Source organism: Thamnophis sirtalis, unplaced genomic scaffold, assembly GCF_051295495.1.
Source record: "Thamnophis sirtalis isolate CommonGarterSnake01/CBP01778 unplaced genomic scaffold, rThaSir2_p1.2 scaffold_6, whole genome shotgun sequence".
Lineage (NCBI taxonomy): Eukaryota > Metazoa > Chordata > Lepidosauria > Squamata > Natricidae > Thamnophis > Thamnophis sirtalis.
The window spans coordinates 106,366,579-106,624,547 of record NW_028261386.1 but is presented as its reverse complement, the minus strand read 5'-3'; the positions used below and the strand labels follow the sequence as shown (position 1 = coordinate 106,624,547).

The 257,969-nt window shown below is 39.4% G+C and overlaps 5 protein-coding genes across 9 annotated transcripts; 3 read left to right on the top strand and 2 right to left on the bottom strand.

Moving 5' to 3' along the window:
- Window positions 1–19,715: 19,715 nt before the first annotated feature.
- On the bottom strand, window positions 19,716–37,444 carry OSTM1 (osteoclastogenesis associated transmembrane protein 1). The gene is made up of 6 exons (XM_014061517.2): window positions 37,007–37,444; window positions 34,695–34,809; window positions 29,110–29,207; window positions 25,020–25,175; window positions 23,828–23,993; window positions 19,716–22,560 (listed from the first exon to the last, which is right to left on the bottom strand). The coding sequence occupies exons 1-6, from the start codon at window positions 37,367–37,369 to the stop codon at window positions 22,505–22,507; spliced, it is 954 nt and encodes a 317-aa protein (XP_013916992.2). The 5' UTR covers window positions 37,370–37,444; the 3' UTR covers window positions 19,716–22,504.
- Window positions 37,445–97,499: 60,055 nt separating this feature from the next.
- Window positions 97,500–130,086, top strand: NR2E1 (nuclear receptor subfamily 2 group E member 1). Of its 3 annotated transcripts, none has more exons than XR_015697075.1 (10): window positions 97,500–97,657; window positions 106,495–106,640; window positions 114,336–114,423; window positions 116,571–116,806; window positions 120,159–120,305; window positions 122,179–122,232; window positions 124,946–125,042; window positions 125,431–125,580; window positions 126,312–126,961; window positions 128,340–128,383. XR_015697075.1 is itself a non-coding variant. In XM_087718676.1 (10 exons), exons 1-10 carry the CDS (start codon window positions 97,633–97,635, stop codon window positions 128,500–128,502), a joined length of 1,212 nt encoding a protein of 403 aa, XP_087574802.1. In that variant the 5' UTR covers window positions 97,510–97,632; the 3' UTR covers window positions 128,503–130,086. The 3 variants fall into 3 exon arrangements, 2 of the variants coding, with proteins under 2 accessions (XP_087574802.1, XP_087574803.1); XM_087718676.1 differs by having other exon boundaries at window positions 97,510–97,657; window positions 126,856–126,961; window positions 128,340–130,086; XM_087718677.1 differs by lacking the exon at window positions 122,179–122,232 and having other exon boundaries at window positions 97,512–97,657; window positions 126,856–126,961; window positions 128,340–130,085.
- An 8,407-nt stretch (window positions 130,087–138,493) lies between these two features.
- SNX3 (sorting nexin 3) lies at window positions 138,494–165,458 on the bottom strand. The gene is made up of 5 exons (XM_087718679.1): window positions 165,056–165,458; window positions 141,158–141,253; window positions 140,655–140,779; window positions 139,028–139,163; window positions 138,494–138,811 (listed from the first exon to the last, which is right to left on the bottom strand). Exons 1-4 carry the CDS (start codon window positions 165,215–165,217, stop codon window positions 139,058–139,060), a joined length of 489 nt encoding a protein of 162 aa, XP_087574805.1. The 5' UTR covers window positions 165,218–165,458; the 3' UTR covers window positions 138,494–138,811; window positions 139,028–139,057.
- An 8,185-nt stretch (window positions 165,459–173,643) lies between these two features.
- AFG1L (AFG1 like ATPase) lies at window positions 173,644–238,256 on the top strand. 3 transcript variants are annotated; one of them, XM_087718674.1, is made up of 13 exons: window positions 173,644–173,830; window positions 179,355–179,578; window positions 187,252–187,303; window positions 187,977–188,078; window positions 189,529–189,659; window positions 197,091–197,190; window positions 203,345–203,403; window positions 212,889–212,971; window positions 216,683–216,753; window positions 217,010–217,110; window positions 227,758–227,898; window positions 235,596–235,709; window positions 237,780–238,256. In XM_087718674.1, the coding sequence occupies exons 2-13, from the start codon at window positions 179,498–179,500 to the stop codon at window positions 237,924–237,926; spliced, it is 1,182 nt and encodes a 393-aa protein (XP_087574800.1). In that variant the 5' UTR covers window positions 173,644–173,830; window positions 179,355–179,497; the 3' UTR covers window positions 237,927–238,256. The 3 variants fall into 3 exon arrangements, with proteins under 3 accessions (XP_087574800.1, XP_087574799.1, XP_087574801.1); XM_087718673.1 differs by lacking the exon at window positions 173,644–173,830 and adding an exon at window positions 173,904–174,056; XM_087718675.1 differs by lacking the exon at window positions 173,644–173,830 and adding an exon at window positions 174,097–174,300.
- A 12,468-nt stretch (window positions 238,257–250,724) lies between these two features.
- Window positions 250,725–256,166, top strand: LOC148045150 (uncharacterized). The gene is made up of 3 exons (XM_087719036.1): window positions 250,725–250,803; window positions 254,775–254,825; window positions 255,577–256,166. Exons 1-3 carry the CDS (start codon window positions 250,725–250,727, stop codon window positions 256,164–256,166), a joined length of 720 nt encoding a protein of 239 aa, XP_087575162.1.
- The last annotated feature ends 1,803 nt before the right edge of the window (window positions 256,167–257,969 follow it).

Genomic DNA, 257,969 nt, shown 5'->3' with positions numbered 1-257,969 from the left:
GGTGAAATCTCTTTAACATTGCTGGCTTTCTTACTCCTCCTTTTCTAATATTTGCTTTCTTCCACATATTTATTTAGTGTCAGACTCTGTTTTGCTGCTTGCTTTTCGGCTGCCATTGAAACGGAGAGGGAGGGCATGATATTTGGGTGAGGGAATTAATCTGTACAGGAGAACTGTTAATTGGGAGTTGTTCTCACCATTCGTTTGCGCATGTGGAAGGAGGGGAGTTTCCCGCCAAGGCCAACTGTCCGGCATACCAACCTGATGATGATTTTGAAGATGTCTCCCACCTGACGGCTGTGGAGATATATGATTGGACTATGGACTGGGGTGCCAAGGGGAGGGGAATGAATCATGTATTGATATCTAATGCTTTCGCGCCCTTTTTGCTCAGATCCAGCTTTGCTTAGCTTCCCATTACTTATAATCAGTAAAAGTACTCTTAATTCTGCAAAATGGAGTTGAGTGGTTTCTTTCTTGGCTATTAAGTGAAGGAGCTGTGAATTTAGTAAGTTTGTCAAACATGTATAAGATAACAGGTATAAGTTCATGTACATGAACAAAGGAAATGAGTATAAATGGGGACAGTAGGACAGAGACAGTAGGCATGCTGGCGCACTTATGCACGCCCCCTTTACGGACCTCTTAGGAATGGGATGAGGTCCACGGTAGACAGTTTAAGGTTGAAGCTGTGGGGGTTTGAGGATGTAACAACGATATGTAACAGCATTACAGGTGGTCTGAGAAGGGACTATACTGCTTATAGTGCTAGGATATAAATTCCCAATGAGTGTAATGGAAAGAGGGAAATCTTTTAGGGACCACAGTGTACATTGACTAAAGCAGAAGTATTTTGACTGATTGTCCAGCATCAGTCTTGCTTCTCTTTTTTAGATTTTCAGAAACTGTTTGTGATCAGCAGATGGCAGCCTAACTACACTCTTCTCAAAGAAGTTTCCCTTCTCTAAATCAGCGATGAATACCTTACTTAAATGCCTATATTTCTCCAAAAAGAAATATTAGTGCTGTTTTATTTTATGCTTGAGTCTTTATGTAAATAGATCATCACACCAGTACACTTAGAATTATAAAACTGGTTTCCATGATACACATACTTCATTCTCATAGAAAAGGTTGTCTTTCATATTTGACTTTTTTGCCATTGTATCTAAATAGGATCATGACTGGATTTGTACAACATATTACAGTAAATAAAATATATTTTTGATTTGTTATTTGTGTACTGTAGAAAACCAAGCCAGCTCTTTTGTTATAGTAATGCTTTAACTTTTCTATCTCTAACAATGTACAATACATAAATTGCATTGAGAACCTGCTAATGGTAAAATCCCACATTATAGTTACAAAGAAATTGATGCTTGCAAGCATTTCGAGGCCCACTAATACCTCTTTTACAGATTCCTTTTTCCTTCTGTAAATTGTTATGCTGCATCTGTAAAACTGCATGGAAAATATAAGAAAGCACCAATCAGAGTGATTAACAGCACTGGGAGATTAACACCTGCCTTGTAATGGATTATTATGGGGTTGCTATGTCTTCTCTATGGTTAAAACAAGGACTATAGGCTAGAACTGGAAAATGAAGACACAACTAAGAAGAAAGCCCACTTCCATGTTGTTGTCAAAAAAAAACCTACATAGATGAATCTATGAATTCATGAAGAATTTAATCCTTACTTAAACATCTGAGTCTGACCATTCCCAGTCTTTGCTCCACAGCCAGACTAAAACTGGTGCAGGAATTTCCAACTGAGAAAACTCATGCCAGACTGAAGACGCTGAATGCTGTCATTTCAAACTTTTGAGTTATAAGATTGAGTTGCACTATTGGACACTTAGTGTGTTCTATTTGCCAAGAAATAGCCAGGTGCAGTCATGGGAGAGTTTTGAATTGTTTAGAAAAAAGTTTAACAAAATCTTCTGAAATGTGCTAAAGGATAAACATGGTAAAGGGATACCTTACCAACTACAGTCAGTGCAACATTCTATTTTAAAATAATGAAAATAAACATACTACGACAAGTAAAACATTTGGGGTGGGGGGGAGAAAATATATACAAGTATGTTTATTTTAGGAGTCCTTGTGAGTTTTATATAATTTAAATAATTCCAAATATTTGAGGTTTTCTCAAATTTTATACTGTAATCTGTCAACATAACTGACTGTCAAATATGAGGCAACTTTCTGAGGAAAAATACCAGTGGATTTACTAAAAAGAAAAGAATCACATTCTTCTATCTAAAGGTTAAAATTCCTCACATTAGTGGCATGCATATGGCATGTATGCACACACACTGTGTCTTGATATGCTGCAAATATATGTGATTTGGACAACAACGTATTGTGATTATGGCAAATATGTTGACATACAGTACAGGGTAGTCTCCAATGAGAAATCCTGACTTACATAGAATAGCATGAGTACACTTGGAGTAAAACTGGGCTTTAGTTATGCTTATCACAAATTGGCTGAAATGTGCCAGTCCTTACTTGCACAGCCATCTTACATCAAATGCAGCATGTTGTGGTACAAGCAGAGCGAATAAATAATTAGAGAACAGATTGGAGATATAGAGTTACAAAACAAGTTGAGCCACAGGAAAAAGATCTCCCAACCATTAAGAGAAATACAGAGATTTTGCTCACACCTGCAAAACATTTGTACTCAGTTACATGCTCCAATTATAGATGGGCCTTTTCCAGGGCTTGCTTTAAAGCTCTCCCTTCGGGCATCTTGGAGGCAGCTTCTAAAACATCCCAGGATTGCAAAGGCAGCACTCATGTAGATCAAGTATCATTGAACCCATGGAATATGTTTTTCCCCCCTAGATTGGGCTTTTATACAATTTTTAAAAAATATTTCAAATTGTATTGAAAAATTTAATTTACCATAAATTTCCTTACAGCTGATAAAATTCTAAAGTTGCCTAAGCTGCAGAAAATTTTTGCAACTTTGCAACATGGATATGCTGTAAGTAATTTATAATCACAGGTCAGAATGGCTATCTGCCACCTTGTTTATGTATGGAAGTAGTTGAGCCATTTAATATTAGTTTACTTATTAGTATTTCTTGTATTGGATCTGATGTTGGATTTCTAGTCAATGATTTCAATAAAGTTTTGATTTGATCTGACATGGGCATAAACTAGGCCATACTTTTTCTATTTTAGTAAGCAAAATATTTAGTATCTATGTAAGGTAAATAGTGAAACATTGTGAAAGTCCCCATCGACCAAAGCCATGCTGGGCAATAGAAGCCAGTTTTCACAATATCATCTGGTTAAAAATTATGGCATATACCAAACTGTGATTTGGAATGTAAAGGAATAAATGTTGATAAGGAGGAATTAATTAATGGGATTGTGTTTTTTTTTTAGAAAAATAAGTGCATTATATATCTGTGAAACAAAAAAAATGAACTCAACTATAATAGAACTGAATGAAGTTGGGCTGATCTTATGAAGTGGACTTGATCAAACATGCAGGGAAATGAAGATGTAGGTTTAATTATGACCGAAGACTGAGTTGTATCTCAGAAAGTATAAAACATATCTTAGCAGCATATAGCAATATACGGATGGCCCTGTGTGCCAGCTCTTTGGGATGTAATACATTATTTGACAGAGTCTTAACAATACAATTAACCTAGAAGTTAAATAATAAGGAGGCAAGGCTAATTTCATTGCAATAAGGATAGGATCAGTAAGAGTTCAATTAGCATTACATTTAATCTGCATGAAGTAACTCTTGTGTAGTAGCGTGAAGTGTCAGAATAAGTAAATGTTAACCAAGATTGTTATGTCTTTCAAGATTGAAGCTGTTCCACAAAAATTTGTATCTTCAAAAGAAGTTTTAAATGTGGAGCAGTCCACAGGACAATCTGAAAAAAGCAGAACAATCTGGAAGAAAAATAGAATACTGTGGGAAGGGATGCAAGCATTAGAAAGTAGATTAATCTCCTAACAGAATGAATGGAAAGTTGACATGTGGAAGATGTTTCCAAACAGGTGAAAAAAATAATGTTACAGAGCAGTAGTATAGGGACTGGTTCAGCCAAAGAGATGGTAGCTCGGCCAGACATGTGACCATGCCAGTTCTATCCTGGGCACCACCATCTTTATTTTCTGTTTTGCACATGCACAGAACAATCTTCATTGAAAAAAAATTTCGTGCACCGAACTGGTAGTAATGCCGGCAGGAACCCACCCCTGGCACAGAGCCCCTTTAAATACCTTTTGTGGCCACAAAACATGGTCAGGGCCCCCCAAGACTTGACTCAAGATTTAAATCATAACATTTCTTCAAGGCTTCATGGACCCATTGTGACAACATCACATCCCCCAGGGGTCCATGGACCACAAGTTGAGAACCACTGTTATAGAATCCCAGAGAAATCGGTGGAATTATGAAAACCTGAAATAGAAGACTTCATAACTAATAACTTGAAAAAGCTATGGATGACAAATCTGTATATATTCATTGAGGATAAAACATACTAGTAGTACATAATAAAGAGAAATATGGTCAAAGAGCATGGAAGAATTAAAAGAGGTGGAAAAATGTATAATAATGGAAATCAAATGTTTTGGGGAAATTCAAGTGAAGAAGGCTAAATAAGTAACTTCAAGCAAAGTGAATGGGATCAAAAAACGAGGCAATGCTAAATTGTTTTAGAGTTTGTATGGGCCTTCTAGTGATGTATTGAAGAATGGAATTGAAGCAAACTCTAGAAAGATGAGTACCCAAGAAAAATGACCAAAGAAGAAGACATAAATGTTGTAAAACGTAAGAAAAACTGTAAGGTTTCAGATGTAGCTAGTGCATCTGGATCAATTCAAATATGGATGTGGTTTTCTTTATGGAGTGATTGTGTGACCTGTTAAATATGTAAGGAGATTGCATTTGTGTGTCATGACTGAAAGAAAGCTATTGTTCTCTATACAAATAGAAAGAAGAACACAACAATTATAGAGAAGGTTAGTTTGCTAAACATACCTAGGAACTTGTTTGGCATAATGTTGTTCAAAACAGTACAAAGTGTGAAAATGAGTACAATTTCAGAAATGCAGTGTTTGTTGTGCAGAGGGTGTATGAACAAGGTTTTGTTCTGCAGGAGGTAATGTATGAATGTGGGGCTGTGTATGTGTATAGGTGAAGATTGGTTGTTGAATGCAATGAGCAATATGTAAGTAAATCATGCATGATAATAAATAGAATGCCTTACATATGAGTCAATATTGAACGGCATATAAGACAAGACAATTTTCTTTGGTTGTTTAATGTATTTATGAATTAATGTATAAAAGATGCTTTTGATTATGTTTGTGGTGCCTTGTTTACATAGATAGCACAGCTAATCAAGAGGATGCAAAAATAATAACATACATACAGTAACATAATAATGCAAACTTCACATTTTTGTACCAAGACTGGACTGAATTATCTAAGTCACTGGATTTGTATCATGACATAATGACATGGTTTTTGTCATTTGCCTCCCTGAGGAAGCCTCCTTGTATGAACAAGGTTTTGTTCTGCAGGAGGTAATGTATGAATGTGGGGCTGTGTATGTGTATAGGTGAAGATTGGTTGTTGAATGCAATGAGCAATATGTAAGTAAATCATGCATGATAATAAATAGAATGCCTTACATATGAGTCAATATTGAACGGCATATAAGACAAGACAATTTTCTTTGGTTGTTTAATGTATTTATGAATTAATGTATAAAAGATGCTTTTGATTATGTTTGTGGTGCCTTGTTTACATAGATAGCACAGCTAATCAAGAGGATGCAAAAATAATAACATACATACAGTAACATAATAATGCAAACTTCACATTTTTGTACCAAGACTGGACTGAATTATCTAAGTCACTGGATTTGTATCATGACATAATGACATGGTTTTTGTCATTTGCCTCCCTGAGGAGGTTTATGGTTGTTTTTAAAAGTACATTTATATCAGAGGTGATATTCAGCAGGTTCTAACCAGTTCTGGAGAACTGGTAGTGGAAATTTTGAGTACTTCGGAGAACTGGTAAATACCACCTCTGACTGGCCCCGCGCCCATCTATTCTCTGCCTCCCGAGTTCCAGGTGATCGGGAGGAAATGTGGATTTTGCAGTAACCTTCCCCTGGAGTGAAGTGTGAATGGAGATTTTATAGTATTCATTCCAAGGCACGCCCACCATGCCATGCCATGCCCACATAACCGGTAGTAAATTTTGAATCCCAGCACTGAATTATATACATATGATGCTGTGTTTTAGCTTGAGGACTTGGATTATTTCCAGCAAATGTTAGATTGTATATTGCAACAAGGAGCATTGATCTGAAAGTATCAAAGACCTGGTTATTTGACAAGGGAAATGAAATGAATGATTGCGAGCTATAACCAAATAGGGGAGGGGGGAGTAGATAAAAGAAATATGTACATCTTGTAGAATATTTACTAAAAGGGGAAATGTATGCAGAAATTTTAAGACATACAAGTGCAAAATAACAAATAGCATGTATATATCATGAGGAATAAATATTGAAAAAAGCAAAAATAGAATTGTGTTTTTGCCCATTCTGTTTCATGGAAGGAAGTGAGAGTTGGCTATATCAAGAGGGCCAAAAAAGCAAGATAAATATAGTTGGAATAAGTTACTTTTTTAGTTTGCATGTGATAAATTCTAAAAAAAAATATTAAATTTTTGCAGCCTGTCTTGACATGGAGCTAATCTAGGCAGCTAAAATGAATGAGTGCTGAATTAATTCCGATTTAATAGAAAAAAGTGACTGGTATAAAAAGTGCATTGGTGTGGTTTTGTCATATAGAGAGAATGGATGAGTGATTTGTAAAATAGATGAAGGACAATTCAGTGGGTCAAAGATAACTGAAGAGCTAATGAGATTCTTCAAAGAGAAGAGTGAGACATTTCAGAACCAAAAAAGTAATATATGGGGAGATGTATGGATGTGATAGAAGCAACAATGTGGAGATGTTGAAGGTATTGGTAGAAATTAGACTGAGTTATACAGTATTGCATTTTCTTCTCTTTATCTCATGGCGTCAACTGGACAGGAGAACTCTTATTAATTCTTTCCCTGCAGCATTTTGCACAGTGTTGCTGATGCAAAAAAAGGAAGAGTGTGGTGGCAGTATGTGTTCATCTGCATTTTACAGCTGAGTCATCAAGACCTGGATTTTAAAATGTATGCGTATCAAATATGGCTAACAAAGCCTTTAATCTAAAGTACATTAGAGAACAATTTTGCTATAATTTTAATAGAATCTTCAGATTAGGGAGCTGAACTGTTACAGTATGATAACAATACCAACTTCTTCATTGATAATAAGCTAAACTGACTCCTAAAAGGAAATCTGATTATAGGATTCCTCTAATGAATAAAATGCTTTGTTTCTGGGTAAAACATATGCTTTGGATATATTGTTAGAGGAAAAAGAAATCCCCCACCAAGGAAACATGTGCTGCTGAAGAAAAGAGCTTATTATTATACCTGTGCGAGGTCAAAGTCTGTGGGCCTCTAGCTTATGGTATTATGGCAGATTACAAGAACATTCTGTTGTATTAGTCAGAATGTTTCCAGACATCAAGAGCAGGAAGCTGTGCACAAACAAATTAGCCTTGCTTTGACTTTTCCCCCTTTAGGTCTTGTGATGGGTCAGCTGTTGATGGCATCCTCCTGCCCATTCACAAGATCACATGGCAGAAGCTCTTTCAATGAGCAGCTTTGAGGGCTTTGAGATGAAGAACCATCTTTCTCAGCTGAAAATCTCTTTTGTGACACAGCACATTTTTTGCTAGACCAAAACCACAGGCGCTCATCGCTGGCCCTAAGGAAAAAGGAAGGAGCAAAATAATAGTGCCGGATTGACTTTCTTTGGGAAACAAAATATACCAGCAAGAGAAAGATGAGAATGAAACACAACTATAAAATCAGGCATGACAGAGAAGAGGGAAAAAATAAAGCAGGATACACCTCCCATTGTATAATGAATGGCATGTGCTAGATCAGTTATTTGGCATTAAGTGAGAGCCACTGTGAAGCTTGGTTTACACATCACATTAAGTCATTACATGTTTGATTTTAGTTTAGGTTTGTTTGGAAGAACAATCCATCTGGTTCATTTCCAAGCCGAGAGAAAAACACTTGAAATATGGAGGCTGATTGGAAAGATGGTTTAATGGTGAAGCAGAACCACCAAGCACAAGATTCTCTGGTGCAGCTGAACACATAGAGTTGAGTGAGGTTTTTTAAATACCTTCTCTTGGGCTTTGCACTTGATCTTCCTGTTCCTGTGCAAGAACATGTATTCTATTGGCTGTTGTAAGGTCATACCACTGTAAGTTGCCTTGAGCTCTCAGGTTTGGTTGAAGTTTGGACTCTGATGCAATGTCCTTAGGAGATTGTGCAATGTAGTGAGCTCTGCTGCTAGTGGGTTAATCCTATTATCTCATCTCTTAATCCCATCACCCTGAAGCTGAAGGCCTTTTGTCTTGTAGGTAGGCTGGCCCAGCTATTAAGAAAGACTTAATAAGAAAGACTGTTTTCTGTCTTTAAGAACATTAGGGAATGTCCTTTAGGGAAACATAATAGTCTTCCTTTTTTAATATTTCTCAAAATATTTTATTCTTCTGAGAAGGGGTGGCTTCCCACAGGTTAGAAATACCCATCCACTAATATCTGTAAACTGTGCTTAGACATATGTATGGCTTAATCTGATAAACTGTGGTTAAGAAAATCACGGGACTAACATAATGTCTGAACCCACATAATTAACTCAAAATACTTGTGTGGCTGTCACCACTTCTCCTCATCTTCCAAAGACATACACTTAAAATAATTGTATTGTATATTGGGCTATCAGAACAACCCATAGATGGCAGCAGAGAGTAGGTTTTCTGTATCTCTTTGCTGCCATTCTTTTTTTTTCTCCTTTGTAACCCAATTCTCTTGCTATCTTAGATTGAAATTCATATTGAGTACAGGTTATAAACTGCTGCAGGAAAAACAACACAATGAACTTTTCTTTATGCCTCCAAATGCTGGCTTCCCTTCCATTCCCAGACAGGAGACATACAGCTGTGCCGATTGGGGAAGGTGAGATTTGTACTCTAGGTTGGCACCGTGCTAGGAAAATGTCATTTAAGGTGACATAATTTGTAGAAATTAATGCATAAAATCCTATTAGCCGCAAATAAAGTCCCAGAATAACCTTTGGTTCTACTTATTTCTATAGGATATTTGTCTTCAGAATGCATTTTCTTAAAAACTACCTTTATGACCTTATGAAAGGTCATAAAATGAGGCAACTTTGCTTTTAAATACTTTTACTTTTATATTAGTGCTGCATATCTGAGATATTTTTTCTTAACCTTTGTAATGGGATATTAATATGAAATACACAGATCAGTATACAGTAGATTGCAAATTTCTTAACAGCTTATTCCAATAACTCTTAACAGCTCAAAGTAATAATTTTTCTAGTCCATGCACTGCATTATGTTTTTGAACTACTTGAATTTGAAACAATTTACCCCCAAATGTTAGGACAGTTAGATCCAGAGGACCTTCCCTTACTTTGGCGTGTTTTTCCTGGAAAGGAAATCATCAAAAATAGAAAGCATTTGCAATCTTCCAAGGTTTGTGATTCTACCAGAGACGTGCAGTCAGGGGAGGCAAGGCCTCACCATTGTCATCCTGAAAAGAAAAAAAAATTTAAAAGGAAAAAGGCTGAGGTAGTTGCTGCCAGAGTCACAGTGGATGACTCTGCTTAGTGCTTAACTGCAGGAGGAGGCGAGAGAACCACGTGCCTCCTTTAGTCTATCTTTATGATCACTTGAGCAGAATTAAGCAAGGGTTAAAAGGTAAAAAAAAATCCTTATGCAAAGGAGGGCACTTTTTTAGAGGCTTTTTTTAAACAGTTAAGCAGAGTCATCCATTGGAGGCTCTGGCAGCAGCAGCTTTTGCCTTTTTCTTTTTACATTTGTTACATTTTCATCATGGCAGACAAGAGGAGAGTTGAAATCCTCTGTGACTCAGCTGGAAAAGGTATGTGGCTCGGAGGGAGGGGGGAGGAATTCAAAATTATTGTAATTTGTAAGTAATTTGTATTATTGTAATTAATGTGTGTGTGTGTCTGTGTGTGTTACCCGCCTCTGCTGGCACGCGGGCTGGCACTTTATTTTTTATTTTTTTTAAATTTTAAGTGCATGCCGCCGCGCGCCAGCTAGGGTGGCCGCGTGGTGCGGCATTCTTGGAAACGCGTGTCATTGAACTCTGGAGAAGGGCTCCTGGCTCTAGAGCAATCTGGCCCAGCTTTAGGACTGCCCAGGGAACTTTTCGACCCTGCCTAGATTGGAGGGGTGGGGGGAGGAGAATATAGAGGTCGTGCCCGCTTGCCTCACCGGCCGTGAACCTCACCGCACGTCACTGGATTCTACAGATTTGTCATAGCTAGTGGCAAATAGATTAAATGCTAAAATGCATTCACCAGATAGAATGCAGCTCACCACCTCTAAAAAAAAAATGACACAGAACTTGGAATGCCCAAATCATCTCTGTGTTCCATATGAAAGATAACTTGCCCTCCTCATCTTGCTCCTTTCCACCTGCTGAACTGAGATCTGGAAGGTGTGGAAGAAGGGAAAAACACTTCCTCTTTCAGATATTCCCTACAGAATTGAAAGAGCTCAGATAGATTGAATAATGAAAGAAATGGTTTCATTAAGTATCTACAGGTAGTCCTCAACTTATGACTGGTCGCTTAGCAACGGCTCAAAGTTACTACTTACGACCTGGTTTCAAAGTTACATTTGCTGCAGTGTCCCTGTAGTCATTTGCCCTTATGACTGACTGCAGGAATGCTGTAACACACCAACCCCATTTATCTTCCCCCACAACCCATCCCGCCAGCTTCCCACAAGTCTTGGACCTGCTTCCCACCCCACCAGATCCTGCAGGTCCTCCTCCCCAGCCCCCCCAACCCCCATTGTGCACTTACTTACCTTTTAAATACATCTGAAGAGCTTCGGAGATGGCATTAGGGAAGACAGACTGCCCCTCGGTCCCTTGACATCTCTAGTCCATGTGACTACCCATAACTCACAACTTTTCCACTACAAGGGACTCTTTATGACTTCTTCTGGATCCACTAATTCTCTCATATCTATCTTCCTTAATTCTTACAAAACTGCTCACTGTAATATGGTATGTGGAAGCAGTATGAGTTTCTGGCAAGGAAATGAAATGATTCCTGGAACAAGAAAACTATAAATTTTATAAAACAGTATCTGTTTTGTGACTTACTATGTTTTATTCAGGTTCTTCTTCAGATGAAGAGAAAGAAGCATTCAAGGAAATGAGAAGAGTAATTCTGGGCAGATTGAAAACCATCAATTTGCGTAAGAAGAGTCGAGTTCAAGTTCAAGGAATTCCGGTAGCAGAGGACACGGAGCCATGGAATAGAATAGACGTGAACCTCTCTGTGTCAGCCATGTTTTGTTTGTGACCAACAATGGTGGGGGAGGGAGGAAATATGTGTCAGGGAACAGCCATATACAATCAACCCTTTGAGAACAAACTGTCAGGCCTGCAGCCATATTCCTCTTGGAGCTTTGGCCTGCCACACTTTCTATTATTCTAGTATGCCTTTTCTATTGTGGGAAAACGGGAGGGGGGATTGTACTGAGTTAGATGCCATGTAGCCAAAACAAAATTCCTTCTAGAAAGCCAAGGTCATCCTTTGTCTCTGCACCTCTGCACCTGACTGGAACTGGATGGGTGGAACTGCTAGCATGGCAGTGGAAGATTGGACCATGTGATGTGCTTGGTGGTGTGGAGCATTCTTTTGAAGGTATAAACAAATAGTTTTTTTTTTGTTTTTTTTTGCCTGAAGGATAAGAAAACCTGATAAGACGTCAGATGGAAGATCCTCTAAACAGGTACGTAGCCAGGAATTCGGAGGCAGCTGGTTTTTTTGCTGCCACCACCAGCAGGCTCCTCCCAGGAAGCCCATAAACAAATAAAATTTTGTGAGGATGAAATATATAGGTAAGATTCCACCTTCTCTATTTCAAATCCTTTCCAAGGTGGGGTTGCAGCTTACCGTATTTTAAGTATAAGACGCACCTTTTTTTCTCAAAAAAGAGGCTGAAAATCTGGGTGCATCTTATACATCTAATACAGGATTTTTTGCCTCCCGAAGCCATGCCCCCTTCACCAAAATGGCCGTGCATAGCCTTATGGAGGCTTTCAGAGAGCTCCTGGGGGCTGGGGAGGGCAGAAATCAGCAAAAAATGGGCCATTTTTTGCTCAAAATTGCCCTTCCCCAGCCCTCAGGAGCACTCTATAAGCCTCCATAAGGCTATGCATGCAATTTTTTTGACAAAAAACGGGCCCATTTTTGCGATAAATGGGCCGTTTTTGGGAGGTTTGCAGATTGAAAAAACTTTTTCCCCTCCTTTTAGAAAGCTCTTTAACTGATTGATAAGAATTACATTGATCAAGTGCTGTGCCAGCAGAAAAAAAGTCTTAGGTGCTGCAGATTGTCAGTGATTTCCTTCTCCAGCACATGGATAAATATACCTGGAAACATCTACCTACCTATTGTTTTTCCCTACCTACTATATATCTTTCTATCTTTCTATCTTTCTATCTTTCTATCTTTCTATCTTTCTATCTTTCTATCTTTCTATCTTTCTATCTTTCTATCTTTCTATCTTTCTATCTTTCTATCTTTCTATCTTTCTATCTATCTATCTATCTATCTATCTATCTATCTATCTATCTATCTATCTACCCTCTCTCCCTATCTATCTACTGCATTTCTCTCTCTCCCCCTCTATTTACCTATGTACCTACCTACCTACTCTTTCTCCCTATCTACTCTCTCTCTCTATCCCTCTACCTACCAGCCTACCTACTCTCTCTCTCCCTACCTACTGTATTTCTCTCTCTCTCTCTTTCTCTATCCCTCTACCTACCTACACACTCTCTCTCCCTACCTACTGTATTTCTCTATCTATCTATCTGTCTGTCTGTCTGTCTGTCTGTCTGTCTGTCTATCTATCTATCTATCTATCTATCTATCTATCTATCTATCTATCTATCTATCTATATATATATATATATATATATATATATATATATATATATATATATCTCCCTTTATCTATCTTCCTACCTACCTAACTACTCTCTCTCTCTACCTACCTACTGTATTTCTCTCTCTTTCTCTCAATCTCTATTACTCTATCTACCTACCTTTTTTTTAATTTGCCTCTTCAGAACCTTGGTGAGTCTTATACTCTGGTGTGTCTTATACTCTGCAAAATACGGTAGTTTGCTACCCAGTATTTTGCCCAGAGCTATTTCTAAATTAGCACGGTATTTACTGTGTTGATATAAACCTCTCCTTACATTTGAAAAGCCAATTAAGATCTAAGGTTCAGTTCATTGACAGCAATATTGTAGCACCTGATGATGATAATGGCAGCGTTTGGTCCTATAAGACCTCTTATTCCCAGCCTGTGACTTTTTATGTGTTTCTGAGAAAAGGCATTGAAAAAAAAGCCATTGATATGATTCCTTAGTAGATGAGAGCAAAAGGTTCTCTTTATATTTAATCTCTTCCATGCTTTGCATTGCGTGGAATAAAGCATTTTTAAAAATAACTCTGCAGGTGTTCAAGCATAATGCTTTGAGAAACAAATAATTGTTATGTACCATCATATACATTTACTCCCCCTGCAGTACTCTAGTGTTTTTGCCTGAGGTTCCCATAATCTCTTTAGATTTCTGTTGTGAAGTTACATGATTATAGAGCAGGGATGTCCAACCTTGGCAACTTGAAGACCTGTGGATTTCAATTTCCCAGCTGGTTGGGGAATTCTGGAATTGAAGTCCACAGGTCTTAAAGTTACCAAGGTTGAAACTCCTGCTATAAAATCTGACCCTGTCATCAGCAAGCTAGAAAACAAGAACTTCCTGGCCCCTCACTAAATTCAGGAATGCTTTTGATATTGCACAAGGCCTTCTTAGTTCTGAGATGTAAAACCTATAAAAGTGTAACTATTCTGCCCAAACAAGAGACCTAGAAGCTACACTTCCTTCTTTCTTAAAATTTAGAAGGGGTAGGGAGCATATTTCAGTCAGTGTGACATTTACAGAGCAAAATGCCTCAAAGATTGCATTTTAATATCCTTGCAGCTCAGCCTTCACGTGTCCACTGACAGAGGTGGTTCTGTATCAGAGGTGGGTTGCTCCTGGTTTGTCCCAGTTCTGGCAAACCAGTAGTGGCGGAGGTTAAAAATGTATGTATGCATAGTTAACTATTCAATAAAGACTATTGTCTGGTTTTCAGGACAGAAGTTTTCTGGAACTGGTTGGATAAGATTGTTTTTAAGCTAATGCTTGCTCTTCCTCTTCCCATTTTTACATTTTGCTATATATGAATAAAGAGAATTTCCTGTAAAAATGTAAAAACATTTTTTCCAGTCACTTATATGTGAGAAGTTCCTCAATTACTCAGCAATGTTTCCTATGTGAGATTTTGAAGTGTGTTGATTACTTAAATGTTTACTAGTAAAACTACAGGGACTTGTCCAGGAAATTGCCTGGAATTAATACTGACCTGAAAGCCATATCTATCTGTGTCACTTACAGTGTGTGGGCAAGGGTGGGATTCTGCCGGTTCGGACCAGTTCGGGTAGCTCTGACTATTAGCTGGGAGCGAATTGGTTCTCTCTGACTTTTAGGTAGGCCCGCCCGCTCGCTTACGCTATACTCACCGATATTCCCTTTCTGAAGCCCAGCTGATAGGCGCAGCAGAGCAGATTGCTGCGCCTCAGCTGTTTTGCACCAGGGATGCAGTAGAAGTAAAGTTTCCAAATATACTGCACATGCGTGAAGTGTGCACTCAGCGAATCAGTTGTCACACTGGTGGAATCCCACTTGTGTATACTTGTGCATGTGTGTATAGAAAGGTTGTAGCTACTTCTCTGTGTCAGTTGATCCTAAGATATATAAAGCTGCAACATATGCTGGATCATCATTTTTTAGGCCTGTGAAGTATTTTAGATCCAAGACAAAATGGAATTTTGGAGCAGGCAGGGAAACACACACTGGATCTCTCCAAAATTGCTGCATTTTTTCTTGGGACTGCACAGCGTTCTTCTACAATTGCTAAGCAAGCTCAGAAAAATACAGGTGCATGGCCCTATTAGTACTATGTATTTAAAGAATGTATTCCTGACATTAAATGTAGATAATGGATTAAAGATTATTCAAGCCATCTAATCAATAGCAATAAATTAAGGGAGAGCTTACTTATGGGTTAATACATCATCTTTTCAGTATGTATCCATTCTGCAATTGAGCAATGCAACTTTTATTTCTAGGATAGATGTTGTTTGGCAATTTTGTCACAATAGACCACTGAAGACTCTATTTAAAAATGTGGAGACAAATGTTAACCACCACTACATAAAGAATGTCAGTCAATCACCAGCAAAAGATTATACAAATTAATGGAGGTCATTAGGAGCGACCAGAAGCAAAGAAAGAATTTTGTGCTTTCTTGCAGAACAAGGAGAATCCAGTCCTTTTTTAATCGATCCTCATAGCTGAGACTACAATGCACACATATATACTTATACAAAGCATAAGGGCTTAAAAAAAAAAGAAGGGTGGTAGGAAACAGAATGATCAAATTAAATTTAGATAATACTGCTTCCTTGCCTCTGCAAAAACCTCTCAGTATTTTGCACATTAAGAGGGTTAAGAGTTAAGAGGATAAGCAGATTTTTACATCAGTGAAAGAATATCCAGCTCGAAACAATACAGAGGAGGCTTAAATGTCATGAATTAGCTAACTTGAGCTCCAGAATTGAGAAAGGAATGTTGGTCAAATAAAGATAGAATGGGAAAGTTTGTTTATATCTGTATAAATCTATAAAGCATCAGCAAAATATAGGTTTATCATCTGAGTATCCATATCAGTGGTGGGTTGCAAATCCCGTTCCAACTGGTACAGTTGGAACAGGGCTGGCGGCGTCCTCATGGATATGCACAGCATGAGCATGCATCTTAGCGCCTCCGTGATGCTCCAGCTGCTCCACAGAGCGTTGCGCAGGCACTGTATGCGCCATGCGCCTGCACGGAAGCGCAGAAGCCTTTAAACACCGGTAAGGAGCTCAGGTGGGTGAGTAGACCCTCCGGAGCACTGTACCGGAAAGGTATCCGGTGCTCCGGGCTGGCTCCAGTATGCCCGTACCGGGGCGTACCGCCTGCAACCCACCATTGATCCATATCCAAACGATGAAAAGTTGTACAAAATCCAAGACAAAACAATGAGGAAACTGCCATTTCCTGTCCCATTATTTATCTGTTATGTTCTACACTGGCTTGCAGCTAGTCTCCAAAGCAGTGCTTTGCAAACTTAGCAACCTTCAGATGTGAGGACTTCAGCTCCCAGAAAGTTGGCTTGGGAATTCTGGAAATTGAAATCCTCACATCTTAAAGTTGCTAAGGTTTAGGAAACACTGCTCTAAGAAGTACAAAATATCTTGGTCTTCACCTGCTCTCTGATCTTGTTCAGATGTCAAGGATTTTTATCTTCTGAGCAGAAAAGGTACCAAGAAAATATCAATCATTTTCAATTCGTGCCCCAGGCTTGAGGCCATAAAGTATCTTCTGCTAACATAATACACTTCCTAAAGCAACCGATTCCCAAAAGAACACTCCAGCAAGCATTGGTGGACATGACTGTCTTTCTCACAAGGCCCTAAAATTCTGTTCTACACCTATAGCATCGCCTTTGATTGGAATTGACAGGACTGTAACTAAATGAATGGCTGTAAATCAAAGACCACCTGTATTTGCCACAAATTCCATAATATTCAAGAAATCACATTATAATTTAGCAATGATACATGAACCCAGCCTGAACCCAACAACAACATATTTTCAGCATTTTAAAATGATACAATAATATGGCAAAATAAATGCAGATACCATAAGCATTGGCGAAGTGAATTACTTATAGTGATCCTGAAAGCAGCAATATCAAACTTACCTGAGTTCAACCTGGTTATCCACAGCGGGCTACTCTTAGATGCTAAGAGTCAACTCTTTCATTTCAAAGAAATATCTTTAAGCAGTTGATAAAATTGCCACATTTACGTGCAATGATCTCCTAAACATTTCTCTAAAAAACATAATGCTCCATATATAGAGCATAATTGGTGCAAAATAGAAATGGTACTTCATATCTTCCCTCTCTTTTTCTAAGGAATGGTATTGGAAAGAGGAAATAGATCCAAGCACTTGATTAAGGAGACCATAAGAGGCAGACATACCATTAAGTCTCTCTTCTGAAGCCATATGCTTATACATTAGGCAGCAAACATGAAGGACAAATTGCTCTCACATACAATGTGTCAATTCATTAAAAACAATATTTAAAGCATAATGTATTTTTTTAAAGACAGACATCCTTTACACTATCCATTTCTTTCATTATTCAGAGGCTATTAGAACTCTAGATAGATACTAAGAAAGGATGCCAGTTATAAACCTTATTGAACAAGAATTGTTCCATTATTTCCCTGTATCTCTCAGATAAAATAGTTCAATAAAAACCAGAATCTTCTAAAAATTAATGGAATGTTGAGATCAAACTGTAAGTAGGATCAATTTTTCCTCTGTTTCTTCTCAAAGTTATTAGCACATTATTCTTAATAAATGGACGTGGAGAAACTGGGGTTGTGACCATTTGGCAACAGTTTAGGGCAGTTTATATTAAAACTTACTGTAGATTGAACGTTTTAATGTAAACATTAAACATTTTAATTTTAAAAACTCATTAAAACTATTTAATTGAGTAAAAATTAATAAATCAAACTATTCTTTGAAGGCTTCTAAACATCTACATTATTCTATTTACAAACTTTCAAGTTATGAATTTTTATCACCAAGAACAAACCTGCTTGCAATGCCAACATAGATGAGCCTGGAAGTCAGACGGTGCACTATAAACTAACCCTTTCCCACCTTCTCCTGACTTTTGCTTGCATATTGTTTCCTGTTTAGTTATTTACTGACTAAGTGTGTGTGTATGGCAGCAACTGTGACTAACTGGAATTCAGCACAAGAGTGGTTTTAATGTTTGTTTGGACTTACTTGTGAAAACGGACTTACAAACAGCATCTTGGAACATAACCTGTTCGTAAGTAGAGGAATGTCTCTTAATCCATGAAAATGGTTAGGAGTGCATTCCACAAGAATGAAGCACTGCAAAAGCAATTTAATCAGGAAGAGTATTTTCAGAGTAATTGGTATTATTTTGGCTAGCCTAGGACTGTGGTTTTGTAATTCTGGACACCCTATTTTCTCCCATTTTCTTGCAGTCTACAGACTTTTGGTCTCCTAATGAGTATGAGAACAATGTCCAGTCACATATTATGGTTAATTCAGAGTGGCTTGACTTAGCCCAGCATGAAATATGAGCCCATTTGTTAGGTGTCTTATGCTAACTATCCCAGTAGTTGTTAGATAAGCACTGGGTTACATTTCAATTTAGATGTGTCCAGAAAGACAGTTCTAGAATTTTATCAAAAAGATTTGATAAATCAGTCCAACTATAAAGGGGACTGATCCAGAGGTGCCCAGAATGAAATCACGTGAGTTACTCCACTGGTCTAATGTGAGGCCAGAGAGAATTTAGATCACTTTATTTTCACTCTGTGGTTCTCCATATTCCCAAAAATATTTTTTAATTGACTAAGTCTTCAGAATTGTGTATGAGGAGTGTTACTGGGAGAGGGATGAAGAGGAAATTTTTAAAAATCACTGTTGCCTTTCTGTAGAAGGAAAGTTCATCAGTGGACTTTCTCCACTACTGAAAAGAGCATTTCCCAGTAGACATATTTGTATAAGTTTGTTTTGTGTGCAAAATAACTATTTAGCAATTACACCAGCATATTATCTAAGCCAATGACATTATTTTATCATGTGCATCTCAAAAGTTTAAATGCATTACAGAGAAGAGGAATAGTCTCTTTGCGTCAATGGTTCAATGACAAGCATATTTTACTATCTTGAAATTTTTACACATGCACGCTATCAGAAAATTTACAACAGTGTAACTGGTACACATCAAATGCATTCATACTTCACAATTAGACTGAACTTAATTGTATAATATATAAACTACCTTCACAGAAATATGTGGAGAAATTAGTATGTTTTATGACTAATGAAAGTAAAATCAATTTGAGAAAAATGAATAGAACCAGGTTTTGGATGACCCAAAACACCTTATCAGCCTTTCTTAACCTTTTCTCCTGCAGACATGCTGGACTAGAACTCATCCCCAGCAAGAATACTTATGCTGGCTGATGGTGCTGTACACAACAGAACAAGGAATTCATCATGTTTTTCTATATCTAATTACATTCTGCATATAATGTATAATTATGTTTTTCTGTATATAATGAAACACTTTGACAGGAAATGAAATGTTGCATTATATAAGTAAAAGTTCTGACACCCAATACTGGAATAGAATTTTTTTGTCACAGATAAAAAAATACCAATGTATATTATTTTTCAACAGCCATCCTCTCAGTAAAATAAATACAATTAATCTACAATTCAAAGTAATTGTAAAAAACGTGTTTATTACACTTTTCTGGCTTTTTATTGGAGAAGTTTTACATGTACATAAAGTTTAAAATTAAAACCAATGACAAGGGAAAATCCATTAACAAGGTATGTATATATCATGTACAATTTTAAACAATATGAAAAATACATCATTGTATCATAAAACTGCTATATTCACGTTTAAAAATAACTTAGGTCTCTCCTTTTTTACATTTATACAGAAAAACAATAGAAAGTTATTTCCATTTTGCTCAAATACTAAGAAAATCATAAAACCAACTACATCAAAATACCTTTTTTGAAAAGTGCTTAACCACCATTCTAGGGAGTAGTGACTTTTAGACATATTTAGTGCAAAAGTCTTTAATAAGAAAATCTGTCATTCTGTGCCTTTATATGCACAAAATCTCTCACAGCATAAATAAAAGATTGCTTTGAGCCATTCCCCATCATGTGATGCCTCAAATCAAGTGAATGCTATTAAAGGGCAGGACGTAGCTAAATCTACATGTCTTGAAATCTGAACAGAAAAAATAACTATCTTAAAATATAAAAACACGCTAATAGGCAGATTATTGTATCAGTGACATACAAATCTTTTTCAGGACCTATGCTACATCTGCTCTTATTTCTATTATTTCATCCAACATAGAGGTCATGTTCTACAATCATTACCTGCTCAATTTTGTAATTCTGGCCCAAATCCAGAACTCTCTTGAAGTCAGCATATTTTTATTTCAAATCAGCTTAGCCCTGCTGATCAAATATAATTAGCTTGTCACTAATACTATTATGCAGTCATAAGTGTGTGTGGATCTCATTAAAATATAGCCAGCAACTCAGCATCAATCAGAGCAGTTCATTTGATTAAGAATGGCTTAACACCCCAACTTTTTCCAAATCTGCACTGAACAAGCATCATGAGCCAATTGTGATTCAGATGGCAAAATTTAGTTTTAGGATGAAACAATGACATTTAAAATTGGATATATTCCCCAATCCCACCCCACCCCCATGCATTTTTCATTCATTAGAAGCTGTTTGGTATTATGCCCTTACTTTTCCAACAGTAATCTAATGCTGCTTCCACCAAGCTACTTAAAAAGAAATTCTGCAAACTATTTAGGAGTGCCATGCAAGAACTTTTGCCTTCTTAGGCAGAAATAACTGATTAAACAACTGAATATACAGCATAATCCATATGCAAATTATTTTTATGTTGATTCAGCACTAAATAGATAGGGGAGGAAATAAGGAAATTTTATTTTAAACAAAATCCTTACTCTTAATGTTGCTTTTCATTAGATCTAAGAAAACGGACAATAACTCTACAAACTTCAGAAGTTCTCCATTTATTCCAGCACCAAGAGCAATGATTTAGAAGGCTCATTCACCCACAATGAAACAATAGTCTATTAGAGGGGATTTAAGAGTTTTTAAGAATAGCTTTAATCCCTCCAAAAAAAATGGTTCCAAAAATTTTAGCCCATCCTCAAATGAGGTAATGAGGGACTGGATTCTTCACCCTTAGCTTAACATAAAAACCAAGTCAATTTTGGTTTCTTGAACAAACTATTATTTAAAAGAATCACAGTTCAATATGATGTATGAGCCCAGCTAAATCTTGTCCAATGACACCCTTGACTTTTCCCCAATGCTTTCATTTTCTTATTAATGCTGGATGCAAGCATGGCTGACAAGGCAACTTTAGCTGAGGACTATCCTACACTATTTAAGAGAACCATTTTAGCAGTTTCTTCTCCACCTGCAGAGAGAAATGTGCAGTATTTCTATGGCCTCCCAGAAACCCCAAGATTGCATTATAAATGTACCTTTTATTAAATCACTAAGTTTTTCTACAAACAGATACCAAGAGCCTACAATTGTCTTCATATTTATTTCTTAAAAAATGTTAGACAAATCTATCAATATTCTTCGTTATTTAAATACTATGACACTATTTTCCTATACTGCACATGTTAATTCTTTCTATCCTCTTAACCCAATTTCCCCCACAAACTGTTGAGCTTTTTTTCCCCTTCGTTTTAATTTAAGTAACTTTTCCGAAGCAATATATACAAATGCAATAAAATACTGCCTGTAAATTCTAATAAATATGCTATGTACCCTTACATAAAAAGCCACTTCATAAAAAATAATTTTAGGGTTAGAGAATATTTAAGTAACAGACTTTCCATTAGTTTAATCTTGCTTTTAACCAGTCAATAGAGATAAGAGCTTATTCAAGTATACTACACTAGAAATATCAAGACATGACATTTTTCCTTAAGTCGAACTCTGTAATTATTATAATTCTAATAATCATTTTTATTGCCAGCAATATACTATATAAAATTCACATTTTATTTCTATGAGTCAAACAGCATTTTTAGTAGCAATGTAGACTAAACACTAAGATTTGTCTGCTGATAAATATTAAGCCATTGAATTCATTTTTTTCATTTTTAAATAATGATAACTTTTAAATAAATCAGCATTCAGGTAAGAATTAGAAAGGAATGTTCACATAAGCTCATCATACATGGAAGTCAATGTTATTAATCCATTATATAAAGTATAAAAACTTTACCAATCAGGAAGTAAGACAAAAGTTCAAGAAGGATTGAAGGAGAGAATATAGTTTCTTTTTTGTTTCTGGAGGTCATATCATCCCCGAGAACTATTGCACAATAGTGCATACACCTATCTGAGACACACAGTCTTTTATTACAGCATAATGTAAAGTTAAATTATAATTGTCTTCAGAGCAATCAAATTAATATCCCATTTCATCTCAATCTCAGTTGGATTTATCTTGGATGTTCGCAAAGCTGGCATTTGAGTGAATTCGCTTACCTAGAAAGAGAAAAAAAGCATAAAATCCCACAAAAAAGCATAAAATCTCACAAATAGCATATTCATACAAGAAATCTAAGACCCAAGAAACAGATTTTGTATGGAGAGGCATCTGAAACAAGTCATAAGTAATAGTATATTTGTTATGATATCATTGAATTACCAATTAAATTTGTATCATTTATACAACAGCATGGTGAGACCTCATACTTTCCCACAGTGAATATCAAAAATAGTGATAATACAAAAAATCCCACATTATAGTTACAAATCAATCAGAAGAATAACGTTGCTTTGTTTTAGATAGAGAATTATTCTAGCCAATCAGTGCAAAGAGGCGCAAAGCTGATGAGGAACTATTGAGAAGACCTTTCCTCGTTTTCCCATGGCAAAAGATGGAGAAGGGGTTTTGCAATAGATCTTAAAATTTAGACAAGTTCAAAGGGAGTTGTAAACAGAGTACAACAGAATACGAAGGCCTATTTCATTGTGGTCTGGTCTAATTTCCAGGAGCAAAAGTACTCTTGGCCACCATTTAAACTTAAGAAATCACATTCAAGAGTGAACCAGAAATACACAAAATTACAAATCTGAAAATGAGATAATTGCTGTCCATGCTCAAATGAAAATTGAATTCTTTTTTAAATTGCAAGGTGGACCTCTATTTTATCTGGGCGACATGTTTATTTGTTCATTTTTATCAACTGTCGAATTATTCCAAGTATCAAAACAGCCAACATATACAGTCAAATTATATGAGACAGTTATTCCTATATACAGTAACTTGACCATACTATGAAGAGAGACTTCTTCACATCATTTATTTAAATCATGGCACCCAAATATTTTTATAAATAAATAGTAGAATACTGTATATGATATTGCTAATCACAGATGTTCAACAATATGCTAGGTATATTGTTCAGAAAGAGTTAACTAGATAGTAAGCTGCCTCTACTTACTACCTTAAAAAAAAGATAGCAGAAAATCATCCAATTGTCTGATTTGTTCCATCTGAATTGCCACCTTTGACTCAGAAAGGCTTTATTAGTCACTCAAAGAGTACAGCAGTGGGACGGAATCAAATGATGCATTATCGACTTCCAAACCAAATTATTCTAATTAGATTGTGAACAGAGTCCCAAATTCCAAAACACCCAACATTGGGCATCATGCCATTTAGATGCAAAAACCACTTTCAGCATTGTAACCTTTTTTTTTATTTCAATCCCAATAGAAACCATAAAGATTTGTTAATTTTACTTACCCAGAATCAGGACACGTTTTTTCTGCTTTGAGTGAAGAAAGGTACTCAAGTAGAAAACAAGTGGTAGAAAGAAAATGAACAAAGAAACTGCAATCACTGGCACTGTATCTGTGCAAGGGACAGAACAATTAAAAGTTGTGCTCCACAGCCTTTGTGTGATGTTCATCTAGAAGGATACAATTGTACAAAAAAAAACACCAAGGAAATTAAGACATCTGAGAAATCATCAATATTTGAGTACATTGCAAATTTTTGCATTGAATGAGCATCAATATGTCTAGCTTTTACTGGGTACAGATCCTGCTTCCCTGGATAAGATGCAACATAGTATTTACAATTATCAGGCCATCCTTAATGGCACTTGCAAATTTAGCAATGTCATGGGTTTTCAGATATATTTTAAAATGTCCACCGTGAAAAGCTTTAAATGTAGTAGTCAAGTGCTTTGTTAAGGGTGTTCTTTCATAGTTCAACGTTTAAATTTGTATTAACTACAATCCAATCATTTCATATATTAGTAAGAGCATCTGCTTATTTGGATGCTATATAGAAGATGCCAAATTCATGTGTCTTGAAGAAAGTCTTAAAACAAAACAAATGAAAACCTCTCAGTGGATCCATATTAAGAAAATGTCAGAAGGATGTCCACAGAAGTACAATAGAAGGTTAATATAAATGGCTGATGGGACCTAAGCCTGCACCTAGCAATATGCCTCATCACTGCCAACACATCACAGTATATGGGCAAAAGACATCCCTGTCAATTAATCCCCTTTGAGAAACCAGCCAGTGAGGTAAACAGAGACTGGATATTCAGGAGGTGACAATACAAAACTGGACAGCCAGAAAAAGATGTTTTTACTGTAAGATGAAACACTGGTGGGTTTTCAGCCATTTAGCCTTGGAAAGTACCAAAAGGCCTGAAATAGGTTTATTCAAATTATTATCAATATATGTAGAATTGATTAAGTGGCATCAAGTCATTTCAGAAGCCTATATGAACTAGCAAACTACATTAAAAGGCTTCCTTTATCAGGAACGACCCTTATTATTGTATTATTTAAAAAACTGTGTTTTCCCTTTTTGGCACTCGGTGCCGCACCCACCCACCCACACTCCCTTTTCAGCACTGCACTAGAGTATATTGAGATATGATACAAATAAGGAAAGTAAAATAGAAAGTAAGACTTACTGCATCCTCTATATCAATGCACAAATGAAACTGTTCTTCAGATTCTTCATGCTGCCCACTCCTCTGCATCTTACTGTAGTGGGAACTCAAGTTTTTGTATGTAGCATTGCAATTCTTGCAGACCACTGAGTAGTTACTTGGTAGCAGGTTTCCTTCCTGGCCGTACAGTATAAACCAAGACATTATTTTTTAAAATAACAGATTAGAAAATTCAAAATGAGTTTGAATCCAAACGCAAAAGACTGCCACAATTTTCAAAAAAACAATTGCAAGATAAATGGAAATTCCTACAGTCAGTCTTCAACCTGTACTACAATAGTGACTAGAATTTCCATTGCTAAACAAGGTGGATATTAAGTGACTCATGCCTAGTTTTATGACATTTTCGCCACAGTTGTGAATCACAGTTGTTAAGTGAATCATGTTGTCATTAAGCGAATCCAGCTCCCCTCATTAACATCAGAAGCCAACTTGAAAGATTGCAAATGGCAATTACATAACCTCCAGGACCATGCAATAGTCATAAATACATGCCATTTTGCCAAGCACTCAAAATTTGATCATGTGACCATAAGGATGTTGAGACAGTCATAAATTTGAGAATCAATTGTAAGTAATTTTTTTCAGTGCCGTTGTGACTTTGAATAGTTGCTGAATTAATGGTTGTTAGTTGAGGACTACCACTATTTTCTACCGAAGAAACACTCCAAAAAATACAAATAAAGATTTAGATGCATGGGTTCCTTAAGCTCCCTGGTTTAGTGAGTCTTTATGATACAATATCATTAATAAATATTTTATAGAGCAAATCTAAGCAAATATTCACTATGGCCAAGATTTATCATTCTCAGGATCTCACCTGAAAGTCTAACTAAAACTTTTGGTAAATATTCATATCGTTATATTATTGTTATTCCTGTGATGTAATAGTCATCCTTTTATAGGAAACTCCTGAACTAATGGATCCAGTCTGGTGTAATAGTTAAGGCCCCAGACTAGAAACAGGAAACTAATCTAATCCTGCCTTGGCCCAAAGCCAGTTGCATGATCCTGAGCCAATCACTTTCTCTTAGCCCTAGGAAGGAAACAATGATAAAACACTTCCAAAATCAGTAGCAAGAAAAGGGACTTGAAGGCAAGCATGCAAGCAGGGCCATGCACACACAGATACACAAACACACACAATTCTGAGTTCATGATTGCTCCCTTCCTCTAAAACTAAATAGGTACATGATGTTAATACTTAAGGAGAGGCAAGTTGTCACATCAGCAATTCAGGAAGGTATGGAGTTATCTTGTAAGATATCTTAAAAGTATGGGTTGCGAGGAAATTGCAGAATGTGATGTGAAAGATAAATGCTGCCAAAATGCAGCAACTAGGATGTTGGGTGAAAATAATTAATATGTTTTCAAGCTGTCAGTATATCCATTCTTGTCCAACTTCCGCTATTCTTTTCATTTACCTCCTGCTGACAATGCTCATTATTCAATAGCTCCTGACTATTCTCACATCAATGCAAAACAGTTATGTTAATGACTGTTACATCAACAATCAGTACTTTGTTTTGGTATAGCAGAACCCACCACAACAGCACATTTTAACATTTGATATCTGATCAACAGTGAAACATGAAAAACAGAAGAAAAAGACAAATGAACGGAAAAGTACTATATTATTCAGTATCAGGGATAATATAAATACAGAGGATGTATTTAAATATACACAATCTTCAAAAAAGATTGGGGTGGTAATGGTGGCAAAATGTCAGTATTCTTCTGCCCTAACAGACCCTGTGTGCATTTTGGGAATCTTCCAGTTCAACTGCAGCTCCTGATCACAGAACAAGTAGTAGCCGTGGCCAGAAGGAACACTGCATAATTTTCTGTTGTGTGCCAGTTATGTTCATTCTTTGACCAAGAGACCCTGCTCATAATCCCTCATGCTATGGTTACTTCCCAAATGGACTACAGCAATGCATTTTATCTGGAAACTACAGCTGATGCAGAATCCAGCAGCATGGACATTCAAGGTGTTGGTAATAACCTATAAAACCCTTCAAGGAATGAGGCTGAGTTCTTTGAGGGACTTTTTTTTCCCAATTATGTCTATCATCCCATAAATTCCAGCAGGACAGGGACTTTACCAGGGAATATTATCTGGCAGGATCCAAGAAGAAAGGCTTTTCCTTCATGGCACTAGCCCTTTGAAATATCAGCCCTCAGGAAACAGGATTAATCCCAACCCAACTTGCTTTTTGTAAGGTCTTAAAGGCATGGTTCTATCATTGGTATGGGGTGAAGCCCATGAGGTAATTGGGTTAATTGCTCTTAATGGGTTTTTTTTACCTTAGCTACTAATTGTACTTCTATGGTTTTTATATAGTTTTTAATTTAAAATTTTAAGTTACATTTTAATTTAAAATTTTGTTAGTCATGAATTTGAGATGGGTGGTCATATTAATTGAAAATCAGCAAAAAAATCCCTCAAATTATCAGAGAATTTCCAATTTGTCCACAGAGTATACGGATTATGGAAGGTTGAGTAAATTCACCCGAGTGTTTAAAATAAATATGTAAAGCAGGCAGTGTTCACAAACAGAAGCCTTTCCTTGTCCTCTTAAGAGAATGTCAACTTGTTGAATCTGAAATATAAAGTTCTGAAGGGGCCCACTATACTCTCAACTGAAGGCAATTAAAGATTTGCACACCTTCCTGACGGTAAAAGTGCCCAATCACAATAAGTTTTTTTAAGCAGCTTCCGCAGATTACACTGAGATGCCTCCTGTGAATATGTATAGAACTGGCGGTTTTTTCCCTCCACATGGAAGGAAACATGGGGAACAGAAGTTTCTATATGAAGTTCCATTTTTTTCTAATTCTATACCTATCCTGATAACTTTTTTTTCTTTTATTATAATTCAGAATCTTCTCAGCTGAGTTTTCTCATAATTCACTCTGATTCTACCCAATGTTCCATTTAATTCATCTGTGTCATTCATTCTTCAGTAATGAAAAAAATCTTATGCAACTCCACTAATTCTAACTTTGCCTTCTCGAATAGTTCATAGGTACTTAACTTTTCTATATAAGGGGGGGGGGAGGGAATGTTCCCAAAAAAGTCACTTTTGTGGCTAAATAAAATGCTCACATTATTCTTCAATAAGAAGAGAAAAGAATTGATTGAATTCAAAAATACAAGACTATTTTTCAATATTTGAAACTAAATGTAAAATCATAAATACTGGGCTTGGCATTTTCTTCTTTACTAAGAAATAAAAAATAAAAACAGATTTTTTTCCCTCATTTTTTTAATGTCTGATTTGCCAAAATAGTTCAATGATTATACATGGTTTGGTTGCACAGCCATATATTATAGTAGTAGGAATATGATTCCTATTCTAAATGTAACAATCAAGGGAGAGCAGTGATAAATACCTTGCAAATTACAAATTAATTGGATTTCTACAGAGACTATTTTAAGCTTCTGGTTAGAATTTTGATATCATCCTTCATAACAATAAACACTTTGATGATATAAATTAAGATATGGGATATACAGATCTGATGTTTTGAATAAAAAAGCATAATAGTTCTGAACATAGTTGGATCATATCCTAGAAGTTGGCCATGTCTTTCCAACTTTACAGTGATACTAGATTTAGAAAGCTTTTAATAGCAGATACTATATGTGAAAAACCAACTTTTTAAATAGCTATGTATCCACGACTAAACTCATACTACAATAACATACCAGATGACCCATATAGTTATATCAGGTGACAAGGCCTAGAATAATGTAAAAAGTGATTTACTATATGAAGAGATTATACGACTCTTCCTATATAATTATCAACTATTGTGAAACCAAAACAGCGCCATAATTGCATATGAAATGGAGGTGAACATTAATTAGGATGCATTTGGTTCTCAGTAGTGAACACCTGCATTTTAAAGATAATTGTTTTATCTGCTTAAACTGTGTAAGAGTTGGTAAATTATATTTGCAGCGCCTTGGTCTGAAAAAAAAAGGGGGAAATTCACTACACAATTAGAGGGCTCAACGGTACCCTTAATAAACAATATTAAGTACCTGGAGGTTCTGTTTAAAGCATGTCATTGTTTCATTGTATAAGGCCAGGAACGTCACTGTACTAGCTGATAAGCCTTCGTTCTTCTCCTTTAAACAATCTATGAAAGAAGAGTCAAAAGCATCAATAAATTGCCAGTATCTATTTCCAAAAGGCTATTTTAGATAAAGGCTTATTTATTTTACAGATAGCTATTCTGCTTTTAAATTTTCAGTTGTGTAAGTATGACAGTATAATCTATGAACCTGCAATGAAAAGGATGACAAAAGCTAGGCTAAGGCATTCACAATCAGTGACACTACATCATCACATGCAGTCCCCTTCTTTTTACAGTTATCCCTTCTTTAAACAATTCTCTCTTCTTTATACAGTTCTCCGATGGCATGCTGCTGAAATTCTGTAAAGAGCAAAAAAAATAAAAAACCCACCCCCAAAAGAGGGGATCTAAAATAGATTCCATACACTTCAGGATCTGATTGGGATGGGGGAGAGGAACATCATTGCCCATTAAGTGCACTCTTCCTTCACTAAGATGATGCTAGGAAGAAAGAGGAAGGGAAAGAGGAAAAAAGAGAGGCTAGGTTGGTACCCTGGTGACAAGCCAAAACCTCAGATCTTTTGCCCCAAAAATGGGGGAAAAATATATTCCAAAATAAAGGTGTTATAAATTCTTGGAAACTTTGTTGTCAAATATTGCCAAATTAAGCAATAAAATGCTCAATCTACCCCCAGGATAAAATAAATAGGGGTAGAAATGGTAGAAAGGTAAAAAATGGTAGAAATTCTGAGTTTTGAAGAGAAGCTTAGCAGGAATAAGGGTTGTTGGTCTGGGGGTTATACCAGACATAACAGGGAGCAAAAGAATATGAGAGAAGTGACCTTATTGAAAAGAAAAACAATAAAATGAAGGAAATTGTAAAGTTGCTAATCAGAAAGATGAGGAAACCTATAGTAGGGAACAAGATGGTTTTAAGTGAACATGGGGATACAACTGGGGGTGGGGGTGGAGGGATCTGGACATAGACAACAGTTTTCATTGAAGGAATTTTTTTCTTTTAATAATAGAAGAAAAGTGTCATAATTTGACAAGATATAGAAATGTAGGGGTGACTAGGTAATATTGGTGTTATCAGAGAGTAACAGCAGTGAAGGAAAAGGCAGCTTGGAAGGAAAAATGTCTGGATAGGAAGAGGCATCCAAACAATCTGCTTTTGATTTCCGAAGGTGGAAGGGTAGATATAGAATGTGTATCACCACAAAATAAGTGACACTAAACAATCACAGGAAACAATAGGATCTTGGGGGTGGGGGGGGAAGAGACAGAAATACACAATAAATTCACAAATCACATTAACCCATGATTTGTTTAATTAGGGATTATAAAATATGCAATGTTTGCATAGATAACACGCTATGCCACAATGAAATAAACCACCTTTTGCCAAACATCTAATGTGAATCCAGTCTGTGAAAGAGTAGATTAATCATGTGGAACAATTTCTTGCTGAAGTTAGGATTGCAGAAGCTTAGAAACAAAGGAAAATAGGGGAGGAGAAAAGCTCAGTTGAATCAGAGGCAGCAGTAAGATTGAGAAGGATGAGAATATTTAAACTCAACAAAGAGGACATAAATGGCTAGGCTTAACAAGGCATCCAGTACAGAGGTGGGTTGCTAATTGTTTTATTACCAGTTTGTGCGCACATGCGCAGAAGCGTCCAGATGGTGGGCAGAGCCTCCTGCTGCTACTACTACTGGTTTGCCCAATCCGGGCCGAACGGGCAGCAACCCACCTCTGATCCAGTAGTACATAACAGTATCAGGCTTCTATCATATGATCTATATTTTCTCTTTTAACATTGATATGGACATTAACTAGTAGTCCTTATACCATTTGAAATTACCCAATTGGATGAAATTAGAAAGTGATCTCATAAGTAAATTTTGAGATAACCCACAGTGGCTTTGTATGATTCCATAAAACAACTCTGTGTAAAGAGGAGCATAGAGAGGAAACAAATGAGGGCTAAAATACCAAATGCTTTAATAACCAAATCTCATCAGCCTTAATTGGCATGAGTAACAGCAAGACTGTGGGAGTCACACTCAGATAGATATCTGTGTAGTACCAAGTTGTCCACTACTAACTTAAGATACTGTAACTATCATTTAAGGCATCTTCAAAAAGTGTTTCTTTTTTTAAAAAGCTATTCTTTCACACACAAAAAGCCTTATTTACTTGTCCCCTTAGAATGTCAAATTGTTGCATCTGAATTGTAAAGAACTCAAGGAGGCCTCTATACTCTTTGAACTGAAGGTACTTAAAGCTTTGGACTAGGTCTAGGACTTGGCAGCACAGAGAAACAACAGCCAATGGCTTAATGACCAGCCATCAATATCTAATCAACAGCTAGAGGCCACACAGAACCAGTCAGCATATAAATACTGCACATGGCATAGCCCAAAGCACACATTCCGGTGGAGAGAAGTTCCCCGAGGATGGGCTCCAGCACAAGTCCAAAAACTCAGAAGAGCAACACATATGTATATTTGCCTTCATTCATGAGTTATTCTTTCACATAAAATAACTTTCACATACTGTATATTTTTAATAAATTGTTCCTGAGTAAGACTGACTTTGAGTGCCATGTAGTGATAAGAATATCAGTCTAAATATAGTATGATATATGTGATAGATTTACACACACACACAGAGACAAAGACCCATCACAAGACTGACTGATGATTTAAAGCTGACGCATCACAAAACCCTTGACACACCCACACCTGAAGCCCTTATAGACAGAAGAATTCTGACACTGGCATTTCCCAAACTCTTCTGAGGATGTTACCTAGCCTTGTAACGAAATGTTCAGAAACCAACCAATAAGCTCAGAGAATGAACCTTCACTCTTTTATATCAACAAACCTTGTGCCTGGATGCTATTCTCTGTCCTCTTTTTCATCAGTGGCACTATGGAGGTTGTATGTCTACTTTTTGTTACAAAAATAATGAAGTTCAGTGTCATCTCCAATTCTTGAATAGAGGTTTAATCTCAACTATGACTTCTAGAAAAAAGGCAACTGCAAACTACAGTTAGGATCATCGATTGTTTAATATTAAACAACAGCCATTAAATATGGCTTCTGAACATGCCTTTCAGCTGTGCCAAACCATGTGTCATTCTTATCACAATACACCAGTGAACTATAATTACCTTTACAAATCTGTGTTAAGTACAAGTAAAAAAGGCAGTATATTTGCTTGGCAAAATTAGCCGTTATTTGTCTAAAATACACACACACAATTTAAGGTGATTTTCAAATCAGCTTCCATATCAAGTATGTTCGTTAGAAACATTTTATTTAACATCATTTTGGCAGATGAAAACCACCAACTGTAGAAGAATGCAGGGATAAAAATGAAGAGGATGCAAGAACAATTAACAGAATCCTTAAAAGATAAGAGAGACTGTAAACAACATCATAATATGATAAAAGACAGGAGCATGAGAGAGAGACTCAACTCCACCTTGATTTTTTATGGTATAAGAGATATATAACAGAGACAGAGGAAAACTCTGGCAGTCTTTCAGGATTCTACTATTATAAGCTACAACAAGAAAACAAAGGGCTAACACAAACAGATTCTAGAAGGATATTCACATCCAATGTCCAAAGGAACACTCATACACAAATATGCTGTTGCAGTGCTTGTCCTTGAGAACAGTATCTCCCATAGTGTTCTGTATGGCCCCTACCTGAACTTGTTTAAATAGGCTCTCAAAAATTGGCTCTTCCCCAGGCCCTGGACTAGCATATGTGGTGGGCCTCTTATGGGCATGCATGGATTTTATTGTTTCTAGAGGCATTGTTTTTCCCCCTAGGTGTTATATTGTTTTGAATTGTTTTTCAAATCATTATGGCCTAACAGCCTTAGAAATTTAAATAAATAAGGATCACATGCATCAACTCAATGTCAATTGTATGGCTATACAACACTCTTGTGATAAATTGAAACAACAGGGCTATAAACTTTCATGCACAGCTATTTACATGTATGTATCAGTAAAAATGTATTTTCTTGGTTATCACTATTTCCCTATACAGCACTGAATTGCTGGAACAAGTCCACATATATTGACATAATCATGCATCAAGAACCAATAAATAATTAAGCTTCATGCAATTAATTCAACTTGCAGTTTATGAACAAGTTGCTTACAGAGTCAGACTATCTGTTGCTGATTATGATACATTCAAATGGTTTACATGGCTGTCCAGTATTTATTAATTTTATATTCTGCCTTTTATTATTTTTATAAACAACTCAAGGCAATGAATATACCTATACTCCTTCCTCCTATTTTCTCCACAAAAACCCAGTGAGGCAAGGTGAGCTGAGACAGAGTCCTAAAGTCATCCAGCTTTCATGCCTTAGGCAGAACTAGAACTCATAGTCTCATGATTTCCTACCTGGTACCTTAACCTCATGCATTAATTGTCCTATTTATTTCTCAAATCTATGGGCCCATCCTACAATCTCTAGGCAGTGAACATAATGTATAAACATCAATAAAGCCCATACACATATACTAGGGCTGTCAAACTCGCAGACTGCGGGCCAGATGGATCATGTGCTGGCCACATCCATGCCTGGTTTAGCAAAGGGGGAGAAAGTCCTGATAGGTCATGTGAGTTTAACACCCCTTACATACATGTTTATCAAAACATTTATGTAAAACACTGTATTTTCCCTTTTTCCCTCACTTTTCCTACATACATATTATATACATCTACATATGTATACATATATACTGTATGTATGTGTGTATACACACATGATGCAAGCTTATGGATTTTAAACAATGATGAACAGCACATTATTTTAGATATTTTCTAAATCATCATCATGTAATTTCCCTTCCTATTTTAATGAACAGAATCAAAGTAACAATTGAGAAATACAACTATAACCACAGTGTCCCTGATTATGCAACAAAAGTATCAATAAGTTCATTTAACTAATAATGGTAATAGAGATATGACTAACACAGCAGATACTATATACCTCATTAAAAAGGATATGCCATTCCATCAAAAGAAACACAGGCTTTTCAGACTTATCATATAAGCATGGTGGATTGCCATGTTCTCAGTTTACCTGCACCTCTTCACCTGGTCCATTCCTCACAGATCATTCCAGAAATAATATATTTATTATACTGTTGTTTTGTTTGTTTGGCTTTAGCTTAGTATATTGTATAAAGTCAGCTGCTGTGAATTATAAACTATTATGTGTGTGTTCTATGGGTTCAAATCAATACATTGTACAGTAATATTCTTATGCAAGGCATAAGCATATGAACTCAATCAGGATTTGTAGAAACTGAGAACAATGAACAAGCAATTACTTAGCTCTGGGAAACATTATCTCTTATATTAAAACTAACACCAGAGAAGAAGCATACATATTGAAGTGTTGTGTATTACCTTTATATAGCTTTTAAAAAGTAGAAAAATATATACTGTCTTTTATTCATATTGAATATTCAAATATAGACAAGAAAGCAGTCAAAAGAGTACATACTTGCACAGTTAGCTTTTATCCATGTGTCATTAAAAAACATGTTCACAAGTGCAACCATCTGCAGCCTGTCTGACATCAAGAGACTTTGGGCACATCGGTTACTCTTAGTAGTATTCTGAAAGGAGAAAATATACATATAGAAATCATTTGTTAGCAGATCCAGCAATCAAGTATGCAATACCTATGGTATCGAAGGATTGCATTTTAAAGCTACTAACCTATATAAACTAGCTTTCCACTGTGGAAGGCCCCACTGGGTTAGAAATCATTATTTCTGAGTAAATATAGTGTTGCATTGTAGTTCACTTGAACAAATAAACATGTTACCTTCCTAATAAAATTGGGACATACATGAACTATCCAAATAAATGGCATAAAAGATGCCCCTGGCATCTTTTCCCAATTAAATTGCTCAGGAACTGAAACAGCTCTCAAAGGAATTTCTGTGCTAATCCACCAGTTGCTGAGAACATCTTTTAAGTTTCTCCACTAGATATCTTTGTCTTTTTATAATATATAAATGACAAGCTGAGATATCTACATTCTTGTAACTTAATATCTATGGAGATTCTCAGTCATCTAGGTCATGATTATCCCAAAGGTGTTTTTTCAAGAGGCAACTGGAACAAGAAAGTCCAGTTGCCTCTTCAAAAAGGACATTTGGGACATTCTTGTAACTTGGATTTCAAATCCATGCATTTTGCAAATATTTTAGTGATGTTTTTTTTCTATAAACAAAGAAATGTTCTGAAAATATTTTGCTGATGAAAATATTCTGAGATAAAATTCATTAATGCCCAAGTGGGTCCACTTATACAAATGAATCCTCTTTCATCCAATCCCCCCACAATTCCCAAATCTGTTTTAGAAAGTCCCCTCATCCCCAGCAGGTCTGTATGGAAGAGAAGTTGAGCCATCCTTAATTAATAAAAGTATTTGCATCTATTTGATTAACTCTATTTACAAGCTGCAATGCAAGAGAACATTCCATTCCAATCAGTTCTTGCACATTTTCTATTTCTGTGATTTTTAACATGTGAAAAATCATATGATGGAATGCATACTTCTATCTTTTTCCAGCAATAACGCTTTGTCTTAAGTTCCTCCTGATGCAAAGCAGTAATTGCTACATTTGAATTTAATTTAAAGTGACAATGTGATTTTTTTTCAGATTCAGTCAAGCCAGTTGATTTTTCTTATTTCTAATTTTTCAGAATTTGTAGACACCAGACTGAATACCTTCCACAATGATCGATGAAGTATTCAGTAATTTAGGTTTTTGTGCCTGTCTGGGATTTGTAAACCAGGGGATAAATATGTGGATAGCTCATTAAAAGCCTATACCTATTGTATATGAATATGGAAAATGGCAAATTCAAAGTTTGCCTAAACTATCCTTTCAGTCACATTCCCAGTGACATACGCTTATATAGGCACAGGGCTTTTTGGCATGATAAGGAAGAGGTTGGTCATTGTATTTTTCATCTTCCAAATGTAGCCTAGTCTCCTGTAATGTCCTCCTACCTATCCAATTACTAAGCAGGCCTGATACTGCTCATCTTTGCAGATCAATCAGATGTCGTCACTTGCTGAGGAGGGCAAAGAAATTGACTCTCCAAGCATTCATCTTCACAACTTTATATTTTATCAAAAGCAAACGCCAATTAATTCTCCTTGCTGCAAAGATAGAGACACTTATAAGCAATCCCACTGACAAGGAAAACAAAATCTAATTTGCATCCCAGAAAAAACCTATCTACTCTAAGATAGGCTATATATGTTTATTGTAGCTCCCACTTGTTTCATGAGTTCCCATCAGCCACAGAAAGCAGGCTGCAGGTTTTATTCCACAGTAATAAGGGACGAGCCTCCCCTCCCCCCCAGATAAAAAGGTTTCACCAGTACAATTTTGAAAAACCCATGGGCAGTGTTTTTAGACAAAGCACACTGTGTTATCCCAAGCATTGAAATTTCAAGATAATTTAAGGGTAGCCAACAAAACAAGCAAATCAAATTATAATTTCCAAAAAAACTGCCACGATTTTCGGTGGCAGCTGCACAACTAGCCTTGTTGGACTCTTAAACGATAGAGTCTAACCAACATGTAGATAAGTAGAGACCCCACTTCATTCGATGCAACTGCAATCCACAAAAACAACAAATTCTACAATGCACCACAAGAATCTTTATTGCTTCAACAAGAAGTACTTGCGGGACTATAGTGGGACAGCATCGATAGAGCAAAACTGTTCCGGGGAAACGGAAAGACTCTAATGCTTGAGCCCAGTGTTTAAGGAACCCGATCCACGCACCTCGATGTTCTCGAACTGCTGCATGACTTCCCCAAATTGATGATAGCAGTTCTGGCACAGCGTCACAGGCCGGGCGTTCTGGATTAAGCAGCCAGCCAATATTATGCTCCTATTGGCGAAGGCACTCAAGAGCTCCTTACACTCTGGATCCAGCTGCGGCTCCTGCGGGACCCCTAAGAACTCCGGTTCGAGCGAAGACAGGTCCTCCAGGGCCAAGGGCCAGGCGCCACGTCGGCCTCCCAAAACTATTTCTTCCAAACCGCTTTGCAGTAACAGATGTCGGCCGGGGATGAGACTCTCCCCGGCACAGAGGCCCAACAAGATGCCGGGCAGCAGCAGCAGCAGCAGAGTGGCCGAGCTCATAACTGCCACCGCGGGCGAGGAAGACGACAAAGAAACCGACCACTTCCTAGTTCCGCGCCTGCCACTGAGGAAGACGATCACGTGCGGCCGAAGAACTACAGCAGCAGCGTCCGGGAGCTGGGCGAAACGCGGCGTTTCATTGGCTCCCGAGGATTTGGCGTTCTAAGAACGGGGATGTCACCCGTCTGTTTATTGGGGGCGGAGTCTAACCTATCAACAGATTTTGTTCGTACTGGCTCGCGCTAGTGTTTTCAAACTGGCATTTATGCAGCGAATCAGTTGCACCCCGTGGATTCTTTTTTTTTTTTACTTTAGTACATTATAAATGCCACCAATTATCCAGTGTATGAATATAAACTTTGAGGTGACTTTTATTGCTTATTTTCTAGTTGAATTCATGCATGTTTTGGAATATTTAGTTATAAATAAATGCCAGTTGTTGGAAGCTGACATCAAGCATGACAAGTGCATTTTAGACCCGCTGGTTTCGATAGTATAACTTCCTATATGGCTTGTTTAATTGTCTGATTTTTCTGAGCCATAAATCAATGGCTGGATATGAACAACATATACTAAAATCAAAGTACCCATATTGTAGAGTAATAAACTGAACTCAGTCATGCCAGACATATTTTACACTATGCCGTTGTTTGTTCAACCACTGCTTTAAAAAGCATGCTGCTAATCCAAAACCAAATCAACCATGTTATATAGAATTATTTATTAAGGTTTAAGGTTTATTTCACTTGTATGCCGCCCTATTCCCTGAGGGACTCAGGGCGGCTAACAGACCCAGGGGAGGGAATACAGACAAAAGGAAGAGACAACAAACAAACAACAGAGACAATTTAAAAGCAGTCAACAGCCACACAATTCGAGTGGGGATGGGAACTCATCAGCCCCAGGCCTGCCGGAACAGCCAGGTTTTAACGGCTTTGCGGAAAGCCTGAAGGGTGGTGAGGGTCCGAATCTCCACGGGGAGCTCGTTCCAGAGGGCCGGAGCAGCCACAGAGAAGGCCCTCCTCCGGGTGGTAGACAATCGGCATTGGCCGGCGGATGGGATTCAGAGGAGGCCTAGTCTGTGGGATCTAATAGGTCTGTTGGAAGTGATTGACAACAGGCGGTCTCTCAAGTACCCAGGTCCAATACCATGAAGGGCTTTATAAGTGACGACTAGCACCTTGAAGCGTATCCGGAAACCAATAGGCAGCCAGTGCAGCTTGCGGAGGATAGGTGTAACGTGGGTGTACCGGGGTGCACCCACAATCGCTCGCGCGGCTGCATTCTGGACAAGTTGAAGTCTCCGAATGCTCTTCAGGGGCTGCCCCATGTAGAGCGCATTGCAGTAGTCCAGTCTTGAGGTCACAAGGGCGTGAGTGACTGTTGCGAGGGCCTCCCGGTTCAGGTAGGGACACAATTGGTGCACCAGGCGAACCTGGGCAAATGCCCCCCTGGTCACAGCCGACAAATGGTGTTCTAAAGTCAGCTGTGGGTCCAGGAGGACTTCCAAATTGCGAACCCTGTCTGAGGGGTGTACAATTTCACCCCCCAGCCTGAGAGATGGAATACATGGCCAATTATTGGGAGGGAAACACACCAGCCACTCGGTCTTGTCAGGATTGAGTGCAAGCTTGTTTACCCCCATCCAGACCCTAACAGCCTCCAGGCACTGACACATCACCTCAACCGCTTCACTGAGTTGGCACGGGGCGGACAGATACAGCTATGTATCATCTGCGTACTGGTGATATTTTATCCCGTGCCGCCAAATGATCTCACCCAGCGGCTTCATGTAGATGTTAAACAGGAGGGGGGACAGGACCAAACCCTGCGGCACCCCATACTTAAGGGCCTAAGGGTCGACCTCTGCCCTCCAACCAACACTGACTGCGACCTGTCCGAGAGGTAGGAGGAGAACCACCGAAGAACGGTGCCTCCCACCCCCACCTCACACAACCATCGCAGAAGGATACTATGGTTGATGGTATCGAAGGCCGCTGAGAGGTCAAGGAGCACTAGGACGGAGGCATGACCCCCATCCCTGGCTCTCCAGAGATCATCGGTCAGTGCGACCAAAGCAGTTTCCGTGCTTTAGCCAGGCCTGAATCCAGACTGAAAGGAGTCTAGATAATCGGTTTCATCCAAGGACCGCCGGAGCTGAGAGGCCACCACTTTCTCAACAACCTTCCCAACAAAGGGGAGGTTGGAGACTGGACGATAGTTTTTTAGAATGGCTGGATCCAAAGATGGCTTCTTCAGGAGGGGTCTCACCATCGCCGCCTTTAATGCGGGGGGAAAGAAACCCTCCCGAAGGGAGGCGGTAACTATCGCCTGGATTCAGCTCCGTGTCACCTCCCTGCTGTTCGCAACCAGCCAGGAGGGGCATGGGTCCAGCGCACACGTGGAGGCACTCACAGCTCCCATGGCCTTGTCCACTTCCTCAGGAGTAACAAGTTGAAAATCAATCCAAAGATGTCGCTCAAGACCCTCCCCCAGTACCTCGGCTGGCTCTGCGCAATTGGAGTCCAGGTCCGTCCAAAGCCGAGCAACTTTATCCGCGAGAAATTGGACAAATTCCTCAGCTCTACCTCGTAAAGGATTGCCCACATCCCTCACATTCAGGAGGGAGCGGGTTATCCTGAACAAGGCGGCTGGGCGCAACTCAGCGGATGCAATCAGAGCGGCAATATATGTGTTTTTAGCAGTCCGAATTGCCAGAAGGTAAGCTCTGATGCAGGCTTTTAACAGTGCTCGGTCTGACTCGGATTTACTGGACCTCCAGCGGTGCTCTATGCGTCTATTGACCAAGTGTGATTGGACACACAAGGAATTTGTCTTTGGTGCATATGATCTCAGTGTACATAAAAAGACAAGATACATTCGTCAAGAATCATAAGGTACAACACTTAATAATAGTCATAGGGTACAAATAAGCAATCAGGAAATAAACTATATTGCCAAAAGTATTCGCTCACCTGCCTTTACTCGCATATGAACTTACTGTAAGTGACATCCCATTCCTAAGCCATAGGGTTCAATATGACATTGGTCCACCCTTTAACAGCTTCAACTTTTCTGGGAAGACTGTCCACAAGGTTTAGGAGTGTGTTTATGGGAATTTTTGACCATTCTTCCAGAAGTGCATTTGTGAGGTCACACACTGATGTTGGACGGGTTTACGTGGCCTACCACTTCATGGCTGAGTTGCTGTCGTTCCCAAACACTTCCACATTCTTATAATACAGCTGACAGTTGACTGTGGAATATTTAGGAGCGAGGAAATTTCACAACTGGATTTGTTGCACAGGTGGCATCCTATCACAGTTCCACGCTGGAATTCACTGAGCTGAGAGCGACCCATTCTTTCACAAATGTTTGTAAAAACAGTCTGCATGCCTAGGTACTTGATTTTATACACCTGTGGCCATGGAAGTGATTGGAACACCTGATTCTGATTATTTGGATGGGTGAGCGAATACTTTTGGCAATATAGTGTATCTTAATGCAACATAGGAATACAACACACACAATGCTAAGAATGTCTATATCTGCACAGCACGGTTATGTTATGTTGGAAGAAATGGCAGAGGGGTGGGTTTTAACTTCCTACAGTTATTAATTCAGAAATATTTGCTCAATCTATTTTTTTGTATTTCCATATACACTGAACTATAAACTGACCATTTGGCTGGTTTCTCACAACTCCTTAGACTGAAACTTGGTTGACTAGTTTGTGATTCAGTCTATTCTAAGAATCCAAAAAGTGAGACCTTAAGTGGGTTGCTACGGTAAGTGAAGTGGGTTCTGAATTATTTTAAGGGGTTAGAAAAATTAGGAAAGCTGTGAGAAATTGCATACATTTAAATGGTGAAGCCAAATGTCAGGAGTTGAATTCAAGTTTAATACTAAACTAGGAGTGTTTGTATATGAGAGAAAGAGATTTATAATCAACTTATCATAGTCTGCTTTACATACTTCATCTAAGTCAAAAGTGAACCTACCCAATGTATACAAATAAAAATATTGCGTAAGGGAAAAGCAAGGGAACAGGAAAACAAAACAAAATTAAAAGCAAATCTAACATAGTTAATTGTTTTCTACCTGCTTGGGATTTAAAGAATGAATAGGGTTTGTTGTAGAAAAGTTGGGCTAAAAGAAAGAATCATCGGACACCTTCCAGATGTTTCATTTATTTATGGGAATCTTTGTTCAATAAATGTATCTCAACAGAGATATTTTGCCAAATATAAAAGTTGAATCTCTGATGTAAATTTGCCAATTACCAATACAAAATCCCTTTAGATTTTTAACAATTCTGTTCTTGCAATGCAAAGGAGTTAATTGGTTTATTTAATTAAAAGAAAAGAATAAGGATAACACAAGAGATGTCAAAGCACAACTATGTTAGTGCTATACTTCATCTGCTTAGAACAGAAGGCTTTTGATTATTACCTATTCTCATACAAGCTATCAGACCTGTAAGATTTTTTTATACTTTTTCAAATTTATACTATTTCAAAAATAAAGCTGATATCAATTAGTTAATAATTTGTTATTTTCTCATTCTGTTTGAGGACCGGATTGTTGATCAAAGTTTATCTCCTCAGTCTATCCTCTGTGCATCATGTATAGATGATCTGTGAGGAGGTTTTACTGTAAGTTTTTTTTATAATTGAGAATGCACAGCTATAGGAGCCCATCTCCATTGTGTGCATTCTAATATAAAATATCTATTTTCATTTCAATTCCTTGCCATTGTTACAGAACAAAAAATTACGGGTCAAACTTGAGCATCTTTGGGCAGCTGTACTTAGGGATCAAGATTAAGATGGATAAGTTCAGTAACTAATGTAAGTTCAGCCTAAAGTAACAAATTTCATTGGATTTCTGTTAACAGTCTTCATTCACATATATAATCCTTTTTACATACATAACACATAGTCTGTTCAAACCACTGGTTCTGGGACTTGAACAAAATGTCATACAATGAGGTGGATGACCTGGGTCAGACTTCCTCTAGTGAGCTTTGTGATTCCATCTTCCTTTTATAATATTTTTGTTATGGTTTCCTCTAGAACAGCATGAAGAGTTCACAAATGTTGCCTCTGGGTGTATACTTCCTCTTTCAATGGATAGCTATGCTAATTACAAATATGTACTCACCTAGAAGACTATTTCCATTATTCATCCATCTTTGAGTATTGGATTTCTGCTGTTGCTACGTAGTTCTTGTCTTCCAAATGATCACACAGAGATCACTATGGCTTTATTTTGGTTCTCAGGAAGTTGACAAAATCAACTGTCAGAATATTTGCATCTTAGGGAACTTTATATGTCTGTTTGGCTCAAAACTGAAAAGAGCTTTTCAAAAATCTTCTTTTCACAGATTGATTCTCCTCTTCATCATTTTGCTTTCCATTAAAAAGAGAGAGAAATGAGAAAAGGGAGGGCATTGGAGAATATTGGAAACTATGAGCAGTGGGTTTCAACTAGTGGTGGGTTGTTGCCGGTTTTACTACCGGTTCGCAACCCGGTCACATGCACACCAGACACACGCTATGCACACATGCACTGTTCAATGTAAATTGTTCTTTGTGCATGCACAGAACAATTTTCAGTGATCTGCGCATGCACAGTCACTAAAAACCAAAATGGTGGCGGCTCAGCGGTGGCGTGGGAACTGGCTCAGGGTTGTGGCAGGCCTGGGTTGCTGCCGGTTCTGCAACCCAGGCCTAAATTCCACTACTGGTTTGGCCAAACTGGGCCAAATCAGGAGCAACCCACCTATGGTTTCAACTAGTAATTTTCAAACAGTTCCCACCATGCTTTGAGCTTTTATCATTTTCTATGCATATATTCAGTATGGCAGCAAGCTACCATTTGCTGTGGTCATTCACTCTGTTATGTTTGGTTTGAAATGACAGGATCTGGTACAAAGCTGTCTAGGAGAGGGCAAGAAGCTATCTGGCTCTTTAATACTACCTTCACAGTCCAGTTTGAACTGTAAATTGGGGCCATTGCACCATGTAATGTTCCACATTAATAAGGCCATCAATTGTTTGTGCTGATGTCCTGTTGCCTCCTTTGCCTCACAGTTTATCTCAATGCCTTCTAGCTGGGAAATAAGGTTCTTTTCTGGCACGATGCTGTAATGGTGTAAGAAACAAAGCTGCAATTTAGGGTGTAATAACCAGTGTTTTCTTTAGTAGATGGTTTCTTTTTTTTCTCCCCTATTCTTTTATTCTTGCTCCTTTATCTTTTAATTGGTATGTAACTGTTTCTTTTTGTTCTTATGCACCTGATGGCTACAATTTGTGAAAGATGTACCGTACTAGGATAGTAAAAACATCTGGAGAAGTGTTAAGAAAAAGCCTGCAATGGCAACCATTTTGATAGTATTTCCTCAGAAGCAAAAACAGAAATTCACTAACCTCGTCTCCGCACTGCTAATGTCCATTACAGTTTTGTGTTGTTTTACCAACTTATAACTGCATCTTTATCCATAACTAATGTGTTTTCAGCTCTTTCTCTTAATTTCCTCATGACAACTTTGTGATGACCATGATCCAGAGTATATATCTTGATGGCCCTATTGTGCCAGTGAAAAAACTTCCTTAAATGTCTTCTAAAAGCAATTCAAGATACGTCATAGAGTATATATCTTGACGGCCCTATTGTGCCAGTGAAAAACTTCCTCAGATATCTTCTAGAAGACACTTAAGGTATGTCAATGTGGATTCAGTGGGCTATTGGTCAGATTTGGAAGAATTTCCCTCTTTTCATCAGATCCAGTAATGGATCAAAATCAATCTATGGATCTCTGTTGGAGGACCATAGATTTTTTGCAGAACAGCAACTTTGCATGATGAAAGCTTAGTGCAGCTTTTGTTCTTATTGAAGAGTCAGGATTTCAAGTAGTCCATTCCAATGACTATGATAAAATTGTCATACCAGGTCTTCCAATTCTTTTAAAATTTGCAAAGGATACTTGTAGAACCCTGCTTTGGTGCCTTCTATTACTGTACAAAATATGTGGAAACATTATAGAGGCTGAAACAAGTACTTTATCATTTCTAGTTGTAATATCTCTTTCCTAATTCACTTGTGATTGACAGAATTCAAAGTAAACCTGAGACAAGATTTAATATGTAGTTCTGGTGGATAAGGGAGAAATAAATTGGATGTTATAAAGCCGTGATGGCGAACCTATGGCACGTGTGCCACAGGTGGCATGTGGAGCCCTCTCTGCAAACCGTCGCCCAGCTCAGCTCCACTGCTCATGCACATGTAGGTCTCTGCTGCACATACAGAAGACACGCGCACATGCGTGGGGGCAGGGGGTTGCGTGCATGCGTACATGCGCACATGTGTGGGGATGGGGGGCGGGCCATTTTTGATCCCAGGAAGCTTCAGAAAGGCCTGCTAGGCCCAAAACGGAACGCGGAGGTATGTGCACGCAATTTTGGCACACAAGGAGAAAAGGGTTAGCCATCACTGTTATAGCGGGTAGCTGCTATTCAACAGCTTCACATCTCTTTTACATTGTAAACAATCAAGTAGAGCACCATCTTGGTGTTCCTGATCTTCACATTACAAGATGCTAATATTTTCTATGCAGACTTTCCAAACAACAAACAATATAAAATATGTGGCTGATCAGAGTTCTGCTGTCTCTGTGCATGTGTGAGAAAGAGATTGCTCTTCATTCTTCTCTCTGGTTCTGAAAGGTAGTTCTCTTTCAGGAAGCTTAAAAATATATTGAGAAACTAAGGATCTTATATTAATTCTAAGAATATTGTTAGTAAAAAGAATTTTGTAAATGAATACAGAAAATAAATGACTTATTTATTGGAGGTAAAAGCAAATACCTTACTGTAATTTAACTAATCTATCTTGTTATTACCATGTTTCCCCGAAAATTAGACAGTGTCTTATTTTCTTTTGACCCCCAAAATAAGCACTTGGCCTTATTTTCAGGGAGGTCTTGTTATTTTTGAGGTGCAGGAAGTGGTCACCTCATGGCTGCTGCTGTATTGCAATATTTTGGGGGAGGGCTTATTTTTTGGGGAGGGCTTATTTTAGTGCCCGCTTGGACTTATTATCTGGGGAGGTCTTATTTTGGGGAAAATGGGGTATATAGGAAGCAGTGGCTCAGTGGCTAAGATGCCGAGCTTGTCAATCAGAAAGGTTGGCAGTTCGGCGGTTCAAATCCCTGTGCCGTGTAACGGAGTGAGCTCCCCTTACTTGTCCCATCTTCTGCCAATATAGCAGTTCAAAAGCAGGTAAAAATGCAAGTAGAAAAATAGGGACCACCTTAGGTGGGAAGGTAACAGTGTTCTGTGCCCCTTCAGCATTTAGTCACGCCAGCCATATGACCACAGAGACGTCTTCGGATAGCACTGGCTTTTCGGCTTTGAAACAGAGATGAGTACCTGAGAGTTGGGAACGATTAGCACATATGTGCAAGAGGAAGCTTTACCTTTTTACCTTTATTCTTGTTATTGGGTAAATAAATTATTTTGGTATAAATCTGTTCTGGTTCACATAGAACCAGCATTGATTGAGGTTCTTATTTTTCTCCATCTCTGTGTCAAAGTGTTATACTAGACAGATCGTGGATAATTGAAACTTACTAACTGCTAGATAACCAGGTGTCTTACTTCAGGGGAAATGCAATCAATTGAAATTAAGAAACATGGGAAAGCTGGTAAGCAAAAAAGCCCAGTATAATATAACTTATTTTCTGGACACTATCATAAGGAGAATGCGCCTGCTGCATGTAAAGGTAAAGATTTCACTGAGGTCATTTCAGAATACTGTTAATACAAAATGAGACAAATAAATCCCATTAGTTTTCAAATAAAATAGTAGAAGAGTACTGTCATGTATATTGTTGGAAACTTGGAGAGAAGTTGGTCCCAAAAATGGAAGGGTAAGGTAGAGATAATGGATATGAAAAGAGATCTAGATACACTGTGCTAGTATATTAAATAAGCTGAATCCAACAATATTACTGTAGCATAGCACATCATGTAAACAACTACTTTCTGTTCCAAAACGTTGCTCTATTAATTTCTGGGACTGGTGCATCGTTCAAAGCCTTATGCCTATAACAGGCCATATCTCAATAGCAATAGCACTGAGACTTATATACTACTTTACAGAGCTTTACAGTCCTCTCTAAGCGGTTTACAAAGTCAGCATATTGCCCTCAACAATAGCAATAGCAATAGCAATAGCAGTAGACTTATATACCACTTCATAGGCCTTCCAGGCCTCTCTAAGCGGTTTACAGAGAGTCAGCATATTGCCCCCAACAATCTGGGTCCTCATTTTACCCACCTCGGAAGGATGGAAGGCTGAGTCAACCCTGAGCCGGTGAGATTTGAACCGCTGACCTGCTGATCTAGCAGTAGCCTGCAGTGCTGCATTTTAACCACTGCGCCACCTTGGCTCTTACAAGGTGGGTCCTCGTTTTATCAACCTCAGAAAGATGGAAGCCTGAGGGAATCTTGAGCTGGCATGGATCAAAGGCCTGACAGTGAGCTGAATTGGTCTGCAATACTGCATTCTAACCACTGCACCACCACGGTTCCTGGTGATACATGATACATTAGCAAATACACACAATGTGGATGACAGGATCACAAATGGATGCTATGTCTGATAATGAGTTGGCACATCTTTGCTCACTGAAGTTGCACACCATGTGCAGATCTGAAGCCAACAATTTTCTGTTATCACTGTATCCCAAAGCTACCATGTTAGTCCTGCACTTTTGTTTATGATATCCTCAGGAGGAATTAGCATAGTTTCATCCAATTTTGCTAGAAAATAGACTAATTGGCATTGATATTAATTTTCCATTTAGTTATGCTTTAGAAAAAGATGCAAATATTCGAATCTAAATTTAGCATGATCAAAATAGGACACCAAGTTTGTGCTGTCTATTTCTCCTAGATTAAGGCATGCTTCAAGCATTTTTGCTGGGTACAACGATACTGCAAGCTGGGTGTATTTATATGACCAACATCTTACTACTTAAAAGCATGTGATTGTTATGAACTGCATCTTTTCTAATATACTTACTTCCATGACTAAGGAAGTAAGATGGTAAATGAGCCCATAGCACCATTTTCAAAAAATAAGAGAATTATATTTCTGAACATAAATTATTGTTTAAAACTGTACTGTTTAAACTTACATTGGTCAAAGACTAGTATTCTTTTTTTACTTTCAAGAGTCAGTCATAATCTCACATTCCTTTATTCCTTTTTCCAACATTATTTTTTGTCTGTTTGGAAGGATCATTTCATTCTATTGTCACAAAAGATACTAAGTACGACCATTTTCTTTCATTTTGTAGAAAACAGCACAATTATAATTTAATTAGAACCATATGAGTAAAGCAATCGGGAACTTCTCAGAATCCTCAGAAATAACATACCTCTAAATTGCTCAGATGTAAAATCTTCTTTAATATAAACTTATTTCAAGAAGAATCTTTTCAAAATGGAAGGATTGCTTATTATATCTGAACTCTTTCCTTGTCATGGTTTCACCAACAGAAAAAATCCTTTTATTTTTTCCTAAAAAATAAAAAGCCAACAGGTGCATTAAAATGGCATTTTCATTGTGTATAGCTTACAAAAAACATTATATGTAAATATTTCAAAGAAAAATCCAGCTTTTATTGAGGACTTTTTCATTATAAGTAGGAAAAAAGCAATTTCCCCCTTCTCAAATATGATACTTCAGTTCAAATATTTTAGTTCTGCAGATTTGTATACTATCCAAAATAAGTTGGTAGTCATATCTAAATCTGCCATTTTGTTTTTGCAAACAACTACATTTTGCTATCCCCCTTAAATCATAACAATAGTATATGCTATTTAGATATTGTTGAATGTTTCAGAAAGAGCGAGGTGACATAACTGGGGACATGATGGCTCAGCTGTTAAAGACACTGAGCTTGTCAGCTGGAAACTGACAGCATGGGTTAAACACTCAAGCACCACGCAACATGGTGAGCTCCAGTTACTTGCCCCAGCTCCTGCCAACCTAGCAGTTTGAAACTATGCAAATGCAAGTAGATAAATAGGTACCACTTCGGTGGAAGGCAACAGTGTTCCATGCACCTTGACATATAGTCTATATGGGGTAGCCCTTGAAGAGCATTCGGAGACTTCAGCTTGTCCAGAATGCAGCCGCGCGAGCAATTGTGGGTGCACCTCGATACACCCACATTACACCTATCCTCCGCGAGCTGCACTGGCTGCCTATTGGTCTCTCGTCACTTATAAAGCCCTACATGGTATCGGACCTGGGTACTTGAGAGACCGCTTCCTGCCAATTACCGCCGTACGACCAATTAGATCCCACAGATTAGGCCTCCTCCGGATTCCATCAGCTAGTCAGTGTCGACTGTCGACCCCCCCCGGGGGAGGGCCTTCTCTGTGGCTGCTCCGGCCCTCTGGAACGATCTCCCCGTGGAGATCCTCGCCACCCTTTAGGCTTTCCGCAAAGCCGTTAAGACCCGGCAGGCCTGTGGCAGATGAGTTCCCAGCCCCACTCGAATTGTTGCAGCTGTTGATGAGTTTTTTAATCTGTTTTTTGTATTTTGTTTTGTCTTGTCTGTTTGCTTTGTATTGCCCCTTCCCTATTTGGTTTGTTAGCTGCCCTGAGTCCCCTCGGGAATAGGGCGGCATACAAGTTTAATAAACTAACTAACTAACTAGTCATACTGACTATAAGTATGTTCGGACAACGATGGCTCCTTCAGCTAAAAAACAGAGATGAGCACACACACCCAAATTTGGACTCTGGACAGGAAAAAACTTTGCCTATAAATGCCAGAGGATCCTCCACTTGTGACTGAACTGCACTTTCTATCTCAGCGTCATATTAGCCAGAATGAATGAGAGTTGGAGTTCAAAAATATTTAGTGGACTGAATATTGCTTGTCTCTGTTGCAAAAGATGGAGATACATACAAGAACTTAATTCTACCGCCTAAAAGGCCACATATTCCCCATCCTTGTTTTAATCCATTCACATTAAAGCAAACATAATTTGGGTTACCAGATCTGAGCTGAAAAAGAAACCTGGATGATCTCTACATGGCAACAAAGAAATATACAGAATGCTAATGCTGTGTTGCCCACTAGTGGGCATCCAGGTTTTTGTAGTCTTATTTTGGGACTCTACAGAATGAAGTAGCCCAGTTTCCCTTTCTATCCAATTATCTATTGCAAAACTAAGATAATGCTGGGAGTTTATATTCATATGTTACAGTCTATGTTTGCAAAAGCCAGTCAGAAGAACATCTGGAATCCCTAATTAAAATGAACAATTGATAGTGCTGAATAAATTAATTGCAAACTACAGATGAGTTTTGCACAAAATCAGCTTCTTGCATGAGGATTTCATTATATATTAGCAGTTAAAATTAAACTAGAATTTACTTGGAATAGGATCAGATACAAGTGACTCCATAACATAGTGCATCTGAATAGGTGTAACAAACTAAGATATCAGTGTGCTAAAAATACAAGTAAGCCCTGGTTTATGCTGAAGAGAGATACATATTGGATGGAGAGCCAGTGTGGATCACTTGAGTTTATCTTCCTATTTTTGAGAAGCATCTCAGGCACTAACTAAAATGGCAATTCCATGAAGAAGGACAAGATTGAGATAGAAAAGCAAAATGTGCTTTCTCTCCTGAGATCTATAATGATATACATCAGAGCCAAAAACATTTAGATAGAGTAAATATTTTTTTTAAATCAAGGCAAAACTAATTGTTGTAGATCAACTATTACAATTTTTGGAGGTAAAAACACAAATGAATCTTATCTGAAGCTTTTGGACTCATGTCAGATTTAAGAGGTCCCTTAGAAAAATTACATCAAGTGGGCCCTCTTACGACATTGCTGCACTTTTAGGAAGGGAAGTTGCAAATAAGAAATTTCAGCGTAAAATTAGGGGTAATTATTAGTTTGTTTAAAACTAAAGTTTAATTAGAGTTAAATTAAATAAAATATAGGCTCTGACTTGGCCCTCTTCAGTTCTGAAGTGTGACCCTTGGTATACTATTCAGTGCACATCAGTGATAGCAATATAGCAATAGCAGTAGACTTATATACCGCTTCATAGGGCTTTCAGCCCTCTCTAAGCGGTTTACAGAGAGTCAGCATATTGCCCCCAACAATCTGGGTCCTCATTTTACCCACCTCGGAAGGATGGAAGGCTGAGTCAACCCTGAGCGGGTGAGATTTGAACCGCTGAACTGCTGATCTAGCAGTAGCCTGCAGTGCTGCATTTAACCACTGCGCCACCTTGGCTCTCAGTGATGTTTTCTGTTCTAAAATAGTTGGGCATCCCATCATAAATGGTTGAACCTTCTTGACATATTGGATGTAATAAGCTTAGCATTATTAAATATGAAATCTATATCTATATCCTACTCATGGAAGATCAGATCGTCCCTTTAGCTAATCTCTAGCAGCAACATTTACTTGAAAGTGAATCTAGTGAATCTTATTTCTGAGCAGGCATAAATAAGACTGGATATGTCAATCACTTTCATTTTAAATGTTATTTTCACAAAATAGGTATGGTTTTTCTTAGCTGGGCATATCATGCTTCACTAAAGACCTGAGATATCCAAACTCTCTTAACTGTTTATAAAATCAATTAAAGAAGGAACTGATCTTATCATTTCTAATTCCATAGAGAAGACAATATGGTTGGCATTTAAGTGCAGGACCATTTGAAAGGAAGGAAAGTTACTTTCCCCCCTTTCTTACTCTTCAGAAATCATCCAATCCACTTGAAAAAGTTGGCATTGGTGGAAGACAGCTATAAAATGTAACACAGAGATTTCAGGAGTAAAAAGGAAAATATTTTCAGTTTAATCTGAAAGTCAATTTCAGCATTATACTGTATGGCAGAAATGTGAATAGACCCGTTTCTATTTTAAAAAATTAAAATAGCTAGCAAGATTTAATTCTAACAATTCATTACAAAACTTTGATATTTACAGTGTATACAATAATGTATATATGAGAGTGAAAAATCCTGGAGCTGTCAGTGTGTTTTGTTTTTTGGGTGGTTTTATTTAAATAGACTATTATAACATAGCACCTATGTTGAACATCTGTTTTGCTATAGTACACAAAGAGAATATAGCAGAAGAAAAGACTTTCATGCATTCATTCTGTAATTAGTCGGCATGCCTGCAAACTCAGGTTTCCAGAGAATTCTGCAGTCCTATAAGGCTTCATTCCAATTTTAGCTAACCAGCTGGAAAGTTTTATCTGTCACTCTTTTTAAATTAAAACACTTCCCCAACATTCTTCTCTGCCCTTTCTTTACCTCTGAAGACTTTAGGCCACATTTTTGTCTGCAGAAGGTTATAAGGAATTTACATGAGAATTATTGTTTTAGGATTAAATGGACATAGAGTAGTTTTGTAAAAATTCCTAGCTATTAATCCACAATTATCAAGATGGCCAAAGGCACATGATCATGGGCAGCTGTCACACAGCATGCTTAGACTGATTATTGAATTAATCCTTTTTCTGGATTTGCCCAATGCAGCATGCTGCAGACTAACTAAACAGGCTGAATTTGCATGACATTCTAGAACTCCAAAAAACTCAAGGAAATATAAATCATTGCAACATCAGATACAAACCATAAGGATCTACTAGATCTTTATTTGATTTGGTTAAACTTGATGTGTGAATACAGCCAAGTTATTTCACAACCTCCCAATAAGCTTGTGTAGGATTTTAATTGCTATAATCTGTCATCTTTAGTGTCATTGATTAGGTCATATAAAAGTTTTATTGCAACTCATCTGAACCACTGTATTCTAAATTAATAGTTTTCTGGGTGCCTTACTTCTTGTAACAAAAGTACCATGCTTCTAATGCACTGAGCAAAAAAACATTTTAGTCTTGTAAATTTATTCAAACTTGACTTTCAACTGATTAATCTAGAGATACTCTCACTAATCAAATCGTTATTCTTTATTAAGGTTGCCCAGAGAGACAGTTTGATGTAGTAGTTAAAAGCATCAGGCTAGAAATGGGAAACTCTGATGTCTAGTCGCATCTTAAGTACAAAGCCAGGAGGGTGACTTGGGACAGTCACACTTTCTAAAACCTAGGAAGGAGAAAAGGGCAAACCGTTTCCAAAAACCTTGTCAAGAAAACTGCAGAAACTTGCCCAGGTAGTCAAAAACTGATTCAAAGGCACACACGCCTAAAAAGGAATGCATAGTTAAATTATTGCCTGCATTCTTAAGATATTTCAGAATCCTTTGCCCTGGGTACTCTGGGCCTTGGGAAAGGAAAGAACAAAATCCTTACCATTTAATTGTTTGGTTGGGGGTTTAAGGGAGAAGACTCTGGGCATCCAAGGCTGGAAACTCTAAAGTAAGATAGACAGCAGGAGATTCAATTTGACTAGTAGCAGACTTTTATAGTTCGGTTAATCCATTATTTTGGTGGGTCTCCCTATATATAATACTTCAAGATTTCTTCAGGTACTTAGATTCCATATCAAGGATGGGAAATTAACCAAAACCAAATGTTGAAATGTGAATCTGACAACATTGAACTTTTACACTACTTGTACTGGGATCATTCTCAAATACATTATCTTGTCCAATTCTTTGCAAGAATCCAACTGAGAAGTTACCAGATTATCAATATAGCCAGACTGTCTCAATTTAACAGCAGGTAATAAGAGACTACATATAAAGGCACTTTGAGCCCCTAATGACAATTGCATACAGAAGAACGACCTCCTGTTTACTAGTATTTTGGTTAGACTGAAACTCTCTTCAAAACTCAGGTAACATCCTTCTGAACATGAGGATCATTCCCTGATTACATCATCCATTAAGGTATGTTAGCATTCAGTTGTACAGTACACAGTATACTGTAACCCTGCCCTTTCAATAGAGCTTACAGAAGTTCAATTGTTAACTATAAAGCAGTAAATAGATTTACAAATGATTGGTGAGAATATATGTCAATTTTATGACAATTTTCTCTCCTTCCTCACAACACACATACAGACACATGAATATTATTGCTGGGAGGATTATTTTTAAGTGATAATCCTGAGACTCTTTGCTAGAAGTCCTTACCCTAACTTCCCAAAAGATTAATATGGAGAGAGTCAAACTATTCTCCAAAATACCTGAGAGTAGGACAAGAAGCAATGGGTGGAAATTAATCAAGGAGAGAAGCAACTTAGAACTGAGGAGAAATTTCCTGACAGTTAGAACAATTAATCAGTGGAACAACTTGACTCCAGAAGATGTGAATGCTCCAACACTGGACATTTTGAAGAAGATGTTGAATAACCATTTGTCTGAAGTAGCGTAGGGTTTCCTGCCTAGTCAGGGGGTTGGACAGGTCCCTTCCAACTCTGTATTCTATTCTATTCTATTCTATTCTATTCTATTCTATTCTAATATTGTTAAGATTTAATGACACTAGTCTGTATTTTGGCTTTATTCATAATTTGCAGCATAATTACAGTTTAGCATAATACATAATCAAATTATTCATAAAATGCTGTTTTTAAATCTTGGTCTTATCCAGGAAGAGAATTGTTCATTTTGATTTAAGATGGGGAGGGCAATCCTGCATTTACTCACATGTAGTTTCCACTTAATTCCCAGAAAGGTCTTCATTTTCTTCTCCCCTTCTTTGAATCATCTCCATAAAACAATACGTTGCTATTTTTTTCCCTCCAAACATGAAAACTATCCAAGGAATAGATACCCTTAATTGAGATAAGATTATCCATTTCCATTTTTTTCCACCAGAGGTCGACTTTCTCTTTTGTACCATAGTGGCACAAGGGCTTTAATACACTTTGATAAACCCACTCTGTTTGTGTCACCTACATAGTCTGTCTTATTTCTCTCTCACGCACACAAAAAGCTCCAATAAGAAGGAATTATTTGGTGTTCGGTTTTATGAATTACTCAAAATTCAAATCTTAATTATTAGAAAAGAACATTTATAACATCAGAACAGCATTCTTTTACAATTTTGAAGCCCTAATGTTTATGTTTGTGGTTGGCTGAGGCAGGATAGTGGTGTTAGATCTATCTAACTTTCTTTCTTTCTTTCTTTCTTTCTTTCTTTCTTTCTTTCTTTCTTTCTTTTTGTTTCTTTCCATCTGGATGGTCTCAAATTACAAAAAACTTCCAAAGCTCTTTTTTTTAGAGAAATGTTTTCCTAATTTGAACTTTATATGATGAAAATAAAAAAAGACAAGAACTTAATTCATGGTACATATGTTAGCATTTGATTGAATTAATTGGTTAATGAATGCAAAATTATACATGAAAAATTCTGCTTGATAGTAACTTGAAAGATGGTGATAAATTTTTTATCTAATTGGATTGCTGTTGGGATTGATTAAAATGGAAGGATTTTTATTGTTCAGAATTGTGCTTTTTGGAGGGAGAATTTCCAAGAACCTTCATGATTGAAAAAAAAGCTTCAACAATGTTCTACAAAGACAGAACAGGAATTCCACATGCTTGCTTTGTTCTCTAAAATGTGAGAGCACTCCAAAACACACTTTAAGTATTTTCAAATTTTGTTTATCTGAAGACAATATTAACCAGCACTTTGAAGGAAAGTGATGACTTTGAAAATTTCACACTTGAGTATAATCTTGTACCAACTGGATTGCACTGAATGCCATAAAACATCTGAGTCTGCATGTATAGGATTGCACTTTTAGCAATGAGGTCAGATTGTTAGTAAGTTGCCTGATCCAACTCTCCTTCTCTCTAAATAAAAACATATAAATTCTAGGAGCTTTTTAACAAAGAATCTTTTCATTAAATGTCTCCTCATTCTTTTTCTGAGGTTTAGCTAATTACACAGGAACGTTTTGGCATCTCATCTATGGTTTTAGGAAAGATGGTTTGCTTTTAAAGCTGTCGCCTTAAATACATTTCCAAAATACAATGGGCAAGGCTCACTGAACGCAGTAGGACTTAGTTAAGGCTTAACCCGCTTAGATTTGTAAGCTCTACCAATGTGACTTTGGTGACAAGGTCGGTCACTATCCAGCCCCTTGTTTTGACCAACTCCTATTTAGAATTGGCTGAGACATTTGTTCTTAATTTCATCCTTTCTGCCAGGACCAGCAATGGAGATCTTTTTTAAATATATTATTTTCACAGAGACGATATTAATTAAAAGAAATACATGATTAAAAAGTAATGAGTTGAATAAAAATTATCTCCGCTCATTTTCTGATTATGTTAATTGTTAAAAACCCTTCAATCACGCTGTTGCAGTCAATGGGTTTTAATGTGAAATTAGTGGGCTCTTGATAACTTCCAGTCCAGAATAATTCTGGCAGTTTAGTCATGATTCCTAATAACGAGGATGTTGCTAGGAGGAGAGATTGCTACATGATTTGGCTACATTAAGCCTTTCGTATCCCGCCTCCCCCACATTCAAGAGTGCCGCGCTCACCCGCACAACTTTCTGCCTATTGTTAAGCAGTCAGGATGAGCAAGCTGCAATGCTACAGAAATTGCCAAAGAGTTGTAACTATGTGAGTTAGTTTCTTGCAGCAAAATCTGGATGTTTTATAGCATGCATATCATGAAAAATTCTTACCAAACCATGAATTCATCATAACAGAACTGCTTCAGCCTGATCTTACATGTTTCTTCAGGAGTCAATCATATTAACTTCAATTCCCCCCCCCCCCCGTTTCCAGGCAAGTGAACATAGGAGTTTGATTTCAGACCTTTTGATGTAAAGATACTTATGTTTTCATAGTAATTATAGCACTTAGATATATTTGTCTCTTCTGCATATGTTTGCTTGCTTCGCTATTAGAATACTCAGCCAAAAAACAAAATGTCTAGGCTGATTAACATTTTAAAAAATCTGCATTTAATGTAGATTTTGTCCTATTGTACCATAATTTGAAGTTGTGTGTGGAGAGTGTGTATTTTAGTTTTCACGGGTTTTTTTTTTACAATATCACAACTTTTAGCTGATTATGCCAAAAATCATATACACTTTTCTATATCACCTCTTCTATTTTTCCCAGATGTGTAAAGCATATCAGACAACTGTGCTTTGACATAAATAAAGCAGGAGTCTTTTCTGTATTGTTAACAAATAGCAGTTTTAATTAGCAGCACACATGTCAGTGACTTCCCCTCTCAATTTTTGGCCAAGGCTTGATTTTGACATATGGCTAATAAAGAAATGTATCTGTTGTTTCAGGTGCTGCTGCAAACTAGAAATTTGGAGATTCTGGGTCATAATCACTATCAAGACACTCTTAGGAAAAAGAAGTTGTGGTGTTGACCTTGAGGCAAACTTTCATCAACCAATGTTGATGAAACAAATAGACTCTATTAGCTTCCTCTACCGATGGATCAAGTTAGATCCAGCCAATCTGCTGTTTGGGAGATAATAAATTGACTGGGCTTGGCTTCTGTTGATATTTTGGATGTTTTGGCGTACCTTACCAAGAGCTGGTGAAGATTCTGTGACACAACAGCACAACTGTGGCACGGTGGAGTTGTTTGTTAGAAACATGTCTTGTGTGTGTCATCTGGGAAGCAGCCAAAGACAATTATCTGAAGAGATGAGTCAGGAAGAAGAGGGAAAAAGTGGGATCCCATTCTGTTGCTCCCCCCTATCCCGCCCTCACCGTTTTCTGCCTCACTCCCACTCAGATTGACACCAATAAACCAGGTAGATTTACGTGTGCAAGGGAGAGGAAAGGGGAGGAGGCAACGAGGACCTCTCCCGTGTAATAATTTCCCCCTTGTTCATTTTCCTATTTGCATCCCGAGTTAGCTGAAGATCGTGTTAATAAATAACAATGAAAAGGAAGCGCCTCTATCTAGAGGGCTTGTCTGCAACATTTAAAAAGCCAATAGAGTTTATAATTCTACTCTATCATTTCTTATTGATTAGAGTAATCAAGATAAAAAGCTACCCGGGTTCGGCGAAGTTCAGTAGCATATCATTAAAGATAAGAGTCAGTTAATTCTGGAGCAAGAAGAGGGTGATGGTGCCTGCGCTGAAGAGTTCATTTGCATGAGATGCTGAGCCCAGTAACAAGAGGACAAAAATCACTAATTAGGGATTGCAGAGTGCCTCCCGCGCTCGTCAAGCACTCTTCGGAGAGCCGCGAGGATGCGAAGATCGCACTTTTATGTAAATCCGGATCAGGACAGCGCCGGCGAAAGGTTGCCTCGGAGCAGAGTTTTATCCTGTCCTGGACGAATAGCAACCTAGGAGGCAGCTCAGCTGCAGCAGAAACACCTACCAGGAGTGAGGGGACGTGAAGGTTGTCTTCCTAAAAAAAATGGGGGGAGTTTCTCCCCCACCCCCACTTCCTGGCTGCTAAAAATGACTCCTGAGCAGCTCGAAGCCTGGCTCCCAGCCATATTCTCGCCGTTAAAAACAAACAGCATCAGTTACGCTACAAGATATTATTGTGTATTATGACAGAGCAGGATACGGGGACAGAAGTTTAGATTTAGCGAGAGTCGAAGAATAATGAAATTTCTCGGCTAGAGTTTGATTATTCTAAGAAAAGGAGTGGACTGGTTTTTGATACAGTTATAAAAAACCAAACGTCTTCACTGTTTCCCCCCATGTAATGTATTGGCCCCACCTCAAAGCCAAAAGATTAATTGTATTTCAAAATAGTTTCATTACATTCTCTTTGCCTATTGCAAACTGATGTTTTGGTACCGAATAAGTGAATAAAAGGTTATAAGTTGCACCGGCACAGAGGATACATAGAGCAGTAGTGATCGGTACTTTCCTTTGAGTCCTACCAAAATCTTAATGTGGCAAAAAGTAAGCCACAATCTTACATTAACAATAGTTAATCTGATAAAAACAGCATTTTTCTTTAATAGATGATACCAAAGTTTAAAAGTACTTACTATTAAAAATAGTGAACGTTTTAAAGTAAGATTGTATAAGTAAACTGTAACGTTCATAGGTGAACATTGGATGCCTGCATCTCTTAATCAGGATTCCCTCCCTTTAAGTTAAAGAATGATTTCCTGTAAGAATCAGGTTTGCACAAAAAGAAAATCACACATATTGTTGGATAACACCATATAACAACTAAAAGATTTAAGGTTTATTTCCCTCGCTCAATAATTATTTTTGGCCACTCCAAATCATATTCAGGGCACTGTTTTTGAAGAGATTAAGTATATTTGCATATGTTTGATATGGCCAGTTCTGGCCCATAGACATAGTATCCCAAATAAGTCAGAACAAATAAGAAACGGTGCCTTTGACCTCTGCAACAATTCTGACTCTTCCCAAATCATACATGTTCAGGAGACATCCCTGATGTCTGGAGCTTGGACACAATTCATTTCACAATGTAGAGAACCCCTCCGTGGACAGGAACATTATAATGTGGGTATCCCAATCGGTATGTTGGAGGCAAGGGCCTAATTATTTAAAATATTCTTTTCTGTCTGTTTTGACCAAGATGGTTGCAACATGCAGTACTTGGCAGCATTGGACTTGCTCTTAACAGTAAGAGCAAGTAGAATAACAGTGAGGAGCAAATACTTATGGCCAGAGTTATACTGAAAATTAAGAGATACAACAGTTAAATAGGTTTTGTCCTTTTAGAGTTATATCTATTTTAAATCTGTAAGCCTACCACGGATATTTTGTAATAGGTGTTTCAGTGTATTTTTCTCCCGATTGCAGGTTTACACGTGTATTGTTGTATCCAATAGCTTTAAAAGACGAGGCTTCCTGAAAACATTTTCCCTTTCATATCTAATTTGTGTATTTATAGTCAGTTCATAAAATAAAGGTGCTAGCTAACATAGCAGAAGTTTACTTGCAGCAGAACTATTCATGCGTTTAACAATATTATTTGCTTCTGTTACACCATAGAAATCTATAGAAATAAGCGCTGTCTTTTCCAAGGTCTCCCTGCCTTCCTTTTCCCAAAGTGCTGTGGACTTGGCATAGTTGAAAAGAAGTAAAATCCTTGGTTCTGACGAGGCTGATGAGGCAAGCTCACTCCCCCCCCCCAGCCCGAGACAATGGCCAAAAAAACACGGACGACAATCAGCCTGGGGTTTTCTTCCAGTCTCTAAAAGCCGTTTACTTGTCTCACCCGCAACCTCCACTATTCACCCCAGTACTTGGCAGCCGGCTATTTAAGTGCTAACTTCGCCCCTTGCTTGGCTGCGAAGCAAAGGAATCACGCCCTTAGACTAGTTAATTGTAGGTGTCAGCGTGGAAAAACGGCAATGTTTGCCGTCTCTCTGCCATTGCGAGGCCGCTTTCCTCCCCTCCAGCTCGCAGTCTAAGCAGCGCTGCCGCCATCCCTCGCTTTCCCACCCTGCGAAGGGCCAGGCGGGCGAGCCCGTGGGATCCCGCCCACCAGAGGCGCTTCCTGGGCAGTCCTAAGTATCCTGGTTGAAAGAAAGTCCTCTCTCTGGGTTCCACCGAACTTATTTGCTGGCTGGGGAGCAGCTGTCAGATTACCGTCCTCCCCCCAGTTAATTCCTATTTTCCCTCTCATAAATCATAAATCTGTGCGCGCACAGGTAGATCTACTCGGGACCCCCTAATCCTGCCCCCCCCAGCCTTCCAAGTGACCCACGAGTGTTAAAGTGTGAAGTTGAAACGTGCAAGATAACGAACCGTATTTATTTATTTATTTATTTATTTGTTTGTTTGTTTATTTATTTATTTGGGTCATGAATGTAATAGTATGCCCAATGCATAATTTAGTATTTTCCCCGCACGTTTTTACTGTCTTAGTCTTCATCTTCACCTCTGCATAAGGAGATGTGGATTTAGTAAGAAAAATCCAGATGGCCCTCTTCCTTGTTTGTAAGGGTTTTGGCGAAGTTACACTCTCGACCTCGCTTTTGGCCCAGATGCACAATCTTTTGGAAGGCGCCCTCGAAGTCTCCTGGATGGCGTCTCCATCAAACATGGCCAGTGTCAACTCCAACCTCTCCTAGATTATCCCCGCCTTCCAACACACATATTATGCCTGTGTGCAGCCAGAGTCAGTGGGATCCATGCTTAGTGATAACCATACCACAGACCCAATAAAGTCAAGGAAGTTTTTTCATAAGTCCCTTTGAAGTTTAGGATCCACCTTCAGAGATGACCACCATGCCTTCCTACACCCATGCGTTTGATTGCTCCCCCATCCCGGAATACGCCTCCTCTCCCCGACCCCAATTCACGACCCACTCCCTTCCTGCTTTTATACTGCTTGTCGCCTGGGGTTCAGGCTGGGTGTTTGTTAATATGATTTATTGGGTTAGGGATTTTCTGTCTTCACTCTGAGTTGTGTTGTGTTGGGGTGCACTGAAGGAGCTCAACCAATCTTATTGTACAAATATGTTGTGCACTGGCAAATAAATAATAATAATAATTTCCCCCCTATTCATTTCTTCCGTAGGGTATGGCCGGGCTTCAACCACCCTTATGGTGGGGGAGTAGTCTTCCACTGAGTATTTCGCCCTGCTTCCTGAGAACAGGCATAGGTCAATGGCTTTTGGGGGTCTCCGTCAGCCATTAACGCAGGTTTACACTCCCATGGCTCTCCCAGCCACCCAGAGCCATTGATTCCATTGGAAGGGAGAAGAAAGTTTGGGGGTTTGCAATAGCTTTTGCCTTGCCTGAGAGAAATGAATAAATGTACATCCAACTAGCCAACTAACTTTAGCTTTTCTGTAACCAGTCACGTGCTCTTAATACAGTACAAAAATGCACTTTCTGACTAACCATATTCTGAATTTATTTTCTCGGGGGGAGGGAGGGAGGGAGGGAGGGAGAGAGAGAGAGAGAGAGAGAGAGAGAGAGAGAGAGAGAGAGAGAATTTCCCGCGCTTTTCCTTTCAATCTTTTTCCGCTTTACAGAATGTAACTTTCCTTGCAGAAATAAAATACCGGCCACGCACTTTTCCGGTCTCACTTCCACTCACTCCCCCCTACTCCACCCCCACACGAAAGTTTCCCGCCCTTTCTGCCGCAATTTCTCTCCTGCCCCGCCGTTATTCGGAGGAAGCGGCCAACGCCACTTCCCAAAAGGGTATACACCAGCCATACACGCCATGTCACACCGACCCACGTCCCACGGCACACACACGCTCGCTCGCTCGGTTTCTCGCGCCCATCCAGAGCCAGATATTCAATGAGGCTGCGAGCTTTCTGATTCCTTCCGCCTCGCCTGCCTATGCCTAGCTGCTTGGGCTTTTTGTGTCTAGATATGTGGCGGAGGGCTCCTTTCCCCCTCCTTGCTCTTCTCATACAGAATAAAGTCAGTCTGTATTTAATGGTTATGGCGGATGTGAGGAGGATTTGGCAAATGAAGAGGCCTTTTGCTCTCAAATATTGCTCCTTACGTCGTGTGAGTCTACCAACCCACCACGACCCCATATTCTTCTCCGGGTGTCTGACTCGAATGACAAACGAGCTGATTTTTTCAGTACATCGCTGGGAAATGTAGTGGGTGATAATAGAGATTTCTCTTTCATTTTTTACGCTTGACTTGGTTATTGTTGCCTTTCTTTTCCCGCGATTCCTTCTAAGGATTAGCTCTGACTTCCCCACTATTGGCGGTCAAAGTGGCCCAAACTCTGGATGACAATTGATGGGGATCAAGGGATTGCCCATTCTGTGCCTGTAAGGGCTGATTTGTGCCAGAGAAACTCATCAAGTACAGGCGAAGAATGAAGGGAAGGAGGGGGGAGCTTTGGGGGGTAAATGTATTCATTGCGCAGGGTTCTCTCAAATTGCTTCGAAGTTTCCCTAATGAAAAGTAACGCTTGCAGCAATCAACGGCTTTTTGACGGATTACAAACCCGAGTAGGACTAAGGGACTGATTTTTTTTTCAAAAAAAAAAAATTTCCCTCAGCTTTAGTGTGAGGACAAGTCACCCACAAAAGTAAAAGGAGGAGGGGGGGGTCAGTCAGCAAAACACAAAGCTGAGATTTTGATGCTTGAGGAGTAATGAAAGGTGCATTAATTTATTAAAATGGAGCAAAAGGGGAGGGTGGATGAAAGAACAGTCCAAGGGATCATTACAGGCACCCACCCAAAAGATGTCATTTACATCAAAATAAGGGGGGGAGAAAGAAAGAAAGAAAGAAAGAAAGAAAGAAAGAAAGAAAGAAAGAAAAGAAAAGAAAAGAAAAGAAAAGAAAAGAAAAGAAAAGAAAATCTGGATAGGGAATAGAGTGCTGGATAAAGTTCATTAAAGCTGAGAAGGAGGGGAGAGAAAGCTGACTTTATCCCCAGTAAGAGCACAGTTTCAGTAAAACACATTGATCCTCCTTAAATAGAAAATCCCCTCTTCCATCGTATTATTGCCTCTTACTTACAAATTCTGTGTCTTTAACTAGGCCTGATCCTCCACTGACTTCATTGAAATGTGACTGCATTCATTGACATTCCTCATTAGTTCATTTTATCCTATACACAAGGAAGAACTGCAAAAAAAAACGTTAGTCCCACAGGACAATCTTTGACCATTAATCATAGGTTAAAGTTTCCCAAACTTTGAATCTGTCACTTTAAATAACAAATAAATTTATACATTTAAAAAAAAAATGCAAAGCAATTTCATTTGACAGGGAATTTCAAGAGTGACGCTTATCCTTGAACATTAGCAACAAATGAAGAGAATGCTGGAATCTGACTTTTTCAGCTCCGCTGAACTGAAGCTTAAAAAAAAAAACACCCACTCTCTCATCTCCTCCATCCTTTCCCCGCACCACCTCCCTTTCACCAATACGCTGACAGCTACTAAGCAAAGAAATGGCTGGGAGTTCAGAAAGAGAAAAGTCTTTGGAACTTTGTGACACAGAAGATATGTTGTAATTATTCCATGCAGATCACAGTAATCAAAGTTGTCAGAGAAAGGACTCGATTTTTCTCTCTCTCTCCACTCCACTCCACCCCCACCCCCTACTATTTATTCTCCTCTCAGTCTCTCCCGTCAAGTTTAGCGGTTTTCTCCCTCTTCTTATTCTTTTCCAGCATTATAAAGTTAGCCTTTAAAGTCATTCTAAATTTCTGTCCCATTTTTTAATGACTGCTCCAGACCCTTTCCACCTTTTAAAATAAAACATTTTTTAAGAATGTTAAGACTTAACTATTTATTAATTAAAGGAAATCTGAAGAATCAGACTATAAAAGCAGCAATGGAAAGATATGGAAGGGGGAAAAAAGTACAGAAACACTGAGAACTTTTGGGGGGAAATGCCATCAAAATGAATAGATAGGGGGGAGGATGGAGGAGCAAAGAGATTCCCACCCCCCATCTTCTGCTTTGTTAAATCTTCCAAGCCCAGGAATGATTAACTTTTTCCCCCCTTCATCTTGTCAATGTTATCATGGCTTTGATGGGAGGATCTTCAAGGTGGCACATTTCTGAACTTAACCTCTTTTCTAGCTAACTCTCTACCTCCTTGTTAGTGCCCAGCTCTGAACTTCTGAAGAGTATTTTTGTGTGAGTCAGGGTTCATTCACTCAGGCTCTTTTGTAGGACTTTCTTCCTTTCAGTCCTCAGTGTGTTACACCAATTAAAGGACGACGTGCTGTAAATGTAATGGGCCGAGGAGTGATTGTTTTTGACAAGCAACAAAACACATAGATCCACCCCTTAGATTAGGCCGTTGAAGGGGAGGTTCAGGCCGGTCAGTTTACTGAATAGTTCATGAACTGTAATTCTGAGGGCTCGTGTGAAAGAAAATCTCTCTCTCTCTCTCTCTCTCTCTCTCTCTCTCTCTCTCTCTCTCTCTCTCTCTCTCTCTCTCTCTCTCTCTCTCTCTCTCTCTCTCTCTCTCTCACACACACATACACACACACACACACACACACACACACACACACCACCACCACCATACCACACCACACTACACACCCTTCCTCTTCCCCAGCCATTCTCTCTTCTCTTAACTAAGCAGAGAGAAACAGGCACCTTCTATGGAAAACTAGGGCCTGGGAAGATAAGAATGAAGATTTAAGTAAAATATTGATAGCCAGAACAGTTTCCAGTTCCATGTCCTTTCTGGAAAGCTGTGTTAGTCCTCTATGTATTCAGCATTATAAACATACTTTTCAAGTCTCTTTTGTTATCTATAGTCCAAATAACCAAATAGGAGCCTTAGTTGCATTTTCATTGTAAAAATCTCAAGACCAAATTTATTCTACATTACATCTAAAGTTCCTTTATGTTCATTCTACATTACATCTAAAGTTCCTTTATATTCATTCATTGTTGACATTTCATTCTGAAATGTCAACAATGGGAACAATAGAAATATAAAAAATAAAGGCTGATAGAAAAATTCAATACATTAAATTGATTTTATTTCATAGGAATAAGTGTTTGTCCAGTTTTTATATGATTTGGTCCTTCAAATTCAGACTCTTACAGTTAATACATCCGACTCCTTACTGTCTGCAGTTCATGAAATTATTCAATATTTTTATACACCAATCCCTGGTGTGAACTAATCTTTCATTCTTGTTAGCATTAGAGGAAAAGGATTACTTGCATATCACTACTTTTAGAAAAGAAGAATATTAATTCCAGATAAGCAATAATATACAGTTGGTGATTTATCCTTAACATTTGGTCAAAGTAATAAACAAATAAGACTAATAACATTTATGGAAGGAAAATTGATGTAGAAGAAGATAGTCTGCTGGCACTATTGGACAAATATACTCTCATCAGTAGTGAAAGTGAGGAGGATTAGACAAGCATGCAGTATCAGCAAAATGTTTCACTCATTTTCATCATTGGCTTTGATTAATTCCTAATTAAAGACACTTTAGAGGAGATGACAGGCTGCCAAATGTGCCCTCAATTCACATACCTTTTTTAAATCATGAATGTGTATACATGTAAACACAGTAATGCAAAAATGAGACACAAAATTATACATTTTGGGACATTTGAGGGCAATAGCTCATTTGGGTGGGGGGGAGAAACTAAGATTTTTGAATGGGCATACAACATGTTAACATTAGCACTTGGAAAAGATGCAGTTTCAACAGAAGGAACACTAGACTGAGAACTAGAGCAACTATATATATATAAGCCAATTCAAAGTTTAAAAAAGATTATTTCCTTGAAAACAGGTTGTTAAAATTTAAATAGAAGAGATGTGTGTGTGTATGTATGTATGTATGTATGTATGTATGTATGTATGTATGTATGTATGTATAGAAGGGAGGGAGAGATTAAAATATCCAATCTAAATTGTGGTAATGGTCTTCTAGAGTAAATCCATGTAGCTCTATTTTTGGTGCAAAAAGGCAAAGAAATGCAGACATTGATCTTCAGTAGCAGCAATATTTGACTAGGAGCTTAGAAAGAAAAATTACATATCAGAAAGGAGGAATCATAGCAATTCATAGACATTATAAGTAACCAACATTGACTTGACCTGATCCTATATTTTTTAAAGTTCTTAAGTTTTTATTTGTTGGTTTGAGATTGTGTGTAAAATAATAAAATGCCATGTCTGCCAAGAAGCTGAAGAAACAACGGATCGATCTAGTTAGCGGCTGCAAGAAGATGTCAGAAGATGACAACAAATAACAGCATGACAAAATAACACTAATGGTGCATTGGAATATCTAAGAAATACCATTTATCTGCAAGCAAGAATTCTAGTGGACCACAAAATAGACAAAATAAAAGAGGAAGAAACTAAAGTGCTCTGGGACTTTAGAATTCAAATAGATAAGGCACATAGCATCTCAAATTTAATTTAAGAAAGACAAAGTCTGTATAGTGGATACTGAAGAACCTGAAGGCAGCAGAAGAGAAAAGAAAGAACTGGAGAAAATAATAAAATACAAACATCTGCAAATGGAAGTAGAACGACTGTAGCAAAAGGAAAAAAAAGAAAACATAATACCAATATTGATAGGCATCTTGGGTGCAATCCCAAAACAAGCACCACTTGAACACCATCAGCAGTGACAAAATCCCCATCCATCAATTACAAATGGTAGCTATCCTTGGAACAGCTTACATCCTGTGACTATATCTTTAAAACCATCAAAAAACCCAACATCTGTCTAGTCTAGATCCTTGGGAAGAACTAAACATCTGGCTGACTAACAAACCATAATAATAATAATTTTGACTCATAACACATCAGATTTAACTGTGGTTGAAAAGAAAGTGTGGATGATTGATGTGGCAAATCCGGGGGATAGTAGAAGACAAATAAATGGACATCAGAAAGTATCAAGATCTGAAAATCAGAGTTGAAAGTTTAGGGAATACTGGCTATGGTGGTTCCAGTGGTGACCAGCACACTAGATGCCATACCAAAAAATCTGTGTGTTGACAAAATTTCCAGAGCTACCCTTTGGTAAGATGGCAACCAATAAATCTAATAAATAAATTTGTCAATTATGAAAGGTCACACTGTTTGTATCTGCACAGGTACTATGTAAATGCATTATGATATTCTAGATTCTTGATAATAACTTGACGCATATGAAAGCCAACACTAGCTAAAGACTTGGCAGCAGTAGCAGTGACTTAAGACATCTTAGCGTCAAGTCTTTTCAGGACTTGAGACTCCCAACCACTACAGGGCATGATTGCCACTTCTGAAGAATGTCAGTCCTGGAAACAACTGAATTTTTGGTGGTATTGCACAGTCCCTGCTTTACTGTGAATTCATCTATTTGAATTGTTAGATCTTTTTATTTCTTAAGCCCGTAGGCACCTAATCTGTTCTACTGAATCTGTTCTAATCTGTTCTACTGAATCCTTCAAATTCAGTTATGCATTCTGAAATGTCAACAATGAGAACCATACCAATATGAATCACAGTGACCAAAGAGCAAATAAGTTTGGAAATAAGTACAGCTGAAAACAACAGCCTAGTTTGGTAGTAGGCACTCCAAGCTACAGAAATAATTTCCTCTTCCAGTAACAATGAGGAATCGAGGAATATTCTTCCATTGTAACTTCAGGGAGAATGCAGATGCATTTGCAGTGGGCAATTAACCAAGTTAATCATCCACAGTTATCCATGTGTTTTCATTTTATTAGATTTCAACATATAAACACTTGTTTATGACATGCATATAGCAACTTCAGCTTCACTTGTTATAGAAAAATGAAGCTGGATATCATTAGAATGTCCCTCCAAATGCACAACCTGTGACATCATATTGATATTAAATTTGTGTTAAATAGCACTGCAAACAAGCTTTTACCTTGAGGTTTATCCAACAAGATTGCCAAGGGGCTGACCAAAAGCCTTGCAATGCTGTTTCTTGAAACTTGCTCTGTATATAGAAGCTAAATATACCCCCAAACTCCTGCCTAGATGGTATCATGGTCAATGGCATTAAATGCATTGAAAGTGTTAAAAGCAAGTAAGGGTAACAAATTGACACTGCTTTTATCCTTCCTGCAATAAAAAAAATCCATTTGAAAATAACGTCAATGCATTAATTTCCTGCTTGGATCTGAAATCCTTGTACAACCTATTTATTATTTTCAAAACTGGATTTCTCTTCTTATATTGTACTCTGGGGAAGCCCAGCTCAGTTTGGCAATTTATAAAAGTTTATCTGGGCCAACAATTACGGTATGTAGGAGTCAGTATAAGTAACCAAATGTATATTCTGCAGGATCTAGAACAGCATATAAGTATCTTATATATCACAACAAATAATAGCATTCCAGTAATGCAATTCTGGATAATGTAATCAATGTCTGCTTTTATTACATTTGCTTTAATTTGTATTTTATGTTCTTATTATTTGATCATTTTAAGACAATCTTGATATTTTTCCATTGAATACCTGAATGTATATCCAATAAGAAAACCAACTATTGGTTTTGGTTTTTCATTGCATTCATATTCCAGTTTATATAGCAGAAGCTCCAAGCAGTGTATTGTTGGGCCTTTTTAATATGTCAGACAATTGAAGTATTGTGGGCTACTGTATGCCATAGGATCTTGTGACCAATTCATAGTTACTTTGTGGGATTAGTACCTTTTGTCACTAGAGTAGCCAAACTTGAATGCAATGTAGAATAGTTTGTATCTCTTGGGGATCTATTAGGAATTTTTCCTCCAGCTCTCCATAGTATTGGACTACAGACAGTGAGCTTTGTCCTGACATTATGACCTCATGAAATTACATATTCACATTGTAGACCCTGCTATATTGTTGTAGAATTATTATTACATCAAAGATAAGACAAAGTCCTAAATTAATGCAACAAAAAGCTAATGCTTGTTAACAATAGCATTGTTAGGACAAGACTTTGAAGCACATGTCCAAAGTCCACTCAGCAAAATAATTAGGGGGGCAAAAGGTAGCAATGCTAACATAGTTTACTACATTTAAAGTAAATGAAACAAATGTATAGATACTTACAGCTAAAGATGGAGCTCCATATAAAAAAAATCAATCAAAAATATAAAATTACATAGCAAACCAATGCATGCTAAAACCTTTAATAGAGATTAAAGCTTTTTCTACATGTTTAAGTGCTGCTTACTTACTTCACTATTCATCCTGTTAATTTTTCATGAAACCCTGAACAAAACTATTAGAAAAATCTCATAGAGAAGTGTGCCATTGTACAGAACAAACCAGCAAAACAAAACAAAAAGCAAGGTGAAAAATAAGATGTTGCCTTATATGAAGACTTTGAATACCAAATTAAATGAGCAAAGGCAAATAAGGGAAAACAAACAAAATGCACAAGTATTTTCCTACTTTGAACAAATGATAAGCACGGTAGAGAGCTATGGTGCTGTCTTAAGGATTGTGTTTTTGTACATTGTTGCATTTTATGAAGGGTATGTCATAAAGGTATATAATAGATGTGCATTTGCAATTACTGCCTGGGGGGTGGGAATGAAGTGTGTGTGTGTTTGTGTGTGTGTGTGTGTGTGTGTATGGATATTTATCACAAGCACATACTGCTGGAAACTGGAGTTCATGTAGGATTTTCTATTCTGCAGCCACTAACCTTGAATACTAGCCATTTCGCTGATAAATATTTAAAAAGATAATGTCAGACAGGACTTTCCAACTTCTTTTTAAACCACTGGTGATTAGATATGAAACAGTAAACTCAGATTTGCCCAAACTATATAGAACTTTGCTATAGCTATAGAATTATTTTTTTTCAAGAGATCATTTGGCTCCATCTAATTTCTTCTCACTTGCTAAAATATGTCTTAATAATATTAATTAGCCTTCTAGACATGGCTTTTGTTCAATTTTTAAATTAATTTTATGTAACTCTATTTATGTAAATTTGTTACAGAATGTAACTATTTTTTAAAACTGCTGTAAGCAATTTTTAGACCTGCAAACATGTAGGGAGACAGCAGATACGTAGTTCAATAACATAAGAATAGTGGTTAACTTTGCAGGGCAAACCCAGATGAATAGTTTTATAAGTACATTAAGACAATACAAATACAAATAGGCTTTATTGTTAAAATCATTTTAAATTAAACACTAAAAATCAGGTAACTTGTTTCTTAAAATTGCACAGTTCTAAAGATTGATTGTAAAGTCAAATTTCACTGTAATTTTCAAGAACATGTTTACTGGAAACAAAAAAAATACAGAAATGAACATGTATATAGAACAATTTTATCTACAGATAGTAAATTCTTCTCCAGAGAAGCTCCAGCTGTGATTGGCATCACACTTCGGCAGTGAATCACTAAATAATCATTCTCAGGGACTTGGATGCACAATTAAACTGGGTTAGGGGATAACAATTGCCCTTGATGATAAGGACCAATCATTATTTTTAGAATGAGAGATGACAGGTTTGTGAAGTTGATTCGGTTCAAGGATTATTTGATAAAAGCATTCCTAAATAGATAAAACATTAATTTGAATAATGCAAATACAAAACATTTCACCCAATATTAAATCAAGATAAAAGTTTAATTCTCTTTCTTTTTGACTTTGCATTGACTTGGAGGGGATGGAGTTTTGAAATGGTTGCAAAGATAAAACATCTTTCTTAACTTCATATCTTACAAGCAGAGGTTCTCTTCTCTGCCCCCAATATTTCAGTTTTGTAAAGTCACTGGACTTGGACTGTGGAGTTTTATGCCGAACGTCATCACAGATTTACAAAGAGTCTGTAAGATATACACTTTTAGGACAACATTAAGGATAGAATTGTTGTTGGGATGAAATAACAAGCAACCCCTACGTACAATATGTTGGCTTGAGTTCCAAGATAATGTCATTAAACTCATTGCGAATAAAGTAGATAAATAAATTTGATTTCACTGATTGGTTATAACACTGAATGGATTAACTTTGTTGCCTTGGTGTACAAAATTTAAACTTCCATTTACATAAGAAACCACATTGCAAACTAAAAATATCTACTCAGAAGTAAGAAAGACTGAACTGAATGGGACTGAGATATACTTCCTAGTAAGTAAGTAACATTGCAGTCTTGACTATGCTATCAATCATTGTTATTTTAATAGTCAGAAAAATAAAATGAATTTGCTGATACATTTTGGCATAGATTCCGAAAATGAAGTTGTGCACTTGTACAAACACTCAAATACTGACTGATCTGTCAGTCTTTGAGTACTTAAAGCTTTCACAGGATTAGAGCCACAATTCTTACAAGGTAAACATGGAACTCAGAAGAATTTTTTTCCTGTATTATGTTCTCTACAAAGTGACACCCTCCATTTTTCTCCTTTCCAGATGAAAAGTTGCTTAGATACAAGAGGTCTGTGCAGCTTGACAAACAGTGACATAGTGGATTTTAGTATACTATATTACAAGAAGATGCCATCAGAGTTTTGAGTGTATTAAGGGCTGTAAGAGATACAGTTAAAAATTAGTGAAAAACCTTTAATTATCATAAAACAAACATGTAAACAGAAGCATTGTTCAAGCTCCAATTGTCCCATAGGAAACTCTTACCTTATCCATCGTTAATCTAACATTATTTCAAAATGATGGAGTGGGACTATTCATTATCATTATTCTCAATGAATAATCACAAAATGCTTTGAAAATGTTCATTGAACAAAAGAGAAAACAAGAAAACAACAACAACATAATAAATAAAAGAAATAGGAAACAACAGAACCAATGTGTTGATAATTTTAAAGGACTGTCTTGAAAACAATATTCTAGAATTGAATTCAAGGAGCTCAGGACAGGAAAAATGAGCAACACAGACCATATTACCAAAAAACCAGGGCTCCTTACATCCAGCAGTTAGTTTTCCTTCAAACTTGAGGTTCAATAAAGATGACATCATGTAGAAGGCATGCCATGTAGCCTGAGTATCAAAGGCTTCACAATCGGAGGCTGTTTCACTGTAATGTCTCTGAAACACATATTTCTAGAACCCACCCTGTTCTCCTTTGCATTCCTCATTTTTCTTCTCTTTACTAATACACCATTCCTTAGATCTTCTGCTTTTCGTATCATTAAAGGCAGCTTTATTGGGGAGAAGAAAATCTGATCAAAACTGTCGACCGCCAACTGCCAATTTTCAATGGATTCAATAAAGGCCACCTTAACGATTTCCCTAATTAATAGATGACATTTTAGGCTGGAGGAAAGGCAATGTATTCTACTCTGCCTTAGTCTTTGTTAGCCTTCTAATTAACTTTCGTAGGTCACCCAGGTCTCCCCAAACCTAAAAGTGAAGAGGGCCATTGTGTTAGAAGCAGTAAACTTACTTTTTTCTGCCCGGGTACTTAGAAGTTTGTGCATGAAGAGGAGACAATTACAGACAGAGAAAAATCATTCCATTTAAAGTCTTTGTAAGTACAGAGAACACAAAGATTCCTTACTTAGAAAATATTTTAAATATCTTCTTATAGCAACATTTTCACACATAATAAAATGAAGTAGCAATATACATGTAAATCTATATGCGTTTTTTCCAATTTCTTTGGAAAATGTGAACTACTCAATGAACATTTTTTGGCTTAGAAAACAATGCTGTTATCTCAGCTACTAGTTGCCTAATAATTATAATGAAATTCATATTCAATACACATAGTGCAATTCATTGCTTATAAAATCACAGTACAATTTTACCAAAAGGCTGAATGTAGTCTCTTACCTCTAGTGGAAGATAGATAGATGATAAGAGAGAGAGGGAGAGAAAGAGAGAGGGGGCGGGGGAGAGAGTATTTTTCCTGTAAATATGATTTTAACAATTAAAAAACATATTAAGCTGCATGATACATTTCTGTGTGATACAAAATTCACTGAATACAAATATACTCAGTGAATTTTGTTCACATTTGCATATCTATAGACTGCATCATTATTAGTAATAATGATACTGCATCATTATTAGTAATAATGATGATGTAAATGTTAGATCCCCATAAACTCTATAATGCCATTAAAACTTTTTATGTAAAGAATTGATGAACCAGTTAAGCCAGCATATAGTTGAAATTTATAATGTCAAACAACTGTACTGCACTTAACTACTGTTGATTAATGGATGAGGCAATCAGTACAGCATAATGATGTGATTCTTAGTGAGGGAATCTCTAATTCAAATCCCCACTCAGCTTCAGAATGGACTTGGCTAGACGCTTTCACATTCTAGATTGTTCAATCTGTTTCACATGCTTGTTGTGAGGATTATACATACAGATTTTTGCTAACCAGTCTCTAAGAAGAGCAAGATAAATATTTGTACTTTCATCTGCTTTTCTGTGATGGTGCTTGGCATTTTTTGTTTTTAACCTATCCAGGCAGAGTCAGCAGGTGGCAGCACCTGGCCAACTAGTCTGGGCTCTGAAGCTAAGCAGAGGAAAGCATGGTTAAAATCTGGATGGGAATACCTCAAGGGAATACCTGGCTTTCCACATTCTATTTGATCCCAAGATAATTGTTTCTGGTAACATTCAGATTTGAAGCAAAAAGGAACAAGCAAATGGAGGCTCACTTTTCAGCCTTGTACTCATCATAGGGCTAGCAAAAGAGGGTCAAGAGCCCAGCTTGAGGTCCATAATGTATCACTATCATTCCATGGTCCACTTGCTCAGCTGTGTTGTCCAGTTAGCTGGGGCTTCTGAGTAAACATAGTGCCCTATTTTGCATGAAGAACTGAAGGGTATGGCCTAGGTCTTCTCAACTTCTCAACTAGCATGTAGGTGAAAAAATGAGAATGTATTTTCTACATACCACATGGCTCACATGATACTTAGAGACTACGGTCTTGGCCAAATATGAAAAGAAATGAGTAACCATGTTTTTGATTATTGGTTTAAATATTTAACTAACTAGGTCAGAGGTGGTATTCAGCAGGTTCTGACCAGTTCTGGAGAACTGGTAGCAGAAATTTTGAGTAGTTCGTTGAACTGGTAAATACCACCCCTGACTGGCTCCTCCCCTATCTATTCTCTGCCTCCCGAGTTCCAGCTGATGGGGAGGAAATGTGGATTTTGCAGTTACCTTCCCCTGGAGTGGGGAGGGAGGGAATGGAGATTTTACACTATGTTTCCCCCCCCCCCGTCATGCCCACCAAGCCACACACACAGAATCAGTAATAACTTGAGAGACCGCCTGCTGCCAATCACCTCCAATAGACTGATCAGATCCCACAGATTAGGCCTCCTCCGAATTCCATCCGCTGCCCAGTGCCGACTGGCGACCACCCGGAGGAGAGCCTTCTCTGTGGCTGCTCCGGCCCTCTGGAACGAGCTCCCCGTGGAGATTCGAACCCTCACCACCCTCCAGGCCTTCCGCAAAGCCCTTAAAACCTGGCTGTTCCGACAGGCCTGGGGCTAATGAGCTTTTGTCCCCCCTCGAATGGTATGGTTGTTGTGTGCTTTTAAATTGTGTATTGTTCTGTTCGTCTTTTTTATTCCTTATTTGTACCCCCCCCCCTTGACTTGGATTGTGAGCCGCCCTGAGTCCCCTTGGAGAAAAGGGCGGCATAGAAATATAATAAATTCAATTCAATTCAATTCAACATTTTTTGAATCCTACCACTGAACTAGATCTATTTGTGAACAGCTAACAATCTCACTCCCAGAGAACAGACTTTCATAAAAGTTACTTTCACTTCAATTATTTGTTAATGTGATTGAAGTATTATGTAAAAAAAAGCAAAATTATACCAACTTTGAAATAAACAATGATTTTTCTAGGAGTCTGAAAATTTTCCACACCAAAAATTTTTCAACACTTTTTACTCCAATGCAATTTTGCTTTACTCTCTCAACCTTTCCTGTCACTCTTGGGGTGACTATCTCCTATTAGCCGCTCTTGTCTTCTCGTGATGAATTTATTCCTGGTCTCTTGAACTCATTTCTGTGTCTCTGAGGTTCTCCTGTTGGGTTTCAGACACTTCACTTCAACAGAGATGCTCTTACTAAAATCACTCATGACCTTTTTCAGACAAGTCAAACAGCTACTTTTCCAACCTCTTTCTCCCTGACCTTTCCTCCCTCGGTGAAACAAATGATAAATCTCACTCTATGAGCAGGCTTTAGTCCCTTCAAGCTGTCCTTAAAAATTGCTGGGGGCGGCTCACCTACAAATTAGGATAGTTGAGGCATGATAATAACAATCATAATAGCACTGAAGCAATAATATTATAAATATGGTAAGTCTGTCTTCTAAAGCTCCAATCATGCACAAGGTGAGGAAGTGTCACTGAAAATTAAAATCCAAACACCCCATTTCTCCCACATTTATTTCTTGCCAATATATTAAGTATTTCAAAGTTGTTTATTAATTGTATTTATTTAGTTATCATATTTATATGGCCGCCTATCCCACAAAACATTACTCTGGACAGCATGCAATGAAAAACCATGAAATGACAGTATTAAAAACATCTTACATTTAAATGGTAATATTGTTGTTAAAATACATCTAATCACATCTACACTACAACAACGGAGTTTAAAACTGCAACAGGTACAAATTTAGGCAGTCTTCAGGCTATGACCACTCATTGTGCAACTGTTCAAAATTATGACAGCACTGGACAAGAAGGACTTACCACCAGTTTAAGAAGTTACAGCCATCATAGGGCTGCCCCACAAACAGTGGTGATTCATACAATTGGCAACCAGCTCACAATTACAATGGTTGCAGTCACTTTATTGCCATTTGTAACCTTTCCTGCCAGTTTCCCACAAGCAAAGTCAATGGGAAAGCTGGCAGGAGGTCGCAAGCCACCACAACCAATTTTCACCCACCCATTTACCCATGTTCTGTGACACCTGCCTGCGGCACCTGCCTGCTTACCTGCTTGCCTGGGAATCTCGCCTCTCCGTTTAATGACCCACATGTTCTGGGGTTATGAAAGCAACCGGGGATGCTAGGATTGCTGTTGCTAAGCAATGTGGGCCATGTCATTGCATCGTATGACAACATCACTAAGTTACCGAAATTCCAGTTCGATCCTCATTGTAACTGCTCAGAGAATGCTGTAAAGCATTATGAAGTGCTTTACAGCATTATAAGTCTAAGTGTTATTGCTATACAAACAAACAAACATATTTGGCATTCTAATTAAATCAATCAACCAGTCTGGCCTGCAGGAGCATACCATCCCTTAACCTTGGAATCATAGCAAGATTCCTTCTAATATGTCCACATAATGTACAGTTCCCAGTGATAGGAAAAACAGGACCATTAACAAGTAGAACAGCAAAACAGAAATGTCCTTCCCCAATCCTCTGTTTAGTTAATACCAGCCATCAGTTTTATCAATCTCACATCTTATTCCAAAGGAAATGTGACTTTCCACTGCAAATAAAAAGGTTGCTCAGCTCTGGGTCTGAGGGCTTTAAATCATTGCTAGTATCTTTAACTCAGTCCTGAGGCATACTGGGAATCACTCAATTCCTTTGAGTGATTCCTGGTATTACAGTAATCTTTATGGGAAGTAACGATTTTGGACAAGTTATCCCTTCGCCTGAGCATTTTGGAGTTTAAAGTCTACAGTGAAGATAACTTTTTACTCTTGAGGTCATAATATTTATATTATTGAGGTCATTACATTTATAACGAGGGCACCAGAAAACAGAGCAATAGCAAAAATAATATACTTCCTTCTCTCTCTTTCTCTCTCCCTCTCTCTCTCTCTCTCTCTCTCTCTCTCTCATCACAAAAAAGCCAGTGAAAGAATTAAAAACAAGGTTAAGTTAAAAGGAAATCAGGTTCTACACAGTTTCGTTCTTGCAAACATCTCGATTAAAAAGTATATTTTAAGTTGTTGTTTGAAATTAAGTGGCACAGAGAGATTTTTGGGAGATTTCCACAGTAGAATCTTCATTATCAAAAAGATTCTAGTCCAAGTAAATGCTGAGCTAAATCTGCCCAACAAAACTTGAGGCAAAGGTTGTACAATATTAGAGAATACATTTTTGAGAACTTGGATCAAGATGAACACATATTTGAGTACTAACGCACATGTAATGCACATACTCCTCATTTAGTGACCATTAATGACAACAAAACTGGGCTGTTAAGCAAATCAGTCACTAAATGAAAAAGCAACTGTGCTTATGATCTTACTTCAGCTTTCTTTTGCTTTCCAGACTTGATCATAAAGTTACCTTTTTATCACTGTCCTAATTGTAAACAGTGACTAAATGAGGCGGCCACTGAACAAGCACTACCTGTCAGAGAAAAGGTACCCTTCAAGGCCAAACCAAGTGATGTTCTGAGGTACTTCAGTTGTGAGGTGACTTGTGCCTGGGGATGAATAGTAACATTTATCTAAAAGGAAAATAAATGGATTCTAAATATATATTAAGCAATATTTTATGTATTTATTTATCTATCAAATTTCTATTTAAAGAAGTCATACATGAAATTGAATCAAGTCAACTTTTGTAAAAATACCACCAGGTTTTAGTGATTTTAGCAATGTTTGATTCTTTCATATGCTAAGGAAATATAATGCATTTATTATCATCTTCCACTGAAATTCGAAGTTCTGCAGTACAGAATAGTTTTTTACCTTTTCTTTTTATGTGTTTGGTAAAATCATTTTTGTAAAGGTCTAACTCACATGATAAAATAAAGAATCAGTTATTATACAATCATAGTAAGGGCGGAATTAAATAATTAAGTGGTAGTCACACATAAAAAAATATTCTAAAATTTGCCTCTTGAAAAACTGCAGGAAACCAAAATCCACAGGAAACTAGGGGTATTTGATTTCTCTGTCTTCTCTTTTAATTACCGCTGCTTAACTCATTCATTTTCTTTAAGAGCTAAAGTTCTTTTTGGCTTCAGAATGAAGAAATAACAACAACAATAACAATAACTGCCCCCTTCCCCAGTGAGGCTCTACCTTGATAGCAATAGCACTTGTATACCGCTTCACAGTGCCTTACAGCCCTCTCTAAGTGGTTTACAGAGTTAGCATATTGCCCCCAACAATCTGGGTCCTCATTTTACCAACCTCAGAAGGAAGGAAGACTGAGTCAACCTTGAACCAGTGAGAACTGAACTGCTGAACTATTGGTAGCAGTCAGCAGAAGTAGCCTGCAGGACTGCATTCTAACCACTCCACTATCATGACTCATGATGTAGATGCTTGTGTGCTCTGAGGAATATGACAGCTGTGCCGCAGTTCAGCTATGCTGGACAGGTCTCATCACAGGAGTCCAATGAGGAGTGTGTCCCCCATACACAATACAGTGAGATGTAACTTAGAGAAACCTACTGAGTGATTGCTCAGGTCAACAGGGACCATGCTAGATATTCCTGGATATCTTATGACAAGTGGACTACATGACTTGGGATTGTTGATTGAACTACCCAACTTTATGGGAAAAAGTTGCTTACTCACTACAAATATTTTATTTTGTAGGTGTTTTTTTTTTTACTATTTTAATGTTTTTAATTGTTTTAGAATTTTAGAAATGTAAGCCGCCCAGAGTCAGTTGGTTGAATTAGACAGGGATAGAAATTGAAGAAATAAATAGATTAATAAAAAGAATACAGAGACTGAAAAGAAAGTAATTATGACTTGCTATTACAAATAAAGTCCAATGAGAAGAGGATATCTGAAAACAATGGAAAGAACAACATCCAAAATCAAATAACAGAATAGAGGCTAGTAGATCAATATCGATTCATTATACAAAATGAAGTATTCACAGAAGTAGAATTGGAAGAACTGCAAAGGTCTACTTAGGGCTAAAGGAATTAAAACCATGCCAGAAGTAGCTTAGACAGTACAGAAAAACCAGAGGGAGTTGGCAGTAGAGGTAGTAGAGGAAGCCAGCATTGCTATTGAACTATTCTCATTCTCAAACCAAGCACCCTTTTCTCTACCTTCTCCTCAAAACAAGCAAAGTTCTCTGACTGAAAAACAAGAGGAATTGAAATCAAAAATAACTGATCATCTATAAGAGCACAAAACAGTAGAATAAGATTATCTGCATTGAAGCTTGTTACAAAAAACAGCCAGCACAGGTATTATGCCAACACTGTAATATTGATTATAATACCAGTTCACTGCAAGAAACAAACCAACTGATGCATAGCACAGCTGCAGTTGTATTTGAATACCTTGCATACAAAACTTAACAGCAAAAAAAGCCAAGCAATGAATTGCCAAAGTAGATCAGATTGGAAAATAAGATCAACATGCTGAGATCAGATGCAAGCAGTTGAAAAAGAAAAGAAGTTGAAGAACAAGACAACCAATAAATGCCTGACCAAAAAATATCACAATTTCAAGGAAGTTCAAGGAAGTACTAGAAATGTTGAAGCAGCAAAATACAGCCACAGCCATGAAAATCAGTAGATATGGGTTTGAATTGCACACTAAAGAAAATGTTCTCACCAATCCATCAATGGAGAGACTGCAATGAACCAGCCAATGCCTGACAAAGAAGAAATGGTGCAGTTCTGGGTGCAGCGATGGGACAATCCAAAGAAATACAACAAGAATGCAATCAGATGAAAGAGATGGATAAGAGTAAAAATGAAGCTGAAATGAAAGACCTTGTAATAACAGCAGAAATGGAGAAAGGAGCAAGGAAGTTCAGGAACTGTCACTGCCAGGTGAAAAAGAATTGCATCATTTTTGGTTAAAACATCTGACTAGTCTACATCCACTCATTGTGAAGCAGTTGAACAACATACTTGAAGCCTGATTAACATCTGGAAAAAACTACCTGATAATGAAATATTCCCCCCCCCCAAAAAAAAGGAACAGCACCAGGCAATTACAAGCCTATCTGCTTACCAACTTTCACATTGTGGTAACTGATGCTGTCCAGCAACATATAATTGAAAACAAGCTGTTTCCATCTAAGTAGAAAACAGCAAAAGAAGAAAAGATCAGCTCCTAATTGACAAGATGATTTTGGAAGAGTGCAAGAGAAGGAAGACAAACTTGAATGTAGCTTGGATTGTTTACAAGAAAGCATTTGGCTCCCTATCACATGTTTGGATAATAAAGTGCCTAGATAACAGGAATCAGTGGAAACATCAGAAGTTTTGTGCAAAGATCAATGGTGCAATGAAAGACATAGTTGCTGGCCAGTATTGATAGATTGGGAGAGGTTAATATCAATAGAAGATATTTCAAGGAGGCTCACTCTCATGACTAGAGTTTGTCATTGCATTGATTCCACTGTCAACAATACTGAACATGTCGGGCAATGACTATCAAACTTCAAAAATATCTGCCAGGCTATCCCACCTCCTTTACCTGGACAATTGGAAGCTGTATGGGAAAACTCCATCTGAAGTGGATATTGCAGCAGAGCTGGGACTGCATAAATGTGCCACCTTCACTATCAACAGGAGAAATATTGTAAAGGTTGAAAGAATCAAGAAGGCCTGTGGAAGTAACATCAAGAGTCTGCATGAAGACAATCACTACAAATATCCAGACATCCTTTAAACTGATAACATTAAGCACACTGAAACCAAGAAGGAGGTTAGAATCATGAGAGTGAAGAAGTCTTAAAGTCCATACTCAGTAGCAGAAATAACATCAAGGCAATTAATACCTGGGAAATTCCAGTCATTAGATAAGCAACTAGACTAGACTAGACTAGACTAGACTAGACTAGACTAGACTAGACTAGACTAGACTAGACTAGACTAGAGTCAAGCTGAAGTAGAAACCTTGGATAGGAAAATCAAAAAAAATAAATGACATTGAATCATGCCCTTCATCCTCACACTGATGTTGATAGACTCCTTTACCAAGGAGCATATGGAAAGTTACAGTACCCCAGTTAGTTGAAGAAGAAGAAAAAGGCATTGGAAGAATATCTGAAGGACAGTCAAGAAGATGCAATGAAGCTACTATACCATGAAGGCTTATTGAGTACTGAAGAGACCAAACTGGCATACAAGAAAGAGCAAAATAAGCATAGAAGAAGACCTGGCAAAGCAAAAGCATGACGGACACATAAAAATACTAGTGGCCAAGCAGATAAGAAGATCTGACAATAATTAAGACCGGGAATTTGAAGAAAAGGCAGAGGAGTTAATTCTGACTGCACAAGATCAAGCCTAAAGAATACAAAACCAGAACTGAGAAGACACCAACAGACAATAAATGTTGTCTTTGGAAAAAAGGGGAAGAAAGGACTGAAGAAACAGCAGACCACCTAGTTAGCTGCTGCAAGAAGATTGCAGAGACTGATCGCAAACAATGGCATACCAAAGTAGCAACAATGGTGTATTGAAATATCTGCAAGAAATATCATTTGCCTGTAAGCAAGAACTGATGGGGCCACATAATAGACACAGTAATAGGGACTGAAGAAGCTAAAGTGCTCTGGGACTTTAAAATTCAAACAGACAAGTAACTGCCACATAACACCCCAGATTTAATTGTTGATAAGGAAAACAAAAAATGCTGCAATACCTTCAGACAGAAGAATAGGAGAAGAAGAATCAGAGCAAATCATAAAATACAAATACTTGCAAATAGAAGTAGAACATCTGTGGCAAAACAAGCAAAGATAGTACCGATAGTGCAATTCCAAAATAACTGGAGCACTGGCATTGACAAAACCTCCACCAATCAATTGCAAAGGCAGTTTTAGTTGGGACAGCTTACATTCTGTCACTATGCCTTTAACATCACCAACATCTGCCTATCCCAAGGCCTTGCATATGACTCAGTAGATAGATAAGAATCCAGTCTAAATATCCGATTGACTAAGCAACCTATAATAATAATAATAGTAGTAGTAGTAGTAGTAGTAGTAGTAGTAGTAGTAGTAGTAGTAGTAGTAGTAGTGTAGCTATGTTATGCTATCACATAGTTAGAGCAACATAAAATAGAACTTAGAACTAATATCCAAACTAAGTAAAAGTCATTGTAAGCAGAAGTCTGGCTGACAGATTTTGAGATAGAAGGTATTGGTTATGCCTTATGTGGCCATGATATTCTGAATAACAAGTCTAAGGAGCATCCTTTATAATCACAGAAACCTACAGTAATCCTATATGGATTGTTAAACAGCAAGATTCTCTCCAAAAGTCTTATTAAAATAAAAGAAGCATTTAGCGTCCATCAAAGCATTGTTAAAAACTCCTAGAAATGATCCAACCATAAAGAGTTCTCACCACCCTTCCTAAACTGTAAGCCCTATTAAATTCAGTGGGATTTATTTCTGATTGTAAATGGACTGACACCATGCCCATCCATCCCACAGCAGTCCAGCTGTTCTCTTGCCCTTTGCATTCTCAAGGTGGGATCCCAGGTTTAACTTATGCAATTCAAGGATTGCTCCATACACACCAAATCAGCACAGTCACTTGCTTTTACTTTACTTTTGGTCTCTCAGTCCCGCTCTTAACTTTTGTTTCCTTTGAGACATAACTTTAAAGCATGAGAGCGACAGCCAGGGAGAGCATGACGTCCTTTAATCCAACAAGTCACCTTCCCCAGCTCAAACACCAAGTGATTTCCCCCCCCTCCCCTCTCTTTCTCCCCAGCCTTATAAGAAAGAAATTGACTTTTGTTTGGAGTTTGTGAAAAGTGGGACTCGGGGCCCAGTCAATGGGGCTCCCTGCGGTGCCCTCTGAGTGGAGCTATCTCGAACCAGTCAGCCACGGCACCAATTAATCCGCCCTTTGTCAGAGCCCCAGCCCCAGCCCCAGCCGCAGCAGAGGCAACAGCAACACATTTGGCCATTGTTCAGGCCTTCATACGATGGGATTTGTCCTTTCAAAGAGCCAGTTTTGTCCCAAAGAGTTCGAGCGGAAGTTTCTCACTGACAATTTGCCCCAAATAGATAGATAGATTAGTCAGCAGCAACTTTTTGTTTTGTTTTGGTGCGGCCCTATTATTATTATTATTATTATTATTATTATTATTATTATTATTATTATTATTATCATCATCATCATCATCATCATCATCATCATCATCTTTTTTTCATTAAACATGAAACTCAGTCAACTAAACATTTAAAAATATATCACAAATATCATTGACTGGCACTGAAGGTTGATACAGATTGCTGCCAGCATCCTAGGTATCAACCAAGTACCTTCTTAAGATGTATGGTGTTCTGAGTTTTTTTGCAGTTCCTCTGGTATTATTGCAGGAAGCTGCAGTTTCTTGATGTTTTTTATAAAATTCTTGGACATGGTACCAAATGCTCTGATGACAATGTTTCATCCATAATCAGGTAGTTTCGATCGCCAGGTCACAATATTTTGTGATTTTTATCAGTTCTTTTTCTTCGACTCTGGCATTTCCTGGTGCAGCAATATCAATACATTGTACGCTTCAGTTTTTGACAGCTGTGATATCTGGCGGTATTGTGTTCCAAATGACGATCCGTCTGTATTTGAAAGTCCCACAAGATTTTAACCTTCTCATTTTTGACAACTTTTTCCACTTTATGTTCCCACGACTTTTTGGATACAGGCAAGTAGCATTTTAACATAACATACTTGTTGTTGTTGTTGTTGTTGTTGTTGTTGTTGTTGTTGTTGTTAAACTTTATTCATTAAACATGAAACTCAATCAATTGAACATTCAAAAATGTTTTACAAATACCATTGGCTGGTGTTAATGGTTGATACGGGTTGCTGCCAGCGTCATAGATATCAACCAAGTATCTTCTTAAAATATATGATGTTCCTAGTAGCACAGTTTTTTGGTGTTATTTCAGGAAACTGCAATTTGTTGATGTATCTTGTAAAATTCTTGGACCTGGTACCAAGTGCCCAGATGACAATGGGTATCACTGTTACAAGTTTCATCCATAATTGGGTAGTTTCACTGGCCAGGTTGCAATATTTTATGATTTTTTTCCAGTTCTTTTTCTTCGACTCTAGCATCTCCTGATACAACGATGTCAATAAATTCATGTTTCGGCCCTCTACAACCGTGATATATGGCATGTTGTGTTCCAAATGACAATTCGTCTGTATTCAAAAGTCCCACAAGATCTTCACCTTCTCATTTTCAGTAACTTTTTCCACTTGGTGCTCCAATGACTTTTTGAATACAGGTAAGTCGTATTTTTTACATAATGACCAGTGGATTAATTTAGCAACTCAGTCATGTCTAGCTTTGTAATCAGTTTGTGCAATTTTGCTGCATTCACATATTAAATGTGAAACAGTTTCCGACTTTGTTGTTGCAAAGTCGGCAGTTTGGAATGTCAGTGGATTTTTGTTTCTTCGCTTTCATGCCATTAGTTTGAAGCGCTTGTTCTTGAGCATCCAGTACTAAACCTTCCATTTCTTTCTCGATGGTTCCCATCTTAAGCCATGTCCATGTCAAGTTGTTATCACATTTTCTTTAAAGGTTTTCAAGTGCTGTAGATGCAAAGCTTTGGTTTTCCATCTATTTAATCTGTCATCCAGCTGTTTTTTATTTATATTCTGCCTTTGTTTCTGTTGTTTTTATATTGTTCTCCATTGTTGTTGTTGTTGTTATTGTTGTTGTTATTATTATTATTATTATTATTATTATTATTATTATTATTCCCAGCCTGGAGGGAAGCAGTGCCTAAAATCATGCTGCTGTAGAGGAAAAGAAGAGCTCTGTAGGATGGTGGAGCCTGGCTCTCCATCTCCAGGCAGATGTGGCAGGCAAGCTGCTGTGGAAAGCTATTTGACTTCTGAAACCTGCAGGCAGGGGAGAGCAGAGAGATTGACAGGCTTTACATGTAATTGTCATGATTATTACACTGCATTACAATAGACCTGACAGATTGGGAGGGTGGGAAATGCCACACAAATGATCCCTGATGCAATCCAGTGTTTGTACAGAGACTATACTTCACAAGAATTGTCGGGAGGGAGGGAGAATGTTCCTTCTCTAAATGGCATTTATGTAGTCAGCTAACCCATGATTGTCTAAGGATTATGTTTGGAAAATATACTCAGCATAAGATAAGGAGATTCCTGATTGTTTTGGAGCTGTATGGGGGAGTATGCCAAAATATTTATTTCCTTTATTTGTAAGATGTATTTCATGCCTTTATTCAAAAGAAGCCAGGGGAATTTATATGGGATTGCCTTTCATTTTACGTGCAAAAACACTTCTGCCAAATATTAGGCTAAGCTGGAGTGTGATTGGCCCTAAACCACCAATGAGTTTGAAAAAGAGTGGACATGTACTGGGTTTCTCTAGTCTTAAGCCTTAAGGTCCAACACCTTAATCCCTGCATCACCCTAGCAATGGTGTGTGTGTGTGTGTGTGTGTGTGTGTAGCTTGCTAATGATCCCAAAGTTTGGATATGCACATAAAGGTACATGTCCAATCCCGGTTTCTTATTCTAAAACTGCAAACATAAAATACCTGAAGTGTAGACATGTAACCTACCCTGTTTCCCTGAAAATAAGACCTCCCCAGATAATAAACCCAATCAGGCTTTTGAGTGCATGCCATAATATAAGCCGGCTCCCAAAAATAAGTCCTCCCCAAAAATATTGCAACACAGCAGCAGCCATGAGGTGACCATGCTTGCCGCCTCCTGCACTTAAAAAATAATAAGATCTCCCTGAAAATAAGGCCACACGCTTATTGGGGGGGGGGGGTTTCCAAAAGAAAATAAGATCCTGTCTCGTTTTCGGGAAAACATGGTAGTTAATCTGGTATTTACAAATAAAAACAAATTACAAACAGAAATTGAAACTCAGATACCCAGTTTTTCATTTGTTCATTTATTCAGTTTGAATGGCTACTTATCTCAACAACTTTTTCACCATTTGTAAAGAAGTAGAGTTCAAAAATGCAAATATTCATATTCATATTCAAATACATAATGAGAATTACACACACCAATAAAATCTGCAGTGATGCAGTACACTTTTCCCTGCTGAAGTATTTGGTGCATCATATATTGTTCCATTAGTGCTGTAGCATCTGCTTCCAGGTGGCTAAACCTAGTACATTTCTGCATCATGTTCATATCTGCATACAGAGAGGAGAAAACTGAAAGGCAAGGACATAGTGTTTAACCATGAGGTGATTGGATACTTAAGTGTCATACAGAGCAGAACCCCAGGAGGTCTTTGACAAGTACTCCCTAGTTCAAACCACTTATTGTCAATGTGTTATACACAAAGTATCAACAATATTTAAACAACTATTGGAGTAGGAAAGTGGTTAAATACCAGTACTAGAAAAATGCATGCTAATCTGTGAGATTCCCTTGCAGTCATAGCTTTAGTCTACAAAATCTGCTTCATTGCATCATAGTAATCCTTCACAAAAGATTATACTTCGAACTGAAGCAAAATGTTCATGATAATATGTACTTCTTTGCTCTGTCTCCTTGAAAAGTACTAGTGAACATTCTAAGTTTAGTCTACACTGGGGTTCAGAAAGGAATGATGCACAAATAGGCTTTCTTGTGTAAGCCAAATAATGTTCTTGTCAATGAGCAGAACATACGTGAACATTTTCTGAAGCCCCGAAGGAGAGCACATCTGGCCCTTGAGTAGCAGACGAGAGGCATACTCCAAAAAGTAGATGGATCGAAGAGAAAAAGAGGTGAGGACAAAAGGGAAACAAATTTGCTTTAAGTTAATTGGAACTTAATAAAATTAACATGTTCCAAGGAATATGATTGCTCCTATTTAAAGCCCATTGCCCTTGCATCACATTAAAAATACCATTCAGTGGCAGTTTTTAAAGATAGGATCCAAGACATGCCCTCTATTACAACCTTTTATTGGAATCCAGTATATACAGCTGATCTTTTTAATGAGCAGAAACACACACTAGATCAATGATGGCAAAGCTTTTCAGCACCAAGTGCCAAAAGGGGAGCACTTCCCACACATGTGTGAAGTATGGGCCACGAAGAGGAGCTGCCCAGGGAGCATGCGTACACCCGAAAATGAACTTTTGGTTTCTGATGCATACATGCGTGCCAGACAGCCAGATTTCCGGTTACTGCTGCGTATGTGCATGCACCGATCAACTGGCTGGCACAAATGCTCATGCTGGAAAATGGAAGACCAGCTCTGCCATTTCCGGTACTGCCATACGCACAAAGGCCAATTGATCGTTGTATGAGCATGCACTCTAGAAACCTGGAAGAGGAATGGGCAACGCCACATATGCCAGGCGACATGGTTCCGTGTGCCACTTCGGGCACGTATGCCATAGGTTCACTATCACAGCACTAGATGGACTCTCCTAAATCATTGGACCCTTAAATGTTCTGATTAAGCATGATGTATGAATCAGCCACATAAATGTTTGTTGATATCATAGTATAGGACTATATTCCTGGAAAGAATTCACACATAGCCTTGGGTTCATTCACTTCCCATAGATCTCCCAGTGTTGTGTGCTATATTGCTCATTGGGAACTCCAAAGAAAAAGGCATTATGTCTACACCATGTTACCTAGCTGGGTAATGAAATATCCGCAAGCAAAACACCAGCTCAGGGAGCACTAACACTAATCCACAGTTCAACCTTGAATTAAAATATCTCTTCTATTAAAAGTAAACATGTGGATAGCAGCTGCAGAGGAAAAGATGTACTTGCTTTAAAAAGTTAGCAGCTAGATTGTGTCTTTGTGCATTCCCAGCATCTTTTGAGAACTGAATCCAAAAAGCTGCACAGATCAACCAGCTATCAAATTATTTTAACTGCATGTACAAGTAAAACTATTCCCTTTGATTGTATTCTCAGCTCAGCTGTTTGAGATTCCCCTGATGTAAAAGTTAAAGTCTCACTTGCCAGGATGGCCTATTTATGTAAATATATGGCAAAGTTGATCAATTGGAATATTATATATTTATTTTTTTCTTGGTCCCCTTTCACTTTGCTTTGCTCTGCTAGGTTCTTTTCCCCTTTCTGACTTTATCTGCCCAACCCTTGTTTGTATGTAGTTTTGACTTTCCAACTCATGATCCTCTTGCAGACTGAATTTAGGCACCATCTGCCCAAATAGGTAGAGCCAATTGGATTGGATTTTGGGAGGGTTTAGGGACGCCTTAATGCACAAAATACAAGATGACATTGCTCAAAAACTCAACAATATTATACGAGCATTGATCTATGCACCATGTACTTCCAAAAGTAATTCCACAACGTAATTTGAAAATATATTGTTTCATCCTCAGATGTGAGTCTCTTCCTTTCTCTTTTCTTGATAAACTACATAATACATGTTGGCATTTTTAACTCATATTTTCATACAGTTGAGTAACAGAAATGTAATCCCTGGATTTGGTAAATCTAAGACAATCCAGCTGAGTTGGGGGTGGGACCATTTGAAGAGAAAGCAAGTTAAAACCTCTCAGAGAACATAAGAAATGATATACTCGATCAGGCAGGTTTTGCTCAAGTAACAGCTCAACAATATAAACACCAACTCCATAAATGAAGATTATTTTTCTTCTTTTAATAATTCATTTAACGCTATTGACCTAGTTCTATCAAATTAACAGCATTATTGATTTTTTTGTATTTTACCTCATGTATGATAAGTGTTTATTATGTTGTAATGCATAATGATTGATTTATCTGCTGAATCAGATCAGGGATCCATCTCATCCCCCCTTCGGTTCCACCACAAAACCGCGGAGGACAAAATCACGCTCGACGAAAGCGCGCATTTGACGTCATCACAGCGCGACGAAAACATCGCGCTATGATCGAAAAATGTAAAAATAAAGCGAAAACCTTACCCTAACCCCCCCAAACCTAACCCTAAACCTAACCCTAAACCTAACCCTTAACCTAACCCTAAATCTAACCCTAAACGTAACCCTTAACCTAACGCTAAACCTAACGCTAACCCTTAACCTAACCCTAAACCTAACCCTAACCCTTAACCTAACAGTAAACGTAACCCTAATGCTCTAAACCTAACCCTAACCCTTAACCTAACCCTTACCTTTATGTGAATCGGCTTGCTTTAATTTTAATTTTATTTCAATTTTTAATTTTTTTCGTTGCGCTGTGATGACGTCAAATGCGCGCTTTCGTCGAGCGCGATTTTGTCCTCCGCGGTTTTGACGGGTCACGGTTTCCTACAGTGATCAGGCAAAGTCCTCCAGTGGCCCACCAAATTTAAAAAGAAACAATACCAGCAGTAGTACTCTAAGCTCTCCTCAAACAGGGATTCCAGTCAACTTATTTTTAGGTGCCTGTAGCCATTCAGGCGAGGGATGTGTGAATAAAAAGTGACAGTGCTCTTGACAGCCCTGTCCATGTGCAAGGCTGCCACAATCTTTATTCGAAAGTGCTTAACGCTTGTTTCTGTTTTTCAAGAACAAAATCCAGAAGGATGAGTGTTTGTAACTTCACACAGACCCCAGACAAAAGGAAATATTTGATGTATATGTATCCTGAATCTCATTCAAAGCTACAGTAAAATACACAACTATAGGAAGGTCCACAAAAATAAAAAAACAACCAAGATCAAATCTTCTAAAGTAGTCTGAATCTTGTAAGCTATTTGTTAGATGCAAATAGTGGGATGCAGACTTACTACTACGGGTAAGTACATTTCACAATGTAAATGAAATGCCATGAACTCACAAGTTCAATATATGTTATGATGAAGAAACAGACATGTAGAGGCTATGCTAGCATGTTTTGGAGTACTATCTTATTTGCCCTAAATTTGGAATAGCATATACAGTGCAAGATTATAGCAATTTCTACACTAGTGAAAGTTAAGGCCATTTGGGCACTAGTGATTTGTTATATTTTACAGCTCCACTCAACATCACTGTTGTGATCAAAAGATTGTCTTGACTGATGATGTGTTGCCATAACTCTAGCTAGATGATTATGCAAGATGTTATAAATCTCTAATGTAGAAGTGTCCTTTCTGTACTATAGTTCTGGATCCAGTCAATGGGTCCATTGAATAGTGTCAGGCTTCAAAGGAATGGATGTAAGGTAGATCTCAACTCTTTAGATTCCTAAAAAAAAACTTTTTAGGAATTGCCTTACTTGGTGGAAGATTGATAGACACACTCTGGCAAGATTAACCTTTTTACTGCAGACAGGAATAATGGTATGAATTGTAAAGAGTAAGGAAAATGACTTGGTTAGATTATACCAGATCTATTACCAAAGTGGTGAAGAGAAACAACTAATTTAAGTCCAAAACTAGCAGAAAGTACATTGAAGTAGCTCAGATAAACACTCCCAAATTTACATTGGTATGAAAAGGGAACAATCAGACTCACAAGATTCTGTTACTGTAGCCACTCTCAATTAAATAATCTTGGTCTTTGATTCTTGGTCGTCCAAGTCATAGCTGACACATATACAAAGAAGATTTGGGCACCATAGGAGGTAGAAATTGAAGCCTTTGTATAGGACTATACTCCCAGATTTAAACCCGGGGATTTTTCCTTCCATCTTTCTGAGCCACTTTGCCATTCTCCTGATAGCCTTAAAATGTACTTGATGTGGGCTGATGTAATGGTTCTCTCTAGTTAGTTAGTTTAGTTTAGTTTATTGTCATTGCACCTTGTACAACAAAATTAAATGTGATCTTTAGTGTACAATGACAGCTCAGGTTGTGGTTGTTAAGGAATCATGTGCAGTCATTAAGCACAACATCAGGTGGTGGCTGGTTTCCTCATTGACTTGACTTATTGGAAGCTGGCAGTGAGGATCACAAGTGGTGATCATGTGACTGTGGGAAGTTGTGACCATTGTAACTGTGTGCCAGTTGCCAAGTGCCCCAATCATGATCCTGTGACAGTGGGGACACTGTGACAGCCACAACTTCAAGGACTAGCCATAAGTCTTCTTGTTGAGCACTGTTGTAACGTCGAATGGTTGTTAATTTAGGAACAGTTGGTTCCTGTATTCTACAGATCTTCCAGAAATTGATGGATTATGGGTCTTTCACACTTGATTTCAGATGCTTTCCAACCGTCCTTGAGTCATTTATAAAATAATGTTAGCATTGTTTTCTCCTGTGACTTTGTGGCCAACCCCTTCCAGAATATCCTCAGCCAGCAGGGAAAATCTCTTCCAATCAGGGCACTGTAGCACAAACTAAGAAGAGCTTGAATTCACTACTGTCTGAGCTGTTTTTTTCTGCCTCTCTAACCATCCTCCACTTGATCATCCCCTAAGTTAACTGAATGTGAAATAAAATACATGGGCAAACCACCAGGACAAAAATAACTTCAGAGAAGAAGAAAGCAGAATTTGACATGATTGTGCATGTAGCAAGTTCCTGCAGAGTAGGATAACCGAAACTGACTAATAGCATATCTTCCTTCAAGAGAGACATAAGCGAAACTAACCAATACTGTACTGATACTCCACAAAAGCCTGGGTGAATATCCTCAGCAGTGTGGGGAAGCACTACTTAATACAGAATAATGCTATTAAGATATCTCTTATTCCCCAAGTATAATCATGGGCGTCTGTTTGGGTCTGAAGTAATGATTTAGGGCAGTAGTGAAATTCAATTTTTTTTGCTACTGGTTCTGTGGGCATTGTATGGGGGGCATGGCATAGCTTGGTGGGCATGACATGGTGGGCATGGCAGGGGAAGGTTACTGCAAAATCCCCATTTCTCCCCCACTCCTGGGGGAAGGATATTGCAAAATCTACATTCCCACCCTACTCTGGGGCCAGCCAGAGGTGGTATTTGTCGGTTCTACCAACTACTCAAAACCTCTGCTACCAGTTTGCCAGGACCTGCTGAATTTCACCCCTGATTTAGGGCTATTTCAGATGAACATAGGATGAGGCTATCGTCATGTGATCAAGGGAGAAGAATGGGATTGCGATGAACATGATTGTGTTGAGATACATTTCAAGTAGGAACAGGGATTCCATCCCTGCTCCCAGCATGATTTGCCACTGGTTATTTGGATTGGAATTGATAGAAATTGGAGTGCAACAACATTCTACTGTATCATTTAATCAGCTAAAAGTTTAATAACAAAATAACATTCCAAGCCATTCCTTTATTGCACTTGCTTTGTGTTCTTGCTCTGAGAACAGCAGACTTGAGTTCCTGCCTAATTTCCCATGTGAATACTGGCTAAGCCCAACCTTGCCAATATTTTGAAATAGCTATTTGTCTTCCTTACCCACAAAATATCCATTTTGTTTTCATTGTGTGAAATGATCCCTAGGTAAAAGAAGCTTCACTACTGAAGTACCAGCAAAAACAGCTTCTGACAGCTGGTGTGTTTGCCAGCTTTTCAGGCAACCACCTCTTCCTTTAGGAGCAGTGTGATTGAAGTAAAAGGAAGCTAGAATGTTCTTTTCTGATTAGCCAGCAATTAATATGTGATCTATTCAACTTTTTCAAATATCGGCGTGTTTGAGAAGAGATCAATTTGACATTCAGATTCATTTTTGAAACTACAGAAGTTTAGAATGTCTATTTCTTACATACAAATTCATGAAGTGTCTACAAGGCCGGACAATAAGAATATGTGCAACACCAGAGATTAACATTTTGGATAATCTGACTTCAAACAGAACCAACTTTCCATGGATTTCAGTCAAATATTTAACTTGTAGTGATTCACACATGCATATTTATTAGCTGGTCAATGCATTATTTGCATATGTGGGTAGATATAATAGATAAAAGCATTGTGGAGGGACATTTTCTAATCATAACCAGTACAATACTTTTCAATAAAGTCAGCTCGGACTTTCAGCTGTCAGTCATCAAATCTAGACAAACAATCTGCATCTGCAGCTCAAATCACAATTTACTTAGCACTGTACTGTTTTAATTGATTAAAGTGTTAGATGAAATAGTTTGAAACCTCAAAAGAAAACCAAAGAAAAATAATTATATTATGATGGTTCACCCCACAATCAGCCAGATGTTTAGACTGGATTTGGCACTTTTATCTACCTATCATTACTATTATTAAGCAGATATATACAGTATGGCTGCCCTATTCACACATAGCGACTCTAGTTAATGTGCAACATTAAGATCCACAGTTTAAAAATACATGATTTAACACACACACACCCTTATTTGTAAAGTCTTCTTTGAAATAATAGATAGGGACAGCTGTAGAATTATTGAGAGAAAATTTCAAAAAGGTAGATGTAATTTATGCAGATTTCAATGATAAGTTGGTCAGTTAGTTCAAACTCACAAAATATATCATCTAAGTCTGCAATATTATAGACATTTGATTGGGAAGAAGACCAATTTAATTTTATGGTCACTTGAACTGCAGGCTATTATATTATAAAAGCCTCAATCTTAATCACTTTTGCTTGGCAGTACACTAATGAACAGAGTCTTTCTGTGAAATGTACAGATATTTAATCTGGTGACAACTCACAAACTTGCTACAGCCTTTCCCCAAATCTGTTTGCCTCTAGATCTATAGGACTGCAGTTTCCAGCATCCCCAACCAATTGTAGTTGTACCATACACCAAAGTACATGGCATTCAGAGAAACTATCTCCCTCCCCCCCTCCCTCCTCCCTCTCTCTCTCTCTCATGCGTACTCTCTCTCTTTCTCTCTCTCTCTCTCTCTCTCTCTCTCTCTCTCACACACACACACACACACACACAAGACAAACTAGGAAGTCATCATACTGTACAGTTATTTGGGTTCAGCTCAAGATGTTAAGTGAACCAAGACATTGCAATCTACAAATCACGGTGTATACTTTACATACCTAAACATTATGGTTTAGGCATGACTGGAATCTGAGACTGAGACTGAGCATAGTGGTAACCCACACTGGTGTCAGCATTAAAAAGGAGAAGGCTTGTAAATTAAATGAGAATCCACATTACTTTTTAACTTCAATCAATATGTTCCTGGTTCATTCAGTCAACACTGTTAGTTCACCTCCATGTTGCCTTGTGGGCTCCAAATAGTTTTAGATCTTTAAAGTCCAACTCCTTGAGACCTTCTAAGGTGGCACATAGCAGCTGCCAAGTCCCCATACCTTTGCTTCTCTGAACATTGTAGGGAGCTGGAAACCTGGGGTCCGAATAAGAACCCCCTCTCCCCTTTCCTCTCCTCCCTTCTCCTCTTCCCTCTCTCCTCTCCTCATTACATTGAGTGCAAGTCTCTGCAGCAATAACTACTCCTGGAGTAGAGACCAAGAAATACTTCTGGATCTCTCCCTTTCCAGAGGAACTAGAGCTTAAGGAATTCAAGGAGCTGGTCTATGAGCACAAGGGAGCAGCATCCCTTTATTCAGCCATATGAGACAAGGTGGCTGACATCTAGCTCTATTTACAGCTCTTCCCCAATTGGTGGGTCCCTTTTCCCACCATGTACCTTCTTCGCCCACTAAATGATGCAAAGTAGCCCCAAACAAGCTCCCTTCACCGGGAGAGGTTAATAAGCCCTTGTTTGACTGACAGAGCCTCTGATTGGGTTTAAAGTTCGACTTTAGTAATCTCTTCAAGATCAGGGGCCGGGCAATTTGCTCTCTTTAGCCAGACTCTCCAGATCAGGGGGAGGTGGGTGGGTGGGGGAGAGTGCGGTCTGAGAGGAAGGAAAGCAAGTAAGTTAGGGCCAGCGGATGGGCAAGCACGGTGGGGAGGATGGGCCTTGTATTTCAGAAGGGCCTCTCTTCTTTCACATCCAGTGGCCTCCCTTTGCCTCCCTTGACAGGTTGTCTTGAATTGCTAGCCCTTCCCACGGGCTCAGAATCGAGATCCCGAACTGATGGCTTCCTTTGGAGCTCCGGGGTTTCTTCCGCGAATTTTCGGGGGGTGGGGGGCAGAATGGCCCTGGGACAGTGTCCGAAGCGAGGGTTTCAATGGTTCGACCTGTGGCGGAACAGGAGTTGAGTACAAAACGAGACGGAAACGTGCTTGCACACGCACAAACACGGAGCCCACACGCGTGTCTTGCTTTTCAAAGTCCACTGTACCCCTCTGGAGTCCGGAGATCAGGTGTCCCCTGAGGGTTCAGTGTTCACTCTGCAGGCTGCAACTGGAGTTGAGCTACAATTGAGGTAAGCATAACCAGGAGGTTTCAGTCGAGGTGGGTGGAGGGATTCTGACACGGAGCTCTTTCCTTTAAATTGTCTTTGATCACCTTACAAATTATCCTCGGGGAGACAAAATTCGAGAAGTTCTGAGAACCTTTGCTGGATTTTCGGGGGTTCTGTAGATTATGCGACCCAGCTCTAAATAATATGAACCGTTGCTAATGGTTTATTGGTCCTTCACTTGAACAAAGCTTTTGCTCGTGAAATGAGAACCTTACGCAGGACTACAGTTTCCAACATTCTAGTAGCATAGTTAATGCTGGTCAGAGAGATGGGATTTGTGGCTTGGGCTATTTCCTTGTCGTTAGATGACAAAGTATATGTTCTTTGGGCACATGACCAAGTGCCAATTATTTTCTAAAAACACGCATTGGAAGAAAAGTTGTTCAAATAATTGTGTGTGCACCTGTTATCCCTTTGCGTTCCCCAGATATCTATGTGTGTATGTTACACCTACAATCGACGTACAATTGACACCCCTGCTACACGATGTGCTACCGCTGAATCTTCATGTAGTGGACCCAAATTGTTGGGGGCAATATGCTGACTCTATAAACCGCTTAGAGAGGGCTGCAAAGCACTGTGAAGCGGTATATAAGTCTAAGTGCTATTGCTATGTAGTGGAAAGTTTTAAGTGAAATGACTAATGGGAGCTTTGGTGGCCAGTCTTAGGATCTCGTGGAAATCCTCACGTAGAACGCTTCTTCTCTAAGGATTTCTCCATCACCCAGTCACAGAAGCAATGTAGGGAAGCGGTTTCTCTGTGGCCCAGAGAAGGGGCCTTTCCTGCTGGTCTTCCATCCAAATCTAAAACCAATTCCAATTCAACTTCACTTTTTCGAGACCAGCCACCAGCAATTAGGTGCTGCCACCTGCTGTGTGCGGGTGATGCCGAAAGAGTCTATAAAAGCAGCCTCTTCCTTCTGGGGGAAAATGACCTCAGGGAGCTATGAGGACCTTCCCACGATCCCAATCGTTCTTACAACCAACACTACAGCCAGGCCAGCCTGAATTCGGTTACCTACCTACTGCTTTCCTTTGCATGGCAGCAACCAAAAGAACTAGTGCCTTAAGAAAGGCACCTCACTCTCCTCAAATGGAGAGAATCAGATGCCTACTGGTTTGTTTAGGGAAGGACCTGCTGGTCTGTAACCTTCGCCAGGGCTGGGCTAAGTGCAAGAGCTGCCCAGAGTCTTTGCAAACGCTTTTCGAGCATTTTTGTAGCAGTCCTAGCAAAAAGCACCTTTCCATCACAGAGGAAGCTTGGAGACAGCGCCCCGCATCTTTCTCCTGCCCTTCCTCCAAGTAGGGCCACCAAGTCTGGGCTGCAAACAAAATCCAGACCAAAGGAGGATGGCACCAAAGAAGAGGGTGTTGTTAACGATTCTATGGGCGGCTGGATTTGGGATCTGGTAGCCCCTCCCACCCCGGGCCTGGGACCCCTACGGGAAACCCACATTGCCTCGGCCTCCCTCCTTCCCTCCCCGAGTCAAAGTTTCGCCGGGTCTCGCTTCGCCGCAGGTCTCCGTCCCTTGACTTCGGCTTTTAAACCCGCCCCTCGCGGTCGGGAGCGACCCCGTCGTCTTTGCGGGTGGCGGTCTCTTTAAGTCCCGAGGGAGAAAAAGAGGCTTGTCGATGCAAATGGCGATGACCAAGTTAATCGCCCCTCCAAAGGGGAACCGAACTCGCTAAGACGTTCCCAAGGAACCCCCCCCCCCCAAACTTGCCTTCCTCTGGCTCCGTTTTTTTAACCCACCCTCCCCAAAGCTTCGGTGGCTATTCAGAGGACCAGGCTCCGAAAAAATCCGCTCTCCAAGCTGCCGCTCAGAAGCGGGCAGGTAAAGTTCATTCATTTGCCGAGCTTTTCTCTCCCTCGCTCCTCCAGAGCCTCGGCTGACGTCACGACCCTCTCCAAGAATTGGATTGCGGGGCGGAGAGGGGGCAAGAGAAGCCAAGGGGAGCGTCCCCTCCCTTCCCTCCTTCCCCCTCCCTCTCTCTGCCCCCCCCCCCGGCTGCCTGCTTGTCAGAATTCCCGGGGGGATATTACAGGCGCTTCGGGCTGGAGGCTCAAAGCGCCAAGTCAACCCAGGGCTAGGAACTTCTGGCGCCCTTTCACTTTTTCCTGTCTTTCTTGATTTTGCTGCCATTCACTTTCTGGGAACCAGACCCTGCCTCCTCCTCCTCCCCCTCCGACCCCCCCCCCTCCGCCTCCCATGCGCATTTTCTTACTTTTTTCAGCCTCCGTTCGGTGTTTGGACGCACTGAGCTGCTCTGCTCGGGTTCCGCTTCTCCAACCCTGCCTTTCTCTGCAGGCGTCGCGTTGCGCCCCCCCCCCTTCCCGCTCTCCCCCCCCCCCTCCAGCCACCCAGCCCCTGCCACCGAGCTTCGGATCCCTGTCGGGCGCAGCGCCACCATTTCATCCTTGGGAAAAAGACGGTGCAAGCGCTTTCTCCGGCTCTTTCCTTGCCAGGCAAAAAAAAGGCTTTCCAACCTCCCCCCCCCCCACGCCCGCCCCCCCACGCCCGCCCCCCCACGCTCTCGGCCGTTGGTAGAAGGTTGCGAGCAGGAGGAGGAGAAGAAGAAAAGATGCGGGGTTCGGCCTGGCGAAGGGGGCTGTAAAAGCACCTGTCACGCCGTCCGGAGCAGCGCTAGGAGCGAGCGGAGCTTCGGCGAGCCAAGTGCAAGGCAGCCTCTTTGCAGAGCGAGAGCCTCCTTTAAGGCAGCGACGCCGCGACGCTAGTCCCGGAGGAGCCCAGAATGAGCAAGCCGGCGGGATCAACAAGTGAGTAACGCTCGGTTGGGGGTCTCTGTCCCTCCGGAGAAAGCGGGAGCGTTGGGCCGCTGCCGAACAAGTTTCGGTCAACTGAGACTGGGATCCGCTTCAGCCCCCTTCTTCCTCCAAGTAAACGCGCGAAGGGTCAGGGTTTATTTTGGGGGGGTTGGGCTGGCTGACTTGTACGGAGCTACTGTAGTGGCTGCGCCGCCCGGGCCTAAAATGAACTTGAGACGCACTTGCTTGGAGTGGGGGTGGGGGGGTGTCAAAAAAAAAAGTCTTCGGTGTGAAAAAAAATCTCGGGACGAGGTTTTTTTTTTAAAAGACCGTCTCCCCCACCCCCCGAATGTGAAAGGGTGGTGAAATAAAGAAAGAGAAGGAAGAAAGAAATGAAGAAAAAGAAGGAAGGAAGGAAGGAATTTCCCCCTTTCTGCAATTAATGCACCTAATAAGAAGTTTTAAACATCCCGTAGCTGAAAGCTACAGTCGCAAAAAGGGGTGGGCTTTGCTGAAAGAGGATTTAACCGGGAATACTTTGCACACCATTTCCAGCCTTGATGAATAATCCTGGGGGAAAAAACCCGGAGAAGCAGAAACAATTTAAAAGTCACATTTCACTTAATCCTCAGTCCGGGTACACTCATAACTGAAGGCGTCCCCCCCCCCTAATTTTTTTTTAAGTCTGATTGACTGCTGTGGATAGAAGTTGGCTTCAGACGCTAGAAATTCAAGAAGAGACTTTGGAAGTCGACTGTGATTCGGGAGGGAGCCAGCAGCAGGCACAATCCAATTTGGGCTGTGACAGGTGATGGGCGAAGCCGGTTTAGAAGGAATTCCTCTAGCCATAATTTTATGGTATTTTTTTTTTTTTACTAGCAAGGAAAGGGTGTAAAACAGAGGCACGTGGGTGCAGTTCTGCTTTTAAAAAAATATAGTCTTTCTCCCTGCGCCTTCTTTTCGGGATGCGTCACTCCCTGCAAAGTTGCGGCTAAGCTAAACTTTCTTTCTTGAATTCTGTATCTCTAAAACGCCAACGGGGTGGCATTTAGAACTTGGTCGCAGGCCACAAACAAACACAATTTTTTTTTTAAACTAACGTGTAGAAATCGCCCAAAGAGGGACCTTAAACAAAACCTTGTCACAGTCAAAACGAAAAAAATAGGAAGCGGTAAACGGACAGAATTGTTTCCGAAGCGTTTTTCGAGGAGAAGGGTGGGGGGGGGAGGAGAGAGCGGTTCCATCTGTAAGTGAGGAGAGGGATCGAGGCCACGTTTGTAACAATGGCCAGGGAAAACGGGCCGCGGGGCTCAGGGTCAGCTTTCTGGGGAAACCTTGTTTCGGAACAGAGCAGGAGAAAACCCCTCGCCCTTTTCCGTTCGGCCCATCTGCCTTTGGCCGGGCCGAAGGTAGTAGGGACGGTTCGACCGCCTCTACAGGGGAATCGTCCCTGGGCTGCTTCGCCTGGAAAGAAGGAGAAGGCTCCGGAATGCTTCTACTTCGCTTCGGCTGCTGGCACGGAGGGGAAAGTTTTGAAAACTTGCTGGAAAGTAAACTTAGAAACCCCTGCGCCGAAACCTTCGCGCAGAGAACCTTCCGGCTTCTCTGAAAGAGGAGTGAACAGGTGGGTTCACAGCGATGGGATGGATGTCAGGATAGCCCGGCGAGAAAGGCCTCGATTTGACCAACTCTCCTCTCTCTCGGGTCGGGTGGGCATTGCAATCGCAGCGAGGCTAACGCAGAGGCCCACCCAAGCGACTGGGAAACGGAGTTCGCCCCCCCCATCCCCCTCGGTAGGCGCGAGTCCGTGGGGAGAAATCAAAGGCAGGCCGGAGTAAAAGAAGGTGAGCTGGGCCATCGACTCGAAACCCCGCCGTGAATACAATTCCGTATTCCGTCTGGTCGTAAACATCCTTCAGAAACTTTTGGAAAGGTTTAGGCAAGGCAGCTGTGCAATGGGGTGGCAGCCCGTCAGCATTCGAGGCCGACGCTCCCCGCTAAGGTCAGTGGAAATAGATGGAAGGTCCCTTTCCCTCGAAAGCTCGGTGGTTTCCATTTTTCAGCACCGCCTTTGGGCGCTGTGGAAAGCGGGAGGTGCCCCCTAGGAGTTGATCTGGAGGAAAAGTCACGCGCGGAGGTGGATCCTAGACCTCCACAGGCCTCCCTCTTCCAGCAGCTCCGCTTACCCACGCTCGGCCTCGCCCCGAAGCGCTGAGCTCGATTGGAGATGGCCGTGGATGCTGCCTTAATGCTTTAAAAGGGGAAGGCGGCTACCTCCCACCCAGGGACCCGACGATAGACCAGGCTTTCGGATCTCCCATCCACCCGCCCCGGCGCCCCTTGTGGGGCAGAGCCCCAGCCGGCCACTTCTCCGAAGAGGAAGCGGGCTTGTCAGGCTGCTTTGGGTCCCAGAAAGATGGGTGCTCCTCGGAGAGGAGAGGGGAGCCCCTCTTCTGCCACGGCAGCCCGGGGTGGGGTGGGGGGCTGCGGCTGGCTGCGCTTTCCCTTCCGCCAGACTGGAGAGCGGTCGGCGAGGCTCTTGGCTGCTTGGGTGGTAAAAGGGGACCCCGCCGCGGAGTCCTCTCCGAGCCGCCTAACTTCTTTCAGCAGCCTGTGATGGTAATTACAGTAATCGAAGCTGCCAGGGGAGCTTTACGCCGTGCTCCGGCATAGGAGGGGGGGGGAAGCGCCCCCACCCCTTCCTGCTTGGACGCCCCGTCGAGGAAAGCGCAGAGCATTTTTACTGCGCGGAGCCAGGCCTTCTCCCCCCCCCACACACACACACCAGCGCTGGACGATACTAGGCTAACCCTGCCCGAAGGGAACCGAGCTTCCTTCGCCCCCCCCCCAAATGTTTTCTCTTTCCTTATTTTCCCCAGCCTGGGCTCCCGTTGCTGAGACCGAAGGGCCCGTCTCCCCATCCCCAAGAAAGTCTCCGGAGAAGCAGAAGACGGAGACGCGGGAGAGAAATGGGCTAAGATTTGGAGACGGGGCGGGGGAGGTGCCTGGTTTTAAGGCAGAAATCTTCCCTGGGGCGGTTGTTGGAAGGGGGCCAAAGCCGACAGAATATGCCCCCCCCCCCTGCAAGGATCTGGCGTTTCCCGCGCCGTTGAAGAGAGGAGGCAGGAAAGGGCCTTCTGAAAAATGCCACCTGGAAAGTCGGAGAAACTGAGCCGGCTGCAGCTCCTGCGCCTGGTGTTTTGCAATCGACTGGCTCATTCCAGAGAGGCTGCACTGCGAGCATCGGAGACCCCAACCGCCTGCGGCGATAACCTCCCGGGCGCTCGAGGGGTGGTGAGGCGGAGCAGCACCCAATTAGTCGGAGTGGAGAAGACGGAGGGCTTCGACGGAGGAGTTTGGAAGGAGCCCAGCGGGCGTCGATGCAATCAAGGGCAACGACGCCTTGTTTAATACAAACAGAATTAATGCTGGTTAATTAAAATATATTAGGGTAGGCTGTGCAGAGCGTCCCCGAAATTAAAGGTAAAAGTGCCACTGATTTGTCAATTGAAAACAAGGTCCGTGTTGGAGGGTTCGGACTGTCTCCAGGTGGGGTTTTCTGCGATTGTTGTTGCTGTTCCCCGCAGAGAATCACTTTCGCTCCCGTGTCTGTCTCTGTGTGTGTGTTCGGAAAAAGAGGATCCAAGGAACCTATTCCTGAAAGGGCTTCGGTCTTCAGCCCCTTTCTGCCGGGGAGCACTGGTGAGCCAGGCCCCTGCCGCCCTAGACTTGCTGAGAACTTCCTTCGGAAGCGATCTTTGAGCAGGGAGGCTGCCTGTAAATTGTCCCAGGATTTAAGCCGCAGCCTTCCGCTTCAAATCAAGCCTGCGTTGGAGTGAGCGTCTCTGCAAAAGAGGAAATTTACGTCAGGGGAGACCCGGTGGGACCATTCGGTGAGGTTTTGCAAGAAACTGGGCCTGCTCCGCTGCAAGCCAAAAATCAACTCTCATCTATTTGGTTATCTGAGAAATTTAATTAATAGCGTTCCAAATTGGGAGTTTTTAAAATATTATGTTACAGGGACACAAAGAGTTTTTGGGAATTATCTTGCTGTATGTTTCTATTTAAAAAAAATTAAAATAGGACATGAATTCGGTGTGGTTACCGGGCCCACGGAAAATGAGATGATTTTTTTTTTAAGTGGGAGAAGGCCCCTCCACAATATTTGGAAATAAATGTGTGTTTTAATTTCATGTACTTCCCACTACATATACTTTAAAGTTCCATCCTACCTTTTCCTGGGAGAAATAAACTTTTAAAGAAGCTGGTGCTCAAGACTCAAAATGTTTCTTTCCTTGAATCGCAACTGTTAAAACAGTCTTCCAGCATTTGAGCTGGATCGACGGGGGGCGGGGAAGGCTTCGAATCCTAATTAGCTACAGATCTTTTATTCGGATCGAAAAGTCCCATTCGGCCCACGATGACTTTCTTTCGAGTAAAACTAATCGAAGCGGAGATTGTTGGAGGGGGGGGGGCGGGAAGGTCTCCCCCATAACCTCAGACCGAAATTACCTCGGTTTAAGTAGAGTTTTGCAATGGTTTTAAGAGCACCGCCCGGACTGCGTTGTCCTCCTCGGAAGGAAAGGCAAGGCAAGTCGAGGCGGGCTGGCGGGGAGGGGAGGATCCGAAGCAGCCCGAGTCGAGAAGGCGAGCCGGAGATTTGCATAAGGAAATGGCCCGGTTTGTCGGAGGTGACACCCAACACCAGGGGCTGGCACCGTTGCATGTCCGATTTGCTCTCTCTCCTCCCCCACACTTTCGCCCACAACTGGGGAAAGTCTGCCGAGGGACAGGGGGCGGGGCGAGGAGGAGGAGGAGGGGGGGAGTCGAGTGCTCTCCTCCGGAGCCTTTGTGTGCAATCCGAATTCCCATGCTACCCTTTTTGACGGGTCACTGGTGACCCAATAGGCAGGTGGCAAGGAAGGCGTGTAATTAGAGCGCTTGAGAAGCCAAGCTTGGCTTGGCCCGACTTCCCTGGACAACGCCTACTTCCAGCCACCCCTCCCTCTTTACCCCAGGGCACAACTTTACCCGCCAGGCGGGAGAGGGCTACCGATTCCCCTCCCCCAGGACTCCCCCCGCTTGGCTGGCCCAACCCCGATCTCCGCCACCTCCTCTTTTCTGACTCTTCCCCTCCCACCCTCCGCCCCCGCCCAGGCGCACCACCTAATCCCATTCCTCCACTCCGGGTTGTTGCAAAGAGCAGCTGTCGAGTTACATTTGGGGGAGAAGCCGGCGGCTTACGTTGATTGGAGGCAGTCAGATGAGTTTCCATTGATGGGGGGGATCATTAACTTCACACTTTATCTAATGTCCTCATTGTCTGCTAGGGAGGCCTCGTTTCAGAGCCTGGTTCGGCTTCTCCGAGTCTCTCCCGAGAGTCGGATTTTTAACCTTGCCCTTCCCACTCCCTCCGGGTGGCTTGCCCAGAGAGACCCCCCCCCCTCGGCTCAAGAAGCGTCACTGACCGAATAGGCTCCGGAAAAGTTTAGATTCTTTCCTGCCTCCCTTCGGATCCCGGTCAATGTACACAGTATACCACAGAAGTGAGTACACCCCCTCACATTTTGTAAATATTTAAGTATATATTTTCATGTGACAACACTGAAGAAATGACACTTGGCTACAATGTAAAATAGTGAGTATACAGCTTGAATAACAATGTAAATGTGCTGTCTCCTCAAGATAATGCAACACACACTGCTTTACAAACTGTATACTCAATACTTTACATTGTAGCCAAGTGTCATTTCTTCAGTGTTGTCACATGAAAAGATATACTTAAATATTTACAAAATGCTAGGGGGTGTACTCAACTCTGTGGTATATTGTATATATAGGAGGACGAGAAGAAGGGGTCTCCCAAGTCACCTTCAAGTGTGGTGTTCAAACACTTTCCATGCCTGGGTTCCCACTTGGCACTAAGCCACAATGTGGTTACTTTAGTTTTGGTGTTCAGTGTTGTGGGGATTCCTTAAGTTGTGGTTTACCAACTTGGGTATATAGCTCAGGGAGATCACTGGGCCCAGTCCCTTGTGGCTTCTTTGGCAATCTTGTTAAACATCATCAGCCTCTTGACATCTCAATTCCAAGACGGTGGGTTGGTTTCACAAAGCAAATGTGCTTAGCAGGCCTGTTCAGAGGATGCTTTATCCTCTAAACATACAGTATAAAGGGTTCTTTCAACTGATTGTAGTCATAGCATTCTCTATGCAAGTCAACTTTTTGTGCAATATGGGACTGAGCTCTAGGTATTCCTGGGCAGGATCTGATGGACACGGTTGGCTGGTGCGTCCCTACTTTGAAATACAGTAAGTGTGCCCCCTTATCTGCATCGGTCTTGGAGCTGCCAATGTTTTCAACAATATGCTGCCAGATCTTCCGCTTGTCCGCCAGTTTCATTGCAGACACTTTGGCCAAGTTGTGAGCAAAGCTCGTTCATCCCTGCATTCCATCTCTAAAAAGTTGCAACGAGTTCCGATAAAACTGTTATCAAGGAAGGACTGGAATTGGGGGCATTTTAGTCACACTGAAGTCCAAGAACTTGGCCTTCCCTCAACTCTATGGAAAAGATGATGGCCTGCACACTGCTTGCTTAAAGAGGAGTATTGGCTAAGGCGATCCTTGGTAGTGATCAAGATTTTTAGGCATCTGCTGTCAGCTAGCAGGAATCCACATGGCAGATGAAAGCAGGCAGGGCAGAAGGGAAAGATTAATCCATATTTGAGCAACTCCTGAAACTCCAATGGCCACCAATGGATGAGAATTCCCATCCCATTCCCTCCAAATAGCATGGCCCTTGGTGGATGAGAAGTGAGGGCCTTCAGTTGGGAAAAAGCAGATTCTAGATTAGTTAGAAACTGTCTCTTTAGAGCAAAGTAATGAAACCCTATTATCAAAATTATCTTTGGAGTTAAGAGACAATAGAAGAACCATTGTCATGTTTAGGGTGAAGGTTGGGAAAAACTCTGGGGAGAAAAGGAAGAAGGGATTAGAAACAGTCCCAGCCATTTGGTTTTCAGATGACTAATCTCAGCATCAAATAGAATAAGTGAGAAATGTTAGGGAGCTGGACCCATCAAATATGACAAACCCCCCCCCCCCCTAAGTTTAAGTGATAAAAGCCATTTGTAGTTACTGAAATTTTCTGGCAGGATGTCCTCAGTAAGAAAGGGGTATGCCAGAACTCTGAATTTTGGGGGGAATGTGGTATGAAAACAAAATATGACTCCCAAGAGTACAGTGTGGTAATGGTATGAAGGTAGAAGTTGGATAAATGCTACCAGGCAGCCGAAGGGGCAAATAGGAGAAGAAAAAACAGTGCTCCTTTGATAGAACCCAACCTACGCAACCACTTGTTAGCCTAAGGTGTGGGGGAAAGCCATCCCAAGCAGTTAAGTTTAGAGTTCATTATGGGTAAGCAAGACAAACTGTGCACTGCATGAACCAAAAGAGGATGTATTCATGACAAATAATCTGGCACTTGGTAGCAAATCTCACACCTTAGCTCCTCTTCTCTGACAAGCAAGTTGCAAACATAAAGAATAACTCTGGCTTTTTCAGGAGAAGAAACACCTGCTAAGGCTAAAGCATCTATCTCGTTTTGCCTAAGGGTAGGACCAGCCTTTTTGGAGGAAGCCGATTGCTACTCTGCTAGAAGTATTTAAGCAGAATCCAAGTGCTATCTGTCTTGGATGCAGCATTTATTTCTATGGTCAAGATCAGATTAGCTAATGTGAAGACTTATGACACTGCTGAAAGGATGGTTCATATTTGCTCAGAAATAATGTACATAAATTGCAGCTTTTTCCAACAATAAAGCATCATGATGTTTAACCAAACAACACATGTGTTTAGGAATACTGTACAAGGGGTTGTATTATATATTTAATATTTTCATTTTCACGAGAAATACTTTTTGGATTAGTAATTATATTTTCCATTTATAGATGAAGGTCATGTTCTTAAGAAAGTCTACTTAAAAATAAATATCTGGAATCAGTAGTTAAACTGGGCCACACAGACAAATGTTTATACAATTGTTGTGTGCAAATAGTTTTGGAGAAATGCATCTTCAAATCACTACTCACTCAAAAGTTTTTCTTGAGTAAATCAATTTCTTTATTTGTCCTTAGCCTAACTCTGGATATTTAGGGGTTAATAATGAAAGGCAAAAGGAGGAAGTATACATACCTCCTTAATTGATTGGAAATTAACTCAAGGTGGAGTATCTGTGGAGTCTCAGCATAGGTTTAGCGTCTGGTTGATTTAGTTTAGTTATGAAAGTTAAGACTGAGTTTGATTAATATTTGGATGGAAGCCTAATGGGGAATCTCAGGTCTAGTAGTTAAGATTGGGAAATGGGCGGGGGTGTCCACAAAAGGTACCAGTAACAAAGTACTCCTGTATTGGGACCAAGAATGATGCATTAATGATGTAAGAAACAAGACCATGGGAAGACACTGCCAGTCAAACTTACCTTGGAAGAGTCCTTTATATTATCAAGGTAACCGTCTTCCCAATCTATTACCCTCCCAGCCTGTTGATTTTAATGCTGATCTCATCCGCTCCTTGAATAAGAATGACAGGTAGCCTAACAAAATTGGAGGTGGAAGATTAAGGAAACCTGCTTTAAACCTATTGTATGTGCTTTGCATTAAGTGGGACCATGTCCTCTTCTCATTCACATCTGCTTTAAAGAAATGTATATTTCTGTGGATTCCTTGGGTTGGTTCAATTAGCAAAATGACCCATTTCTCTCAAACTCTATGACTATCATGATGCCAGTTCTGGTGTCTTATTGTTGTCAAAAGATCACTTTTCTCTCCCTTTTTCACCTTCATTTTCAGGCCGGATTTTAGACATCCCGTGTAAAGTGTGTGGTGACCGCAGCTCTGGCAAGCACTATGGGGTTTATGCCTGCGATGGATGCTCAGGGTTTTTCAAACGAAGCATCAGAAGGAATAGGACTTATGTCTGCAAATCTGGAAACCAGGTATTGCTTATAGCATAACGTCATCATCCCCTCCCTGCACACTTTCCTTATGGTTTGGGCAAAATAGGTTGTATAGTATAGTGGGAATTCCTGTCACCTGGGGATCTTGTCCTCTTGATTTTTCAAAATGATGTATACTTGGGTGAGTACCAAATTTCTATCAACATAGCAGAGTTTCTAGTGCGTCCAATAATATATTTGAGTATGTCAACCCAACCTATTAAGGGCATATCTACTAAATATGTCTTTCAGAGTATGAAAATTTCAAAGCAGATAGAAAAAGGAAATGTTTATGACTTCTCTTGTCCCCCTAAAATAAATCGTGGAATCAGCAAAAGTGCGATAGATTCCCCTGGAAGCTTTTAACTTAAGATCCTGTAAAAGTTGGGCTACTTTAAAGCTGCAATTCTGTGCACAATGAGCAGCAAGGAAAGTTGATGTAGTTAGTGAAATGTATAGTCCAGTGCCATTTTGATTTAGAAGCAAAGTTGGCTTGATTTGATATTGCTTACTCCAAATTAGAGTTACAACGCAGTCTTTTGTACTGTAAAATTTCAGGCAAGGAAATATTTCAGGCAGGTTTGAAATTCACAACTTAAATAGTCTTTTTGAAATTGTGAGGAGCTGGGTGAAGATGGCTACAGCATATAGGAACCAGACATACTCCAAATAAGTCCATGGGCTTTGTAGTTGTAGAGCTAAAAGCACCAGGGTAATTCACTTCATTGACCTACCTAAGTGCTCCTGAGTAAATATCCCGAGTTGATTGACCCATTTTCCCTTTAAAAATGATTTTCTTTCCCTGGTCCCAGTTTGCCAATTCTTTAAAATATTAGGAAGGAAGGATTGGTGTCCTGTGGGATATTTATTTATAAGTGTGGGGGGAGAATAGAAATCACAATTTAAGTGAAAATAGTTATCTCCTGAATTAACATAAAATGTGAGTTACTCTCATGGTGACCTTGAGGAAACTTAGAAATTGTGGCTAACGTATTGTTGCCAGGAAATAAAAATACCCCTCAGTTATTCCAGGAAAAAATGCAGAAGCTGAATCTTCTAAAGACCTGGGGGCAGCTGTCAGGGTACTCCCATCCCAAGTTCACTGTATTTGATAATAGAGATGAGATATTTACTAAATAGATGACAAATCAACTTATTTACTCATCTAATTTTAATAGCAGTTTTTAAAGAAAATCCTAGCTTAGTATACCAAACCAATAAGGCAAGTATGACTTTTAACACAAAATGGCTTGCGTGACACAGAGAGAATCTACCTGGATAATTTTTCCCCCATTTCCATTAATGGAAAAAGTGTTTTTTAGAATGTAGTCAGCTCATAGTCATTGGAACTGTAAAATTGATCCAGTTCTTTAAATATCCCAAGGGTGTGTGTGTGTGTGTGTGTGTGTGTGTGTGTGTGTGAGAGAGAGAGAGAGAGAGAGAGAGAGAGAGAGAGAGAGAGAGAGAGAGAGAGAGAGAGAGAGAGAGAGAGAGAGAGAGAGAGAGAGATTCTCCCAGGAGCCAGGAATAAAGTGTGCAATAAGCCAAATTCTCAAAACCCAGGCACACAAGCTTTTGCATGGTGGAATTCTGGAAAAGAAACAGGATAACACCTGAGATTTTCTTTTGGCAGATGGTGGACAAGATACAAAGGACATTCTGGCAGATATTAATGGTATATCACCTTCCAAGCAATGTGTTATCTGCTTCTCCCTTTACCTCAGTTTGATCGTATGCACTGCATTTCATCTCACCTCTACAAGTTCTTAGCGAGTTTGATTGCTAGGCACTTGAACCAATCAATGGAAGGTTACTCTTTGGCCCAGATTCTGATCCCTGGAATCATGGCCCTCGGTGATCTTTATAGACCTGCTGCAAAAGCCTAGGAGGATGTCCTTTTCTTGTAATGTGGTAGCTGCTGTTATTGTAACATGAGTGAGCACAGCACAGTACTAGGATGGCTGAAAATGATAGAGTTATGTTCTTGGCCTCCATAATACCCCAGTCATTTCTTTTCTTTCAACCCTTTTTAAAACTCCCAGTGCTTATTTTTCTTTACCTTCTCATAATCAGCTGATCAGATATGTTGCAAAACTGGGATCTGAGTTTCCCTTTATGTGTTTTCTGTCATTTTCCTGCCCCATTTTTAAAAGCGATGAACTTCTGAATCAGTTTTATTTGGAGTCAAACAACTGGGAAGAGCAATTGTCAAGGTGTTTTTCCCAGCATGGATTCTGGGAAAGATTATATTGGTAATCCTCTTCTCTTGATCTCTTTTCCCCTCACCAGGTACTGTATGTGCCTTGCTCATATTTTCCTATAATTTCTCCTTTTCCTTTTATTAACACACACAACATATGCTATGCACATACTCTTCCTCCCTTCTTCTCCCTTCAAACTCCTATGCAAATAAAGTTACATTTTATACTTTATACTTTTCAAAGTGGTGTGAAAATGGAATTGTGCAACCTCCAACTTGTCTCATTTCCTTCCATGTTGAATAGTTTCTGCCACAATTATTTTCTTCAGGCTATTAAAAGTGCAAGTAATTACTCTCTTGTGAAAGTAATTCTTGTCATCTGCGTTAATTCTTCCAGTGCCATTTCCTTCACTTTAACTCCCTTTCCAAATGTTCTTATTTGCACAGATTATGTTATGTAGCTATATAGTCCAATGGAAGTGTAGGTTGTGTGAGCCTTTTTGCATTTGAACAGTATTTCTGTGGGGTCAATTTACAAATTGTATGCAAAAGCATGTCAAAGAAAGCCTTGTCTTTTTTTTTTTAACACTGAGTCACGGATAGGAGATTATTTTATTTGGAATAATTATTGGAAAGACACATTGAGACCTGGTATCTTTGAAACTGATCCACAAAGAGACATTTTCTTCATTGGTGGAGAATCCAGATCTTTGATAAGCATTTGAAATAAACAATTAGACCAGACAATTACATCTAGATAGCTGCAAAAGTTAAAGATGCAGGAATTTTTCTCATGCCTGTTTTTAGAAAATAATGTTCTATATCTTATGGTTTACCAATAGATTCAAAAATAGAAAAAAGGGGTATTTTTCTCCTCCTGCTCCTGCTCCTTTTCCTCTTTGTCTTTTTTTCTCCCACATATACATTATTTAAAAAAAAAAAAAAAAGGCAACTTTCTAATTTTCCTGCCACCCAGCAAAACACATTTCTCTTGCTGAAATCCAGAGGTGATTGGGTTAAAACAAAGGAGGTTAATTAAGTGGAAGTTAAATTGTTTTAATGAAAATCAAATGGTAGCAAATTAATTGAAAAGGAACTACTATTTAAGCCGACCTGGGGAGTGAGGTGAAAATCCAGAGAATAATTTATTAAGATTATTTGAATTGAAATTGGCTACCTTCTGTGAATTTTAAAGGTTGTTCTAGTCATTATTTATAAATGTATGTAGATTAGCATGCTTTAATTTTGAACACCTTTGCTAAATGTGATATACCAAATTCTTTTTTGAGGTGACTTAATAACAATAAGTACTTGGGGATCTTTTAAGTCCATAGCGATGTGCTCAGTTAGACTTTAAATGGCAGATGCAGTATTATATTTTTAAACTTTTCCTCAAGTTAAAAAAGACAAATCCTTGAATAGAAATATATGATACAATTGTTACCTTCATTATATATACTTTCTTTTTTGCTAAAGTGGGCAGAACTTTCTACTTGCATTCTAAAATAGAATCTGACGTAGGGTAGACTGAAGAATCTCTGTCATTTCTTATATTTAAAAATTTGTTCTAAACCTATTTTTTCTCCTGTCATACTGTATTTCTTCACCCTCATATTGCCTCCCAGCTACATTGTTGCTTAGTTAACAATCATGAAACATTGTTTGTGTGTCTGTGTGTTTGTGTTTGTGTTTGTGTGTGTGTGTGTGTGTGTGTGTGTGTGTGTGTGGTCATCTCACTTAGAACCAGAATGTTTGAGAACATCATGATTTTTTAAAGTGATAAAACCTAAACCTAATTTGAAGTTTTCCACTCTCTTCTTGAGGGAAGTTAAGGAGCCTGAATAAAACAGAAAGATCTTTAGGGAACCACAGAAAAATGAAAAGTTGAGAATTGGGAGTTGTAAATATCCAGCACCATCTATACATGAATTTTACCAAAACCAAGATATTTATAAAATATTGAGTGTTACATCACTGCCTCCATGTGGGGCCAAGGATAATTTCAATCTCTTCTGCTCATCCCTCCTTTGTCCCAATTATTACCAGAGAAACTGACTTAAATAATTTCCCTCCAGTTCATTAATGCTTCAATTCATTTGGAGTTGATAGAAAGAAGCCAAAGTAAAAGTAAAATGAGATTTGGTTCTGTAGTCAGACAGGTCTCTTAAGAGCCCTGGGCTCTTAAGACTACCATTGTCCAGACCAGTATTTTTATATCTATTATCTATCTATCTATCTATCTATCTATCTATCTATCTATCTATCTATCTATCTATCTATCTATCTATCTATCTATCTATCTATCTATCTATCTATCATCTATCTATCTATCTATCTATCTATCTAATCTCTCTCTCTCTCTCTCTCTCTCTCTCTCTCTCTCTCTCTCTCTCTCTCTCTCTCTCTATCTCTATCTCTATCTCTATCTCTATCTCTATCTCTATCTCTATCTCTATCTCTATCTCTTTATCTCCCCTCCCCTTGGCAAGTCCCGATCTCCACGGGTTCTTCTTCGGGGTGCCCGTCGTTTGAAAGAGACCCCTCCTCGAAGCAATAGAAGACAGACGGGGCTTAATCATTGCTGGTTGCCTTATCGCTCTTTTGGCAGCTGTAGGTGTGCGGTGGGGGGGGGAGATCAGGGCGGGAGGGAGGGAAGCAGTCGGAGGCTGCTTGTTAAAGGAAACGGGCTCTACTTTTAGACAGGATTCACATCTTTCTATAAGTCAGGGGTTCCTAACGTGGGCCCCACGGGGTGGGAAGCAATTTGATTTTTAATGGGGGCAATTTGAACCTTATTTAAACCAAGTTTTAGGCTTCCTCCGCGTGACTAGAGTTCACTTTTTGAGTAAAGTAAGAATTATATGTCGTGGGGGTGTGTGGATCAGGGTTTTAAATATGCTTAGGTGGGGCATGGCCAAAAAAGGTTGGGAACCACTGCTATAAGCTCTGATGTCTTGAAGCACGATTGGGCTAAGCAACAAACCCCCCTGGATCCACCCGGCGAGCTAAATCGAATCCTGGCCATGCCTTGAAGGGGAAAAGGGCTGTCCCCATTAGAATTGTTTATTTGTCAGTGCACAGCATATGTACAATGAGATTGGTTGAGCTCCCTCAGTGCACACACACCCTTCAACACAATACAACTCACAGTGAAGACAGAAATTCCCGAACCCAATGAATCATGTTAAGGAACACCCAGTCCCATTGTACCAGTGTTACACGTTACACGTTGCGCCGGCCTTGCAAGTCCACCATGCGTAGTTATGATGTTATGTCGCATTCATGAGTCTTGACAGCCCATGGTTAGAATTCTCTTTCATTCTCTTTCCATTCCCTTTCCCTCTTCCAGAAAAGGAGTCGGGGGCTTTTGCAACCAGCTTCCCCAGGCTCCCCTTTCGCCCTTCTGATGCTGATGCTGATGCCTAGTGGCTGCTTAGAAGGCAGAGCCGAGTAGCAAAAGCCGAGAGCCCCAGCCTCCCTGCTTCGATCGCCCTTCAATGGGAGCGAAGCCCACCGCTTCAGCTCTGCTGGGAAACGCCTCCGATTGATTTCAGGGAGGCTGATTCCGAGGGAACTCAGCGGAGGAAGGACTTTTCGGCCACCTTAGGATCGAACCCTCCAGGCGCAAGTCTCTGGGTCACCCAATGACCTACACGCCGATGTCAGATCTTCCGCAGCGGAGCGTGTCTCGGAGCTGCCCGTCTGTCCGAAGTTGCGGTTAGAGCGGGTCTCCTGACACCCCCGGAGCCTCTCCTCCTTTCTCCAAGGAGGAAGCCTTGGGGGGGGGTGCCCTTTCCGCAAGTCCTTTCCCCCGCCTTCCACCCCTGCGTCTTTGACGCGCTTCCTACGAAGTTGTCCTCGGTGTTTAGGCAAGAACAGACTAGAAGAGAAAGAGGCATGAAACTAGAAGTTTATGTACGTACAGATAGTTCTTGACCTACAACAGTTCACTTAGTGACCTCTCAAAGTTACAACGACTTCTGACCATGTTTCAGGCTTACAACAGTTGTCGCATCTCCATGGTTTACATTCAGATGCTTGACAACTGACTCTCATTTATGAGGGTTGCAGTGTCCCAGTGTCATGTGATCCCCTTTTTGCAACCTTCTGACAAGCAAAGTTAATGTGGAAACCAGATTCACTTAACAACCAGGTTACTAATTTAACAACAATAATGGTTCCCTTAACAAATGTGACAAGAAAAGTTGTAAAATGCAGCAAAACTCACTTAACAATTTTTCCGCTTAGTAACATACATTTTGGGTTCCATTGTGGTCATAACTCAAGGACTTCCTGTAGTCCACCAGGGTATCGGTTTCTGTTACCTTAATTTTGAATTTTAATATAATCCCTCAACCTAATCTCAATTTTTCTTCTTGGTTCCATCCCAACTGCTTTGCATTCAGAATGCATGATAGTGTCTCACTATCCATTATAGAGCTAGATCTGTTCTAGATTCTTCCTCTGAGTCCCTCTCTGCCAGCCAGTGGAGTTCTAGGGGCAGCTAACCCAATACGTTCAGTAGGTGAATGCTTCACCATAACTGGGTTTTGCTTGGATATCATGCATTTCTATCTGACAGAGTATAGGCTCCTTGTTAATGACCAACGAGACATTGACTGGCTGGAAAAATAGGGAGGCATCTACTCAATCCAGGAGGCCACAGCAGGCCTCCATACAAACCAAGACAACTCTATCAGCAGCCTGATATAGTCCAGCAATTTATGCTTCCCATTTTAAAAATAAATCCAAGGAGACATAAAAAAAACTGGGAGGAAGATAAGGGTGGGGAGATGATGAGAACTTTTGAATAGGCTAGATCAGTGTTTCTCAACCTTGGCGACTTTAAGTCCTGGGGACTTCAACTCCCAGAATCCCCCAGGCTGGAGAATTCTGGGAGTTGAAGTCCCCAGTACTTAAAGTCGCCAAGATTGAGAAACACTGGGCTGGATGTTCAGTTTCAGACTGCTGGGTTAGGTAGAATGAGAACACCACAGTCCTCTGATGAAAAGGAGATTTTTCAGGAGGGTTGGAAGGGAGCTGTCTTGGGTGCTGAAGGAAGCTCGCTGTCTACCTAGTCCACACTTGTCAGCACTGTTATGAAATACAAAATGAAATTATGATGTTTCTGAGATATACCAGATTGGGAAAAATTGATCCATAGAGCTTCTTTGATTACTTGCCTTCTGGTATGCTAGTTATACCTATTAACATACATTGTTTGAGCAGATTGTTCATAATGGGAATTGTAGTTAACAAGGACACTAGATTGGGGAATAATGTCTGTGTGGTTCCATTTTTTTTCCTTAGGTGATTTCCATTTGCAGAAAGCACCACTTTCCTTTTTCTGGAGTAATTTAAAATGAATCTGTACTCTCTATAATACATTTATTGGTGTGTATATGGCGATATATTATCAAGCACCTTTCTATTCTGTAAGTTGATTGTTGAGATTCACTTTTGTCCTCCCTTTCACTTAAATATCTGTGTTTTAGGGAGGCTGCCCAGTGGACAAGACACATAGGAACCAATGCAGAGCATGTCGGCTGAAGAAATGCTTGGAAGTCAACATGAATAAAGATGGTATTTTTGCATGCTTTCATAGTCTTTCTTGCACCCCAATTATTGCTCAGATAATTTGCTCTGCTTTTAGCATGTCTACATCTTTGTCTCTGTGTCTTTTTATAAGCAACAACAGTTGTTTGTTTTCTAATCTAAACCTATTTTGAGACATTTGTCTTAATAATAGCTTTCCACAATGGTTTCCATTCAAACCCAGTGTTTACATATCAGATTGCCTATTTAGACTGAAATCCTAACATATAGATAGTGAACTCAGTGGGATTTATTTTCAATCATAGGATTAAAAAAAAAACTAAATGTGAAGAATATCAAGGTAATGTAGCAAGACCATATATTAAGAGATGGAGAGGACAGAAATTTTCCTGACTTGCCCATTGCCATTGTCTGAATGTTATTAATTAGATATCAACTTTGCAATCTCATCTTCTCCCCACCCCATTCCACCCTATTATTCTATTGAGGGCCTCCCCCAACACTTCCCCAGAATTTTAGGTAATCAGTAGGAAACAAATACAGTTTCTTCCTCTTTAAGAATTTGATTTCTTTATGGCTCTCCATGACTTTTGAAGGACAGATTGAGCATATATAGATAGTGCAGCAGCCCCATCATTGCTGTTAGTGCCACACCCAACTCAACTAGTTTCCATAGGACGAACAAGTCCTTCTCTGCCTTTATGCCTTCTCTTTATGTATTTCTGTTGTGCTATTATTCTCTGTCACAGCTTCAGGAACTTCAGTCCCATCTTACCACCTCCAAAGAATTTAATTCCATTTCATGTTTATGTTGTTCCCACAAATCAATCAATCAATCAATCATTCATTCATTCATTCATTCATTCATTCATTCATTCATTGCCTGAAACCATTTACAATTCTGGCATAGTAGAGCTAGGATAAACAAAAAGTAGCAAACAAAACAAAACAAAAATTTACTACAAGATAAATTGCAAAATTAATTTTTTTTCATTCATTCATTCAATTTCTATGGCATAAATAGAGAACAAATCCAATATATTGAAAACAATGAACTGAAATCTTAAACACCTAAAGAATATAATCAAAAGCAATATCTGATTGTTTACGCTTCTACACATTACTTTTATTGTCACAGCATCAATGTGTATTAAAAGTACTTTTTGTTTCCCAAAACATAGTGCTTCAAAACTAGATTCCCCTTTTTATAATCATCTCCAATAACCCATTATAGGAATACATCCCCCAATCTTGTTAATTTTTAAATCATTGTTAATGTTAATCCAAATAAGAGATTCCCTATTTCTCCTGTCAAGCTCATGATAAATCAAATCTATTTCTTTTACTATTTTCCAGTTGTTATCTATTTTCCATTTCTCTTGAGACCCCTGAGATTTTTTAATTTGTGCATTATTTAGTCTTGTAGGCAGTACAGAGTTATCTGAATATTCTGTATTCTATCCACTGAATATTTGAATTACTGCTCAGATATAGTGCAGTTATCATTGAAGATTTAACTATTTAGTTGACACAATCTGTAAAATCCAGTTCATTGCCACCAGTCTGAAGCAAGTTCTTTGTCTGTGATACAGAGAATCTTATCTCTTAAGCTCTCTTCTGTCAGTCCCTTTCTTCCCCTGAGCTTAATTTGAGCCAAGGTGGCGCAGTGGTTAAATGCAGCACTGCAGGCTACTGCTAGATCAGCAGGTCAGCGGTTCAAATCTCACCGGCTCAGGGTTGACTCAGCCTTCCATCCTTCCGAGGTGGGTAAAATGAGGACCCAGATTGTTGGGGGCAATATGCTGACTCTCTGTAAACCGCTTAGAGAGGCCTGAAAGGCCTATGAAGCGGTATATAAGTCTACTGCTATTAATAAATATTCCTCCCTGCTCTTCTTTAGGTTCCCTCACTACCTAAATTAAGGTTCCCTCTTATAGCATGTGCTAAAGATTTGGTTGCTAATGTTTTCACTCTCAAATAGTTTCTTTTCCCCATAACATCTCATGATATTTCAACTGATTAGCAAATTATCAACTAGACTTTGTAGATGAAAGGTTCAGTGTTAAACCTGTTTTTTCACAGATATGATCAAACCTAAAGACATGTGTATGCTGCAACAAATTAATTAAAACTGGTTATGTCTTCTCCTAATCTTCTCCTTCTCATTTTTCCAGCTGTTCAACATGAAAGGGGACCAAGAACATCTACCATCAGGAAACAAGTAGCTCTGTATTTCAGAGGTCACAAGCAAGATAATGGAAGCACACCACACTTCTCCTCCGCAGCTCTACCTGCTCCAGCTTTCTTCACTGCTGTCACACAGCTGGAACCTCATAATCTAGAACTAGCCACCGTTTCTACAGCATCTGAAAGGCAGAATCTAGTTGGCTTAGCTCAGCCGACTCCAAAGGTTTGCTGCTTTTATTCTTCTTTATTATGGAGGAAATGCAACATTGTCCCAACAAACTCCAGACTAAAAAAAACAAACAAACAAACAAAAAAAAAAACAGCAAGCATTGCCCCTCTTGACAAAGACTTAAGATGTTCTTCCATTGAATATTTTGTCCTTGTGCAGTGGTGGTTTCTTTTCTCTGGGCTGTAGTGTCCTTGCTCATCTGAATAAATAAACAACAGAAATGTTTTTTATTTATTTATTTAATTTTATCCTGCCCAATTCCAAATGATTCTGGTGGTTCAAGGTATATACCAAAACAATATATCCAAAAACAACTAACTAACCAGAAGCTCCTTAACTGTCAAAGAAATATCACTGTGTAAAATTATTCCATCTCTCAGGCTGGAGGGTGAAATTATACGCCCCTCAGAGAGGGTTCGCAATTTGGGAGTCCTCCTGGATCCCCAGCTGACTTTAGAACACCACCTGTCGGCTGTGACCAGGGGGACCTTTGCCCAGGTTCGCCTGGTGCACCAATTGCGACCCTACCTGGATCGGGAGGCCCTTCAGACAGTCACTCATGCCCTTGTGACCTCAAGACTGGATTATTGTAATGCGCTCTACATGGGGCTGCCCTTGAAGAGTGTTCGAAGACTCCAGTTAGTCCAGAATGCAGCCGCGCGAGCGATTGTGGGTGCACCCAGGTACACCCACGTCACACCTATCCTCCGCGAGCTGCACTGGCTACCCATTAGTCTCCGAATCCGCTTCAAGGTGCTGGTCACTACCTATAAAGCCCTACATGGCATCGGACCTGGGTACCTGAGAGACCGCCTCCTGCCGATTACCTCCCTCAGACCCTATTAGATCTCACAGGTTAGGTCTCCTCCGGATTCCATCTGCCAGCCAATGTCGGCTGGTGACCCCCCGGGGGAGAGCCTTCTCTGTTGCAGCTCCAGCCCTCTGGAATGATCTCCCTGTCGAGATCCGGACCCTTACTACCCTCCCAGCCTTCCGCAAAGCCACCAAGTCCTGGCTGCTCCAGCTGGCTGGGGGGCCTGTGAAATATCCAGCCCCACGGAAATTGTGAATGTTGCGGTTTTGTTTTTAAAGTGTTGTCTTTGTCTAGTTTTCCCCCTTTCCCTTGTCTATTGTGAGCCGCCCGGAGTCCTTCGGGAGTGGGCGGCATACAAGACAAATAAAATAAAATCTAAAATCAAAATCAAAAGCTTCACTGTGAAGAGCACAGAAATTCATTCCACCAAGTCTTGTATTGGTTACTCTCTAGTAAATCTATTCAATAGTGAGTTTAAATTATCAATAAATTGCATTTTGAATACCAATTGTTAAATGTGACTGTGATGATTGACTTATCACTATATATATTGCTTACCATATGTGGATGAGTTAATAATGGCTAGTCTATTATTCTGCATGTTGGCTGTTTGCTAAGAAAAGCAGCCCTCTTAAATGCTTAGCACTATGTTGATACAAGGGACACGGTGGCTTTGTGGCTAAGATGTTGAGCTTGTCGATCAGAAAGGTCAGCAGTTTGGCGGTTTGAATCCTTAGCACCACGGAGTGAGCTCCCATTACTTGTACAGCTTCTGCCAGCCTAGCAGTCCGAAAGCATGTAAAAATGCAAATAGAAAAATAGGAATCACCTTTGGTGGGAAGGTAACAGTGTTCTGTGCGCCTTCGGCATTTAGTCATGCTGGCCACATGATGACGGAGATGTCTTTGGACAGCGCTGGCTCCTTGGCTTTGAAATGGAGATGAGCACCCTAGAGGGAACGACTAACACATATGTGCAAGGAGAACCTTTACCTATGTTGATACAAGGGGTCCCAAGTAATCATTTAGGGATCACCATGGGGTGGTGCTGAAGTGAGTTGGCACTGCACCTCTTCTGACATGTTTGGTTGATGCAGTAACAGAATGAAACAGAACAGGATTATGGAGATCCAATTATAACCAAATCTAATGAACTTGGTGTTATCCTGCACATTTCTATTATTTATAAGTGTCTATCATTTAATGCAAAGATTTTCAACTCCCTGGTGGCTTCACTTTTTGTAAGTTTAAAAAAATCTTGGCCTTTAAACTGAAGGGATGTAACTGGTGATGTGATAATGCTGGAATGGGCAGAGCCAAGAGTTTTGGTCCTCTTTTTTTACATTTGGGGGAATGGGGGCCTTTTAAAGTACAAAATGTGAACTACTGTATACCTCTTAGAGACTTAAATTACCCATTTTGCTCCTTAACTCTTCTCAAAAATGAAAAAAAGTGAGATAACACATCTTCCTACTCTGTTTCTATAAAGTAAACTCACCCAACCTCAGCTGGATTTCTGGTTACTACACAGAAACACTCATGTTGTTTTCTTGGCAACCAGCCAGAAATAGTTTGCCATTACCTCTGCAACTTTTCAAACTTCCCAGTCAAATTTACAGCACTTGGATTTCAGTGTTGACTTTAATGCCAAACCTATTTAGCTTTTTAAAAAATTGTTAAGGATGGTCATGGTGTTACATATTTGTGCACATCTGTCTGTGTACATGTACCAAAATGCGTGACCCGTCAAAACCGCGTTCCACAAAAGCGCGGTCGACGAAATCGCGTATGTGACATCATCACAACGCGACGAAAAAGATCGAAAAATTGAAATAAAAATTAAATTACAACAAGCCGATTCACATAAAGGTAAGGGTTAGGTTAAGGGTTAGGGTTAGGTTTAGAGCGTTAGCGTTACGTTTAGCGTTAGGTTAAGGGTTAGCGTTACGTTTTTCGTTACGTTAAGGGTTAGGTTTAGGGTTAGGTTTAGGGTTAGGTTAAGGGTTAGGTTTAGGGTTAGGTTTAGGGTTAGGTTTAGGGTTAGGTTTGGGGGGGTTAGGGTAAGGTTTTTGCTTTATTTTTACATTTTTCGATCTTTTTCGTCACGCTGTGATGACGTCACATACGCGCTTTCGTCGATCGCGATTTTGTCGTCCGCGGTTTTGTGGTGGAACCCCAAAATGCACCACTCTACGTACTGCATGTGAATGTGCATGGGCATACACTGTCTGAAAGAAAGACAACCCAGCATCAACTTCTAGCCTATGTTTTTTTTCCCCTATTTAAGGTATAAACTGTACAGTCTCCTTAGCCTGTTCCTCATCTATATTCATAGTAGACAGAGAGTGAATTCAGACAAAAGATAGACATACAACCTCGTGGTTGGCTACCAAACCTCTCCTTTCATTTTTCTTCTGTCCTGTTTAGACTTTATCTCTCTCTCTCTGAGAAATAGATTAAATAATTAAGAAATATGCTTGTTTAAATGAGCACAACTTTGCCAATCATCAAATTTCTAAAACATTATTACTAGTATCCGCATGAAGTCAGCGGCACTCCCATGTACCTGTATGAAGTGGCCACGGAATCCGTCTGTGAGTCTGCAGCGAGGCTTCTCTTCATGAGCATCAAGTGGGCCAAGAGTGTCCCGGCCTTTTCTACTCTCTCCTTACAAGATCAGGTAAACCTTACACAGGGTGGTGAGGAAGCGGTGTCCCCGTGTGTGTGTGCGTCTGTGTGTTGCTTTTCTTACTCATCCTTCAAGGTTGATTTACTTCTTGGGATCAGTTGTGCTCTACTCACCAAATGAAGAGATTTTTGTGGTTTATTCCCCATCTTTTCCTTTGGCAAATATTCAAGCCAGCTCCCAGATTTTTTAAAACAAGAATTAATAATAAAATAGATAATAAAATCATAGGGCAGCCAAAAGGGGATGCATCTGCCGGCTTCATAAGCACTGAAAGGTGCAAAGAGAGAAGAAGGAACTAACTCACTGCCCTTCTTGTTCTGAAGGGTGAGAAATGTTTGTGGAGGTTTGGGGCGGGCAGAGAATAGAGTTTTGTGTATGTGTGTGAGGCGAGAGAAAGGTAGCCAGTTGCCTCTGGCATGGAGCCTTGCAAATGCTGCCATGTACAGCCAGTGTTAGGGGGAAGAGTAGCATGAGTCAGAAATGAGTGGCTGAATGCATTGGGGGGTGGTGGTGTTTGTTCCCCTTAGTCTGTGAAACTTAGTCTGAAAAACTTGCTTGAGATCAGTTTCTTTCTTCCATAGCAGAGAGCCTGGCTCGCCTGCTTGAAATCTCTGGCATAGTGCAACAAGATTCCCTTTGCAGAGGGCCAGCTCACTATGTAGCACCCCATGAAGGTGATTGATTGAGAGCTGTTGGCACAGACTTGTGTTGCAATAGAAAATCAGGCTGGATGCTATGTGGCTTTATCTTCAGATTAATTTTAAAGGATACAGAATAGGTTAGGTTAGAACAATAAATATATGGGTTATATATATTTTGAAAGGCTTTAAGGGCAAATTCTGGCAAGTGGATTTTTAGGAAGAAGGAATAATTTTTAAAGCGCCATTAACAAAAAAAAATCAGTCCAGGGAGCAGATTGAGACTTAGGCAGTGGCCTCCAGCAGTGGATAATGGGTAGGAGAACAGCAATCCCTGCCAGTTCTCTTTTGGGAAATCCTCCCCTCCCCCCATAACACAATTTCTCTAAATTGGAGAACAGAACAGTCTGCTTGCATTTCCTGTTCCACGTCTTCTTTTCCTGCCAGTTTAGTTTCCCTGCTACAGTGCAATGACTCACAAAGTGGCCAACCACATTTGAGTTTGATCCCAGCTTATATCATTTTGATTGGATCCAGAGTTCGATGGAGGCATTCCCAAAATGAATTATATTTGGACCCTCTGCATCTGAACGGGTGTCCAATAGCACTCAATTCTTATCGGCCAGGATTATGTCTGTCTTTCCTGCCTCCCACTGACTGCAACCAAAAATGTAGACAAGGCCAACTTTCTGTGGGTCTGGTAATCTAATGGATTTGGTTAAATTAACTCTGTTTCTACAAAGTGGAAGGTGTTTCTCTTTCTATCTTTTTAAGTAATCACATTGAATTTGAGCTGGTTTTAGTGATGGCCATTTACTATGAATAATAACTGTGATGCATAAGAAGTATTGTGAGCTTTAAGCAGCAACTGCTAGTATCTTTGTTGATTTTTGCTTTAAGGGTATAGTACAGATGTCTTATTAAATTAGCTCCCACCTTGCCATGCTTCTAAAGCCCCCCATGACATTTACATAGATGATTTTTGTTAGATGTAGGATGCCTAAACTGAAAATTCAGAAAATTCAGCCCTCTGTCTTCATTGTGTATTTTTAATGCAAATAAGGGGGAATTATTAATTTAATGAAAATAATCATGTGAATGGTACTTTCATAAATTGCATTATATTTCAATCCCCCCCGCCCATTTATTCTCTGCAGTGACACTCCCAGTATATTATTAAAAGGCCTGGTATGTGGATGTGATTTTATTTGCTTCCTTATTATTAGGCTATCAAACCTGGGCTGCAAATATCAGAACAATCAGTAGATGGCAGCACAGAGGTAAGAGTTTTATGTATCACTTTGCTGCCATCTGGTGGCGGTTCCGGTTGTTGTAGCACAAATATGCTAGTGCAGAAATTAATCTTTCTCCCATCTGGACCTCTCCAAATATATCACTATCTAAAATATCCCAGCTTTAAAGATAGTTTTTGAAATTCAAATAGGTGGACAGCACCAGAACATCTTCCAATGTAATTTTTCCACTGAGGAATACCTGTGTATTGGCATGTCCATGTTAGGGAGGTGGGGGAATTTAAGAGAAATGAGAGTCCCATCAATATACTAGGAATGGCTTACTGCAGATTAAACTTATCACTGAACAGATCTCTTTGAAATAGGCCTATTATCCATGTCAGGAATCAGATTATCCTGTCATTTTAAATGAACTGGCTGCATATTTAGCACTCAAAATTAAAGGCGAGTTTCATGAGTTGTTATGTGAAATTAATCCACCCTTTTAAAGCCCAAGGATTTCATTAACTGCACCATTATCCCCTCTAGGTTTTGAGACCAGACTGTGAGATGCAAAGTTTCAGCTTACTCCAAATTGAGAATTACAGGCTGCAATTGGAACATTTCTTCCCTCTATTGTTCTCCCACTTCTCTTAAATGCAGATTCTTGTTTCAATAATTATAGACAATAATGAGGGAGACAGAAAGAATGACAGAGTTACTCTTCTGCTGTTACTAGTGGGCTGTTTGAAGCTCAAGCCTCTGCCCCTACACTAGGATGCAAATTTACTGGGTTTAATGGGAGTTATAACTGCACAGTTATGCTTACGAGAATAAATTACAATTGCTTGAAGTATACGTAGAAAGGGAAATATTTGCAAGGTGACTACTTCAGCATCTTGGCATGTGTTGGAGGGGGACAAATCTCTTCTTGAATAGCATTAAGGCAAATTAAAAGTCAAGCACAAAGGCAACCATCCACCTCTGAGTTCCACAAAAGAAGAACGTCCTATCTTTTGGGGCTTGAGAGCCATACTTTAATGTTTTTGTGAAGAGCAACAACTGCTATGAAAAAAGAAAATGTAAAGCGAGTGAGACCACATTATATATACAAATAAGGACAGGATTTGGTGGCATGGGATATTAAAAAAAACATGTTTGCCTCTCCCAAAAGATGCAAAATTAATATTCAAGTGGTGGAATTAAATGAGAGTTCTGGAGGGCCTAAAAGGAAGGCCTGGCTAGAAATGGGCATACCTTGGCTGTAATCAGACAACAGCAATGGTAGAAGTTAATGGATAACCACCAAAGCATTAAATTGTTCCTCCTTTCCAGCTCTCGTCTTTTCTGCCTTTTTAGCTAAATCTGCTCAAAAAGATCTGTCTACATGAGATAGGGATAAGAACTGAGGGGTTGGAGTTGTGAAGAAGACCTGCTGATTGAACAACAGTTACAATTTTTGTGACCCAAACATAATAAGGGCTCTTAGACCTGTTGACTTCATAGGGAACACTTGCTGTAAAAAAAGGGGGGCAAAAAGAAAGCATTCTTAGATGAAACAGGCAATCAAAGACCAAGAGGCTTCACTTGCTTAGTATGCTAAACCATAAACTTTCCAACCACATTGTAGTCTAAGAGGCTCTACAAACCTAACCTGTGGAGTTAATTTAGTGTGCTGCGTTATCTTAAAAATTGTAGAGTAAACCATGACTCAGTTACCCATAAAAGCATCATGAGAACATAGAAATGTTCAGGTTTTCTACTCTTCCTAAACCAATAGGGAAATTAGGCAGCATCGTGTCAGATAAGTTTATTAAAAAAAAAACATTTCATTAGTTTTTCAATGATCTGGTGGTTAAATGACATAGTTACCCATGGGAGTTTCCAAGGCAACGTATTATTCAGTGGTGGTGGTGGGGAGCAGCATTAGGATGCATTGACCTTGATATTTAGATATTTAATTTGTTTACACAAGCATATACACACAGTGTTCTTCCCCCTCTTCCAACCTTTCCTCAAGTTATGCTTGGGAAATATGTCCCATTGTAACAAATGGACAAACTGGGTACTGTGTGGGGTTTTCATTGGATTTACAGTTAGAATTAGCTTTCTCAAATTTGGACTGAAGAAAGCAGTGGTAATCCATCATCCAGGAGCAACCTGTCCTGTACTGAGGGAAGGATGCTACTGCCCAAAGAGAAGAGGTTCCCCTACTGAAGCCAGCAATATTTGTATAGTAGTAATTTGCTTAGCCAATTTGGTCAATTTCACAAGAAAGCTGGATTGCAAAAGCAGAGATAATTGATTGAAGTTAACTCAGCTTCAAGAATACAAATCATGTTCTGTTCTATTCAGCTGTAATGTATTATTAATGGCTGGAAAAGAAAGAGCCTGGATGGGTGACTGCAACTTTAGAGAAAGCATGGAGATATGGGTCAGTTGTTCAAGGGGGAAGTCCTGACAACATGTGCTGTTTTTACACAGTACCTCCCTGGGAAGGGATACCTTTAAAGTATTATCCCAACAAACCCAGTTTCATAATCTGGGGATCTGCTAATATTTCTGGATGCTAGCGGACTCTTCTTCCTCAAAATGATGAAAGGATAACTAGAACAATCCAAGCTGGGGTGGGGTGGGGAAAGAGTAAGTATGGGCATTTTAAGGCTATTTTTTTTCCAAACAGCAGAAATTTACATGTTGAAATTGTTTACCAATCTATAAATTATACACCATGTTATATCGTACCTCTATTGTATGACAGCTGATGCTTTTGGAAGATGCTTGGAGAGAACTGTTTGTTCTAGGAATAGCACAATGGGCCATTCCAGTTGATGCTAACACTCTACTGGCTGTATCGGGTAAGAATTGCACAATTTAATGACTTTGTTATAGAAATTACCATAAAAATACATTATTGAAAACAAGACAACATGTAAAGAATACCAAATCCGTTCCAAACAATAGAGTATACCTGTCATTTATAAATCTATATTTAAATGCAAATAATGTTGTTTTGTTGCATTCAGGACTGCTTGCATTGTCATTTAAATGCAAATTACTGTGTTTGTTATCATCCAAGAAAAGATTTCTACTAACTTTCCGACAATATCGTCAGTTTTGTGTCGAAGCAGATCTGAGAAAGTAACAATGGCATGGCTATTGATACTTCTAAAAAAAATAAATCAATCTATCAAATTACTTCAAATGACTTATTAGTGTATTCATTTCACACATTTTTTTTTCCAGGCATGAATGGTGACAACACAGATTCTCAAAAGCTGAATAAGATTATCTCAGAAATACAAGCATTGCAGGAGGTGGTGGCTCGATTTAGACAGCTCCGGTTAGATGCCACAGAATTTGCCTGCCTCAAATGTATTGTCACTTTCAAAGCAGGTAAGAAGAATATAAAGAAAGACTTACTAGCATGCATCAAGCCGCTGTGCCTCGGAACTTGGTGACCTCCCTCCCAATTTTAAATTGTGGAACATCTTGAATGATCATGCTGCAACAAATAGATCCCCCCCCCAACTAAGGCAGCAAAGAGATTCCAATGTGAAAAATGTGCCCATCTTTGCTGTGACCCATCAAAACAGCGCTCGACTAAATTGCGCCCAATTAAACCACGTCGCTGACGTCATTAACAGGGCGACAACAGCCAACGCGGAGAAAGAAGGGCGCTTTAAATAGCGCTTTGAAAGCAAGTCGATTCAATTTAAGGTAAGGGTTAGCTTTAGGGTTAGCTTTAGGGTTAGGTTAAGGGTTAGGGTTAGGGTTAGGGTTAGGGTTAGGGTTAGGGTTAGGATTAGGTTTAGGTTAAGGGTTAGGTTTAGGGTTAGGTTTAGGATTAGGTTTAGGGGGGTTAGGTTTAGGTTTAGGGGTTAATTTTAGGTTTAGGGTTTACAGCGTGCTTCTGTCTCCGCGCTGTTGTCGTCCTGTTGATGACGTCAGTGACGTGGTTTAGTCGGGCGCGGTTTAGTTGGGCGCGGTTTTGTGGTGGAACCCATCTTTGCTACTAGCTTAGTTTAGTTTTACTTTTAGTTTCAACCTGGTTGCTCTTTTAAGGAAGTAATTACAGGTATTGGAGAAATTAGCATATTAATATCAGTTCCTGTTTATATTAACAGGAAAGTTATATCCCCGTCAACAACTTGGCATTAAAAGTAATCAAGTAATCCTGTGGAAGGGTACAGCAAGCAGTAAAGGAAATGCGAAACGTGCAATCTGTGATGTATGGAAAAGTCCTATTTCTTTACATCCCAGTGATAACCCCATGGCTGCCTGCTTCACATAAGCGTGTGTGCTCAGCAGAAGTATGCTGATAATCCAGAAACCACTCAAGCTTGGCTAAAGTCAAGAGCTTCAGAATCTCATGTTTACCATCTGTTTGGCTGGTGTTTCAAAACTGAAATTTTGCAAACAAGCTGTAGCACTTCCTTAAAAGTTAAACGAAAACAAATAGAATTGTTTCTTAAAACATTGGTGCTCCCAGTTTTCCAGGCGAGTTGTCCTGCCAGTGCCCCAGACCTAGATAGCTGGCTCCATTAATCTAGCGCTATTATGAAATTGGTAGCTAATGAAGTGCAGCCATGCTGCCAAGATTGACTTGATTGTCCTGGTAATATGCGAAGAGTGGTTATCTCACTGAGTAAGTGGACTGTCTGCTTGCAGTACCTACACACAGCGGTTCTGAACTGAGAAGTTTCCGGAATGCTGCCGCCATTGCAGCTCTTCAAGATGAAGCTCAGCTCACCCTGAACAGCTACATTCACACGAGGTAAGGATACCCTAGCCCTACCTTTGTAAGAAATAAATGCACCCTGGTTGTAGAGGTTGAGGAGCCTTGCAAGAAGGAAGGGGGATTCAAAAGGAAGAAGCAGCCTTTGAAAGCAGGTTGCATTGTTTTGGCCCTTTAGGATGCTTCTTGAAGGCTTCCAAGTGAGCTGCCTCTACCAACTGGCTTTGATTTGGCAAAGAGACTTTGCTTTAGTTTGATATTTTAATTCTGTTGGCATTTGGATGGCTTTTAGGACTCTGAATTCTAATGTATATATTTAAGTTATATGTATGTTGACTTGGGGGGGATTGATACCTTTACTTAAATATTACCCATCAACATAATAAATTGCAGGAGAGTCATAATATATATAAATTGTTATAATAAAATCTCCTCTTCTAAGCAGAACAATTAATATTTTAGGCTAAAGCCTTTTTTTTAACAGCTTGCTCCGATATATAGGCCTACATGCTGACCCTGAATGTAGAAATAACTAATCAAGGGGAATTATTTCCTTTTCTGTTTAAAAGCACAATAGAGCTGTAGAGTTGGCATTTTGTTTGCTTTTATCAAGAGAAAGGATCTATAGCTTTAACATGGTTATCAATGTTATTTATTGTTAGTAGGATTAACCTCAGGGGTGGGTTCCTGCCAGTTCTAACCTCTTCTATAGAAGAGGTTCCACAAATCTACAGTGCCATTTAGAACCAGTTCCAGCTCCCTTGCCCCGCCCGTCCGCACATCATCAAGATGAAGAGCGAGAGGAGGAATTCTGGGAGTTGAAGTCCACAAGTCTTAAAGCTGTCAAGTTTGAACACCCCTGGGATTTTTTTTTCTAAAGGGTTAGGGGTGCAAGGGTCTTGTAACTTGACAGCTTTAAGACTTGAATGCTTCAAATGCCGGTTTCTGAGCCAACATTTTAGTTGCTAAGCAAGAGTGTTGTTAAGTGAGTTTCACCACATTTTACAAGTTGGCCATGCCCACCCAGTCATATGGCTGGCAAGCCGCTCCCAGCCGGTCAGATGGCCGGCAAGCCACTCCCACCCAGTTACATGGCCAGCAAACCACTCCCACAAAGCAGGCCACACCTACAGAAGAGATTCTAAAAATTTTTGAAACCCAATAGCAATAGCAGTAGACTTATATACCGCTTCATAGGCCTTTCAGGCCTCTCTAAGTGGTTTACAGAGAGTCAGCATATTGCCCCCAACAATCTGGGTCCTCATTTTACCCACCTCGGAAGGATGGAAGGCTGAGTCAACCCTGAGCCGGTGAGATTTGAACCGCTGACCTGCTGATCTAGCAGTAGCCTGCAGTGCTGCATTTAACCACTGCGCCACCTTGGCTCCACTGAATAACCTCCATGTTTGATTTCTAGGTACCCTACCCAGCCGTGTCGTTTTGGGAAACTGCTGTTGCTCTTGCCAGCCTTACGTTCAATTAGCCCCTCAACGATAGAAGAAGTATTTTTCAAAAAAACAATTGGGAACGTGCCAATTACAAGACTGCTTTCAGATATGTATAAATCCAGTGACATATAGATCAGATGCGAGGCAACAAAGAGAAGCCAGGTGATCATTTCTAAAGACCTTTTTAACTAATGGAGAGCAAACATCAGATAATTCTACAAGAAATGGAATCCTGAAGACATTTAATCCAACAACAAAATCAATCGATAGAGATCATTTTGCGAGTTTGGGAGAAAATACTGTTACATATTAAAATGGAGCTTGATTGAACTAGACAACTGTTCCCACCACTGCAGCTTTGAACATTCCACTGTTGTTCCTAGATCCAGGTTTGGGGAAAATCACAGTTTAACAGGGAGAAAGGACAAGCTGAAGCAAAAGAAATCTCTAGGGTTTGTTTATTCCATACTCTGAAAAAGTTGGGTAACCAAACGTTATTCTGTTGTAATGTGTCATGAGGTGGCCTTCAACGATTTGTGTATATGTGCGTTTTTTTAAACTAGTTTGTTGGTGAGCCCTTTTTACATGAAAGGAAACATTGAATACTAGATTATCCAAACATTTGTGTCAGTTATAACATAATAAAAGTGGCCTTTGCAATGAATTTTTAAGGGGTGTACTCTGGCAAATACCTTTTGAATTCAAATTTGCCAGGCCTGCTATTTAAGGTTTTTTTTAAAACCAATGGTGGACTTCATGCCTAAATCTTGACATCATTTCATTTCAGTTTAATATGTCAGACAGAAGAGCTTTAAAAAGAGTTTTCCTTTTTTAAGAAAAATACACATTAAGAGACTAAACAGCAAAACCAAAAAAAAAAAAAATGGAGAGGACTGACACAGTGAATTCATCGCTGTTCCACTGGCATAAGGCTGAAACCAAAGGCAATGATGCCCAAACTCTTTGTTAATGAGATGTATAAGAAGGGACTCATCTTACAAAAGAATGGAAAATATTATGTATTATTGGAAGAGCAGTTGATCAATACATCAAACATAACTATCTTTGAAACTCTCTAGTCTGCCTGATGCTGTCTGGGGAAACACATCATTCCACTTATGGGTCACGTTGGCTAGGACTAGATGTTAAGGTGGGAAAGGTTGTTGTAGATTTTTAAAATATACATATATAAACCTCCAGGTCCATTAAAACCTTTCTCATATGCTTCTAATCCTCACCACCCCAAGCACATTTATGAGCTGCTTAAGTTGAGAGTATTAAAATGTAGGGGGGGGAGGGGAAATAACCACTGTACTTTTCAAAGTTTTTGTTTTTAGGAAATAGCACTGAGGAAGGAAAATCAGCACTTGAAATATCTTAGAACGAATAAACTTCTCTTGTACAAAAGTGCATTAACTGATTTGTGAAGTTAAGGTTGTAACCATTGTATTTACAAAGAATAAAATATATATATTAAATTTAAACTGGAACTACTATTAAGAATTGCTTCCTATTGATGCTAAATGCATATTCTTGATGTTGTTATATTAACCCAGAAATATGAGATTGGCTCTTTGGTTTCTTAAGTACAAGGATCAGCTTTAGCATACCCCTACCGAAGTTCTGGGAGAGTATGCCATTTAGTACTGTATTAATGCTACTATCCTCAGAACAATTGAACAGGTTTAATATATCACCAATTCAACACCCAAGGCTCTGTTTTGGGTCCAGTACTCTTCAACATCTTCATCAATGATTTGGATGAGGGAATAAATGGGGAACTCATCAAATTTGCAGATGACACCAAGCTGGCAGGAATAGCCAACACTTCAGAAGATAGGCTAAAGATACAGAAGAATCTTGACAAACTTGAACATTGGGCACTATCTAATAAAATGAAATTCAATGGTGAAAAGAGTAAGGTTCTACATTTAGGCAACAAAAACGAAATGCACAGGTACAGTATAGGTGGCACCTTGCTCAACAGTAGTAACTGTGAAAGGGATCTTGGAGTTCTAGTGGACAACCATTTAAATATGAGCCAACAGTGTGCAGCAGCTGCCAAAAAAGCCAACACAGTTCTAGGTTATAAACAGAGGGATAGAATCACGATCACGTGAAGTGTTAATACCACTTTATAATGCCTTGGAAGGCCACACTTGGAATACTGCATTCATTTTGGTCACCACGATGTAGTAAAGGTGTGGAGACTCTAGAAAGAGTGCAGAGAACAGTAACAAAGATGATTAGAGGACTGGAGACTAAAACATATAAAGAACGGTTGCAGGAACTGGGTATGTCTAGTTTAATAGAAAGAAGGACTATGGGAGACATGATAGCAGTGATCCAATATCTCAGGGATTGCCACAAAGAAGAGGGAGTCAAACTATTCTCCAAGGCACCTGAGGGTAGAACAAGAAGCAATGGGTGGAAACTAATCAAGGAGAGAAGCAACTTAGAACTGAGGAGAAATTTCCTGACAGTCAGAACAATTCATCAGTGGAACAGAAGTTGCCTCCAGAAAGAACATTGGTCTTACCTGAACGTGTCTTTTCAGGGGAAGAGAGGGAGGGGTTATGTGTGGGGTATTCTCAAAGCCTGATTGGTCCAAAGACTGAGAGAAAACTTCTTAAATACTCCTTCCTTCTCCTTATCTCCCAGTTTCCTCGATGGCGAACACTGGCCTGAAAACGAATATAAGGGACCCCGGGAACCTCCCTGTCCTCCCCTTGGCCCTACCTTACTCTAACTAGGGTGGGTCATAACCCCTCCCTCTCTTCCCCTGAAAAGACATGTTCAGGTAACACCAACGTTCTTTTTCCAGTGGAAGAGAGGGAGGGGTTACGTGTGGGACATACTCAAGCTTAGTCCCAGGGAGGGAGAACTAAGGCCCAAGGGGAGTGTCACCTACCACCCTCGACAGGCCCCTATGACTAAGGAAAGCATCCGCAGAGGCGAACGCATCCAGTTGATAGTGCCAGATAAAGGGGGTCGGAGACGCCCAGGTAGCCGCCCGGTATATATCTTCGAACAGTGCTTTGGTGGCCCACGCCACCATGGTCGCGGCACTTCTCGTGGAGTGGGTTGTAATCCTGGCCGGGATAGGCTGACCCACTGCCTCATAAGCCCCTGCAATGGCCTGTCGCAGCCACCGACCAATGGTAGCCGAGGATACCCTGGCTCCCAATGTCCCCGGCTGAAAGGAGACAAAAAAGGCCTCCGACCTATGCACCCCCGCCGCCCACCTGAGTTAGACGCGCAAGGCACGGTGGACATCTAAACGATGCCAAAGCCACTCCCTATCACTAGAGGGGACCGGGCAAAAGTTGGGCAGAACAATTTCCTGTGCCCTGTGGAAGGGGGTGTTCACCTTTGGGAGAAAGGTGGGGTCAAGGCGAAGAACTACCCTATCCTGGTGGAATTGACAGAGGTCATCTTTGGAGGATAGGGCACCCAGCTCCGATATACGACAGGCAGAAGTAACCGCCACTAGAAAGGCTACTTTAAGGGACAGAAATCTCAGATGAGCAGTCCTAATCGGCCAAAGGGGGCCCCGTCAAAGCCCTGAGGACCAGGGGAAGATCCCAGGTCGGGAATCTGTGGATAGGAGGAGGTCTGAGATTAGCTGACCCTTTTAGGAAACGTTTGATCAGAGGAACGTGGGCGAGAGAGGGAGAGCCCACTCCCCCCAGGACAGAAGATAGCGCCGCTACCTGTCAACGCAGGGTGTTATGTGATAAGCCGTTGCCCAGCCCTTTCTGTAGAAAGTCCAGGACGTTGGGAATTGTGGCCTTGGCTGGTTTGATGCCTAATGGGGAATACCATCTGATGAAGGCTGCCCAGGTGGAATTATAGATCTGAGTTGTTGACGGGCGCCTAGAAGCCTCGATGGTTTGTATGACCTTCGAGGACAGGTTAGCCTTCCTCAGGAGTTGCCGTTCAAGAGCCAGGTGGTCAGATAGGAACCACTGGGGCTCCGGGTGGATCAAGACCCCCTGACGCAAGACGATCTCCTCCCGAGGAACCCTCCATGGATGGGACACTGACACCTGCACTAGATCCGCAAAGCAGGGTCTCCTGGGCCAATAAAAGGCTATCATGATGGCTAGAGCCCTCTCTGTTACTACCTTCCTGAGGGTCCCCGGGATGAGGGGAATGGGAGGGAAGGCATAGAGTAGGCCCGGAGGCCACCTGCTTCTAAGGGCATCCGTGCCCTCCGCAGTCCGGCTCTGGAAACTGGAGAAGAATCTCGGCAGCTGAGAATTCGCCGGAGTGGCAAAAAGGTCCACCAATGGGGTGCCGAATGTCTGACAGATTTCCTGAAAAAGGTCCGGATGGAGCTGCCACTCGCCGTTTTCCAGAGTCGCCCGGCTCAGCCAGTCCGCCTGGTGGTTGGACTCGCCGGAAATGTGTTCCGACACCAGGGAAGTCAGATGTCTCTCTGCCCAAGATCCGATCCTCAGAGCCTCCGGCCAGAGGGCCCGAGAATGAGTCCCTCCCTGACAGTTTATGTGGGCCTTCGTGGCGACATTATCCGTCAGGAGAAGCACGTGATGGCCCTTCACAGAGTCTTTGAAGTGTTGGAGTGCTAGTCGCGCTGCCTTCAGCTCCAACCAATTGATATTGTGTTGGAGGTCTGAGGCAGTCCAACAGCCCTGTGCAAATCTGGAGTCCATCAAAGCCCCCCAACTGAACAGACTCGCATCTGTGGTAACAGTCACTCTGTCAGGTTCCCAAAATGAGAAGGCCCTTCATAGGGCTGGGGAGACTTACCACTTGTGAATGTGCGAGGGGCCGATGCCAGGCTGAAGGGGAGGGTCCTGTATTGATAATAATGGTCCCCCTGCGAAAACCTTAGGTACCTGAGATGAGCTGGCAGAATTGGAAGGTAGGCCTCTCTTAGGTCTACCGATGCCAAGAAGTCCCTCCTCCGAATACCCTGCAATATTGACTTGAGGGAGGACATCTTGAAGCACCTGTAAACCAGGAAGCAGTTCAGGCATTTGAGATCCAGAATCACCCTCCAGCCCCCCAAACTCTTCGGGACCACAAACAGGTTGGAGTAGTAGCCCTAACCTCATTCCATAGGAGGGACCACCTCTACCGCCTGGATGTCGAGAAGATGTTTTACGGCCTGATCCATCAGGTGGCGGCAATCCGAGCACCGTGATGGTGGGAATGACCTGAAGAGGTTCGGGGGGTTGGAGAGGAACTCCAGTCTCAGACCGTGACGGACTGTGGATCTGACCCAGGCATCCGAGGTAATCTCATCCCAATGATCCGCATAGTGGGACAGACGGCCGCCGAGGGGAGGCTTGGGTTTGAGTCACTTCCCCCTGCGGAAAGGGCGACTGCCTCCACCTCGAAAGGGCCATTTAGACTGGTGCTGGAACCTGTTATGGTCATGATAAGCTGGCTGTGGGTACTGCCTGTCCGACCTGAATGACTGGTACCATTGCTGATTGTCATATTCAGGGGCCCGATACGAAGGTCTGCGATAAGTGTGAGTTCGGCCCTCAGTCTTTTTGGCGTTAGACGGGGAACCTTTTTCTTATCTTTATTCTCAATCAAGATGGGGTCAAGGGCCTCCCCAAAGAAATTGAGACCGGTGAAAGGGGCAGCTGCCAGATTCCATTTCGTCTTATTGTCCATCTGCCAGTTATGCAACCACAGCAGACGACGGGATGTAACAGAAGTGGCCAAGGCACTGGAGGCGAATTTGACCACGTCCAGGGTCGCATCAACAGAAAATTGGGAGGCAGCAATTATTTTGGTAATATCTTGATGGAGGCGCTCGTCCTGGATCGGAATGTGATCCTGGAGCTGGCGGAGCCACATCACTGTGGTGTGATTAAAATATGAGGCCGCCGCCGTGGACTTTACAGCCCAGGTGGAAGCATTGAAATTCTTTTTTTTTTTTTTGTATAAAATGTGTTTTTATTTTTCATTTTCATTTTCATACAGTCACATATATACTGTGCATAACCGGGGCCATACAACATTAAACAATAAACACAGCTATTCCTCTTGTCAACAATACCCCCCAAAATAGAGACCCAATATACCTCTTCGACCCTCCATACACCTCTTTCTTTCGCCCCCTCCAACTTTCCATCTTCCCTCCATCATTCCCCTCTACCCTAATTCCCCTCTACCACTCCTCTCTCCCAATCCACTCCTTCCCTTCCTTCTCACCCTCCCTCCAATCCTATCTTCCGCCCTCTCTACCCCTCTTTCTTCTATCCCGCTACTCCTCCCTTTGGTGTATTTCTACTATATGTCAGTATATTCAGCTTGTCCTATTTTTACAGTGAAATTAAAGAGAAACAGTATACATGTGAAATCACATTACATTGAAATCTAACACATACTATATATCCCCCCTCCCCCCTAACACCCCACCTCCCTTCCCCCCCCCGACTTCCCAGAGCCCGTACCGGTATAGATTTTTAACAAACACAGTCTAAAATATATTAAGACAAAGGAAATAAAAAAAAGAAGTTAATAAGTTACCTAGCATTGAAATTCTTAAGCAAGGTAAGTTCCGCCTGCTTGTCCTCCAGTTTCATCTTATCCGCGGAGTGCCCAGAGACCATCGGAGATGACGAAATCAAGGCTGCAATGGGTGTGTCATTAGATGGTAACTGGAGGGTCTGAGCAAAGGCCTGCTCCACATTGTAGAAGTGCCGGTCATTGCTCCCTGGGTTAGAAAAATTGAAGGGGCGAGCCCACTGGTTTTTCACCATTTCCATAAATGGAGGGGGGGGGAGCAGGGATCTCCTCCTTGTTTGTGGTTGTGTTGGAAAACATGGCCACATCTGGATCTCTAGGTGGGGGAACCATAGGATCCCCAGTCCCAATCTTGATGGTCTTCTTGGCCTTGTGCAATTGGGTTTTGAACATTGCTGGGGGAAAAAGACCCGTGGAAGGGGGGGGTCGGGGGGAACAGAGTCCTTGTCTTCCAAAAATCCCATATCCTGGAGATTGTCCTCCCCCAGGATGGATCCCTCATTGATCATGGATGGAGAGGGAGCCCTATGATGCTGCAGGCTTTGGCTGCCCTGAGTTCTATAAGAATGGGAACTCCTGTCCCTCTGGGCGATGCCCCAAGTGATGGCCACTGAAATGAGCCTTTTGATGCTCTCAGGGAGGTGCTCCAAATCCTCTATGTCCTCATGAGAGGAGCCTGGATCCTGTGGGGTCAATCTACGCAAAGTCTGGTGTGTTCTAGAGGTACCCTCCAATGGGTCCACCGCCACCCCCCTAACTGGTTTGGGGGAAACAGAAGGGGAAGGTGACACCCCGTCTGGAATAAATGTGAGACCTGAATGGGGAGGCCGAAGGGGAGGATGGGCTGAAGCCCCTAGGTGAGGGTGATTGATTAGAGGACGGCCTGACTGGAGACCTAGACCTGCTGGTTGATCTGGGCCTAGTTGTTTGAGCCTGTTTCTCAGCCCTGGCAAAAGTCTTCTCCAGGGCCTTCTGTCTCCTTGCCTCCTCCCTCGTTATGGCCCTAGAGATGCTGAGACGCCATGGGTTTGGCTGCAGTCGCCCTGGTCTTGGAACCCTGGTCTTGGTCCTCCTCAGCTGCCATAGAGGCCTCTACAGGGCCTTAGGAACCCTCTGGTCTCGCCTCCATCGCCCCACTCACGTGTTCAGATAAGGCCTCTGTAGGCCCCGCCGGAACCTGGACCTTTGGGAGCTTTAGTGGGCTGTTTTGAATCCGGCCTCTCCGCCTGAGGCTTCCCCAGTGCCTACACGGCCGTCCGAGGCTTTCTGCATGTGGCGCCCCAAAATGGCCGACGGAACTCCGGGTGTATGGTGCGGTCTAATGGCGGCCACGACTGGTTTTCAAATGTCGTGGCCAGTCGCTTCTTGTCTGAAATGGGCTTTCCTGGCTCCGAAAACCCAGTGACGAGGTTTGTATGCCTTAGTACTTGCCTCGCGGTGCCCTTGGTGTCTGGGGCAGCCGTTAAATTTGAAGGTGGCGGCTCTGCGGACTTTTTGCACGCTCTCTGCGAGCGCTGGCAAGCCAAAACCTTCCAATTTCACTGTCCACTTTCTGGAAAGCTCCCAAAGCTGCGCTTCGAAGCACGTCTCCCCCGCTGGCCCGGGGATATGAAGCAGAGCTCCAGGCCCGCAGAGAGGGAGGGCAATGCCCCACAGGGCTCTCCCCGACCGCACGAGGCAGAAAAGACTGTCCCTTGGGCCACAGCAGAATTTTGGAAATTTAGAAATTTAGAGTCTCCAATTAATCGAATTACATTTATCCAATGAAATGAATTAATTCCTACCTAACAATACTCAACAGTGCTTGGACCAAAAGACTGAGAGGAAACTGAGAGATAAGGAGAAGGAAGGAGTATTTAAGAAGTTTTCTCTCAGTCTTTGGACCAATCAGGCTTTGAGAATACCCCACACGTAACCCCTCCCTCTCTTCCACTGGAAAAGTTGTGAATGCCCCAACACTGGAAGTCTTTAAGATGTTGGATAGCCATTTGTCTGAAACGGTATAGGGTTTCCTGCCTAGGCAGGGGGTTGGACTAGAAGACCTCAAAGGTCCCTTCCAACTCTGCTATTGTATTGTATTGTATTGTATCTTCCGAGGCAGTTGAATTGGAGGAGAATGTTTTGTTTTTAAAGGAAGAAGCAGGCAATGTTCATCTGATAACTGAATTATGCTAGCCAACTACATTTTAGCCTGATAAGCTGTACAGGTTGAACTCAGTTTATGGATTATATGCCATAGAAACATAGAAAAGTGGACCAATGGATTATTCATGTTTAAGTTACTCTTGGGTAAGCAAGTGAACACAGTTAGTAGGACTGAGACTGGATTTTACATGTATGACTCTTTGCAAAGTAAAAACTGGGAAATTTGCAAGCAAGCCAGAGTCAGGCTAGATAAAGCAAAGCAGTAAGCAAAATAAACACTGGACCTGATCCAACATAATTGTGTCTCCAAAATCAAAGAATTCCAACATTTAAAAAAGAAAACTACTCGGGGCCAGCATTTGAAACTTCAGTAGTAAGCCAATGTTTCTGGAAGTTGGTCTATATGCAATATTGTGCATACTGTTTTTTTTAAAAAGAGGACCATTTACCACTACTACAAAGAGTACATTCAGTTAAATCCTAGCTGGCAGAAGAAATTGTTCTCAGAAATCAATGTAGTCCCTGAAACGGATCAGGGCCATAATATTGGAGTCCCACAATGGTGAAGTTTCTGTAACCAAATATTCACACTTTCAAAGTACCTGAGCTTAGTTAGGTATGACAGCAAACCCCAAAGATCAAAGATTTGTCAGAATCCCATTTATGGCCCAAAAGTCTCCCTCCCTACATTGCTGAGTGTGGCCAAATATTTGCCCCTCTTTTGCAGATGTTTAAGGACGCAATTTCACCTCAAAACACTTCAGAAATCCCTCTGAAGCATTTCTGAAGCACCTCTTGCAGCTATAGAATGTGGCACTTAACACCTTGTGCAAAGCCTGGTCTAACTCTTCAACTGTTGGAAATTGTGTATCCCTGATTTTGCCACTTTTGTGACATTAACATCTGTATTGAAAGCAGCAATCGATTAATCTAACCCTACAATCCCTCACTGGGGAAAAACCCTGATATACTGTTTCTATCTTTTATTGGACCTGATTCTGTCTTTACTGGAAACAGCATTTAGAATTTCAAATCCTGACATCAATTGTGCTTCTCTGAGTTCTAACATATTAACTTTAGTTTACTGTGAATGTTGCTCTCTTGAATAAAAACAAGAACTGCACTCTTGACTCAAAATGTAATAAATGGCAGGTTCACCAACAATATTGCTCCCTTTAGAAACCTTACCAAAAGAAATGTAAGCAGGGAACTCCAAAAGTCTGAATAGCAATGTAGAACAGCCCATCCTATCCAAGTTAACTTAAGGCTCTATTTGACTGTAAATTTGCACCAAAGTGAGAAGACCCATGGGATTATAGCTTCACTGAATGAAGCAATGTAATATTAAAACAGCTCATATAAACAGATGGAAGATGCATCAAACTTCCAGTATATACAATGGAATGCACATTTGGGGTGATCCAGCCCAATTGCCTCCCCATCATCACAGCAGTAAAGGCATACTAAATGCATTTCACTTTTTTATTTCAAAACAACTTTAGACAAATGATCTTAGTATACAAATCTTGATTTCTTTTTACACAATATAAAGATAGTTTCCTCATTGCTTCTCAGTACAAAGGTATTTGTTTTGCCACTTAAGGATACAACCTCAGAAGTGCTTATTTTACACAAGGGGATAATGAAACGTTAGTCACCAAAATGTAGGTGCAATACTACGTATTTTACAGAAATATTCTAGTGTTTTAATCAAATAAAAGTGAACGTGCAACACCAGAACAGTGCAAGTTCAAGTAAGGCCAAGTCAGTAATCCCCACAAGGTCACTGCAAAGGAAGAAAAGAGGTTCAAAGTATTTAGATTTTTAAAAGCCATTTAATTAAACATCTGACAGCAGATTTACCTAAATTTCTTTAATGCCATAAAATGAATGCAAAGACCAAGTAGTGCCATTAATATACCAAAGATTTCTTGTGCCAATTGGTCTGGAGCATGCTAAAACCTTAACTACAAATCTTGGACCATGTAAGTTAATCACTAACATTTACGCCGGTTAAAGTGTTGTGCAGCATTCAAGCATGTCTTATTTTCGATGGTGTGTAGGTTTTATCTATTATTTCATCTTGCAAGAACATATGAAGACAACGTTCATTCTGAGCCAAAGGATGACCTGCAACTCTGAAAATTAAAAATTAAAAGGTTAGTCTTCCTGTAATAATAATCCCAACATACTTTTACTTTGTCAGCAATTGGCTTCTAAGCATTATTTTCAAAGCCTAAAATTTTGCATTCTAGTTCTCTATCTTAATTAGGTAAGATTTTTACTTGTTACCGACTACAGGGGTGTGTGCTAATCTTTGTTTCAAGGCCATTGAGTTAATGCTGTGTGAAGACATTTCCGTGGTTATGTGGCCAGCATAGTATCATGGAATGCTGTTACCTTCCCACCTGCACCTATTTATCTACATGTATTTGCATGCTTTCAAACTGCTAGGTTGGCAAGAGCTGGAGCAAGGACGGGAACTCACCCCATCATGTGGCTCTCAGGTCTTGAACCTGGGCTGCTGGCTTTCCAGCTGACAAGCCCAGTGTCTTAATGACTGAGCCACCATGCAGTCTCCTATCTTAATTAAGGCGGTGAAATTTCCTACAAAGTACCAGTGAACAGGCCCACTGACTTATATGTGATGGGATAAACAGAAAACAGAACATAAGTCCAGTAAAAGTCAATTTAACACCCTCCCCAAATTCCAGTGTATTTAAAAATACTGATTTTGATGAAGTGCCTTGTTCATAATTCTGCAAAATTGCACTACACTCCCCTGGCAGCTTTTAAGCTATCATATCTAATAGAGGTTTGCCTCTTTTGAATTCACATAAGGCACTAAGAATAAATTTCTGAGATTGCAATATCAAATAGGGTGAGGTACTATGGGGCAACCATGGCTTATTTAACCAATATTATTGTCTAGGTTTATCAAAGAGAATTTGGCTGCAGCAAGAATGATTTCCTTCAGCAATGAACTGCCAAAGCTAAAATGTTGCTGTTTAATTACAGGCAGTAGGAAAAAGAGGTTCTTGATAAATGCACAGCATATACCATCTCATTTCCAAGTTAGAAGTTTTATAGGGATCTTTTCTGAAGGCCAAATTAGTACACATGTATCTTTAATATCCTCTAGATTCAAGCATACAAATCTGTACTGGGGATCATACTTGCAGTCAGAAATTATAACCAAATTCTTTGTTCGATGATGAGCACACTTATCTCTCCCAGCCTTATTTGTATGATGCTATCTTTACATGCTGCAATCTAAGCAATTTGCATACATTAAGAAACAAAACCCAGGTCACTACAAATTCTTCAATTTTTGCAGCAAGCATGTTAAGTGGCTGCCTACTGTTCAGCTTGGATATTGAAACTGCTTTGCAGTTCAACCTGGAAAGTGGTTCAGAAGTCTTTAATAATGTAAACTGAGCTTTTCTTTATATTAGCACAAGCTCCACTGATCTTGAAAAGACTTAACAGGTCACTGTTAGATGTCAGTAGGTGTAACATATAATCTACAGGGTTGTTAACACCATTGCTAGGAACTCAGTCCGGTGCACCAGCATATTGTTCATTACTGAAGTTTCTGTGCAACAGAAGAAATAGAATATCCCACTTACTTGTTTATGAACTGTTCAAGCCCCAGCTTCCTCTCTTCTATAAAAGAATCATCAAATATCCCATCATCTCCTCTGAAAGGCAATTGGCGAAGAAAGGCTTTTCCGGGTAAAGGAGGTACAACCACCTAAAAAACAGTTGGCATTTTCAATTCTAACTCTGTTATGCTAAAAATTAAAGCATCGTCAACATTACCATTACCACCATCATTATCGCTGCTGCACAAAGAGCTCTGAAAATTCTCTAAGCACTGTAGAAAAAATTCAGATTCATTCCCTTCCTTAGGAATGTGGCACCAAGATGATTTAGGGTGAAAATACATAATGTTCCAAGCTTAAACACAGCTGTTAGGAGGCAAGATGGCTTATAGTGTACGTGCTCTAATTATAACGAAACACCAGAATAAGTTGGCAATCCTCCCTGCCATCAAAGCATGGAAATTCACAGTGCAAAAGTTTGCACTGCTAAATTAGCATCAAGCATCAAGAAAACTTTGTTGCCTCACCTTACTTTCTCTTTCTAGCTCACTTCGAAGCCATTCAAAATCACTGTATCGTCTCCTGACGCAGGACTCCTTCAATTTGAAGATTGGAAGATTTGTCTGAAAGAAAGAAGACCCATCACTCTCCATTCACTTGACTTAGTTAGCTACTTTAAGAAGCATGTGGACTTCAACTTCTAGAATGCTGGTTGGAGACTCCAGATTGTTGAAGCCCACACTTTGTCAAGTTGCCAAATGATTTGTTCAGAATCATTCAGCTATGACATCTGAGGGCTTAGCAATGATGAAACAACGGGTGTTTATCTAGATATTACACTTCAAATGGATTCCTCAGGTTAGATGAGCAAACTGAAAGTAATAAATTAATGCAGTTGTGTGGATCTAGAATGGCGATAGAGTATTCTTTTAATGATTGTCCATCAAATATAAAACAGTCCATCTTTCCAAGACATTCAAAACATTTTGGAGCAAATCCTCCCAAGGAGTTGTGCAACAAATAAGACTAAAAAGCACAAAGATACCATCACATTTTATACAATGATCCTAATAAAATTTTAGTTTAATTGAAGGACCAAGAAATGAAGGCAAGCATTTAGGATAGAAGTGGCCATCCACATGCTATTGAACTTCAGCTCCTGTTCATTATGGTCAGTAAAGTTAATGTTGAATGGTAACAGTTCTTGCGATTCAGGTCTTCCAAATGTTTAAGACTTTATGCTGTCCACTCTGTTTATTTGGCCCCTTAAAAAGAAAGCATGTCTTCCTAGGATCAGCTGTCCCAAATTTATTTTCCTACTCTCAAAAACTCTGCTTTACTTGGAATAAGTTCCTGGTTGCTTGCTCTGACATTAATGTTCAACAGTATATTCAGGAAAGATATTATCTGCATTATTGAAATAACAGCTCAAATATTCAAGTAGTTTTCCTGTGTGGATATTAAAAATATAGAAGACAAGATGGAATCTTCAAGCACCCTACATGACAATGACTCTAGGGTAGGGCAACAGATTGTCAGTGCTATCTTCTGAAATCAATCCGATAGAAAGCCATCATGCTTACCAGACTTCATAGGGATTAAGAGTCAATACAGTACTCAAAGCTACCCAAGGGTTCAGGAACATTGCCAAAGTTACATTGTCTTAATCCAATTTTATAGCATTATGTACAAGATTGTGAAGACTGGTGTTGGACCAGGAGCAGGGAGATGCAAATTCCAGGTCAACTTCAGCCTTGGAAGCTCATTGGGCAACTACAAGTTACACAGTGTGTGTGGGGGAAATAGGAGGAGGGAGTATTATCTATGTTGTCTTGAGTTCCTGTATAAAAGGTAAGATACACTGTATTTTTCAGATTATAAGACGCACCATGATTTTGAATAGGTACATTTTTTAAAAAAGTTTTTACACTCTGCTCGCCTCCCAAACCCCCTGCATGCCTCGTTTTTTGCAAAAAAAAAAAAAAAAAAAAGGAGGTGGGGATATGCAGAGCTTTGGAAGGCTTGTAGAGTGGTCCGGGGGGGAGGGCAAAAACAGCCCTCCCCAGCCCTCAGGAGCACTTTGCAAGCCTCCCAAGCCCTCTGCATGTCCATTTTTGCAAAGGGGGCAAGGTTTCGGTAGGCCAAAAATGCTGTATTCAGTGTATAAGATGCACCCAGATTTTCACCCTCTTTTTTGAGGGAAAAAGGTGTATCTTATACTCCGAAAAATACAGTAAACCTGATGAATAGCCAAATTTGAAAAGATATAACTAATTCTTCACATTCCTTTGGCTGAGAGGCCTCCATTTCCTCGAATGCTGGGACAAAGATGGCACAAGGATGGACTATCAGCTTCTCTCTTAGTAGAAGCTAATAAGAGTATTTTACCACATAGCCAATTTTCTCTAGAATGTTAACAGAGAGCTGCATTCAAATCCCTGCTTCCGGTGATTTTTTGACCAAAATTACACAGCGTGTTTAGATTTAAAATGAAAAACCCTTTCAAGTTACTCAAGAAATCCAAAAAGGAGTTTAAAGATCCATCAATCATACATGTGCCCAACATTAAAGCTGAAAAAACAGTACTATATATACTTGCTACCTAGAACAATGGAAATGTATGAAAATGAATTAAAATACTTTCTAATTTTCTACCTCCAGCCAAATGTATGGCTAATGAGAAGGCTTATCATAAAAAAGTCTGCTAAGCAATGTTTCAGGAGAAAAGCCCATGTTATCATATACAGAAACATCTGTATGTACAAGGCATGAAAGTTGAAACCCAAGGCAAGTTTGGAAGGCACCTGCATTTTCCCAGCTGAGTACAACACAATTTATTGTACTCATGCTTTACAAGAAATAGAACCTTAAGAAGTTCCTTTATAGTAAAAGTCATACTTGCTTTTGTGAAACTACTTTCACCCCAGTTAGGAAACACCACTATACAGTTCCTTTGGAGCTCAAGGGAAAGATTCCCAGAAATGAAAAACAATGGATTACTGCGCTCTGATTTCACCTTTTGGCTTATTAACAGAGTTCAACTCTCCAAAATAAGTCATTATAGGTGTGTAAAGCCTGTACAGTTTTATGTTTTCTGCAGGTGAGATTTTACCTTTAACATTCCATTTGCTCGGGTTACCTAATCCTTGTTGTTAACTGCTCTTTTATTCAGCAAGTTAAGATTAAACCCTGAAAGGAGCGCCTCAGAAATTCTTATTTCTTGGTGCGGAAGCATATAAAAGTTAATCTCTAAGCAAGATATAAAGGCTTAATGGTACAATGCTAAAGAAAAAATGGAATTGGAACTTGCACCTCTCCTTTTTTCTTGAACTCCCCAAACAATCACAATTATTCTCTACTGCATCTGACTTTTTTGCTATTTCAAAATAATGTACTTCTGAAATACAAGCTGCTTCACATTAGTTTCTTGGAGAGGCAAAGGTGTGAAAGTCTCTGAACTCTAAAGGGAGAGGGGGACAGAGGGAGGGAGAGGGAAAGTGAGAGGGGGGGGGTACTTAACATTTTAAACTTATGTCTACCAGACTGTAAATTAATCTAAACTTATTACTAGTTTATTATAGAACCAATAGAATTTGTTTTAATTATATTTCTCAATTAGGTCTTTAATTATCTTTGTTTTGCATCTAATACTGCTTTATTGGAGCCCTCATTCAGTATTATTGGGGAGAAAGGGAATTAAGATGAATTGTATTGATCCAATAATAATTTTTATAGCATTTTAAAATCCAATGTGAAAACCATAGGAAGTGGAAATATAGAACCGAGCAGTTAAAATGGTAGAATTCAGGAGTCTGATAGATAGATACCATCAAATATCTGTCAAATGGTGTTGCTTACATGGTTGACAGGAACCTTAAAGGGTATATGAATATCCTACTTTATACAGGGTTATGCTCTGTATCCATGACTAAATTCTGTTTATTTTTGGAGCCTATATAATAGGACTTTGAGCTTTTTCTGAAGGGGAATATTGCATTTAATTTTCAAATAACATGCTTAAGACCATAAGACATAGTCAATAGAACCAGACAAAGGTTATACTCTGAATTAATTTATCTTCTGCATTTTCTACTTTACTAATAATTCAGTGGCAATTGTGATGGCACCTAGGAGTCCTATTATTAGTCCTATTTCCCAGAATAATCATAATCAAAATAACAGTAAGATATAGCAGTTCTTGCACTAAGGAACTAATCAAATGATAGTGAGGCTAAGAAGCAACTATGCTTTTGTTTAATACTCTCTTCAAATATTCCTATTTTTTGTTTTTAAAATTTTAAAGCAGATTTTAAAATATAATTGTTTTACAAAAATTGAATTTGGCTCAAAAATATTACAGTGGATATTTTAGGAATTGTTTGATAACAATAGTACACAGCATATACATTTGCCGTGTACATATCAGAGGTAACCCACCTCTGATATGTACACTCCCAGTTTGGCCTGGATCAGGTGAACCAGTAGTGGCGGCGGCAGGAGGCTCTGTCCACCCTCACCTCCCGAATGCTTCTGTGCATGCACAGAAGTGTAGCGCACACGCACAAGCAAACCAGTAGCACCAGGATTTGCAACCCACCTCTGGTACATATACCTGTACATTTTATTTATGAAATCACTAAGAGACAAGTTATATTCTGAGACTTTTTGACCATTACTATTAGGGATTACCATGTTTCTAAGTGCTTATCTCTTTTATTCTCCATCAGTACTATCAAAATAAAAAAATGATAAATGAATAGAGGATTTAGAGGGATAGAATTAGTTTAGATCAGCAGTCTGAATATGAATGCAAAAAAATGTGGACAAGACAACCCTTAAAGGGTGAAATTTGACAGAGACTATACTTTTAAAAAATCCAACATAATTTGGTGTAATTCCAAACATCTACATAGGAGAAACGAAGGAAAGTAAAAGAACAAGCAAACAGAATACATTTCCGCCCTTTGAGGCATGCATTTCTGGTTCTTAGTATACTTTCATTTTCATGATCTAATGATAAAAGATGTCAGAAGGATACATTCAATCATGATATTAATTGAATATGTTTTCAGAGGTACTAAAGAACTAGATGAATTGGTAACCGTATGACACCGTATTGAGATCTGCTGCTAAATTACATTTTAAGGATGTTCTTATCATAATGATAAAATGCTCCAAAAGAAATCAGAGTACATATAAAATGTCCACTGGTTTATAAGAATTGAGTTTTGAATTTGTTATTCCAATAACTATATTTGGCTCCATCGTTTTCTTTGTTTCCTATAAAAAACAGGTTACTGAGAGGAATCTCAGTTCTAGATCTTCAAAAAGATCTAGAATGTAAAACTCCAGATCCAGCAATGGTAAATATCCAATAACATGTGTTTAATACAGATAAAGTGCCAAGAAGGATTTGCCTACTATTTTAAAAGTAGTTTAAACCCTTTAACATAACTTTTTAAAATGAAAGGGTGAAATGCTTATCTACATTCAATTTTTTTCCATGGCATTTCTCAAGATAGAATGGAATGGAGTGAAATGGAATGGAATGGAATAGAATAGAATAGTTGGAAGGGACCATGGAAGTCTTCTAGCCCAATCCCCTGCTTAGGCAGGAACCCCTACACCCGGGATGGCAAATCTATGGCACGCATGCCACAGGTGGCACATGGAGCCATTTGTCAGGACACGCGAAGCGTTGCCCTGTCAGCTGTCCAGCGCGTATGCATGTGCTGGGCAGCTGAGTTCAGCCTTTTTTAAAGACATTTTTCGCCCTCCCCAGGCTCCAGAGGATTTATAGGAGCCTGGGGAGGGTGAAAAGAGGCTCCCCCCCCCAGAGGCCCTCCGGAGCTTCCCTGAAGCCTCCGGAGCATAAAAAACCGGCCCTATGGGCAAACTGGAAGTTCAGGAACGGATTTCCGGTTTGCTTGTAGGGTCCTTTTTAGTCCTCCGGAGGCTTCAGGGAAGCTGTCTGAAGGTCCCTGAAGTCTCCGGAGGGCTTAAACCGACCCTCCAAGCAAATTGGAAATGACCTGAAGGTCCCTGAAGCCTCCAGAGGGCCTCCAGGGGGGGGGGGAGACTGTTCTCGCCCTCCCCAGACTCCTATAAATCCTCTGGAGCCTGGGGAGGGTGAAAAAAAGCATGGAAAAATGGGTGGGAGCGCCTCTCATGCCACATGCGCACTGGGGCGGATGGCGCATTGCACTATGGGTGCAGCAAGCCCGCACACGACCCCCCTGTGCTCCCCCCTTATGGCATGCGAGCCAAAAAAGGTTCGCCATCGCTGCCCGATGCCATTTCAGACAAATGGTCTCTTCTTAAAAAATTCCAGTGTTGGAGCATTTACAACTTCTGGAGGCAAATTGTTCCACTGATACTATGTACAGTATCACCCAATTTATGTCTCCAAATGAGGAGGTAGTTTTTCAAAAGCTGGATTGAATTTTGAAATTCTTTATTTCAGTGACCAACATGGAGAGAAACAGGCCAGAAAGTTTAAAAACTTAAATATTATAATTATGCTTCTAAGTAGTTATTGAAAAGGAACCAGTTAGCTGTTATATTATTGTTTCTTCCCTTCATTTTCATGTTGCTGCAAATGGAAATGGATGTGACTGGCTCAGCTGCCAGTGCCAAAACAAGCTGCCTTGTGGGCCTATCACTGTGGCCTGGCTACTTTCTTTCAAGAGCTTGACTGAAGGATCTCCTAGAACCAAATAAACTATGCAGTTTGCCAGTCTGTTTTCCATCCACACAAAACATCTATTAGCCTTCTAAAATGAGCCCACAAACATACACAATCTGTAAAAAGATTGACTCCTGCTGGCCACACAACAGAAAATCCCATCCTTCTGAAGATGACATAGAAACATACGCAGCTGGTTCTTTCATCAAATAACAAAAATAACCTAGTAAGTAGACTGGCAGAACAATCTATCATTCTTCTGTCAATCAGCTCCTTGACCAGAGCCAAGATCATCTCTGAAAGATGGCACAAACCTTTCCTCCAATGACCTCTTCTTCCTTAGATGGCCACCAGAGTTATTATGCAAGTTGTTAATAAAAAGCTGGGATATATCCATTTGTTAAAAGTACTCCCACAAAATTAAACCTTGAACTCTGGACTGGAAAAGACACGAAAAATGTTAATGCATAACACCCAGAGAATCCCTAGGAATGTGTTTCTTTCATACTTAATTTAATTATCTGAATCTCCCTAAGTTTATTTTTAAATCAATCACATAAGCACCTGACTTTTTGAGGGACTCCACCAGTAACATAACCCAAAATGCAATGTTTTGACAAGAGGCCCAAACACCAATGAACCAGGAAGATGATGGGATTGTCAATTAAGATACTGATTTACAAAAGCAGAATGGGAAAAGGTCCAGAGTCAAGAAAATTATAGTGATCTATATAGCACTCAGGCTACTGATGTACCAAAGAAAAGAATCTGATATGCCACTTGCATTGTGTAGACTTCTCATTTTACTTTACAGAAAAACTGTTCTCCTTTTGGGCAATTTCTTGAAGACTATAGCACACCTGCAAGTAACCCCCCCTCCCCGTTCCCCCAATAAGTCTCGCTGAACAAAGACACTGTTACCATAGCACCAATTTGAAGAATAGACTATGGTAAAATTCTATTGGCAACTCAACTGCCAGCAGAAAGTAGATACTCCTAATAACTCACAAAATACCCCAAGAACCTTGTAAAGTCATGCTATTAGGGAAAATATATAGAACAATCAAAACAGCACATTTGGGGAAACACTACAGAGACACATTACAAGCAGGTATATTAATGTTCTTTTACTGCCTCCTGCTGGTTAATTCCTTTTGGTTAATACTATTGGGATACACTACAAACGTCAGCAATTTTCTGAAGAAATGAAATTGGATCTTCAGTGTTTATTTTAAGTATGAGAAGAGGCAAAAACGCCTTAAGCATTTTTATTAATTCTGCCCTTTTCAAGAAACAAGAGTGATACAAAGGATGGAATGAGAAAGTAAGTTAGTCACAGTATAACCATTTGTAGAAACAAGCACCGAAGATTCTTAATTCCCAAAGCAACCTTACCTCCCAAGAGTCTGCATGAACAGGCACGTTTCTTAATAGTTGCCTAACCACATTTTATGGACTAAGCAACCTTTCCCCAGGAGGGAATGCCATAATCAGATAGTGACAGCAAGAACCACGCTATCAAATATGGATGGATGGAAAGAATTTTTTTTGCCTAGATTCATGACTTTTCACATTTCTGTGTTACATTTAATTCTATTTGTTTTCACCTATTGTTCAAGCTTGTTTAGCTCTTTATTATTTTTTCTCTTTCAGCCACCACACTAGCTTTGATCATTTGCAAATCTGATTGGCATTCCCTCATCAATATTATTTATAAATATGTTGAACAGAACTGCTGGGTTCTGAACAGATCCTTGTGATGTTCACTTCATTTGGGATGTTTTTCCAAGTAGATTTGATGCCATAACTATCCTTTAAATATGATATTTGACCTAACAGTGGATCCATCCAATGGTTAAGCTGTCAAATCCATATTTGATCATTTTGCTAATAAGGACACTGTGTGAGACACTGTCCACAGCATTTTCCTGACCAACCAGGCTAATAACTCTATCTAAAAAGGAGATCAAGTTAGACTGACATGGCTTGATCATCATAAATCCATGTTGGGGTTTAGGTTAGTCGAATATCTGTACATTAATATCAACATTCTGATTTGGGTATAGGAATTTACAAGCAGCAAATACAGTATTTTATGGTTGCTAGATGAATCAAATTAATTTCCCTACTTTGTTGCTGTTTCCAGAACATCTTCAATATAGAGGGAACTGCAGTAATTCAATAGAGCATTTATCAGGACACGGATAACTGAAACCAGACTATCTTCATGCAAGGAAAATCTAAGCCTAGTTACCCAGTGGCCTCAATTGTTAGGTATACTTTTCCTGTAGTGACAGATTTGTTCAGAAGAAAGATATGTGATCATCCTCTCTGTAAGAGCACTATTTCATATAGCATACAGTATTTCTCCAATTCCCAAATCCAATAACCATTTCCTCCGGATTAGATTTCAATTATACACACCATAAGTTTCTACTACTATATGATTTAGTCTTCTCCATTAAGGTATGATTTCATTAGGAGTTGGCCATATGAATAGATGTTAAAAGCTAGCCTCTATTTTTCTTAGCCAGGAGCTACTGCCACAAGATTATGGACAAAAGGTGAGTATACCCACCTCATCTGGAGATACGTAAAAACGCCACCAGCACTTTGGCGCTGCATTTGCTTGGTTCTATATTTCGGTTCTCCATCATTTTAGTCCAGTTGGATTCTGTTTCCCATTCCTGATCTAACTGTACATGGCCAGAAATACCCTCTCACTATCTAATCGTATTTCTCCTTTCCATCACCAACTGAAGAAGGTTCCAAATGAGACTAATTCCAAGCAGGAGAGTGTACGTAGCAATCAAATCAGTTAATAAAAGCCATCATCTCCCCCACCCCCCTTTTTTGTAGGAGAAAGAACGTTGGTCTTACCTGAACGTGTCTTTTAAGGGGAAGAGAGGGAGTGGTCACGAGAGCGAGTGGTCTCAAAGTCTGATTGGGCCAAAGACTGAGAGCAAACTCTTAAAATACTGGTGCTTTCCAATCCTAGCCCAGTTTCCTCGAAAGCGAACAGTAGAACTGAAACCACAAAACAACAACAACAACTCCCCTGGGAACCACCCGGGCCCTCCCCTTGGCCCCAAAGGAAAAACCCTCGGGCGGATGGTGACTACTCCCTCTCTTCCCCTTAAAAGACACTTTCAGGTAAGACCAACGTTCTTTTTCTAGTGGAAGAGAGGGAGTGGTCACGTGTCGGACATACCCAAGCTTTAGTCCCAGGGAGGGAGAACAAGGTAATCACTAAGGCCCAAGGGGAGCATCAGCCGTCACTCTCTGCAAGACCCTCCGACCAAAGGACGCGTCCGCCGAAGCGAAGGCATCCAGCCGATAATGCCGGATGAAGGGAGTCGGGCAAACCCAAGCAGCTGCCCGACAAATGTCCTCAAAGGGGGCCCTCGTGGCCCACGCTGCTGTGGTCGCGGCACTTCTAGTCGAATGGGCCGTAATCCCAGACAGAACCAGATGACCAGCCGCCCCATAGGCCTCCACAATGGCTGGACTCACTGGAACGAAACAAACAAGGCCTCTGTCCTGTGGACCGTTGCGGTCCGCCAGAGATAAATGCATAGAGCGCGGCGCACGTCCAAACAGTGCCAGAGCCTCTCCCTGTCATTGGACAGACCCGGGCAAAAATCGGGCAGGATGATCTCCTGCGCCCTATGGAAGGGAGTGTTAACTTTCGGGATGAAGGTAGGATCAAGGCAGAGAACCACCCTATCCTGATGAAAATGGCAGAGGTCATCCCTGGAAGAAAGGGCGCCCAGCTCTGAAATACGCCGGGCGAAGGTAACCACCACCAGAAAAGCCACCTTAAGGGACAAAAAACGTAGATGAACAGACCGGAGAGGTTCGAATGGGGGCCCCGTCAAGGCCCTGAGAACCAGGGGAAGATCCCACGTGGGGAACCTATGGATAGAGGGAGGCCTGAAATTAGCCGCCCCTTTCAGAAAACACTTGATCAGGGGAACATGAGAGAGGGAGGAAGATCCCTACTTGAGAGACCGCCTCCTGCCAATTACCTCCTCGAGACCTATAAGATCTCACAGATTAGGCCTCCTCTGAGTGCCATCCGCCAGCCAGTGCCGGCTGGCCGCTACGCGGAGGAGAGCCTTCTCAGTAGCAGCTCCGACCCTTTGGAACGATCTCCCCGTGGAGATTCGTACCCTCACCACCCTTCTGACCTTCCGCGCAGCCCTCAAGAGCTGGCTATCCCGTCAGGCCCGGGGGTAAAGATTATAATTCGCCCCCACCCGAATGCTGAGTGAATGTTGTTTATTCTTTTAATTACGTGTTATGTTATATGTTATTGTATGTATCCCCTCCCATGTAAGTTGTTAGCCACCCTGAGTCCCCTCAGGGAAAAGGGCGGCCTATAAATAAACTAATAATAATAATAATAATAATAATAATAATAATAATAATAATAATAATAATAATCCCACATCCCCCAAGACCGAAGACAAAGCTGCTACCTGATGGCGCAGAGTATTTTGTGACAGCCCATCATCCAGGCCCTTCTGCAGGAAGTCCAGGACATTGGGAATAGTGGCCCTGTCGGGGAAATGCCAAGAGGAGAACACCACCAGACAAAAGCTGCCCAGGTGGAGTTATAGATGCGGGTCGTCGACGGACGCCTTGACGCCTCGATGGTACGAATGACCCCGAAGGACAGATTAGCCCCCCCTCAGAAGCCGTCGTTCAAGAGCCAGGCGGTCAGATGGAGCCATTGAGGCTCCGGGTGGACCAGGACTCCCTGCCGCAAGACCACCTCCTCCCGTGGAATCCTCCACGGAGGAGCCACCGACAACTGGACAAGGTCCGCGAACCAGGGCCTCCTGGGCCAATAAGGGGCCACGACTATGACTAGCACCCCTTCCGCCACCACCTTCCTGAGGGTTCCCGGAATGAGGGGAATGGGAGGAAAAGCATAAAGAAGACCCAGGGGCCACCTGCTCCAGAGAGCGTCTGTGCCCTCCGCAGACCAGGACTGAAAACGGGTGAAGAACCACGGGAGTTGCGAGTTTGTCAGTGAGGCAAAGAGATCCACCAGCGGAGTGCCAAATCGCCAACAGATCCTCAGAAACAACAATGGGTGGAGTTGCCACTCGCCATTGTCCAGAGTCGCCCGAATCAGCTAGTCCGCCTGGTGGTTGGAAACACTGGAGATGTGCTCCGACACCAAGGACAACAGGTGCCTCTCCGCCCAGGGTCCCAGCCTCAGAGCCTCCAGCCAGAGAGCCAGAGAGTGAGTCCCCCCCCTGACGATTTATGTGAGCCTTGGTGGCCACATTGTTTGTCAGGAGACGCACATGACGTCCCTCCACGGAGGTCCGAAAGTGCAGAAGGGCCAGGCGAGCTGCATTCAGCTCCAACCAATTTATGTTGTGGCGGAGATCCGAGATCGTCCACCTGCCCTGAGCCAACCGGGAACCCACCAGGGCCCCCCATCCGAACAGACCCACATCTGTCACCCTGTCTGGCTCCCAGAAGCAGCAGCCCCGCTGAATGGCCGGCGAGAGCCACCACTTGAGAGAGGATTGGACCCCTGCCGGGAGGCGCAGACTCCGAAGAGAGTTGCTCATCCTTCCCCTCTGAAAGGGGATGAGCTCCCACTGGAGCAGCCGGAGGTGGAGCCTGGCCCACGGGACAATTCCTATGCAAGAGACCATCTTGCCTAACAACTGCGACAGTGTGAGAACCGAAACTGATCGAATTTCGTGAATGGAGCCTGCGAGTTGTTGCAGACTCCTCCAACGATCCTGGGACAGACGAACCACCCCCCGACACGGAGTCTATGTCCATCCACAGGTGAAGAATGCACGTGGAAGGGAAGAGATGGCTCTTGGGGAAGTTCACGGAAAACCCCAGATTTTGAAGACTCCCGATCATGAGCTGAAGGTCTGAGACAGCCTGAGGAAGAGACCCCACCTGAACTAGGACATCGTCTAAATAACATTGTAGTCTCACCGGGATTGAGCACAGATGAGCCGCCAGAGCCGCTAGAACCTTTGTGAACACTTGAGGAGATGGGCGACAGCCTGATCCATCAGGTGGTGGCGCTCCAGACTCCTGGACGGAGGGAATGACCTGAAGAGATTCGGGGTGGTGGTGGAGAGAAACTCTAATCTGAGACCATGACGTATGGTGGACCAGACCCACGCATCCGACGTGATCTCGTCCCACTGATCTGCATAGAGTGAAAGGCGGCCGCTGATGGGACGACTCGGGTTTGAGTCACTTCCCTCTGCGGTAGGGATGGCCGCCCCCACCACGAAAGGGCCACTGGGACTGGTGCTGGAACTGGTTCCTGTCCTGAAAGTACGACCTGTGAAACTGCCTGTCAGAGCGGAAAGAAGAGAAACGCTAGTTATGATCATAGTCAGAGGCCCTGTAAGACTGCCTATGGTAAGGATGAGACCTAGTCTCGGGCTTCTTAGCGTTAGATGGCAGAACCTTCTTTTTGTCTTTATTCTCAATCAGAATGGGGTCGAGAGTCTCCCCAAAAAGATTAGGACCCTTAAATGGAGCAGCCGCCAAATTCCACTTGGCCTTGTTATCCATCTGCCAGTGGCGCAGCCATAAGAGCCGGCGAGACATGACTGAAGTGGCCAAGGCACTAGATGCAAACTTAACCGTGTCCAGGGTCGCATCAGCGGAAAACTGGGAGGCCGCCATCTTGATTAGATCCTGGTGGAGCCGCGCATCCTGGATAGGAATGCGCTCCTGGAGCTGCTTAAGCCACATGACCGTGGCGCGGTTGAAATAGGAAGCCGAGGCTGCAGACTTGATAGCCCACACAATGGCATTAAAATTTTAAGCTCAGCGCACTTATCCTCCGGCTTCAATTTATCGGCCGCATCGCCTGACACCACTGGAGAGGAGGAGACCAGGGCAGCCACTGGAGTGTCAATGGCGGGCAACTGAATGGCCTGGGCAAAGGTCCACTCCACATTATAGAAGCTGCGATCATTACTCCCAGGAGTGGAGAAATTAGAGGGACGGGCCCACTGGTTTGTCAGGACCTCCATAAGCAAGGGAGGAGCTGGAATCTCCTCCTTGTTCGTGGCGGTGGCAGAAAACATGGCCATGTCAGGATCAGGGGAATCCCCAGTCCCCATCTTGGTGGTATTCCTTGCCTTGTTCAGAAGAATCTTGAACATGACCGGAGAAAAGAGGCCCGAAGAAAAGGGTTCATCTGAGGGGGGGCGCATCCTCATCTTCCGAGAAGCCCATGTCCTGGAGGTTCTCTTCCCCCATGACCGAAGCTTCGCTAACCATGGAAGGAGAGGAAGCCCTGTACAGGGTCCGGCCCAAACCTCCATGCCTGGAAGCGTGGGAGCTTCTGTCCCATTGGGCAACGCCCCGTGAGATTGCTGCAGAAATAAGCTGTTTAATCCCTTCAGGGAGGCGATCCAAATCCTCCATATCGCCATAAGAAGAACTAGGCCTCTGAGGAACCAACCTGCGCACAGAGTAGGGTTCCCTGGATGCTCCCTCCAAAGGATCTGCTGAATCTCTCCCAGGTAGAACCGGAGAACCAGAAGGGAGGGAGAAGGAGACCTCCTCCACCTGGAGTAGGAGTGAGGCCTGTCGGGGGAGGCTGAGGCCAAAGAAGGACTAAAACCCCTAGGTGAAGAGTGGGCAGAAAGGGGCCTGAGAGGAGACCGGGACCTGTCCCTGGAAGGAGGCCCAGCTGACCTAGCCTGTTTCTCCGCTCTCGCAAACGTTTTTTCAATAGCCTTGTGCCTCCTGGCCTCCTCCCTTGTGGAGGATCGAGATGGGTGCTGGGCAGCAAAAGATCTCAGGGGGGGAACCCCCAATTCCACCCCCTGCCCTTCCTCACCCCTCACCAGGTCAGCCACCTGGCCCTGGAGAACATCCGAACCCTCCTCCATCCCCCTACTCACGTGTCCAAAAACTAGCGATGGAAAATGCCAAGCCGCTGTAGGCCCCGCCGGGACCTGGGCCTGCTGGTTTAGATGAGGAGTAGGCCAAAACAACGCCCCCGCACTGGGCCCAGTCGTCATAGGCCTGAGCGCGTGGCTTGTGCATGTGGAGGCCAACCAAAATGGTCACTGGAACTTTCCGAAGATGGCAGAGGCCGATGGAAAACGCCAGCGGCTCTGCCGGGCGTCCAGAAGCCTGCACCGCTATAGGCAAGGTCGGGGAAGGTCACATGACTCCCAGACACACACGTCCCTCCCCCGAGAATCACTCGCAGCTGTCTCAAATAATAAGGAAATGCGGCAGCCGCCCAAATCAAGCACCGGTTCCGCGAGCGGCTCGTGCGCACCTCGTGGTGCCGCTGCTGCTTCTCTCAGCCGTTCAAGGCAACGAAGCTGCTGTTCCAGCAGCTGAAAAGGAGCTGGCACCCCTGCAATCCAGGGGATAGGGCTGAGGCTCCGGGCCTTTTGGGGGGGGGCTAAACACCCCACAGGGCCCTCCCCAACTGCTCGAGGCAGAGATCTGTCCCTTAGGGCCGCAGCTGCTAATTTAGAATTTAGTAAACTTTAAAAGCCCAATTAAACCGAATGAGAAACCAGATTGCAATAATCGAAATCCTACCTAAAAATATTCTCAACAGTGCTTGGACCAAGAAGACTGAGAGGAAACTGGGCTAGGATTGGAAAGCACCAGTATGTAAGAGTTTGCTCTCAGTCTTTGGATCAATCAGGCTTTGAGCTCAATTATTTGTGCTTCAAACTTTAGAGATTAATTTGGAGATTAACAACTAGAATGATGAGAACAACTTAATTTTCCAACTTCTCAATTGTAGGCTAGTCTTTTAATATTACCGATGACAGTAGATGAATGTACACAGATTGGGCCAGCTTGGTCTAGTGATTAAGATGCCAGGCTAGATGCAGGAGACTGTGAGTTCAAGTCCCATGTTAGCATGAAAGCCAGCTAGGTGACCTGATATGTGAAGTGAGTTGTGAGGGTGACTGGTCTAAGGTCACTCTCTCTCAACCCAACCCAACCCACCTCACAGGGTTGGTGCTGTGGGGAAAACAGGAGGAGGAAGGTGTGAAAGACATGGTTGCTGCCTTGAGTTATTTGTAAAAATAATAAAGGTGGGATAGAAAGAAAGAAAAAAAGAAAGAAAGAAAAAAAGAAAGAAAGAAAATCTCAGCTGTTAATGCATTCACTTTTAAGAACAGATCTCACATTCAAATAGAATGAAATCACTTCAGAATTAAGGAACTTCTTTTTGCCTAGATTGCTAACCATGCTAAGTTTTTACGTAACTGGAAAGCACAAAAATGGAGGTTGATTACATATAAAGATTATTTAAAAAGAACTAAATTATGATAATGGATATAGGCAAATAAAGGAGAGATAATATAAAAATATAAATATAAATATAAATATATATATATGGTTTTTTTTGGTTGTTTTTAATTTGTGCTGATAAATAAATAAAGGGAGACTAGTATAGATCTATTTCAAGCTATTTAGCTCTCATCAGCTAGCCATACCCTTACTGCCTCTTTGAAAACGTTTCACTTCTCATCCAAGAAGCTTCTTCAGCTCTGACTGGATGGTGGGGAATGGAAGGATTTATACTCCTTGAGGACAGGTGGACATTTTCATTCTTTTTAGAGAGCCGTTGAAGCCACTTAGAAGTTTATCTGTGTCCTCAAGGTCACCTGAATAGTGCAAATGGATGTGGAGCCTTCTTGGAACTCTTGAAAGGACTGTGATGTAGATTGGAGATGGATCATGTTGTATCCCTCCCCTTCTGTTGAGAGAGGGCAGTTCAATTTTGTCCAGCTGTCTGCAAGGGATATATAAATCCTTCTATTCCCCACCATCCAGTCAGAGCTGGAGAAGCTTCTTGGATGAGAAGTGAAATACCAGAAAGTCCAGTTGCCTCTTGAAAAACACCTTTGGGACAACCATGACCTAGATGACTGATAATCTCCATAGGCATGATTCACTGTCATTTTCTTCTAATTTATTAATAACAGCTAACCTCAATTTGTTGGAATTAAATAAATAGTAATTCAAATCATTCTTATGGTAGCCTTCATTATTTGTCTTTGATTTTGATATAGACTTGCAGTGTAATCTGATTTTTTTTTAACCAATGAGTGAGATAGACTGTAATCATTTGCATTTAGGAATATATGCATTTCTAGAAACTAGAAAAGTTGCATGGCTTTAAAAACATATTTTGTAGAGAGCTGGGGGACAGCTTTAGATGATCTATACTCCAAAAACCTGCCTTCAATATCTATGGAATGTAGAGCCAATTTCAATGGATTGTTGAGATCTGAAATGCTCTAAAACATTCTGCCATTTTGAATTTTGAGATGGTAGAATACAAATGAAAATTTCCTTTTTTATTTATTTATTGTTGCTCTAAACTAATAACAGAAAGAGAGAAAAACATAGGGAACACACAAAATTTACAAATTATTAAAAGACGTTTGTGTGTGTACACATACTCTATGTATTAATAATTATATATAGAATTGTAACTGTTTACTACTGTAAAGACTGTTAACTAGCAAATGTCACCAGTTTTCCATTAGTTACCCCAAAGTTTTCAGAGAACAGAAACCGCCTTGATAGAAGCAAAGGATTTGTTTTAAAAAATGATGACCTTGTTAAAGGAGAATTCCATTAGAAAGCAAGCCATAGCTTTTTTATTACAACAGGAACCCAAAGCAATGCATGAAGTATTATTTTGGTTGTCATCTGCTATTTACTTTGTTTCAGCTCTTCTCCATTTCAGCTAAAAATTCTAAAGTACAAGTGCCGTGCACTGCTAATTTCTTTAGCTTCCCAAGACTACTTAAAACAGGAAGCCAAAAGGGTAAGAGGAGCATATATGTTCAGATAGCGTACTAAGTCAACTTATCAATGAAGATATTTTGGAGGGCATATTAAGATGGTAACTACTTTTTTAAACATTTGAGCATGAAAGAATAAATCCATTTCCTTTATATTAAAGTTAATATACGTGAAGTGGTAAATATAATACCTAATAGCTTTTGAGTATCTAATCTGAGCCTTGCTAAGAAAGGCAGGTTCCATTAGAAGTTTCAATGATAACTTTTAGTTAAATGAAGAAAAGATATCTGACCTTGTCTTTTGTGAAAGACACGTACTCAAGCTATCTGCAGATTCATGCCCTTGATACTAGTTATTTTCACAAAGCTTCCCAAGCTCTCAGAAATCAAGTGTAGTCTACAAATTAATTTTAGCCTTGGGATTCTGAGATACTTGTAACCCAACAAGTTGTAATCATTGATGATATCAAAGAAAGAAAAAAAATGACATTTGGTAACTTAAGAACCAGGAAGAACAAATTCAGTAGTCATTCATGCTGAAGCCTGGCAACATAGATAGCAATATAATCAGGGTGGCTTCACAATCCTGCCTTATAATGGCTGGACTTACACAACGTGATAAACCTTAACTAAGTCATATTATGACTTGAAATGATGTGTGAAATCAACAAAAATAGGAGTGCAGGATATATTTAATTCAGGAGGAACAGTTCTCACATTCAGCCAATATATGCTGAATGGGAAATATGCTATTTGCTCCAAAAAAGAAGAGGCATCATCTAAACTGTAACATGTAAATGAAGAGTTATATACTAACCAAGCTGGGAACAAACAAAATTGTCCAGTAGAAATTAACACAGTATGATCCTCATACTCTAGAACCAAACTATCTAATAATCAATCACTATTTTGACATTACACTAGGATATATACATTCTGATACCCAGTGACTCTTAACAGCAAAGTATCTATGACTTTAACATACCATTTGTTGAGGTAGATGTTAAAAACCCTTGAATTACATGAAATGAACTTCCACATTCTATTTCTTAGTCTTTACAGTCTTGCAAAATAACATGATCCCATGTTTTCTTGTTGAGACTTTATCCACTTGTATTCTATCTATTTTTCCACTTGCTTTTGTTACACAATGATCAACAAAACATTGAAAATATCACAAAGGAAATATCAAAAACCTGCAAATTCAAAAAGGGAAGAAATGGGAGTACACACACATATCATTTTAGATAAAATCCAACCTTTAAAACAGCCATATTTAATATTTTTTATTAAAAAAGACATTTGCACAACTAGAAGTAATTTACAAGTAGTCCTTACCAATTAAAATTTGGGACTTGCAACTGTCACTAAGCAATGTAGTCATAAAGTGAAACATTTCATAATATCCCAACATATGCTGCGGTCATTAAGCAAATCACCCACAATAATTAATTAAAACTGCCACTTGCAACTTCTTGCCAGCTTCCTCATGGATTTTGCTCATTGTGCCACTGGCTCATTTTGCCACTGTAAAAGTCACAAACTTCAATCATGTGGCCATGGGACAATGCAACCATCATAAATGTACCCCCCAATGCACAATTACATGACTATGGGGATGCTGTTATGGCCACAACTTTAAAGACTGCTTGGAAATCTCCTTCCACATCATCGTAACTTCAAATGGTCATATATTTATATAATATTTCTAAACCATCCATTTTCCTCAAAAATTAATATCAAGTCTTAATTGTTAATAAACCCATCTTTAATTGAAGAATTCTTCAAATCTCACAATAGCTGTGTTAATTTTTCAATCTATTTTTTTATTTTCTCTCATGCTTTTAAATATCACTATGTTGACTTTTGCAGAATCTAAGATTTCAATGCAGCAATTCACATAGTCCATCTACAGTACAGGGAGTTCTCAAATGGGCTGCTTAAGAATCCCAAGATGATAGACGCCCCCCACAAAAAGATACATACAACCCAGTTCTGAAGTCCCCCTCCCCATGGTCATGAGACTGCATTTCAGGCGCTCATCAACCAGCCCACATTTACAGTGCCCCACAGTCACGTGATGGCAATCTATGACATTTTTGCCAAAAACTGGCATTTACTGTATTTTTTGGAGTATAAGACACACCAGAGTATAAGACGCACCAAGATTTTGAAGAGGCAAATTAAAAAAAAAGTTCTTGCACTCTGCAGACCTCCCCAAAACGCCTGTTTTTCGTGAAAACAGGCCTGTTTTTTTTTAAAGGCATGAATAGCCTTTAGGAGGCTTGTAGAGTGCTCCTGGGGGGGTGCCCCCCCACAGAGCAAGCAAAAAAGGCGAATTTTCCACAAAAATGGGCCTGTTTTTCGTTAAAAAAGGGCATGCATAGCCTTTAGGAGGCTTATACAGTGCTCCTGGAGGCTGGGGGGGGGGGGGAATTGAGCAAAAAATGGTCTGTTTTTTGCTCATTTCTGCCCTCTACAGCCCCCAAGAACACTCTGAAAGCCTCCTAAAGGCTATACATGGCCATTTTGGTAAAGGGGGTGGGGTTTCGGGAGACAAAAAATGCTGTATTCACTGTATAAGACACACCCAGATTTTCAGCCTCTTTTTTGAGGGGAAAAAGTGTGTCTTATACTCTGAAAAATACGGTACTTGTTTTGGGTAAAAATGCCCCACAGCTATCAATAAGTCCATTCAATGACCATGGGTTCACTTTATGACTTTAGTGATTTACTTAATGACACTGCAAAAGAAGAGGTCATAAAATTTGGTCAGTCACGTGATGACCCACTTTATGACCATTACGACTTATGACCAAATAATGAGCCAATTCTATTGCAGTTGTAAATTGAGGACTACCTATTGTCTGTTGCAATTTACTGGTGTGATACTCAGGACTGTTCCTTTTGAAAGTTGCATTTGTTCTTATTAATCATGTCAGACTTTGTAATAGTAGCAATCCAGGCCATATTGTATAGGTATTGGCGGCTGGCACTGATCCATCAGATCGAATTAACAGTTGGAATGCTTAATTTATCATTCATATAAATAGCACTTATGAACTGGAACACAGTTCCTGCAACAGCATTCCCAAAGTATTTCCTGAAAGTAATACAATAACTTTTGATTGGCTAATATTTTTTGAAGAAATTGAACAATTTCATTTATTGGATTAGTTTACGCTCAAAGGTTTTCCTAGAACAAGTACAACCAAATATCACAGTGGTAGTGTTTAAGAAGAAAGCACGGCAAGAAGGCTTCATCATAAGTTGCCATCTTGGTATTTCCTCATGTAAAGTTATAAAAATGCTGGGTTGTCTTAGACAAAATATAGTTTTGGTCCACTTCCTGCAATATTGCCTACTCAGCCTAAAGCAGTTCTTTCAAGTTGTTAAGACAGTTTTTTCTAACTACCTCATCCTTGTTTATTTAAAACCTTTATAGGTAGTCCTTGACTTATGATAGTTGAGCCCAACATTTTTGTTGCTAAGCAAGACCATTGAGTTGCACCCCATTTTTATGGGGTGCAACTTTTTCCCACAAGCAACTCACTTCAGTTGTTAAGTGAATCGTGTTCAGTTGTTAAGTGAAACAGGCTCCCCCCCCCATTAACTTTGCTTGTTGGAAACCAGTTGGGAAGGTTGCAAATGGCATGTCCCAGGACAGTGCCAATATCACAAATACATGCCAGTTGCCAAGTGCTCCAATTTTGATCACAAGACCATGGGGATGCTGCAATGGTCATAAGTGTGAAAAATGATCGTGTCACTTTTTTTAGAGCTGTTGTAACTTTGAACAAACACTAAACTAAACATAACTATTGAGGAATAAAAGTTGAGGAATACCTATATATAGGTGTCCCTCTTTTAACCAACTCTGGGTGGCTCTCAATCAAAAGTTAAAATAGTGTATTAAAACTAAAAATTAAATATGTTGAAAACAAAAACATGGTGCCAAGTTAAATATGTAGTCACTTTATCTTATCCTAACACTTGGAAGTAAAGCCAGATCTTCTGTGCTTTTCAGAAAGCTAAGAAAGCAGAGACCTTCAGGGGAAAGGCTGTTCCATTGAGCAGGGGTTACCACACAAAGACCCATAAGATGGCAATATTTAGGGTGACCAGAAGTATGCCCACCCTATCTGATCTAGTAGCATAGTAGCCTAGGTAGATGTCCTTACGGCAGGATGGCGAATTTGTGATATGCATGTCAAAGGTGACATGCCACACATCAACACTTCACAGCTTTAAAAACCAGTGACTAGCATCTTAAATTGCACCTGGAAAGAAACTGGAAGCCAATGCAGTCCACATTTCAGAGTATTACATGGGCAAACCTAGGGACCCCATTATTGTGTGTACTGCTGCATTCTAGACCAGTTGAAGTTTCCCAAGTGGTCTTCAAGGGCAGCCCCATGTAGAGCTCATTGCAGAAATCCAAACAGAAAGTGACCAAGGCATGAGTGACTCTGAGCCAGGCCTCCTGGTCCAAGAAAGGGTGCGATTGGAGCACTAAATGAATCTGTGCAAAGCCCCTTCCCCACAAGCAGAGTTATCACTGCTCGGGGGGGGGGGGGGGAAACTGCACACCAGCTCAGTCCAGGGAAGTGCCACTCTGTTCAGAGTCAAAGATGACCCTATCTCAGCTGATATAGTATTATCTACCAGGTATGTCTTAAGTACACACATTAATCTTCTTTATCCACTCACATACAGAGATAAGATATATTCCAAGTTCTTTCTAACTTCAGGAAACAATAAGCACACTAGTCAACAGATTTAGTTTATGTTACCATCTTCAACTTTTCTAGAAATGTGTGAGTACAAAAGATCAGGGATCAATGCCAGCCATTTTTGCTTCATATCAAACTTCCAATAAAGGCAAACATCTAAAATACGTTTACTTTATGATATTTAAGGAAATGTACAAATCTCCATGACTGCATATGGCATGTTAAAATATTTGTTGTTTAAATGTATAATCTAAAGCTTTTGTCTTTAGGAGGTGAAGGACAGAACAAGTTATCAAAACAAGTTACTAACATATTTAAGAAGCAGTCTGTATGATTCAAGTATAGGTCCTTATTTGTTATAATTTCTTTGAAGACATAAATCCTCCATACCAAGAGTGAGTTGACACACTCTTTTAAAAGCAAATAGCCTTGAAATTATCTCTTCATGATCATGGAGATAAGATGAATGTGAGGTACCCGCAACAGAATACATTCTCTTGATTAGTCTTTAACTTACAAAAATGCAGGCAGCTGAGCAAAGAAGAGATAGTCATTAGAACAATACACATCATTAACAAAGTCAGACCAGGCTTCCTTTTGTGGTACAAAAGGAACTATGGACACACTAGAGTGAAGTTAAAAAGCAAACCTAAGTTTCTCTGTTCAGAGGCAAGTTTGACAAGTTATGATGTCAGGTAGTCAAACAACAGATAAACCACTATAAAACGTTCCTTATAGGCATTCAGGGAACATTTTACTGGCCATTTTCTAACAAAATAACTTTTTTCTTGTCAAATGACCAGGAAATTTATATTCCTCTTTTATATAATGATCTAGAATCAGAAATTTGCCTGATAATTTTCCAACAGTGCTGAAGGCCCTGAAAATTTGAGAACCCAAGAAAAAAATCGGAAAAGGGAAGCACAGGGACTTTCTGCTTTTCCAATGGAAAATTTGAAAGATTTTAGCTTCTGAAAAGCTTCTTATATTTTCTTTTTTGAATGAGAGAAACATTTTATTCAGTGAAGTGAAACAAAGATTATTGAAAGACTGCCATCAAATAGTAATACATTACTAACGCATTGGATGGTGTCACTGTTTTATAAACATAGTTATAATGTACCACACTCAATGTTGTCTGTATTACCCTTTTTAGTACAAAGGTGTATTATTGTAATATGTACTAATATTTGCAATTTCACTCTTAGAAAATTGTATTTGAAATCATTTACAATTGTATCCTCTTTCTGAGTAAATAAACATGATTCCTTAATACAGGATGGATATTTCAGAATGTTACATACAAATAGGAGTAAAAGTTACAATGCAGACATGTAAATTTGTGATAGGTTTTCTGTTCTTTTTTTCTTACCGAACAAATTCAAAATTCCTGGAAAGATAATCTCCTACAGAGAGTAACTTAAACACAGAAGTATTGTATCAGAAAGGGTACAAACCACACAGAAGTGGGAGAAATCAGCTGAGGTTCTACTTTGCATAATTCTTATGCCAGATCAGCACATGGCTACAGCACAGACAAATGCAAAGCCAAAGCAAACTACATTTTGGATAGAAGAGATAACAAACACAGAACTATTCGGTTTTGTTTTTTTACAATTTCAAGTATTTGAAAAGTTCACCAATAACTGGGATCTTGACTTAGCTTTAAGAATGGGTTTTATCTAATTCATTTTGCGTGGTAGAGTAAGCACTGAGTTAAAAGCTACTCATCAAGCAGGATTCAAGACTGTATTACTTTAAGTATCTTAAACTGTGTGCAATAAACAAGGAATCTCTTTTAGCTTCAATAAAGCATGCCAAGGTGCAATAATAGGAGAGCAATCCATTGGGGACCTAGATGTGGAGGGAGGAATCTTATCTACAAACCTTGCCTGAAAGTGCTGGGCCCATAAAAACCACTCCTAACCTCCCTTCTTGTGGGGAGGCAGAAGGACAGGAAAATGAGAGGAAGAGAGTAAGGCGAACCCTTCAGTGGGAATGTTCCTCAGGAAAGGCGTGTACTATTGACAGTACAAGGAGGGGGAAGAATAACGGACCCTACTACACCCCTTGCAAACCCGAATCGATACCCCAGCTCGAAAAGCCAGACGTTAGTCCCCCCCCAACAAAAAAAACCCAGCCCCGTCTCGTCCTCTCTCTCCAGCCCTCCAAGGCAGCCGCCTCGCTGAGATCTCTCACCTTGACTCTGACCTCGTAGGTGGTAAAGCGCCCCCGCCCAACCCCCACCGTCTGGGGGTTGCTGACGTCGATCTCTAGGAAGTTGCTCGGGGGCCCGTAAGCGTCGTTGAGGTTCTGCGGCTTGGTTATCAGGCGCCTGGTGTCCGCCACGGTCTCAGCCATTTCTCTCGCCCTCCTGCCTTCGGCGTCTGTCCAGTCGGGCGTAGCGGAGCCTTGCCGAGACAAGCCGCCGCCGCCGCCGCCAAAAGAGAGACCAGGGCGGGATCCAGGGCCGAGGGAAGGGAGAGGAGGTCGCTCGGCCGCCGGAACGCAACCGCCCACCCTCTCCCGCCTTCTTATTTACGGGCGACCTGCCGCCGTGACGCCCCCGCGACACGCTCTGGCCCAGCCGCCGCCCGCGCACGGGGGTGGTGGTGATGGTGGTGGAAGCAGCCCAGCGCGTACGCAAAGCATCTTGGGACTTGTAGTTTTCCCTTTGCCCGAGGGGGTTGTGTGTTCCCTGAATGACGAAGCCCAGAGAGTCGCTCGCGAACTATAATTCCCGAAGTCCTTTCTTAGTCCTGGCCAGAGAAAGTCAAGAGTACAAGAGAAACCTAAAGGCTTGGGTTTAGACATCTTCCCGGGCGCGCGCGTTGGGGGGGGGGGGGGGGGAGAAAGGAAGGATGACTCGGAAGCCGAAGAATGCTCATCTAAACTTGGAAATGCGCCGCAGGGAGAAGCGAGGGAGGTGGGCTGCCTACCCTACACCTTTTGTCCCTAGGATGCTTTGAATCGGAGCAACGTTAAAGTCTGGGACGTAGTCGTAAATGTATGGAAATGTCATTAACGTGGGATAGAAAGTGGAAAGGTCCGTCGGGTTGTCAGCCCACCAATCTCAGTAAGTGCGCCAGAGAATGCAGCAGAGATTAGTCCTGTGCAGAAGAAGGGTTACAGGTTTTAGGTGTGTCTAATTCTGCCTGGCACAAGGCTACAGTCTCCAGTTTGTGATTCACGGCCCCCAACCCCCCAGCTCTGCCCAAGTGTATTGTAGGGAGGCCGGAGCTATGCTAGACCCCAGTTTAGAGGAGCAACCACAGTTAAAAAGATCCTATCTTTTGTATACCCTCTTCAATATCCTACTGTTTCTGTTAGAAATATTTTTTAAGAGGTTAATGGAGAAAATGTAAGTGGTAATCCAATTCTGCTACCTATTTATATGATCATCAAAAGATATACATTACTCCTTGCATATTTGAAATACACTAACTATAAACAGCAGTACATACAGTCAATATAGAGTAATGACATATATCTGATTCTGGAAAAAACTAGATACTGTCACCACCTCTATAATTGCCTGAATCAGTTCAGAATTGTACACTTACTTGGAGTCATGGGGTTTACTTTTGATTCAGACATTCATCTGGATACAACCCAGTTTATGAATGGTGCAGTACTTCCTCAACTGCAAAACAGTGGCTGATTTCATGTACTATTCTGTGCTTTAGATTGATATATGAATCTAGCCAATTGATTCCTACTGTGCTCTTTTCCATCGGCTTTTTAAAAAAATTACAGAAAGTAACAGAAGTGTGACATATGTTGATTGCTGTTAAAATGATTTTGAGCAGCTGCCATCAAGACAATTAACTTCCACAGAAGCAATTCATCTATGACACCTCTCTTCAAAGAACGCTAAGTTCATCATGCTCATACAGCACCCTTCAGATTTTGAGGAAGGAAATGTAGTTAAGTCATCAGAATTCAGAAAAAAAAGGCTGAATCGGTGTTTTTAATATACAACTTGGAGAACGAGCACTTTCACAATATCTTCAAATTGCAACTTTTGAGATATTCGCTTTGAGCCTAATATGATTCCTAGAAATGAATCGGAGTTGGGCCTCACCCAGCAAAAACAGAAAGCATTTATATTTACTCTGGAAGAAGTGGTACAGCTTAGAACCACCATTTTAGAATGTGAGAATAAAGCTGATATTTTTATTGCTTACAACTGACACATTCAGCTTCTATCATTAGCTCTCCCTATAACATATAAAAGTAAACTTATAAAAAACAGCAGTTGTATTCACCAATAATTTGATCAAGAATGTTGGAAGGCCAAAGAGAGTTAACTATTTGCTTTACTAGTCATGGAGATGATCCTTTATACATACATCAAGATAGAATCACCATGAAGAAACACCTTAAGAAATTAACTCAATACAAGAAAAAACTAACATTCAAGAAACCTGACTCATTCCCTGGAAAGTACTGATGTCTAAATGGGACCTGTCTTGATAGTTTCCATATTTTTTAAAAAAGAGAATGAGAAACTTATATCTAACTACCAGTCTATCAGCCTCCTCGGCATCATTAGCAATACCAAGCATCTATCCGTTAAGTTCCTGATTGGATGAATTCAGAAAATATATTGTGGAACAAATTGGATTTAGAAGTGGCCATGCCCCCTTTGATCATGCTCTAATTTAACAATATCTGCAGAAAAGTACATTTTAAAACCATGGACTTTGCTTTATGTACCTTTTGATCTAATTTCTAGGTCCAATCTACAATGCAAACTCTCTATAGAGAGAACTCTTATTGTTTATCTATAAACGTTATGATCAGTCTATCATAAAAGTTAGATATAAATTCCAAGGATACTATGTCAATGAAATCCCTGTTAATAGGGGTTCAGCTGGAATATAACTGCCGTGATTAATTATTGTATCAATGCTCTAGTTGTAATGAATGACTGTTCCTGCTTACCTACTTCAAATTAGCATATTTCAACTCTATGTGGATGATGTATTTATATATCTTTCTTATCTCTGGCTTAAAAGGGGTACTGCAAGTGTTGGCTGATTACTATGTGTTACAGCTACCCTAGAAAGGAAATACAAAACCATCCCATTTGGGCTAAGGTTTTGCCATGTGGTAAAAGGGCTATTGAAATCATACTATGACTTATTATATTGCTCATTATTATGCTGTCACACATTCAGAATTAATAGCCCCACATCTAAATAAATTCTCCAGTTATTGTGACTGCTTTTATTCACAATGTGATTCTTTTGTTTTAAGTGTAATTAAATTTTCTTCAAAATTCCCTCTAGTATTTAGGATTTGTGATTTAGCTTATTAAGTTTTATTATGTATTGGCCATTAATCACAATAAAGATGTTCTTCAATACTTACATTAAAAAAGGCACTTTCATGAGTTTTATACTATTGAAATCTGTAGTTCAAATACACTTGAATTTACTGCCAACCAAAACACAAGAAATTGGTAATAGGTGTGTATCTACATCCCTATACACATATATTGAGAGTAGAGAAAATCACAAAATATATCTTGAATTTTGCCATTAATAAACAATGCAGTTAGAACACAGTATATTTCATTTGAATAAGTTTAATTTGAAAGAAAGCTTTTATAAAATATGGTTGCTTATAAAGTTAAAAAGTCACCATCAATAAAAGCCATACAGACACCACATAATTAATTTATGATATAAAACCAATCTCTTTAATATCTTCGTAATCACTTTAACATCTAAAACAAACAGAAGATGAGAAATTCCCTTGTGGCAGGGATTCCACAATTTGGTTGCTATAATCAAAAAGCCACTGTATTTTTCTCAGTAATTAAATTAACAAGTATAATGCTTTAACTCATTTGTTTAATTGGGTTCTCTTTATCTAGTTTTAGGACTTATGTGAAGATGATTTCTTAGGTTACACTTATGCAGAAATATTGAAAATTCAAAAGGGTTCACACACCATTAAGAATCACCCTAAGTAGCCAAATTTACAGGGTCTTTACAGAACATAATGGAAACTGATGGACCCCTTATGGTAGAAAAGAATATATCTTGTATTCAACATCTGTTTTATAAGAGGCCATATCTATAGATAATTAGTGTCTCAGCCAATTTTGTATCTTTTTGACTGTAGTGTTTACTATTTGCCCTCCACAGTCACAATGGATATAGAAATAATATTTCATGTGTCTTATCAAATGAACTACAATCTACAATATTATTTTGTAGCATTCTTAAGTCAATTCTCCCTAATGTAACATGCTACTTCTCTGACACTATCCAATAGGCTATATAGAATGATTGGAAATAAAAATGAAATTTGACAAATTTATATAGGATTTACTTTCCATGTGCAGAACTACAATATAGTATGTAGTAGAATATAAACATCTATACCTATGTCTCCCTCGGGTTCATTGGATATGAGAAGAACATAGTCATCAGGCCATCAAAAAAAATGTGACCCCTCTCACTTGAAATTCAATTGTGTGCTCTTGACAATATTTCATTTGGTGCGGAAAAGCTTGGTAGAGCTGGATTATGAATATGTATTATTCTCACAGATGCACAATTAAAAACTGGTGCTTGCAGAGAAAAGATAGAGAGAAGATAAAGTTAAACGTTCATAAAATGACATACCTATTCTCAATCTGTTCTTTACTTACATTTCTATATTTAGCCTGTATCATGTTTCTCATGAATTCCCTGGCACTGTGATTGGAGCTATGTCAGAAGGGTCAGGTTAGCACCTGAGCAAAGGAGTTCATGATACGGACTCTATTCAGCATGCAAGAATATGCAGTTGTGTGAAAAGCAGGAGATCTGCATCACACACAAACGTTCAGTTTTTAGCCTGCTGGATTGCAGATCAAAAGGTTAAAGAAAGGATTTATTAAGAATGAGTAGTGACAATTTAAATAAATCAGATGTTTTTGCCGAAGATTATGCTGTGATTTTCTCCAATTATTCCTGACATTTCACCCATTCATATCGTGATGAGAGTTAATAATGCAAAGAGAGGAAAAAAAGACTCTTGTCTGCTTGTTTATTCATTGTTCTCAAGGAGCTAAGCTGTTTAGAGAAAGAAGTTATTTGTTATTTAAATCACTTTTCGCCAAAGTTGTTTATTCTCTGTTTGAGTATCTAAAAATATTGCTTTTAGCAAATATGCAATGTCTTTTTGAAATGTCTGTGCAATTCATAGTGATTTGCACACTGCAGTTCATTGTTAAATGGGTCCAGGTGTTGATGAATTTAACATCTGAGATTGAGTTAACTCATTAAAGCTCAAAAAAAGGACACAAAAAAGAAAGTTATTTTTAAACCTTATAAAATGTTATTTGATACAATTGGTAACAGTGCAGTCTTATATCTGCCTTTAAGCAAGTCTCATTGAAGTACCTGTGTCTACATTTATACAATAAATAGCATACATTTTATGTTTTGTAACATAATCCTGAATTCTGTTGTTCTAAATTTTATTTAGATTATTCATGTGCTTCAGTTATATACTTTTCCCATTTCTAGATAAATAAATGGTGTGAGAAAAAGAATAGGAAACAGAGTTCACAAAATTAATCAGGCTTAATATTTTTTGGTTTTACTGAAAATTTAAGAGTGCACTTAATTTTTACTGAAATCAATGAGATAGTAAATTTTAAAATCATGCTTATAGAATTCAGTCACTATTCACTAATTTAAAAAATTGTATTATATGAAGGTCATTATTAACTAACAAAATGAATGGAAATGCTACATAATATACAGTATTGACAGAACATGCAAGCAAAATGTGTTGCTTGTGACTGGAGACTGAATGCCAAAGTTAGAAATATTAAGGATCAATATGTAGTTGTATTGTATGGCTTAGAAAACAAAACTGAAGCAGGAGGCTAATTCATTAACTTCTTCCCCTCTAATAGTTTATTCATAGTGTAACATCCTCAAACAGCAAAAAATAATGTTACCGGAGGAGTACATAGAAATCAAATTGACAACATTAATGCTAAAATTAGGTGGAGGAGCTTAGTTAAAACATCGAAGATATGGGCAACTGCTGACTGTAAAACAGAATACAAACTGTTCACGCGTAAGTTCCTATTAAGCTAAAGAAAAGTAAGAAAGCCAACTACTTTCTACAATATGTTGAGCATTTTCAAGGAAAACATGACAAATCAGATTGAAATCCTGAACTATGGAATGAAGTTACAGAAGTAGCTAAAGATAAATGTGAAAAGAGACTGTCCAAAGATAAGAGACAGAAGAAAGGTAATTGGAAGGGGGGGCAGGAAACTGGAAAGTAGTATGAGAAAAACAAGGAAAAGAAGTAGAGCAAAGGAAGGTAACGATCTTAGCAAGGACTTTAAGGAAGAATTTCAGAGAGTTGTTTGATGTCTGGCCCCAAACCAAAAAATGACCCAAGGTGAGTTATTTTGTTGTTTTCATACCTGTAGACAAAAACGTACCAAATTGAGCACTTTATTATCTGCATCTACCATATACTGTGTGAAGTATTAGAGACAGTATGTGACTTCATTTTCTTTCTTTTACACATAACATCTAGATTGAATTGCCTTTTACTCCTCTGGAATGCATCACCTCCCTCCTGGGAATTCACCTCCTTACTACATTCCATCACATCAGAAGACTCAGGAAGCAGTATTGCAACAACATCTGTAAAGATATTGAAGATGGAAATAGTCATGTATAAACAGGAAAAGTGTTCCAAAAGATGTCTGAACTCAAAAGGAAATTCCAAACTGCTAAATGTTGCCAATGGATAGACAGCAAGTGATTCAAAGATCAAAGAAAGATGGATTATATTGAAATACTATACAAGAGTGGCAGGGAAGTGATGTACAGCGAGAAGAAAACTACTCACAATATAAACTTTTTTCATTTTAGTTGACTGTTATCTAGTTTGTTCTGCCAGTTATACAACTTTCTCTATTTATATAGAGGTGAAAGCCACATGATTCAGTATCATTATTTTAGCTTAATTGATTAGGTATTTTAACAGTGTGTTGTGAATGCTAAACAGTTTATTATATAAAAATATACATTTATATAGTTTCCTATCATACCTACCTACCTACCTACCTACCTACCTACCTATATATCTATCTATCTACAGTATCTATGACTCTGGGCAGCTAATAATTAGAATAAAAACAATAAAAATACAACCAACTACAGACACACATATACACAGAGTCATGCATTTTTGCATTAGTATGGTTATTTAATTACTGTATTTAGTACATATTGCTGATTAGCAAACAAATGAAAATAAAGAATATTAACAATAGAATAAAAGAATTGAAATGGATGTGAACAGATCACATAGCAAGAAGAAATGATGGCAGGTGAACCAAGAGAATCATAGAATGGATTCCACTTGATAAAAAAACATCCACAAAAGAGACCTAAAACAAGGTGTATTAACGACATCAGCAAGTATTGCGGCCCAATTGGCAAAAGAAAGCTCAGGAAACACGCAGAAGAGGCCTTCATCTTGCAGTGGATAGACAATGGCTAAATGATGATAATTGCTGTCCATCTCACATAGTGACTCTGAGTGCCATACAAAACAATCCAAATATATAAAAACCAATTAAAACACAGCCAAAATAAATTAAAAAGATTTTTAAAATGACAAGGAAAAAAATCCAGCTAGAGAATGCATTCCAATTAACCATCATGTAACAATCTCACTGCTCCATTCTATCATGGGATTCCCAGGCCAGTTGACAAAATGATGTCTGAAGGGCCTTAAAAATATAGACTTACCGTACATTTCACATATAGGGCTTGTTTTGCACAACATTCACAGGATTATACACACTAGCTGGGTACTTCAATATGACAAACAGTCATAGATTGGTCCCTGCATGCATAATGTTAAATGCAATCACTGTGTAGCAGTTTACTGATAAGACTTAAGAGTCTGAATAAACATGCTGCATGATATTTTTAGATATTGAAGTTCCACAAGAGAAATATTGTTTTTTCTCTCAGAATAAATCACATATAAAATATTGGAATTACTCATTAGAATAGAATAGAATAGAATAGAATTCTTTATTGGCCACACAAGGAATTTGTCTTTGGTGCATATACTCTCAGTGTACATAAAGAAAAATAAAATAGAATATATTAATCAAGAATCATAAGATACAACACTTAATGATAGTCATAGGTTACTAATAAGCAATCAAATTATACTAGGAAACAAATAAAACAATATAAATTTTAAAGATACAAGCAACATGGTTATAGTCATAAGTGGGAAGAGAGAGGTATTAGGACAGAGATAGATACTAGGAAGGAAAAGAAGAATAGTAATACAGTCCTAATAGATAATTAGAGTGTTGTGGGGATTAGTTGTTTAGCAGAGTGATGGCATTTGGGGGGAAAAACTGCCCTTGTGTATTATTGTGTATATTATATTAATAGTATAGTATAGTATAGTATAGTATAGTATAGTATAGTATAGTATAGTATAGTATAGTATAGTATAGTATAGTATAGTATAGTATAGTATAGTACAGTACAGTACAGTACAGTACAGTACAGTATTAGTGTATATTATATTATATTGTGTATATTATATTATATTGTGTATATTAATACCATAATACATCAGCACGTAATATTCAATACATGCCAAGTTATCCAAGTATTAAAAATTGTAAACCCTCAATCACTATGCTCGCTTATGGAGCCAGACGGATATGTGATCATAAACATGACACATTAAATACAAACAATGCCGTTCTTGTTCGTACCAACCAAACCCATAGACAGCCGGCCAAAATCATAGAATCGAGCCGGTCGGGTTGAAATACAAGCAGAAATACAACACTTCCCAGCATGCCTTTTGCATCCGGCTGCCTTGCAGTCTCTTTGAGCGGAGTCACGTGCTTCATCCTGGAGCTCGTAGTCCGTGCAAAGAACGAGCCCCTGGTTTAAGGTGAAGGTGAATGGAAACAGGCTGGCTGAGAAAGGAGGCTTTGGCAGAGCGGCCGTATCTGCTGCAATAAAGTTACTTTCCAAAAGGGCGGGGGAGGGGCGGGGAGAGGAAAGGAAGCACGTCAAGATGGCGGCTCCCGTGTCGCCCTTGGTTACTGGGCGCCGCCTGATAAACGCTGCCATTCGACCCGCCAATCTCGTCCTAACTTGCTGGGGCCCGCGGAAAGGTTAGTGGCGTTTGGGTCTAGGTCTAGGACGTATAAAGTGAGGCCGCGATCTATAGAGAGGATTAGGGCTCAGCTGGAAGGTCGGTTATGAAACGGCTTCCCTGGTTTCAAGCCCTGGTCGTGACTGTCAAGATCTCCAGTTAAAGGGGAGTTAATACGGCTCGGCTTTCTTTCCTGCACTTGAATCGCCCGGCATCGGCCTTTCGGGAAGTGTTCCGAAGAGGAACGCCCAGCGAGTTTTAAGGTCCTGGAATGTCCGTGAAAAGTTAAGAATAGAGTCCGGCCGGTCTCTCCATTTTAAAACATTCGCCCTAAGGGGTGTCCAACCGCCGCAACTCTTAAGACTTGTGGACTTCAACCCCCAGAATTCCCCAGGCAGCTTGTCAACTGTGCTGGCTCGGGAATTCTGGGAGTTGAAGCCCACAAGTCTTCAAAGTTGCCACAATTGGAGACCTCTGGCCTAAGGATTTTATGCCCCTTTAGGGATGTTCTTCAATTTTATTTTTCATAAGCAATGGAGAGCAGATTTAAATGGGTACCCACTAACATTTATTATTGTGTACCGGTTATTCTCTGAAAAGTGTCTATATATACAGCTTGCCAATAGGATGTTGCTCCAACTCTGCACAAATCCTTATTTTGCCCCCAGCAAAGAGAAAACCCTGCTTCAAGTTGATCTTTCAAAGCCCTTCCAGATGCTACCTGTACAACTTTAGTTACGTTAACATCAGTGAATCAAAGTTTAACTCATAAGCTGGGGAATCAAGCAAACTATTATGTTTTAATATGTTGTATAATGTTGGTTTTGTGATCAAGTAGATTAAAAAATACTTCTGGGTATGGACTGAGCATCAATGTCAAAACATGCAGATCTCTGGATTTTTTAAAAATAGTCATTAACCTTTATAGTTGTGGAGCTCTTAGTGGCAAAAGAGAAGTTTGGTTCAACATCAACTGGCTTATCTCCAATAAGGCTGAATAAGAGACTGTATATTCTGTATGGCCCAGAATTGATTGGGATGCAGGGAAAAAAACCACCCTCTCCACTCAAGACTCATCAATAAATCTTTTTACTGGCAAATGGAAAGTTCCCAATGCTGAAAAGTATTACACTGATGGATTCTGCAATCTCTACTTTACTATCACAAAAATGATGTACAGGAAAATTATCTTATCAATTAACATTTTTTCCACAAAATATTGATGTACTTTGTAGCTATTTTGGTGAACTGTCCAGGTTAACAGTTGTCAGACTATATGCACATAATAAATACATATGTTCAAGTATGTTTTATTGCATAGGATGCATGCTAAAAACCTGTGGGAAGTTATAAATTTGCAAGCATAGCAATAATCCGATGTGCTATAATTCAGTTACAATGCACATACTGTGATTAAAGAGTGAAAACAGCACTTTTGGTACCTGCATGTATGTTTTTGACTTGTAGTTAACACCGGTCTTGCTAGTAGACACTGCTATAGGAAATTGATGCACTTTAACTGACTTGGATGTGTGCTTTTCTATTGGCTAATTTTAATTTGCACGAACATGGAAGAATATTTTCAAATTGCCAGAAGTATATTTAACTTTTCACTCAGGGAAACCTTTTAGATAACAGATTCATTTTCTTTCCTAACATAGCCAAGATTTGGACAGGCTGAATTCCATCCTACACAACCTGTTTACTCATAATATTCTAGGTTTTAAAATAAGGAATGTATGTTAAATTATGTGGAATTTATAAAAAGTAGATTAGGGTGCGTAATATCAGAATCTTTCATACTTCAGATGTATCTGTGTCAGGGTTAGCTGATTCAGAATATGCATTCTTAAGAATATAGGAACTTGCAGAATTAGTCTATATCTAGTACAGTGTTTTTCAACCTTGGCAGGTTTAAGATGTGAGGACTTCAACTCCCAGAATTTCTCAGCCAACCAAACTTAATACCTCAGTGGCAATTATTATAAGATGCATTCTTATTCTGAGAAGAGCAAGAGTCAAAGGTAGTGTCATTCTAATCCATAATCTGATTTATTCAGCATGTGCCTGTCCTTTTGTTATTCTCTCCTTTTCTATCAATTCCTTTCCCCTCTCCTTTGTTCTCTTTTAGCTGCTTACCAGAGTAGAGACAATTCTAAAAGTTTGGGAAAAAATACTTGGTGTACATATGTAGGAAATAAAAGCTATAGTATTGCTTAAAAGAAGGAACTAGAATAAAAAATCACTACACTTTAGCATAAAGTAGTGAAGTTTTTTTGGGACATAAATAGCAGAAATAGTGGTACAGGAAGCAACTGTCTATAAGGAGCAGAACCAACCAGTAGATCAGAAAGACCATCAGAAGTATGATATTCAGATAGTGATACTTAATCACTGGAAGAACAACTATTTCAAGATCTAGCAGGAGAAGCAGGCAGCGTCAAGACTCCCAATTGAAAATAAGGCAAGAAGATGGAGTTTTGAAGAGCATAGATGAAGCAACTAAGGTCATGCTGTACACAGAGTTAGCTAATAATGTCAGCTCTCTAGATCTTTAACTCCTGATTCAGAAATTGACTTATTGATGAGATGCTCAGGCATGTTTTAGCAAGATTAGTCTCTACTGGGGATGAGTGAACTTGCATGCATACAGAACATAAACACTGAAAGTCCTCATGCGATATTTAATCTATACTTCTCAGTTTAAATTCTAGGCTTTTCCCTGCTTGCTTTCCAATTCAATGAATATTTGGGCCATTCTCTTTCTGGACCTGCAATGCATCTGATTTGTGAGAGGACAATTTTCTCTAGTATAGGAACCAATGGCTCTTAGCTTGGCAGTTTTATTACCAGAAGGATGGATGTTGAGGAACAGATGCCAAAGCTTAGAAAGACCTCCAGCAGTTATCTTTTCCTGATAATTCTTACTGTTACTGGGGGTGGGGTGGGGGGTTGACCTGCAAGGAGTAGCTGCACTATAGATTTGGAATATCTAGAAAAGAATCTGAAGAACTTTGGAGGTCCTGTGTAGACAGGGTCCTTCCTGTCTATAGAAGACAATGACAAAACAAGAATAATGCAGGCAGCTGACTAATTAACCCTCTCAATTAACAATCAGTAAGAATATTAGCTTTTAAACTTCATGAGTTTTTTATGTATATACCAAAGCTCCGAATATGGAAAATAACTCTGAAGTCTTGATATATTAAGATAAACAAGACTTAACATATATAAAAAGCATTTGGAAAGATTCTTGTGATTGAAATACTCAAGGGTACAACTTAATAAAAAAAGTAAAAGAAATGATAAGCAATAAGAGGAAAAGCAGAGTCACAGTATATGTTAAAAATAACATTTATGCAGAAACATTTATGCACAAAGGAATAGACTAGTAGTATAGATCCCACAGGGACGCGATGGCTCAGTGGCTAAGACGCTGAGGTTGTCAATAAGAAAGGTGAGCAGTTCAGCAATTTGAATCTCTAGTTTATAAGCTGTCTTGGAGAGGTCATATCTGCAAAGGTAGTCTAAAATTATGATGTATAAATAGCATAAGTTATGTGAAATTATACATCTTTGGCTGAACTTTATATTATTTAATATGAAGCGTAAGAAGTATAAACCCTGGGAATTTCAGCTATATTGCTTTGATGTCTGCTTCTAGTAGTTACTCTGACTATGTCTTCTTAAAGGTAAATCCTATTGTGTTAGAGCACACTGTCAAGTAGATGTGAACAATTTGTAGCTGATTTTAATAAGAATATCCTAGGCAAAAGAAGCTGGTTTAGTTTAATGGTGAGAAGAGAATATGTAGAATATTTTAAAAGCCTTGAATTATTGAGAGATAACTGTTTTTTGAGGTTTAGATTAATTTATAGGGAGGAACATTAATTCAAAATCAAGATAATCTTATTCATTATAATTAATTATTTAGCATTAGAAAAGATGGTAATAGTAAGGGAAGGCCTCAAAAATAATAACTTAAAAACTTTAATAAATTTTTAAATTATTTATGTAAAATAGTGGGGGTGCGATGGCTCAGCGGTTAAAGACACTGAGCTTGTCAGCTGGAAAGCTGAGCACCTGGGTTCAAGACCCAAGTGCCACATGATGGGGTAAGCTCCTGTTACTTGTCCCAGCTCCTGTTCACCTATTATTTCAAAAGCATGCAAATGCGAGTATATAAATAGGTATCATTTCAGTGAAAGCATTCCGTGTGCCTTGGCGTATAGTCATGTGGCCAATATCTTCAGACAGCGCTGGCACCCTTGGCTAGGAAACAGAGATGAGTAGTGGTCCCTAGAGTCAGACACAACTGGACAGTGGAAACCTTTACTTTTATATGAAAAAGTAACAACTCTTGTTTTCTAATAACATATAGAATATTGTATTTATGTGTTAATCCCCATCTTGTGGTGTCATAGAAAATATCCATCTCAATGGCCCAACGAAGGACATTCATATATTGTATATATTGATCTGTAGTTGTACATGTCAAAGTGAGACTGATGAATGTAGTTGAATGTAGTGCATTGAATACATATTTATTAAGTGTTAAATGTTGAAAACCCTTTTTGCTTTGCATGTTTGTGATGCTCATGAAAAACACATCAGAAATCTGTACAGAAATTTCTGGCCGTGCAAATACTGTGTATTATTATATACTGCACTTATTGAAGCTGATGGGTATTCTCGTGTGTTTAAGTTATATGTAGAAAGTAGTCTTGGAATAGTAGCAAAATTTATAGCAAAGGTTGTTATTTATGTGTCATGTACTTCTGAATGATGCAGAAGGCTCACAAACTATTTGTTAATGGGGAATGAATTGGACTAAGAGAGTGTTTCTCAATCTTAGCTGTTTGAAGATGGGTGGACTTCAACTCCCGGAATTCTGGGAATTGAAGTCCACCCATATTCAAGCAGCCAAAGTTGAAAAACACTGGAAATCATAATGACTAGCTGATGACTTTAAAAGAGCCAGTTTTTCTTAGTGATTAAAGTCTTGGCCAAGAAAGCAGGAGACTGTGAATTCTAGTTCCGCCTTAGGCAGGAAGGCCAGCTGGGTGACTTTAGGCCAGTTAGCCTCTCTCAGGCCAACCCACTTAACAGGATTGTTGTTGTGGAGAAAATAGGAGAAGGAAAGTGTATTAAGTATGTTTGCTGCCCTGAGTTATTTATAAAAATAATAAAGGTGGGATAAAAATAAATCAGATCAGAGTTTCTCATTTCAGCCCAATAACTTATTATATAAGAATAAGACTGACTCTTTTAGTGTTTTTTTTAAACAGTAAATAAATGTTTCTTTCATGTCATACAGCATATACAGTTCAGGTAGCAGAGAAAGCTGCCAGCAGTGGACTAGCAGATGCTAATTCGAAAGCCTTATTGCTTTGCAATGGACCTTTAGAACATTATGAATTCCTTACCAAAGTGGAGCAGCTGAGGAATGATGAACAGCAAATGAAAATCATGCGGTGCCTGCAGAAACTACATGAAAGTCTTAAAGGCTACAAACTCAGTCCAAAACACATATTCTCAAAGGTAAAGTTCTTCCATTAAGCATTTTTACAGCAGTTTTTGTATCTGGTTCGCATGATTTTTCTGAGTTTGATTGCAACAGCTCTGTAAAACAATGTTATTTAATTACTACACTAAGAGACTGCGACTGAGAAGATAAGACAAAACAACAAGGCTCGGTATCAGAAATATTTGATGGCATTCAAGGTAAAATAAGATTGATAATTTTATTCTCCCCAATCAGTGGTGGGTTTCAAAAATTGTTCGAACCTACTCTGTGAGTGTGGCCTCCTTTGTGGGAGTGGCTTGCTGCCCATGTGACTGGATGGGAGTGGCTTGCCGCCCATGTGACCGGATATGAAGATGCCGACGACACTTGTCAGAACCACCTTAAATTACCTCACACACAGCACTGGCATGCATAAGAATATGATGTAAACTTGTTTTTTAAAAGGCATATTTTGTTTGCTTTAAAACAACTTCAACACACGCAATGTTCTAATTGCACCACAAACGCAGTAGTCATCCTTACCTTTCACAGAGGCACTGAGTTTTATAAATATGAGCATGATAGTGTAGAATAATCATATCCAAGGACCAGTGATGGGTGTGTAGGTGTGGCCTGCTTTCTGGGTCCACTGGTGGAACCTATTCTAACCGGTTCGGTAGATTTGATGAGCCGATTCTACCGAATAGGTGCGAACTGGTAGGAACCCACCTCTGTCCCCAATGCAATTAAATTTACCAAATTTTACTGATTGAGATATTTTCATGGGAAATACTCCGATTCCAAATTGATCTGCAACCTACGGTATCTTCAGTTCCTAAATAAAATAGACTTGGAATGAGTAATAATAATTTACCAATGTTTGGTAGAATAAAACTCAGTTTCCACTGTTCTAAACTTGAAATATACTTAAGTGATGTATTATTATTACCTGAGTAACACTGTTCATTGTTGTGTCTCCAGGAATACACACATTCTATAGAAAATTTTGGGTTGTTCCATCTTTAATATGTGTAGTGTGGAAGGTAGTATCCTGAACCTACAAAGAGTTCTTTGCCAGAAGGTGGCAGAGTCATACTGTAATCTGAAAAAATAGTTTTTTGTGCTTTGCTGTACTTATTCTAGTTGCTTTTAACATTTCTTTTCAGGACTCTGGTAAAAACCTGAAAGTTTTGTCCCCTAGTACTAGACTAGACAGAGTAAAACATCAGAAGCCTCTTCAAAATTAATATCCATTTATTAAAAATTAACCTATAAGATAATGTGAAAGAAATGAACATGAGGCAAGAAGTAAGAATATCAGGCAAAATCGATGAGACGAATTGGGTAGAAATCAGTACACAAAGATGGTGAAGAGGGGCCTATTACATAAATGGTCTATTTAGCATTGCCAAACAGTAATCAACAGTGTTCTCTCAGATGAGGGCTTATTCATATTGCTGGATAAATTGCAGTTCTTGGATAGGTTGCAGTTTGAACCCTAGGCTCTTCTGTAAAAAAAGCAGACCTCTTCCTATCAGAATGTGGTATAATGGAGAATATGTTGATGTTTTAATTTTTAGAAAAACATGATTTAAAAATATCACGGTAGGAATTATTTTTGAAGACATAAACTTTAGAAAAAGTATACTATTAACTTATTTTTGTTGGGAAATACGCAGCAGGCAAGCATGATGGATTAAGTGAGCCGAGGTGGCTCAGTGGTTAAATGCAGCACTGCAGGCTACTTCAGCTTTCTGCAGTTCGGCTGTTCAAATCTCACCGGCTCAAGGTTGACTCAGCCTTCCATCCTTCCGAGGTGGGTAAAATGAGGACACGGATTGTTGGGGGCAATATGCTGACTCTGTAAACCGCTTAGAGAGGGCTGAAAGCCCTATGAAGCGGTATATAAGTCTAACTGCTACTGCTATTGCTATAAAAAGTGGGGAATTAGCCCTCAGTCGTTGCATAGCTGCAAGAGACCTAGGAATGTGTGCCACCGCCCATTCCATGTGACTTTATCTGTTTGTACCCAAGGGAGGGAGAGCAATCTGGAAAGATTCTTCTATTATAGGTAGGATACAATATAGGTAGTCGTAGACTTGTGACCACAATTGAGCCCAAAATTTCTGTTGTTAACGGAGACATTTTTAAGTGAGTTATGCCCCATTTTATGGCCTTTCTTGCCTTATTAAGTGAATCACTGCAGTTGATAGGTTAACAACCCAGTTGTTAAGTGAATCTGGTTTCCCCATTGACTTTGCTGGTCAGAAGGTTGCAAAAGGTGATCCCATGACCTTGGGACACCGCAACGGTCATTAAGTATGAAACAGTTGCCAAGTGTCTGAAGTTTGATCTCATGACGATGGGTCGTAACAGTCCTAAGTTCCCTTTTCAGTGTCGTTGTAACTTTGGACAATCACTAACTGAACTGTTGTAAGTCAAGGATTACCTGTAGTTAACTTGAACATTTCACATCTGGATCTGCGTGTTTGCCCGTTACAATTTTATATATACTATACTGCTAACATTTTTGAGTATTTTAAGTTTTCTTGATCCAATGGAAGTTTCAAATTTGTATATATTATTTAAAAAGCAAACGTGTTTATTTTAAGGAGAGATTTATCATTTATTTTCCCCTGGTTCCAAGTCAGTTCTGGAAACAAACCTTTAAAGCTTTGCTTCCTCAACAAACTTTTCTGTAGAAATCTCCCAACCTTATCCATGGGTAAGAGATTCAGCTGATACTTTTTACCAGCGTCCTTCTGGAAACCAAAAACCTTTTAGCATGACTACACAAGCTTTTTCTTGTTGAAATCATACTTTTACCCTAACTCTGACATGCTGGAGATGGGGAAAGAGATGATAATGCTAGAGAAGTGGTCCAGCTCAACTCAACTCAACTCCAACTCAAGCTAAATTTAATAAAACTTAAATTTCTTACTTACATAAGTAATATCGCCCTCAACTTAACAAGAGTTCATTTAGTGACTGTTCAAAGTTACAATGACACTGAAAAAAAATGAATTATGACCGTTTTTCACATGACCATTGCAGCATCCCCATGGTCACGCGATCAAATTCAGACGCTTGGCAACTGACTCATATTTATGACTGTTCTAGTGTCCCAAAGTCACGTTATCTCCTTTTGCCACCTTTTGACAAGCAAAGTCAATGGGGAAGCCAGTTTCACTTAAGAACCATGTTACTAACTTAACAACTGCAGTGATTCACTTAAAAAAAAACATGCCAAGAAAGGTCATAAAGTGGGGCAAAATTCACTTAACAACTGTCTCACTTAGCAACAGAAACATTGGGCTCAATTGTAGTACAGTTGAAGACTATCTGCATATTTGCACTAATTGCTCCCTTAAGTTTTAAATATTTGTCTATTTCTGTTCCATAAAAATTATGGGTTGATAGCACTTTTTCAGGGGTTTCTTAGGATCATATCCAAAAGTCTGGAGAACTCCAAGGATCCTCTTGTGTTGTGCATCTTAATTTACAACTAGAATGAACCCTTTTTGAATATATTAGGCATCCCTGACTAAATTGTATATTTCAGTGAAGTCTTAGGTGAACAGAAGCTGGTATACCCTCTCCATGCTACAAAGTTAAACTTTCTTCTTTCTGGAAATTTGAATAGATACGTATTATTTGTGTGGAATTACTTACCAGTTTAGATTAAGAAAACAATGAACATAGCACATAAAAAAGTTTGGATAGCTTTTCAATCAGAACTTTGTAACACTTCCTTTAGTAGAAATAAACAGCTCTTATCTGAGAATGTTTCTATTCTACTTTTGGCATTTCCCCCCACTCTTCATTACGAACTCTACTAATTCAGAAATTTTCTTGGATCTTACCGGTATGTACATTTTGTCCTTGAGATCTCCCATAGATTTTCACTGCTATTCAAATAGGGACTGTGAAGACCACACTAAAACTTTTGTCTTTTTTCCCCCCTCAGAATAATTTCTTTTTGATTTGAAACATGTTTCAGCCTCTGAATGAAATATTCCGCCCCCTTTTAGCTCAGGATTCTTCATTGATTGTGGACATTAGCTTCTATTTTTATATTTAATTGACTCAACTCTTGAAAAGCACCATAGATGAATGTATATTCATACCCTTGACATTTCCCCTCCCCCACAAAAGAAGAAAGCTAGACCAAAATAATAATAACTTACTAAACTTAATTTCCTTTGTTTGTTTATTATTACATTTATTATATTATATAACGTAAGGCATTCCAGTATAAAATTCATGAACCTACTCTGCATATACAAACCATTCTTCAACATAGAAATTGCTTTCACAAATTGTCACACGTGTAGCAGAAAAGAAAAAAGGGGAGAACTAAGATTGGGATGAAGAAGAAGAAAAAATATTTTTCCAGAGAAGGAGACAAAAAGAGAAAAGGAGAACAATGAAGAATAAATGAAGCAGTAACTGGACCAAAAGAAAGAAGAGAATTGCAAAATATTATATTATATTCACAAGACAATGAGACCTTTCCAAGCAGCAGCAGCAGAGTCTACAGCCATGTTGACCTCCTGCCCATTCCCTTTTTTTTGCCAACAAATTATTCTGTTTTTATCAGCAAGCAAAAGGGTCTGCTTGCCTGCTTAGCAGGTAGAAGAGAAATAGGAGATTCTCTCCTATCTCAGATTCCCAAGAGCTTTTTTGTCCTGATGAAATGGAGATGAATCCCAGCTGTCCAGCACCATGTTTCTTTCTTTTATACTCTGAACTGAGGAAGCTTCTTGGATGAGAAATGAAGGAGGAAACCAGGAAAGTCCAATTGCCTTTTGAGAAGCACCTGTGGGGCATTGTTGTGAACAGAAAAAAATAAATGTATTGAATTTATATATGCTGGCCAACTTCCAGTGACTTGTAGCAGAGATGGGTATAGCCATTAAGTTCATTGCCTCATGGGTTTATTCCAAGTAACCATTGGGTCAACACATGGACAGAACTGGTAATTATGTGGACCATTTCTTTTTCTAGTTTTCGGGGTTCAGGTCAGTGGTGGGGTTATCTGTTATCTGTCTCTAGTTTCCTTGTTGTGATGCAGTTATGGGTTATCTGAACATGGAGGGCAGTACCTGTATCAAGTTGTGTGTCTTAAATACTTCCTGGTCCAAATGAAATTAACTGCTATCTAATACTTCTGTAGAACTGAAGATGAGTGATGAATATGAGAGTTTCCAGAGGACTCTTGGGAAAGTTTCCCAGTGATCAAGCAGTTACCCGTTTATCATTAGGAAGAGACTGGAATCTAAAAGTAATTGCCCCTCAAGCAATTTCTGTAAACGGATGCCGGGTTGCTCTTTGGTTTTCTGAGGAGTTCCAGGAGATAAGACATTACAAGCAATTCCTAGAGCCATGAGGCGAAACGATGGTGGAGCAATTTCTGAGGGCACCTGAGGCGTTGCCCTGTCAGCTCCAGCTGATTTCAGCCTTGATTTTCACCCGTTTTTTGCCTCCCTGAAGCCTCCAGAGGGCGAAAAACAGCCCAATGTGCAATCCAGAAGTTGGAAAACAGGCTGTTTTTAGCCTCTGGAGGGTCTCTGGGGAGGCCTGGGGTGGCATTTTCACCCTCTCCAGGCTCCTAGAAAGCTTCGGGAGCCTGGGGAGGGTGAAAAATGGGTCCATCATGCCATCACGCACCAAAAGTAGGGAGAGGGCGGGGGGTTGGTTGCACACGCATGCAGGGGAGTTGCGCACATGCACAGGAGGGGTCACACGCATGCGCAGGGGGGGCGCATAGAATTATGGATGTGGACATGCACAACCCCCCCCTCACCGCTTTTGCCATGCAATGGCAAAAAGGTTAGCCATCACTGTCCTAGAGCATTGGTGAAGGAAGAATAAAATGAATGTGACTGAACACAACTATGGACTATGGTGATAAAGTGAGGCAATAGCCTTTTCTGAAATTTAGATAGGGGCAGTGCACCACTGGTCCTTTCAGACCTCACAGTAGCCTTTGATACTATCAATTATGGTATCTGCAAGAATTGCAGCTACTGTTTTACAGTGGTTTTGCTTCTTCAGAAGGTGGTTGTATTTGTTTGGAGGAGAAGATGAGGCTTGATAGGTGCTACCACCCCTTCTTTAATATTTACATACTAGGAGGAATCATGTAGATTTGGGATGAGATACTTCCAGTTTGCTGATTATATTTAATTATACTTTACCAGGAAGGTTTTGTCTAAGGGCTATCAGAGTGGATGAGAAAAAATGGGCTAAAATTGATCCCTAGAACCTGAAATTGTTTTTTGTTGACCACCTTCTATTAGTTTCAGTGGTCTTTCTTGAAAGAGGTAGCACTATTCTTGAGAGAACAAATCTGTTATGTTGGGGGTGGGGCTTCTGGTTTTCTGTAAAAGCAAATAGAGGTTGTGCCCAGAAGATTTTTGCCCACTCTGGGTGTTGTGACCTGGAGCAGTTGCTACAGGGAATCATTCTCTCATCATGATGCATATACTGCAATGCATTCCTCATGGGGTTTGACGACCACTCCGAAACTGCAACTGTGCAAGATATAGAGACCTGTGTGTCATACAGTGGTGGGTTCTACCAGTTTGGACTGGTTTGGCTGAACCGGTAGTAGCTTGGCGACTTGGGTCACTGGAACTGGCAGTGACCCAAGCCTCCAACACCCCCAAAGCGGTTCTCCTGGTGGCGCCATAGGTGCCACCATCTTGTTTTTTTGCTTCTGCGCATGCACAGAGCAATTTTTGTTGTATTGTGCATGTGTGCACAGTGTGCATCAAATGCGTGCACACGTGTGTGGTGCATCCCTGAGCGAACTGGCAGTTGCGGCTGCCAGAACCCACCTCCGGTGACTTAGGTTTTGAATAGTGTATTTGTGCAATGCTAGTATTGTGGGCCTTGCACTGGCTGCCAGTAGGCTTCCGGATGCAGTTCAGCCTATAAAGGTTTTATATAGGTTGGACTCCATCTGAAACGTGTAGGTTTTAATCTAAAAAATGATAGATGGCATAATACCTTCAGGAGTGTCTCCTCCAATTGGATTCATCCCATCTAAGGTGTCCTTCTCAAGAGCAACTGCTAGTAGTGCTCTATTTCTGAGAAGTGGGCAGGAGATTGTGTTGTGGAGATAATGTTCCTACATGAGAACCTGTTCCTCTGGAATGGTATCCCCATGCAAGTAAGATTGGTTCCATCAATAATAAGCTTCCAGAAGCTACTTGAAATGGAGTTACCCTGGAAGTTTGGGTGAATTGTGAGGGTTGTGTTATTTTAATATAACCTAATTTTAATTGCATTTTCTGTGGATATTTTCTTTGTGATATTTTATAATTGTTGTGAACCTTCAAGAGCTGCAAAATATGATACTATATATATGTAATAAATAAGCCACTGAAAAGATGATCTGTTTACATGTAATTTCTATATAATTTTCACTATAGAATTATTCAAAATGCTCAACCTACTGGGCTTGAAAAGATATTAAAAAGAATATTTAGGGTTTTTGTCCTTTCCAATTTCCCTTATTGTGTGCTTGATCAACCAAAATAATATTTGAGCTTCTAAGCAGCAGAGCAGGCTTTGTTCTTTTAATGCAGTAGTTGAATTGAGTTTGGAAGCTATAGTGACTTTGCGATGAATATATCATGTTGTTTTCCTATTTTGCTTTTATCCAAGGAGAATAAAATATAATTATTTTCTTAATTTGCAGCTTTTCCCAAGACGTAAACCTCCAAAAGGCCTTTATATCTATGGTGATGTTGGTAAGTTGAAAGATTTTAACTGAAACATGGCCAATTTTGCTTTAGCATATTTGCACACTTTCCTAGATTTATAGCTAGCTAATAAGCTAACTTCCTTTCCCAATGACAGCAGTGAGATTAAATAGAACAAAGCACCCTGGGCTAAGGTACTAATGACCTGTATTTAGTTTGCTTTGACATTACAGAGCAAATCAAGGCTCAGAGCAATGTCAGCTAATGAAATGGATCAACATGTATGCTTTGTGATACGAGATCCTTGGACCCTGCCAGAGCCTTGATTGCATATGGCAGGGAGGGCACTTGTTTTGATGCCCTTGTTATGTGGAAGGGGAATGCTGGTTGAGTTGAATACTTGGTCTGACCGAAAGATGTATTTATGACTAATCTATTTTTTAAAAAAGAACGGAGATATTCTCATTTATTTTTAGTGAATAATGCTCGGTGTATTTCGGATAGGAACAATAATTGCATTTGTTGATTTTGATATAGATTCATATAATACAAATGATCCTGCCCATGTTAGTTGAAGTCTTGCTTCAAAGATAATGATTTTGTACTGTTCAGATCACGATTATGATTTCATTAGCTCAATGCTAATGAACAGTCATTACTGTAATCAGTACATAGTGTTTTAAATTAACAACCTGTTGGGTATGTGTGTTTTTATTTGAAGGCACAGGAAAGACAATGGTGATGGACATATTTTATTCTCATCTACTAGTAGAAAGAAAAAAGAGAGTCCATTTCCATGGCTTCATGCTTGATGTGCATAAAAGTAAGTTTCAATCTTTCTGGTAGTATACAGTATGTTAAAGGTATCTTCCATGTTATCTGTCACCCTGTTTCTTCTTAGTTCCTTGTCTGGCGCCCTCTGCAAGACTGCCAGTTGAAAGATGAAAAGAAAGGAATTAACATAGACTGTATGGGGAAATTTCCAACCTGATTTTTCAGTTAGAATAGAGCTGTCTTGCAACACCCCTTGGAATTAATTGAGGGAAAACATTGAAGGATTTGAGTTAGTAGGCTTCATTTTCCTTGAGTGAGTAAGTACCAGTGGACAGTCAATCATTTAATTCATTGGTACTTATTTTCATTTAAAAATTCAGAGCATCTGCTGGAAAGTGGTGAGCTGTGGTCTTGCGACAATTATAGAGAGAGATTGAATAATATTGTGAAAATACTTAACCCTTTTACAATAGTCAGCAGCAGCAAGTGAAGAGTAAACTTGTGTTGTAATGTATCCGTTGGTCTTTCAGTTGCCATAAGACCCTGATTTAAAAGTTGAATAGCAAAAAGATGTCATGTCAAATTGAAGGTGGAACAGGATAGGAAAAGGTAACCGAAAGAGAGTGACTGATTTCCACCAACTGCTGTATATGTGTGTGTGTGCGTGTGTGTGTGTACACAAAAACACACACACATGCGCACACACAGACGATTAGAACAGCGTTCTGATTATTGGCTGAATTCTTGTGATATCATAGAATATTTACATATATTGTATCAGCATTTGTGAACCTAAACAAGGGGAAAGTTAGTATGGACCAAAACTTGAACTTGTCCTTCTCAGTGTCAGAAAAAAAATATTTTCCATAATGAACTCTCCAGTAAACGTCCTCTTTGCAAATATACAGATTTTTTGCATAATACATGGTATAATAAATGAAATAGATGGTACAATGTATATGTTGTTCACTTATTTAGAAACTACAGGTGAAGATTTAATTAGCTATTTTAATATACAAAGATCTATTTTCCATTATATTAACATTTAATCTTTAAAGCTTCCTACTCTTTTGTAAGCTTTCTCTGTTTCTCCTTTATTTCCTTGTTCTCATTTCTTTATATTTGCTCTAGTCCGTGAACTTACATTTGTTTCTCAATAGTATACAGTCTCATGGACTATGGACTATGTGCTTTTAATATATAGTTATAGAGAGGAGGAAACCAAACTGAATAATATGTGTTGTTGGATAATATCTTGACCCCCTTTATGATTGTCTGTATACATTGCAAAGAGGCAAAAAGCTTTGAGGTGCTGCATGAATCAAGGCCGCCCACTGGAGATGCTTTGTAGTTGTCATTGTTTTTCTAAAAATTGAAAGAACGGAATTAGCACAGAATTACTGCGACAAAAGTTACTTCTATTAACATGTAAATATAATCTTTGTTTTGAGTCTATTTCCAACATGTTTACTAAGTATCTTGCAAAATGTTCACTTCAGGAATACATTGCCTTAAACAGAGTCTGCCAAAACGAAAAGCTGGATTAATGGCTAAATCATATGATCCAATAGCTCCTATAGCTGATGAAATAAGCGAGGAAGCTTGTCTCTTGTGTTTTGATGAATTTCAGGTAAGTAAGAATATAAGAGATACACATTCCTCTCTTCATGGAAAAAATAACATGTCTGGTAGCAATATTTTGTATGGTTATTAACTTTCTATGCTGTAGTTATTTTTTAAAAACATTTTCTCATTGAAGCATTTATTTATTCGTATGCATTGAGCAGCAAAATTTGTCACAGTTAATATGATCTTGAATGCATAAGATCTCAGATGCACGTACATAGCATTGTTATATCAGTGCTAACTGCTAAACTGGAATCTTTTTTTTTTTTTGAAAATACGCAGTCTGGTTTATATTACACCTACATTCAGTTTTAAAATATTGTTTAATCATACATTCTGCATACACAACACACTGTATTTCTGTATATCTAAATAAGTGTGTCTATGTTATTAGAATGTATTGTATTTCTATGCGTACACATACATATGGACATACAGATATACATGCATATATACACACACCATTCGTATTACCATTTGTCCAATTGTCTTTCTTTTAATCATATATTTTGGAAATATTTGAGCTCCTATACTTTATCCACATTCTCATAGATTCTGACCTATGTTGCTCCAGATTAAAACCATCAGTGTAAGTAAAGATTTAATATGTACATGTAACCTTCTCAATAGTCAAAACTTCATTCGGAGTAGACATTCATAGGTTATTTATGTATTTATATTATTTTGCTTGTTTTCTTTTAAAAAAAATGGGTTAATTAAATCCTACAAGATTTAGAAATTAAAATCATAAAGCAGCACCCATTGTAACACATCTTCATGGTCTGGCTTCAGATAGATGAATGTCCCGGTTTTGGGGAATGTGCAGAAAAGATCAGCTAGTTGGAGAAATAATGTGGCAACTGTCATAGGATTCAATATGGTCACTTTTAATTTGTGGACAAAACTATAAGTTACTTTTTCATATGCTAAACCTTTATTTAAGATGAAAGAAATCGCTATATAGAAAAGAATTGGAACCAGGAAATGCTTAACCCATTCTGTGCCCTGCGATATGGAAAAATAAATTACAAACAATGGGGGCAAGCAAATTTATAGAAGAAAATAAGAGCGTAAAGCTACTCTGGCTAAGCCCCCGCCAGGCCTGGGGGTAAAGACTATAGTTTGCCCCCGCCCGAATGTTGAATGAATGTTGTTTGATCTTAATTACATACTGTATTTTTATGTTATTGTACGTCTTCCCCTCCCATAAGTTGTTAGCCGCCCTGAGTCCCCTCAGGGAAAAGGGCAGCCTATAAATAAACGCAACTAAACTAAACTAAACTAAGATGAGAAATAAAGTAAAATAAAATAAATAAATCTGCTGGAATTATTAAAAAGGGAACATCCCAGTGGAGAGTAGCTTTTTTTTGGGGGGGGGAACTCCCCTGCAAAATTTCTGTCTCTTGTGTGTGTGAGAGAGAGGGGAGGGAGGGAGGGAGGGAGAGAGAGAGAGAAGAGAGAGAGAGAGAGAGAGAGAGAGAGAGGGAGGGAATACTTTTGAGTCAACTTTCTGATTCCTGGAAAATGCTTGGATTAGTGCTAGTTCTAGAAGTGGTTTGCTATTGCCTCCTGCCTAAGGTTAAGAGAAAGTGACTGGGCCAAGGTCATCCAGCTGGGTTTTTTCCTAAAGTGGGACTAGAACTCACAGTTTCCTAGTTTCTAGCCTGCAGCCTTACTCTATACCAAACTGATTCTCTCCTTTTAACATTGCCATTTAAAATGTGACACCCAGTATTCTGATTTTCTTAGAGTCCCAATTATTATGGACAGTACTGATACTTACTAGTTTTTCTTGCATTGCAGTCATAGAACAGTATATTTTTGGAAGGAGAAGAAAATAGCTGTGCTCGAGCAATGAATATATTTCTGAATTGAAGTGCATTCTTTTTTCCGTGTTTAATGAAGTATTTCCATTTCATAACTTCCCTATTCCACAAAGTTCTTTTTTAATTTTGAGGATGCATTTTTATGCTTTAAAGCTGAAAGCAGGATTTTCTGTAATTTTTAGTTGACAGAAGAAGTTATCAGTTTGGTTTTAGTTTGGAAGTTTAAGAAACCTAGATCAGAGCTCTCTTTTTTGTTGGTTGGACATAGTCATTGGGAATTCTTGCCACTTCTGCTCTATGATATATCAATATATATCATAGAGCAGAAATATATATATATTCATTCTACTTGGCATATGAAAATTCACAGCTGGGTTAACAGTAATCAAGGTGGCACAAGGCAATCAAATGTGTTTGTTTCCTGACAGGTGATAAATCTGTTGAGGAGTTCATCATTAAAGTCCTTATAATCCCATTGTGTCCCTAGCATATCCTGCTACTGAGCTACAGGCCACTTGTAAATGACCAGTAGAGAATAGGGAATATGATAAGTAGCTTGAATTAGCCAAAAGCAAATTACACCAGTCTAGCCTAATTTCCTCCTTTGATACAAAACTGGCATAGTGGGCTATGGAGATCTAGTATGTGTAATATACCTTGACTTTAAGCCTTGGATACTGTTGAATGGGTATCTGAGGTAAGCTTTAGAGTGAATAGCCAGCGGGTATTAATGGACTATCACAAAGATGAAATTTAATGAAGCACAGTTTTAATGAATTATACAGATGAGTAGGTATTTCAAAGGTAGCGATGGTAGATCTGAATTTTGGGTAAACTATACTAATAACAGAAACAACATTAGATTTTCTATTATACAAAAATCTATTATAAGAAATATATGAGCAAAATGTTTCATCTTATACTTAAATGCAAAGATAAAAAATAATTTATGCCGCAATGGCTATCAAGGTTCATTGTCTGATTTTAAAAAAGCTTTTTTTTCTCACATATTTTTGGAGATGAAAATTTGAAATCTTTAGAATTTACCTTAAATTATCCACCATATTTTTATAACTTTTATTTATAGTTGAATTTACTCTAGAAGAAGTTCCTTGTTTAGTCCTCTTTTCCCATGTCTAAGACAATTATTCCTATAAAATTCTTTGCTTAAAAGTTTGGCTTTGGTTTCTTTTACTATTTTCTTGCAACAAGTATCACACTACACATTGTATAACCTCTCTCATCATCTTAGCAATAACTCTTCTATGTATTTTTCTCATCTACACCATTTTCATTCCTCATTCTTACACCTTGCATTTTTTCCATACTTTCTATTAATATAGACACTTCTGTTGTACTCTGTAACATGATTCTTTTAACTTTGTTTTCTTTTATTCACTTTCCATTCATTTTGTTGTTAAATTAATCTATCTCCTAATACTTTTTCCCATAAACCATTCAAACATTATCTTCTAATTCCTCAGCTCAACTCAACACAGCTCAACTCAGGTCTCCTTCCCTTCCCTGCCCTTCCCTCCACCATATGTCTCACATTCACAACCTGAATGTGGAGTTCACCAAAGAATATCCATTACTACTTATATCTCTGAATGGCCCAATCATTTTACTTTCTCATCTAATTTTCATCCATTATTCACATTACCCAACAAAATAAATTTTCCACTGAATCACATTCACACAGACTGTTGCACATTTTCCCCTAAAACTTATCCCTATTTTTCCCTTATCACTTTTTATTGGAGTGTTAAGTTCCAACTAACAACCTATGGTTTCCTACTTTTATATGCATTCACTTTAACTTACATCACATTAATTCATTTTTCACATATAGACATTTAGCCCTTTCATTCATAATTAAATATATCCTGAACTTTTTTAATGTATTCATAAATTTCACTTTAAAAGAACAGACCACCATTACTCAAACTTATTATTTTCCTCACAGTTTCACAGACACACAATGTATCTATTTCCTCTTTTTATCTATATCTCTATCTCTATCTCTATCTCTATATCTATATCTATATCTATATCTATATCTATATCTATCTATATCTATATCTATATCTATATCTATATCTATATCTATATCTATATCTATATCTATATCTATATCTATATCTATATCTATATCTATATCTATATCTATCTATATCTATATCTATATCTATATCTATATCTATATCTATCTATCTATCTATCTATCTATCTATCTATCTATCTATCTATATATATATATATATATATATATATTACAGTAGATCCCTGTCCTAAATGAATTGAAGCTTCATTAAACTTTGCATTATTTAAAAGTAGCATAAGATATAACTCTGCTGTTCTGCCTTCCCACTCACGCCACATTGAGTGCCTCCGTTGAATAGTTGTGGAGTATTGTCTCACTTTTCAGATTCTGCAGTCCAGCAAACTAATATTTTTATGATACTTTTCTTTCATTGGTTTAAGACCAAAACATGATGCTTCACTTTCCATAGTTAGATTAGATTAGATTATCAGAGTTGGGTGGGACCTTGTAGGTCATCTAGTCCAACCCCCCACCCAAGCAGGAGACCCTACACCATTCCTGACAAATGGCAATCCAATCTCTTACTGAAAGCCTTCAGTGATTAAGCTCCCACAAAAGTTGATTTTCCTCAAACGTGGAGTACTGGATTCCCAGTTGCCTTTATTTGTTGTTGGATATGGTAAGATATTCTGAAAATGCATTAAAAAGCATTTACAGTATTTATTTACTAGTTTGTTGTTGATAACTTTGTTAAGTGTGGCTTCCTTCTATGATATTAGGTTCCTCAAACAAAAACAAAAATGAGATTTGTGCATTTGGACCTGCTGTGGATTTCGTCTTAAAATTTGTCCTTTGCCAAATCTGAAGCCTTGAATTTGCCTGGGCTGAAGGCAATTGTCTAGACTCTAGAGTAAAGCAGTAATGCCATAGTTAGTCCAAAAATGCCCCTCGCAGAGGTGCTTTCTTTCAAAAGGCAACTGGACAAAAACGTCCAGTTTTCATTTGAAAGAAAACACTTTTGGGACAACCATGACCTGGATGACTGAGAAACTCTATAGACATTTGCCCCTCTCTAGATTCAAGAAAGAGAAGCAGAGCTGCAGTTTTATAGCAGAAACTGAGTGACTGGCTGGTGCTTTTGGTATCATCCCTCCACACCCACACACCACCGTCTCTTCCCAATCCCCAGTGTTGCATTAAAATAAGCTTCTCTTTAAATAAAAAAAAGAAGAACAAATTCTTGATTTAGCACATGAAATCCCCATGGGCACTTTTCAACATAAAATGGTACACACCCTTCTGGCAAGGTTGTGGAGGCTAATGGTCTGTGTCAACCTTCACATTATGCACGTCTGTCATTTCATCCAGCTGCTTATGGACCAACTATGAATCCTCCTTTTGGTTACACTGCCTTAGTCTGATGTCATGTTCTATATCTCTACTTAAAAATACCCAGGCATTTCAGACATGAAATAACTTTATTTTCATATAAATATCAGGAAAAGAGTGGTTGGGCTTGGGATTCAGGATACTTGTAAAGAGTAAAGTAATATTGTTATATACTGTAGGCAGTGCTTGTAAGACAAGCGAAGAAAACAATTTTAAATACTTGGTAGGAGCAAGTTTCATTAAATGCAGGAGGACCTCAGAGTAAAACATGTCTAAGATTGCACTGTTACACTCCTGTTTTTGTGATAACACTAATTACTTAAACATACTTATATTTACTATTCATCCCAAGAAATTGTACCAATCAGAGGATAACTGGGGATCAGGTACTTAGACACACGCATTATTTAGATTTTTTTAAATAAAAAACTTACGTGAGAAGAAAGCAGCTCTAGGTCATACAAATCTTTTCTCTTAAATGCAAATGAAATTTCACCATTCTCTCCATTAGCAGACATCTCTTATTGGTAATTTGTATTCTTTTCTTTTGTTCACATCCGTAATGAATGCTGAGCACAGGCAGAACCTGAGCTTTGAGATGCTTTCACTTTTGTCTTCCTCTCCAAAGCTACAGAGGATCAAAAGGACCTAAATTGGCATTAAATATACCAAATGACTCTTGCTTTTTTTAAAATTATGTAACTTAAAAAAATAAATCACTTTTGGTAGACAAGTAGATTTAAATTCTGCAAGAGCAAAAGACCAACTACGTCCTCATTGTATTTTCTCCGGTCATAAATTTTTCTCTATTTAATGTTCCAAGCTGCTATGCTTTATCGGAAATGTTCCTTTGGGAAATTAAATATGTCCTGTTCCGTATAGTTTTCTATTTCTCAAGCGGAAGATTCTTTTTTTCTTCCTCCTGTCTTATTTTACCTGTTTTAGAGGTCTCATCAAAATGAATACCTGCTTTTAGTTACCTAATGCCTTTCTGATTTTGTTTTTGTTCCTTATTGACAGGCTCAAAGACACTAAGTTTTAATTTGTTAGATTGTATTTTTCTTCACTGCCTCTCTATACTTGTAGTTGCCTGCCTGCTCATTTTAAGAAAATAGTCAATTACCTAAAAGATGTATAACTTGATTTAGGTAGAGCAGTTTCCAAAGGCAGAAGCATGGAAGAACATGTGGAAGTCTCCTAGGTATAGGGTGGGAATAGTTGTGAGGTTTGGGGTGGGAATGTTTTTTCTTAGCCTGTTTTATCGTGTTCCTCTTTTATATTGGTAGTATTCATCTGTTGGGAATTTACATATTTAAGTGAAGTTCTGCATATAATAAAATTAGTGTCTTTAGCACAGCTGTAATGATTTGAGGAACAATAAGTGGGGAAGTGAAAATCCTCAGACAAAAGTTTCTTTTTGTCATGAATTGTTGCTCCCCCTTCTTCATTTAAGAGAGTGTGTGTGTATCTCTCTATGAGAGAGAATGATTTGTGTCTGTGAAGGTTAGAAGAGGCTGACTGTGCTGGAACTGACTGCAGTGCCTTTTTGATTATTCATGGACAGTAATAGAAGGCACTTAAAAAGAACAATGAAATTGCTTATTTTTTTGTGATGGGCCATCTGTTGAATTGTTTTGTGTAACAATCGCACAATAGTATCTATGTCATATCATTCTATTTTCAACAGCAGCTGATGATGTATACTTGGCCACTTGTCCTATTTTCTAAAAGTCCCATGACCATTTAAAGTCACCTCTGTGAACCTTTTCTGGAAAGGTAATAGAAATGTAGAGCAGCTGGTGTGTATTTTCTTTCCTGATCTTCTGGCAGGTCTATGTATTTGTAAGTGTTTCAAACTAAGGGGCTTTTTAAATCTTAAATCTCTTCTTTCCCAACTGGAGTTTTCGAATGGAAGTTAACCAGAATTGTATAGCAATCTGGAATAAAGACTTGTCTTGAGAAAAGATTGCTACATACTCCCTGCTTATTATGTCCCGTCCCACCCACATTTTTTCTTCAAGTGGCAACATAGAATCTTTTGCCTTTGAACCAACAAACCTCTCTTCTGACTAAAAACAAGACAGAAAATAAAAACCCTCAAAGCAAATTGGATGCAGCTTTGTCAATTGTACAAGTCAAGATCTGCTTTTGACAATAATAGTATTGTCTTCTTCAGGTCACAGATATCGCTGACGCTATGATTCTCAAACAGCTTTTTGAAAACCTGTTCCAAAACGGTGTCATCGTTGTAGCCACATCAAACAGGCCACCAGAAGGTAATAATGAACAATATGCTGATCCTGTTTTTTTTAATGAACGTACGTATTTAAGACAACTTAAATTGACTGTATGTGTGATCTGTTTCTGGTTAACACTGTCTCTTTTACCATGTTTGCACTTTTAAGTCTTAAGATCTAACTATGTCATACGTTAAATTCTTTCGTGGTTTCTATTAAAAGTAATAAAAATAAATGATATCAATGTGCATTGAGTGGGATCTAAAGTAGTCAGTTATAAATAGAAGAACTGCGCTCTCAGAAAGATGTTTTCTGTTAGCATTGTTCTCCTTTTCTGAATGAAAGTCCCTTCAGTTAAGGCAGATTCAACTACTCTTTCCTTAAAACATTGAAGAACCAATTGTCCTTTGAAACAAAAAGGTAAGAAATAGAAGCAGGGCAGGGGAGTTAGAGGAAGAACAACAGAGTTAATGGTATGTAGCTTCTCCCTGTACAAAGGGGAAGGAAAGTGTGTATTGCCCTTAACTCCTTAAAAGACATATAATTAATATAAAATAGGCAAAAGTAAATTATGCTACAAAAATAGCACAGCGAATGCAAAGCGTTATAGAATATTTAATCTGAAGTCAATAATATTTATTCCAAAGCAAGTACAGAGAAAGTCACATAATGTGTGGGTATTTATATATTTAGATATGTTTTGTAAGTTGCCTCCGATCACAGCTATAAGCTGTTTGGGCCATTCACAATAATAGCCAGTGAGAATGCAAGAGGAAATAATAACAGAATCCATTCACCACTTAAATGTTTTGCATTTTTCTCATTTGGGATTATGCTTTCAACAGTCTAGTCCACTTCAATTCATGAAATATTATACCATAAAATATTGTTTAGTATTTAAGATGATCCAAACTATCATCTTAAAGTAGTGTTCTGTTTGTTGATGGCTAGAGTGGGATGGGAACCCGTGTCCTTTCAAATGTTATTAAAATAACTATTTCCAGCATACAGATAATTGAACTACTTATTCAACTACAGTTTGAAGTTATAACGGTGCTGAATGAGTGATGGTTATGACCAGTCCTCAAAGTTCCAGCCATTCCAGAACCCTTGCAGTCACGTGATTGCAAGTTCGATGCTTGGCAATCAGCTGTCGCGATGGTTGCAGCATCCTGTAGTGACATGACCACATTTGTGACTTCCCTGTCCACTTCTCACAAACAAAGTCAATAATCCCCACAATCCTGGGCATTTCATGCCTTGTAGGATGCGTCAGTCTGCACTGTCATGCAAGTGTGGCTGGCCTGTTATGCTGGTGCAGTGCCGCAGCACCCACCTGTGCCCTCTCTTTCACGTGGAAGTAGCCATCTCTGTGCTCACGCTGCACTGACCATCTGCATACCATCCCATGCCTGGCAGTGATACCCACTCTCCCAACCTGGCCATGCCTGTACTATGGCCTGCACTTAGCTGCCTGCTAATCTGCTTGAAAATCGCCCTGGAATTGTGACTTCTGCTAGCTTCCCCATTGCTTTTTCTCATTTGAAGCCAGCAAGACGTTGTGAGGGGGTCCTCTCTTAACAACCATGATCCTTGCTTAACAATGACAGTGGAGAGTGCTAGGATTGCTTTCGCTAAGTGATTACGTGATGTCACACTTTACAATTGCGTCGCTTAGCAGTGGAAATTCTGGTCCCAGTTACCATTATTAAGTGAGGACCACCTGTACCTCAGTTTTGATCTTGCTGATTAGGGTTGTTGGAATCTGAAGGGCTTGCGACTAAACAAGCTAAACCAATTACCACTGTGTTTCCCCCAAAATAAGACAGGGTCTTATTTTCTTTTAACCCCCGAAATAAGCACTTGACCTTATTTTCGGAAAGGTCTTATTATTTTTGAGGTGCGGGAAGCGGCAAGCGTAGTCACCTCATGGCTGCTGCTATGTTGTAATATTTTCAGGGAAGGCTTATTTTAGTGCATGCATTCAAAAGCCCGATTGGGCTTATTATCCGGGAAGGTCTTATTTTCAGGGAAGCAGGGTAGTGCTAAATATATTTGTAAGTCAACAGCTGCTACGCATCGCTGGGTGGAATGAAAACCCTACTGGCCAAACAGATTTTATGTAGTATGTTATTCTGCCTGCTTTTTTTTTAGCTTGTATAGTTTTACTGTCTTAATTAGATCTATTTCAAAATCTTAGAAATATTTGTATTTACATTTTATGTTTCAACTTTGTATGGCATTCTTAAAAGCATAGTTTAGTAATTGAGACCAGTCATTAAAAATAAAATGATGTATTATCTTCATCAAACTGAATTATAACATGTGTGTAATTATATACATTGAATTGTGCTTTGAACATAAACAAGAATTATAATAGTTGCTGAAGAATTGGCATACAGTAATTTGACCCTAGTACTTCATTTCTGCCAAGTGACAATGCTGTTCTTTTCTGTCTATATGCTTCTAAAACTCATGTGTGAATCAGTTTATCACTTGGCAAAACTTTTTCAACCCAGATACCTCAAACGGGTTTGCTTATGAAGTGTGTTCAAAATCTGGGGACCCGTGACTCCTATGCAATTGAAATGTGATACATTAAAAAAACATTTTATGACATGAAATTACCATTCAGAATTATATGACATAATGCAAAAGTCATAAAACATTTCCTCTAGTCAACTCCCGATGTTTGACTGTACTCTACAGTTCAACATGGTCTACTTTCAAGGCAGACTCATCTTGGAAATGTTGAATTTTGAAGAATTTTTCCAGTCCATTAGCAGCTCTGTCATTGTGGAAGGCGTTGAGGAATCAGATAATTCTGAAATGATGACCCAATGAGTCACGGGTTGTCTTAATAACAGCTAAACTTGTTACACTCTAATGAATGCAGCCCTAGATATTTTATATTTTTATAAAATCAAGAGCAAAATCCAAAAGCTGTGGAAAAGCTCAGATTTTTATTTGTTTATTTGTATCTCGTTTTTATTATTTTTACAAATAATTTTTAGCCAAATGATAATAGTGAAGAGTATCAAAGAATACTCTTAAAAACCTGAAGTTGCAAGACATAGAAATGGAGTCAGGAAACACCTGAAAATTGCAAACTTGGGTGAGAAGCAAAGGCTGACCATCAGTGACTTTCCTTCCCTGCCATTATTATTCTTTCCTAGCACTCATTATTACTTCTGTCTTCCCTGGAGTCATGTTTATAAAGGCTTGATATTAAAAAAGTATCAGAATTGCCTACTGAATGTCAAAAACACAAAAGAGACATAAAGATCATCCAAATTCCCTAAATTATTTTTCTTGGGATCACATAAAGTTACTAATGAATGAAAATTATGTTCAGTATCAATATATTTATTGATCTGTATAGCGAACTATTGAAACCACTATCTTTTCCAACTACTTGTACAGACACAAAGAAGAATTTAAATGTAGTAATCAGCCCTAAACAATCCTCTATGTCAGTGATGGCAAACCTTTTTTGGCTGCCGTGCCAAAAGCAGGGGGAGCATAGGGGGGTTGTGTGCCAGTGTGCCACACCTATAATGCTATGTGCGTGCATGTGCATGATCAGCGACCTCCCTGCTTTTGCCGTGGTTTTTTCGCCTTCCCCAGGCTCCGTAGTCTTTCTAGGAGCTTGGGAAGGGCGAAAACAGCCTCCCTGCCCCCCCCCCCGGATGCCCTCCGGAGTCCTTAGGAGCTTCCCTAAAGCCTCCGGAGGGCAAAAAACCAGACCTATAGGGAACCTGGAAGTTCAGGAATGGTGACTTCTGGTTTGTCCGTAGGGCTGATTTTTTTTATCTCCGGAGCCTTCAGGGGCCTTCAGGAGGCTTTCCTGAAGGCTCTGGAGGGCAAAAAATGGACCTACAGACAAACTGGAAGTTCGGGTTCCCCGTAGGGCCAATTTTTGACTCTGGAGCCTTCAGAAGGCTCCAGAGCGGTCCCAAGAGCAAACTGGAAGTCTGTTCCCGAACTTCCGGTTTGCCCGTACAGCTGTTTTTTTGCACTTCAGGGGCTTCAGGGAAGTCTCCAGAGGGGAAAACAGCCTCAAAAGAAAGGCGAAGTCAGCTGGCCAGCGTTCCCATGTGCGCTGGCCAGCTAACAGGGCATTGCCTTGCGTGCCCTGACAAATGGCTCTGCGTGCCACCTGTGCCATAGGTTCGCCATCACGGCTCTATGTGATCTGTATTTAGAGCTGGATTATAAAATATCCTTTTATCAAGATGCTTAATTGATTCAAACTTAAGATGTATTCCCAAATTTCTATTCCAGAAGTCAACATGGCTATCAAATCCCTGAGAATACAGGTTGTACTTGATTTAAGACTGGTGGTTTAGTGACTATTCATAGTGACGATGAACCTCCCTGGAGATACTTATGATCCAGTTCCGAAGTTCCAGTAGTCCCTCCCTCACAGTCACATGACCGCACGTTGGGTGCTCGGGATTCAGCCCATGTTTAACGGCCATTTGCAGCATCCCATGATCACGTGATTGCAATTCACAACAGTTTTGCTGTGAATCAGCATTTATGTCCATTTTTCAGCAAAATTGGCCCATAATGAACAATGGGTTGGCTTTATAACCACAGTGTTTTCTTAACGATCATCACAAAAAAGGTCATAAAAGCAGGTTGGTGATGTGGGTGAGCCACTTTATAATCATCATGCCTAACGACCATGATAGATAGACTCCATTCTGGCCATAAGTAGAGGACTACCTGCAGTAAGTAGCTGTGTAATTTCCCTTTTTTGTTCTTTTGATTTTTATTGGCCAGTTTGAATTACTTGTATTTTTCTGTGGGATTGCAGATAAGACCTACAAAGTGTATTTTATATTTTATTATTACCCATTCCAATTTGCCTTTTTGGTCTATTTATTCTTATAGTAATGTTTGGTCTTTGGGATGTTTGGTTGGAGGACACAACCACGTTTAAATATACTAAGAATTGCTTGGTTGGAAAAGTTATTTTATATGTCCTGTGTGTGGATGCTGGCTGCATCTGTAATAGCAACGTGGTAATTTTGTCACCAAGGCACGGGTAGAGACAGTTGCCTTGGATGGAGACATAATTACCCAACTTGCTTTTTGAATGGCAAAGATTTTGCTATGACAATGCTGCATGCCATTTTAATTATTTATTTGTTTGTAGCATTTTTGCAAAAAAAATGCTACAAAATAAGCAAATGATAAGAATGTACAGTAAATACAATTACATTTTCTGCTTTTTAATTTGCTGTGTACTTTATGGAAATAGTAACTTTCATTTTCTTGTATGTGACAGTATCTCTCTATCTATCTCTGATACATTTATAGTACTGTATATACTCAAGTATAAGCCTAGTTTTTCAGCCCACTTTTTGGGCTGAAAAAAGCCGCCTCGGCTTATACTCGAGTCAGTGAAAAATTTGCCCGAAATGGAGGAGAAAAAGGGGCAGGGCCATGCCGCTGGGTGACACTCGTGAATGGCCCAGTGCCCCTGTGAGTTTCCCCTCCCTCTGTGTCAGTTTGCCGCGCAGCGCGCACCGCACCATCCCCCCTCCTCACGTTCTAATGTAATGCAGGGCAGTCTTACGATTCCCCTTCCTCCCCCTCCTGCCACTCTGCAACGATGTCCCACCTCCTCCTTGTTATGGCAAGCAGCCACATAGAGATGTCCCACCTCCTCTGGTACAGTGATCCAATGATAGGAATCACTGTGCTGTGTGTCATAGGAGGCGGGACATCGCTCCCGCGGCTGCACGGGACATCATCATCACAGCGGGACATCAGCATCATGAGGTGAGTGAAGTATTTCATTGAATACACCGCTAGTTTACTGTTTTTCTTTGAAATAAATATTCAAAAACATTATTGGTATCTATTTTTATTTTTGAAATTTACCGGTAGCTGCTGCATTTCCCACCCTAGGCTTATACTCGAGTCAATAACTTTTCCAGTTTTTTGTGGTAAAATTAGGTGTCTCGGCTTATATTCGGGTCGGCCTATACTCGAGTATATACGGTATTAGCAATTGTATTGAAGTTGATACAATGCTTCTGCTGTTAATTATATCATTTTTAGATTGGAGTGAAATTAACAATGTATTTTTCTGTTTTTGGTCCTTGATCATGAGCAATATAATAATAGAGAATTTTAGGAAAAGAACATAGCGAAGATAACACAATATCTTTTCTTTCAGATCTCTATAAAAATGGGCTCCAGAGAGTTAACTTTGTGCCATTTATTGCTGTACTAAAGGTAATAAATATATTTTTAAATAATTATTATTTAAAAAGTTATTAAGCATTAGGGAAGATATATAAGCAAGCATGAAAAACCCAGAAGGAATAAAAAGTAAAAAAATAGATGAATAAAGGAGAAGCTATAATAGAGATAAAATTTTCAAGTATAACATTGCTAGTAAATAATTGAATGTATTATATCACTTTAGCAGAGTAAAAATCACTATTATACTTTAAACCAAAAATGAATATCAAGAATTGTGTATGTATGAATCATAATTTCAATCTTTTATTAAATATCTTGTATTTTTGATACCTTGTAATACAAAAATATAAATTTTATATATTGAGAAATCCACATTTTAATGTAGTATAAATCCATGTATTACTTTTAAAAGGGGATGTTAATTTAGACATCAATGTGTATTTTCATAACTTAGTAAGCCATTCTTCCTTAGATGGGATCAGATGATCTTTCTGGTAAAAGTAATATAATACCCTTGAAACATTTATTTTTGTTAACATGGCATTGTTTTTGCTTTTTCATATTTTTGTTGGAGAACTAACTTTTTAAAAGTTACTATAGTGAATATGGTTCCCTAAATCCATATTTTCTTATTAAATGCAAAAGAAGCAAGGGGGAATTATTTATATAACTGTGGGGTTGCATGGCTACATTGTGGCTTCCCAAATTTCATTGGCTTTTTCTGTATTTAAAAAAACTACCAGGAAGAGAAGGGGGAACTTACACCAGAACAGGTACAGATAGTCCTCAACTTACAACCATTCGTTTTAGTGACCATTACGATCATTGCAGCATCCCCATGGCCATGTGATAAAAATTTGGAAGATTGGCAACTGGCATGTATTTATGATGGTTGCAGTGTCCTGATATCATGTGGCCATCTTTTTTGACCTTCTGACAAGCAAAGTCATTGGGGAAGCCAGATTCACTTGAGAACCATGTTACTAATTAACAACTACGGTGATTCACTTAACAATTGTGTTAAGAAAGGTAAAATGGGACAAAACTCACTTAACAACAGATATTTTGGTTTGGTTGTGGTTGCAAGTCAAGAACTATCTACATTCACTTTTAATTCATTTAACTGAGGCCTCATAAAAATTCAGGGTAAATTCAACAGGGTCTCACAGTGGTTTAAGAGACCTTGCATTGGATTCTTTTGTTACTGATTGCTGGTACGTATTATAATAATTTAGTATTTCAGTACAGTAGGGGGATTTTTTGGGGGGGGGCCTCTGATATTCAGTAATGTGCCTATGAAATATGTATACAGTGTTTCTGTATGTATGTATGTTTATGTAGGTATGTATCAGTGGTGGGTTGCAGGTGGTATGCCTTGGTACGGGAGTACCGGAGCCAGCCAGGAGCATCGGATACCATTCCGGTACGGTGCTCCAGAGGGCCCACTTGCCCGCCCTCACTTCTTACCATCCTTTTACGTCTTCAGCACTTCCACACATGCTCACAGCGCGTATAGCGCCTGCGTGACGTTCCGCTGAGCAGCTGGAGCGTTGCGGAGGCTCGCAGAAGTGCCAAGCCGCATGTGCGCATGCTGCACGCGTCCACGTGGATGCCGGCAAGCCTGTTCCAACTATACCGGTTGGAATGGAATCCACAACCCACCATTGGTATGTATATGTGTACAATGATTTTGATCAATACAAAAAACATCAGTAAATACTGTTATATAGGAAATGCATTGCATTTATATATTTAAATCCTTTCCTTGAAAATTAATGAGATTTTAAAATGCTTTATTTGATTGAATCATCTCTATATAAAATAAGCAATTAAAGGGATAATATTTTTAAATAAGTCTGTAGCTTTTCTTACAGTCGAAGTAATCAGCAGCACATGAGTTCTATGGAAAATATAAACTCATAAAATTGCGTAGAAGATGCTAAAGTCTGCAAATGTGAAACTACTTTTGTATTAATTGAAATCAATGGAGCATCTTTTTTCTGTGTTAGCATATTATGTCAATTGTCATCTTTCGTTTTTGGGACCCAAAAAATGATTTCTGTTTTTTTTCTCTTTAAATTTCATGTTTTGTGGTCTGTATAGTGACCTAATTTCACTTCAGCACTTACTATTCTTGAACTTCTCCTACATCTCTTATTATTGTTTAAGTGGTAGTATTGCAGCTGCATATTTCCATGGAAATCAGTTGTGCTTCATTTTATGAAACTTGTCTTTGAATAAATTTTAGATTAGGTTATTGGCTTGTTTACAACAGTGCTGGCTTTATCCCTGCTAAATTATTATTTGCATGGCCTCGAACTTGTTAGTGATAATAAAGTATATATAACTACTATTATGTTGGATCAAGAATGGTTCTCTCTATACAGCCTGGCAAATTCTGAGCCATTTGAGGGCAAAATTGCATCTTTTAGCACCAGTGAGAAAATATAAAATGTTTCTGATGTGTTCTGCCTTTGTCGGGCCACCTGTGTAAGACTGAACAAATTTGTTTCTTCTGATTTCTTTAAAAAAGTCATTCTGGTGATTAAACTGATTTGTCAGTTAATTCTGTTCTAAGGCGGCGATAGCCTAGTAGCTTTCAGTACACTGAATAGTTTAAAGTTGCTTTTGTGGTCAGTGTCAGCACCCTGACCTCTGCTAAGCTGTCACCTGAGTCAGAATTCCTGGGATTAAGTCTTTGATATTGTGATGTCTTCACTTATCTATTGACTTTTTCAGTGCTGAAGATGTTAGGCCTTTTGATTTCTTTCTTAGTGAGAAGCCAAGCAAGTCTTCAATAGAAGTCTTTCTTTCCCAAGCTGTGGCAGTTGTAGACTCTGTCCTTCTCTTTTCTCTGTATTAATTAAATGGATTACTTTTGGGATATACAATGCAGTTCCGTTGTTGGGAATCACTGGGCTTAATATAATAAAAAAAAGAGGCTCTGTGTGTCTATACACATGCAGGCATACACTCATGAATATAATAAAATGCTAGAATAGGTTTTGACTTAGATTCACGTTCACTACATAGTCCTGTTCTGTGACTGCTTTTAATGTGATCTCATCTTAAGCATTTTGTCTGAAAGCATCTATGCTTTAGCCTACAAAATTAGAACTTAAGACTTTTGTTTGCTCCCCTTAAAGGTTTCCTATAGAATGGGACTCAAGAGTACACTGAATGCATTTATTCATTTTGTCTCTTCTAGAACCACAACACAAATTAAATATTCAAGAACCAGGCAACAGTTATTAAAACATTTGGATTCAATGAAGTTATTTTGAAACTGTAGAAAAGTAAATTGCGTCTGTATGTAAGTGTGTACATAAGTGCCAATTATTTTTCCCAGGCCATTGTTTGACCATTCTTCATTTTTCAAAACAAATTGTCACCTAATGTTAAAATAATTGCAGCAAACTCTTAACATTCTCTTCCCTTTTTATTTTAATATTAATGACTCTTTTAATCCTGCTTCAGCAAATTAACTCTTTGGTTCAAACAAGTTGCACACATTTTGGAACAGCTACCTAATAGTGTTTTCTTCAGGTATTGGGATGTGTTTGCTTAATTAGCATATGGCACTTCTCTTTGCTTGTAGTACAATATGAAATAAAGCTGAGCCCCATCTTTCTGTATAGCCCATTCCCCAAAGTCTCAGCCAGTTAATAAAGTTTGTAAGGGATTTATCACAGGCTCCAGGAAGGTCCACAGAGAAGAACATTAATCCAATAAACATTTCATTGAGCTCATGAAAAGAAAGCATCAGGAGAAGAGAAGCTCCTGAAGAAGAAAAGCATATCATTGGCAATTTTCTTCATGCAGAATTGTTAGAAATTTGGCAGATTAAGAAAAGGGGTCTTCAAATTTAGCAGCTAAATTGTGTTAAGAATAATGGGAATAGTTTGAACCATACGTGGTGAATATTCAAAAAAAGCCACAACTGTTTTCTTCAAAGACTTACTGTGGAGCTGGATGGACAGGGCAAGAGAAGGTTGTGAGAAACCCAAATAGCAAATAACGGTGGTTGAAAGTTGAGGGAGGGGGGGAGGAATAGATAATTAGATATAATTAGTGTGTATGAATTGTTGTCTCCCTGCCCTTGGCTTGAATAAATTTGGAAGGAACAAATCCAAGTGGCAAAACTGCTTTGATGTAAGAGGAGTCATTGTGGCTTGGCAGCATAAAGGCAGTGTTTTATACTTCTTTCATAATGGTTGTGATACAGAAAGACTGAATGCACTGTGCCCCCCCAACAGCCCCCGCCCCCAAGTCTGCTTTACAGCAAGGACTTTTGGATTCCCTTGAAACAAAATGCAGCAGAAGTTTTTAGTTGTGGGTAATGAGGTACTGGACCTCATCAGAGTTAGGCATAAGCTATCCTTAGCCTTTGCTTAGATCTTAATCACTTTTGTATTGTGGGAAAGCTAGTTTCAAAAATCAACACGTCTTTCTTCATTTTTTTCCACCCTTCGTATTTGAATATTTGGCAAAAGGAAAGACCAATGCAGAAAAGTGCAAATCCAAGTTTAAAGAGTGGAAATCTAGTCAGAATATTTCATTCTAAGTAGAAGTACATCAGAATAGTGTATTTACATACCTGTATTTATATCTTTTAATCAATGTCTGATAGTTTTATTCTAACACGCTATTTACCTTTTTCACTTCTACTTATTTGAATAATGTTAAGAAATCTGAAAATATATTTCTATTTGCTGCTTGTGTGTGACAAATATGAATACTTTTATGGCTAATTCAAAATATCCCATCAAAGATCAAGATTTGATTTACATGTTGTACCTGAACAAAAAAAAAACCCAAGAAATCTTGAAAAAACAAACTGCCTTATAGCTGCATTTTTTTTGTTTTTGTTTTTACATTGCAAATTTTACCATCTTTGTCATAGAGGCATATATTAATTGCTATTAATATATGCCTCTATGTGGCAACAATTAGCAAAATATCCAATTAGAATTAGAAACTAATTCAGAAGCTAAATGTATTCAGATGAAATTCCAGAGAACAATACTGTTTTGGAAAAGAAACCTTGTTCATTTTGTACAGATCTGTATTATTTTAAAATATAAGGAATAAATCGTAAAATTGTTTAAACAATAGTTCAAGCAATTTGAAAACTTTCTGCAAATATCAAGAAATGCTAATATGATTTAATTAGCCCATAGAGGACTCATTCTTTTTCATTTTGTCATCAAACTCTGTAACTTAGCAAACAGAGTCATCAGATTGCTGTGTATCTTAGCTTAAAGATTTAATCCATTTAGGGTGTCTTTTTAGATTTCTGGTGTTCAAAAATATACAACTAAACAGTTACGTTAAGGAATGCCATGAGTTTTTCAGCATGAGCTTGCCATGCTTCAGAGTTGCTGTTATTAGGAAAAGGAAACGAGTGTTTAATTTAACCCTTTGAGGGCTTATTATATAGAACAAGTAGCCTTTTGTACTTGAAGTTGTACACTCTGAAAAAAGCAACACCTGAATATCTCTGAAGCTTGGATAATTATGCCCAATTGTGTTTTTGCTGGTATAGGTCACAGGAAATTCACTTGGGGTAGAGTCTGTACAAAGCTAAGATATATGCAGATTTTCTGTTGTTGGATTGTGTAAAAATTATTTACTGTTAATACTTGCATAAAGGTTAGAAAGGTTGATGAAGTGATATTTAGTATTGCTTTACTATTCACTGTGTGTCAGGATGTAATTATGACTGATTCATGGAACTGTCTTCCGAACGAACCATCTTTATTAAAATGCTGATCAAGATAAGAGCTGACAGTAATAAAGAATAGAACATTTTAGTCTTGTTGCTTTTCAGTGATTGCTAATTACCCTAGAGGTCATGTATAGTGCCTGGGAGGATTCATTGACATTATTTTCTTTTAAGTCTGCTGTTTGAACAACATCAGAACATGAAGACAAAGACTAAGTGCACATTGAACAATAGTTTGACCAAGTTTTTTATTTCACAAAATGCTGGATGATTCTTCTTTTTCTGTTTTTTTTTTTTTTTTTTTTTTTTGTGGTTACAGAGATGTATGTTCTCCTGAGAAGGGAAAAATCTTTATTTTAAAGAACTTTTACCTTAATTATATCCATCACAGTCATCACAAGGTCAAATGCATGAGGAGGAAACAATATATTGCTACTCTCCTATTGTTTGCTATGAGCAAAGCATAACATAATCTGTTTCCTGTGACTTTGGTTATCACATAAATCAGAATCTTTGGTCTTTTGATTAGATTAAAAGATGCATTTTACCTCACAACATACACTTAGACTGAGCTTTTGCACAGCGTATGCTATGTGTAGAATTGAAGTGTGTGTCCACCAGTTATATTTTAAGTCCAAAAGAAAGAGATGACTTAAAGATTTTCAGGAGTTAGATTAATTGGTAAAAGATATGAAGGGTGAGCAATGAGGCAAACAGTGCATTAGATTAGCGAGCACAAAATATGATGGGAAACGGAAGGAATCAACTGGATCCAGAGTCTTATTGCACTGTGGAAATCATCATACTTAATAGTATACTCAGGATGTACTACTTAGTGAAAGTGAGGGAGGAACAGTATTTGTAAGTCCCACTTCCTTCAGCAGTCCTCCATTCCAAGGCTTACAATTACATGATTTAAACAATTCTTGTGATAGAAAAAACTTTTTTCTTTGTAATAGAATTTTGTTGGATTTTATCCAACTTGTTTGGTCAGAAATACTTAAAACTCAGGAAGTATAATATGATGTGGTTTGAATCAGCTTACTTGAATGTTTGCATGTTATTTTTAAACAATAAGCCATATTCAAGACAATGTATAGTGTCAGAAAAAATGGATTTTTCTCTACCCAAACTACACTAAAAATCTAGGAATGGTTGGTTATTGGAGAAAAATTCATCTCTTGACAATCATATGGCCACTAATTTTTAGTCACTTACCAGTCAAACAACTTCAATAAAGATATTTTTTTAAGATGTCCCCTGTTCCAAAAATCTAGCTGCTGAAGCAAAAATGAGGTATCTCTGTGCTCTGCGTCTAGTCCAGTCATCAAGCTGACCCTTTATAGGGCCTATGAAATCTTTTCCCAAATCATATAAAACTAATTGAGTTCAAGATAGCTTCCAAGACCACAATCTTATAACTAAAGCTACAATAGTGAATCCTGGGAATTTGAACAAGAATTTCTTAAATATCAGCTATTTATAATATAAAAATCGAATGCATTTAAATTTAATAGCTATTGGAATCACAATTGAGTATAATGTCTTTTCTAACGATTTTACTCTATAAATTGTTACTTATCAAAATTTCTGGAACCAACGTCTTGTACTCTCTTAAGATGCAGGTAGTTATTTTCTGCTATATATTTTCATCCATTTTCATCTATAGTGTTTGTACATTATACAAACTATAATCAAGAGTATTTTGTCAACTCCTCAATGGAAATAGTTTTCCCTATAGTAGAGTGGAGAAAGAAAGAGGAAGTGCCATCATAGGAGCGAACGCCCATCTACAGCAATAGGATTTCATGTGTTGCCACTTCTTTTGATTAGCTGTTTTTCCAGCCAGAACCAAAACTATACTTGTTGACTTTACAGGATAGTAAATTCAGTAAATTTTATTTATTCCCATGACATTTAATTCCAGTGTTTCTCATACATTCTTCTTGATGGGTTGATTTGCATCTTACATTAAGTACAAGTTAACATTGCCCATGATCAAACGTTAGGGGAACTCTAGGACAATGTAAAATGTCCGTGGAGGAGTAGGTTCCCTTTCCTTTTCTTTTAATGAAGTTTGACAAATCTGATTTATATATTTAATGGAAAAATGTACTGCAAGATGTAAATTAAATGCTTATGCTCATCTATACTTTCGGTGGCTACTTTTAGAAATCAAGCATCAGTAGTCACCAAGTTTTCTACTCTTCTTTGGAGGGTGTTTGAAAAACCGTAAAAACATTATTGATTTTTTTCTTGAAGTACAGTAAATGTGCTATTGCTGTATTAGCACTGTTACCATGTTCTGGTTCACTTCTGGAAAACCTATCTCTGCCTACATATTTAGAGTTGCCAAGTTGGAAAAAACATTGACATAGAGAATATTTATTGCAGAGTCTCGGGAACACAGTCTAGAGGCTAGCAAGAGCAAGTCTGTTTGTGATAGTTATGGAAGGAATGCTATTGGATCCTTCAGGAGAAGACCTTTCCCTTGATGAATCAAGACAGTATACCGCAGCACTGCTATATCTGATATATTGCAACATAAAGGAAAAGCTTTCTGTTGATATATTTGAAAAATGTTTGTGTTTCTGCATGGTTAGTGTAACCAGGAATGTGGATTTTGTGATGGGACTTAATTCATCTTCTACTAATGTCCCAACACATTTAAAATAAATAGTCCATTGAGAGCCACTGCTATTTTATGGAGAAAATTTTCATTCAATAGCAATATTAACTTAAATACCACTGTGTTTGATTGTCATATTAACACCATTTCTACCTTTTTTAAGATGAGGGGAAAGCTTTATAAATGTGTTTTGTCTTTCAAAAGAAAAGACAGGATTTTTTGGGTATGCTTGGTATGTGTGAGAGAACTTTTTAAACCATCCTAATTAAACTTTAGAATATGATTGACCAATACACATGCACATACTATGTTCTGTAGAACTAATAATCCAACACCCAATAATTTGAATAGCTGAATAATTCATAGCCTTGAGGCTAAATGAGGTAAGAAGTCACAGTTCATATCTGTGAAACTGAAATTGTTTTTTTGGCAAGACATGCAGCTCTACCATTTGACTGTGCTACCAATTCAGAGGGAACAAGAGTGGGCTTTTAAACATTATCAGATAAAATACAATCATATCAAGATTTTAATGTAAACCAATTCTGTTAGGATTGTAGCTTTGAAAATTAAGGGCAAAAAAATACAAAGACTCCCCTTAAAAGTTCTTTAGCTGCTGATTAGGAATCCCTGATGGTGATTAGTGAGTATGGAATGCAATCATGCCTGTAGGCTTTAATCAGTCCTATGATGGAGAAGTCAGTTACCCAAAGAGAGACCCAATTAATACATGTGTTGTTTCTGTTGGGTGTATTATTTTTAAAAGTTAAAAAAAGAATAGATGGCAAGAAGATATGCAACGAAGTACAAATTGGAGCACGGATTGAAATTTTGAAGAAAATACCAGCTTTCTATTTAGAAATAATGTTTGATATTGCACTTCTTTTACTGTTTTGGTAATAAACATAGAGTCCTGGTGTCAGCTGTTATTTTTAAAAGTATAAAAACTCCATATATGCTTTTGCGACCAAGTTTCTGATATGCAACTTTTATTTATGTAGGTTACTTCATGCAATATTTTTTTTTGCCAGTAATGTTATATAGGTGCTTATTTTTGCACACAGTTTTTTGTTATTGTTGGAAAAACCACAAACACAAAGTTACCTCTGCAACATTTGATTAAGAGAAGTAATGCCACCTTTCTTTTGTTTCTCTGCTCAGAAACACTGCAACACTATCCAACTGGATTCTGGAATAGACTACAGGAAGCGTGCACTGCCTGCGGCAGGAAAGCTGTACTACCTGTAGGTAGAAACTAAGACTGACTCTGTGCATTTTATTACAACTTTTAGATGGGGAGGAAAACTGAACAAAGTCGGTCCTATAGTCAACTGCTATAAACCCTAAAGACATTATTCATACCATCAGATACTATTTCCAGTAACTCCAGTAACATCTTTTTCAAATCTGTGACTGAATTAAGACTAATTAGAAGGGGGGGGAGGTGTGCTGCTTGCAGAATGGAAGTGACAGATGGTTATAAACCAATGAATATCTTCTTGCAAAGAGTGTTCAGTTCCCTCTAAATAAATGAGCATCCTTATTGTAGTAAAGTAATTATTTATACAAATAGGGGCTCATTTACTATTTGGTGTTAACATTTGGGGATTCAAAACTTGGTCTTATTTTGACAGATGATCTGCTTGTATCTAGGATGTTGATTGACTTCAGAATTCTGTATTTCTTGATAATGATAAAAATGAAGCTATAATACAACTATCAGTACAATTTATCTGTATAGCTCTGATTTCTTCTTTCCCTAATGATAGTTTACTCTCAGAGCAATTTAGGAATACAAGTATATGTGATATAAAGTTGTTCCAACATCTGAAATGGAAAGTGGTTTTAATCAAGCCAATAGAAAAATAAATCTTCTTCTGGCTTTTATTATAGTATTGTTTTATATGACTTTATAAGGATTTTAAAATGTTGTTTTCTGCTAGTAAAAAAGAGCAGTCCTAATCCAAGTCTGTATTCTTTGCTTTGGACTATCTATACTACTATTTAAATATCCTACAAATCTGTACTTTTGGTGAGCAATAAATAAATACCTTTAATACAGGTAGTCCTTGACTTATGACTATTGAGTCCAAAATAAACGAGACAGTTGTTAAATGAGTTTTGCCCCATTATAACTTTTCTTGCCATAGCTACCGTGTTATCCCAAAAATAAGACAGGGTCTTATTTTCTTTTGACCCCAAAATAAGTGCTTGGCCTTATTTTTGGGGAGGTCTTATTATTTTTGAGGTTCAGGAGGTGGCAAGCGTGGTCACCTCATGGCTGCTGCTATGTTGCAATATTTTCGGGGAGGGCTTATTTTAGCGCATACGCTAAAAAGCCCGATTAGGCTTTTTATCCGGGCAGGTCTTATTTTCAGGGAAACAGAGTATTAGATGAATCATTGCAATTGTTAAGTTAATAAAATGGTTGTTAAGTGAATCTGGTGTATACATTGACTTTGCTTGTCAGAAGGTTGCAAAAGAGTCCACAAGACCCCAGGACATGGCAACTGTCATAAGTATGAGTCAGTTGCCAAGTGTCTGAATTTTGATCACATGAACATAAAGATGTTGCAATGGTTATAAGTGTGAAAAACGGTCACTTTTTTCAGTGCTGTTCTAACTTCCAACAGTCGCTAATTGAACTGTTGTAAGTTGAAGACTACCTGTATTTCCATCTAGCCCACCAATGGATTTCCTATAGTAGATTTTTGGAAGGAGTCAGTTTAAGCTAGGCTGAAGCTAGATTACATCTTACTAGAGTATAGTATATATCCGTGAGGGCGAACCTATGGCACATGTTCCAGAGGTGGCACGCAGAGCCCTCTCTGTGGGCACGTGCGCTCTTGCCAGCTGTTCTGGCCAGTTGGTCTTCACATGCACCAGAGCACTGGAAACCCAAAGACCAGCTGAGAAGCTAACCTAACCATTCTTGAACTCGACTCTCCCTAACCTGGTACCTTTCAAATACAGGGGGCTACTATTCCAATAACTTTCTGGAATTTCTGAATATTACAATTCTATGCATTTTGTGGCTACTGAGTTACATAAAACCTGGTCTTTGGGTTTCCGGCACTCTGGCGCATGCAAAGATCAGCTGGGCCGCACGCATGTGCATGCCGAAAACCCAAAGACCAGGTGGCTGGCGTACACATGCGCACTGGCCAGCTGGTCTACGGTTTTTCGGCACTCCAGCACGTACGCAATCCAGTTTGGGCACTCAGTGCCAAAAAGGTTCACCATCACTGGTATATATACTGTGTAGATCAGAGGTGGGTTGCAAATCCTGATGCTACCGGTTCGATCGTGCAAGCACAATGCTTCTGCGCAACCCACCTCCGCTGTAGATGCTTTGGAGAAAGAATACATTGAACCTGCATTGCATGCAGTTCATGGGCAAGAATTACAGAATGCTAATTTTAATGTAGCGCTCTTAATAAACATATTTCTTATCTGTATTTTGTCCCAGAGATGTTGGTATTACAACTCGCAGCAAGCATGAGTTTTTTCACCATTAGCCCAATACATCATAGTTCACCAAGCATAATTTGTGTGAGCATAAAAGGCTGCAAATAGTAAGGAAACTTGAACGTGATGCTACCCTTCAGAGCTAGGAACCAATGTGACATTGTAATTAAAATGTTGGACTAAGACAAGGGATATACACATTCCAGTGTACCCTCAACAGTAGAGGCCCCTAGTTGACTTTGGCCCATTTACTTCCATTTTACACAGTCAATGTGAGTAAGTTTTTGTTTTGGAGAAAAATTAAGGAGGGAGCATTATATACATGCTGCATGAGCTCCTGAATGCAAATCTAACGAAATAAATAAATATTATGCCTCTCAGTATTGGTTATCTGGGAGTGCCCTGATATTTTGCCATCTAAGAATGGAGAGAAAAGAAGATAATTGTTCTCTTCTGCCCTTTTCCAAGTCGCAGTGTGAGTGAGTGAAGTTGAGAGAGAGAGAGAGAGAGAGAGAGAGAGAGAGAGAGAGAGAGAGAGAGAGAGAGAGAGAAGATCCCTCACAGATAGTTGAGGAAATAAAAGTTGTGAATATTTCTCTACTTCCAGGAAATAAAAAAATACAAGAATGTAATAGTATGTACATAAAATGGCAATTTATTATCTTTTATCAAAAAGGCTAGCCCAGCTCAGGACAGCTGTCTTAAGTTTGCATAATGGGTGATGTTGAAACACAACTTCTAGCTCTACCAACAGATGTCCCAGAGGCATCTGATAGAAAATCTGGCTTGGAAATTTCAGCAGCTGCTGTTGTTAATATTTTAAATTTTGAGCACCTTCTAAATTTTAAGCAAAGTATTACATAATTTCTTTTTTTTTATTGGTAAAAAGAACTGTAAATATTGGGTGACTTTTGATTAAAAGCAAAGGACTTCTTTTGATAAACTCCTTGAATATATCAACTAAATTATATTCTGAAAAATTATAGATATTCTAAAATGTTTTAGGGTTGTAATCTTGATTCTGGACTCCAGTAGCCAGCAGAAGAGAGATCAGTTTTACTCCAATCTATTTCAAGTGTTGTGTGTGTTATGAATACACATAATTCCAAAAGGTTCCCCCTCAGATGTCAGTCAGCTTTTACCTTTTTTGTAAGATATAGACAGGACTCTGCCTGTCTCATTGTGTGCTTATATCGCACGGATGGCCTTGCTTGCATTGTCATATTAATGGAGACAGCTTGAAATGTAGAAGTCTTTCAATGAATGTAAATAAAATGAAATTATCTACCTGAGAGTTAATGTTCTCTGCTTTTTAAGTGAATTCTAAATCTAATGTTTGTATTTACAACATAACATCCTGTTCGTTCTCTCTCTCTCTGTCTCTCTCTCTCTCTTATATGGGCAGAAAGCTAAGCAAGCTCAGGCAGCTGTTTGATGTTGGCTTCAAGTGTTATTAATTTCATATTCTATTATTCTTTTCACTGTAGCACAAGTGAAGCTGATGTGGAGGCTGTCATGGATAAGTTGTTTGATGAGCTGGCTCAAAAACAAAATGATTGTACGTAAGTTAATTTCTCTTGAAAGAGAATACATTTAGAACACAATGCCCAATCTCCACTGACCAATTAATAAGTTCTACTGCTGTATATGGGTTGATGCCACACTCAAGTGGCAGTCATTGTATCAGCATTTTGTCTAATTTATGTGTTGAATCATGTGCTATTATTCATCAAGCTATGCATTTCCTATCTGTAAGAGATGAGTTTTATAGTAATTATCCAGACAAGATTGAGTCTTTGTTCATGTTCCCATAGTAACTAGACCAAGGATTTTAAAAGTACAAGGCAGAGGACTGAGAGTGAATAAAGCATGTGGAACCATTGCAGACTTCACATTTGAAGAGCTGTGTGACAAAGTGAGTACACCATCAAGCCTGGTTGGGCTTTTCAGGTCTGTTTTGATCATATCCCTGCTCCAAATAAGCCTTCAGATCTCCTTTGAGTTTATAGCAATCACTACAACTGAATTGCAAAGTAGAACTATAAACACTAACAAGATGAAAAAGCAGGTACAGGATGTTTCTCTTCAAAGTAATCGGTGATATTTAATGTCAGTGCCTTTTTATTTTTTTACGAAAGAGTCTGTTGATGAATTGATACCTCAGACTTAGCTGTTTTTACTAATCATACCAAAAGAATATTTGATTTTCAGCAATGGACAATATTTTGCAAGAAGGAAGGTTCTTGAACCTTTTTTGGTTTATGAAAACATCTGACTTTGTGAACAATATGTACTGGTTGTCAAAGTGAATGGGCAGAGACAAAATGCTACAGCAAAACCTCTTCGAAAGCCAAATTGGTGAAGTTAAAGGCAGAAGCATCATTTGGACATACAGAAGAGTTTAATGTTTTGACAAAACAGCCAAAAGACAGGAAAATTAATAATTTATATTCATACTGAGCCCTACCGATAACAAATAATGCTCCTTCATCCCACATGCACATCATGCTAGGTAGTTTGTGTGGTTTAATGAATCTAGCAATTATGATTTGTAAACCTGACAGTCTGAACCCAGCCATATATCTCTCTCTGGCTGACTTCTAAACTCCTAAACACATCTCACTTCCAAGCTTCCTAAAGTTGCTTCCGACTGCCCAAATCATTTTGTGCTACTGAACCAGTACATTTACTGGAGATCAGGTTTTTATTTTTCTTTACACCTCCCCCTTTTTTAAATGACATTTAGGAGGGTCAGCTGCAACATATCAATTTCAATTGCTGATCTTTCTTTCTTTCTTTCTTTCTTTTTCTTTCTCTCTTTTTTTCTTTCTTTTATTTTCTGAAAAAGGCTCTGGACATGCAGAGAAAGGGCATGTCTGCATCCTTGCTGCCCATGGTATAAAAGTTGCTTTGGCTGAAAAATAGGTACTAAACTATAGTATATATACTAGGTATAGCAATAGCAATAGCAGTAGACTTATATACCGCTTCATAGGCCTTTCAGGCCTCTCTAAGTGGTTTACAGAGAGTCAGCATATTGCCCCCAACAATCTGGGTCCTCATTTTACCCACCTCGGAAGGATGGAAGGCTGAGTCAACCCTGAGCCGGTGAGATTTGAACCGCTGACCTGCTGATCTAGCAGTAGCCTGCAGTGCTGCATTTAACCACTGCGCCACCTTGGTATAACCTATTTAGAAGCACACAGAGACTGTAAGAGATGTTAGAGACAATCAACAGGCAGGAGTCATATCTCCCAGTCCTGCTTTTGACATTTAAGATCCTACACATAAAAGAGGCTTTATCTTTAACAAAACACACAGGAAAAAAGTTTCAAAATATATCTATAACAATGTAGAGGTTATCCTTAACTTACAACCATAATTGATCCTGGCAGTTTTGACAGTCATAAAGCAGCTTACCATGTGACTCGGCCCATTTTATTATTTTTTTGTGGTGGTCATTAAACCCATTGTTTGCTATGGGCCAGATTTTGCCAGAAATTAGAAGTAAACACTGAGTTCTGGAAAAAAACATTGTAAATCGCAGTCATGTAACCATGGGATGCTGCAAACAGCTGAAAATATGGATGGGTTGCTGAGCACCCAAAATACGGCAGGGAAGGGATATTGGTACTTCAAAATGAGGTCTTAAAATCCCTTTGGGAGGGAGTCCATTGTAACTTCAAAAAGTTGGTGAAGTATGCAGATAGTCAAACGGCCATAAGTTGACTATCTATATGCCTCCAGTGCTACCTCATTGTTTAAGGGGGAAAATCTTCATGACATTAGTTCCTTTCATCTGTGTAGAACAGCAGTTCCCAAACTTGGCAACTTTAAGACTTGTGGACTTCAACTCCCAGAATTCTCCAGCTAGCTCTTCTGGATGGAGAACTCTGGGAGTTGAAGTCCGCAAGTCTTAAAGTTGCCAAGTTTGGAAACCACTGGTGTAGAAGACTAGTCCAGAAAGATTTTTTTAAAAAAAAGAGTAATTAATTTAAGATTTTTCTTTATGAGGTGTCCATTGCATAAAGGGCAGCATGTCTGTAAGCTCAGAAATGGAGGCTGACTTTTTCTTTAAAATAACATAAACACACTATTTTTAATAAAAGTGTTAGAAAATGTAAGAATTGAAAGTACTAATTGAAATCAATATTAATAATATGCCAAAAAATTTCCTTTGTGAGAATGTGGTCTTTCCCCCTAAGTCTACTGATATTCAGTTTCTGCTATTTTTCTACTTCATAATTATATTTGGAAACCTATGCTGTTAATACAATTCAGACTCCTGCCAATCTGTAGTTGAGTGTAAATTAACTAGACATATATGAACGAACTGGAACAGGTGTCAATCTTTTTGTGTTTATATGCCAGAAGGACTATGAAAACATCCACTTTATAAATCTCAATTCTATCCATCAAATTCTGATCTGGAATATTTCTTTATAAGGGCTTATCAGAGTAGCAGTTCCCTGTTTGTTTGTTTATTTCTTTCAGTCATAGTTAACAGCTAATCACAGTTACTTAAATTAAAATTACGAATCTCTGATAAGTGAGAGTTTTTCAATCTTTCTCTGGGTTTCACAGAAAAAAATTGTATGTAAGAGGCCAAAGCTGACAGTGCTTGACATAATTAGTCATGGAGTTCCAAATAATTATGTAGGAAACGATAACTGAATGTGGCTGCTACATATATTTATTATAATAATAAATGTTTATTTGCCCATAACTACATTTTTGCAACAACTTAACAGCTAAGTTATTATGGTCACTAAAAACTAGTGTTTTCATATCAAACCCATTGATTTAAGGTTTTCTTCTGTAGGTATAATTTAATTTAAAAGCTATTAATCTATGCTTATTACAAGTTTATCAGGATCTGAAATATAAATGAAGCCTATATCTGGGATTTTTAAAGAAGAAGCCGGGAAAAATTGATAATAACATCCTTCTCTATACTTCTCCGGCTACTTCTTTAAACAAAACCCTTGAAACTGTAGTCTCCGTAGCAAATACTGCCCTCTGATGGCAGCAATAACTTTTTAATATAATTACGCTGGAGTAGAGATTACTGTTTCCCAGTAAGAATAGAGTGAATTTATTGATGCAGATTTAATAATGATCTTAAGTATAAGGGAACCAATACCTGTTCATTTCCTTTTTTCCATTTATAGGTGCTTCTTCTAACACTACTACTGTAAGAAAGGGTATAGTTTAAAAAAAAAAAAACAGCACAAACATTAGATATGCATCTATCCATATTTATAGATGTATAGATATAAATTATAGATTATATACTGTATATCACAAACATTAGATATGCACTTATCTGTGTGTGTGTGCACACACACACACACACACATATCTCTATCTATCATATATATATATATATACATATATACATACATATATATATATATATATATATATATATATATATATATATATTTGTTATATTTATGCTGATAAATAAATAAAGGGAGTGACTTTAAGTGTATGTGTGTATATATATATATATATATATATATATATATATATATATATATATATATATATATATATATATATATACACACATACACACACATACACACACACACACACACACACACACACACACACACACACACACACACACATATATGCTGGTCTTGTTGTATTCGGGTCTTTTCCCGTGTAAGATTGAAATTGTCTTGGCAACGTTTCAGTGAGGTCTCACTCGGCATCTTCAGGCTGGGTTTTGGGCTTAAAGTGTGATAGGAGCTGCCATCTTTCTATAAATCTTGGTGTGTGTGTGTGTGTGGAGTACTGGCTTTGTTTCAGTAAGTGGAATGATTGGTTGTGTGGTTGTATCATGATTGGTAGATTGGTGCTGATTGGTGCTGACTGTGTGTCTATTGTTGTTTCGTGTTGTAATGGCCTGGGTGGTGGGTGGGGCTCGTTTGTTGACTAGGGCTGGTTTCCAGATGTCTGGTAGGCGCGAAGCATCGTCACGTTTATTCATGTTATGGGGGTGTTTATCTATTTCAATAGCTTCCATAATTTTGATAGCTTCCATAAAGTTTTGATAGCTTCCATAAAGAGAAACACCCCCACAATCCATAAAGAGAAACACCCCCATATCATATCTCTCTCTATCTCAGTCTGTCTGTCTGTCTGTCTGTCTGTCTACCTATTTATCGTCATAGGTCAGGAATAGGATGGAAAAGTGATGGTTGCTTATGGTGGAGAGCATTAGCTAATAGTATTAGTTAATAGCAGCCAATATAAACCCCAGCCAAATGTAGGCTCCTCCTTAGTGGATAAGGTTTTTTTAAACGTTCATTCCTGTCAGTCATCTACCAGGGATGCTTTAATCTGAATTCCTACATTGTGCAGGAAATTGGACTCTGTGGCCTGAATGAATCCCTCCAAGATTAGGAGTCTAAAATAGGATATGCATTTGTTATAAAAATGAAGGTTATAATTCTGGAGTTCTATATTTTATTGATTTGTTTGCTGTTTTATTGGTATTGAAGAGGAGGAATAATCTGAAAACTGAGGGGCTATTCACCAGCAACCTCAAGAAATGTTTCTAGAGCCCATAGTTATGCTGGTGCTTAAAGTAAATTTTAAAAAATGGATTCTACAGTTACAGGAATTTTTTTATCATTGACAATAATTGTGAAATGTTTATGATTGCAAAATCAACACAACTGTCTCCCCAGTTATATTCTCTGTCCAAATGATGATGATGGATATATTTCTTACAAAATTAGTTTGCAATATTCAGATTAATCTTTATTCTTGCCATCTTAACAGAAGTAATCAATTCTAAATAAATAGAGATCCATTCTAAATAAAATGAGGGAACTTCATAGTGCTTAAACTAATAATTTCCTTGTCTATTAGAACAATAAATAAGTCTGGGATGTACATTTCCTTAGCTCTAAATAAATAGCATAGGACAGATTTAAGAAATAGTAGTACTTCCCTCAGTTTTCTGTTCTTTTATAATGATATTTTAAGCTGATGGTGTTGGTGATGAATAATTCCACTGCAAAGAAGGCTGTCACTTTCTTCAGCAGTAAAAACACTCAAAGCTATCACCATCCTAATATGGCACTAATAGAAAAATATCTATTGCTCATTATATACCTCTAAAAATAACTTGAACCGAGATAATGACAGTTAACTTGGCAGTTAAATTGAAAAAGGAATCACTTAGATTGTAGACTAAAATGAGATACCTGATGAGGTTGAATTGCCATAAATGAATTTGGAGTTAGCCTAATGTTAATAAAATCCTACTCCTCCATAATAAGGATTATCAGGAGAAATAGCTACAGCATCATACTTTTCTAAGGTAGCAGAAAGACGGAAAACCAACTTGTAAATCACAAACTATGCAGGAAAGTCAGCGATTTCTTTTCTCTATTAACATCTGAAAAAATTAAAATGTCACAAAATTAATTTAAGTGTGAAATATAAATAGGGACTGGCTGGTGAGTGCTCTCCATATTTGATCAGAGAATTGCAGGGAAGGACTGGGAAGGACGAGCATAATAATACAAAATCTAATAACAATGGAGCATGATTCCCATAATTGTTACCCTTTTTTAAAGAGTACACATACATTCATTTTCTACAGTGTGTTACAGTCATAAGGCTTGGGAACCTGTCAAATTCTAAACATTAGTAAACTCAAACTCACTGTGTTAGTCAATGTAGCTATTGCTGCGTAAGGTTCCTGGTTTTGTAACTTTGCCACATCCAGCGGCCCACAGTTATTGGTCTTCTCAAATGAGTATAAGAAGGCAGAACAATGTGTCAGGCGATCTCCTCTGAAACTTGAATTGGAAATTTGCGTTCAAAGAAGGTACCTGAATTGCATTGATCATTCTGGTCAAACTAATTGGTTATTTATGAAGCAATTACATGAACTTAAGAAATATTTTCTCAAACATAGGCTATTAAAAGAGAACAGCATGTTATTCAAAGAGGTGATATTTTCATAATAAAGTATACCACCACTACAAACTCTATGCAGCCTACTACAATACTGGGTTAATCCTTCATAGAAAACAAAGTCCTGGATTCTGGATAGCTTCAGTAGTTCGTCTGGCTCTTCCAAGAAAATTGCAATGTTTTTCAAGAACATAAACCCAGAGAATATAAATTTATACAGATTTTCCGCAACTGCTGAATAAGGATCATTTCAGTATATTCACTGCGCTGTGAAGAGTCAGAGCATCAGTGTTTAAACCCTTTTCGCTGTCAGTTAAAAAAATTCTCTGGGGGTATAGTTGATAAGGACATCTGGCTAAATCTTTGCAAACTGCTTGAAGTTAAAATGGACAGTATTAAGCAAACTGGGTTTAACATTTGATGGTATAAGAGCTGTGGTGGTGCAATGGTTAGAATGCAGTATTGCAGGCTAGCTCACTGCTCATTGTCAGGAGTTCGATCCTGACTTAAGGATCTACCTTCCATCCTTCCGAGTTGGGTAAAATGAGGACTCAGATTGTTGGGAGCAGTACGCTGACTCTGTAAACTGCTATTGCTAAATAAAGTAGCTTCCCTTATCTGCTGTATCAGGCTATACTCTAAATTTCTGTCAATTCCACCTTTTTTCAAGTCTCTTTAACAGAGCTTTTGGATTTGGATTTATATGAGATTTATGTGCTTATATTCTTTATTTTGTTTTTAAGAATAGAGCTGGTTTGGTTTGTTGATAAAATTTAAAGGCAGATCTTACTAAGAGATGTATATATCTTTGTGAACACACCTACGTTCTGCTGCCCACCACATGTACTCTATGACTGGTTCTGTTTCTTCTCCCCAAATGTGCTCAGCACTTTCCCAATGGCTGTGAGAGGCTGTTGACAAGAATGGTGCTTAGGAGAAGCTCTTGAGAAGCACCTGAGGGTAAAACCAGAAGCAATGGATGGAAACTAATCAAGGAGAGAAGCAACCTAGAACTAAGGAGAAATTTCCTGACAAAAAGCAACCTAGAACTAAGGAGAAATTTCCTGACAAAACAATTAATCAGTGGAACAACTTGCCTCCAGAAGTTGTGAATGCTCCAATACTGGAAGTTTTTTTTTTAAAGAGATTGGACAACCATTTACCTGAAATGGTATAGGATTTCCTGCCTGAACAGGGGTTGGACTAGAAGACCTCCAAGGTCCTTTCCAACTCTGTTATTCTATAGTATTGTGACAAGCTTTCTTCAGTGGAGACTCTAATTCAATGGCATTGTACTATATATTCTCCAAAAAGTAATGATTGCAAGATCCCTAGACATGGGGCTTCTGTACTTCTGCGGAGATGAAATTTTCTGGTCATAAACTAGTTGCAACTTAAAAAACATAATGTTTCTTATGACCAAAGACTAGAACAATGCAATATAAAAAAGTAAAGAAATCAAATCATCACAAGGGGAAAACCATACAAATGCAATCAAGATATAATCAAAATTACCCCAAGTAGTTAAAAACAAAATAGCAATAAAAAAGTCAAAGCTATAAGAATAACAAGAATTACAAGCTGATGTTATTTTAGAGATGAAATGGATAAAATCAAGATAAAATTAGTTATTGTAAACTACCCTATAAAAATACACCAGATAATGTAAAACAGGAAAAAAGGGTGAATAAAAGAAGTGGGACTAAAGTACCCTGGCCAAAAACAGCAAGCATACATATAAAAAATGTTTAACTATTCAAAAATGTTGTTATAAAGCTTAGGACAAAAAAGAAAAAAGAAAGAAATAGAAAAAGACCCCCCCAGTATAAATATAGAAGATAGAACATCCAATAGAATTAGAAGCAGGAGTTGACTTCAAAGAATTCAGCAATGGGTTCTCTGCCTGGTTGCTGGCTGGGCGTGGCCATGATGAGTGTGGCTAGTTGGCCTCCTGCACCACGGCAGGGAGGGGGAGGCATTTTCGCCTTCCCGGCTTTCCTCAAGTCTGGGAGGGTTAAAACTGCCTCCCCTGGGCTCCGGAGGCCCCCTGGAGGCTGAAAACAGGCTTGTTTCTGGCCTTCCGGAACTTCTTGGAGGCCTTCTTTTTCCCCCTCCCCAAGCCTACGCGTAGGCACTGCACTTACCTCGCATCCAAACCAGACCGTGTGGAGACTCGTGGGAGGGGCAGGGTGGGTGGGGCCAGCCAGTGGTGGGATTTGGAGGTTCTCCGAACCAGCCATAACCTTAGCTACGGGTTCTCCCGAACCCAGGCGATCCTGTAGCAGCCCACCCCTGATGAGAAGGGACCCTGGAGGTCCTCCAATTCAAACCCCCTCTCCTTAAGCAGAAGACACTATGCCATTTCAGAAAAATGGTTGCCCAGTCTCTTCTTAAAAACCTCCAGTGATAAGAAAGAGCACCCACAACTTCTGAAGGCAAGCCAATCCACTGGTTAATTGTTCTTTTTTTTAAAGACAAGTTTTATTGCAATTCCCCCCCCCCCCCCCCCCATACATACTTTATGGAAAGAGTGTGGTCCAAGTCACATCTTATGCATCATATTTATAATCATAGTTTAAATATATTCTAATCTTCCCACTTTTATCAGTATTCATTTCTTTTGTATAATCCTTTATCTTTTTCCATTAATTTATTTAAACTTACATATCATTACCAAACACCCTTTTCTTTTAGTCTTCATCTAATTACTAGTAACCCAACTTTATAAATTAACCATTTTTTTACCATAGCTTTGGTATTCCAACTTCCACAGTATTTATTCTCTTTACATAATTCTTTATCATTTCTTACTCAATTTTTACACATAATTAACATCACTTACACCTTATATTTCACCTTTTTTTTTACAGTTTTCCAGTTACTTACCCTTTTTTTCCTTCCCAGAAAATATCTCACGAATTCCCCTTCCCCAATCATTAACATTTTACATTCCTAACATTGTTTAAATTACATTCAAAATTAATAGTATTTATTTAATTATCTACTTTACTGGTTAATTGTTCTTATTGTCAGGAAACCTCTCTTTAGTTCTAGGTTGTTTCTCTCCTTGATTAGTTTCCATCCATTGCTTCTTGTACTGCCTTCAGGTACTTTGGAGAATAGGTTGACACCCCCCACCCCCAATTGTGGCAGCACTTCAAATATTGGAATGCTACTATCATGTCACCCCTAGTCCTGCTTTTCAGTAGACTAGACATACCCAATTCCTGCAACCCTTCTTCATATGTTTTAGCCTCTATCCCCCTAATCAGCTTTTATTGCTCTTCTCTGCACTCTTTCCAGAGTCTCAACATCTTTTTTTGTATTTTGTGGTGACCAAAACTGGATGCAATGATCCAAGTGTTAGGTTACCAAGCCATTATAAAGTGGTACTAACAGTTCACATGATTTTGATTTTGTCTCTTTGTTGATGCAGCCTAGGACTGCATTGGCTTTTTTGGGCACACTGCTGGCTCATATTTAAGTGATTGTCCACTAGGACCCATAGATCCCTCTTGTAGTTACTGCTGTTGAGTCAAGTTCCACCTATTCTATATTTGTCCATTTGGTTTTTCTTGTCTTAAGTGTAAAACTTTAATTTTCTCTTAAATTTTAATTTCATGTTGTTAGCTAGGTACCAGTGTTCAAGTCTGTTGAGATGCTTCTGAATCTTCAACCTTTCTTCTGGGGTGTTCCTGCCAGCTTGGTGTCATTTTCAGATTTGATTAATTCCCCTTCTGGGCAAACTTTGTCAGCAACAGGAGGAAGAAGATGGTGAAGGTCAGCTATGGGTGACAGGGCCAGTGGAGCACAGGGCTGTGAGAATGCCTGGGGCTTCACCCTATGGAACTGGGATGGCTGGCCACAGCACAGGTCTTCAAGAGGCACTCAGTGATTCTGGAGCTGAAGTGGTGGCCTATGGGTGATAGCAGCTGGCTGACGCTGCTGAAGGCCCTGGACCTCTACTTCAACTGTGGAACTGTCAATGACTGCCACTGGGCAGGGCAGCCAAAAGGGCAGCGATGGGGAGAAGATAGGCTGGTGAGGAGAGTTGAAGCTCACTGGCAGTTGTAATTGTGAGTTGGCTGCCAGGCAGCCAGATGTTTATCAGGTGTTTATAACATGGAGTGCTGCAATAGCCTTCAGGGACCAGACATACCTTTGGTTCATTGCTGCCACCACTTCAAACAGTCACTAAATGAATAGTCGTTAGCCGAGGACGGCCTATATGCATTTTTACCTTTTGCTTTAGAAATGGTTGTAGAAGGTGAGCTATGTTAGTCCAGGGCAGTCCAAATAAAAAAGATTCTGGTGAAGTAAATGATGTTTTGCTATCCTTACACCTTTATTTTTCTTTCAACCTTATCCTTCTTTATTACAATATCGATATGGGAATAAAGGAAAATATGCTCTTAATCAATTAGACCAACATGTGCATGTTTATTAAAATGTGTATATTTAGTTTCCCCCCTCCTTTTCTGAGGGGGAAGCAAAATGGAAAAGCATTTGATCGATTCAGACAAGAAAAGCCAATTTTAAACAGAAAACAGCGTTTTTGTTGCCTTTTGAAATGTAGCTGTCAATCTATTGATTTCCCACGTCTTATTTCCCATTTCAGCCTCTTGGAGCCAGTGATTATTTGGAAATATCCAAGAATTTTGATCTGGTTTTTGTTCATAATATACCTCTCCTTACAATGGCAAAAAGAACCCAAGCTCGCCGCTTCATCACTCTCATTGATACTTTTTATGAAAAAAAGGTAAGCATTTGGTTTGCAGGTTCTTATAAGATGAATGCATCTGGAATTATTTTGGAAATGTTGAATGCTAATTAATTAATTAATGCCTAGCAAAAAGGCATCAGCATATATTCATTGATCACACTGCATTGCCATGTGAGCTATTAAAGCCTTGACTGTTAAGATTAATGTGTTGTCTAATTTAATTTAAATTACTGTATTTTCTTCTTTAGCTGCCAGCTGCATTAACATTTACAATGGCTCAGCGGTTAAAGACACCAAGCTTGTCAGCTGGAGAGCTGACAGCCCAGGTTTGAGAACAGAGTTTGCGGCATGGGGTGAGCTCCCATTACTTGCTCCTGCTCCTGCCCATCTAGCAGTTCTAAAGCATGCAAATGCAAGTAGATAAACAGGTACCACTTTGGTGAGAAGGTAACAGCATTCCATGCACTTTTGACATACAGCCAGGCTGGCCACATGACCATGGAAATTGTCTTTGGACAACCCTTGCTGCCTCAGCTAAGAAATGGAGATGAGCATCGCACCCTAGATTGGGTACGACTGACAGGGAAACTTTTATCTTTTTTTTAACTGCTAGATGAAGTCACTAAAACAGCAACATTGTCAGTGGCTAATAAAGATTAGAACTAAGATAAGCAAATAGATGTCACTGAATTTGCAACATAGTTGTTTTTATTCAACAAATGGGCAAATTTAGGATTTGTAAGCAAAATGCATTGTGTAAGTCTTATGTGGTCACTTTGTGAAATTGCACCTTCACAAAAAGAAAAACAAAACTGGGCACTCAAACAGCCTAAAAGGCAGTGATTTTCCATTTGTATCTTAGGAAGTTAGAAAATACAGAGCAGTTCAATCTCATATGGGAGAAAAATATGCCACAAAGTTATTTTATTGGTTTTGTTGCAAAAACAAAACTCTTACAATAGCAATCTCTTGAAAGACTGAAAACAAAAGGTAGGTTACAAATCAAAATCAACATTTGGGCAGATGTACTTGCTTCCAAAATTCCTATAGGTTTGTATGAAAGACTATAGAATTAAAATAAAAAATAAAGCAGGCGGATCAGCCCAGGAAAGAGCAGATCTATGTTCTTCTCCCGAGGAAATAGGAATACCTCAAATAATACTAGAAACACAATGTTTCCCCCACTGATTGAAGAAGCTTCCACCTGCAGAGTTCATCTTCACCACTTTTTAAAGATGATATGGTTTGGAGTTTTAGGATGACTGAAGGAGACAGTGAATTTGTTTCCATTTCCTTTCATCACCCAGGCTCCCTCTGAGGTGTCGATAATAATGACGTCTTTTCAGACTTTTTGTTTGGATTGATGTGGAAAAGGGTAGTAAGGACATTATGTTGATTTCCTTCGTCTTATCTGGCATTCTGCAGTGGAAAACCCTATCTACATACACATGCTTGTTTTCAGTGTATATCAAAAATGTAGATAACTACCATCTACACACAGACACACACAGACACAGACACACACACACACACACACAAACAAACAGACAAAGTTTGTCATTGTTGCCTGCTTCCTAAGGCTGAGAAAGAGTGACTGTCATAAAATCACTCACAGCCTATCACTTTGCACGAAAGGTGGGACTTGAATTAACTGTCTTCCTGTATTTGCCACCTTGAGTTGATCGAATATAAAAAAGATTGGATAAACTGTTTAATTTGGCCTTTGATTTTTTTTCTCTTGGATCTCCTGCTAAACATTTTCATTCAGTGACCCTGAATCATAATATGGGATGTGGGAAGCATTTTATCGTCTTCCTCAGAGTAAGAGAGTGAAAGCATTGCTATCTACTGGATTTTTTTCTGAATAATTTTAAGTTAAAGAAAACATTCAGTATGTTTTGCCGCTGCCTATCATGTCAAATTCATCCAATTAAATTGTTTTAACTGTTTTTGCTGAGAAATTGCACAGTTTTGATTCCAGACGATAGTTCTGTTCAAACCACTTACAGACTTTTGTTGGGTAGCTATTCCGGATTATTTTGCATGTGTTGATTTATTTTCCAAAATGCACAGATGAGTAAAATGTTAATGAATTTGCCCCAAAGTGACACTCAATTTAGAATAAACAACTACTCTTACATTTAGTCTTGAGTTGTGGATCCTCTAATGAAATAGTAATGATAAATGCGGCACTTAGATTTACGAAAGTTTCAATCATGGAAAGAAAATCAGCAATATTAAAACAACTTAAAGGTTCTTTGTATTTAAGCTGATGTTTTAAAATGTAATGGAAGATATTAAGCTTCACCTTATGTGTGATTATAGACATGCACTTAAATATTTATGCAATCAGGACATATCGATTGAGATTAAATTCTTTTTCAAAAGTGTACTTGGAAAATAATGCACACACACGCATCCCTTCTAGTTCAGCAAGAAATGTGGGCCATTTCCAGAAAATACATTTTCTGCTGACTAAATGCCACTCATTGGTTTTAGAAGAACCTTAGCTCCTTGAGCAGCATAGCACTTCTGTGTGAACAGAAGATTCAGAGAGATGTTTTTTTTATTAGTAGAACAAAGCAGGATTACTTCTTTCCTCTAATGCTACATGTGTAACATGTTTGGACTTTCCCACAAGCATTGTTTCCCAACTATACAAGCTCAGAGCTCCTGGTTTTGGGTTCCACCACAAATCCGCGAAGCCCTTCTGCGCGGAGACATAAGCGCGTAGACTAATTCGCACCGTTCTAAGCGCTAAGGAAAAACGTGACCCTACCGCGATGACATAATCGCGGAGGGCAAAATCGCGCATTCCCAAGCACTCAGTACCCTAAACCTAACCCTAAACCTAACCCTAAACCTAACCCTAAACCTAACCCTAATCCTAACCCTAACCCTAACCCTAAACCTAACCCTAAAACAAACCCCTAAACCTAATCCTAACGCTTACCTTAAATGAAGTCGGCTTTCTGCTGCGGCGCCGTTTTAAAGCGCCCTTTTGTTGCCGCGCTGTTGTCGCGGCAGTGATGACGCGCGGTGATGACGTCGCAGCTTTAGCGCCACAATTTTATCACCGCGATTTTGACGTTCGCGCTTATGTCGTGCCACGCTGTTTTTGACCTCCCAGAGAAGGAACACCAATGTTTCTATCCTTTGTGTGAATTTTAAGCAACACTGTCCTGTTCGGTAGTGTGGCTTTCTTTAAGATAGATCACTGTCCCCTTCTAGCTCTCAAGTCTGGCCTTTCTGCCTGCCTCAGTGAACTTTTGTGGTATGATCCCTTGGGCTTCTTACATGTCATATTTCACTTGCTATATCCTGACATCCTGCGTTTGTAAGCATACAGTTCCCATACCACTGACCTCCATTACATGGATATTTTCTTGAAGGATTTACCTTCCTTACAGTAGCCTAACTTTGTTCACTTCTGTAATCCATTTCCTTCCAGGACCATGTTCTGTTCTTTTGAGTAAATCTTCTCCAGGAAAATAAAAAAAGGAAACCTAATTGTCTCCTCAAATACATAGTGACAGTTTAAACTATACCTCTGCAGCAGCAGCATTGGGGAAGATTAACCTATTGGGTGATGCTTCTTTCTACCATACTAGAGAATTTGCATAGTAAAAACTACAATACAGATTTCTTATCCTTCAGAGAGAGGGGAGAGGGAGGGTGGGAGGGAGAGAGAGGGAGAGGGAGGGAGGGAGGGAGGGAGAGAGAGGGAGAGAGGGACAGAGAGAGAGAGAAATATTCCCTTGGTGCTGCTGTCATTATGGCCCATAAGAACCCTTATCAGTTTTTTCATGGACATACGATGGGAGAGATCAGTCTATTTCTGTTCCATGTCACTTTTCTTTTTTCAAGGTGCATTCGTAGGATTATTTTCTCCTGTTTCCAGATGAATCTATGTTTTTTTTAAAAAAAATGGCTGTGCAAAATTGTGTCTTTAAATGTGTGTCTTTAAATGTATTTTCTCCCAAAATATTATGTTTAATTATATTTCATTTGAATATATATGCATTTTAATTTTTAATTGCGTGAGGGGTGAGAATTACTTTGAAATGGGGAGATGGTCTGATTATGTTGTTATCCATACATGACCCCCCAAAATGCAAATGAGTTCTGTTTAGGCCAGAATAAAATTCCCAACATCCTGGCTTCTATTAATAATTCCCCCTCAGCAGAGGGCAGTGCACAAGGATAACCCTTTTCCTATTGAACAAAGTAGGAGCATCTGAAAGGAGACAAGTAGGCTAACATTTGCTTCTCCGAAATCCAAGAAATGCATCCATAGTGAGATTGCAATTAAAGGAAAGATTGGTTAATGACTCTGTCTTTCAGAGGCTTGACATATTTATTACAATACCTTGCAGGAGCTAAGGGAAAGAAACTAATCAACTATTTCCATTTTGAGGTAAATCTCATAAGGACAAATAATTTTAGTTGTGTAAAAGAATCCATAATAGAATCCATAATGATACTATTGTCCTCAAGCATTGCCTAATTAGCATTTATTCTCATCTCAATATTTTTTTAAAAAAATTAAGAGAGGGCTACCTCTCTGTTTTAAATGAAGAAGGATCATCTAAAGCTGTATTTAAGACATCTAGATCAGTGGTCCCCAACCTTTTTATCGCCGCGGACCAGTCAGCCTTTGATAATTTTACCGTGGCCCGCTGAGCGCGCGCAGGGGCGCACGGGGCTCTCTTCCCTGGAGCCTTTGCGCACGGCCCAGGAGCTTTTGCGCACGGCCCAGGAGCCTTTGCGCTGCAGCCTGGTCCTTCGCCTCCCCCCCCCATTTAATTTCAACTTCACCCAGTTCTTCTCCATTAGCCATAAGCTTTGCTTTCCAGAGGTTCATTGAAGTTGCACAACTTTCTTCTTAAGATATATGATGTTCCTAGTGGCGCAGTTTTCTGCAGTTCCACTGGTGTTATTGCAGTAAGCTTCAGTTTATTGATGTGTTTTGTAAAACATGGTACCAAGTGCCCCATTGGCAATGGGTATCACTATTACAAATTTCTTCCATAACCGTGTAGTTTCAATGGCCAGGTTGCGATATTTGGTGATTTTTTCCAGTTCTTATTCTCCTGGCACACCAATATCAATAAATAATTCCTCCTCTTCCTCTTCCTCCTCCTCCTCCTCTCCTTCTCCTTCTCCTTGGTTGCATGGTCACCCTGATATTTAGACTGGTATTGGAATTTTTGTTCTTGCATTGAGTCTTTCGGTGCGGGCTGGAAGCCAGGCGGGAAGTTCCCGTTCTCTTACCTGGGCTGTGACGACTATTAGGGAAGTGTGCAGCGCCTCAGAAGTAAAGCTGCCGCCGCTGACGCCGTTCCTTGGAAGCGACGGAGCGGCTGAGGCAGGAAGGCGCGCGGCAGTGGCAGCTGTTCAGCCAGCCGCCTCGCAGGAGAAGAGCCGCTCTTGGGTTTCGCAGGGGGCGGCGGTGGCGGCGGTACCAGCAGCGCCCGGGGATTCCACCAGCGCGCACGCGGACCTTTGGGCAGCTGTTCATGTCCCCCGGCCGCTACGCGGCCCGGTGCCAGGTACTCCACGGCCCGGCACCGGTCCGCGGACCGGGGGTTGGGGACCACTGATCTAGATCATTTATGAAAGTCCCCATCTCTTTGCAAAGGGATTTCTTCTTTCTGTGGCCTTTCCTGGAAGGACAGCAGAATAGCATGTCACATACCGTAGTCATTCCAGAAGTCCTGAAGGAAAAAATAAGGTGTGCTTTCCAAAGAGTGTAGTGTTGTTATTAGCCTGCTGCGATTTTTCAAAGGTTAAGGCTGAAAAGATTCCTTGACCGCTACCTGCACATTAGAAAAAAAATGCAATTGCTCTGCATCTCTATCCCACCAGGCAAGTATTTTCTCGGGAAATTTTGCTTTAATTGACTGAAAAAGGCTGCACCTGTAAGATGTCATGCCAAAATGGGCAGTAGTATGAAGCAGGTACTTTAGAATCTATGCAGCCTTAGTGAGGAGATTCTAAGAAAACCTGGTTTGCTTTCCAGGTGTTTTGGAACTCTTGAACAGCTGGATCTAAAAGTCTTCATATTTGAAAGAAACGTAATTCCTGGATGTCTGGCATTACTGGATGAAGGTGTGTGTGTGTGTGTGTGTGTGTGTGTATCTTAGACCTATATTGCAACAGCTGTCCACCGAACTTGACAGGGATTATGGGTACCCACCATACATGCTTCCCTGCTTTCTTTGTTTTAACCCTAGGTTGAAAGGTTTTGGAATCTCTCATCTTATTTTTCCTGCATCTTAATAATGTATAAGGCAAAAATATTTTAAAAAACTGAATGAAAACAGATTGCTATCTAAATTTGATTCAGTGATGATTTAGAGCAGGGGTGGCACTGCGGCGTCATATGACGTATTGAAACTTCCCCCCCCCTTTGCTAAATCGTGTGTGGGCATGGCCAGCGCATGATGCATCCAGCCCACAGCAGTGGTGGGTTTCAAAAATTGTTCGAACCTACTCTGTGGGTGTGGCCTCCTTTGTGGGAGTGGCTTGCCGCCCATGCGACCAGATGGGAGTGGCTTGCCGCCCATGCGACCGGATATGAAAATGTCGTCGACACTTGTCAGAACCACCTTAAATTACCTCAAACACAGCACTGGCATGCATAAGAATATGATGTAAACTTGTTTTTTAAAAGGCATCTTTGGTTTGCGTTAAAACAACTTTAACACACGCAATGTTCTGATTGTACCACAAATGTAGTAGAGGTTTATAGAGGTTTATTTGCATTTGTAGGCCGCCCTTTTCCCTGAGGGGACTCAGGGCGGCGCACAGAAAACCAGGGAAGGGGGGATACAACGTTGAGACAACAACACATAATAAAATAATGAGCAACATGCATACAACATTCGGGCGGGGTAGCAATCCTTATCCCCAGGCCTGACGGGCGAGCCAGTTCTTCAAGGCTGTGCGGAAGGCCTGGACGGTGGAGAGGGTACGAATCTCTACGGGGAGCTCGTTCCAAAGGGTCGGGGCCACTGCTGAAAAGGCCCTCCTCCTTGTAGTTGCCAGCCGACACTGGCTGGCCGATGGAATACGGAGGAGGCCTAATCTATGAGATCGTATAGGTCGTAGGGACCTCCTTACCTTTCACAGAGGCACTGAGTTTTATAAATATGAGCATGATAGTGTAGAATAATCATATCCAAGGACCAGTGGTGGGTTTCAAAAAATTTTGGAACCTCTTCTGTAGGTGTGGCCTGCTTTCTGTGTCCACTGGTGGAACCTCTTCTAACCGGTTCGGTAGATTTGACGAATCGGTTCTACTGAATAGGTGCGAACTGGTAGGAACCCACCTCTGGCCCACAGGCTGGGAGTTTGACAGCCCTGATTTAAAGTGATGGCTTGATGTATAAATAAAATAAGTACCTTTTTGATTGAGTTGCGATAGCAATTCAGTATCTGGTGTATTTTTGTTTCTTTATTTTAAAAGCTATTAGAGAAGTAAGATAAATAGCAAAAATATTTTAATATTAAAAGTTATTTGTGACTGAATGATAGGGCCATCTCTACACCCATCTGCACCGTTAAGGAGTGCAACGTATACCATCAGAGTCAGAAATCTGTTGCTATAAATGAACTTTCAAAAATACTCCATTGAAAAACAAAAGAAAATAAAGGGGTGTGTGAGATTCAATGGAGAAATAAGAACTCTAAGTGATGAACTTCAGCCTTTTTGTTTCATTTTGTTCCAGGTGCGTCTTATTTGCTCTGCATCAGCTCCCCTCCAGAGAATATTTACTCAAGCGGACCATGACAGTGGACTGGATGAGAAAAGGGTACTGATGGATGATTTGGGGTTGAGCCAGGTAACCACTATGAACATCAGTGCCTTTGTTGCAAGAGAGCATAATAGGTTTGGGTCTATGTACTGGCATTATTAAAAAACAAAAGAGCATTTAGAGTGTCATTCTGTAGCTTTCCTGCAGGTTCAGTCTAGCATTTTTTTCCTCTGCTGTAATTTAAGGTAATGTTATTTATTCATGGATTAGGATCCATAAATGTCCACAAATCTAAGAATATATTTCTAATGCATTGAAAATATTGGGTCAACTGTTACAAGTTCCTCAAATGCAGTTCATTGTACGTGTTTTACGTAAGACATTAACCTATGCATCAGTTAGAAGCTCTGTTAGAATAAGGAGCATCTATAAGTGTCTTTTTTCTTTAGATTCACATGGAAGAGAGCTGATCCACACCACCTCCTACAATATGCATACAAAACAAAAACCCACTGCAGACATTCATAAATATTCCTTAATACGCAATATCTTTTTGTGAATCTTTTATCATCCCCCCCCCCCCCCAAGATTCTAACTGATTAACTGCTGCATATGAAAAATTACTACCAGCATTTCCCAATGAAAATAGATGTCATGGCAGTAAGTACTAGTTTGTTAAGCTGCTGAAATGTTACAAAAGGATTGTTCCTGTCACTCTCCTCTGCCTTTCTTGGTAAGGGTCATCAGGGCCACAGAACTCCAAAATGATACCTATACTGTTGGCTTTCTTCAAGAGAGCCTGGGCCCTTATCGCTATAAAGCCTTATGCTGACTTTGTACCCAAATCCCAGAATTTGTGGGTTTCGTCAAGCTATTGAATCTAATCCCTTGCTCAGAGGAAGCATTCAAATGGAAACATTCCCAGCCGATGGCTGTCTAGCCGCCATTTGAAATCTCCAGGGATGGTTTGTGGAGGAAAAATCCCCCCCCCCGAAAAACAAATTGCTATGATATGTGTTTTTGAAACATTGATATGATAAAAATGCCAGACTTACTAGCTCAGAGGATTTTTTAAAAAGTGACATAGACAGTAACTTACTGACCAAAATGGACTCTCGGTACCATTCAGAACCAGTGTAATCAATGTACATTTCAGTTTAATCAAAGCTTTTTCTAATCAAGGCTGATAGTTGCTAAAGAAAAGTTCAGACTTATTCTTAGATATTATTTAATTGCTTCTAATAGAAATTTTGGATAACGTTTAAAATATTTGCATGTCTCCTTAAAATCTCAACTCTCTTCATATGCTATAGCCAATGTTTTTGGTTTATTTTCCTATGTAATTTTAAAAGTTTTCATCGTGATGTTTTGTTGATTTAATGAAAATGCAAAAGGAAGACAAAAGGGCTCAGACACTATTGCTATTGGGGCTGCGTTTCAATTTGGTGGGGACCTTAACCCTGACACGGAATAAGACAATTCCATTCCAGTGAAGTGTAAAAAACAAAGGCATGAATACATTTTTAATATTTCTGCCCTCCCCACACTCCATGTTAGGTAATGGGAGGTTTTTTAAAAAAATTATTTAGTGTCTGGCAATCTATAGAGGTCCTGCAGTCACAGATATACAACACTGATAAAACGCATTATATATACAAACACAAATAAAGCATCAACAAATACATGTATATAAAGTTTGGGAGTGTTTATGAAATAATGGGAGTTGGAGCTCCATTAACGTGGCTCCTGTTAATGTTTCAGAAACTAGATTAAGTTGGATACACGTGAATCTACCCTTTGAGCCAAAGATCCAATTGCAAAGTGGTTTGGTGGCCTATGTGTGTTCCTCTTCATTATAGGTTGTCCTCATTTAGTGATCACAATTGGGACCGGCAACTTGATTGTTAAGTGAAGTGGTTACTAAGTTCTTTATACACCTGTAAAGGTCATAAATACACGGAGTGACCATAGAGTTGTTTTTTCATCATCATCCTAACTGCAAAACAAGTTTGGTTACTAAACAAGGGCAATCTATACTAAAAAGTTGATTGTCTTACTGTGCAGTGAAATTTCATTACTGAGGACCCGTGCAAGAAGCCCACAATGTCTCCCCCTCCCGCCAAAAATGCTTGTATTTTTCTTTTTACGTGTCCCTAGGTTTCAGCTGAAGCACTTTCTATGTTTACGGGAGAGGAAGAAATATTTGCCTTTCAACGGACTATCTCGCGACTTACCGAAATGCAGACAGAGCAATACTGGAAAGATGGAGATCGGAGCAAAAAAAAGTTGCAGCCAGAAGGTTAAAAATAAACAGTAATTGAAAAGAAAAAGGGCTTCAAGAACATTAACTAACTTGACACTTTATGTATCATGTTAGTGTTAAAAACTACAGCATTATTTACTGGCCCCCTTTAATGCCAATCTATAGATATAATTTTATTCAGTCTAACATGAAACGTTTATTGACCAAATAGAACATTTCCTTTTAACTGATGATGACTGAAAAAATATTTATTATTGGCCATATCACATTGTGCTTTGCACAAATAAAAGATACAAGGTAGAAACATTAAATGCATATTTTGAATCCAACAATCTCTGTTCTATGGTTAAAAAATAAAATATGCAAATATATTTGGAGTATCCTTGATTTTTAAAAATCATTTTCTTAGGTAGCGATTGAACATTTCATATATATTCACAAAGTCCCCTGGGTAACACCAATTTACAGTATTCCACTTGCCAGTTGGTGTGTTTTTCTGCTGCCAGAGTATGTTCAAGTGATAGTTTCCTGTATTATTTATTTATTCATCATAATTACTGCATATAAACATCAGTTTCTCAGACAAGTGACCCTGAGTGACATATAACAAAGGTAAAAACCATATATGGTTTATATACATTTATATACAAAAAAATTAATATTATGATCCTCTCTGCTAGATTTGGTGGAATGGGCAGATGTAATCCAGGGAATGGATGATCCTCAAATAACCCTCCGATACATATGAATGTGTATTATATTTTTCCTGTTCCTTTTCCTCACCCTCCCGTACTCTGATATACCAGTCTCTCTGTTGAAAGACAAAGTTATCTTTCAAATAATTCAAACTGGTTTAGCTCTTGACACATTCATTCAATGTCAGTGCATTCCCCATGAAATTGAGCAGCACACTTATACCACTTAACTCCAATAGTGGAGAGATGCTACCAGGGTGTTTTTGTCACATCTGGAATTTTTATGCTCATGTCCTCCCAACTGGACAAAAACAATACTTACATCCTATTGAAATATAAGCATTCAAAGTGTGACATTCGTAGCAAGCAAATGACAGGAAGGGATTAAGCATGATTAGCATGCTGTAGATTGGCACGACATTACAGGTAGTTGCTCCGCAGCTTTGCACCCTCTGAATAAAGCAACTCTTTCTGAGCCCTTTTATACATTCCTATGGAGCAATCAGTCCAGACCTGGGAGTGTGCAGCTGTTGCAGAAGGCTAACCCAGGCTTAATACTTTGTGAGAGAAGGTATTTAATTATTGCTATAATTATTGTGATTGCAAATATTGAAAAATTAGGGACACACCTGTAATATGTGAGATTTATGGCAGCCATTGCACAAAACACTCTATCCCAAGATTAAAATAATGATTTATCTTCATACAGTTATGAAAGGTTTTTTTAATTTAATGAGTGAAAGTAGTAATATATTACTTTAAAAGTATTTTTCTTTAGAAATCACGGCCTTTAATGTATTATATTTTGGTACTATATTAAACTTACTTAAATATAATTTGGTGTGTATAAATTTAATAACTAAAGAGCAATTTATTTCCCAAATATAGTAACCATTTCAACATTCATCCCAAGCATTCTTGATCTCAATTATCAGAATCTAAAAATATCTGATTCCATTATTTCAAAATTAGTACCTATCTTTTTGTTTCTATTATGTGAGAATTCATATCTTTTTTTTAATAAAAGGCTTTGGAACAATCTAGGACCTTGTTATAACTAAAATCTACATGCAATCATAATAATCACATCTAGGGCATTATTGCACCTTAAAATCCAATCTAATCAGATGCATGAAGTTTAATCCTAATTTGGTTTACTATACAATTTCTGTTTTTATTGCAATACATTGACAGGGCAAGTTCTCTGAAAGTTTCAATATTCTTCCTATGATCATCTTTATTATTCTTTCTTTTTGCTCTTCTTTGTGCTTTAGATTGTAAGACTCTTGGACCAGGAAACCTTTACATGTATTGTTTGTGAAATGCTACGTATATAAACTATGCTATATAAAAATAATATTAAACTCACCCTGTAACTGAATACTAAGCAGCAAGGTCAAGTATTGCTCTGTTACCTATAATAGAATTATGACAATAGGAGTGGCTAGATCTTATTGAAACACATCCTATCTTTCTTCATTGTTACCAAGTTGCAGTATAAACATTTGAGGTGATTATTGATTTATTGCCAAAAGAACCAGAGATATTATGTAGAACAAGCATAACATGATTTCTGATTAGTCTCTTGGACAAGAAATCATCTCTTATTCAGTCTTGGAGACCTTACATTTCCTTTTTGTCAACAACTTTTTTTACTCTGATGTTTCATACAATGTGGAGAAATAAACGGTTCATTTTATATTCTGCTCTTGATAGACACCTGCAAGAATTTGAAGGTACGCTTTGATCAGTCTTTGAGGATAAAAAGGATGGTTCAATTAGGAGTTTGATCTTTATAAAGATAAAGGAATGGAAGAATAAGCAGCTAAAATATATTAATAATTTATATTATGATTGTACTTTGTATAAATTAAATTACTCCCAGCATTTTAAAAGATGGTGAAACTATTTAATAGAAGGAGGAATGGTGGCTAATGCATGACATTGAGAATTCAGCATTTTGTTTTGCAAAAACTTTTTCTGGATGGAGATTATCCATAGAATTCCAATGGCTCATTAACTCCATGGCCCATGCAACATACTTTGTTTGAATCTGTTTTTTTTTTCCCCTGTTCCAGTTACATTTTTTCATAGGAGTGAAAGAATCATCTTCTTTTTCCATGTCTGGATTAAACTTTAAAATGCTAGAATAAAGTCGTCTTCTTGGTTTTGTCATTGGCCAAAAATAAGTAATAATTGGCACATGTTTCTGGTAATAGCTGATATATCAGCTCCGTGTCTCTCCACATTCACATAGCATGTTGTTATCCACTAAGAGCAGAGGACATGAAACTATGTCCCATGGGCTGGATACTGCTAACCAAAGCCATTAATCTGGCCCACGCAGGACCATGAGGTGCCTCGCCCACATCGCCTCACCTACCTGCTGGCCCCCACCCACCTTCTGGAGACTGAGGAGGCCAAAAAATGGGCTTGTTTTTGGGTAGCAGAGTGGTCCTGGAGGCTGAGGAGCCAAAAATGGAACATGCAGAGGCCTCAGGAGGCCAAAAATGGGCCAGTTTTTGGGTGGCAGGGTGGTTCTGAAGACCGAGGAGGCCAAAAATGGGTCCATGTTTTGCCTCCCCGGCCTCCAGAGAGAGAGGGAGGGATAGAGGGAGACACACACACAAACAAGTCCCTCACACACACACCCCAAGGCAACCACATCCCTTCGCTAACCTGCTTTCCATCACTAGGAGCATAACAAATTAAAGTTTAATTTGTGTATATTGTTTAATAGACTGCTAAATTGGCCACACCCACCCACTCACATGACCACTTAGCTAGGCCCCCAGCCAATCCGTCCCCCCCCAACAGTGAGGAACCGTGAATTGGCCCCGTTTAAAAGTTTTGAGGACCCCTGACTAAGAGTCTCAACTAGGCTTCACATTTAGGCACTTAATTTAGGTCAGATCCTTCAGCCATATCATCCTTTAATGTTATTCCTTACTCAATGGTCTCCTTCCTCCACCTTTTAATTCAAATTTGTTCTTGTGTGCCCTCAAGAATGCTTGTTCATGCCATAAAGCTGTTCCTAAATCTGAGTCATTTTTATTATCTTTTTTCAAAATTAATATTTTAACCAGTGCTAATTACTTTGCTATCTATCTATCTATCTATCTATCTATCTATCTATCTATCTATCTATCTATCTATCTATCTATCTATCTATCTAATCTTATCTTATCTTATCTTATCTTATCTTATCTTATCTTATCTATCTATCTATCTATCTATCTATCTATCTATCTATCTATCTATTTATTTATTTGATTTTTATTCTACCTTGATTTTTGATAGCTTTATGCACACACTTCCAATTTTCACCACAACAGGGTTGAGGAGCTGAGGGTGATTGGCCCTAAGGCACTCAGATGGCTTTAAATGTGCCAAAGTAATACTTTAGTTGTCAGGATTTGACTTAGTGTGATGTGTGGGCCCTGCCAGTATGATTTATAGCTGAAAATTATGTGATTAAAACCATTTTGGCTGGTTCAAACCATGGCTCTGTGAATCAGCCAATGTGTTTTTACATATTTTATCTGTATAATATAATGATGCTACTTAAAACTAATTTTAAAATAAACCTTTGCAATCCCCCTATTTTAACAAAGTGGTTAATAAAATGACTAATACAGGGTTTTCAATGCTTTTCTGTGAACTTGCAAGCATTTGCTATTTACTGATCATGTCATACTATGATTCCCATGGGCTAAAATTGAACCTTGGAAAAAAGGCCCAGCATTTATATTAGAAAATGACACTGGCATTGATGGCAAAGGTTTATAGAATATTGACATCTATGTAGGCTAGCTTCTATATTAAAAGATAATAGTGGTCTTTTATTAATTATTTAACAGGAATGTTTTCTTCCTTAAGTTCTCCTCAGAAGAGAGTACTTTTCAAATATCTTTATTTACTAGTAATCATGTTAGAGGTGAATTTGATATTCCCTGCTCAGAAGCTCTAATACAGATATGAAGAAATTGTGGCTTTCCAGATGTTGGATTGCAATATCCATTCTGTAATCACTGGCCATCCTGGCTAGATCTAATGAGAGTTGTCTTCTTGCAGCACTCAGAAAGGCACAGGTTGCCCACACCTGCTGTATCAATGTAGTTTTATACCTTGTTCTCTTTATGGTTTCTGGAGTGCAGTAGAAAAAGACATTTGGGGTTCACTTCCATACCATCTCACTCAGAGAAAAAAAATCTAACTTGGCATATTTTGGGGTGGATAATAAAATTATTTCTCCTGTGGCGACACATCAGGATAACACATCAGCCTCCTTGAGAGTAAGACTCAGAGAACGTTAGACTCAGTACCTGCTGATCTTAAATGCTGCACTGAAGAGGGAGGAAAAAACGAGTGTGATGGCTGAGGGAAAGTTGAAGACCATGGCAGTGGCTGTTGAACTTCCTGTATAAACTCCCCACCCTTCAACTAGCTCACTGGCCAGGCAGAAAATGGAATACCAGGAGAAAGGAAAGGGAGTTAGCTGTTCTAAAGGGAAAGGGGCCAAGGGTGGGCTTCAAAAGTTCCGCAACGGGTTTGCTGCCCCATTGCTGGATGGGCGTGGCCATGGTGGGTGTGGCCTAGTCATCCACCTGACAACAGTGTGTGTGTGTGTGTGTTTTGCCCTCCCCAGGTGAAAACTGCTTTCCCCAGGTTCCCGAGGCCCTCCGGAGGCCGGAAACAAGCCCATTTCAGGACTTCTGGAATCTCTGGTAGGCCCATTTCCCCCCCTCCCTAAGCCTCTGCATGGGCCCTGCACTTACCTGGTATGATGAATGGGCGGCTTGGAGACTCCAGGGAGGGGAGGGGAGCGGTGGGCAGAGCCATCTGGTGGTGGCATTTGGGGGTTTGCTGAACTGGGCAGAATCCTTGCTACAGGATTGCCCAAACCCGTGCAAACCCCCATCAGCCCACCCCTGAGGGGCTGCCTAAACCCCTTAGCTGAAGCTTCCAGCCTACCCTGTCTGTTTAAAGGAAGATCAAATGCCATTAACTGCTGACACAGCTTATCTTTTTGGTTGGACATTTAAATTTGATATGATAGTTTGAAAGCTCCAAACTTCACGGGTGACTGTTTTAAAGCCATTTCCCTAAAAGCTTCAGGCACTGGAATAAATAAATGTAATTGAACCTTCTACACCTCGATGTGTCCGGTTTTTGCTTTCTGGCACCTGCAACTGGTACTGTAGTTCATCCCTTTCTGCCTAAAGTAGTCATTTATGCATCTATCTTGATTGATACTGCAACTTATCTGCCCTTCCATCATGTCTGAACAAATATATTAAAAAAATTAATAACCTGCAGCAAATTGACATAGATTACGGTACTTGGATGCTCTGTATCAAGTGTATAAAGAAAAGAAGTTTCTTGCCAGGAAAATATGGAAGTACAGTATCTGTGAACTGAACTGTCATCTCACTACATTGAAGCCATTTCAACATATCATCATATAATATGGTCAATCAGATTTATCCACAGTTAATAAACAAAATCTAAAAAAGGCCTGCATTGATGATTCAGAGCTGCATAAAATACTGAAATAATATCATCCTGAAATATTTTAAAGTTATATATATTTAAGTTAATGTTCCTAAACTGTTATTCTGTTATAATCTCTGATCCAACTTGTAGAATAGTGTACTAAACATTGGGGATATCTAGGTGCATAGCCATATGTCGGCATCTAGCACCACCCAGTGTTCATTGTCTACAATAGTTCTTTTACACCTCTGCTGATACTATATTTTGCTTGAAGCACAATCCAGTTAATATTTGAATAAAAAGATCAGCCTTGAACACTGTAAAAATTTAACTATGATTGTTCTACACCAATGTTTGCCTAACATGACAATCTTGAGACTCCTCCATTGTGCCTGTTGTTGCCTTCACTAGTGGTGGTGTGGTATCTTATGGTAGGGATTTTAGCAACTTTAAAATGTGCTGGCTGGGAAATTTGGGGAGTTGAAGTCCCCATGTTTTAAAGTTGCCAAAACTGAGAAACATTGATCAATAGGTGCAAAAGCTATGGAAAAAAACAGGGATGGCAATGAGTGCCTTCAAGGCAAAAGTTGACAATTTCTTGTGAAAGTACATAACTCGTGCCAATGCATCTGTGTCACCAACTGTAAGATAGTGGCTCTAAAAAGAGTCTTACTGTTGCCACCATCTGTGCTGCAATGCTGGTGCAATTCCTTGTTGTCTACGGCAATGTTGCAGTAGACAATAAGGAACTAATGCAACTAATTTCCTGAAGTATCTGTCAGCAGACATAGGAGGTAGCCTTCAACAGGATGTATTACCTGGGTTAACATACAGTATGATATCATGGAAACGTTTGCCAGGTCCAAAACTGTCAAGATGGTAGCCACAATGGTGTGATGTGTTGCAGACATTAAAAACAGGCAAAGCTTCAATCATAACAATCACTAATTTGACATTTTTGACAATGCTCTCCTAGTTTTTTGAGTTTGACAGTAGTGAATCCAGCCACTGTGGTACATAAATCATGGTTTATGGCTTATCCCATGGGTGAACCCAGCAAGTAAAGAGCAAAATAATTATAAGAGCCAGTTTGGTCTAGTGGGCCAAGAAGCATGGCATGGGCAAGAAAGCAGGGGACCATGAGTTCAAGTTCTGCCTTAGCCATGAAAGCCAGGTGGGTGACTTTGAGCCTGTCATTCTCTCTCAGCCAACTCACAGGGTGGTTGTGGGGAAAATAGGAGGAGGAAGGAGTATTAATTATATTTGCTGCCATTGGTTATTTGTAAAAATAATAAAGGCGGAACACAATTGAATTAACTAAATAAAATGTGATTAAAAGAGGCTATTGCATAGTGCAAGTTATTTATTTTAATCTCCAAAACCAGCTATCATCAGCTCTACATTGGCTTACAAAGGATGTAAAAAAAAAGTCAAAAAGTTTTTTAAAAATCGTATCACTAAAAAACAGCCATTTCAAGGAACAAAACAAAATCAAAGATTACACAAACTTCAGTTGCAACAACCGTTCTGGCGGGCCCAGAGCCTCCGAACCAGAACCATCACTGCCTTCCTGAAAGCTAATAGAGCCAGGGCTGCATAGGTTTTGGAGGAGATACTATTCCACAGGTGAGCCACAGCAACACAGAAGCTTGGCTCTCATCCGTTGTCACTGCTTTACTGATGAAGCTTGGAGGATACAGCTCTGTCCAATTTTATATGGCAGGCAGAGTCAATGATAAAAAGGTGATACTACAAATGTCCCTGAGCCCTAAATCATTATTAATATGTATTATCCACATACACAATATGCCTCCAAGTACTAGTAGTGGGGGAACGTGGCCAGAAGGATATTTTTGCCATTCTGCCCCTGCTTATAAGCACCAGCTGGATATTGTGGCAGCTGACAGCTGGAGCAGTGGGACTCTGCTTAAGTTTCTAGATCAGTGTTTCTCAACCTCGGCAACTTGAAGATGTCTGGACTTCAACTCCCAGCGAATGCTGGCTGGGGAATTCTGGGAGTTGAAGTCCGGACATCTTCAAGTTGCCAAGGTTGAGAAACACTGTTCTAGATACCGTTCTGACACCTGTGATTAGAACTGGGCTGTAAACATACAAGGAAAGGAGAAAAAACTACTACCCACTATTTGAGTTTTAAGACTTTGCTGTTGGTATTTATTTTTACCCTTGAACAGTTGATGTTCTCTTTCCCCCACCCATAGGGGAAAAAAGAAGCCATGGTAAAGATAACCTCCATCTCAGGGATTCAATAGTTTAAAAAAAGAGTAATATAGGCTCTGTCTCTCTATAAGAGTGCAGACACATGAGATCCCCTTGCCCAGATCTGCCCATTATGGACTGCGTCCTGCAGGACCATAAAAAGCATAAAGTAACAGGTACCCGGTTCTCCACAGTGGAGGCCTGTATGGAAGAGATTTGGAACAGATGGGGAATGTCCAGGGAACTGAGGAATAAAAATATATATTTATTTATGTATTTATTTATTTGTCTTGTATGCCGCCCACTCCCGAAGGACTCCGGGCGGCTCACAAAAGACAAGGGAAAGGGGGGAATGAGACAAAGACAACATATTAAAAACAAAACCAACATTCACAAATTCCGTGGAGGTAGATGCTTCTCAGCTCCCCCCAGCCTGCTGGAACAGCCAGGACTTGGTGGCTTTGCGGAAGACCGGGAGGGTAGTAAGGGTCCGGATCTCAACAGGGAGCTCGTTCCAGAGGGCCGGAGCTGCAACAGAGAAGGCCCTCCCCCGGGGAGTCGCCAGCCAACATTGGCTGGCAGATGGAATCTGGAGGAGACCCAACCTGTGCGATCTAATTGGTCTGAGAGAGGTAATCGGCAGGAGGCGGTCTCTCAGGTACCCAGGTCCGATGCCATGTAGGGCTTTATAGGTAGCGACCAGCACCTTGAAGCGGATTCGGAGACTAATAGGTAGCCAGTGCAGCTCGCGGAGGATAGGTGTAACGTGGGTGTACCTTGGTGCACCCACAATCGCTCGCGCGGCTGCATTCTGGACTAATTGCAGTCTTCGAACACTCTTCAAGGGCAGCCCCATGGAGATATTTGGCTTCTTATAGCTCAAACCATTTGAAAGGGACCAGTTCCTGCTATTTTCTCTCTTGCAGACGCCAACTCTCTTACAATTCTTGAACCAAACGCAGTATCCTGCAATTGCAATTGCCCTTAATTGCCACCTCACAGCGAGATGGGCAGCAAACAAATTTAATAAATAATAACAATAATCTAGGTTGAACATCTGGCTGACTGCGCAATGAACGAATAAATAAATAATAAAATCCTCAGCAGCTGCAGCAAAAATACTGGATGGTGAGTGTGTAAACATGATTATTTATATTGACTTAGACTATTACCACAAAAGTATGAGGTCATTGTGGGTTCAGTATTGTGCCCCCATGAGACTAAAATGTCTGCTGACTAACACATTCAGTTTGAAGCTACAATCTGGAGATGGGTGATCCAAGACAGTTCAGTGAAGCATTTCCTTGTTTATTGAAGGCAACCCTGGTCTGACTTCAGCTATCAGCTCTAGAGGCAGACAGCAAACAGATGTTTTTAAGTCTACCTTGTAGGGCTCTTTTTATGGACAAAAGGTGCAGAAAAACAAAGTGATGGGCAAATTATTTTGTCCCATCAGGGGCCTTGAAAAATATGTCTGTTAGGTAAGCTCTCTGTTGGGAGAGCGAGTGCATTCAGAGAAAAGTTGTGAGAGTTGTGTTGGAGAACACACAAACCAGCATACAGAGACACTGCAGTTTAAATAGGCTTTTACTTTCGTGGAAATAGAGGTATCAGGGTCCATCGAACAGTCCAAGTCATACACAGATAAGACAGTCAGTCATCAATGTCTTTCAGTTAAGGGATAATCCAAATAACATAGTCCATAAACATACAAACAATCTGGTACTCAAAGTTTGCTAGCAATTGCAAAACTTACAATAGCTCACGGCACTTTCTAACAGCCAGCTTCCAAAACACTCAGATCAGATCAGCCCAGCATCTAACAAACAGAGAGCTAACAGTTATTCTGGCTCCCTCTTATGGCCAATTGAAGAAACAGCAACCAATCACATTTTACAGTATGATTTAAAGAAACAGGTACAGCATTGCTATATGATTTATATATTGCCAACCCAACCGTTAGATTATATTCCTAGCAATGTCAACATCCAGGAATAGATTATCTGACCTCCTCCTAATGCTTAAAAGTTTGATTTGCATTACAGGTAGTCCTTGACTTACAACAATTCATTTAGTGACTGTTCAAAGTTACAACACCATTGAAAAAAGGTACTTATGACCATTTTTCACACTTAAGACCATTGTAGCATCCCCATGGTCGCATGATTTACATTCAGATGATTGACAACTGACCCATACTTAAGACCATTGCAGTGTCTCAAGGTCATGTGATCCCCTTTTGCGACCTTCTGACAAGCAAAGTCAATGGGGGAAACAGATGCACTTAACAATGTTGTAACTAATTTAACAACTGCAGTGATTGACTTAACAAATGTGGCAAAAGAAGTTGTAAAATTGGGCAAAACTCACTTGACAAATTTCTCACTTAACAACAAAAATTTTGGGCTCCATTGTGATGTTAAGATGAAGCCTATCTCTACTTTGACCACTGTAGTTTGACCATACCATGGGAGAAGCAGCCTTCAAAATATCAATTGCCCTTTTCTGGCTTCTTCCCTTTGTTTTCTCTCGACACAACCGAATTCATTTGTGGGGGACACAACCATTTTCTCAGATTCTAGAAATCCCTCAACAAGCCCATCAGTTAATTTAGCAAAGATCTGTTATTTTTATTATTAATTTAATGATCGCTTTCAGACTACCAAAAGTGTCCCCTTCTCAACCAACGGTTTAGCATGTGGTTTTGCTGCTATGCAATTCTTTACCACTTTACAGTAGTACTCCATAACAATTTAAAAAATGTTATTTAATATAATAAGTTGCTAGGTTATATAAAAATGTTTTACGTTAAGGTTTTGTTAAATTTATATTCCACCAATCTCACAGTTCAAGGCAACTCTAGGCAGCTTACAATGTAATAAAACAAACATATAAATATAAAAACAGATTAAAATTACAACTACTGCTCGGACTACTCTGAGAGTGTTTTTCCACTTTGAAATGTAACCTATACATTCTTATTAAACCAACTGTTTTAATTGAAAAACACTATACACTGTTGTGAGGTTGTTGTTGTTTTTTGCAATCCTTGGAGATCTGTCCATCTCAGCAAAATTTTAGAGTGTCCAAGCAGAAGATTCGTGACATGGGTCCTTACTGTAGTTCAAACTAGGAAATACCAAAACTGTAATCGAAGCACTATAATAAGTTTAATGTAGTTCTAAGATAAACAAAAAGCCAGCTGCAGAGGGGAACAAAAATGGTAAAAGATATTCTTGCTAGCCCTGCTTTTTTTTTTTTTTTTTTGCATTCCTGCAAAGCGACAGCATTCATTTGGCCTCTTGTTCATCAAAACAATAAGCAAATCTGACTTTTTTTTTTTAAATGTTCCGCTCGCTATTTTTAGTTGTGGTTTCTTTCACTTCCTTTTCCATTTACATTACCCTGTTGTGGTGTTTTTTTTCTTTACTGTATTTTTTTTAACAAGGACCACAAACTGAACATCAAAGGACAGTGTTATATTTATTCCATCCCTTTATCTTTCTTTAGATGCTCTGTGCTCTCCAGGGGATTCCCATCCCAGAAAGGGTCACCTTTCTTGTGGCCTCAGTTGCCTTGAGACCAGTTCTGATGTATCATCAATTAATTGGTTAACTAACCTATTTGAGTTTATACTCCAGGATGTGTATGCTTGCAAATACGAGAAGGGATTCATCTTCATCTTCAACTTTTATCTTAAACCAGCCGAAATTTATCTGCACATTTGAAGCAGGCCACAAGATGGCAGAGTCCAATCATTCTATTTCAGGAAGCATCACTTTGAAGTGCATGAAGCATGAAGAGATTGTTTGTATCCTTATTTTATCTTGACATTTAGTAGTCCAATCAAGTAGCCTATTCACCCCGATAGGTTAAAATAGCATGGCACACTGTTTTTATAACCAGCAGCGAAGGAGGTAGCACGACAACGAGACGGAATATTACTCCGAGAATAGATTGCTTTCTTTAAAAACAGACAAGTTATTTTGTAAATCAATGGCTGGCTAGGCAAAGTTTCTACTTTAAAATGTAGTTTGTAAAAAGTGTTTATAATCAAAGGCACGGTCTTGGCTTTTGTTTTTCTCCCTGATCTTGCATTACTGGATCCACAAAGAAGAGTTGCAGGGAGCAGTGATTGCAGGATATGCTGCAAAATAAATAAATAAATAAATAAATAAATAAATAAATAAATAAATAAATAAATAAATAAATAAATAAATAAATAAATAAATAAATAAATAAATAAATAAATAAAATAAAATAAAATAAAATAAAATAAAATAAAATAAAATAAATAATAAAATAAAATAAAATAAAATAAAATAAAAGATGGTAGCCCCAATGGTGTAAATGAAGTGTTGCATATAAAAAACAGACCAAGCTTTCACTACACTATTGTGGCTGCCACTTTGATTTGTTTTGCCGCACCCTATGGTCAGGACTATGAAAAGGAGCAAAGCAGCTACCATCCAGTGCAGAGAAGGGGTTAATTTACCTCTCACAATGAGAGGTGAGGGAGCTAACTGCCAAAGACCTCTTCTAATTAAGAGACATATACAGAATGAAGATTAAATCTGGATACTTTTGCATGCTTTGCTCTAATCTGCTCTTTGGCAGGATGGTGGCATTGTTAATAGTTTTACTGCATCCCACAGCTTGTTTCCAGGCTGCTTTCAGCTTTTTCTCAAATATCCTTCTCTGTTTCCACTCTCTTTGCTTGTGCAGAGTTACTTTAAACTATCTCCCTCATTCCAGGACCTCTCTGTATCAACTAGGCCTGTGATGGCTAACCTTTTTGTCCGCACATGCCGAAAGTGTGTGCACACAACAGCGTGCGCACCCCCACACCCATAAGCCAATGCACGCATGACACAACCCATGGGGCATGTATGCGCAATATACACCACACTCCCCCCATGCATACACGTGAGACTGTGACCCTCCCCCATGGCCCATTTTAGGCCTTGCAAGCCTCCCCGAAGCCTCCTGGGATCAAAAACGGGCTGTGGAGCTGAGCTGGACGACGGTTTGTGTGCCTGCAGAGAAGGCTCCGTGTGCCACCAGAGTCATGCGTGCCATAGTTCACCATCACGGAACTAGGCCTTTGGGAAGCTGAGTACCTCTGGATCAGCTTGAAGGAAGCTACTTTAGCATACCCATGGTGAATATATGATTGCCAGATGTCCAGACTGGATTTAGCATTTTTGTCCTTCCCAAGGACCTGGGATAGCCAGGGGTTGTTGTTTAATAATATTAAAGATATTGCTGGGGTAACCTGTTACAAATAAAGCTGTTTTTTGCAATTGATCAGTGGCGCTTTGGTCAATGCCAATGGTGGTCAAGTGGTGCTTCAGCTGTTTTGGGATTGCGTCTAAGGTACCTACTACTGACAGTCCTATTTTTGCTTTCTTTTGTCACATAATTTTAATTCCATGTTCAGATCTTTAGATTTTATGGTTCCCCCCCCCCCCGCCTCTCTAATTCTTTCTTTTCTCTTCTGCTGTCTTCAGATATTAGAGTTGTCTACTGTCCAGACTTTTCGGTCTTACTTATCAATAGTTGTTAAGACTAAGGTGTTATTGTGTAGCAGTTTCTTGTTTGTTTGTTTGAATTTTAAAGTCCTAGAGCAGCGATGGTGAACCTTTTTTGGTTCACATGCCATAAGTGGGGGGAGCGCACGGAGGTCGTGTGTGAGTGTTCTGCACCCATAATGCAATGCACAATCCCTCCAGCATGCATGCGCGCATGAGAGGCACGACCCCCATTTTTTGCATGCTTTTTTCGCCCTCCCCAGGCTCCAGAGGCTTTATAGGAGCCTGGGGAAGGCGAAAACAACCTCCCCCACACCCCAGAGGCCCTCCAACAGCTTCAGGAGCTTCCCTGAAGCCTCTGTAGCGCACAAAACTGGCCCTATGGGCAAACCGGAAGTTCAGGAATGGACTTCCGGTTTGCTCATAGGGCCGTTTTTAGTCCTCTGGAGTCTTCAGGGACCTTCAGTAGGCTTCCCTGAAAGCTCCGGAGGAGTAAAAATGACCCTACAAGCAAACCGGGAGTCACTTCCGGTTTGCTCATATGGCCGTTTTTACTCCTCCAGAGCCTTCAGGAGGCTTCCCTGAAGGTTCTGGAGGACTAAAAGCAACCCTACGAGTGACTTCCGGTTTTCTCATAGGGTTGTTTTTCATCCTCCGGAGCCTTGAGGGAAGCTTCCAGAAGCCCCTGAAGGCTCTGGAGGGCTTAAACCGGCAGTACGAGCAAACCGGAAGTCCATTCCCGAACTTACGCTTTGCCTGTAGGGCCGTTTTTTTGCGCTCCAGAGACTTCAGGGAAGCTCCTGAAACCTCCAGAGGGCCTCCGGTGGGAAGGCTGTTTTCACTCTCCCCAGGCTCCTATAAAGCCTCAAGCCTGAGGACAGCAAAAAATGGCTTTTAAAAAGGCTGAACTCAGCTGGCCAGTGCTCGCATGCACACTGGCCAGCTGACAGGGCAACGCCTCACGTGCTCTGACAACACCTCACGTGCCATAGGTTCACCATGCCGGTTCTAGAGCATTTTAGTTGCTTCATTTTTTACTATTTTGTCAATTTGGTGGCCCCAGTTCTTGCTTGCAAGCAAGTGATGTTTCTTGCAGATATTCCAATCTACCATTGTTGCTACTTTGTCATGCCATTGGTTTGTGCAACTTTCTTGCAGCAGCTAAGTAGGTGGTGCGCTGTTTCTTCAGTTTCTTTACAGCAATAACATTTTCTGTCTGCTGTTATTATTTTAAATATATCCTGTGCTATAAAAAGTACTGCTTGGTTTGAGGAAAACTTTTTGATTTAAAAATGAAAATGCAAGATTTATTTATTTAAAAAACCAGTGTAAAAGCAAAATAGTTTGCAAGATCTGAAAGGCAACTGTAATTTTTTCAGAACTCCCTTGATTTTAGGTACTGGACACAGTAGAAATACTTCCTGCCCCGTGTTTCCTCCTCTTTCTCCTGTCAGCCACTCTTATGAACAACTGCCATCTTGTATTCTTAAATAGCAATAGCACTTAGACTTACATACCACTTCACAGTGCTTTATAGCCCTCTCTAAGCGGTTTCCAGAGTCAGCATATCGCCCACAACAATTTTGAATCCTCAATTTACCCACCTCAGAAGGATGGAAGGCTGAGTCAACCTTGAGCCAGTGAGATTTGAACGGCTGAACTGCAGCTAGCAGTCAGCAGAAGTAGCCTGCAGTACTGCACTCTAGCCACTGTACCACTGCAGCTCTTAGATGGAAAGATGATCAGGTATCTGGATAAGAAAGAACAACAGCTTATTTGCAGCTTATCTGAGGACATTGAATATAAATAAGGTAGGAATTTAGTTATGTCAGCAGAGTATCTGCAGAGAAGCATTTCTGTGGCCCAAGTTGGATTGTAGAAGCTACGCAATCCCAGGAATAGAATCTATTTTGCATTTTTTTAAAAATGTAACCCACCAAATAGATGTTTGCAGCCTTTAGAGGGGGCTCAGAAAATCTGGGAGAAGTCATCAAGTATCAAAGAAAAACCCTCATACTGACAAAACAAATCTAGATTATAAAAACACATAAAAAGGGTGATTCCCTTTCACCCCTACTTTTTATACTCTCAATGCTACTACTGACAATCATTTTGAAGAAGATGAACTATGGATACGAACTTGCAAAGAAAGGACTGAAAATTTCGCACTTGATGTACATGGATGATTTGAAGCTGTTTGATAAAACAAAAGCTGAACTGAATTTATTAATTGAAAGCACAAAAGAATTTAGCCAAGACATTGGTATGCAGTTTGGAATTGACAAATGTTCAACAATGGCAACCAAAGCAGGCAAGGTCATAGAAGATGATGGAATAGAACTTGAGAATGAAGAAATGATAAAGGCAGTAAAAGCAGAAGAAGGCTACAAGTACTTGGGGATTTTAGAGGCCTCTGACTTAATGCATAATAAAGTCAAGGAATTAACTTCAGCCAAGTACATTCAACGAATTAAAGATATTAAAGTCCAAATTGAGTGGAGAAACATCATAAAACTCATAAATATTTGGGCTATACCTGTGATTCGATACTCTGCAGGAATAATTGACTGGACCCAGATGGAGCTGGACAATTTGGACAGAAAAACAAGGAAGCTTATGACAATGAATCATGCTTTGCACCCTAAAAGTGATGTTGGCTGATTATATCTACCAAGAGCAGAGGGTGATTGAGGACTCCTACAAGTAAAACAGACTGGGGAATAAGAAAAACACTGTTTGAATGATTACATTCAGAAAAGTGAAGAACCAATGATTAAGGAAGTAAATAAAGGAGGCTTTTTAAAGACAACTAAGTCAAAAGCTGAATATAAGAAAGAAGTAATTGAGAAGCGAGCTGAAAATTGGAAAAACAAAGCTATGCATAGCCAATACTAGAAAAGTATTGAAGGCAAAGCTGACCAAAAGCTAACTTGGAACTGGTTAAGATCAGGAGCACTGAAAAAAGAAACAGAAGGCTTTATTTTGGCAGCTCAAGAACAAGCCTTAGCCATAAACTGCACGAAGGCAAAAATTCAACATGTTACCACCAACGGCAAATGTTACCTCTGTAATGAGAGAGATGAGACAGTGGACCACTTGATGAGTGGGTGCAGCAAAATTTCACAAACTGACTACCTACAACGCCATGACCGTGTTGCTAAGATCATTCACTGGAAATTGTGCCAAAAGTTTGGGTTTGAGTACAGCAAAAACCACTGGGAACATCAGGTTCAGAAGGTTTTAGAGAATGAGAAAATCAAGATCTTGTGGGACTTCAGAATTCAGACTGACAGGCACTTGGCCCTCAGCACACCTGACATAACAATAGTTGAAAAGAAAAAAATATGGTTCATTGACATTGCAATACCTGGAGATGCACGAATTGAAGATAAACAGCAAGAAAAAATCACAAAGTACCGGGACTTGCAAATTGAAGTTGAGAGACTGTGGAAAAAGAAATTGAATGTTGTCCTGATTGTAATTGGAGCCCTTGGAGCAATACCTAAAGGGCTACCTTGCTATTTGGAAATTCTAAATTTATCAGACTTGAACATTCTGATTCTACAAAAAACCACCGTACTTGGAACAGCTTATATCCCCCAACATTACCTTAACAGTTCCTAGGTCCTTGGTTAGGACTCAAGCTGTTGAGCTACCAACCAGCCCCAAAGGCTGTGAATCTCACCAAAGATTAGCCACATATAATAATAATAAAGAAACAGAGTCACTAATCCTGGCTGCACAAGGACAAACTATCTGCACAAATGCCATTAAGGCCAAAATCGAAAAATCCTCTGATGATGCCAAATGCAGACTTTGCAAAGATGCTGATGAAACTGTTGATCACATACTCAGCTGCTGTAAAAAAATCACACAGACTGATTATAAATTGCAGCACAATTCAGTAGCACAAATGATTCATTGGAATTTGTGCAAAAACTATAATATTAAAACAGCAACAAACTGGTGGGAATATCAGCCTGAAAAAGTCACTGAAAATCAGATGGTCAAGATCTTGTGGGATTTCTGTATACAAACGGACAAAATACTGGCGCATAATACACCAGACATCACACTGGTTGAGAAAAATAATAGCAGGGTCGCCGAGAAGGAACATGAAAAAATCGCAAAATACCAGGACTTAAAAATCAAAATTCAACGACTATGGCACAAACCAGCAGTGGTAATTCCAGTGGTAATTGGCACACTGGGTGCTATTCCAAAAGCACTGGAATTACATTTAAAACAGTTAAAAATTGACAAAATCACCATCAGTCAAATGGAAAAAGCCGCACTGCTTGGATCTGCACGCATATTACAAAAATACGTTACGACGTCCTAGGCCCCTGGGTGGGGCCCGATGAGTAACCAATGCCAAATCCGCGAAACAACTGGCCACTGTGATACAATTGTATAATAATACTACTACTACTAATACTAACAACTGGAAAACTTCGAACGGAAAACATGCAATATTTTGAATATGTACATCCACTAAGTGACACTGATAGGTTGTTCCTGCCAAGAAAAATAGGGGCAAGGGGCTATTGCAAATCCATCAAACTTTAGAAGAAGAAAAATGAAGTTTGAATGATTATGTGAACCAAAGTACAGAACAACTGCTGCTAACTGTGAAAACGGAGAACAGCAGAAAAATAACAGAACAAATGCAGAATATAAGGAAAATCAGCTGGATGACAAGATTAAATAGATGGAAAACCAAAGCTTTGCATGGACAGCACTTGAAAAACATTGAAGGAAAATATGATGACAACTTGACATGGACATGACTTAAGATGGGAACCATCAAGAAACGGAAGGTTTAATACTGGCTTCTCAAGAACAAGCACTACAAACTAATGCCATGAAAGTGAAGATACAAAAATCCCCTGACAACCCAAACTGCCGACTTTGCAATAACAAAGTCGAAACTGTTTCACATTTAATACGTGAATGCAGAAAAATCGTACAAACTGATTACAAAGCTAGACATGACCGAGTTGCTAAATTAATCCACTGGTCATTATGTAAAAAATATGATTTACCTGTATCCAGAAAGTCATGGGAAAAGTGGAATAAGTTATTGAAAATGAGAAGATGAAGGTCTTGTGGGACTTTTGAATTTAAACGGATCGTCATACGCCAGATATCATGGTTGTAGAGGGCCGAAGTGTACAGTTTATTGATATCGCTGCTCCTGGAGATGCCAGAGTCGAAGAAAAAGAACTAGAAAAAATAATGAAATATCCGCCTGGCCATCAAAACTACACGGCAATGGATGAAGCCTGTAATAGTCATACCCATTGTCATCGGGGCATTTGGCACCATGTCCAATAATTTTACAAAATACATCAACAAATTACAGCTTCCTGCAATAACACCAGCGAAACTGCAAAAACTGCACTACTTGAAATATCTTATATTTTAAAAAGGTACTTGATTGATACCTAGGACACTGGCAGCAAACTGTATCAACCATTAGCACCAGTCACTGGTATTTGTAATGCATTTTTGAATGTTCAGTTGGCTGAGTTTCATGTTTAATGAATAAAAGTATATAATAATAGAGTAGAAAGGGACCTCAGAGATCGTCTAGTACAACCTCCTGCTTGAGCAGGAGACCCTATACCATTTCAGATAAACGATTGTCCAGTGTCTTTTTGAAAGCTTCCAGTTCATAGAGGATCCACAACTTCTGAGGACAAGCTGTTCGATTGGTAGATTGCTCTCACGGGGGGTGAAATTTCTCCTTAGTTCTAGGCTGCTTTTCTCCTCGGTTAGTTTCCAATCGTTGTTTCTTGCTTTGCCTTATGATGTTTGAGAAATAGTTTGACCCTTGACCTTCCTCATCCTTGTAGGAGCCCCTCAAATATTGAAACAGTGCTATCAGGTCACCCCAGTCCTTCTTTTCATTAGACTATTAGGCATATATACCCAATTCCTGCAACCATTCTTCGTATGTTTTAGCCTCCAGCCCCCTAATCATCCTTGTGGCTCTTTTCTGCACTCTTTCCAGAGTCTCAACATCTTTTTTGTAGTGATAAATAACGACAATATCAGCGACAACGACCTCCAGGAAATCTCAATTACATCACTCCCCACTCTTTTGCACATCAAACTGTTGGAAGAAATGTCTTTCTGGGTT

Bases quoted from the DNA above. Each gene is read 5' to 3' on its own strand.
- AFG1L (XM_087718673.1), top strand. From the start codon at position 173,957: ATGGCGGCTCCCGTGTCGCCCTTGGTTACTGGGCGCCGCCTGATAAAC. The intron at 187,304-187,976 runs GTAAGTTGAAAG...TTTTATTTGAAG, and splicing joins TTATATCTATGGTGATGTTG to GCACAGGAAAGACAATGGTG. The intron at 235,710-237,779 runs GTAACCACTATG...ACGTGTCCCTAG, and splicing joins ATGATTTGGGGTTGAGCCAG to GTTTCAGCTGAAGCACTTTC.
- OSTM1 (XM_014061517.2), bottom strand. From the start codon at position 37,369: ATGAGCTCGGCCACTCTGCTGCTGCTGCTGCTGCCCGGCATCTTGTTG. The intron at 29,208-34,694 runs GTATGTACTCTT...CTTCTTTCATAG, and splicing joins GATAAAAGCTAACTGTGCAA to ATTGTTTAAAGGAGAAGAAC. The intron at 22,561-23,827 runs GTAAGTAAAATT...TTCTCTTTCTAG, and splicing joins AAAACGTGTCCTGATTCTGG to GTAAGCGAATTCACTCAAAT.
- NR2E1 (XM_087718676.1), top strand. From the start codon at position 97,633: ATGAGCAAGCCGGCGGGATCAACAA. The intron at 106,641-114,335 runs GTATTGCTTATA...TCTGTGTTTTAG, and splicing joins TCTGCAAATCTGGAAACCAG to GGAGGCTGCCCAGTGGACAA. The intron at 125,043-125,430 runs GTAAGAATTGCA...TTTTTTTTCCAG, and splicing joins CACTCTACTGGCTGTATCGG to GCATGAATGGTGACAACACA.
- SNX3 (XM_087718679.1), bottom strand. From the start codon at position 165,217: ATGGCTGAGACCGTGGCGGACACCAGGCGCCTGATAACCAAGCCGCAG. The intron at 141,254-165,055 runs GTGAGAGATCTC...TCTTTCTTTCAG, and splicing joins CCTACGAGGTCAGAGTCAAG to ACAAATCTTCCAATCTTCAA. The intron at 140,780-141,157 runs GTGAGGCAACAA...ACTGTTTTTTAG, and splicing joins AGCTAGAAAGAGAAAGTAAG to GTGGTTGTACCTCCTTTACC.
- LOC148045150 (XM_087719036.1), top strand. From the start codon at position 250,725: ATGGTCAGGACTATGAAAAGGAGCAAAGCAGCTACCATCCAGTGCAGA. The intron at 250,804-254,774 runs GTGAGGGAGCTA...GGTTAAGATCAG, and splicing joins TTTACCTCTCACAATGAGAG to GAGCACTGAAAAAAGAAACA. The intron at 254,826-255,576 runs CCTTAGCCATAA...CACAAGGACAAA, and splicing joins TTTGGCAGCTCAAGAACAAG to CTATCTGCACAAATGCCATT.